The 219,080-nt window shown below is 51.4% G+C and overlaps 1 protein-coding gene across 1 annotated transcript; it reads left to right on the top strand.

Annotated features, from left to right (window-relative positions):
* Window positions 1-14,946: 14,946 nt before the first annotated feature.
* LGR6 (leucine rich repeat containing G protein-coupled receptor 6) lies at window positions 14,947-216,150 on the top strand. The gene is made up of 18 exons (XM_084611351.1): window positions 14,947-15,265; window positions 78,323-78,394; window positions 100,916-100,987; window positions 119,966-120,037; window positions 144,189-144,404; window positions 156,021-156,092; window positions 180,343-180,411; window positions 183,246-183,317; window positions 184,582-184,653; window positions 185,816-185,884; window positions 186,661-186,732; window positions 189,620-189,685; window positions 191,657-191,728; window positions 193,073-193,144; window positions 195,123-195,248; window positions 198,258-198,418; window positions 212,125-212,205; window positions 213,302-216,150. Exons 1-18 carry the CDS (start codon window positions 15,045-15,047, stop codon window positions 214,537-214,539), a joined length of 2,895 nt encoding a protein of 964 aa, XP_084467477.1. The 5' UTR covers window positions 14,947-15,044; the 3' UTR covers window positions 214,540-216,150.
* The last annotated feature ends 2,930 nt before the right edge of the window (window positions 216,151-219,080 follow it).

Below are 219,080 nucleotides of genomic sequence, written 5' to 3'. Positions count from 1 at the left end.
CCCAGTATATCATTGCTGGGGAAGGTGCCCAACTCCCCCTCCACCATGGTTCTGCTTCTGAGATCCTGAAAATAAAGGTCTCTTTGAGAATAATCCCTTATCCGTCAAGGGATCATGGGGGAACTACCCTGTTGGAAACCCAGTTCTTCATCAAAGCTCTGGCCATCAGACTGTGTTTTCAAAAATGCAGCGTTTGGATGAGCCCTGGCGCTAAGAAGGGTCATCAGCTTGGACCACGCTGGCACATCAGTAGTTGTGCCAGTGTGCAGCCCTAAGCGGCAAAGGGGGCCAGCCCTCACTCAACACCCTCCGAACCCCCACATCCCTGCACTGCTCCAACACCCCTCGCTGCTCCCAGCCCCCCATTCCCTAGCTCTGCCCTCCCAAAAGTCAGCAGAAGCTGAAAATGTTCTGAGCAGCTCATGTTAGGGGTTGTGTAGCTTGAACCCCTGGACCAAAGGTACTAGCGACTTGCTTTCCTTTGATCTCAGTCAGTCCCATTGTCCAGGAACCAATCATGGGGCAGGATTGCATTATCCCAGCTGCTTACTGGCATCTTCACCTTCCCTCTGTTTGTTTTATGCTAATTTCCTTGATAATACTCCTAATCAGAGCCTGCGTGTGGAGTTTAGAGCACTGTGAAGAGCTCTTAAATGAGGGCAACACTGCCAGATGGAGAACCATGAATGTGCGTGAGACTCTGTCTCAGAAAGCTCCCATAGGGCAGGGCTCCACAGAACGTGGATCAAAATGGGGTCTACACCCCTTGCTGGTTCTGAGAGGGTTAACAGGGGCCCGAACACTCACCTGCAGGGATGTTCAGTAGGTTAGTTAGCAGGTCCATCTGGTGAGGAGTGAGGTTTCCTCACAAGGACAGAGAAAGCCCTGCTTGGAGGGGAGCAGGGAGGTTGGGAGTTCCTGCTCTTGGAGGACAAGCTCTTGGCTACAGGAGGGGACTTAGCTTCAGTGGTAGGACTCAAAATACCAGCCCTGGGGAGTGGGGGTTGAGCTGAGCTGAGCAGCAGAGAGTGGGGGACGATAAGTGAAGAGCTCAAGCTGAGGTTAAGTTGGTACTGGTGGCTTGCATTTATTGCAGAGCTCCATTCCAGCCATGGCCTGATGGAAGAGGGGAGACTGAGGGGAATCCACGTAGACCCTGGGTCTGGGAAGTGGGGTGGGAAAGGCCTGCAGGTCAGCTGTGGCAGGAAGGAGCCCAGGGAGAAAGCAGGGGTGGGTCTGTATAGCCAGACCTTGCCTGCTGGCTGGATCCTTGGACTAGACCCCAGAAAAGGGGGAGGGTCTGGGTTCCCCTGCCAGCGGCTGGGAAAGGTGGTGCAAAGCAGAGAGCAGGGGTAGGGCCAGAGATGTGGCCTGAGGCTGCAGGACTGTTGTTTGGACTCCTGGTTACCCCGTAAGCCGTGGGAGTAAACGAGACCTAACGGCGTCCCCAGAGGAGGCAGCCCACAGCGGGGCTGGAGCAGCTGTTGGCAGAGGGCACTCACTGAGGAGAGCCTGCAGTGCCAGGCCCACAGCCCAGCCACGATGGGGCATGGCTGACTCTTAGGTTCAACGGCCACTGCGTCTCAACTTGAGCCACCCTGTTACGGGGATGGCAAACCACCTGGCAGCCCTTGTCCAGCGGTACAGATGCTGTTTGCTCTCCTCAGCCAGGCCCAGTCTGGGGCCCTGAGGTCTACCCAGAATACTTCCAGAAATATCGCTTCCACCAAGGGGCTGTGGGGGCCAGATCAGCCTGAGTGGCAGAGATCAGTTTGAGGAGGATCAGGGCTGTTATCTGAGCCCCAGGCTGTGTGTGTGTGAGAAGAACCAGGTGACTTTTGTAAACGGGACTTTAGGGGGGCCGGATCTTGGGAACCCCTTGCTCAAATGACCCCAAATGTGGGTCACTCGCGACTTCACTACTCACTGCCCCCCTTGATGCTCAGCAAATTTCAAGCATGTGGATTTTACAGCTTTCAGAATAGCTGCTTTTTAACTGGTCAGCATTCCCAGCCTTAGCTATCCCTTCCGTTGGCGCGTGACGGAACGCATGCATCAGGCCCCAGGGACCCGCTCAGCCATTCACCCTTAGCCCCAGGCCGGTGCTCTACATGGCAGAGCTGGCCTGGCATTGTCCCTGTGGAGGGCTGTGGTGTGTGAAACCCCGCACAAAGAAAGTGCCATTCAAAGGCCTGGGAACCAAGGCCAGGAGGGACCGTTGTGATCATCCAGTCTGACCCCTGCATAGCGCAGGCCAGACACCTGCCCCAATACGATCCCGGTTAATAACGTGCACCGTATTTCCAGTCTGAATTTGTCTGGCTTCAGCTCCCAGCCATTCATGTCAGACCTTCTTCTGCTAGACTGAGAAGCCCATTATTAAATATTTGTTCCCCATGTAAGTACCTATAGACTGTGATAAAGTCACTTCTTAACCTTCTCTTTGTTAAGGTAAATAGATTGAGCTCCTGGAGTCTATCACAATAAGGCAGGTTTTCTAACCCTCTAGAGAGAGAACACACATAGATAAGATTGGTAACATCATTGATAACAAACAGGCATTTGTTTTCTCAGCACATTTTGCCAGTCACCTCTTTGTAATCGATTTCCTTTAGCCCGTTGTCACTGAAAGTGCAGTTTCTGATCCAAGGTCTTTCTTTTTTGGGGGGTGTACTGGGGCCACTCGTACCATCGTCCTGATCTTCCATTATTTAATATGCCTCGCCCGTCTCCTCATTCTCAGACCCTCTCTCACACACCCACGCGGTACACTTGCACGCTGGTGAGCAGACGGCTGCTGTATGTTCAACAGGTTTGATCTGTTCTCACTGAAACTGTGAAAGTGAGAACACTGCAGTATCTTTAGTGGGGCACAGAAACTTTGAACATTAGCTATCCCAGTGTACTGTGATAATCATGCAAATCTTTAGACCCACGTAAAAAAAAAACCAAAAACCTGCAGATTTTATTTTTTCTGGCAAATCTGTAAAAAACCCAGCCAGGCCGGTCAAATACTAGGCAGGTGGTAACCCTACCTGGGGCAGATGAACCCCCCCCCTGCACAGGGTGAGGAGTGTGGCTGCCCAAGGAAGAACCCAGGTTTCTGGAGCAGGTGTTCTCAGGACCCTGCTCTCGCACTGGCCATTGCTAGCACAACAGCCCCCACCAGGGACTGAAGTGGGGGTCTCCAGGGTGAAAAGCAAGAGCTGCTACAGCTCCCAGGCTGGGGCTACAGCAGGTTCTTCTCGCCAGTGGGTCAGGCCCAAGGGGACCCACCCGGAGCAGTGGGTCACACAAGGCCATCTCCTGCCAGGCCGGGTCTGTGGTGTGGCCCGTTGCCCCCCAGGACATCGAGAGGGTGATGAGGATGGATTGACAAGCTCCCACCCACTGCTCCAGCAAAGGCTGGAGCCGCAGCTGCTTACACAGGGTGTCCTGGGAGCTGCGGTTTGGATGAGTAACTTCAGGCCTCCAGCCACGAGCCCCAGAGGGGGAGAGAGAGAAACGGAAAAACAAACCCACCCCCAGCCTCTGGGTAGCATGTTGGCGGTGTTTGCATTTATCCCTACTCCAGCCCAGCAGCGTCCAGGGCCCCCTTCTTGTCCCACCCCTCTCCCCAGCTGAAGGTCAAACCCTGGGGGAGCCGCCCACTCCCCAGATCAATGGACCAGCCTGGAAATTCTCCGCGAACCATCTGGAAGGGGCCCATCCCTCCGGCATCAGAGCTTGAGCACTCAAAGCCACCAAATCGCTCCCCTGCAAAGAGCTCGGAGGGTTACCCTGTTTGAGAGGGGAAACTGAGGTACTAGTCTGAAAGCCTGCAGGGGGCACTCTCTAGAGGAGTGAGTTTGTGGGGGTGGGCGTTAATTGCAGGTGCCTGGGATCCAAACTGGCCTTCGCAGGGCTCGCAGGGAGGGGCCCTGGATCAAATACCAGGCAGGTAGTACCCCTACCTGGGTGAACCCCCCTGCCCTGGGTCAAGCCACTGCTCCTCTGCTGTGGGGATTTTGGGGCTGTTCGGAGAGGGAGGAATCACACGTGGGGCGTGCAGGCTATCCATCACCCAGAGACTACACCCAGTCACCCAGAGATTACAAGTGATGGCTCTGAATGTCTCGTTCCCTGGGCCACTCATTTCCTCCAGCCAGCAGCCCTACTGCGTCACTTGTCAAATCCTCTTTCTGGAGAAGTCCTTGGGCACCAGTGGCCTCTGTGGCTGTAATCACATAAGCAACTAATGAGAGAGCATGACGCGCACTGACCCTGTTGGGCGAGCCACCCATGCAGAATGGCTGAGGATGGGTCCTTGTTATTCTCCTTAGGGCAGGGATGGGGGAGCGGGGCGGGGGGGTGGGGTGGGGGAGGAGGTTTGTTAAGCCAGCAGGCAGAGGCAGAACGAGATCCCTAGGCCACAAGCTGGAGCGAGGCCAAGTCAGACTAGAAAAAAGGTACACATTTTTAGCAAGGGGGGGAATTGGAGCAGCTGCTCCAAGGTGTGGGGGGGATTCTCCAACTCTTGGGGGGGTCCTTCAATCAAGAGCGGCCGTCCCTGTCTAGCAGGAGAGACGGGCTCCCTGCAGGAATCCCTGGGTGAGGTTCTGGAGGATCACAGTGATCTCTTCTGGCTTTAACAAGGGATCCAGGGGTCCGGGCTTGTCGGCTGTCCTGCTGTAGCTCCCCTGCGCCCTTGGAGGGGGATTGAAGCCGAGGTAAGTGACGTGCTCCCGACAGGACTAGAAGCCGCCGGGGTGGCTCTGAGATGCCTCGGAGGGAGCAGTCCCTGTGCGCCTTTGAGTGACTGTACCAGCCCCTCTTTCCCCTCCGTGTGCACCTGCCCAAGAGCCAGGTGGAATCCACCCTCCTGCCGTGCCTGTTTCTTACCAGTAACATTGGGGGCACAGTGTTTATCTGCCTCTCTGGGGGGTGGCGAGGCCTAGCAGCACCATGGCTGGACCGCGCTGCGTAAGGGCCCTGGGCTGTTCATTGGCAAGGGGTCCAGGAAGGGGCAGGCTGGGGGCCCTGTGCATCCCCACCCCACAGCCGGCTCCGCAGTGCAGGGCTGCCCGCCGGGGCTGCTGGTGTGCTTGTTTTCTGAGTGTTTGTGTTTACGTTCTGGAACGCCTTTCGGGGCTGAGATAACAGACGGCCTGGCCCCTGGCCGGCCCCGGCGGAAGTGCTGGGAGAGGGACACATTCCATCGTCCTTTGGCCTCACAAATGACCCCTCGATGGCTCCCTGGGGCACTGCCGAGGAGCGCAGACGCAACCCCAAACCCCAGGCATTTGGCTTTGTTGGCAGGCAGCCCATTCCCGCCGCTTTCTGCTGCATCCTGCTCTCTGCAGAACCTGGCGGCACAGCCCTGGGATAGCGTTAGGCAGAGAGAGCACTCACCATAGTGCTGGATAGGAGCAGCCCCTCCATGCAGCGGTCCCAGCCTCCCAGCACAGGTGAAGAGAGAAGAGGAGAGAGCAGGAAATGACTGCTGCCCAGGAGCCAGGGTGACCAGGAATCCAGGGCTGCTAAAAGACGCAGCCCTGTCAGCAGCAGAGCATGAGGAGCCCAAGCAGCAACCCACAGCTTGTTTTACTGTTGTAAATTTCATTGCAAAGATTTTCACAAACCAGTGATGTTAAAACAGAAATATCAGCGATTGGAAGGGCAGCAGGAGCCATCTACTCTGCCCTCCTACCCACCACAGGCCAGAGATCCTGGCACTGTGTATATTCTACTTCCATCACCAGGGCTGCCTGGCAACAGAACCCAGGACCTCCAGCCCTACCGCAAGACCACCATTTAAACGTGCTATGGGGCTGTCTCCTGCCTTGGTTTCATATACCACTGAGTCGTTGACTCCCAGCTCTGAGCAGGACTGGAAGGGACCTCAAGAGGTCAGCTACTCCAGTCCCCTGAACTCATAGCAGGACTAAGTCTTATCTAGACCAGCCCTGACAAGTGTTTGTCTAACCTGTTCCTATAAACCTCCAATGACGGAGTCTACAGCCTCCCTAGGTAATTTGTTCCAGTGCTCAACCACTCTGACAGTTAAGAAGTTTTTCCTAAAGTCTAATCTAAATCCCCCTTGCTGCAATTTAAACCCTTTACTTCTTGTCCTGTCCTTGGTGGTTAAGGAGAACATTTGATCACCCTTCTCTTTATAACACCCTTTTACGTATTTTAAGACGGTTGTCATGTCCTCCCGCAGCCTTCTCTTCCCCAGACTAAACAAACTGGATTTTCTCAATCTTTCCTCCTAGGTCGTGTTTTCTAGACCTTTTATCATTTTTTGTTGCTTCTGGACTCTTTCCAATATGTCCACATTTCCCCCGAAGTGTGGTGCACAGAACTGGACACAGTATTCTGAGGCCTTATCAATGCTTAGCAGAGCAGAAGAATTACTTCTTGTCTTGCTCACAACATTCCAGCTAATACATCCCAGAATGATGTTTGCTTTTTTTTTTTTTTTTTTTTTTGCAACAGTGTTACGTTGTTGACTCATATTTCGTTTTTGACCCATTATAACCCCCAGATCCCTTTCTGCAGTACTCCCTCCTAGGCACACATTTCCCATTCTGTATTTGTGCAGCTGATTATTCCTTTCTACTGGTAGTACTTTGCATTTGTCCCTATTGAATTTCATTCTGTCTGTTTCAGAGCATTCCTCCAGTCTGTCAAGATCATTTTGAATTCTTATCCTGTCCTCCAAAGCACTGGCAACCCCTCCCAGCCCGATATTGTCTGCAAACTTTATATGTATTGTGACAGGGCAAGGCCAGAAGGCTATAGAAAAGTGGTGGGAGATAGATATATTAACTCCAGGCTAAACAAATCCCTGGTACCAGGTTAAGTGAAATGGAAGCTGCTCCAGGTCAATTAAGACACCTGGGGCCAATTAAGAACTTTCCAGAAGGCAGGGAGAAGGCTAGGTTGATTGGGGACACCTGAAGCCAGTCAGGGGCTGGCTGAAACTAGTTAAAAGCCTCCCAGTCAGTCAGGTGGATATGCATGTCAGGAGCTGTGGAAGGAAGGTGTGCTGTAGGAGAGGCTGAGTAGTACACACCATATCTGGCACAAGGAAGGAGGCCCTGAGGTAAGGGTGAAGTGGAGCTTGAGGAATTGAGGGCTGCTTTGGGGGAAGTAGCCCAGGGAATTGTACATGTCATGTTTCTAAAAGGTCAGCTACCATAGCTGATACTATTAGTGTCCCTGGGCTGGAGCCTGGAGTAGAGGATGGGCCTGGGCTCCCCCCCACCCACCTTTGCCCCCTGATTAATCACTGAGACTGGGAGACAACAGAGACTGTGCAAGGAAGGATAACTTCTCCTCACCTCCCTTGCTGGCTTATGATGAAAATGGCTCAGTAGACTGTGACCCTTGTCTCTAGAGAGAGAGCAGGGTTATGTGGAGGGGCACAGTGAGCCTCTGAGGCTAGTGAAATCCGCCAGGAAACATGAGACCCACGGAGGTAAGGACAGAGCTTTGTCACAGTATACTAACTATGCCATTATGCAAACCATTTATGAAGATACTGAATAGAACCAGATCCAGAACAGATGCCTGCAGGACTCCACACAATACACCTTCCAGCTTAGAATCATAGAATATCAGGGTTGGAAGGGACCTCAGGAGGTCATCTAGTCCAATCCCCTGCTCAAAGCAGGACCAATCCCCTGCTCAAAGCAGGACCAATCCCCAATTAAATCATCCCAGCCAGGGCTTTGTCAAGCCTGACCTTAAAAACCTCAAAGGAAGGAGATTCCACCACCTCCCTAGGTAACTCATTCCAGTGCTTCACCACCCTCCTGGTGAAAAAGTTTTTCCTAATATCCAACCTAAACCACCCCCACTGCAACTTGAGACCATTACTCCTTGTTCTGTCATCTGCTACCACTGAGAACAGTCTAGATCCATCCTCTTTGGAACCCCCTTTCAGGTAATGGAAAGCAGCTATTAAATCCCCCCTCATTCTTCTCTTCCGCAGACTAAACAATCCCAGGTCCCTCAGCCTCTCCTCGTAAGTCATGTGTTCCAGTCCCCTAATCATTTTTGTTGCCCTCCGCTGTCACTTTCCAATTTTTTCACATCCTTCTTGTAGTGTGGGGCCCAAAACTGGACACAGTACTCCAGATGAGGCCTCACCAATGTTGAATAGAAGGGAATGATCACGTCCCTTGATCTCCTGGCAATGCTCCTACTAATGCAGCCCAATATGCCGTTAGCCTTCTTGGCAACAAGGGCACACTGCTGACTCATATCCAGCTTCTCATCCATCCCTAGGTCCTTTTCTGCAGAACTGCTGCCGAGCCATGTGGTCCCTAGTCTGTCGCGGTGCATGGGATTCTTCCGTCCTAAGTGCAGGACTCTACACTTGTCCTTGTTGAATCTCATCAGATTTCCTTTGGCCCAATCCTCTAATTTGCTTGATTGTGAACCATTGATAACTCCATTCTGAGTACGCTTTTTCAACCAGTGGTTTCATTTCTAGGCTATATTTCTCTAGTTTGTTTGTGAGGAAGTCATGTGAGACAGTACCAAAAGCCTTACTAACGTCAAGATATATCACATCTACTGCTTCCCTGCTATCCAGAAGGCTTGTTACTGTGTCAGTGAAAGATATTAGGTTGGTTTGACAAGCTTTGTTCTTGACAAATCCATGTTGACTGTTACTTTATCGCCTTATTTTCTTCTAGGTGCTTGTTTGACAATTTGCTCCATTATCTTTCCAGGTACCAAAGTTAAGTTCCCCCAACTGTCCTTATTCCCCATTGTATAGCTAGGTAGGATATTTGCTCTTTCAAAGCCTGTGGGAACTCCTCTCTGAGTTCTAAAAGAGAATCGCTAATGGCTCAGATCTCTTCAGACAGTTCTTTAAGTGTTCTAGGATGTATTTCATCAGGCCCTGCAGACATGAAGACCTCTAACTTTTAAGTAATTCTTAACTTGTTGTTTTCCTAGTTTAGCTTCAGATCTTACCCCATTTATACTGATGTTCACGATGTTAGATATACAATCACTGCTAACTTTTTTGGTGAAAAATTAAACAAAAAAAGCATTTAACACTTTGGCCATTGATGCGTTTTCTGTTATTATCTTTCCCTTTCATTGAGCAATGGGCCTAACCTGTCTTTGGTCTTCCTCTTGCTTCTCATTTATTTTTTAAATGTTTTCTTGTTACCCTCGATGTCCCTAGCTAGTTTAATCTCATTTTTTGCTTTGTCCCCACATGCTGCTGCTGTTGTTTTTTGAGTTGCAGTCAGGCCCCTGCTTTGCAGATTCATCAGATCTGCTTTGCAGATTCATGGGACATGGGCATTCACACTCCTGGACTCAGCCCAGGGAGCCAGAAAAGTTTTATCAGTTGAAATAGAATATCAGGGTTGGAAGGGACCTCAGGAGGTCATCTAGTCCAACCCTCTGCTCAAAGTAGGACCAATCCCCAATTTTTGCCCCAGATCCCTAAATGGCCCCCTCAAGGATTGACCTCACAACCGTGGGTTTAGCAGGCCAATGCTCAAACCACTGAGCTATCCCTCCCCTCAAATAGACAGGATGGGACAGGTCATCAAGTTAAGAAAGCAGTGAGGGGTGCTGGCCCAGCTGTCACCAGCTCCTGCAGAGCCCTGCTTTAATCAACACAAGCCTAAAAGAGATGCACAGTCCCTAGACAGCTAAATTAGCCACCCATCGGCAGGACTACCATCACTCTAACTGCTGCTGTGGTGAGAAAAAGAGCACAGGGAATCCTAGAGAGACATTCCACTTTATGCATCCGATGAAGTGAGCTGTAGCTCACGAAAGCTGATGCTCAAATAAATTGGTTAGTCTCTAAAGTGCCACAAGTCCTCCTGTTCTTTCTTCTAGAGAGACAAGGTGAGTGACAGAGTGGGTGGAACCGATTGTTTAGCATAAGTAGTTAACACATATTTCAAGGGACCCGTGAAATGGCCTGTTAACACCTCTCCCATCACAGGGAGGAAGGAAGGGGAAAGGGAGAAAGCAGCCTGTGCTCGCTTTATGAAAAGTATTCCCCACAGGCCACAGGGTTGGGTTTTTTTTTTTTTTTTGTCTCTTATAATTTTCCTGGAAATGATTAAACACATGTGGCTGAACACTTTTCTCAAAGTGATCACTCTGTGTCTGACCTTTCCGTCCTTGTCCTCACAGAAAACCTGCACGATGCTTCAGAAGATGAGCTAGGGGGATTAAATGCATAAACCTTTGCTAGACACTAAAAATTATGCACTGAATGGAGACTCTGGATTTATGGCTTATTATAACAACCTGTAACCCTCTAACAACCCTGCTTTCCTCTTCCTCTCCCCCCCCTCCCATGACAGGAGAGCTATTAACATAAGAATGGCCAGACTGGGTCAGACCAATGGTCCATCTAGCCCAGGTGCTTCAGAGGAAATGTACAGAACAGGGAATCATCAAGTGATCCATCCTCTGTCGCCCATTCCCGGCTTCTGGAAAACAGAGACTGGGGACACTTCGGAGCATGGTTTTGCATCGCTGCCATCCTGACTAATAGCCATTGATGGACCTATTCTCCATGAACTTATCTAATTCTTTTTTGAATTGAAAAAGACTTATCATCCCTGAAGTCAAGACCGGGTATCTCTTTCTAAAACATCTGCTCGAGCTCAGCCACAAGTTGTGAACAGGGTGAGGAACCCCTGGCTGGGTTTGTCTGACCTGTGCTATGCAGGAGGTCGATTGAATGTATCTAATTTCGATGGGAGTTAGGTGCCTAAAGATCTGGGCCATTGGTCCCTTCTGGCCTTAAACTCTAAGGCCCCACTGAAGTCAATGGGAGCTTTGCCACAGACTTCTGTAGGGCCTGCATTTCTGTAGGGCCTGTCATAGTCTTGGCCTTCACAACATCTTCTGGCAAAGAGTTCCACAGGTTAACTGTGCGTTGTGTGAAGAAATACATCCTTAGGTTTAAAACAAACCAGCTGCCTATTAATTCTAGTTCTTGTGTTATGAGGAGTAAACAACACTTCCTTATTTACTTTCTCCACACCACTCATGATTTTATAGACCGTTATCATATCCCCCTCTTAGCTGTCTCTTTTCCAAGTTGAAAAGTCCCAGTCTTATTAATCACTCCTCATACAGAAGCTGTTTCATACCCCTAATCACTTTTGTTGCCTTTTTCTGCACTGTTTCCAATTCCAATATATCTGTTTAGCATAAGTCGTTAATACATATTTCAAGGGACCATTCAAGGTGAAGTGGCCTGTTAAAACAATCTGCCTCACCCTGTTTTTAGCAATGACACTGAGTACTTTCCCCAGACCCAAGGAAGAGCTTTGTGTCAGCTCTAAAACTTGTCTCTCTCATCAACAGAAGTTGGTCCTATAAAAGATATTCCCTCATCCACCTGGTCTCTCTGATATCCTGGGACTGACACGGCTACAACAACACTGCACAGGGAATTGTGGCAGACTCGCAACTGAAACGTCAGGGGTAGAGGTTGTAACTTCCGTGTGAAGGGGCTATTTCTTTCTCTCTAATAATCTATGCACACCAAAGAGTGAGACAGGAGCCCTATCAGCTGAGCTAAGGGACCAGCCTGGATTGCCGCCTGCTATTAGAAACACTCTTCTGCTCTCTAAAAGCCGCAGCCAGCCACTAGAGGGCAACACACAAACATACAGGGGGCCTGATCCTGCTTCCACTAAAGCCAGTGGCAAAAAACATCTGTGCATGTTAATGGGAGTGGATTGGGCCCAGAGCTACCACTACAGTCAGTGTCCCCCCCCCCCCCCCACTATGCACAGCAGAAATCATTAACTAAAGCTGGCCGGAAAACAGAATTTCCATCTCATTTCGAAATTGCCTTTTGTCTTCAAATCCTAAATTTACTGAGGAAACGTTGAAATAAACTCCTCCAAACGTTTTAATACAGTTGAAACCGTACGATATACTATCAAATATTATCTCTCTATAAAGTATCCTAGGGCCGTAGAAATATGTGATATTAACATGAATTGACAGTTTAAAAAAAATTAAAAGCTGACACAATATGAGACAGTCCAAACTAAATCCTCCCCCTTCAAATTGAATCATTTCAGAAGAATGTTTCCAGCACAAATTTTGTCAAAACTGACGCGTTCCTGGAAACGTTTCAGTGAAACTGCATTTCCCATCAGCTCTATTAATCACAAATTCAACACAAATTATTTTCTTCCAGTCTAGCCAGCGGCTGGATCCCAAAGGACATTTCACTGGGCAAGAAGTTTTAGGGGCCAGTAATGAACCATTTTTGAGCTAGAGGGAGACAGAGACACCTTAGGTGAATCCATCCTTTCTGGCCAGGGTTGTTGGGACTGGCCTGGCACTCCCAATGGGTTGCGCGCATTCTCCAGACTGGCCGCCTGAGTAAATGTGGCAATTTTCCAGCCAAACCAATTGTCCAAGTCAAAGCTGTAGGAAAGCATGCCTGACTCACCCTTTAATTATGGAGTTCCCACCTCCCTGTATAGCTCTTTCCCTTTAATCTAAATCCTGTGTGGCTGGGGATGTCAAAGCACTTTGCAAAGGTTTAATTAATGAAACCTCAGAAATGCCCTGTGATGTACGTGGTGTTATTCCCATTAAATCAATTTCTAAATCTCAAGGGTGAAATGCAGGCCCTACAGAAGTCTGTGGCAAAGCTCCCATTGACTTCAGTGGGGCCTTAGAGTTTAAGGCCAGAAGGGACCAATGGCCCAGATCTTTAGGCACCTAACTCCCATGGAAATTAGATACATTCAATCGACCTCCTGCATAGCACAGGTCAGACAAACCCAGCCAGGGGTTCCTCACCCTGTTCACAACTTGTGACTGAGCTCGAGCAGATGTTTTAGAAAGAGATACCCGGTCTTGTCTTCAGGGATGATAAGAATCCTGCATTCCCTTCAGTAAGTTGTTCCAATGGTTGATTGCCATCCCCATTAAACATGTGCAAACGTATTCCCTGTTTGAATGTGTCTAGCTTCAACTTCCAGCCATTGGATCTCCTTCTATCCTGGTCTGCTAGATTGAAGAGCCCACTAATAACAGAAATCTTTTCCCCAGGAGGGTACTTATTCTGGGATCAAGGCATCTCTTGACCTTCTCTTGGGTAAGCTACTCAGGGTAGGTCTATACTGCAATCATGGGGAGTAGCCGAGCCCAAGCTAACTAGCTTTCATCTAGCAGCGAAGCCGTACAGCGTGGGCTATGCCGCTCAGTCTGCATGAGCCTGTCTGGAGCCCTGGGGAATTACTCGGTAGCTAGCCAGTGCCGCTGCGGCTTCACTGCTCCAGGACTCAAGCCAGTGAGATTAAAGCAGGTTCGAGTGTGTCTCCCTGAGCTGCAATCAGCCCTCCAAGTGCAGCGTCGGCTGCTTAAGCCTCTCATGCTTTGCAGACCGCCTCATTCTCCTAGCTCTTTTCCCGGGAAGTAACAAGGACGCAGACAGGTGCATTGATTCACGTAAGGACACAGGGAATTGGTGGAAAAACAGGTAGTGGACCCCAGGCTCCCAGTTCTCACTCTGACCACGGCACCCAGCTGGTGATGTGGGACCTGCAGGTGTGTTCGCAGCGATTCTCTGCAGCAACACATGCCTGGATTCTTCTTTCTCCATTCCTGCGCCTCCAGCCTCAGGCCTGCCCGCTCCGGGGTCATCATCGCGTCGGTCTGGCAGGCGTTGGGTCGCTTTGTGGGCAGTTTGGAGCTGGAACCCATGCGCAGGAGGCATTTGAGTTGCTCTGACTTTCCGGGCAGTGGAGGGAGTGAGCAGGGAAAAGCAGAGAAGCCTCGGCGAGTCTCAAGTTAAACCTGAGACTATAGTCCCCAAAAGAGGGAGTGTGGAACCCCCCTGAAGAAACTGACTCCCAGAGGAGATCCCCAGGGTGATTTCCCTCTGTCTGTCAGGCTCCTTGCAGGAATGGGTTTAGAGAAGGGCTGGTTGTAATTTTTGGAGGTGAAATCTAGTTTTTGTTTGTCTTGCCAAACTGTTCCCCCTTCAGTAACACAGTGGATAGAAGAGTCCAACACTTGCTTCTGTGGTCTCCGGGGTGTGTGTGTGGGGGTCATTGTGGTTCTGTTGTTCACCTCTAGCGTGTAGCATTCGACACTACATTTAGGAATAACCGTATCGCTTCCGCTCTCCAGGTGTTGTCTGTTTATCGCCATAAGGCACAGTCCTTGATCAAAGGAGAGATGTCATCTGACATGAAACGCGGTATTGTGAGCTCAGAGAAGGAGCGGAGGCAGGATGGCCTAGTGATAAGGGCACTAGTCTAGGAGTCAGGAGACCTGGATTCAATTGGCTGCTTTGTCACAGCCTCCCTCAGGCAAGTTAATTAGTCTCCCTGTGCCTCAGTTTCCCATCTGTACACTGCGCTGCCTCCCAGGAGGGTGTGGAGGGTAAAGAGGTGCTCTGTGGTGATGGAGCCATAGAAGTACCTAAGATAGATAGATAGCAGTGCAGTTTTTGGGTGGCAACAGCATGGCTTATTCAGACTAATCCCCCTGAATGTTAACCCCTGAATTCCCAGCTGAAGGCTGGGTTTAGGGAGCCAGCCCCAGCGCGTGTGCCTCCAAAGGCATGGTTCAGGGATACCGGTCAGTGTTTGAAGTGCCGTTGGGGCAGGATCAAACCCGTTTAAATTACTTTCTCCTGGAGGAGTCGGCTTTCCTTGCCCCTGCACTGCTACCCCACAAAAACATTGCAAAACAAAGCATGGGTCCCGGAGCTACAAACAGGTCTTTATTAGTTGGGGTGTTTTTTTTCTTCTTCTTCTTCTCTTTGAATGAAATTCCTGCCAGCTCTCTGGGAGAGAGAGGGAGAGAGCAGAAAGTTCCTTTAGCTCCTCCTCTCCGAGGCTCTCACGCCCCTGCCCTGCCCAGCCCGTGAAACCCAATAACCAAGATCATTCAACAATGCCTCCCCTTCACTGGCTGCATCTTTACTACACTCAGGAGTGCAGGGAATCCAGTGCCTGCTGGGTCTGAGAAGTCAGACTCTGTCCGAGCAGTCAGAGCCAGTGCAAGCCACCCTCACCCAGCTCATGAGGGCTGCAGCTGTGACCAAGATGGACAAGCTCTTCTTCTGGTGCACTTTTCTGTCCTCCTCTGCCACTCTCCAGGCAGCATCCACGGACCCAGGTGCTGCGCCAGCATGCCCGCCTCAGTGCCACTGTGAAGAAGATGGCATAATGCTCTCAGTGGATTGTTCAGAGCTGGGACTCTCCCAAGTCCCTGTCAGCCTGAGCCCCTTAACGGCTTACCTGTAAGTACCAAACTGTCATTTGCTTTGCAGGGCCAGGGCTGTCCTTGGGGCACAAGGATAGACACCCCCACCCCAGAATCAGCTGCAGCTTGCTTGGGCTCGGAATTTGGGGCCACACTTTGCTGATATAAAATTTCTCCCGCAAATTAGAAACAAAACCAAAAGGCAGCTATTATTTCAGGACCTGCTGAGCCAACTCCCCCCTCCTCCCTATGCCCCTCTGCATAATGCTGTTTATACTGTGATGTTATGCATGCTTTGCTTCTTGATTGCAACGGATCAGAGGAGCTGGTTTGCTGGGCAGATTCTGATTGTTTGAGAGCATAATGGAGTATTTATACTGAGCAATTACCGCCAACTGTCCTGGCTCTTTCTGTCAAACATTTCAATGGCTGTGATAACCCATGGCTTTGGGGGCTTTCAGTTTGGGTTGGCCACCAGCAGCGTTGGAATTGTCTGTTTTAGACGGATAATAAAGTTTCACCAGGTGGTTCACTTCAAAGATCTTAATTTTCCAAGCGCTGGCCCAGCCCTGTTGCCACAGGGTACCCAACAGGGCTCAGTTCAAAGAGGATTTTGCAGGGTTGACTTCTAGCGCCACGGATGGTCCCAGTGGTTCCACTCTGCTTACGTCCCAGTTGTGGAGAGGACTGGGACTAACCTGCCCTCTTGAGAACTTCCCCGTGCTCTACAAGGGAGGGCTTGGAAGGGCAGCTGGGTACCTCCACTGGGTGCCCTGCTCTGCATGAGACAGGTCGGCTTTGGCATTCTCTGGGAAAGACACTTTGTAGCTGTATTCACAATTTGTGCTGCAGAAAGGATGGGAAGGAGCTTGGCTTTTGAATTTAGGGACAGAGCTGAAGGGCTGCCAGAGAAATGTAGTCAACATAAAAACCATACTGTGTACCTGGCAAACAGCAGCGGGTTATGCTGAGCACCCCGGTCAGTGCAGAGGGCAGTCTTGCCTATTGCCTAGAACAACAGGCTTAGGAAGGAAGCAGGAGCCCTGACTTGTATTTCAGACTTTGCCACTGATTTCCTCAGGCAGGTTGCTGCCTCGGTTTCCCCCTCTGTGAGGTGGGGATAATGATACTGACCCTCTGTTGTGAAGTGCTTTGGGAGCCCTGGATGGAAGGTGCTAGAGAAGGGTGCCATCTCCTCTCCCCAGTCCATTTTTGCCCGAGGCAGAGTTGGCATTCAGCCCTCCTGTTGCAGTGTCTCTGTCTCTCACTGGCAGTCAGGTGGGAAGGGCTGTGTGGGATCCCATTCAGAATGGATGCTTTTCAGCGGTGAGCAGGAAATACAAGGGAGACGCCTAGTGCAAGGTGCATGTACCTTTAGGTGGGGACCCTGCAGCATGACTGTCACCCTCAGGTGTCTCCTACAGCAGAAGCATCTCACCCTAAGCACCTCGCAGCCAGCTGGGGTTCTGTCTGCAAACAAGCACTGCAGGATGAGGGATGCCAGCTTTGGCCCGTGCGTCCCCAGGGCGGTGGATGGTAAGCACAGCAGACCAGTGCTATTGCGATGGCAAAGTAAAGCCCCATCAGGGACCCGTTCCATCTTTTAATTCATTTCAGGACTTGTGCATTCTCCTGCTAAGAACCTCTGTAGGAACACGGTCCCCTCCTCAGTAGATGCAGGGAGGGTGCTGCCGGACCTCTGCTAGCCCATGCACGCTTTGCACTAGCCGCCGCCCGGGTCACGTAGGTGGCTAACATTATTCTAATAGGATTGTCAGACTCTCCATAACTCCTTAGCCACATTAATCAGAGGAGTGCAGGGTCCCTGGGGCAAGGACCCTGCCAAGCAGGGCAGTCGCTAGCAGAGTGGGCATGCCGATGTGGCGGCTGTTTGCAGTGGGGTGAGGATTGCAGCCTGTGGGGTGTTGTGAAGACATTTTAGGCCTGATTGTCATAGTCACTGGGTCCCCCGCAGGCACGGCAGGTGGCTCAGCACCTCTGAGAACCAGGCTGTTTCTGGATGAGGTCAGTCTTTCCCCTGACTGTTGGCGTCCTGCTGTTTCCCTGCTGTGCCGATCAGTTTCTATCCTGCCCATCCCAAGGTGTCATTGTCTTTTTAACTGCTTCGCCCCTTCGCTGAGGGATTTCCCTGGTACGAACATTAGCCCACTTTGCTCATGGGGTGGCGCCATTGACAGCAGTTTGGAGGAAACGTGCGGGCATGGTAACATCCCGAGCCCAACACCCCATTGGCAAAGCCAGTCTGGGGGAGTTATTGGCACTTACCTTGCAGGCCCCATCATGTGAGGGACTAGAGTGTCTGGCCCCTTGGTGCTGCCTCTCAGAGACTCGGGAGAATGCCAGCAAGCTGGCTGCGTGATTAAAAGGCTTCAGATGGCGGAGCCTAGCCTGTAAATTAATACATGACACCCTGTAATGTAAATATGGGAGATGCCCTGGGCTCGTGGCTACAGTCGGGGACTAGGGGGGGCTGGGTTTTACTCCCATCTCTGCCACTGGGTAACCTGCTTTGCTGCAAGTCACTGAGGGCCGGATTTTCCAGGGCTCAGCACCCACACGTGGAGCCAGATTTTCCAAACTGCTCAGCAACATCGAGCTCTCTTGAAAACCTGGCACGGGCTGTGCGGGGGGGGGGCTGGGCCGGGCCCTTGTGAACGTTTCTGGCTTCAGTCCACACTGAGGCACCTAAATAAGTGGCCAGACTTTGGGGAGAGCCCTGAGGGCTAAAATTCAGGGGGCTCATTTGAGTGGCTAGACATAGATTCAGGTGTTTTCTGTTCAACACCCAACGTTCGGACCTTTTAGCCGGCGCCGCTTTGTGCCTCAGTTTCCCTGCCTGTATAATGAGACTAATTCTGTTCACCTCTGCAGAGCATTTGACTGTCTTAGAGGAATGGGGCTAGGGCAACGCTAAGGGGTTTTTATATTAACCCCAGGTGATTAGGCTCTCCGTCTCAGACAGCAGGGTGAGAAACTGGACCAACGAGTCTGAGGTCCTGCCCCCATCCCTAAAATGTTTCATCTCGAAGGCGATCAAAGCAGGGCCTGGGAGTCAGCACTGGCAGCCCACTGTGTCCTCTTAGCTGTTCCGTCTCAACAGCTCCGTCTCTCGCAGTGTCTTTGCTATGGGGATTGCCAAGTCCCGCTCCTGGATGGTGGCAGCGGGGTGATGGGGAGAAAGGCTAAGGCTGCAGCCTGATTTCCCGATAGCCGAGGCAGCTAGATGGAGGCTGCTCCAGGTAGCAGCAGCTGCAGAGGGGGAAAGCTCGCCTGGTGATCTGGGAGGGGCCAGTCCACCTCGGTCTCTGCCCCGCCAAGTTCCTGGAGAAACGCAGTGCCCTGGTGCTGGCCTTCAGGTGGCAGGCTAGAGCCTGCCCCATCTCCCCCAAAGTCCTCTCTGAACTCAGGCCGCCCGGGACAGCCATTCAGCCCAGTGCCATCACCCTACCACCCACCACCACACATCCACCATCGCAGCACTGCTCCCTGGGTGCAGCATGGAGCCCAGCCCCCCGTGGGCTTTAGTGGCATCTCTGAGGGTCCCCCAAACAGAAGCCTTCTCATTGCCCGAGCTGTCTCCATGGGGAGTGGGGCAGGGAGCTCCCCGCCGCATTCTCAGCTGGCCTAGAGATTCTGAGCAGGCGTCTGGAATTTAGCAGCCCTGCTGGGAATGTGAAGCCCTGCCGCCACCGTCGCTGCCCTCTCCCCGCCATGGGAAAGGCTCTCTGAGGTTCTCCCACCCACGGCTCTGCAGTTGCTGCTTCCAGGGCCGTGGGGAGCCGGGCAGGGAAAGCTGGGGACCCCCTCGTCACATCCCTCAAGCGGAACCTGCTGCCAGGAGCAACCTCGCCTGAGTTTGCATTCCCCCTCCTCCCCGTTTTCATCAGCCGCCCATGCTGGCCAGCAACAGGGCTGGGATCGGGGATGGGCAGTTCTCGCTGCGGCTAAGGTTGGGCAAAGCCCAGAACGTACGGCTGGCCAGTGGGGTGTATTCCCGCATGGAGGCCCTGGTCTGCCTGTCCCCTCCGTCAGTGAGGAGGGGGGCTCGGGGCATGGCTTGTTTCTCTACATTCAATCATTAGAGGAGGATGTCCTGCCCCTGCCCCCAACACGAAGGCTATGCGCCCCATCTGGCCAAGAGCCTCCGGGCAGCTCCCAGCTCTCCTGGGGAAGTCCACGGGGGCGTGCCAGCCCCTGGAGGCACAGTCGTCCCACGCTACGCCCCGGAGTAGAGGCTTGGCACGGAGATATCACCCCGCTCCAGCTCAGCGGTGAAACCTTTCCAAACTCCTCTCCTCTGCCCTGCGCTGCAGCGGGCCACCCTGCTGAGGTGACGCGCCCCTTCAGGGCCTGCTCCCTTTGGGTACTAGCCCCAGCGAAGAAGCCAGACCCCCTCTCAGGAGCAGCTCCGCCCAAGGGGGTGGCCTTTGTATAGGACCTTCCCCTGCCCCACCAAGCCTGGCTTGCACGAGCCGAACCCCCTGTCGCAGGGCTGGCTGGAAAACAGAGGTAGACGAGATTTCCAGCCTCCCTGAATAACTTGCCCCTGCTGATTTCTCATTGGCTGTGGAAAGGAAACGTGGTGAACGTACTGCCTGGCAAGACCTTGCTGAGACAGAAACACAGCCTCAGCCTGTCTGCAAGGAGAGGCTGTTAGGCTCACGCCATGCACCCCGAGATAAACACGTGAACACTCTCGCTGGAGGGTTGCAACATAACCCTGCTTTATTTCTCAGAATCCAGACCGATAACACATGAGAACCTGAAAACAGAGAGAGACAAAACAGGCTGCTCCCTGAGGAGCGAGTCCCAACTCACCCCACTTTGCTTTAAAAAGACTCTTTCCAAGGGCTGTCTGCTGACTGACTTGGTGGACCCAAAGTCCACAGCTTCCCTCACCGCCCCCTTGCCTGTGAGCAGGACCAGGAATCCCTCACATCTCACAGAACAGCTTGTCATTTTTAACCAGTTTCCAGTACACCACAGAACTGTTCCCCTGATGGATGGTAAACATTTCCTCGCTGGTCCTCCCAGGAACGGGCTGTGTATGCAGTGGGAAGCTCCCATGGTACTTAGAGGGGAAACAAATAGGACTCAGGCCAAACCACGGCCTTCTTGCTAACACACAGCCAATCACTCCAGCTCCGAGCTGCCGGGGCCTGACTAGCTGTTAGAGGTGAAATGAAGACCCTAGACTAATTTGACTACCACTGAGGAGTGCCCACCTCGCACGTAGCAGGAATTCCTGAAGTGGGGCCGCTGCGGGGGGGGGGGGGGGGAAGGGGGAGGGAACAGGGATGGGAGGGAGAGCAGTAGCCATTTGGTGCACGGATGCCTCTAGCCACACCAACAGGTTGCATAAGCACTGGCCTGAGCATAGGCTGCCTGTCTGCTCCCTGAAGGGGAAATGCAGCACCGAGTGTTGCGGGGAAGGGAAAGCCCCCCACAGAGGGAAGGGCTTGGGGCTCCGGACCTAATGCAAACCCCACTCCCAAACGCAGGTGGGTGAAGCTGTTGGGGGCAGCTTGTGAAGACGGTGCGGGGCAGGGACTGTCTCATTTTTTGCTACTCGCAGCACCAGGAGAGAGCCGGCCCTGCCCGGCGGGCCAGCCCAAGGCGTATCGGTGTTTCCTATTTGCATTGCTATAGCACCTAGGAGCCTGAGCCGTGGACTGGGACCTCACGGTGCTGGGGGCTTTACAAACACAGAACAAAAAGACGGTCTTTGCTTCCAATCTCGCCGTCACCTAAGCCCAGAAGCGGTTAATAGGCGTGTGGACGTAAGTGGTGCCGAGGCCTTGTTCTGGCCTCTGCCCGGGGCAATTACAGCCCAAGCACATTGCTGGCACTCTGACGTTTGGTAAGGAGCCGATAGCCAAGGGTTTTCCCACAGCAAAATGGAAACGGGCCCCAGCTCGTGCTAATGTGCCCCGGGAGCTCGGGAATGGCCTGACGCGGTCTCCCCGGTCACTGGGAGTCTGTCGGCACTGACGTCGGGGACGTGCCCACAGCGCACGCAAACAGCCATGAGCTTAACTTTCCAGCTACAGCAGCAGGGGCCGCAGCGCGGGTTAGCCGCCCAAGTACGACGCCGTGGCTGCACTGCTCTTGGTCCCCGAGCTAGCGTGAGTCACTGCCCGCCGCAGTGCAGACATGCCGATAACACGCTACGGGGCCGGGGGTCGCTTGGCGACTACAAGGATGGGCCAGTGGGGGCGGCACTTGCCGAGGCTTTTGGGAACTTGGGTTCAATTTCCGGAAGAGCAATAGACTCCTTGGTTAGTGCCTTAGCCTGGCTGGGCTTCAGTTCCCCATCTGTACAATAGGTGTAATAGCAGTGCCCTGCTGCCCAGGAGCGTGTTAGGGTAAACCCGGGCCCTCAGATACTACTGTAATGGGGCCCAGATTAGTACCCTAGATAGCGACACACATGCTGCCGTGAGTCATGACAAGGCAGGATTTCCCGAGCGTCCGGAAATCCACTTTGTCTCTCCTGTCAGTGTGTAGCTCAGTCAGTTTGCACAGAGGTATGATCCCTCTACTGCAGAGCCACGGATCCAAATCAGAGTGGGTCAGGCTGCAGAGGAAACCAGAGGGCATGTGACCCTTTGAAAGGCTGGCTCTGTGCGTGAGCTTTTCTCCTGTCCCCGGGTGGGTTAGGGAATGCCATTTCTGGGCTCATGCTGCCAGAAATCCGTAAGTCTCTCATTCTGCAGCCTTCCCTATGGAAACGAGACCTGCGCTGGGAGCCTGGCTGCAAGGTGAGGTGTGGCTGCTATAAAGGAATTAAAAGGAATGTTTTTGAGTGCTGGGGCCTGGATTCTCCTCCCGCAGGATATGAGTAAGTCCCCTTGACTCCAGTGGGAGTAACTCATACGCAGCCCCAGAATAGGGCCTCTGGGACAAGAAAGGAGTGAAATCTGACGCAGAAGAAAAGCATTTTCCGTGCATCACACCCAAGCATGCACACAAATGCAGGGACCTCGATGGGAGTCATGTAGCTTAAACCCAGGGCCTTGAGCCAACACTAGATCTCTGATGTAATGGGCAGTTTACAAGATAAGCAGTGGGATCTAGTGGGTAGGCCACTAGACAGGGAGCTGGGATCTAGTGCAGATTCTGCCACTGTCGGCTGTGTCCCCTTAGCTTAGTCCCCCAGTGGCTCTGTGCTTTTGGCTCCCCATCTGTGCTGGGGGTGGGTAATAAGAAATCCCCACCTTTGAGTGGGTAGAAATGCTGCATCAGTTATCTGTATTATCCAAAGAGCCTCACCGTCTTGCAGACAGTATTGATTAAAGTGAGTCTGATGTGGGTTGCTTGTGGCGCAGTCCCAGGGGGTCCTATTGCCTGCTGCTAGGAAGGATTCACATTCACATTCAGCTTCCTACTGCATGAGTTTAAAGGGAAGGCCTCTTGTAACAGCAGCCTGGGAGTCAGGACAGCTGGATTCTGTTTCTGATTCAGTCACCAAATTGGTGTTTGATTCTTGGCACCCCACATGAGACCTGCTTCTACACCCGCTTAAATCAGGAGACTTAGATAGCAGACTAGACTGGGCAGATTTGTTGCTTTGTTCTTATGTTCTAGGATAAATGACTAGAGCTGAGCAAATCATTTACCTCTTGTAAGTTTTTGCATGGACAGCACCTCTTCTCGCGTTAACGGACAGATCGCAGCATTCTTCATTGGAAATGGATTCATAAATTTACCCAGCTGGCCTGCAGATCACTGTGGCTCTTCCTAACTTGTGCTGTGCTGGTTAGTTTCGGAGGTCAGGCATCCTTGACGGTGTTCCCTAATTGGACAATGTGCGTTTACTCATTGTCACAGTGCAATATACAAGCATGACAGCAGGATTCAGCATTAGAAATGGATGCATTTGAGCTTCGGTGCAGCTTTTGGGCTCCGACGTTAGGACAGAGGCAAGGGGAAGGAGCGTGCTCGAGCTGGCATTCCCCGGTGTGTTTGAATGAACAGTCGCCAGCAGGTTTGTCTATAATCTGTTCTGCTGTAATCAGCACTCAAATATGCTGCGGCCACTGCCTGCCCTCTGCAGACCAGGCATCAGAGTGGCTGTAATGACCCATCAGTCTCCCCGCCTCGATTGGCTGGACTGGCCATGAAAACAGACACCCTCCAGCCCATGCCCTCTGGACACCTCTGAGCAACAACTGTCATCACCAAGGAGTGACCCTAGGAGATCAGAAGCCTCTGTGCCTTTGGGGGGAGGGATAGCTCAGTGGTTTGAGCATTGGCCTGCTAAACCCAGGGTTGTGAGTTCAATCCTTGAGGGGGCCATTTAGGGATCTGGGGCAAAAATTGGGGATTGGTCCCCCTTTGAGCAGTAGGTTGGACTAGATGATCTCCTGAGGTCCCTTCCAACCCTGATATTCTATGATACTATGACAGGGAAGGGCAGGTTGTCTGGGCGCACAGAGGAACAACGTGGGCCTTGTGTCTGAGTCTTGCATCTTAGGCACCTAAAGAGCTTTGAGGATCCGGGCCCTCTTGCCTTGTGCTGCTCTGTGGAGCGCAGTTCCGTGGGAAGATGCTCTTTGCCCATCTGTGGTGCCCAAGGACCTTGGCAGCATCGGGAAATGCCAGGGGGATCTTGGCAGCTGCGGAAATCTGCGCCCCGGCGGGTCAAAGCAGCTTGAATCAAACCGAACTGGGCCTGCCATTCCCAGCCCTGCAGCGCGGCAGGCTGCGGGGGGAGACCCGCCTTCAAAGGCAATGACTGGTAATAAACAGATAATGAACTTCAGCTGTTTTGGACTCCCTGAAGAGCCTAGACCAAAACCAACCCGAAATACATTGTCGTTTCTCATTCTGTCTCCCCTACCCCAAAGCCAATAGATTTGTTTTTGTTCTTAATGATCTGCCTTTGTCTGGGAAGTGGGCTTGTAAGAGGAACCAAAAAATAACCCCAAAACCACAGCTGCTGGGCATGTGCTTCTAAATGGCCTTATTTATCAACTAGGACTCAAGTGATTCCCTCATCAGCCATACAGTAGCCAGGATTCTTAGCTCCTAAGAATTTAGCTAAGGGTTTGGTCTAGGGCGGCTCTCAAGACTCTGGGAGGTGCTGATTGGCTGCCAAAGAATTGGGGAAGTCCCACCGTCCCATCCCCCGCAATCACAGTCATGAGTTGCTGCAGGTAGGGGATGAGGATAACCGATTCGGCAACTGGGTGGCTGAACTGAAAAATTGGGAGCGGGGGGAGGGAGAGAAAGAAATTGAATTCTTCGGGGAAATGAAAAAGTTTTTAAAAAGTTGATTGAGGTCAAATGAACAATGTAGTTCAATCCAAAAGTTAGCATTTCATTTCTGAGGGGTTTTTCCTTTTTAACTAACTACATAAAATGCATGTGAAATTTGAAACAAAGTCATTTTGAGTCCAAACATTGAAATGTTTTGACTTTTTCACACTGTTTTGTTTCAACTGAAACAATTTGGCGAATTTGACATGAATTCGCACCGTGTTTTAGATTATCTGGATCTGCAAAGCCAGCGAAGAAAAGTGCCGTCAGAAAAATGTTGCCCATCTCTTCTTGTGATATCCCTGAATGGATCAGGCAGGATGCGGGAGAATTAGCAGGGGGCATGATGGGAAGATGCTGAATTTGCCAAGGAGTTGCACAATCAAGAGATCAGTCTCCATGAAACACGGACTATCACCAATTCTTCAAAGAAAATGCTCGAATTGAATTCTGAATTGACTTTTGTAGCAAGACATAAACTTAACAATTCAGCTGTTGGGTGAGCTAATTTCTAGAAGTGGTCGAAAAAAATTGACAGAAGTTTTCCCTCAGAAAATGCAACTCCGTCAAAATTGAAATGTTTTGCAAGAACATGTCAATTTCAATGAATTTTTTTAATGGATTTTTTAAAAAAAAGTTTGACTCCAAAAGGAGTATTTTGTTCTGGTTTTCTTGTTTCATTCTGTTCCATTCTGACATTCTGATTTCATTTCATTTTCACTTTAAAAAAAAACACCCTTTCCTAAACTTTTAATTAATCGTAATATATTATACTGACACATATTTTATATTAGAGATTATTATTTTATGTTTCAACATAATTGAAATAAAACATTTCAATTTTTGTTTTGATATTTCCGAAACAAAATATTTCAGAATTGTTCCGCTGTAAATTGAGAGATTTTGTATTTGGTCCCAATTTGGAATAAAAGAAGATTTTGAAATGTGGGATAAAAGTCCCATTCTCCAACCATCTACACTTATTTCCTTCCCTGTTGTGTGCTTATCCTACCACTCCCGCAGATGTTGTAGCTCTCATTTATCCTGGAGTGGAAGCTGTTTGGGGCAGGGACCTTATCTTCCATAAATACAACACCTAGCATGGTTTGGATGCTACTCTGTATGACCGGAGTCCTAAGGGGAGCCAACTGAGGTCACTCAATTAGAGTGAACTGCAAAGAATGGGGCAGACAATCCCCCAAACTGGTGGATATTCCAATACTTAGATTTACCAAGACAGCATAAAACAGCTTCTATAATACCTTACTGGTTATCCAGAAGTCAACAACACAGTTCCCTTAAAGCAGGGGTTCTCAAACTGAGGGTCGGGACCCCTCAGGGGATTGCGAGGTTATTACATTGGGGGAGGGGGCGCAAGCTGTCAGCTTCCACCCCAAGCCCCGCTTTGCCTCCAGTATTTATAATGGTGTTAAATATATAAAAAAGTGTTTTTAATTTATAAGGGGAGGAGGGTCACACTCAGAGGCTTGCTATGTGAAAGGGGTCACCAGTACAAAAGTTTGAGAACCACTGCCTTAAAATAACCCAGCCTCAGGCCTCCACCGAGACACCCAAATCAAATATGATGAGGATTACTGAAAATATTATTCATTGTATAAAAAATGTTCTACAAATCCCAAAGGATCAGCCACATTGCCTCCCGGGTTAATGAATATTCCAGATCTTACCCAAATACACGCTTACAGCCAATTCTTATTAACTAGACTAAAATTTATTAAAAAAGAAAAGAGAGAGAGAGTATGGTTAAAAGATCAGTGTACATACAGACATAAGTACAATCTTGAGCTTCAGATTCATAGCAGAGATGGTGAGCTTTGTAGATGCCAAGAGTTCTTTCAGAAATAGTCCATTGGTTATAGTCCAATGTTTATATTTCAGGGCAATCCAGTCAGAGCTGGGATCTCAGTCCTTATGGCTTCGGCTTCCCCTGCATGAAGCCTCAGGCAGATCTGAGATCACAGGATCAGGACCCAAGCAATTTTTCGTACAGTTTCAGGCCTTCTTTGACAGCTCGGAGTCCTTTGGCGAGCAATAGGCCTCATGGGGACTTTGAAGTGGACCCATTTCCTAAGCATCGCCGGTAATTATCTCCACTGATGAACATAAGGCAATTATCTGTTCTTCCACCATTTGCAGATCATTTGCTATACATTTCAAAGACAGATGAATACAGTGATATCCTATCTTTACAGTTCATTTAAATGTTAAGATGTCCTTTTGATCTCTGAATTAACAGAATACAGCACAGACAGGGACAGTTTGGTTACATTGTTGACCACTACCAATAAATATGTAAAAGCGGCAAGGAGTCCTGTGGCACCTTATAGACTAACAGACCTATTGGAGCATGCACTTTCGTGGGTGAATACCCACTTTATCAGATGCATGTAGTGAAAATTTCCAGAGGCAGGTATAAATATGCAAGCAAGAATCAGGCTAGGGGTAACGAGGTTAGTGCAATCAGGGAGGATGAGGCCCTCTTCTAGCAGTTGAGGCGTGAACACCAAGGGAGGAGAAATGGCTTTTGTAGTTGGCGAGCCATTCACAGTCTTTGTTTATCCTGAGCTGATGGTGTCAAATTTGCAAATGAACTGCAGTTCAGCAGTTTCTCTTTGAAGTCTGGTCCTGAAGTTTTTTTGCAGCAGGATGGCTGCCTTTAAATCTGCTATTGTGTGTCCAGGGAGGTTGAAGTATTCTCCTACAGGTTTTCGTATATTGCCATTCCTAATATCTGATTTGTGTCCATTTATCCTTTTACGTTGGGACTGTCCAGTCTGGCTGATGTACATAGCAGAGGGGCATTGCTGGCACATGATGGCGTAGATTACATTGGTGGATGTGCAGGTGAATGAACCAGTGATGGTGTGGCTGATCTGGTTAGGTCCTGTGATGGTGTCACTGGTATAGATATGTGGGCAGAGTTGGCATCGAGGTTTGTTGCATGGATTTGTTCCTGAGTTAGAGTTACTATGGTGCGGTGTGTCGTTGCTGGTGAGCGTATGCTTCAGGTTGGCGGGTTGTCTGTGGGCGAGGACTGGCCTCCCTCCCTGACAGCAAGTGGGCCAGTGTAGAGAAAATGCAGTGTAGTCTGGAAGACAGTGTGGTATAGTGATTAGAGCAAAGGTGAAGCAGTTGAGAGATCTGGGTTCTGCAACTGACTCATGGATGTGACTCTGAGCAGAGCAAGCTCTGCACCTCGGTTTCTCTAAAATGAGCATGGTACCAGTGCGGGGAGAAATGTTTCACGTGAAACCTTTTTTCACAGAAAAATGAAGGTTTGGGCTGACTGAAACCATTCGCGAGTTCGGGTGGATTTTGGCCATTTGTTTCGGCTGGAGAAACAAGAATTTTATTTCTGACTTGTGTTTCGGGAAGACAATACGTTCTCGATTTTAGTTAAAAGCAAATTAAGAAACCTCAGAATGAAACATTTTGTTTTGTGTCAATTGAAACATTTTGGTCGACTCAAATGAAGGTTTTTTTGATGTTTCAGTGCACCCAAAACATGGAATTTTTTTGCTTCGCATCGACCCAAAACTTTTTTTTTTTTCATTTTTCAGTTCAGCCACCAAACCAAAAAACTGGTTATTTTGCACAGTTCTGCTTAGTACTAGCCCCTCAGTATGGACATAGGGGCAATTGGATTATTTGTGCTTTTTTCTTTAAAAAAATTATATCCCACATGCATTCGCATCCATCCTGGCATATGGTGACACAGCCTGCAGCAGCGAGAGTCCAAGATGTGAGTTTGTGGGGCTTGCGGCTCAGGCGGGAGCTCGGGCTCTGAGCCTGTGGGGGAAGCAGTCGATCTGGGCTCGGAGGCTTTGAAGCTCGCACTGATGGACCAGGGGTCAGGTCTGAGCGGAGAACGTACAGCTGCAGCTGGGATGCTCCCCAAGGGCCGCTTGCTCTCAACAGCATGGTGCGTGGTGGGTTTGGATTTCCACCTTCCCAGCAGCCCTGGCTCCTCTCTCCTGCCCGCCAGCCTGTCCTGGTCCCTCCTCCCAGGGTAAGCAGTGCATGGCAGCTTCCCTCTCCCTCCCTCCTTCCCTTTCCTCCTTGCAGAAGCAGCTCATAAATCTGCCCAGGGCAATGAAAACCCTGAGCTCAAAGCCCTTAGATCTTCACGGGAGGGGCTCTACCTGGCGATTAAAGGAGTTTAGGGTTTGCTTTGAAAAGCTCTTTGATTTTGGCAGAAGCCAGGGTGCCAGAGGGCGGCCCGTGCATACATCTCCCCTGCTGCACCTGCCTGAGTCAGGGACCAGGAGACGCTCAACAGCTGAGGCTGGAGCAAAACCATCCCCCCACCTGCTACCTCAACCCTTCCTGGGAGGAATAGGATGGCGGGAGCCTCCTTTCTCTCTCTCGGCACCCAGGGCCAATGGGGAGCTTGACTGGGCCCCACCCATTGCCCTTATTAGCAGGATTGCGGCCACAGAGTCAAATGCAGCAAAGAGGCAGTTCCTGCCATTGAGAGCTCACAGTGGAGGCACAAGACAACGGCCAGTGAGCAGTTACAACACACAGACCGGGGACAGTGGGGTCACTCTGAGCAGCGATCTGGGCACAGCAGCTGCCGCCCCATTGTCGAGAGCCTTGTCTGCATCCCAGCAAAGGAGAGTGTGAAGAGGCAGGAGGTGCCTGGTGGAGGTTTATGGGGCGCTCCCCCCCCCCCCCCCCCCGCCGCAGGGCACCAGGGGAAAGAGCACGAAGGTGCTTCTTGGACAGTTTTCCCAGTGGGCGCTGGGGGTTGGCACCATTGTCAGAGTGGCGGCAGGAGTGGGCATCTCTCCAGCAGCTATGAGAGAACCAGTCATGAGGCAATGGGCTGGGATGAGCCTTAAAAGTGAAGACGAACAGGTGGTGTTTGATGTGGCAGGGAAGGGGGACGGGGTGAGGGGCTGGCGGAGGGATACACAAAAAGTGGTGATGTGGTGATGTGGCCAAAGCACCCAACCAGGGCGGGGAGCTCTGGTGTGGCATTTCGAATGGATGCAAGTGCCTTGTGGAGGGATTGTGCTGGAGAAGGGGAGGGCACAGGCGTCGAGGTGTGAGGTGATCGGAGCTGGCTGGGCAGAGAGGAAAGGCGGGAGGATTTCCACGTGGCCTGGGTGCGAGGATCTAGCAAGGGGACCGAGTCAAAGACCATGCCCAGGTGCCGTTGTCCGGGGTGACTTAGAAAGGAGGGAGAGGGGAAAGATGAAGAGCTCTGTTTTGGCCAGGATGAGCTTAGGCTGAGGGCTGGACGCTCATGAGGAGATGTCAGAGAAGCTGGCTGAGGTTTTGGTTTGGACAGGAGATGGGTCAGGAGTGGGGAGCAGGCCAGTGAGTTGTCCCTCTGGTGGCCGGACAACGAAGGGACACAGGACCTGCTCCCACCAACGCGGTCCTCTGTTGGCTCAAGCAGGAGAGACGAAGGAGCAGGGCTCGGGGCCTGTCTCCCCCAGGCAGCGTCTGCATGCGCGTGGTTTGTATGTCCTTAGGACGTGGCTTCAGGACACCGTGGGCTCCCCTCTGCAGGTCCACCTGAGCTGGTGCAGCAGGTACCAGCGCCCATCGCTGGTAAACACCAGGCCGGGAGGCTTGACGCTGAATTCCAGCTAGGCGCCAGAGCCTGGTCTGCAAAGGCCCTGCCAGTCCTGGGGGCCAAACCCACTGAGCAGAGCAGGGACCCGGGTCTGTCAGTCATTTTCCAAGTGCGGGCCGGGCCCTTACAGAGCCAGCTCTCTTTGGGCTCCTTGCCCAGAGAAGCAGGTTTCCTGAGGAGTGTTTCCAAGTCTCCCCCTGTTCTTCCCCCCTTTCTCCTTGTTCAGAATCCTTCCTGTAGCTGCCTAAACTCTCCTCGAAGAGCAGAGGGATTTTGAAATGAAAAGCAGGCCCCCACCCCCACCCCGCCGGGAGAGGAGTGAGTCAGTCACACCTGTAAGGTTAGGAGCCGCTCCTGGAACGAGCCGTCTCTCCATAAGAGCAGCCGCGGGTCCCACTACAAAGAGACCCCAGGGAGACCGAATAGTTTCCAGCAAAGAATGTCCCCCCCACGGCAGCTAACTGACAACATTCCCTTCCTTCAAAGGGAAGGTGAGCCCCGGGCGCAGCACCGCCTGGTCAGGGCTGTGCCCGCTGCAAAGGGAGAGAACAAGAAAGGAAGTATCTCCTGGGGAGGAAGAGGTCGATGTGCGCAGTGGGGAAAGTCTGCTAAGAGCTCACACTATTCAGAGCTAGTGTTTAATAGAGGTTCACTTTGCAACACCGTGCTCAGCTGAGATGAAGTGACAGGCCACGCTGGGCTGCATACACAAGGGGAATGAATCGGGGCTGTCAAAACTGAACCTAATATACAATGTGAAATGAAACATCAGGGAGGGAGGAGAACTGGGCAGGCTAAAGGGCAATGTTTCAAGACTGTTCTTGATAAGTTTATGGAGGGGATGGTGTGATGAGACGGCCTACAGTGGCATCTGGCACATCCACGACAGCTCGTAGCAAGTCTCTCCAACGGCCGGTGATGGGACACCAGATGGGAAAGGCTCTGAGTTACTCCAGAGGATTCTTTCCCAGGTGTCTGGCTGGTGGGTCTTGCCCACATGCTGAGGGTCTAGCTGATCACCAGATTCGGGGTGAGGAGGGATTTTTCCCCTGGGTCAGATTGGCAGAGCCCCAGGTGTTTGGGTTTTTTTGTCTTCCTCTGCAGCGTAGGGCCTGGGTCACTTGCTGCTTTAAACTAGAGTCAGTGGTGGAGTCTCTGTAACTTGAAGTCTTTAAAGGACGTCAGTAACTCAGCGAGGGGTTTGGGGCCTATTAGAGGAGCGGGCGGGGGAGGTTCTGTGGCCTGTGACGTGCAGGAGGTCAAACTAGATGATCACGATGGTCCCTTCTGTTCTGATCTTAAAGTCAATAAGTCTGTTAAGAACAAATGGGGATAAACTGGCCATGAGCAGATTTAGGCTGGAAATTAGAAGGTTTCTAACCATCAGAGGAGGCAGGTTTGGGAACAGACTCCGAGTAGGTGTAGTGGGGGCAAACCAGCGAACTGGTCTTAAGGTGGAGCTTGATAAGCTTATGAATGGGATGATATGATGAGGTTGCCTGTGATAGTGGGGACTGAACTCAGGGACCCAGGAATTCCCTTCCCATCCTCTGTTCTTATGTTTCCATAAGGCCTTAAGAAATATTTTTGGAGCACGCATGAGCTCTATGGATGAAAAGTGCTCTATAACAGTGAACAGCGCCTATGCAGTATTTTTCATCAGCTGATCTCAAACCACAAACAATTCCGAGATCCCGAATGTATGCCCCGATTTGGGATGGAACGGTTCAAAATCTGGGCATTTTCCGCTGGATGCACATTCTGGTTTTCAACCAGCTCTAATTGTGAAGCTGGCGGAGCTATTCCCAATTCCGTACATGTCTTTGCATGCCCAGTCCTGCGGGAGGATGTGTCTCCCAGCTACTGCTGGGCGAGTGCATTGTTCCTTTTTCATGTCTCAAACAATTCAGGGTTTATTAGTGACAAAAACATGAAAGCTGGAGGTCTTGATTTATTGATGGGGGGATGAGAACATGCCACAACACGAGCTATAGAGAATGATATCAGATGGAGTAAAATCCATCCCAGTAATTCTCTGCACACGGGTTAGGCTAACGTGCTATTGCCATTCATAGATGTTTCTCTTTCTATAGCCTCCTTCCCACAGAGCATCCCTCTATGTGCCTCAGCTTCCCCACCTGTAAAATACAGATAATGATACTGCCCTCCTTTGTGAAGCGCTTTGAGATCTGCTGCTACTGAAACGTGCTGTAAGTGAGCTATGAACTCTCATATAGTGCTTTTCATCCCTAGATCTGGGCTCCTTAATTTAAAACGTCTTTTTCGAAACTGTCTTAACAACAATTTGGGGGTAATATATACCTGCTAAGAAGAAGAGAGGTAACAGCCTTATACTGCTTCCCCTTACAGACCCTTACAGGCCAGAGGAAGTCATTACACCCTCCAGGGAAATGCAGCCACTTTGGGGCTGGAAGCCAGAAGCTTTGTGGAAAAGCAATGTCTCTCCGCTTCAGTGAGGAAAGTGAATGGGGACCCTTTATACTGCTGAAAGGACCCATGGACTATAGTTAGACTGGAGCTTGGCCAGGGCAGCAGAGGGGGTGGTCAAACCCTGACTCTTGTGAAACAAGCTAGGAGGTCTCAGATCTTATTTCAATTCTTCAGGCATCAACCTGGCGCTTAGCCAGGCAGGGTCTGAACATCAGTGCGAAGTTTCGCAGCCCCACCTGTGGATCGTGGGTTCTGACGCGGTTGCAACAGGTTCCAGAGGGTCTCCCCGCACTTGCCTGTCTGTTCTTTCAGCAGCGCTCCCTACTCCTCGCTTTTCATTGTCCATAGACAAAGCTGGGAGCATCCCTGCATAGCTTTAACGTGCCAGAAAGAGACTGGAAAGTGGCCAGGTTCGGGAGGGCAAGGATTCACACTGGCTCTTTTTGCCCTGGCTGTGGGGTATGTCTACACAGCAATGGGACACCCGCTGCTGGCTCAGGCCAGCAGGCTTGCGGGGCTCAGGCAGCAAAATTGCCATGTAGTTGTTTGGGCTTGGGCTGAAACCCGGGCCCTGGGACCCTCCCTCCATGCAGGTTCCCAGAGCCTGGGCGCCAGCCCAAGCCCCAGATCTCCGCCACAGTGTTACAGTCCTGCAGCCCAAGCCAGAGCCAGCTAACACGAGCCAGCCGCAGGTGTTTCATGGCTGGGTAGATACTGCCTTGGAGCCGGTTCCTATCCCTCTGGCCGACCTGCCGCCACCAGCTTTGTGGCTCCTGGCTGTGTCTGAAGCACGGCTGGACAGTGCAGTTGGACTGGAGGGGAAGTCCACATTCCCTTTGATGTTGGGACGCTTGAGCAGCCCGGGAATCATGGGGCTGTACTATATTGGAATGTTTGGGGCTGTAATTTTGACTTCGATCCTTGGATGAAAGGTACTAGGTACATGCAGAAATTCTTCTTATCGCTCTATAATATGTGGATTGGGGATGAATGTACATACCAAAAGGTCCTGGAATATGAAACCCACTTGGGGAAATTCAAGCAACCGCTAAGGCCTTGTCTACACAGGGGAAATTGACCAGCATAGCTATTCCGGAATAACTCCCCCGCGTGGACACCATTCCAGAATAAAAGTGACCACTGCTGAATAGCTCTGCTCATCAGTTTCCCTCTGTCTACAAGCCCCTGGGCCCAGATCCTCAAAGAGAAACCCATGGGAGCTAGGTGCCTAAATCCCACTGGGGATCTGGACTGTGCACTGCCATGCAATCTGTAGCCGGAGCAGGATATCACTGTGAGGGGGGAGCCACCCCAATGTGAAGTTCAAGAGACAGTGACTCGGGAAAGGACTTCGGAGACGTGGTGGAACTGAACATCAGCTCCCAGTGCGCGGTGGTGGCGAATGGGATCTGTGGACACCTCCTTTCCATGTGTCAGTGCTTTGCTGGCTGGGTTGGATCCAGAACCCCGAGTCTGTCATGCTGAGTCACGTCTCCAAACACATTCCTTCCCCGGCCCCAGCCGCCCGGTGCCCTGCGCGCCAGGGAAGATGCTAATTAGCTTTGGTTTGCTCGACAGAGGATCAACAGGGCATATGGCACTACAAAGCCTTTGCCACTCAGTCGCTCTTCATTTCCCTGGCCCTGTTCTGCCTTCAGATCTCATTAGCGCTGGGGGACTTAAGTGAAAACAGGCCCCACACACGGTGCCCCAGCAGTTCGCACAGCACCGGGTGGATTTAATCAGACATTGCAGGCAGTGTGAAGCGTCAGGTTTCACCCAGCTCCCAGTTCGGCCCGTCCTTCTTGGGATGGTTGGGATTTAAGCCTCTCTCTCATTTCGCCAAGTTTCGTGCATCCAGCTTGGGGGGCCCAATCCACAGCCCAGTGAAATCTGCATGAGTCTTTTCAATGACTTTTGTGAGCTTTGGGTCAGGCCCCAGAACTGCTCAGTGGGGCTATCACAGGCAAGCAGGGCAGAATGTGGATCTGGGCTTCATAAAGAAGGGCCGAACAAGGGGAGAGTGGGAGGTGGGAGCAGCAAGTGTGTTGTGCCAAATTTGTTCACCTTGGCAAGCAAACCCGTGAAGCTTCCTGTCCTAAACAACCATGTGATGTTGCTGTGAGCTATTAAGCAGCTGCCGTGTTTCACCCCAGAGATGGCCACATTTCAGTGGTGTTAAAATGACCCTGGGGCAGTACTCGAGTCTTGGTAAGTGCTACTGGGACCCTGCACCCCCAACCCCCTCCTGCACCCCAAACCCCTCATTCTCAGCCCCAGAGCCCATGACCCCGGCGGAGCCCACACCCCCTCCCACACTCCGAACCCCTCGGCCCCAGCCCGGAGCCCCCTCCTGTACCCCAAACCCCTCATCCCCAACTCCACCCCAGAGCCCACACCCCCAGCAGGAGCCCTCAGCCCCCTCCTGCACCCCAACCCCCAGCCCAGCCTGGTGAAAGTAGGTGAGGGTGGGGGAGAGCAAGAGATGGAGGGAGAGGGGAATGGAGTGACTGGGGGCGGGGCCTCAGGGCAGGGGCAGGGCAGGGTGTCCAGTTTTGTACCATTAGAAAGTTGGCAACCCTAGCTCCTGTCGATGGCAAAACTCTTCCTGACTCCAGCGGGCTCAGGTTTAGGCCAATGCTGAGTGCTTTGCACACTCCTGTCCTCCGGAGGTTACAATAGCAGCCGGGGGTGGAGGGGGCTGTTCTGCTCTCGATAGGCTCCCACTAGTGTCAATGCGAGGTCAGCATGTGTACTGGGGAGACCCATGGCAGCTCTGGTACCTGGCCCTCCCCCACATCTCCCCACGAGATGCCTGTGTGTCGGCCGCCATGTTGGCCAACACCACGGATTGAACTGGGGAACCTCCAGAACGAAAGGCGTGAGCTGGAGTCGGGCTCTCTAGCTGTGCTGGGGACAGGTTCATAGCTGCTGCCAATCCGGTGCAGAGGGGGACACACACACACTGACCAGTGCTTGCACCCACATGTAGCGTGAGCAATGTACCAGTGGCGGGGCGTCAGTTTTTCCCTTGCTTCTCAGCAGTATTGGCCTTGCACAGAGACGCCCTTGGCTAGAAGTGCTCACCGACAGAGAACCCGGCAGAGCCCCCAGTACTGGCCGAGGGATGCTGGGGCGATAGCAGCACTGAGAGAGGAGAAAGAGATGACCGTGAAGCTGGGCAGGGCACATCTCTCTCCCCTGAGGGCGAGCCAGCGACCAGGCCTTCGAACAACCCCTCCCCAGAGGAGCGTAGGGCTTGGCAAAGCTTCTACATTCTGGAGCTCTGAGAGAGGCCTGGCCCGGGTACTGCTAGCCGAAGGGATGGAGCCGAGAGCGTCCTCCAGATAAACCCCCCTGCAGCAGGTCAGAGCCCAAGGCGGCTGGGAATTGGGTCTTCTGGGAGTGCAGAGCCGACTGGCTGTCAGCTCTGGCAGAGAAGGGAGCTGTTTACCAAGCAAGGCAGCTGTGGCTGAGGTGAGATAAGATATAGGGATGCATCGAATAGCAGAGAGTCCTTCCTGCTGAGCTCAGACAGCTGGGATGGACGACCCAAGAGATCTTCTCGCACCAGGGACTTTATCTCCCCCGGCGTGCTGTCTCTTGGCCAACAGAACACCGGGGGTTTCCAACCCGCGGCCTGAGGCTGGTCTGAGCCGGGCTGCTTCTGGGGAGAGAGTGCAGGGAGTTCTCAGCAGACTCAGCGCACCCCACAATACTTTCTGTGCCTCCCCATGGCCCATCAGCCTCTAGCCAGATTCTTGCAGTGCCTTATTGAGGAGCTCCACCTGTTTAGCTTCACTAAGAGAAGGCTAAAGGGTGACTCGATCACAGTCTGTACTTACCCCAGGGCAAAGATGCGGGAAATACGGGACTCCTTTACACCTTGCTACTGGCATCAGGATCTTTTTAGCTGCTGCTCAATGGAGTGAAGTGCCAGCTGTTTCCGGCTCACTGTCCCGCTCTCTTCCAGGGAGAGCTCTGGACGCAGGCTGGGCCATAGGATCACTCCCCCACTTTGGAAACGGGGTTACTTACAATGGGCTGCTCTAAGACAGTAAATAGGAGCAGCAGTGTTAGTCTGGGGACCTGACTCTTGGGTCCTCATTTCTTTCAGGGGAAGAGACTGAACTTTTGTGTATAGGTTATTTAATAGTTTTGTTTGAATAAAAGTGTTTTTCTTGTCCTTGGCTCCAACCCCTCCCCTCCAACCCCCAAATAGTTAATAATGGACTCTTCAGTCTAACAGAGGAAGGTCTAACACGACCCAATGGCTGGAAGTTGAAGCTAGACAAATAGAGACTAGCAATAAGGTGTACATTATTAATAGTGAAAGTCATTAACCCCTGGAACAACTGAGTGAGGATTGTGGTGGATTCTTCATTGCTGGCAATTTGCAAATCAAAAAGGGTTTTTTTTCTAACAGATCTGGGAGTTACCTTGGGGAGGTTCCAGGGCTCGTGCCATGCAGAAGGTCAGATTGGAGGATCACAATGGTTCCTTCTGGCCCTGAATCGGTGACTCTCCTGCATCCCTAGTATGGTTCTCTGCCATCTGAGCCAGGCACTGGGGTTTCTGGCTAGGCCAGACCCTGACGGTATTGGGGATCTCACCTGGTGGCACCTTGGGACTCTATTTGTTCCTTGTGTTGCTGCAGCTTCTCCGAGTGGGAGAGGCGATGCTCTGGGCACTGTGGGCACAGAGCTAGTCATCAGAAGGGTTGCCTGATTTTCAAACGTGTCCCATCCTCCATGGCCCGTTTTCCTGAGGAAGTGGGAGCTGGGTGGCGTCAGGCAGAGAGCGGGGGAGGGAGGAACGGCAGCAGGCTTGACAGGCCCTGAGGCTGTGGCTTGTGTGGGCAGGACTGGCTATGGGGGGCTCTGCCCCATCTGTGTCCCCACCTGGAGCAGCATCCGCCCCCTCCCCTCCCATGAGGTGTGAGCGGAGAGAGCAGTAGGAGCTGCTAGACTCTGGAGCAGGATCAGCTGTGAGGGTCCCAAGGAGCCTCCCCCATCCCCGAGCACCTGCAGGCCCCATCCACTTAGCGTTTGGGATTTGTGGCGGGCGTCTCTCGTGCCCCTAAATTGATGGTGCGGGGCAGGCAGGGAGGATGTCTAGGGAGCCCTGCAGCCCCAGCTCAGACGGTCAGACCTTCCCCTGTGCCTGTGCGGAGCTGAGCCGGCCGCGGGATGGAGCCATGTGCACCAATATATGGGCAGGGCACATCACTGCTCCCCTGCGGGGCAGAATGGGCTGCCCAAGTCACGGTCCCTTCCTCAGCTGCTCGTGGGGAGGTGCAGCTCTGCGTTGCCCTTCTCGGGACCTGGAGCAAAGCTCTTGGCAGCAGAGATCTGTGTCTGCTCTGTGTTCAGTGGGGCGTGTGGGAGCTGGTACTGAACAGGCCGCAGCCGACGTATCAGTGTGACCCTGCTGCCTGGGCACTGGTGCCTTCGTTTGTCTTTCTCACGGGCTTTCACGTGGGTCTTTGCCTCGTGCTGGGCCCAAGAGACCTTGGCTCTGCCCCCACCTTACTCCACTGAAGCTAAAGGGGCAGCCCTCTTTAACGTGAGCAAGGGGGGCAGACTCCGACGCCCAGCCACTGGGTCATTCTCCCACTGGCTTCTGTCAGGACTGAATAAACAAACCTGTGTTAGGCCCTCAGGATTTGGCCTGTAATTCAGGAGAAAAGGTTTGCATAACTTCCAGATTTGGGAGGGCACTGGAGAACCTCTGCCGCCCCCCTTAAAGTTCACCCACTGCCAGAATAAACCCCCTAGCTTGAAAATACCCTGCAATTAATGAACCTCCCCCATTACCAGGCACAATAGAACAATTCATTGTTACTGATGCATGCAGCCCTCGCATTCCGATGGCTTTTTCAGATCTGAAGCTGCTGGTGTCTCCTCCAGGAATGTGCGGGCTGCTCTGTTTCGGAACAAGGCTGTTTCTCGGGCCCATGTTGTCTTCAGTTTAGCGACCCCAGAGATATTTGCAAGGGAACAGGTTCTTTCAGTCTGTGGGGTTTCACTGCCTTTTTTCCAAGCAGCAAAAGCAGCAGCCTCTGTCCATGATGCCTAATCTGGTTACTGTGGATCACATCCATCTTGACAGAACAAGAAGCAATGGTCTCAAGTTGCAGTGGGGGTGGTCTAGGTTGGATAGTAGGAAAAACTATTTCACGAGGAGGGTGGGGAAGCACTGGAATGGGTTCCCTAGGGAGGTGGTGGAATCTCCTTCCTTAGAGGTTTTTAAGGCCTGGCTTGACAAAGCCCTGCCTGGGATGATTTAGTTGGGGATTGGTCCTGCTTTGAGCAGGGAATTGGACCAGATGACCTCTGAGGTCTCTTTCAACCCTAATATTCATAGCACCAAGATACTTTCCAGGTAGAAACATCTCCGGTGACATCCCAATTCTGCCATAGCAACTATTAGGTAAGACACAGCCAGGTGGCTTGAGGTAACAAAGAACGGACTGATGTATTTTTATTGAGTCACCAAGATTTTGTTTGCATGCAAATGTTACTGATAATATAAAAGCATGAAGGAAGAGAGCGTGGAAAATATTATAGGAGCCAGTGGAAGAATTGGCGCTGAATAGAGTGGGCCTGTTGGTCTTTCGGGTTACACCAGGGTAAATCAGGAGTAGCCCCACTGGTCCTGATTCCCCTTTTGCACACCCTGGTGTAAATCAGGAGTAACTCCACTGAGTAGCACAGGCATGAGCCCAGCGTCAGGGAGCTCTGCGTGAGGCCCAATGATTTTCCAAGCACTTGAGTGTTTTCAGACAGAAGCCAGGACGAGCCCAGGTGAGACTCGATCGGAGCAACAGTCTCAATTGCTCTGTAAAATGATTGATTGGGAGCCAATAAAGACAGCCCGTGAAGAAAGAAGGTAGCAGGGGTTGGGTAGTGACAGGTGGCTGCGGGGCAGAGCCAGGGCCCACGGATTGCTTTCTTCCCCATCTCTGAAGGGCATCGTGCCCAGGACAGAACACGGTCATCTATTAACAATGTGCACTCACTGGAAAGAGGAATTCCATCCCAGTGCCATTAGTCCCCCATCCAGCACAAACCCGAGGTGATCCAGACTGGCATGCTGTCCAGTGATAGCTGGCAGCTGAATGGGGAGCCGAGGAGATTTTCCACCCAATGCAGCAAAGCTGCCAGAAACCGTTAGCGTCATGGGCTAGCCTGGCACAGCATGGGGGCGAGTGGCCTAGCGTCATTCACAGGGACAAAGGCAGACCTCGGAGCTCCCTGGCACACTTGGTCCTTGCTTGGTAGGTAGCCTGGAGGTTGGGAATATCCGCCTTAACCCTTTGAGTGCCATTGCCCACACCCTGGTGGCCCCAGTGATACGGGAGTGGGAGGAGGTCGGTTGTGAGGTGGTGGTTACCAGCAGAGGAAACAGGACAGCTTTGGTAAATAGAGTAAGAGCCAAATTCTCCTCCCCAAGCCCCTCCCCACAGGGCAGCCCTCAGTCCACCCCTGGAACACCGGGCTCTGTTCCATGCATAGGTCCAGTGCAGATTATGCAACAAAGGCAGTCCGTGTGCATCGGAGGGGAGGGAGCGACCATCTGTCTGTAACAATCTGCTCAAGCGTGGAGGGTGCAGGTACCTTCGGGAAACGGGGGGTGCAGGTACCTTCGGGAAACGGGGGAGGTATGGTTTGGTGCATTTTCTCCTCTGGAAATCACAACCGACGTCCATCCCAGTTGTTCTGCATTCCTGTCCATTCCATGCCTCTCTCTCCTCCCCAGTGCACACGAGTTCCTCCCAGTGGGCTCCCGTCAGGCAATCCTCTCCCCATGGTGGGGGGCAGGTCCCCAGGCAGCTTCTGCTGCTTCTTTTAATGCTCTGAGCTAGCAGTGAGCCCTAGGGGAGGCAGTTGAATGCTGACGCCCCCCTCCTTGGTTCTGCCTGGTTTCACAGGCCTCCAGACTCTTCACCAGTAGAAGCAGCTGGAACAAGAGGAGCAGCCAGCTGCTCTAGCCCATGCTAGGATGATAGTTAACATAGTACAGCGCCGGCTTTCCCAAACGGGTTCACAGAAACGACCAGCGCATGTGTCAGTCTGGCCTCCAGGTGAGGCTGTCCTAGCCCGCAGGGCAGCCCCTTCCTCTTCATGGATCCAACTCCCATTCTCCCTTCCCTGCGTCCCACGTTCCCCCCAGCTCAGAGCACAGCCTCCCTGCCAAGCCAGCTGCCTGAGAGACCCAGCCAGGCCAGCACTTCTCACAGCCCAGAGCTCAGCCTTGCCACCCAGGCACGTGGACTCCAGCTGGCATCCTCTGAAACCAGCAGGAGCATCCCTGCCACCCTAGCATGCGAAGGAACCCTGGAACAACAGCCTGGAGATGGCAGCCAGGGTTCTGCAAGGCTCCGATTCAGTGAGGTGTTCAGCCCCTGATTGCAGCTGGAGATGAGGGTGCGCTACATCTCCCAGGAAGCCCTCAGCACCTCCTAGCCTTTGGCCCAAAATCCATCACAGCTCTTCTCAAATTCTGTCCTCACAGAGCTACTTTCACTGCCCTCTGTGCAGCCTCCTGGCTGCATCCCTGCATTAGATCAGCCGCTGCAGCAGCTTGTCTGCGAGCTGCTCCTCTTCGCTAGGATCTGCACAGGGCCCCGCATCTCCTAGGATTTCCCCATCCCTCTCTGACCTGCTGAGAGTCACTTTCTACCCATACTGGGAAGCTTTACCAGCAGCCATGATTGGGTCTTTAAGACCCCTAACTAGGATCACCTGTTTCCATCCAGTGCCCTTAATTGCAGGCAGGTTAATGAATAACTTCCCTGCAATCCCTCTGCAGTTATCACTGAGACGGAAGTTGGGCTGACCTCCTACCCACGGGGTCACTTCTGAGCCTATCCCAAATCTCCCAAGCTGTTTGGTTCCCCGCTCCCCTTACCGAGAAATGCCTCGAGTGACTGTGATCCGGGCTTCCCGGAAAATCTGACCTTCAGCCTGAGACCAAGCAGGAGAGTATTCAGCCCAAAAGGAGCCAGCCTGAGAAAGTTGGGAGTGAAGATGCTCTAAGGGCACCTGAGTCAAAACCTTAATTGTAGCTTTTGCTGCATGCTCTTCCAGCTAGGAGGAAGGTAGTTAAAGCACTGTACGGGGACCCAAAAGATCTGGATTCAGGTCCTTCCTCTGCCAAACGCTTCCTGTGTGACATTAAATAAGTCACATGAGGCCAGAGGCAGTGCTCCCTAGTTGGTAGAGCACTGGACTGTATTTCTGCCACTGGCCAGCGAGGTGATATTGGGCTGGTCACTGCCCCACCCTGGGCCTCAGTTTCCCCATACCTTCTTGGTAAAGTGCTTTGAGATCTGCTGATGGTATGATTAGCATTCAAGGGCTAAGCATCATTCTTTGTGACACTTCAAAGGAGCTCAACATGTACCCAGTGCTCTGAGCTTTTGACTGAAAATCCAGCCACAATAGTAGGTGCTGGGCACATGGAAAGCTGGCCTTGAATCTCTCTGGGTCTCAGTTCCCTAGCTGCAAAATGAGGTAGTAACCTTTTTTTTCTCCTGCCCCCCACGTCTCTTGTCTATGCACCCTCTTAGCTCTCAGTCTGTGTATGTACAGCGCCTTGCACCAGGGGGCCCTGGTCTCGGTTGGGAGCCGCAGGCACTACTGCGATAACACCTGTTGCCAGGGTATAATCACTGGCCGTTAATGAATGCTGAATTCCATGGGCATTGCAGGCGTTAACCAGTCCCTGATTAAACACTGGGATTGTATCTCAACAAGATCCTGATTCACTCAAGCAGTGTGAATGGATACATTTATTCTGCCTTTCCTCCCAGATTCCCCAGTGCCTGCATCTACCCTGTCCTTTCTCTGGAAGGCCCCTGCCCAGTTCCAGGGGGGCAAGAGATTTTCTGTTTCTGGTGCTGAGAATCTTGGTGGGAAATGTGACCTGCAAAGGAAATGCAGGGTGGGGGAGTGAGGGTCAGAGCGGTCCATGTGTGACATTGTATGCAAACTGGGCCTTGTCCCATTAGAGACCTCATTCAGCCAGAAGGGGAGACATGCTTTTGCTGACTGTTTGGAAGTCCTTTGATTTTGGTTTTGGTTAACACTTATTTTACTCAAATGCTTGATGAACAGTTTTGGAGGAAAGATCTCCTGGCTAAAGATCCGGCGGCCCTGCCACGTCAATGAAAGGATGAGAGCCCTCACCACCATGCTCTGGCCCCTCAGTAACGCCTCCAGCAGAATTTAACGTACCCTATATTCTAAAATGTAACCACATACTGCGTCTTTCAACAAAAAGAAAATCCTTTTTTATACGACGAAAAGAGAGAAAATCCGACACCAGCCCCTTTCCCCTTTGCAAGTCACCTTTAAAAAGAGCACATTCCGATGCTCTGCGTTCCTTGAGATCTCCCCTGGCAGAGGCTCACTTCCGGTGTACACCATTGCTTCCTTCTCGCATCAGACTGATTTGCCTCTGGGACCTGGGGAGTTTTCTCCCAGTGTATCTCTTACTTGTTACCTATTCTGCTTTTATCCAACATTCCCTGCTCATGGAATTCCCTTCCTGTGGCGGGAGATGGTCTCTTTTTGGGTCATTTCAAGGCTAGACTTCGAATATATGGTTTTCCAGCTTATCCTGCCCGTCATGTGTTTTAGCTGAGAGTGATTGTGGTGCTTTCTCAGGGCATCCAGAACCCTAAGCCATCCTGTTCTTCTGCCTTAGCAAAAGAGGGGTTTATTGGTGCTGGTCTGTGTGGAAACTCCCAGCCACGACAGGCTGCTAGCCAGCAAAACAAACTCCTTAGGGCTCTGCCAGTCCTAAGTGGCCATCCAGCCCCTGTCACTGGCTACCAACAGAAATACCAAGTCCACGGTGTCCAAAGAGACAGAGCACACCCCCGCCAAGGCTACACACACCTCACTGTGATATAATAGCACAGAGATAAACTTAGTCTGGGTTAATTATAAATTCATTAAAAAAGAAAAGAGTTTGAAGTGAAACCACGCAGAGAGAAGAGACGGAAAAGGGTTGCAAATAAAACACTCTTCGAATCATCTACATCCAACCACAGCAGGCTCTCAGCTTTGTCTAAAGCAGTTTTCTCACCTATAGCTACTTCTCAGTGTCCCCGACCCATCTGGTTAGGGATCCACCATTCATAGATACAGAGAGCGCTGACCACTTTGGTCCCCCAGTGATGGATAACAAGATGCTCTTTTGCTTCTCCGTCTATTCCCCAAAGTGCGTCGTCTTTGTCTCGAGAATCAGGCCGACCCCTCCGGCGTTCAGACTGCTGGGTGTCCTCTGAAGTGCTGGCACCATGCTATTTCCTCATTGCATGTTTATCTCAGATTCCAAAGAAGTGCCCATTGTCTCTGACATCCCCGTGCTCACTTGACATTAGAGACGCTGGCAAACTGGCAAATCAAAGTCCCTTTCTCTAGGGCAAACTCCTTTATCGACTCTGCCTCCGAAACATCTATTAGCGTACATAACTCTTTACACGCTGCGTGTTACATACATCGCACCATGATATTAAAGACCCATGTCACCAGATTTCATTTGATACGTCACACGATGCTTTTTACAGATAAATATCATGACAGCAGTGTGTTAGGTGTAGTGAGTGTGTGAGGCCTGAGAGGAGTTACAGAACAGTAGCCCCTCTGCCAGCTGGCACTGAGGGGCTCTTAGGGTCACAGTGCCTTGCAAGTGAAACGATTCCATTACAAAGCCCCTGGCCCTCCACTGAGGAAATGTTACAGAACAGATTCAGCAGCACCCACTAACGATCCCATGTGCTTTCCCTGTCTTTCCTTTTCCTGCCATTGCTGCTAACCAAAATAATACATAGATCAAAGCTTTCGCCTTTGTAACCAGCCTCTCTGGCCTGACCACCCCCAACCCCACCCCCAATCCAGAGTTTGGGCCAGATTCTGCTCCCGTTGAGGCATCTAAGCCAGGGTCATGTTTCCAAGATTCAGCACATTGGGTGCTGAGCTTTTTTGAAAAAAATCTGGCCAGTGGGGGTCACAACGGGAGCTACTGGGTGTTGCGAACTTTTGAAAATCAGCCCTTATTTACGTGCCTAAATGGGAGCTGAATCCTCTGAAAATCAGACCCCAAAATAAGGGCTAAAAATGCCGCTTTCATCAAAATCAGAAAAACATCTCAATTTTTGATGGTTGTTTTTGGGGTCAGCATCTGGGCGGGGGCAACTTAGGGTGAGCACCTGAGGAGCAGTGTAGAGGCAACTACACTGTGGGGTAGAGGTGATTTAGGTGCATCACCTGAAGATTCTTTAAGGTTAGCATCCAAGGAGTTGTGTAGGGTGAGGACATGGGAGAGTTTTGGGGAGCATGTGGGGAGAGCTCTAGGGCATCAGGGAGAAATTTGGGGTGCTGATGTGGGCAGGAGAGTCTTAGGCTGAACATAAGGATAACAGGACTCACTGAGTCACAGCACAAAAGGCACCAGCTGGTGAGCACATGTTCCCCAGGGATGATGATCCTTGGAGTGTGACTAGGGTGCAAACCAGGCAGCAACGTCCTGCCTGAGTCTGCAGATAGCCTGAAACAATAGCTCAAACGTACTGCCCTAGGGTACCTCTGCTGAGGGCACCCCAGTACGCAAATGTGGGTGAGACTAGGAGGCATGTGGGCCATACCACAGGGAGCTGGCATTTAGGGAGTGATGGACTGCAGCATAGGTTGGAGTTGGTCAGCTGGAGGTTGGGGGGCAGCCCCATAGCCTGGAGAAAAGGAGCTGTGAGTTGGCACTGTGCAGGTGGCATTGCAGGTTTGGCATGGGAGCCATGACTGGGGGACCTTCCTTCAGGCTCGATGTGCACGCACCTGGGCTCATTGGGGGGGAACCAGAAACGGGATGGCAGGGGCTGTGTAGCGGAACCAGGCCATGGTATGGGGCAGGGAGCCAGGCTGTGGGATGGCGGGGGCTGCATTGCCAGCTTGGTAGAGGAGCTGGCGCTGGATGGGGCATGCAGGAGGCAGAGATATCTGGAGGCTCTCTCTTAGCATCTCTAGACAGGCTGTGAAGGATTCTCTCCTTGTGTGACGGATGTGTTCTTGGAGCCCTGCTCTGCCCTTGCTGTCTGGGGATTTACGGCGCATGGAAGGGAAGGTAGTGATATTTTTAAAGGAAAGGAAATTTGCATATGCATATTTTAAAGAAAGGTTGTCCGGCAGGCTAGGAGGAAACACCTTTGTAGCCGAGTCCTTAAATTGTACCTGCAAACCCCATCACAAAGACCTATCTGCACCGACAGGAGGGCTGGTGCTTTGGAAGGAAACCACAGCACTTGCTGTTGTAGATGGGAGTCAGAAGCTCTATAGACAAACAGCTGGTGTGCAAAGCCTGCCAGCCTGAAAGGCATGCTCTCTGGAGGAGCTGGGCAGTGCAGAGGGGAGCGTGTTTCTTTCTCTGTAGGGCTGGTAGCATAGGCACTGACTCTGTGGGTACTCCGGGGCTCAAGCACCTACGGAAGAAAAACAGGGGGTGCTCAGCACCCACTAGCCACAGTGGTTCCGGCCCCAGCGCTGGCCGCAGGGTGGGGGAGAGCCGTGCCGAATGTCACACAGTGAGCGGAGGATAGAATCCAGGGGGCAGATTTTTGGAAGAGCTCAGCCCCCTGGGAGTTTTGAAAAGCAAAGCTCCAGTTGAGGGTGCTGCGCCTTTAAAAACCGAGCTCCAGGTTTCCAGACCTTTGCTCTCAGCACTGCCTTCCTGCCTAGCTGATTAGTCCTTCAAGCACAGGCAATCCCAGACCGCTCGGATTTTCACCCGTGGTGTCAGGTGGATGGCAATGGAAAGGTCCCTTGAGCCCCTTCAGTGTCATGGTGTTGAATCGGAAACAGTGGGTAGGACAGGCTGTCTGGCCACCAACCCAGTGCGCACCACTGATCTCTGGTACATTACTCAGCTGAAAGCATCCCTTGTGGAAATAGCAGGGACACTTCTCCACCCCACTGCACCCGGCGAACAGCATTTGAGTGTACACTGGTTAGATGAGCTGGACGGAAAGGTCACTCCGACTGCAGGTATGGCAGGGCCCTGCTTTCCAGTTTGTGTAGCCACCAGGCCTCTGAGCAGTGTCAGCAGTCCTCTGTGACCCACACTTCGGCGCGGATGTCTTCCAAAAGAATTAAATGCACCAGGGCAGTGACCTAGGAAACAGACAAACGTTCCTCGTGTTAGCAGGAGACAAGTGATGCATCCTGGGGCTGAAAATCATCAGGCAACTCAGCCACGGCAGCGTTGCCAACTCACGTGATCTTTGGTGCTTTTCGGAAAGCCCCGGCTGCTGGAGTCAGCTGGGTACAGGAGGATCTCAGCTTTCCTTTCAAAATAAAGTCAATTTCCAGCCTTCGAGGTCGTGGAGGAAAGCTGGAAAATGTGACCCCTAAAGGCTCAAAACCCAGAAGGTGAATCACAGGAACCCAGTATTTATTATTGCTTCCCCTTTGGCCCGGGTGGATGACCAAACCTCAGGGCCTTGCAGGGCTGTTTCCATCCGGATCAAAAGTTGACCATATGCGGGCTCAGAGTCTCTCTCCCACCTCCTTCAGGCTTTCTGCTCCGTCACACTCAGCCTGCGCACAGGCTTCTAGTGTCTGCATTGGAAACCCCTCAGTCCATACAGCTTAGCTCTGCTGTGCCATGTGGCCTATTGCTTTGGGCAGTTGCTCTCAAAGTCTGCAGCTGTCTTTACTACATTGAGGGGCTTAATAGCTCCTTCCATTGAGCCTAAAAGAAGGTGCTTAGCACCCACTGGCTTTAACGAGATCTGGGATTGTCTTTGGATTTGAGAGCCATTAGCACCTTTCAGCATAACCCTGTTAAAATCTCAAGAGTTTGAAGCCAATCTCGTGATTTTTAGGGGCCCATTTCATGGCTTCTGAATTGTTGGGACTGGCTATACAGACATTGCTGGGTAAGAACTGGAACGTACTGATACAAGCGGTTGTGTTTAAAAATTTCTCTCTTTCCTTGAGATCACTAACAAAGTCTTATCTCTGTGTTTGCTGCATTCTCCGCACTGGGTACAGGAGACCTCAAACGCAGAGGTGAAGATTCTAGTTATTGAGGGCAAAACTGGAAATAGAACCACGGCAGCGAAAGGAATGTAGCTGTTCAAGTCAGCAGCAATCACAGGCACAGAAATGCTGTAGGATCCCGGACGGCATCAAAAGGTTATTAATTATGGGGGAATTATTCTCCCATTGCATAAAGCCATAGTAGGCAGGTCTATACTAGAGAATTTGGCATTGCAAACACCTGCCACACTTGTATCCCTGCGTGCAATCCAAGCCTCAGTGAAATCGATACCTCAACTCCCATTGCCTTCAATGGGCCCAGGATTTCATCCCTTGTGGTCACACACCGAAGGGCCGGCGACAGTGCGTAAGCTTCGCCAACAAGCACTGTTGCAACTTCATTTGTTTTGAGCCAAGCTCCCCACCTGTTGTGTCCTTCGCCTGGGCGGTGGACTAGCGCAGACCGAAAACGCTGGCCTTGCAGTGGGACTGCTGTTACTGGGCATCCCCAGTGCGGTCCCCTGATGCCTGACACCCCACCCCCTCCGCCGTGCCCCCCACCAGGCGTGGTGTGGCAAGACCCAGCCTGCTTTAGAAATGTTGGGAGCATGCAATTCTTTCCCAGGGAATGGTGGGAGAACGTTTCTGTCCTTTCTGAGCACCTGGGGGGCACTGTGGGAAGGCATTGGAGGCATTGCAGTTAAAAGCAGCACGCACTTGAGTTAAGGGGTTTTGTCAGTGTGAACGGGACTCACGTTAGGGGCAATTTTGCAAGCCTTAAACCAGCTCAGAGCCAGACATTAGAATCTTAGCGTTGCAGTCTCACGTCCTGTGTAACACAGGCCACCAACATCACCTGGCACCCGGCACCCACACACTACACCCAACAACCAGAATGAGACCAAAGCATTACAGCCCTCAGGAGACAAAGCAACTGTGCATGACAGGCAGGGAACAGGAGAGACCAACCTGCCACCATTGCCCCAATGGCAGGGAATTGATTCGGTGGGATATGCCCAGATGATCCCAGCAGCAACCTGCGCTCTAAGCTGCAAAGGAAGGTGAAACCCCCTAAGGGCCCTGTCAGTCTGACCCGGGGAAAATTCCTACCTGATAGGGTTGTCAACTGTCTTATCGCACAAACCCAAACGCCCTGCCCCCCCCGCCCCTGCCCTGCAGCCCCGCCCCCACTCATTCCTTCCCCCATCCCTCCGTCGCTTGCTCTCCGCCACCCTCACTCACTTTCACCGGGCTGGGTCAGGGGGTAGGGATGCGGGAGGGGGTGCCGGGTCTGGGCTGTGGGGGTGGGGCGGAGGGGTTCAGAGTGTGGGAGGGGACTCCTGGCTGAGCCTGGGGCAGGAGGTTGGGGTGCAGGAGGGAGTGTGGGGTGCAAGCTCTGCGAAGGAGTTTGGGTGCGGGAGGGGACTCAGGGCTGGGGCAGGAGGGGGTGAGGGATGCATGCTCTGACCGGGTGGTGCTTACCTCAGGTGACTCCTGGAAGTAACTGGCACATTTGGCTCCTAGGCTCAGGGGCAGATCCTGCCTGCAGGCACCTCCCCCACAGCTCCCATTGGCTGCGGTTCCTGGCCAATGGGAGCTGTGGAGTCGGCGCTTAGGGCGTGGGCAACACCGGAATTTTAGCAGCCTAAAATCTCCTGCATTGGTTTCAGTAGCCTCCGGGAGATTGAGGCGATTCCAGGAGACTCCCAACCAATCCGGGAGGGTTGACAACCCTACTTCCTGACCCCAAACCCACTGGCAGGGCCCATTCAGTCTTGCTCCAAAACACGATTACACCCCCATCTGTATCATTCACTCTCTACCCAACCTCTGCACAAAAGGAGAGGAAGAGACGTTCCGCCCTTCCCAGCAGGCCTCCCAAATGAGGCCAAGCGAACCCAACCGACGCCTGCACTAAGTAAACAAGGGCTGAATAGCCGTGGATGCTGACTGCACATCAACAATGGAGCCACCTCCCCTTGCCCCGGTCTAATTGGCCTCTCCCCCGCTTTTCATGATTCTCTCTTCCAAACACATCGGATGTTACTCAACCCCGGGATTGTTCTGCCTTCTGTGCCAGGACAGACAGACGAGTTCCCGAGACAATAGACAATGACTGGGCAAGAGAGAAGGAAGATTTATCGCCCCGAGCCAATCTTTGCCTTCATTGTCCTCCTGTCCCTTTTCAGCAACAGCAATGGAGCTAAAGGCAGGGGCAGGGTGAGTCCCGAGCTGGGGGTATTTGCCTCCAAGCCAGTGTTTTTCTACCTGGTCGGCTTGGCCACCCCTTATTCAAAGTCAAAAATGTTCATAACTCTGACAGAGAATCATAGAATATCAGGGTTGGAAGGGACCTCAGGAGGTCATCTAGTCCAACCCCCTGCTCAAAGCAGGACCAATCCCCAATTTTTGCCCCAGATCCCTAAATGGCCCCCTCAAGGATTGAACTCACAACCCTGGGTTTAGCAGGCCAATGCTCAAACCACTGAGCTATCCCTCCCCCCCATGAGCTATCCCTCCCCCCAGAGGAGGCAAAGTCCTGCAATTCCCCAGACAAACCTTCCTGAAGGAAGTTAAACCTTATTAAGTGTAAGGCTATGTCTACACGGGAGACCTTATAGCGACACAGCTGTCGCTCTGCAGCTGTGCGGTGTAAGGTCTCCCGTGTAACTGCTCTATGCCAGTGGGAGAGAGCTCTCCTGTCGGCATAATTAAACCACCCGCAACGAGCGGCATCTCCCGCTGACATAGCGCTGTGCACACCAGCACTTTTGTGGCTGAAACTTATGTCGGTCAGGGGGTGTTTTTTTTCACACCCCTGACCGACAAAAGTTTTGCCAACAAAAGGCTAGTGTAGACGAAGCCTAAGGTGCATGGTGTTAAAAACGCAAATGATTCTGTACTACTGTGGGATTGTCAGTAATGTCTCTAGGGGAGAGATGTGACTCATGGAAACCCCGGGAAGAGGTAAAAGTCTTCAACGGACTCCTTGAAACAATGTCGCTCCCCCGCCCCAGTTGGGCAAAAACCCAGCCTTTTGAAGCTTCACTCTGAGGAGGGGACTGTCGTCTGGCTGATTACCTGTTCTCAGCCGCTGGAGATCAAAGCCCCACACTGCAGAAAGCAGTGACTCACAGATTTGTGGGGGTTCTCGTCCTGAGCAAAAGGTGTTATGACCCAGTAACCACAGGAAAAAACCCGTGTGGGCTCTGAAGGTCTGTTCACCAGCCAGAGCCTTTACTGGAGGTGGGGTGATCGCTGCATGCGTGGAGTTTCTTTTATTGGGTTGAATATGTATTTTTCTGTGACGCTTTTACCTTAAGAATAAATGTGCTTGTTTAAAAAGAGCTGTGTGGTAGGACTGTGGGCAATTACGCTGTTTCTAGCCTCTGGGAAGGCGACGCTGGCTGGCTGTGGCAGTTTGACTTGCTGCGGAATTCACTGTGTAGGCAGGGAACCGTGCAGCCTGGAAAAACCCCAGTCAGGCGGGAGAGAGAGGCACATCTCTGCTTCAGGGAGGAGATGGTTGAGGAGCTGGAAGCCTGGGGTGTAGGGTTGCCACCTTTCTAATTCTGGTAACCAGACCCCCGAGGTCCCACCCCTGCCCCGCCTCTTCTCCCCATGGCCCCGTCCCTGTTCCACCTCTCCCTGCAAAGGCTCTGCTCCAATCCACCTTTTCCCTTGAGGCCCCACTCCCAACACTCACGTCTCTTTCCCTCCCCCCCACACTCACTGGATCGTCTCCACCTCCCTCCCCTCCAGCAGCTGGATTGCCCCTGCTCTGGGGCTGGGTCGGGAGCTGCTGCAGCCTGACAAGGAACCTGCCTGCAGGTAGGAGGCATCCCCAGCTGATCGGGCTGGCACCGGTGCCTCCCCCCACCCTGTGTTAGCCAGGCTTTTGGTGTCCGGTCAGCACATCTGACTGGACCTTGCCAAGTCCCCTTTTCAATCGGACTTTCCGGTCGAAAACTGGGCACCTGGCAACCCTCAATGGCACCTGGACACAGACGTCAAAAACCAGACTGTCCAGATAAAATCCAGACGGGTGGCAACCCTACTGGGGTGGGTGTCCTTGCTGGACCATGCAAGGGCAATACAAATGCAGTTGCTCTGAACTTTGACAATGACCCTCTTACAATCTCAGAACTGTAAACAGTTACCTCTGAGAACTCCTGGAGGAGGGTGAGATCCCAGAGGACTGAAACACAGTACCCATCTTTACAAAGGGGAACAAAGAGGACCCTGGGAAGTAGGGGTTACAGTGGACGAGAAGCTGGTTATGAGTCAACAGTGTGCCCTTGTTGCCAAGAAGGCTAACGGCATTTTGGGCTGTATAACTAGGGACATTGCCAGCAGATCGAGGGACGTGATTGTTCCCTTCTATTCGACATTGGTGAGGCCTCATCTGGAGTACTGTGTCCAGTTTTGGGCCCCACACTATAAGAAGGATGTGGAAAAATTGGAGTGCATCCAGCAGAGGGCAACAAAAATGATTAGGGGACTGGAACACATGACTTATGAGGAGAGGCTGAGGGAACTGGGATTGTTTAGTCTGCGGAAGAGAAGAAAGAGGGGGGATTTGATAGCTGCTTTCAACTACCTGAAAGGGGGTTCCAAAGAGGATGGCTCTAGACTGTTCTCAGTGGTAGCAGATGACAGAACGAGGAGTAATGGTCTCAAGTTGCAATGGGGGAGGTCTAGGTTGGATATTAGGAAAAACTTTTTCACTAGGAGGGTGGTGAAGCACTGGAATGGGTTACCTAGGGAGGTGGTGGAATTTCCTTCCTTTGAGGTTTTTAAGGTCAGGTTTGACCAAGCCCGGGCTGGGATGATTTAGTTTGGGATTGGTCCTGCTTTGAGCAGGGGGTGGGACTAGATGACCTCCTGAGGTCCCTTCCAATCCTGATATTCTATGATTCTATGATTCTATGAACTATAGAGCAGTTAGTCCAACTTTGGTAGCTGGAAAGATCCCCAGAACAAATGACTAAACAATCAGTTTGTAAGCACTTAGGGGATAATAGAGTTATAAGGAACAGCCAGCGTAGATTGGACAACAACAAATCATGCCAATCCAACCTAATTTCCTTCTTCGACAGGGTTACTGGCTTTGTGGATGAGGGTGGGGAGCAGTAGACATGAGATTGCTTGATTTTAGCAAGGCTTTTGACTCAGTCCCCCATGACAGTCTCATAAGGAAACTAGGGAAATGTGGTCTAAATTAAGTTACTATAAGGTGGGTGCACAAATGGTTAAAGACAGTACTCAAAGAGTAATCAGTAGTTTACTGTCAAACTGGGAGTATGTATCTAGTGAGTCCTGCAGGAGTCTGGTACCATTCAATATTTTCATTAATGACTTGGACAGTGGAGTGGAGAGTGTGTATATGAAATCTGTGGATTACAGATAGCTGAGAGGGGTTGCTAACACTTTGGAGGACAGGATTAGAATTCAAAATGACCTTGGATAAATTGGGGAATTGGTCTGAAATCAACAAAATGAAATTCAATAAAGACAAATGCAAAGTACTACACTTAAGAAGGAAAAATGAAATGAACAACTACATAGTGTGGAATAGCTGCCTCAGTGGTTGTACTAATGAAAGGGATCTGGGATAATAGTAGATTACAAATTGAATATGAGTCAACAGTGCGATGCAATTGCTAATACCACTTTGGGGTGTGTTAACCAGAGAGGTGTGTATAAGACATGGAAGGTGAGCTCCATCTGGGGCACTGTGTTCAGTTCTGGGTCCCACACTTTCAGAAGTATGTAGACAAATTGGAGAGAGTCCAGAGGAGAACAACCAAAATGCTAAAAGGTTTAGAAACCCCGGCCTGTGAGGAACGGTTAAAAAAAATGGAGTCTGTTTAGTCTTAAGAAAAGAAGATGGAGGGGGAACCGGATAACAGCCTTCGAATATGTGAAGAGCTGTTATAAAGAGGACGATGATCAGTTCTTCTCCTTGTCCACTGAAGGTAGGACAAGAAATAATGGGCTTAATCAGCAGCCAGGGAGATTGAGGATAGATAGTAAGGAAACCTGTCTAACTCTAAGGGGAGTTAAGCTCTGGAGCAGGCTCCCAAGGGAGGTTGTGGAATCCCCGTCACTGGAGGTTTTTAAGAGGAGGTTGGACACACACCTGTCAGGGCTGGTCTAGGTTTACTTGATCCTGCCTCCGCCCAGGGGGCTGGACTTGATGACCTCCTGAGGTGCCATCCAGCTCCACATTTCTATGGTACATCTACTATAAAAGTCAGAGTAAAATCGTGTATTTGTGTGGGTGCTTCAAGCGGGTGGCAGAGAACACTTGACTTTGACAGGTGAGGGTGCGTGGGTGGTGGGGGAGTGAGATTTGCTTTGCTTTAAATGATCCCCCCCCACCCCCAGGGGTCATTACTCTCCTGTTAGGAAACAGTGTCTATCTCATTTATAGTAACACTTGCATGTCCCTCAATCCCTGGGACACAAACCCACCCTCTGGGAGTCACAATGTGTCCACACTAGAAAGATGTCCCAGTTTAACTCTAACGGCATAGGTATATAGGTACAAGATGTCCTAGTGAGAGCGGGAAGGGATGCAGATTCTTGTCCCATTACATTACATGTTTCCCAGTTGCATGAAGATTTGATTTGCTTGTGCCTTGGTTACCCCTGGTAACCTGGACTCTGTGTGGCACCTTTTTGCATATGCTGCTGTTTTCCTGATTACCCAGTTCAGTGGCAGGACACCCAGTGCCCTCCCATACAAGGGGCAAGTTTTTCAATTCCTGCCTTTACGTGGATGGGGAGGGGGAATGGCAGCCGGTTTCTTGTTGGACCAGAGCAACAGAAAGGGTTAGTCCGCCCCTGTATCTAAGTCATCATAGGACCTGTCAGACCAGAGCAGACCATCTAGTTCAATATCACAGTGCCTAGGAAAGATGCAAGTGGGCAATTCTGGAATAACCTGCCCCTAGGAGAACTTTCTTCCCAAGCCCAGGCAGCTAGTGGTTGACTCATGCCATGCCGCAGGAGGGTTGAAACTATTTGGGGATGGGTTGAATACTACAGCAACCAAATCCGTGTTCCATCCAGACACCTGGCAAGCCTGTTCTCAATATCCGTCAGTGTGGAGTGCAAGCTCTATCCAAACCCGTTCTCACCTTGGAGCGAAGGGTTGCTTTGCATTCCAGCTTGAGTGCGTTCAACGGATTTCAACCCCACGTTGTTACGGATATGTTCCTGCTCTGGCTCGGAACACAAGGTCTCGGAGACAAGCGTGTTGAAAGGCAAGGTCCTGGCCCTGCCTCAGTTTCTAAGCAGGTGTCAGCTTATGACAGAATTTTCTCCTTTCGGGGCCACTGTTCTGCAGGTGTCTTATGATTGCCGAAGCTGGCTAATGTACACACAGATTGGGTTGGGCCACTCTTCAGATTGTGGGCACCTCTGCATAGAGCTGGCCCTGAGGCCTCCATGTTGATCCTGGAGTTCCACGTGCTAATGCCTAGAACTAGAGTGACCAGATGTCCCATTTTTAAAGGGACAGTCCTGTTTTTTGGGACTTTTTCTTATATAGGCGCCTATTACCCCGCACCCCCTGTCCTGTTTTTTCACAGTTGCTATCTGGTCACCCTACCTAGAACCATCTCTACCTGGTTGGTTTTCATTGGAGGGATTGAGTCTGTGGACGAAACAAAATGCCATGAGCCAGTCATGGAAGTAACGACAAAGTAAGTATTAAAGAGGAGGGAGTTCTGAGGTGCCTTTGGTACAAAGGCCAGCCCTCTGTCCCAGAACTGGCTTGCAGGAAACACCATCTGGCTGTGCCGCTGCTCCACCAGCAGCAAATTCTTCTGCTCTTTGCAGCAGGAGTAAAGTGATGAAGATGAATTAGAGAGCTGATGCTGTTGCAAGCAGCCACCCCGGCATGACAGTGTGTCTGAACAGCTGTGCTCTCCAGGGTGGGTGGAACATATAGGCCCAGCATGTCGATCTGCCTTGCAGCTGATGGCTTTGTCTCTCCCACCTCCTCTTCGGGTTCTGCAGGGGTTGGACCTGGGTTAGCTTGCGGTTTAGAATCTGTCGTTTACTCCTTTACACCTTGACTGAGTGCTTAGGTTCCCAGCCTGGGTCTTGTAACCTCTGGGTTCAAATCTGCCACAGACCTCCTCTGGGACCTGGGGCAAATCACTTAAGGCCGGGTTTTTAAAGGTATTTAGGCACCTGTCAGAGGGTGGCTGACCCTTGAAAGGGAGATGGGGCTCGGCCCCACCTGTGACACAGCCAACTCTCCTCCCCCAGGTGGGGAAAATGAAGGTCATGTGACCGAAGCAGGTCTCTAGCTCATCTCGCCCTGGGAAGAAAGGGGAAGTGGTGGCTGCAGGAAGGATGTGGGGAGCCACAGGGGAGCACAGGGCAGGCAGAGGCCTGTGGAAGATGCCAGGTAGGAAGGCCTGGGAGTGCCTGCTTGGGAAAAAGCAGGGTGCCACCCAAAGGGGGTCAGCAGACAGATGGAAAGGAGTCTGCGAAGGGCTGGAAGCTGAGTCCTGAGGGTGGGCAGCAGAGTTAGAGGGAGACGATAGACCCCCATGGGAAGGAGGGGCTGGGCCCAGTTTGCAACTGGGGCTAAGACTTTGTGTTTTGTTTTGAGCATGGGCTGAGGAGCTCTGTTCCCCCAGAACGGGTGGGTATTTGTTAAGGACTTAGCCACAGGGCCAAGGCACTGCTGCAGCCAGACCAGGCTGTGGAGTTTGCAGGAGCCCTGAGAAGGGGGGAAACTGAGGCAAGGCTGTGGCAGAGCCACCAAAAAGGACAAGGGGGTGCTCTGGAGGTGGCTACCCTGTTTCTTCACGCAACTCCCACTGACTGAAGCTAAATACCCAGAGACACAGAGTTGCAGGTTTTTCAAGGCATGTCTACACTGCGCACAGACCCAGGCCCGAGCATCCACACTGCATTGTAAACCCGGGTTTCCAGTTGCTGGCCCTGGGCCTCACAACCTTCTGACTCAGGTCTGCAGCTTGACCCGCATCCATGCTGCAAACCGACAGGGCTTGACCCGAGTTGCAGTGGGACTCAGGTTCTGGCCCTCAAAGTTGACGTGTGTGATGCCTCGCCCAGGGGGCATCCAGAGCCTACGCCCAGCCAAACAGCACGTGGGTGGCTCTGCTGGAAGGACACATGCACAAACCAGACAATCCTCCCAAGTTGCAGTAGTCAGAGCTCAGGCTGGATTTCCAATCCTGTTCCCCTGTAGGTCAGGGGGACGAAGCGGAGCCCCACTCTGTAACCCAGCTCGCAGACATCAGGCTCGGAGTAGACGTTTCACTCAGAATTCCTTTGGTATCCGCGGAACGAGGGATCCAATTTGGACATTTAAGTAAATAATTAAAAGTTTATTGAAGCTCTCGAGTCATAAAAAGAACGGGCGAGTTCCAACAGCCACACTTACGCGTGCAAAGAGGTAGCATCTGACGTGCAAAACAAGGCCTGAGCTAGCATTAAGGAATAGTTATAATGTCTGCCGTGGCCACTAACACAGATGCCCGCAGGCAAGAGGTAGCAGATATGTCTGGAATCCGTATAACATTGTCTCAATGGTTTGCTTTCGGGGGCGGTGGCGGGGGGGTGGGGGGGTTGGTTTTGCAGCACAGATTCCTATGGAAATGAATGTGGTTCTCCAAGTCCGGTTTGCAAGGGGAGTTCACGTTGCCCTCTATTGCCTAGCTGGAGGAGAATCCGGCTTGTGCAGGGAGAGTTTCTGTTCTTTGAAGTTCTTTGAAGAACACCTGGAGCAGGGGGTAGCCAATAGGCAGACCAAGGGCCAAATCCAGACCGCCAGATGCTTATGAATGGACCCTGAAATCTTTCTCTTTACTTATTATTTTCTCTGGAGTCTGGACCTTGACCAAGAAAATTTGGACCTTGATAAAAAATAATTGACTACCCCTCCCCCAGCGCGTTGGGGAGAATGTTGCATTTAGAGCAGGACTGTGGGGGAGGGAGGACCTTGGGGAGGGGAGAAATGTTTTGGAGAGAAGTCTGGGCTCTCCCATTTTCCCTTTCCTCTCCCCAGACCTGCCCTAGTTCAGGGTTTGTGGAATTGCTCAGGGTGAGACCTCTGCCATCTCAGGACTTTCGGTGGTGTGGCCTCCATGTGTACAGAACGCAGGAGGCTAGAGAGACTGGTGCTCCAATGGCCTGCTGCTAAGTGATCCAGCCTGGCCTATAGGCATGTGGGGAAATCTGGGCAGTAGAAGGGGGACGGGGAAGGAAGGCATTAAAGAAATATGGAGTGGGGAAGGAGGTGGCGACAGAAGACACGGCAAGTGATCAGTTATGATGACACCTCCCCTCCCACATCTCATCTCACCACATTCCCCAGAAACGGCAGCATCTACTCTGGGCCTCCCCTTCCAGTAAGAGGGACGGAATCGTACCAGAGACTCCTCACGCATGTGGGGCCCAATACCACTCCCAGCGAGCCAGGCCAAAGCCCAGAATGACACATCCAGCGCAGACGTGAAGCACTCCATAGGCAGCCCTGCCTGATCCATGCGTGGGACACATATGAGTGTGATACGTGTGCGGGACACACATGTGCAGTAGGCAGAGGAGCAGAGCATGTGTGCAAGGGATGTGTGGGGGGCACATGAGCAGGTACCAGACATGTATGAATGTGGGTGGGATGTGCATGTGTGCGGGACACACATGCCTGTGATGTGGGCCTCTGTCTGGAAATGAAGCAAAGTCCTGGTAATAATTACATCTTTTTGGAAGCAAATGTCTCTATAAACTTCTGCACAATCTCTCGAGAGCAGTGTCAGGCTGAGATCTGGCAGGGAGGGCCAGGGGACGCCGTGTCCTGGCTTGGAAAAACAGCCCCCCAGAAGTGCTCATTTGGGATGCATATTTTGGCCCCTGCTACATTTAGTTTGGAAAGACATCGCACTGCAATAAATGCTGGTTAAACGCTACTTTCTTAAAAAACCCAGCCACTACCAAACAATAAAAACAACAAAAGCCCAGCATCACGAACAAACAACCGCCTCAGGAGAGGGGAACATGCCAAGGCCCTGACCCTGTATGGGCAAACAGCTTGATTCTGATCTCCCTTGCCCGGGTGTAAATCAGGAGTAACCACACTGACCCCAGTGGAGTTCACTGCAGTGAAACCGATGTTTCTCTAAGTCCTTCTGTACTTTCTGGTGGTACAAATTAGATGGCCCGTATTATGCAGCGGGCCAATGCACGTTTGAGCAGGCCAATTGCCACTTTGCTCTTAGCAGGACCGCGATCGTTGCTGCCTTGCGAAGAGTGCATGTTCCGGGATTGTTGCTTTGTAGCAAATGGCTCTCCCGGGGGCAGTTACCGGCCGGCGTGGGCCAGGGGTTCCGAAGATCTCAGCTCGGTGGGTTCTGAGCACTTTGGCAAATCTCGCCCTTCCTGGCTACGCAGGGTTTCAAGCAGACGGCAGGTTATTTGATTTCTTTCTACGCCCCTTGACGGTGAGTCTGCAGCGCTGCGGGTATGTCAGCTCCGGGTGGTCCAGGTGATACCCAAAGTCTGAGTGTGCTTGGATGCAAGGGTTGGGCCCATCTCTAATGTGATGGTCACAGGTCAGGGCATCTCGATTTCCCTGCAGTGGCCCAGCTCAGGCACCTGCTCTCAGACCTCTTGCTCCCCAGCTGCTGCCTTTGTTGGGTAGAGACTCGCATCTCACTCCCTACTGGCCGGGGCACTTCCAGGCTGCGTGGTTCCTTGCCTTCACTGTGTTATTCCCAGAGACACGCTGCGCAAGCACACCTGCTAGCCTTCTCCTTCGAAACGGTTAACAGGTGTAATTGCTGCAGTTCTCAGCTACCCCACAGCACTCTGTAGGCAAGCCTGGTTTATTCTCCCAGTGAAAGCACTACAGAGGAAACATAAAATAAAAGAACCTACCTGCACGTTAATAACCTGACCAGAGATCACCCCAATTGCAACATGGGATCTGTCGGGAGCTGACCCTCAACACCCCACCCACAGGGTTTCCTTGGTGGTCACAGGTTTATCACTGCATCAGCTCAGAACAAGCACAGTCTTATGGGCCCTTGACAGGCCGAGTCCTTCTGAACCTTCCCCAAGGATTTGGGCCTGCTGTGGACCAGGGGTCTGGTCCATTTGCTGGATCAGGAAAAAGGCCCTGAGCCACTTAAAAACCAGGCTATCTATCCAAACCCCCTTTCTTTGTCTGTTGGGTCCTGGAGAATGCAGTTTGAACCAGTACATGGCGCCTCTCTGGGGGTGGCTTCAGAAGGCTGATGACAGAGGAACTTCATCAGCATCCCCCTCCTCCTAGAGGAGTCACATGCTACTGGGGCAGTGTCTTTTTAATGCAATGGACCCCAAAGGGATTAACTCTCGTTCAAGAAAGTTTCTTACTTCCATAGGGTTGATTCAGGTTATTGCGTCTGTCACAGTGCTCTCTTCCCCTCTGAAGCTACTGACCGTCCAGGGCAAGGGGGCACCCGCCATAGGAGAAGGTGGAGAGAGTCCCTTAAAATAGGAGATTTTAGGAAGCTGAAATGGGGCTGGTGGACAGCCCTAGAGCCTGCCGTCCTCTGCACGTGGAGCAGGCACCGGCTGTGCAGTTTGTCCTGCTGATGTGCTAGACGGGCCACCTCCCGGGAAAGGTGCTTTCACCGCATCGCCAGTCCTTGTCTTCTCTGCTGAGGCCGACTGTTCTTTGTACAGCCCAGGTTAGCGTTAGGGTTACCGATCGCTGCCTCTCCGGTAACCCGCTGGCTTGCTGCACTGTCGCTGTGTCTTCTCTCCTGAGGTTAGCGCGTTGGTTTCGTTCCTGTTCTGAAATATGCCAGGGGGGGATCCCCTATTATTCCCCCACCTTTTTACATTCCTCTTCTCACAGGGCCCTGTGAACCCAGAGACCCCTGCACAATATGGGTCACGCAGCACATGCTGTGCAGAGCTCTGCTAAAAATCTGCTCCCAAAAGCGAGCGAGTGTGTTGGAGGCGTGGAGACTGGGCAGGGAGTGAGATTGGAGCTCCGTCCCCTGTCCCCCTCTGCATTCAGGATCTGCTTTGGACTCGGGTGGTCATTGTCTTGGCCTCCCAGGATCCTGTTGCCCAGCACAATGGCAAGAAAGAGAGAGCGCCGATCCGTGCCTGTTCACAACGATAGCATTGCTGGCCAGGAAAGGCAGACTGCCATGTAAATCCTCCACCATGGGACTTGTGCCTCTCTCCAGAGAGATCTTGGATCCCTGCTGATCCCCATCCTGGCAGGGTGAAGGGAGTGGGGGAGTGGGGGGTTGTCACCCCTGGAGTATATGGCCCTGATCTTGTAATATGCTGAGCACCCACCACTGTCCATGACTTCAGTGAGAGCTCAGGGTGCTCAGCTCCTTACGGGATTGGGCTCTGGTATCCATTAGCGTGAAGTGCTTCACACATCACCCTGAGAGCATCTGTTTAACCCATCAAGTAGGTTGGTTCGTAAGGAGCTAGAACCTCATTGTCCATTGACGATCAGTTTCATCTAGCTGGGTGGAACTGACCTTCACCTCCCTGGCTTATTAGATCTCAGAGTGCTTCACAAAGGGGGTCAGGTTCTTTATCCCCACTTTACAGATGGGGAAACTGAGGCCCGGGGCTGTAAAGTGACTTGCCCAGAATCATCCAACAGGCCAGTGGAAGAGCAGAGCGTAGGACTTAGCTCTGCTCAGACCTAGCCCTGGGCTCCATCGATTAGGCCCTGCTGCCTTACTGACCATATTCAGCCTGTTGCTCTTTGTTAAGGGTGAATTGTGTCTCTCGGGGTGGGGTAGAACGCATGGGTCTGCAGCAGCGGGAGTAAGGGTGGAGAGGAGGATCCAAGGAAGGTGCAGCAGAGACCTTGTTCAAACGCCTACCTGCTGGCAGTGGGGAAAAGAACAGTGCACCCAAAGTACAACACATTTAGCTTGTTAATCGTGTTTAGAGGCCACGATCCTGCATATACTCTCCCTGCTGAGTTCTCGGGTAGCTCTGAGTATGCTGCGGCGGGACCAACTCCACAGCATTTGCTAATCCATAATGACCCCCTGGATCACTGGTAAAGGAATCACATGGTCACAGCTGGGGGTGATTTTCCTTCCAAGTGAGAAAAATAGAAAGATTATTTATTAGAGTGGCTCGTAGCCAAGGATCTCCAGGCGCTTTGCATACTTTACTGCCACAGCATCCCCATTTTAAGGATGGGGAAACTGAGGCCCAGGGAAAGGAAGTGGCTCACCCAAGGCCAGAAAGTGAGCCAGTGGAAGCGTTAGGTATAAATCAGAGGTTCCCAGCCTACTGCTCCACCCAGTGGGTGTGCTGCCCATGGAGCCTTTCTCCTCCACATAGCCTTCTCAGTCACTGGTTACCCATCCAAGGGCTTGTCGATGCACGGAGAGCAACTCAGGAGCAGCATCTGTGTCAGTCTAGGCCGCCATTCCCTGTCTTCCCCTCCACCCCGGGCCGGTGCCTGGCTGCAGGCTGGCTGGCTGCACAGTAAATCAGTACGTGGGAAAACTCCGACCCAAAAATGGTCCAGGCAGAGCTGCCAGGGGAATGTGGAATGAGGTGTCCTCAGGGAGGGCTAAGTCTGAACAGCAGCTTGGCGTCCCTGCAGAGTCCGGCTGGAAAAGCAGCGTTAGAGCCAGGTTTGCAAAGAGGCTGCTAAGTGTAGGTAATTAACCTCAGCCTGCAATCCCCGGGGTGACTGACAGAAGGCAAGAAACAGGAGCCCCTGGTCTTCTTCTGACCCTCAATCTTGTCACGTTTTTCGGGGGAGCAGGGTCTGCTCTTGCTGGAGCTGTAACACCATGTGCTACAGAGGGGCTGGCAGCTGATCATATAAACCTTTCTTGGCAACAAATCTCAGTGTTTTTCCGGGAACCTTAGAAAATGCCTCCAGACATGCTATGTCAGGTACGCGGCTCCTTAGCCCACTGGCTGCATTACTATAGCTTTAAAGGACAGCTCCACTACAGCACTGAGGGACTGGTCCTGAGAGCCTCCTCTAAGCCATTGGATCTGATGTGGATCAGACCGGGAGTGACCAAAGGTCATGGCCAGCTGATGGACCTGTGTGACGTGAGTTTGGGGATCTCACTCCAGTTCCCCCTGCTGGGCTGGGATCTGCCATCCCCGGCAGCCCCAGCTGGGCACATGGTCTGGAGGGATGATCCTGTGCGTGGAGATCAGCAGGACCGGTACTCTAGGCTGGGCTCTGGGAGGCCCAGCGCAGGAGTCTGTGCAGCTTATCCAGCTCTGAAATAAATTGATGCTGTTTCCCTACCTATCTGAATGGGCTCCAGGCCGTGGGACTAATGGGGATACACTCCAGCTGCCTCTACCGGAGCTGGGCTGGGCCTGCAGGGCTAACAGGAGAGAAATGCCCTATATGTATTTTAGCCTCTGATACGTATGGGGACCGTTTTCAGCCAGCTGCTAGAGCCAAACCAGGGATCAGCACTGGTGGGACAGCGGGTCCTGTTTTTATTTTTCCTTTCAAGGGATACAAGGTGCTGGACTGCCCACCCTGGAGTGTAGACCTCGATTTACACAGCTCTGGCGCTGCCTGGGTACTCCTGCCTGCTGCCAGGCTAACATGCCTCACCCCTTCCCTGGAGGGGCCCCGCTTTGGGGGGAAGCAGGAAGGTCAATCTCCATGGGCCATTCAGCCCCCGGCCTCTCAGCCTGGAAAGCCACTTAGTGCCCATTAAAAGAAAAGGAGGACTTGTGGCACCTTAGAGACTAACAAATTTATTTGAGCATAAGCTTTCATGAGCTACATGCATGCATCCGATGAAGTGAGCTGTAGCTCATGAAAGCTTATGCTCAGATAAATTTGTTAGTCTCCAAGGTGCCACACGTCCTCCTTTTCTTTTTGTGGATACAGATGAACATGGCTGCTACTCTGAAACCTGTCATTAGTGCCCATTGTGATAGTCTTGGTGATGCGGACGCTGACCTGAGACCCACGAGCTCATTGCACATGTGGGTCATTAAACAGCTGTCAGCTGGAATCAAGCTTCTTGTCACTCCCCATCTGGCCCCAAATCAGAACAGCGATCTACAGGCAAAAGGGTCCCCAAACCCGTTATCACCAGACAAAGCCAGCACAAATACATTGATCTAATGTGTGTGAAAAATACCCTGCAGTTTACCCCAGATCCATTTCAGCAGAGCCCTTTCCAGCCTTCTGATTAGTATGTGCCTCTTGACATGCCCAGCCCAAAGACATGGGGCTGGATTCTGGTGTACCCCTAGTGCCCACCAGGAATGGGATACGGGATACAGGAGCGGAGAGTCTGGGCCAGCGTTCTCTGTGCACACAGGCCCTTCCTGCAGTGCTCTGCCCCCTCCTGTCTGTCTGTCTGGCCCTACCACCCCCAGCCCTGGCACGAGAGAAGCCACCATTGCCTGCTCATGCAGAGAAAGTGTGTTGCAGTTGGGAGTTATAAACCCAGCCCTGGCACCTTTTCTTCATTGTTCCCAGCTCGGCCACACATAGCACGAAAGGTCAGGCTGCCTCTGGTCCCGACTCTGCGTGGCTTTGCCACAGGTAGAAGCATGCAAGCAGCAAATGCCCATGTTCCACAAAACCCGCCGGCACCTCACCTCTGATCTCCTGCCAGCTGATTCCCCGGCGCCTTGGCAGGGCCTGGCTCCGGGGCTACCAGCAACAGCAGCATGCTGCCAGCGCCCGAAGGAGAGGGACGGATCGGCCATGTTACACAAACAGCTGTGGTCGCTCGCATGCCTCTGAGCCTGCGCTCCTGAAAGCAAGCTGGCGGGAACAGGGAATAACGTGGCTACGGGCAGCTCAGGATTCCCAGGAGCAGATGTGGGGGAGGGGGGGGCAAGGAGTCTGAAGGTTGGTGATGGGAGCAGTGAAAGGAGACAGGTGAACAGTGGCAGCTCTAGGCAGATGTGCCATGGGGCCCAGATCCTCAAAAGTACTTAGACTCCCAGCTCCAGTTGAAACGAACAGGTGTTTGGCACCTAAATCCCTTTGAGGATCTAGGCCTAATTAACTAGGGGCACTTAAGAAAGCCGCCATGAGGGCTGTGCCGAAGGAGAAGGGAGCGGCTGGCCAGCTGGCTGTGCAGTAAATCAGTACATGGGACATCAGTACAGAAGCTGCTTGTTACAATGACAAATGCTTTGAGTTTAAATATTGCTTCTTAGTACAGATTTCCCCCTCCGTTCTCACCCTTGTCTTATATGGGCACAAGAAGCAAATTCGTTTTGCAGGGGCACTGTCTAACGGGAAGGCTGATTGTGTGTGTGGCGGGGGGCTGGCACGAGTCTGGCTGTCCAGCTGCACCATATTTGGTCCTTTTATTGGTCCTCCAAAGCCTAGGAAGGAGGCTGTGTATTCTTGAGTGCCATCTACTGGCACGGTGTCTATGAACGCGCTACTTATCGATGTTCCACCATCTCTTTCAGAGAGCGCTCTCATAATGACATTGGCTAATTGCCTCATAGCCATGCAAACAGCTTGCAAAGAGCAGTAGCTAAAGGCGAGTAAAACTGGACCAGCTTGCCGTTAATACTCACAGCTGCGCTCCCTTCACCTCCTCTCTACATGTACAAAGAAACCCAACAACCCATATTTACCCGGCAAAGCATGTACCCTTCCAATAGCATCCTCACAGTGCCCCAGTTCCTCTCCCCTCGTGGCTTGGAAACCATGATCCAGCTTCACCAGTGCGCTCCTGTGAGGGCACGGCATGCTCAGGGGAGGGGATGGAATGGGCGGGAAGAGGCAGGGGTGGGAAGAGGTTGGGCAGGGGGGAGGCCTTGGGGGAAGGAGTGGAGCGGGGACGGGGTCTGGGGCGGACCGGTGGTTAAGCCCCTCTGGGGAAATGAGAAAGTCGGCACCTGTGCTGGGGACTGTCGTGGCCCCCTTAGAATAAGGAAGCCACTTTTGCCCCCCTTCCCCCTGGGTTGTCCCTTTTTGTGCAGTGCTTCATCGGGGGGCAGCAGAGAATCTCAGCTCATGAGCTTTGCACTGCTCCAGTGATTCAGTGACCTCAACTCAGCTCAGCCCGAGTGGCACAAAGCGGCCAGAGCAGAGCTGGTTGGGAATTTCCAGCCGAACATGTTTTCAGCAGAAAATGCCACTTGGCCAAAACAAACTATTCATGGACACCTGTTGATTTTGGCAAAATTCCATTGGGGGGTGCAGGGGACACAATATTTTCACAATGCAATGTTTCGATTTTTCATTTTGGAGCGACTTCATTTTGAAATGTATATTATATTATTCAAATGAAATCTCAGGATTGGAAGGAAGCAGTTTGAGTTTATCTACATGAAATATTTGTATTGACCTGAAACAGACAAACAAAAAGCATTTGGAATTTTGTTTTATGCGAAATTTCAGAATGTTTTGGTTTTGTTCCATTTCAGAACAGAAAACTCGTTTGAATTCCTGGCAGTTCCATTCAATGGAAAATGTGGTTCCTGTCTAGCTCTAAACCACGGCATGTTGGTGAATCAGCCCCTAGATCTATGTGATGAATTCAGTGTGAAAGCAGGCAGACCAAGCTCTTACGGGTTTGGTGAGGGTTCTTTTGGTTAAGCCTGAGCTGTTCTCTGGATGGGTTTCCAGCACTCACCTGGCATGTGGGAGACCCAAATTCAAATCCCTGATCTATCTGATTCAGGATCTCTCGCATCTTAGTCTGATCTTCTGCATAAGACAAGCCACAGAACTTCCCTGAGTAACTCCTGGTTGAGCTAGAGCAGATCTTTTAGAAAAACATCCAATCTTGATTTAAGAATGTCATTAATGGAGAATCCACCAGGACTCTTGGTAAATTGTTCCAGGGGTTAATTACCCGCACTGTTAACAACGTGCACCTTATTTCTAGTCTGAATTTGTCAAGCCTCAATTTACAGCCATTGGATCATCTTAGACCTTTCTCTGCTAGACTGAAAAGTCCACTATCAAATATTTGTTCCACGGCTAGGTACTTATAGACTGCAATCAAGTCACCACTTCACATTCTCTTTGTTAAACTAAATAGATGGAGCTCCTTAAGTCTCTCACTATAAGGCAGATTTTCTAATCCTTTAATCATTCTTGTGGCTCTTCTCTGAGCCCTCTCCAATTTATCTTCATCCTTCTTGAATAATGGACCCCAGATCTGGACCCAGTATTCCAGCTGTGGTTGCACCAGGGCCAAATACAAATGTAATTTAACCTGCTCCAGTTGGCAGCTACTGGTTTCTCTCCTATCTGATGGCCTCCACTGGTGGCTGTCAATGCCACTCCTGCTGGTGGTCTCTGAGAGCAGCTCCTACTTCTCCCTTGCTCCTTCCTTTACTTATCAACATCTCCTGCTGTGCTGGCTTTTCCCTGGTTTCAGTCTGCTTGCACAGATGTCCAGGATCTTCCTTGCAGAGTCTGGTTGGCTGCAGAAGCAGCTGAAAGGAGGAGAGCCAGCTCCGTATGAGATGTGTTCCTCACAGACCACCAGCAAGTGCCGCACAGATCACACTGGCAGAGTTGCCCATTTAGGGTGAGATCCCATGGATTCCGCTATGGGAATAGGACTCAAAAGTTTTTTTTAATATAGCAACATTGTGGGGATCATTGGTAGGGCACAGACATGGTTTAGTGGTTATGGGATGTTCTGAGGGTGAGTCCACGAATTAGAAACATGGAGAACTGAAGTGGAAACACAGGACCACCTCATGGTCTCAGCTACTCCAGGGAAACAGCACTGAAGCCAGGGCCGTGCCTCCAGATTTCTCCTGGAGCACTGGAGATAACTTTGCTCTCTTGCTTGATCTCACCCATCTCCGTTTCTCTGCGGAGGCCACTTGTAATATGGTCCCCCATGTGGGGCTCGTCACTATAACAGGAAACATTTCAGCTAGCTCTCCAAGCCAAATTACCTCTTTGCGAGTGGTGGTGGGTCCAGCCAGAGCCACCCAGGAATTTCATGAAGACCCAGGAATCATTATAGGGAGATCTTGGGAGCTTCTTAAACCCATCATTTATGGCCTGCTTTTCACTGCATATCAATACGAGGTGTCCCAAGGTGCTGAAGGCTCTCATCTCCCACTAACTCAGCCCCTTGCAGGATTGAGCCCAATGTTAGAGGCCTTTGAGACGGGCTGTCGTTTTGTTCTGTGTCTGTACAGCCCCTGACACACTGGGATTCAGGTCCATGACTGGGACTCCTAGGCGCTACTGTAATACACCTAATCAATATTGTACAGCATCTAGCACAGTACAAATAATTAAATAATAACATCCTCCTCCTCCTCCCAGGTGCTATAGCCCATTAGCCTCCCCCCTCAGTCATACTGGAAACTTCTGTTCAGTCCCCTTGGTGCTGGGAAAGCTACCCTGTGTGGGACTGATTTCCAAGTGCTCAGCACCCACAGCCGGGGCTATATGTTCAGAAGGGCTCAGTGCATTAAGAACTTAAGAACGGCCAGACTGGGTCAGACCAAAGGTCCATCTAGCCCAGTGTCCTGTCTTCCGACAATGGCCAGTGCCGGGTGACCCAGAGGGAATGAACAGAACAGGTAATCATCAAGTGATCCATCCCCTGTATCCCATTCCCAGCTTCTGGCAAACAGAGGCTAGGGCACCATCCCTGCCCATCCTGGCAAATAGCCATTGATGGACCTATCCTCCATGAACTTATCTAGTTCTTTTTTGAATTCTGTCATAGTCTTGGCCTTCACAACATCCTCTGGCGAGGAGTTCCACAGATTGACTGTGTGTTGTGTGAAGTAATACTTCCTTTTGTGTGTTTGAAACCTGCTGCCTATTAGTTGCATTTGGCAACCCCTAGTTCTTATCTTATCAGAAGGAGTAAATAACACTTCCTTATTTACTTTCTCTGCACCAGTCATGATTTTATAGACCATTGGAGCAGGTCTGGAACTGAAGCCCTGAAAATCTGGCCTGGATTTCTTTGGAAAAACTGGCACTATTAAAATATCATTGCCCCTTTGGCCCAAGTGATTCACTAATACTGGGGGCCTTGCTGGGTTGTTTCTGTTAGGAGAAATTGATAAGAGGACTGAAGTCTTTGGTGCAATCCTGTGTATTTACAAAGTCTTCACACCAAGTCCTGTTCCCCCGAATGCAGTGAAAACAAACAGCAGCAGGCAGTTTCCTCGCTTATCGTTTCCAAGTCTGCCTCTTCGGCCAGTCCCGTGCCCCCTCTGTCCCTGCTCGCTCTCACAGCTGCTAGCTGTTGGCTTTCAGGGCTAACACACACAGCTCCAGCCAATCAATCTCCTCACCCCTGCATTTGCTACTAAACCTCTGAGCCCTCACAATTTAGCTTCTCATTGGGCCCCTGGCAATACAGCCTGTTGTGTTGGGTGGTGGCTTCTGTTGTCTCCAGCTATCACTACATACAGGGGAGTTTAATTGCTCCCTCCCAATTAGCCTTAAAGAAGGGTGCTTAGCGCACCCAACAGCTTTAACAAGATATGGGATTATCTGCAGGGCAAAGAGCTACTTAATGGCAGGCCTTGAAACCTTCTAGCATCGCAAATAACAACCAGGCGACATGGTCATGTGGCACCCACCCCCTTTGTAGGGACAGGAGCCAGTAGAGATTGCTGGACGTGGGAGACCTCAGCCAGCTCCTTTGGACAATCACTGGCTTGTGGCGTAGACAGAGAACTGACTTGCAAAGCGTTTGATGCAGCCAAAGCTCCTGCTATCACAGCTCCATAATCAATAACAGGAGAGAGGTACCTGCTTCCTGTCGTGGAGTTAGGCTGGGCTAGGACCACAGAGTGGGCATCTCTTCAGCGAAGACGAGACAATTCGTCCCTTTCAAGCACTCCCAAGCAGCTGCAGGGAACCACCCGCCTCTAAAAGCAGTCGGGACCCAGCGGCCTGACTGTCCTCTCAGAGCAGATTTCTAAAGGGGTAACTGCATGGACGCTGGGGGGCTCCTCATTTACCCCGGCATGAGTGAAAGGGCATCTGGCCCCAGGGCCACTGTGTATCCCCTTCTGGGAACCAGTCGGTCCCACACGGCCATTGCTTGGGCAATTTCCCCTTCCTCTAACCACCCTGCTTCATGCAGCTAGCAGCGGTGTAGGGCAGAGGCTGGTGGTCCATGGGAAACCCACACCCCCAGCCTCACGAATCCTCAGTCATTGGCTCTCCTGGTGCAGAGCTGCATTCTGGGGGCCCCAGGAGGGCTGGCTAGAGCCCCTCACAGGAGTTAATGCTGCTTCGAGATGCATTCTCTTGATGCCACGTCTGCTTCCTTCACTATACAGGTTTCCTAGGGGGCACGTGCCACTTTGTGCAGCCCCTGCCCCGACATCCCGTCCTGAGTGACATGCTGGCCACCCAGCTGTCACAGGGCTTTGAATGAAGTGCTCTGCAAAGCTGCCTTTCCTCCAGGACTGCCCAGTTGGGGCTGTTTCGACCTGGGGTTGAGTGCAGTGCCCAGTCAATGCACTGCAAGGCTCAGGGTCGCCTTTAAACATCTCCAGTGTGGATCTCCCTCTCTGTCTGGATGTCTTCGCTCTGGGGACCCCGCATGGCCCATCCCCCGCCGACCTATCCCCTCTCATTCACTATTGAAATGTCAGCGCCCATCTCCGACGACCCCATGATTCCCACCTCCATCGCCCACTGGTTAAGTTTTCAGCCAGGCACCTTCGTGCTTTCTCCCACACTGCCCCTCGCATGCCCCATAAACAGCCGCAAAGCCGCCCCCTTGTTCTACTGCAGCTCCCTCCTCAGAGCTCTCTGCTCTGCCGGGATGCCTGCAAAACACCTGGCAACGGCTGGTGTGCTGAAACCCTGGCCTGACCAGGATTGTCTTCCAGTTTCCTTGTGTTCCCCCATCTGCCTGTACTCATCTCTTGTCTCGTCTTGTACTGGTGATTGTTGGCACTTTGGGTTCTGTATTTGTACAGCGCCTTGCACAATGGGGGGACCAGTCCATGACTTGGGCTCCTTGCCACTACCATAATGCACCTAATGAATAACAGTAATAATGGCACTGCAGCGGGCCAGCTACTCAGCTCGTGTAAATCGGTGTCACTTCAGCGTAGCTCGATGGGCACTCATGGAGGGGAAGGCCTGGTGCTTGCACATCAGGTTTGGTTTTTAGACACATCACAGTCAGTGTCCCAGAAACAGCCCCGATGACAGACTCTTTAGTGGGTTTGTATTCTTAAAAAAGCCTGATTCTGCTCTCGGTGCCGCTGGGTTTAACATCGGTGCAAAGTCACTGACTTCAGTCCGGCGACTTGTCTTCCCGTTCACACCAGCGGCCGCACCCTCAGCGGCTGCAAACTTGAACCAGCGGATGTCAACGTTGCAGCTGCCGGTGGCATTCCCGGCTCGGGTAGACGTACCCCCGCTAGCTTGGCTCGAGGAAGCAGCTGAGAACAGCAGCACGCAGCCCCAGAGGCATGGGCAGCGGGATGCACTAACTGCCCAGAATACAGCCCCGGCCAAGATCCTAGGTACAGGCTTGGGCAGCTAGGCCTAGCACCTGCCCGTGCAGTCCCGGCCGCTTTGCTAGTCTTAGGTACTAGCCTGAGCAGAAATAGTGTGTGTGCATCTACCTCCCAGCAGGGGCACAACAAGGGGAGGAATCAAGGGGGCCAAGCCCTCCCCCCCTTTGACCCTTGACAGGAGCTGGCATGATGGAGAGGCAGCTGGGCCAAATTTGAGCGGTGTTGTGACCCTGTGCATTTGTTTTCCCCCCAACCCCAACTTTTGCAGTCCTTCTGGCCCCTATGGGCACCCCAGCCCACAGGGAGAAACAGAGCAGGGGACACCAGGCACCTCCTAGGAAGGGTGGGAGGGTTGGATTTCGGCTGTTGGTGCTTCCTGGGGAAGTGAAGATGCAGGAGGAGGATGGGCTCTGGGGCTCCCAGGACTGCCTGTCCCTGCTAGGGTTAGAAACATAGAATATCATGGTTGGAAGGGATCTCAAGAGGTCCAACCCCCTGCTGAAAGCAGGACCAATCCCCAATTTTTACCCCAGATCCCTAAGTGGCCCCCTCAAGGATTGAACTCACAACCCTGGGTTTAGCAGGCCAATGCTCAAACCACTGAGCTATCCCTCCCCTGAAGATGGTGCTCTTCTTCTGCCTGACCACTTCCCTAGGGGAGACTGAGGGGCTGGGTGTGGCGGCAGGGAGTCCGCGGGGCTGGGTGTGGGGGCAGATGACTGTGGGGCTGGATGTGGGGGCAGGGAGGCCACGGGGCTCGGTGTGGGGGCAGGGAGACCGCGGGGTGTGGGGCAGGTGACCGCTGGGCGCTGGGGTGAGACTGTGGGGCAGGGTGTGGGGTAATGTAGAGGGAGAGCACAGAGCCGGGTGTGGGGCAATGTGGGGAGGGAGAGCTTGGAGCTGGATGGGTGTGGGGCAGCAGGAGGGGAGTGTGCATGGAGCAGGGGGGAGAGTGCGGGTTTGGGTGCCCAGGCAGCCTGAGGGAGCTCAGGTCTGGGTATGGGGAGCAGCAGGGGGAGATCTGGGGGCTGGGTGTGGGGGCAGCAGAGGGGAATGTGGGGAACTGGGTGCAGGGCAGGAGAGGGGGAGCTTTGGCCCCCCTCTTTCCAAAAATTTTGTTGTATCCTGGCCTCCCAGCTGCAGTGTAGATGTACCCTTTGCTCACTTCGGTTCTCTCAGCTTCGCTCACACCCCTTCATGTAGCACCTCTGAACACCCCAGTGGAGTGGATCTGATTTTCATCGAGTTACCCCCAGGGTGAATCTACCCCATGGGGCTTGGGGTCCGCTGGCCTCAAGCCAAAGGGAAGATTTGTGGGAATTCACATCAAGGGCTCTTCTCCAAGGAAACACTGGAGCGCACAGCCCGGGAGCAGTGGGCTGCGCGGGCCTTTGGGACGAAGTGGCGGGTGAGACTGGCATCTTATTAACCAACATGCAGTGACCTCGGGAGCAGTGCCGCTTATTTTGGGGAATGTAAAATGGTTGCATTGCTGAAATTCTTCACACACACAAAAATGCTTCCAAAGAGCCAGAATGAGCGACTTCGCAGACCCGGAATGCCTGCCAGCCTTGAGAGGGGGCCAGTTGGTGCACGGGAGGTTTCTCCCGACAGATGGTCTTGTTAGAAACAAACCACAAGGCACAATCGCCAGGCTTGGTTAGCTGCCTCATTTTGTTTTCTTTGGTTTACTTTATCCCCCATGATCTGCCAGCTCTGCCACTGTGAAGGGGGCGGGGCAAAGTCAAGGCTCCGCCCCCTCTCCCTTTGCCCCTTCTCTGCCCACTTGCTCGCATGGGGCAGTAGTGGTCCTGCAGAACCAGCTTTCCCCCCATGCACCCAGAGCAGCAATCCAGGCAAGCAGCATGGAAAGGAGCGGTGGGAGGCTCGCTCGGCTGTGGGCTGTATCAGCTGTTTGGAGTTTCCCAGACGGACACTGGACAGGGAGATACTGTGAGTTTTCTCTCACTCCAACCTGCCCAGAGAGCCTTACCCCCGAATGGGATGCTGGATTCTGAGCAATGGCCAGACTCCCTGGGGGCTGCTAACAACCTCCAGCAATGGGCCAGTTCTCCCCCACTAGCCCTCACCAGCCTGGGAGGACATGGGCCTAACAAAGTCCTTCAGCATGCCACGGACTCAAGCCTGGAATTTACCCCCACACAACGATCTCGCCCAGCTGTAGACAGCTCCATCTGAGTCTGCAAAGCAAGGCATCTCCTGGCCATGCTCTGGGAGCGTCTTGAATCGGCTGCGGGGCTTGGATCGGCCAAGCCGTACAGCACCTGCACCGGACCTGTGCTGGCTGGAAGCAGGGAGTCATTTATTTACCTCCCTCCTGGGCACTGTATGAGGCTATAAAATCTGTCCCAGCCCCTCAGCCTCATGCCGAGATGTCTGGGGCCAGCACTCCAGTCATCTAGACGGTCTGTATGGGGCTAGACAGTCCTAACAGGGCCTCAAAAGTGATGGGAAAATCGGGGCTGGATGGGGGAGAAGAAGGCGTGGGGAGGAGCAGGGGGGTCAGGAGTGGGGTGAAGCAGGGTGGAGCCAGAACTATGTGCCCATGATCAGGAGACAGAAGGGGAGTGGGCAGTCAGAGGAGGGCAGTCAGCAGGCACATGGGGGTGGGGGCGTGAGCTAAGGCAGAGGCTGGGGTGGGAAAGGGGCGACGTGGCAAAGGAGAGGGCAGGGGAAGGTGCTGCAGCTCTGTGCAAAGAAAGAGTTTGCGACCTCTGAGCTGTTCCCCACAGGCCGGTGAAAGGGGTATGCTGGGTTTAGGATTTCCCCAATTCCCTTACCACTCCTCATGCTGACCTGTCTGTGAGGGCCGCCTGCTTGCAGCTCAGACAGGAGCATCCAGCCATGTCCCTGTACAACAATAACCCTCCTCAGCCCCAAAGGTTTGACTGAACTCCGAGGCCGAGCCCTGGCTCAACCTCCAGCCCTTCTGAGCTTTGCCAAACTGTGCACTGGAGAGGAAACATCCCAGGGGATGCCCAGGCCCCAGGGTTGGATCGTAGGGGTTGGCTCTGCCCATTTTACAAAGAGGGGCCCGTGTGGATCCACCCAAGCTTCCTCCAAGCAATGTTTGGATCTGGGTCTGTAGTTCAGACCCGGCTCTGGACTCTTCACCGGCCTGTTACATAGAAATGACCCTGGAGGAGAAGATGGTTCCCGTGGCTCAGCAACATGTGCGTGATTTTTCCCAGCACAGTGCGCGCCCCTGTGTTTGCCCATGCGGCTTGCAAGGGGAAGCAAACACACCTGCCAGAGAGTTACGTGATTCAGCTGCACACATGCGGGACCAGGCTGTAGACTCTCCCGTGGCTGGCCTCCTAGGAAGCCCTCAGGACAGACTTGGTGGCTGCGGTGGACACAAACTCCATATTTGCAGGTCCTCACATTGCAGCTTCTTTCAACATTGGGGGCCAAAATCACCTGTGGGGGAAGCATGTGCAACTCCCCTCGGGACTAGTGAGGGCTTACACCAGGCTTGGGTTTGGTCTCCTGTGCCCAGTTTTATAACCGACTCCTTTGGCGTCTCGTTCCGCACTCCTAGAGCGTCTGCCTGGCTCCAGCTCTGCCATTCAGAGTGCTCCGGTTGCTACAAGAATTCACCCTTCGTTAGAGATCCTAGAGAGAAGAGGAAACTCATGCCAATGAGGCAATCTCTTTGCCCTACTGATGGCATCACTGCTTTAAAAAACCTTGGTGTCTTTCTGGTAGGAACAGATCCAGCCCATTGTCCATGGTCTTAGCAGTGTATCTGGGGCAGGGAGGCATGGGGTCAGGGGGTAGGAGGAGAGTAGCACCCTCTAGTTTATTTCTGCTTTTCTGCGCCAGCTAATAGGGCAAGGGCTTGTTTGTGAAAGGAGAGTGACATCAAAGTAAATATATTAAGTTACCCCTGGGGGGCCAGATAAGTTATGAGTCCTGACTCTCTGAATCACGCTTCCATGAACGGTGGCTCCATTTTCCTGTGTATACAAGTTTCGGGAGCGGTTAAGGTGAATATTTAGATTTGTTTTTCTTGAAATCTTGATCAGTGTAACCGCACGAGGCCAGGTAAGTGAAGCTCTTGGGGATTGGCAAGAGTCAGCTGTGAGGGGCGTGTGGAAGATTTCAAAAGCTCTTGGGATCTGCCTTCAAAAGCAGGGTTGGGGGGAAGGAAGGTTCCTGGACGGGAGATTGAGCTGGCAATTCCAGGAATGTGTTTCACTCAACTGTGGCATTTTGGTTTAGAGCCAGACTAGATGGGCTGGGGCCAAAGAGATGATTTCAGGCTTCATTTAAGGTTCTGTGTGAAGAGACTGGCGCTCAATAGTTAGTGGGGGAAAGGGAACAGGAGGACCACAGCATCTGCCACCAGGTGCCTATGTGAGTGGAGCTGGTCTCTAGCACTTCTGCTGAAACAACGGTGAGGTCAGATTCATCTCTGCTGTAACTCCATTGATGTCAGTGGAGGACAGTCTAAGTGATAAGGCACTGGGATGGGACCTGGAGCCTATTCCTCGCTCTGCCACTGACCTACCATGTGACCTTGGGCAAATCTCTTCACCACTCTGTGCCTCTGTTTCCCCACTTACCGTTTGTCTCTCTCATCCATTTAAACTGTAAGGAAGGCAGGGGCTCTCTTTCACTATATGTTTGTACAGTGCCCAGTACAATGTGACCCCAATCTTGACACTATTCTAATCCAAATAATAAATAAAAGCAGGAATGCCCCAGCGATGAGCGGTCTGATGAGTCTCTTCCTCCAAAAATTATACATTAGGTGTTTCAAGATGGACATCAAAAAACAGAGTCAGCTTTTGAAAGTGATGAAGTGAGCTGTAGCTCACGAAAGCTTATGCTCAAATAAATTGGTTAGTCTCTAAGGTGCCACAAGTACGCCTTTTCTTTTTGCGAATACAGACTAACACGGCTGCTACTCTGAAACCTTTTGAAAAATGTAGCCTAAATCAATGGTAGAGCTGGGAAAAGGACCCAGCAGTCTTGATTGCCAGTCTAGTGTCCTATCCATTGGTCCAAGTGTAACCCTTCTGCCAGTTGTTTTTGGCAACAAAAAGGGTTTCCTTTTAAAATTTACAAAACATCACTGGCTCAAGCCTAACCGCTAGGGAAAAGCTACAGACAGACCTCCACTGGCTGCTCTTAACAAGCACGAAATCTGTGTATAAAACAAGGGAAAACTTTATTAAGGAGAAAAATTTGATTATTTTTTTTCCATCCAAAAACTGAAATTTTTCAGGGCCCCAAACCCAAATATTTTTCAGTTCCAGCCATTTTTGTTTCCAGTTTTGGATAGTTTTCAGCTGAAAACCTACCTACATTTTGGCTGAAAAACCACAGAATGCTGAGTTTTCCTATGAGAAAGCCCTTTTTCTTCCACCCAAAAAGGAAAAAAAAGTATTTGGTCAAAAGTCCAATTTCCCATCAAAAAAAAGTTTAGATGGAAATTTGTTGACCGGCCCTAACAGCCAGGGCCTGATGCCTGCTCCCCTTGATATGTGAGAGTGTCCCAGATCCATAGGGGATGTGAGTCTGTCACCACACAGCGAGGGAGCCTTGACGCTTTAGTTCAAGCTGTAGCAGCTTCTGCTTTTAGCTCCGGAAGTCCCCAGTTATAATGCCAGTGTGTTGGTCACGATGGCAGTGATCACAGACCTGGGCATTGGGGGGGGGGGGGGGACTTTCCAGCCAGGCTTCAGTAGCACAGCTGTGCATCTACCTCCTATTCACAGCTGTACCTGCCCAGATCCTTCTAATTCCATCGGCACCCTGGGCATGGGCTGCCCTGCCAAGCCGATTCCATGGAACGGCACTGGGAAGCTGGCCCTCCCTCCCTCCAGGACAGGCGCAGTTTTATGGAGCCACAGCCATACCTGCCTGTTCCTTTCATCAGTTCCTGCTAACTCACTGCCCTTGCTGATTTCCTGAAGGGAGAATGTCTAGGAGCTCCTGGTGTAGAGTTTTAGCCACAAATTTACTCTTGATCTATGGAATAGCACACGGGGTTTTGTTACTGTTAATTGTATGGTCGACACATGATGGACTAGTAGGTTATAAAGGTTGGAGATGGAAGTCAGTCAAAGCCGGCACTTTCCAATGAAGTATCTGGTCTCCTGAGAGTGAATGTGTCAGATATTAAACAGATACTAAATGGGGCCTCAGCCAGAAGCCACAGAACTAGAAAAAAGCCAAATCTGAAGCGGTTTTCTTCAGTATTTCTTCAAATAGGCTTGGCAGAATTCAACTTTTATTTTTATTGGTTTATAATTTCAATAGATAATATTGATATTTTAGCAGCTTTTCAGTATTTACTGATTTTCACAGTTGTAGGAAATTATGAGGGGGGGTTCAGACAATTATTTAATGACAATAAACACTGGGATTCGAAAAGTTAAAGTTTTATAACCATTGAAACATGTGTAGTCAACATCACAGGTCAAAATATGCCAAGTAAATAGCATTAAAACAAGCTCTAATTAGTCCTCACGTTGCATTTTTCTTACTTTACTTCTCTGTAAATTTTGGTTGTTATTGATGGAAATATTTTTTTCATCTGTTTTTGTGCGGGGAAATCGACATTTACTGACGTTGACCGATTACAAGCCAATCCTTCCAAACCTGTGTATAAAGTAGGACATGGACTTTGCAACCAGGTTTGGAGCAAATTCCAGGCCCTGCAGTCTTCATCATGACCCTTTGCCTGGCTGTTAACAGTTCAGAGCAAGCCAAGACCCATTCCCTCTTCAACAACTCGCTATCACCTCTGCAGGGCAGGTGTGTACTGCTGCCCTGGACGAGATCCCCCTGCAGGGAGCAGTGTGGATAATGGCTAGAACAGGACACTACTGGGTCTAAAGAAATAATATTCCAAACCGCTCAGTGCCTGGGTTTCCCGAAGTGGGGTAATAACACTTACGGGGCTGATGGGAAGCTTCATAAACCTGCTGATGCTTGAGATGCTCAGATGAAAGATGCGCTAGAAGAATATAGTATTAATTATTTTGATTACATCTTTCATCCTGCTTTGTGCACTGATATTTTCCCCCAGAGCCTGGGAGTTTTTTTCTGCTTGCCATGTTAGAGCTGAGATGCCGTTGACAAGGGCGTATCCTCCCTCGCCAGAGCCCAGCCAGCAGAGCAGGGAGTGGTTTATGCCAGGCGAGCCCCCAAAAATAACTGATCAGCGACTTCTATCTTTCTTCTCCTTTAGTGATCTGAGCATGAACAACATTAGCGAGCTGCAACCCAGGCCATTCCAGCACCTGCGCTTCCTGGAGGAGCTGTAAGTACGGCACGACTGCACCGAGCATAGCTCGTTCTGGGGCGGCATGTGGTGGAGAGGGCTGTGGCTTGGGAAGGGAGCCAAAGTGACCTCAGTGGAGCTAAAATGCAAGAGGGGAATCAGGTCCCATGTCCCTGGGGGAGGTGAGAGTATTACAACAGATGCAGTGGCTTCGTGCAGTGATGAATTAATTCCATGCTGAGTTGCACTAGTTGTTACATTCTCCTCTCACGCTGATGGAAATCGGGAGTTGGCAGCAGACATTGCAGTAGATGTGAAATCAACATGAGAGGAGCATCAGGGGCTCCCCTGTCCCAGAGCAAAGCAGTAACTGCTCACACTGCTGGACAGGCTGTTTACTGTTTCAGCTTCTGGAGACGTGGGGATATCCTCACTACTTGTACGTGGGCCGGTGGGGTGCAACTTTGAAGAGGCACGTGTAAGTGCTGCAATTGAGGCGGTGTAAGTAGGCCGTGGAATTCAGGAAAAATCTGATTTTGCACCAAAGGCAGGGGGCTCCTGTTATACGGCAGTGTGAATGGCAGCTTGCTCTCTGTGGCTATGCCTACACTTGGCGTGTGATGAGGGCGAGCACGAATAGGTGCACCTGAGCAGGGAAACCACACCCCTAGCTCCTACCCTACACCCACCCGACCTGGCACTCTGATTACGTGTGCACTGGAATATCAGTGATGCCAGCAAAATAACAAAATGAGGCCACGTGCCAGTGACACACCTGGCCTGGCTGGAGATGGTAGCCTGGTCTGAAAGGCTATCGTTTACCCTAGTGCAAAACACCAGCATTAGGAGCAACTTAAATTCCATGTAACCCCTGAAAATAGGGCATAAGGGGACAGCCCTTTGCCTGGGGGTGAATTTCACCCTGAGAAAATAACGCACAATATCGCTTGACCATGGAAGAGGCCTCTATGGTTTTGTCCTGATGCCATGGCTGCTTGGAGCAGGCCAAATATTAGAGCTGATTGAAAAAAGTTGTGTCAGAAGAGTTTACTGTAAAAAAAAAAAAAGACAGCTTCATAGAAATTGAAACACTTGTATGTGATACTAAAATATTAATTTTAATATTGCATCATGCTGATATACGATATAATGTTGTATCTCTAAATATGTGGTATGTGTGGGGTTTGGAATATTTAATTAGACTATACAAGTTGAAATGAAACATTTCAACACTATCATCCTTCGCGTTTCTAGAGCTGCTTTCACCCCAGGATCTCATGTGGGGCAAGCCAGTAGTATGCGCCCCATTTTGCATATGGATAAATTGAGAGCCAGAGAAGAGGATCAATTTGCCCAGTGAGTCGTCAGTGGTGGAGCTGGGGATAGAACCCAGGAGTTCTGAGTTCCAATCTGATGCACTGACTGTTGGGTCACTGCCTGTCACACTCACTGGCCTTGTGTCCTTGTTTCCTTATACTCCCCTGTCAGTCCATGTGTCTCCATCTGTCGTCTTTTGTCTTAGACCTTGTCATAAATATAAAGGGAAGGGTAATCACCTTTAAAATCCCTCCTGGCCAGAGGAAAAATCCTTTCACCTGTAAAGGGTTAAGAAGCTAAAGGTAACCTTGCTGGCACATGACCAAAATGACCAATGAGGAGACAAGATACTTTCTGAAGTTGGGAGGAAGGAGAAAAACAAAGGGTCTGGGTCTGTCTGTGTGATGCTTTTGCCGGGGACAGAACAGGAATGGAGTCTTAGAACTTAGTAAGTAATCTAGCTAGGTATGTGTTAGATTATGATTTCTTTAAATGGCTGAGAAAATAGCTGTGCTGAATAGAATGAATATTCCTGTCTGGGTGTCTTTTTTGTAACTTAAGGTTTTGCCTAGAGGGGTTCTCTATGTTTTGAATCTAATTACCCTGTAAGATATTCACCATCCTGATTTTACAGAGGTGATTCTTTTTTACTTCTATTAAAAGCCTTCTTGTAAGGAAACTGAATGCTTTTTTCATTGTTCTAAGATCCAAGGGTTTGGGTCTGTGGTCACCTATGCAAATTGGTGAGGATTTTTACCAAACCTTCCCCAGGAAGTGGGGTGCAAGGGTTGGGAGGATTTTGGGGAGAAAGATGTTTCCAAACGACGCTTTCCTTATAAAAATAAACCCAGATAAATGTTTGGTGGTGGCAGTGGAAGTCCAAGGGTAAAATAGTTTGTACCTTGGGGAAGTTTTAACCTAAGCTGGTAAAATTAAGTTTAGGAGGTTTTCATGCAGGTCCCCACATCTGTACCATAGAGTTCAGAGTGGGGAAGGAACCTTGACAGACCTAGATGGTGTTTTCTTGGGGCAGGGCCTATCCTTTTGTTCTGTGTCTGTACAACACCTAGAACATTGGGTTCTAGGTCTAGGACTGGGCTCCAAGGTGCTACCATAATACACCTAATAAATAATGTACAGTGCCTAGCACAATGGGGTCCTAGTGCATGACTGGGGCACCTAGGCACTACCGTAATGTATCTAATAAATTATAATATCAAAATAAACATGTCAGAATGTTTTTTAGTTTTGGCTTTTCATTCTGAGTAGAATAATGTCAGAATTTCCTGAGGAGCAGAAATTCCAGTTCCAGACCATCTCTCCTGCACATGCTGCCCCGAACATGGCATCAGTGGCAGATTAGCCACTGGGCCAATGGGGCCCAGACCCAGGGGACCTGGCCAACTGGGGGGCCTTGGAAAAATGGGCACCCTGCGCCCCAACCCACTCCGCCTGCCTGCCCAGAACTCGTGCCAGGAAGTGGGGTTAGGGCACTGGGGCTTGTGCCGCTCTTCCTGCCCACCTGCTGCTCTTACCAGGGAGCGTGGGAAGCCCCCATGCCCTGACCCCACTCCCTGGCAGGAGCATGGGGAAGCTGGGGGCGGATGGGGGTGGGGAGGGGCCCCCACTTGTTCTGGCCTAGGGCTCCACAAAACAGTAATCCGTCTCTGTGAGGCACTCCCTGAGAGCATGCACAGCTGGCTCTTAGCTACACCGCCTTTCATGCTTCCCAGCACGTGTTCACACTTGTGATGGCAGCTTACTGGACCCAATTCAGCGGCGTTGGTGTAAGGCAGTGTCATGGTGATGAGACATATGTAAGCTATGCCCTGATCTTGCCGCTGAGCCGTTGTCTCAGAGGAAGCAGGAGAGAACAACACCTTGGTGCTCTGAGCCTTTGTACTTTTGAATTGTGTGCCGTACTCAGACACCACAGGACCAGGTGTCGTATTGGGGCTGGCAGGCGTGGGGTTCTTGCCGCCAGCTAACCAGGACGGAAGGGTTGGCTGCAGGCTGGTATTCTAAGCTGGGCTGGGAACAATGAGTAGAGGGCAGAGTTTGTGGACGGAGGAGAACGGTAGGGAAGGGACGTGGTTGGGGATTGGTCCTGCTTTGAGCAGGGGGTTGGACTAGGTGACCTCCTGAGGTCTCTTCCAACCCTGATAGTCTATGATTCTATGGAGCCTGAGCGACAATGACAGGTCTCCCATCACAGGAGGGAAGGGAGGGTAAAGGGAGATCCCCTGTGAGCAGCTGGGTGGAAGGCTGTGTGCGTGTTTAGGGAGAATCTCTCTCTCTCTCTCTCTCTCTCTCTCTCTCACACACACACACACACACACACACACACACACACACACACACACACACACACACACACACACACACACACACACACACACTGGTGAGCAGATAGCGTTGCCTAAAGGTTAACCAATCTGAGGACATACCAAAGCCTCAACATCTTTTATTTATTTTTTCAAAGTCTCATAATTTTCAAATCAGTCTCATGGTTATTTTGGAACAGACTCCTCTTGTTAACTGCCAGGGCTGGTGATTACTAGCCAAGGTACCAAATGGGAATAAGGAAAGCGAAGGGGATGGAGAAGGTGGCACATAGATCCGTGCGGTCATAGGTTCCAAGGCAAAAGGGACTGTTAAGATCACCTTGTCTGACCTCCAGCATAACGCAGGCCAGAAACTCTCACCCAGGGATTCCTGCATCAAACACAATTATTTCAGGTTGAGCTGAGCAAGAGGTGCCCAGTCTTGATTTAAAGACTTCAAGTGATGGAAAATCCACCACACCGGTTGGCAGTTTGTCCCAATGGTCAATTCCCCTCTCTGTTAAAAATGTGGGTCTTATTTCGGGTCTGAATTTATCTAGTTTAGCTTCCAGCCACTGGTTCATGTTCTATCCTTGTCTGCTACTTCAAGAGCCCTCTTATATTGGAAACCTTTTCCCCTTGTAGGCACTAATAGGCCAGGATGAAATCACTTCTCAACCTTCTCTTGGGTAAGCTACGAAGTTCAAGCTTCTTAAGTTTCCTGCTATTAGGCAGGTTCTCCAGACCTTGATTCCTTCTTGCAGCTCTTTCCTGAACCCTCTTCAGTTTTTCAACATCATATTTAAAGTGTGGAGACCAGAACTGGACACAGTATTTCAATCTGTGTCCCAAGGTAATACTGTTTTCCCACTTCTACTCAGTATTCCCCTTGCTAGGCAATTAATGGTTGCCTAGCTGACAGTGATTATGACTTGATTCCATGTATCATGTGCAGAAAGAAAAGAGAGGGAGAGAAAGAGAGAGAGAGAGAGTGTACTAATTTAATAATTAGCACAATTAGCTTCCCTCAGCTCCCATTGGCTGGGAATGGCGAACCACGGCCACTGGAAGCTGCGGACAGCTTTGCCTGCGGATGGTCAGTGTAAACAAACTGTCTCATGGCCCACCAGTGGATTAACCTGACTGGTCGCAGGTTGCCCACCACTGCTCTAGAGGCTTCTAACCCTGCTGATGACCCTTGTGGGTGTCAATATGATGCCACATGATGGAATTTCTGTTTGTTCAGTTTGGGTTTATAAAAATCTAGGAAATTAAATAGACAAAAACTATATTAAAAGAATATGAAGGTTGCAAAGTCAAGTACTCTGGAGTTAGGAAATGCCAGAATAGGATGTTGGTGCATCACCAGTGCACCATCAGCACCAGTCAAGTCTTGCCTACCGCCTCCAGAACCCCATCCAATCTTGCAGGTATATCTCATGCCTTTGCTCCCACACCCCATTCTGCTGTCCTGCTGTCCCTTGCAGAATGTTCCGTCCTCTCTTCTTACCAGAGAGTGTCCTGTTTGCAGATTGTCCGTCTTCTTCGGACAGTTAGAGATCTTCTCTTCGGCATATTTGGTGTCTTTGTGAATGGGGCGGAACATCCATCCTTGAGTGTATCTCATGCCCTACCTTGTTCCTTCCCTCCAATGAACTCTTCAGAGATTTTCCCAGAGTACCTGACAGCAACTGTATAGGCAGACATGGGAGAAGAGGGAAGATCCCCTCTTGTGGGGGAGGGATAGCTCAGTGGTTTGAGCATTGCTCTGCTAAACCCAGGGTCGTGAGTTCAATCCTTGAGGGGGCCATTTAGGGATCTGGGGCAAAAATTGGGGATTGGTCCTGCTTTGAGCAGGGGGTTGGACTAGATGACCTCCTGAGGTCCCTTCCAACCCTGATATTCTATGATTCTATGACTCATATCCAGCTTCTCGTCCACTGTAACCCCTAGGTCCTTTTCTGCAGAACTGCTGCCAAACCATTCGGTCCCTAGTCTGTCACGGTGCATGGGATTCTTCCGTCCTAAGTGCAGGAGTCTGCACTTGTCCTTGTTGAACCTCATCAGATTTCTTTTGGCCCAATCCTCTAATTTGTCTAGGGCCCTCTGTATCCCATCCCTATCCTCCAGCGTATCTACCTCTCCTCCCAGTTTAGTGTCATCTCCAAACTTGCTGAGGGTGCAATCCACACCATCCTCCAGATCATTTATGAAGATATTGAGCAAACCCGGCCCGAGGACCGACCCTTGGGGCACTCCACTTGATACCGGCTGCCAACTAGACATGGAGCCATTGATCACTACCTGTTGAGCCCGACAATCTAGCCAGCTTTCTATCCACCTTATAGTCCACCTTATATCTCTTCATGTGGAAGCTGTTCCATATCCCTAATCATTCTGGCAACATTTGGGGGCATTTTTGTTGCCCTTCTCTGCACCTTTTCGAATTCTAATATATATTTTTGAGGTGGGGCGACCAGAACTGCACACAGTATTCAAGGTGTGGATGTTCCATGGATTTATATAGAGGCATTATGGCATTTTCTGCCTTATTATCAATTCCTTTCCTACTGGTTCCCAACATTCTGTCGCCTTTTTGGCTGCCGCTGCACATTGAGGGGATGTTTTCAGAGAACTAGCCACAATGACTCCAAGATCTCTTCCTTGAGCTAATTTAGACCCCATCATTATATATGTATAGCTGGGATTATGTTTTTCAATGTGCATTACTTTGCATTTATCAACATTGAATTTCATCTGCCACTTTGTTGCCCAGTCACCCAGTTTTGTGAGATCCCTTCGTAACACTTCGCAGCCAACTTTGGACTTAACAATCTTGAGCGATTTTGTATCATTGTTCACCCCCTTTTCCAGAAGATGTATGAATCCATTCAACAGCAATAGTCCTCTATATAGTCCCGCTATATACCTCTCTTCACTGTGAAAACTGACCATTTATTCCTACCCTTTGTTCCCTGTCTTTTAACCAGTTACTGACCCATGAGAGAACCTTCCTCTTATCCCATGACTCCTTACTTTGCTTAAGAACCTTTGATGAGAAACCTTGTCAAAGGCTTTCTGAAAGTCCAAGTACACTATATCCACTGGATCCCCCTTGTCCACATGCTTGTTGACACTCTCCAAGAGTTCTAACAGACTGAGGCATGATTTCCCTTTACAAACACCATGCAGACTCTTCCCCAACATATCATGTTCATCTCTGTGTCTGATAATTCTGCCCTTTACTATAGTTTCAACCAGTTTGCCTGGTACTGAAGTTAATCTTACCAGCCTGTAATTTCTAGGATCATCCATGAAGCTTTTTAAAAAAGATCAGCTTCACATTAGCAACCCTCCAGTCATTGTGTGCAGTGGGTGATTTAAGTGATAGGTTACATGCCACAGTGAGTTGTCCTGCAGCTGCATGTGGTTGCCTTGATGTTCATTAGGCTGCAGCACAGAGCTGGTTGCCAGGTTTTCGCTCCCAAGCCACCTCCCCCATTGTCTCTGGCAGCAGTGGAGGGTTCATTTATCACTAGGGATCAAAGATGGCTTTGTGGTTACGGCACAGCACTGGGAGTCAAGCGTTCAGTTCCTGGCTCAGCCATTAACTCTCACTGTGTGGTCTTGGGTGAGTCACTTCCCCCTTCTGTGCCTCAGTTTCCCCACCTGTAAAATGAAATAATGATACTCAGACGTGAGCTGTGACTCATTAATATTTCACCTGGGGCTCTTCAGAAGACAAATGCAATCAATGATATAGCCCCAGAGGGCTCCCAGGAAGAGCAGATGCTCAGCTTCATCTGACTTTGAAGAAGCAACATATCCAGGGTCTCCCTTCCCAGGATGGCTCCCTGACAGCTGTCTGTCAGGCCGTTTGACTGCATTCTCGGCACCCCCTGCTGCCCGCGCTCTCCACCCCTCCCACCTGCCTCGAGCTTTGGAGTGGGGAAAAATCAAACTGCATTTGACGCTGGCAACAGAGCGTGGGGAACACATACAGTCCCCGCACAGGCACTGGCTAGCTCTGCCTGCCAAGAAAGACAGCTCCAGTTCCTTGGGAAAGGGGTCTCCTGAAATAGGGGCCTGGAGGTTAGCATCTTTTCTTTTCTTTTCTTTTCTTTCAGCTGATTAAAGTTGCTAATAAATCCCACTTAATGCAGCCTGAAGCCAGGAGCCAAGTGAGACAAGGGCAATCGGCACAGAAGCAATAGAAAGGGGATTTTGAAAGCTGGCCTGGGAAAACGAACATGTTGAAATGTGTTCCCCAGCAAAGGCTTTTGTTACTGCGTTTCGAACCCTAGCATGTGAGCTCGGTGCCAGCAGGAAGGAGTGGAGCAGTGGACAGGTGTCCCCCATGGCCGTTCGCCTCGCATCCTCTCCCGGTTCGGGGCACGTGTGGCCGGCTGCCCACCGCTGGGTCTCCTCCTGGCAGAGCAGGGCCTGTTGTCATGGGGGTTGTGCTTTGTGTGCGGGGGTTGGAGTATCACCAGGGGGCACCAGTCAGGGGTCAGAGCCCCGCTGCGAAAAGGATGCAGACAGACAAGGTGCAACAAGCGCAGGCAACAAATAACAGGAGGAGGTGGGGAAGGGCGGGTGCCTGCGAAGCCGGTAGGTGACCACACAGCCACCAACTAGCCTACGGCCCTGCTACCCCCGCTGGTGTCTGCAGGGGACAGCAGCACTCTGGGATCTCAGCAGGGGAAGGTGGAGATCCTTCCTCCTCTGAGCCCTCTGTGGTGCATCTCGCCCCATCTCTCTCGCTTGCTAGTGGGGTGGAGGGGCCAGAGCCCTGCTCCCTGTGACAAGGCAATTGTGTGCCATGGGGACACTGAGATGACTGTGGCATATGGATGCTGTGTTATACGGGGCTGTCACAGGGTGGTCCCCTGAGAGTCCTTTCCAGCTCAGTGGCTGACCACAACCACTCCAGGTCTTCTCAACCTTCACGGTGCTTTGTTATGAACTACCTTCACAATCAAGAGCCAGCTTCCCCCCTTGCTTCTGGGCAAGGGTACAGTAGTCGTAGCAGCAGCCAGTCCTGCCAACTTCTGCCTTCCTTCTGGCTCCCTGCCCTCTCCCAGCACTTCCTTCCTGTTTGCCTACACAGGCCTACCAGCTGGGGACACTTCCACCCCGTTAGCCCCTCAGCTGGGTCGTCCCTCAGTTAATTGGTCACCTCTGCCAACAGCTTGTCTTTCAATCAGCACTCGCTTCATAGCAGCGGGTGAGGAGCTGAGTCAGCGCATCCCATTACAGGGGCCCCGATGCATCTCTGACCCAGCCGTCCAAGGTTACGAGGCATTGCCTTTACTGGGACGCAGTGCATTGTGGGGGCCTGACATTTCCGTGGCATGGTGATACTGTCTTACGGGGCGTTGGCATTCCTATGACACAGCTGCACTGCCTTCAGGGGCAATGACCTTTCTGCGACGTAGCTCGACCCACTAACGTTCCTTTGATCTCGCCATGCCGCAGTCTGATGCACCGGTGTTTCTGCGACGTAGTGGTGCCTAGGTCCTCGATACTCCTGTGAACCAGCTGTGCGACGCTCGAGGGAGCAATGTGTGTGATACAGCCGAGCTGCATTGCGGGGTGCCGGGGTTTTCGGGACGTGTCGACGCAGCATTGTTGGACACTGACCGTTTCTGTGAAAAAGCCGCGCTGCAGGATAGACCCATCACATTTCTGTGTGACAGGGTCGATTCTTATTGTGGGCGCGGACATTTCTGCAACCCAGCGGTACCGCGTGCTGGGTCATTGTAGTGGGGCGGTCACCCTGCTCCGGCCCTGAAAGGGTTAAAAGCCAGCCCTTGGAGAGGGCTGGGGCGGAGAGCCAATCAGAAAAGGCTGGGAGGCAGCCAATCAGGGCCAGGCTGGGCCCTATAAAATGGCTGCAGGGCCAGACTGCAGGCAGTCTCTCTCCAGCTTTGGAGTGAGATGGGCTGGAAGGAGACATGGGTACTTTGGACAGTGCTGGTGAAGGGCAGGAGCAGCTGGGGAAGCTCCAGCCTGGCAAACCCCCCGGCAGAGGCCTTGCTGTTAGGGCCGGAGGAGGTATTAGGGCTGTGGGGAAGCAGCCGGGGGAGGAAGAGGCAGCAGGTCTAACCCCCTTGCCGATGACAAGTGGCCACTTCAGACTGCAGTTTGCCCCTGAGGGAAGGGGCTAGATGAAGACTGGCAGTGGGTCATTGAGGCACGATGGGCTTGTGGGATTGGGGTTCCCCAGACAGGGAAGGACCCTGAGTGTGGGGGTACTGCCACGGGGCAGTACCCAGGAGAAAGGGCACCGTGGGCCGGGAGGGACGCGGGGCCTGAAGTAGAGTGGTGGAGATCGATCATGAAAGACAAGTAGTGACAACAGGAGAAACACTGGCCAGCAGGAGGTGCTCCGAGGTTGGGATGAGTTAATTCCTGAACGACCAGCAGGAGATGCCGTGGCGGTAAGTGCTTGACCTGTTACACTCATTGATATTTAATCAAAGCAATGCTGCTTCATGGGGCATGGATACTCCTGAGCGATGGTATTGGTGTGATATTAAGCAGTGCTGTGTTATGGGCCACTGCTATTTGTCGGACAACCCGGTGCTGCATTCTGTCACGCTTCCCGTTGCTGCATTTTGGGGTATGTGGATTTCTGTGTCATAGTGGTGGTTTATGGTAGGGCTTCTCAGCATATAAAAGCCAGGGCCAGCGTTAGGGGCAGCACGCAGGTATGGCCTACAGTCATGGCGTCGTTGGGCATTCAGATTTCTGGGGTGTAGCGGTGCTTCATTAAGGGACACTTCTGAGACATTTTGATTGTATTCCGAGTTTCTAAGGCTAGAAGTGATCACTGTGATCGTCTAGTCAGATCTCCTGAATAAGAAGTTCAATAGCTGTACTCTGTTCCATACAGAGGCACTTATCAGGGCCCCGGAACGGGGGACAATGGCCCCATCACTTTTTACTGGCCATAAGGGCGAGTGACGGAGGACAGGTCTTGGGTGGAAGAGGTGGAGCGGGGATTTGGGGGGGGGGGAAGAGGTGGTGCAGGGGCGGGGCCTTGCAGGAAGGGGTGGGGCCTCAGGGAGAAGGGGAAGTGCAAGGGTGGCGACTTGGGGAGGGGTGTGTGTGTGAGGGTGGAGACTCTAGGGAAGGGTAGGCATGGGGGGCAGGATCACTGTTCAGGCTCCGGGGTGGGGGGGGCCCACTCTTCGGGAGCTTCCACCATTCCTTGAACTTATAGGCTGTGATCAAGTCACCCTTTATTCTTTGTTAAGTGAAACAGACGGAGCTCCATGTATTCTAAGGCATGTGATTTTATTTTTAATGTTAAGGCCAGAAGGTGACATTAGATCATCTTGTCTCAACTCCTGTGTATCGCAGGCCATTACATTTCGCCCAGTTCCCACTGTACTGAGTCCAATACCTGGTGCTTGGCTAAAGCATCTTCCAGAAAGGCATGCAGTCTTGATTTGAAGATCTCCATATTTGGAGAATCCATCACTTTCCTTGATAGCTTGTTCCAATGATTCATCAGCCTCCCTGTTAAAAGATGTGAGCCTAATTTCTAATTTAAATTTGTGTGGCCATCTGCTTTTGTTCTGCCTTCCTCTTCTAGGTCGAAGTCCCCCTTAGTATCCATTATTTTCTCTCCATGAAGATATTTATGCACTGTAATGAAGTCGCATCTCAAACTTCGTTGTGATAAGCGGAGCAGATTGAGCTCTGTCTCTTCCTGTCGGGCATTTTCTCCAGCCACCAAATTTTTATGGCTCTTTTCTGCACCCTCTCCAAATTTTCAATAGCCTTTTAAAAAATGTGGACACCAGAACTGGACATGGTGTTTAGTACCAGTCTCACCAATGCCATTTACAGAGGCAAAATCACCTCCTTCCTCAAAAGTCCCCTGCTTATCCAGCCAAGAATTGCATCCGTGTTTTTTGCCACAGCATCGCACCAGGCGCTCGCATTCAGTTGTACCAAATGATCCGGATCGCTCTGTTTGACGGTCCTGTCCTCATCATTTTCTGTTCGGCCAATTATTCTTTCATTTGCATATTTTATCAGCCCCGATTTTACATTTACTTCCAGATCACTGATGCAAATGCTGAATGGGATCAGACCTAGTACCAATCTCTGCAGAACCCCACTAGAAACTACCCCTACAATGAAGATTCCCCCTTGGACCACTACTTTTTGAGATCTGTCAATTAGCTAGTTCATAACCAATTTAATGTATGCTTCATTGATATTGTGTAATGCTCTTTCTTTTTTAAATCCAAAATGTTGTGTGGTACTAAATCAGATGCCTTATAAAAATCTCAGTATATTATCTCTGCAGTTAACATACACCCATGTTGACTGGCATTGATTCTATTCCTATTCTTTAATATTTTATCACTTGAATCCTGGATCAGCTTTTCCATTCTATTTTCCAGGTCATCCTGCTTGTCCTTACTGAATATTGGCACAACATTAACATTGTTCCAGTCTTCTGAAATTTCCCTCAAAGAATTATTAAAAATTAATACCAGTGGGCATGCAATCTCTTCAGCCAACATTTTTAAGACTCCTGGGGGCAAGTTTTCCAGGCCCACTGTTTTCAAAAATGTTTATCCCTAGCAGATGTTGTTCAGCATCCTCTTCCATTACTAATGTACTGGAAAGTAATCCATCACCTTCACATGATACAAACACATTATCCTATTTCCTTCCAAATACAGAATGGAAATACTAATAATTCAGAAAAGGTAGAAGTGTTCAATAAGTAACAGTTTTACCAACTAACAATGGTATTGGCACATTGTTAGGACTTCTTTTGTTCCTAGTATACTTTTAAAAAAAATCCTTATTGTACTTTAGCTTCCCTTATCAATTTTCTGTACTTCCTAGCTTCTAATTTGTATTTTGATTGCTCTCTGTTTCCACTTTTTTCCATTTGTTATATGTTGCCGCCTTGTTTCTAACCACTGCCTTCATTTTGTCACTGAACCAGGATGGTTTGTAGTGTAGACATCTGGGCTTGGGCTGGAGCCTGGGTTCTGGGACCCTCCCTCCTTGCAGAATCTTGGAGCCTGTGCTGCAGCCCAAGTATCTAAACTACAATTTTATAGCCGGGTGAGCCTGAGTCAGCTGACCCTGGCAATCTGTGGCTGTGCTGTGGGTGTTTTATGGTGGTGTAGTGTGCATCTGTTGTGCTTCTCTCACACATGCACATACAGCTCTCTCAAACAATACCCAGCCCTTTGCATTGGTATTCATCCCCTACTCAAAGCCCTCCACCCACATATGTCAGATTTCTAGCCAGCCTTGCATGTGGCCCGTGCTTTGGGTGGTGGCTCCTGTGTTTCATCTATCTGTTCCATAAAGGAGCTTAATTGCTTTTTACATGCTTCCTGAATGAAGCATGGCTATTATGTCCACTAGCTTCAAGAAGGTTTTACCCAGCCCTGGGCATAATACAGTCACTGACGTTTCTGTGACATAGTGGGGACACTGACACTCCCGCAGCAGCTTCAAATAAATCTGAAACCAGAACATTTTAGGGAGCGCATTTCCCTTGTCTATAGGCTTCGGTTTGCTGCAAGTGGTGGCTAGCTCATTTGCTGCCCCTTCATGCAAAAGGAAATTTCTCATTTTCATTTACTCTGAGAGAACTTTACATTGCACCATACTGCATTTTTTTTACCCACAATGCACTGTTCCATTTGGGAAATTGCAAACTGTGAATCTGGAGGATTTGCTAGAGCATTAGGGATTGGATGAATTTCCCTTTTCTCTTCCCTGGGATAAAATGGATTTGAGATTTGCACAGGATTTGAACTTCTCATCTCCTGCCTTTGTTACCCTTGACAGCCAGTGGCTCCCCACTGCCTCTTAGTCTCTCACTGTGACCCATAATGGTGGAGAATCACCAAAGCCAGATGTTTTTGTTTAGATGCTCGACAGTGATATTGTTAACGTTATTGATCTTTAACTTTTCAACATTAGGTTTCAGTCAACAGCAGATTGAAAAGCATGGATCACTAAAACCCCTCAGAGCTGTGGTCAGGCTTGCCACAGACTCAGGCATGCATCATAGCCAGAATTTTCAAAAGAGCTTAGCACCTACAGTCTAGGATAGACTTTCAAAATACTTCAGCTCCCATTGTTCACCACAGTAAGTTACCAGATTTTCACAAGTGCTCAGCAATATAGGTGCACATTGGACACTGAGATTTTATAAAAATCTGGGCCCCAGTTATGAGTGCTGAGCAACTGAATATTTGGCTTTGAGCAACAATGGTGCAAATATAAACGACACTGGGCCTGATTCTACTTTGCACAAATTGCACGGCTCTGGCAGTGGGAAGGGGCTTTACTGTAGAAGTTACATCTGCTCCAGGTTCCCTTTAGGTTACCAGGGAAGAATTCTGCCTCCCAGCTCTCCCCTTTTACAATATTGCAACAGCTCACAGGGTGATAAAAGCCCCTGAGGTACGTGGAAAATTCCTCCAGTCATCACCCCACAGCACAACAAAGAGGCCTTAATATAAATGGAACCAGGCCCTTTGTGCTAATCCGGAATTTTTCCACTAAATATATTTTTGTTTGGAAATGCTGATGGTTCTGTTTCGAACAATCTCACGGAGAATGGTCGGGCAAACTTTCCGTCTTTCAAAAACATTTGGGGGGGCGGGGAAGGGAAAGAAGTTTGGAAATTTTCAGGCTGTCTTTTTGACACTTTTGAAATGAACGGCATATCTCAAAATTGACCGTATAGTAAAACCAAAATTCTTTCAGATGTTAAAGTGTAAAATTGAAATGATGCAAAAAAAGATTTTTGGTTCAGAGACTTGAGACTTTGTCCCAATTTTGACTTCTGCCCCTCCCCCCACCCTCCAATTCAGGGTGGGAAAATTTTCCCACCATCTCACAATTCTCACAGGACAGGGACACTGTTTCCCATCAGTCCTACAGGCACACTTCCAAAAAGGTCCGTTCAAACAGAGTGCCTCTTGAGAGATCCTTAATAAAACCGTGATTCACCGGCAGCGCTGGGGGGTTTGGACAGAGCTAATCTTGTTAGAGAAACTGGACAGCTTATACAATAAGGGGATGGAGGAAACACATTTAATGTCCTGTATTGGGTTGTTGGGGAAAGCAGCTACATCTCATTAAATCTTAAACCAGGTCTAAACTACAGAGTTAGGTCAACACAAGGGCAGCTTACATTGTCCTAACTATGGAAGTGTCTACACTTCCACATCTCTCCTGCCCAGCGGCACTGCCCAACTACACTGACCTAAACTCCTTCACCTCCAAGTGGTGTAGTTAGGTCCATGCAGTGTCAGTGTGTAGACGCAGAGTTGCTCATGTCAACTGTTACTGGCTTTCAGGAGCCCTCCCACAATGCCCCATCCTCACAGTACAATCGATACAAGTCCTCCTGGTTAGGACACACACCGCCAGCACAAAGAGCAAAGTGTCAACACACACAAGCGAAGTAATTACTGCGATGGCTGTATGCTGTCATAAGTTAGGTCAACTTACTTCTGTAGTGTAGACATGGTCTTACGTGGCAGATGGATCCAAATTGGCTTGGATATGAACATTCCTGGGGCTTGAACTGTCTCAAAGGCCATGAACAAGAGTAACAAACACTGCATAGAGCTGGAAGAGGGTTTGGTGGGGCCCACAGGGAGCAGCAGTGTTAGAAAGGGCCTGTTTAACATACTGTTTAATGAGCAGGGCAGAAGGGAGTAAAGGGCACGTGAGTGAAATTTGTAGGTGATACTAAACTGGGAAGAATTGCAAACACCAGTTAGGGCAGGGAAATAACTGGTTTGACTCTTCTCATTTACAACATGTTTACACCTGTGTAACTCCATTGGCTTGACTCCTGATTTACACCTGTGGAAGTGAGAACAGACTCAAGCTATGTCTACACTTAAACTGCAACAGTGGCATAGCTGCAGTGCTTCAGTGTAGCCACTCACTTCGGCGCGAGGAGGGGTTCTCCCATCATTGTAATGAATCTACCTCCCCAAGAGGCGGTAATTAAGTCCACGGAAGAATTCTTTGGTCCTCCTAGCACTGGCTACACAGGAGGTTAGGTTGGCTTAACTAAATCGCTGAGGGGGGTGGGTGGGTGTGTGGATTCTTCACACCTATGAGCAATATAGCTGGGTTGACGTAGCTTTTTAGTATAGATCTGGCCTCAGGTCTTGCATTCCAGGACCTTAGTAGCCCTGTTGTGGCTTCTGCCCACTCCTGAGAAGCTCTGATCTATGTATGAGAGCATATTCAGCTAGAGCTGGCATGTCAGGACACCAAAACTGTTTGTGAATTTAGGTCAAATGTGGTGAGTTATTTTTAACTGGGGGAGGGGGGGGGAACCACTGACAAAATATTTTTGGAAATGTCAATGTTTTGTTTCAGAAAGGAAAGATTTTGACTTTTTGTTTCCAAATTCAGCTAATTAAAAAAACCCCAAAAAGGTGAAAAATGCTTGGAAAAAAATGAACTGAAACTAAAAAAAGGAATTTATCCAAGGTCGAACGAAAAGTTGTTTGACTTGAAATGAAATGTTTGGAGCTTTCCATTTTGGTGAGAAATACCAAAAACACTTCAAGTTTGGTTCAAACCGAACTATTTGACCTTTTTCGGTTTGGGGGGCCATACTGGTCAGCCATAGGTTCAGCCCGGCCTTGGTACTGACACGAAGGGATAGGTACATTAGAAACACACCCACCAGCCAGATCAGAGAACTAGAGAGAGACCGCTTGTCATCAAGTGGCTTATAGGCATCACAGCCAAGGAGAGTTCTGAAAAGGATTTTGCAGGAGGAGAATGAGGTGGCTTTGTGGCTCTTTATCCCGAGCGTGAGGGGCAGCCTGGGGGAAAGCACAGAGGTTCTTGTTTGAAAACATGATGGAGGTTGGCAGGAGTCGATATCCAGATGCTGAATGAGAGATGATAGGTGGGTGGGGATGGGTGGGCTTCTTATGAAGGTCGGTGCCTATGGAAAGAATCTCTGGGTGGCAAACGTTACTTGGCTTCAGGGAATGAGCCAGCCCTGCAGGATGCTGCTGCCACCCCTCTGCCTGCCTTTACCACGCCTCTCAGCAGTTACCACTGCAGCAGACCCCTCACCACTTCCTGACTCTGATCTGCAATGATGGGAGCTCTGGTGTCTCCAGAGGAGATAGCAGAGTTGAGCTTGTCCCTTAGCGAGAAGGGCCTGAGCCCTAGCCCTGCATACCCCAAACAGATGTGGGGGTGTCTGAGGTCTGGAGCTGGAGTGGAGATAGCCCTAGCTTATCTTCTTGGAGTGGACTGACACCCCTTCCAAGGAGAGCAGTTTCCCATTCGTGCTCCCAGGGGGGTGAATTCCCTAGCTCGGGTTTCATGGGCTGCTTGGAAATATGGTTCCAATCTCCTGTGGGGAAGGGGTGAACTGTAATACTGGGAGGAGAGGGGGCCTCTGGTCCCGAATTAGCTGCCATTGTCAGCATCACTGTGAGAGGAGTCGTCTCCCCTCTAAATGAAAGCAAAGGGGAGAGGCTCCATCTGCTTGAACTTCATGGTATTTTGGCTTCCAAGGATGCATTTAATGGAAGGAATCTGCCCACCAGGGGGGTGACCTTCAAGAGAGCTTGGAAGGGAAGGGGGAGTTCAGCAGGGAGGAGGCTGCTGATTGACAATTAGCATGGAAATGCAGCACCATGGGCACAGGGGGATCATTGTGTCTCGGGTGTGCCACGTTAAATGGCCAAAGAAGCTAATGACAAAGAACAGGACAGCCAGTTCCCCCCTGCTCCTGATTTATTACCCCCCATAACTCTCCCCACCATGGGGTGAATAGGACACTGCCAGCTGGTGTGGGTGGCTTCTTCCCCAGAAACCTCCCCGACTCTTGCGCCCCTCCTTGCTGCTGAGTGTGACATGTGCAAGCCCCTCCCTGGCCCTGTCATGGGCGTGTAGCTCAGTGATAGAGTGTTTGACTGAGGATCACGTGGTCCTTGGTTCAGATCCAAGTGCCCCCTTACAAGCTTAGTCTGGGAGGGAAGGGACTGCAGGGCTCTGCTCTGGGTCACCCTGCTGGGGGGCCCAGCAAGGTGGGGCACAGTCTGGGAGAAGGTAGCACATCCGTATCCACAGCCATGGACACATACACAGCCACAAAAGTATGCACGCACCCCATTGTGATGTGTGCGCACCCAGAGGCTGACCAGCCTGCGCACGGATGCCTGTAAACACACATGCAGACACACTCGACACCTGTGTGTGCAGAACAGCACCTCTGCATATGTAAAAGCCCAGAAGCATACTGTCGAATAAAGGCATGCAGCAGTCTAACCCATTTTGACTCTCCTTTTTAAAACCCCAACTGCAGAGCCAAGGGTGCAGAGGGGACATGTCCCCTTTCGTCCATTGCAGGACATCCTCGCCTCCCCCCCCCCCACCAGCCCATTTCAGAGCAGCCTTCTATCTCTCCCTCTCTCATGTATCTGGTACATTCCAATCTACCTGAGAACTGGCTGCTGTTCGAATGCCCCCCCCCCCCATGCATCCTCTCTTCACCTGCAGGGGAACCCCCAAGATTCCTGGTGCAGGAACCAGCATTGCCTCTGGTTTTGTGTGGTGGCTGTTTAAACTAGCCAGGGGCGGCAGCTCTGGAAGCTTCTCCCCCTGCTCCCCCCTCCCCCCGTAGTCTCCTTCCCCCCGGCATTCTCTCCCCAGGTGGAAATCGGCCGTCAAAGGGAGCAGTTTCACCCAATCGCACTCCCCGGTGACAAACAGCCCGGCTTGCCGGGCAGCTGACGTACTGCGCAGGCCGGAACCTGCCTCTTCGCCCGCACATTAAAGAGACGACCCTGTGCTATTTATGCTGTCGGAGGCCTAATTATGGGAGCAATTTTGGATTCCAGCGGTGGGGCAGGGGGTTGAGTTGGGGCTGGGACCAGCACAACCGCACATGGCCAGCGGTGAGTGGGCATGCCTGGTGCCGATCCCAGAAGCGTCCTACAGCCCACAGTCTTTGGCCTTTTTCAAAACACTCGCTGAAATATACGTGGCAGCTTCTGAAATGAATTTGTCAGTTAGCACCCAGTTCACACCCACGTCTTTAAAAAAGGAACTGGATTTCTTGCCAGTTTTTAATTCCTACATCCCCTATCATACCTATGCCCGATCTCAGGTACTGGTGGCTGAGTTTTACACCTGACGAGGGCATTGGGAGGACCTGTGAAAGCCCTTCACCCCCAGCCATTGGGTGGCACCACTGCCATGGATGTGCTGCCATGTCTCATGAGTCTCATGGGCTTTCATGTTAAAGCCCCAGCTCCTGGAGTCATGTGAATAAATGAGGCTCACCGGTTTCCTTAAAAATAAAAGTAAGTTTCTAGACCTCATGGTTGCAGAACAGAGCTTGAAAATGTGACTGCAGTGATTAGCTTTAAAATCCGGTTTCAGAGTAACAGCCGTGTTAGTCTGTATTCGCAAAAAGAAAAGGAGGACTTGTGGCACCTTAGAGACTAACCAATTTATTAGAGCATAAGCTTTTGTGAGCTACAGCTCACTTCATCAGATGCATATCGTGGAAACTGCAGCAGACTTTATATATACACAGAGAATATGAAACAATACCTCCTCCCCCCCCCACTGTCCTGCTGGTAATAGCTTATCTAAAGTGATCATCAGGTGGGCCAGTTCCAGCACAAATCCAGGTTTTCTCATCCTCCACCCCCTGGATTTGTGCTGGAAATGGCCCACCTGATGATCACTTTAGATAAGCGATTACCAGCAGGACAGTGGGGCGGGAGGAGGTATTGGTTCATATTCTCTGTGTATATATAAAGTCTGCTGCAGTTTCCACGGTATGCATCCGATGAAGTGGGCTGTAGCTCACGAAAGCTGATGCTCTAATAAATTGGTTAGTCTCTAAGGTGCCACAAGGCCTCCTGTTCTTTAAAATCTGGAGATTTTAGAAACTAATCTCATGATTTTTGGGAGACCCAGCTCAGGACTGTTGAACACATGGAGCTGGTGATGCTGCTCCAGTGTGCTGGCATCAGGCACCGGCAAGCAGTACCAAGGAGGCAGATACATACCACCTTGAGGAGGCAACAGGGCGGCCAAGGCATTGGGTTTAGGCTCAGGAGATCTGGCTTCGGTTCTTGGCTCTGACAGAGCCCCCATGTGATCATGGGAAGGTCACGTGTCCTCTCTGTGCCTGAGTCACCATCTGTAAAAGTGACTGTAACAATTAGAACTGCTCAGAGAATGGAGCAGAGGAGTGGGGGAGGGCTCTACGTAAATGCTAGAATTTCCCTCGAAAAACCAAAAGGCCAAAATCCATGTGAACGGAGTCATAGAGTTCAAGGCCAGAAGGGACCACCAGATCTGATCTCCTGTATCGCATAGGCCCCCAGCCCCACCCTGCCACCCCACACCAAGCCCCACCACCAGAATTAGTCTAACGTTTTATAGCCCTCAGACTCAACTATTGTGTGCTACAGGCAAAGAATAGGAGGGACTGAGGTGCCAGCAATGCCCCAGGCCCTAGCAAGGGCAGGGCATTGATTTAAGTGAAATATATCCAGATGGACCCTCTTTGAATTTTACTGAGATTGTGGCCTCAATGACATCTTGTGGCAGTTAGTTCTACAGGCCAATCCACATTGTGTGAAAAAGGGTTTCTTTTATTAGTTTTGACTTTGCCACCTTTTGATGTCATGTCCCCTTGTTCCCATGTTGTGAGATGACAGACGTTCCCGCTCTCCCTTCTGCAGAGCGTTTGCCACTTTGTATTCCTTTACTGTGCCCCCTTTTCATTCACCTCCCCGCTAAGGTAACCATCTCAATCATTACTGTCTCTCCTCATGTGGGAGTTTTTCCCTGCCCCGATCATTCTTGTCACCTGTCTCTGAACCCTGTCTTCCTCTAAGAACATAAGAGTGGCCATCCTGGGTCAAATCAATGGTCCATCTAGCCCAGTATCCTGTCTTCCAACAGTGGCTGGTGCCAGATATTTCAGAGGAAATGAAGAGAACAGGGCAATTATTGAGCGATCCATCCCATGCCGTCCAGTCCCAGCTTCTGGCAGTCAGAGGTTTAGAGACACCTAGAACATGGGGTTGCATCCCTGACCATCTTGGCTTATAGCCATTGCTGGAGCTATCCTCCATGACCTGATCTAACTCCCTTTTTTTGAACCCAGTTATACTTTTGGCCTTTCATAACATCCCCTGGCAATGAGTTCCACAGGTTGACGGTGTATTGTGTGAAGTACTTCCTTATGCTTGTTTTAAACCTGTTGCCTAATAATTTCATTGTGTGACCCTTGATTCTTGTGTGATGTGAAGGGGTAAACAGCACTTTTTTCTCCAGACCAGTCGTGATTTTATAGACCTCTGTCATCTCCCCCCTTCTCTCTTCCAAGCGGCAACGTCCCAGTCTCTTCAATCTCTTCTCAGACGGAAGCTGTTCCGTGCCCCTAATAATTTTTGTTGCCCTTCTCTAATTCTAATACCTTTTTTAAGATGGGCGACCAGAACTGTGGACAGTATTCCAGTGTGGGCACCCCATGGATTTATGTGGTGGCATCATGATATTTTCTGCATTAGTCTCTATCCTGTTGCTTATTCACTCAAAGTCTCCTGTGGCAATGGGTGTGATCCAGGGCACCCAAACCCCCCTGAGCTCTGGAGGAGTTTGGAGCTGGCTATGAACTCGTGGCTCTGCTCAGTGCTTCGACAGTGATGGTGATAAATTGGAAGGAGTTCAAAGAGGCGAGACCCCAATGAGCAGGGATTTGGAGAGACTGACCTATGGGGAAAGCATTAAACCTGCGCAGTCTGGCGAAGCGGTGGGGGCATGCTAACAGGCAGGTGCCAGCCAGGGCAGAGAGAGTGGCAAAAGAGGGCATAGGAACAGAGGGGAGAATAACCCCAGCAGCAGCATGGTCTCTGTGTCCTAGCAAGGGGGGGTCGTTCCCACACTGCTCTGCCATCACTGCCAGCAAAGCCGGGTTTCTCCTTGCAGTCACGGTTAGTGGCTATCTTTATGGAGGAAAGAGTCAAGGCCTCTTACAATGGCAGAGACAAGCCTCATTTCCTCTCTCCTGCCTTAGTGGCTGTAGCGCAGAGTCCTCCCCCAGTGGGGCATGGAATGGCCCCAGCCATGGGTTATCACTGGGGACTGAGTTTGGGTCCTTCACTGCTAGAAGCATGAGCCTCCCTCACCATTAGCCGGCAGCAGTAGTAGGCCATTATCCCCTCACGTGGGTTAGCCACTAGAGGGGAACACTAATGAACAGGGTACTGAGCGCGAGTCTCACGTTCAGCATTCAGACAGGTTTCAGAGTAACAGCCGTGTCAGTCTGTATTTGCAAAAAGAAAAGGAGGACTTGTGGCACCTTAGAGACTAACCAATTTATTGGAGCATGAGCTTTCGTGAGCTACAGCTCACTTCATCGGATGCATATCGTGGAAACTGCAGCAGACATTATAGACACACAGAGAATATGAAACAATACCTCCTCCCACCCCACTGTCCTGCTGGTAATAGCTTATCTAAAGTGATCATCAAGTTGGGCCATTTCCAGCACAAATCCAGGTCCAACTTGATGATCACTTTAGATAAGCTATTACCAGCAGGACAGTGGGGTGGGAGGAGGTATTGTTTCATATTCTCTGTGTGTCTATAAAGTCTGCTGCAGTTTCCACGGTATGCATCCGATGAAGTGAGCTGTAGCTCACGAAAGCTCATGCTCCAATAAATTGGTTAGTCTCTAAGGTGCCACAAGTACTCCTTTTCGTTCAGCATTCAGTCGTATCCACAGTCTTCTCCTAGGCTGTAGCAAGAGGCACAAGATGCAAGTTAAGTGTCCCCTGACAAAGCACCGGCATTACAGAGATGTTGATGTGACACTGGCTCCTCTTTTCTGCAGGCGCCTCTCTGGAAACCAGCTCTCCCAGATCCCAGGAGAAGCCTTTTGTGGCCTCTACAGCCTGAAGATCCTGTAAGTACTGCGTTTCCCCAGGCACTGCCGTTGCACTCTTGCAGGGCCATTGTCCCAGGGGGTCGCACATGACGTGGGACTCTGCTCCGTTCAGAGGCAGCTGCCAAGCCGCAAGGCATCCAGTTACCAGTTTCTGAATCCACACGGGTTAAAGTGCCCAGCCAAATGATCCTGTGGCAGCTCCAGGGCATGCTGGGGGCTCTGTCCTGCTGGGGGTCACAGCTCCTGTCTGCATCGTTTTCTGTGTGTTCTGCAGGATTGTACAAGAATAGAGAGATTCCCCGCCCTGGGGCGAGTCCAGGCGGAAGGCCTTTCTGGGCTCTGTTTCAAACCCTGGCTGTGGGGAACTTTTGGCTTAGCTCGTTGTTTGCTCTGACCCAGCTTGCAGTGTTCAGAGAGGAAGGGTTACTCGGTGGTTCGAGCAGTAGCCTGGGATGGGGGAGAACCTGGCTCAAGTCCTGATCTGTTGCGTGACCTTGTATAGAGTAGATTGCCACGCTGCAGCTCAGCTCCACGACATGTGTGCCCCTAGATCACGATACTGCCTGGGAACCAGAGACTGGCCCAGTCCTGAGATCCTTACGCAGGGGAGTTTTGCCTGAGTACCCACTGCGTCAGATGCTTGTGTGATTTGTCTGTACTTCGTAACTTCTTCACAGGTTGTGTAAACTTTCCTCAGCCCCGCATCACACCCTGCTCCCTCTTACCTGGCCTTGTCTTCCTGAGAAGGAGGCCTAGCAATCCCTAGCCAGCATCTTTCTGGCACAAGACAGCCGCCTTCCCCCTCATCCTCAGTGCAACATCAAGACCCAGAAAACCCCTGCTGGGTCTCCTCGCAGCCAATCACCCAAGCCCTCCCAATGGGAAGGGGTGTGGGGCTAGGGATGGCCCAGTGGGCAGAGACAGATGGACAGAGGTTACCAAATTCACAGGGTAGAATGCATCACTGCAGAGATGGGGTCTTCCCAGACTGGAATATGCCTGACTCTTTGCTGCTCTGAGAGGGTCCGGCACAACCTCTGCTCTGCTATCCAGCTGCCCATCCCTCTCTTCTCTCAACAAACACTTCTGAACATCTCTCCTGCAATAAACATTTCACCCCGGAGGCGATGTTTTGAACTCGACCGCACTGTGAAATCAGTGCAACCGGCATGGTTTATACGAAGCGAGCAGGTACAAACCTGCTCCCAGGATTAGAGAGTGCAGCCCTGTTTACTAGGTCTTCTGAAGATATAAAGTATGAATTCTGCCCTAAATCTCTGGGCTTAGCAATCAGATGCTTCTTTATCCATAGCCTGCATTAGGCAACGTATCAAAGGAACTGAGGAAAAACCGCAGCTCATCCACCCAGTTTCAACAAGGGGAACTTTCTACTCCAGGAACTCCTGGGTTTTGAAAGCCTCTTTTCAGCCATTTATATTTGACTGACTCCCAGCCAGCTGCTGACGCAGAATGTAGGAACATCCTAGGAAGGATGTGTTACTTCCTGAGTTTGCACAGCACCCCCTGCAGGCTAATGGGGAGCCAGCTCTGCCTCTCCAGACACCAGCACAGATTGTGTGACACCCTGTGACAATCCCCGGGAGATGCCAGGCTGGGGCCTCGGGCAGAGAGGCGAGGAAGGGAAATGCACATGGGGACTGGATCCTCCAAACGCTTACTCCAAGGCTGCCATCTGCATCGCTGTATTCCTTTGCCGTTGAGGCAGGGGGCGAAGGCTAATTCTAGCTCTTCATGCCGACACTGGCCATTTCTTTTGCTAGGATCCCTCCCCGCCTTATGGAACAAGACCTCAGGGCTAGCTCTCAGCACAGGCCCAGCATGCAGCCGCGTGGGGCCCTGCTTTGCAGCACCCAGGCCAGGGACCGAGGGGGACTGTGTGAGGAGGCAAATCCAGGCTTGACGCAACCCAGGAGGCCCCACGCATGTTAAAGCCATGGGGCCATGCAGTCTCCCCTGCAGCCCAGAAGGGGGCGCTGACAACCTGAAGGTGCATCCTTCAGACCGACTTTCCGTACCTTGGGCTCCATTTGCCTGGGCATGGTGGCTGCAGTTTGCTCTTCTCACCCCCAGCCCCCCAATCCAGCACTGACAAGGTCACCCCCGCGCCCCCCCCCCGGGACGATATCTGACAAGCACCTCCACCCTCTTGCAGAGAGCCCATGTGGGAGAAGGCAAAGAGGATTAAAATCCCCACCCCACCTCTGCCACCTCCATCATAGGAAAGATGCCAGCTGGTTGCTGTCTATGCAGCTGTAGGGAATGCCCAGCTCCCTGGGGGACAAGACACCCCCTTAAACCCCACGTGGGTCGCCGGGGCTGCAGTCGTGTATGGAGGGAAGCTTCTGAATCTGGCTGGGAGGCAGAGGTTCCTTGGCGGGGGGGAGAGACAGCTAGCTGGCTCCATGAGACCGACCCCCTCTGGGGTGAGTCCAGGCTGAAGGAATCTTTCCAGGCACTTAGTTTCAAACCCTGCTGGATGTGGGGAGCTTTTGGCTCAGCTGGTTATTTTGCTCCAACCCAGTAGTTAGAGCAGTCGCCTGGAATGTGAGACCCTGGTTCAAATCCTTGTTCTGCCTAGTCAAAGTGCCAGAGAATCCCCCTGTGACCTTGGGTTAGTCAATTAGCCTCCCTGTGCCTCCGTTCCCCATCTCAGCAACTTAGGCTTGAACTTGAGTTGCTACCCCATAGGGCAGCCTAGGATTGAACTTGAGCTGCTAACCCGAGTTAAAAGCCAAGTTGTCCTGTCTCTTCTTATCCCTTGAAGACCTGGACTTCGCAGATGATGTCACTCTCCTACCACATACCCAACACCATACACAAGAAAAAAACAACTCGACTCAGTGCATTGGACTGACAATCAACCGCAGTAAGACAGAGATCATGACCTTCAATATTGCCTCACCATCACCAATACAGCTAGAGGATCGTGTTCTCACCAATGTAGAAACATTCACATACTTGGGCAGCACCCTCAGCCAGGATGGTGGAACAAGCCAGGACGTCTGGAACAAAATCAATAAATCCAGGAACACCTTCAGGAGCTTAAATACAATCTGGAAATCATCCAAATACAACACCGAAACCAAACTCAAGATTTATCAGAGCTGCATACTTTCAACACTACTTTATAGTGTAGAATGCTGGGGAATGAGAGTGTATGCCATGTCCAAACTGTCTTCACTCCATAAAACCTGCCTCAGAAAAATCCTCCTTATCTTTTTGGCCTAGAACAATCTCCAGCCAAGATCTGTTCACACAGTGCAGCCAAGAGGATCTGAGCACCATCATTGCCAGGAGGTGTTGGAGATGGATCAGTCAGTGCCTCAGACAGAAATGGATTCCATCACCAGAGTAGCGATAAGATGGACACCTGAAGGCATGCAAAAACGAGGCCACCTGAAAACAACATGGCAAAGAGCTGTGGAGTCACCGCTGAGGAACCATTGAAAGACTTGCTGGAAACAGACAAGAGTGGGAGAGCATTGTCATGGCCCTAAATGCCCGAGGCGTAACAGGAACATGATGATGATTGATGTCCTGTCTTCACTGTCATGTTAGGAACACACTGTTTTCCAGTGTAGACATGTATCCTGCAGTAAGTGGCCCCCAGGTGCTTGTCCCTCTCCCAGCATTGATCACCGTTCCAGTGGTTCCCAGCGTCTTTGATATCTCTGCGTAGACAGGCTCATTTCTTATGTTCCTGCTGAAGGTCTGTGCCTTGCTCACCTCACAGCACAGATTGACCAGGCTGGGTTCCTCTGACCAGCTAGCAGGGCATCAGGTGCTAGGGCTGTCTAAGTGCTGGGTGTAGCTAACACACGATAGGGTTAGCTCTGTTTCCAGTTGAGCAGGCCACAGGGAAAGAGAAGGTTAAAGGCCGAGCAGCTGTATTTGAACCAGGAGGTTTCTTCCGATGCCTGGGAACCAAATGGGAATGGAAGGGCCAGGACACACAGGCATAAGGGATTGTGGGATATCATTGGCGGACTCTCTGAACGTGAGCCTGGTGATCTGGGCTTCTGCTATGTCCCCAATGCAAAATGAGCAGGCTTGAATCTGTGCCACAGTGGGACGTGGGCTCAGACCTGTATCCAGGGCAAATCCCCAGGCCTGTGTCCTGAGAGACTTCTGGTACGTGTCAGAAGGCTTTGTGTGTGGACAGTAGCAGGGTTTGGGCTTACAACCTGGGCTCAGACTCAGGTTTATGAAGTGTAGACATAACCCTTCTCTGGGTCTGTGCAGCACCTACTGCAATGGGGCCCCAATCTTGGCAGGGGCTGCTAGACACTAGTAAGGTATCAGTTTTGCCATTTTATGGATGGGGAAACTGAGGCACGGGGACTGAAGAAAGAGATTTATAGGAAGGGCCGATTATCACACATCTGCTTATGGTGGGGTTCTTAAACCTTCCTTTGAAGCTGATAACTGTCAGAGACGCAAGATGGGAGTAGCTGGGCGTTGGGTTTGATCCAGGGTGGCAGTTCCTCTGAAGTGATTTGCCTGAGGTCACACAGTGAGTCAGTGGCAGAGCTGTGACTAGAACTCTGGCGCCCTAATACCCAACCCTCGTTCTGGCCGTGAGAGCTCTCAGCTCCCCTTGCCACTTGATCTCTGCATCACACTCCCTGCCATGAAGCCTATTCTGAGCCAGCTACTCTGATCCTTGGTGTGATGCCCCAAAGCACTGCGCCACTGAATGAGGACAGCAAGAGAGGCACCCCTGCCCCCCCCCCCCAACCCAAAGGGACGGAGGAATCATTTCACTGGGCTATTGGGCCATATTCAGTGCTTGTGGAGTCACCTGCATGTGTGTGAAGTTGGTGTGAAAAGGCTTCCCTTTGATTGGGTAGCTTTCGCACCCGTCCTATCAGACAATGTCCTGGCCTCGGTTACACATGGCTTTGCCACCATGAGCACAACGCCTCTGTCCTTCCCGGACTACCTGGGCTTCCCATAGATCAGCGAGTCAAGCTCAAGGGCTCAGTCCTTGTCAAGACTCACCCTGGATCTGGGCCATTGAATCTAAAGGATTGTGTAAAGCTCTGGGATCGCAACAGTGCGTAAGAGTTCTGCTGCCCAGGTTCAACAGAACTTTCTATCACAAGGGGAAAAACTCATCCCAGCAGGAGACAGAGCTTTCAAGAGGGCCAGACACAGACTGAGGAACAGTCCCCCACAGGAACACTGGACCTTCTCAAACCGCACTGCCTTCTGCTCCAAGTGCCAGGCACACATCTCCGTCTGGTCTCCTCTGATATAAGGAGGTGATACCCAGAGATTCGATTTATAGATATCAACAGGCATGAGCTATCCAAAGGCACCAGCAATCCAGGCACAACCGGCATCCCAGGGCCTGAGCTGCCTTAGAAATACTTTAATGTGTGTAGTTGTTTGAGGTGAATTTCATTCTGCTGAAGTTTGATGTATTGAAAACTATTGACATGGTAGGCTGTCACTTTAGATGCTCAGTGTCTTTTCCTTGTCCTGCTTGCAAGGTAGGAGGCTCTATAGGGAAGCATGAAACCTGGGCCTAGCAGCAGTCCGTTCTCCAGACAAGCAACCTTGGGAAAGAGGGTTAGTTGTGCCTCAGGGAGCAGCCTGCTTTGTCTCTCTCTGTTCTTGTGTGTTTAGTCTGAATGCTGAGAAATAAAGTAGTATTATGTTGCAATCTTCCAGCAAGAGGATTTCTATCGCACTTCTCTGTAGGCCAGGAACATTAAAGATGTGTCTGTGCCAGATTCCCTCCCCTCCACCTACTCAGAGCTCTCGGCCATCACGCTTCAGCAAAGTCAGAGAAGCGCTAAGCCTCCATTCACCCATTTTTGTGAGTGGCTTTGCAAGGCCCCTGGGAACAGGTCACGGCCTCTAGCCTTTCACACAGCCTGCCCCCTACCCGTGGGGAGCAGCTTTCGCTCTGAGCTGGGTTCTAACAGGTGAACGACCCAGGGGGAAATGAGCTATGCATCCTCTTGCACGGGGGTAGAGCAGGAGCGACTCCACTGAAGTCCATGGGACTGATTCTCCCCGCACTGGTACCATGTGGGGTCACTCAGCCTAGTGCAAAGTGGATGCAAAATCCTCCCCCAGGGCCAGGTTTGCCGAGACTCCCTGGCTGCTGTGTGTCACTTGACTGTACTCCTGGCTGGTGAGAGAGGGTTTGTGGCAGCATTGCTGGTGCATCAGGTGCCTGGCAGAGGGAGACGGATGTTAGCAGAGTTACTCCTGCTTTACACCAACATGGGAGGAGACTCCGGCCCCAGTGGAGAATCCTCAGGCATCAGACCCCCCTCCCGCCCTGTCCCTAATGATTCATTGGCCTGATTCTCATTCACACCAGTCTGGCAGTGTAAAGGGGCCTTCCTGCTTGAAGGAGCCATGGTGCTGGAACATGGGATGCTGCAGCACCCCCTGGCTTGAAGTGGTTCCCAGTATATACCGCATTTACAGTTTGGTTCAATGGCTCTCAGCACCCCCACTATACAAATGGTTCCAGCACTCCTGGGTGTCGGTGAGAATCAGGCCCTCATTTATAGGGCAGAGAAGGAATTTCTGATTCATCCAGGAGCAGCCCTGGCCCATCAGTCTGCAGCACGTGTGCAGTTACAAGCCAAGCGGGCAGGGGGGAGCCCCTCTAGAGGCGGCGGGGAGTGAGGCGCAGACGGCAGGTGTCCTGGGGAGAGCAGCTGTGTACAGAGAAGCACAGGGCATAGGATGGGAGGGGGGAGAGAGAGGGTTAGGAGGCCTCGAGGTGGGATTTGGAGGGTGTCAGTTTGGCGCAGGAGGCCGCAGCGGGGGGGGGGGGCAGCATGGGAGGACATGCCTGTTATGAAATGAACAGCTTTCCCCAGGAGCCACGAATAAATGCTCCCTCTTGAAATAACATTTCCCCTGCCGCCCCCCCCCCCTTGCCTGGGGTGGTGGGTGTGCCGCCCTTGATCTCACCCTTTCCCTTTATTGTTTTTAATGATCAAGCAAGATGAAACGGTGAAGACATTATCAGAGGAAGGCTTGGATCAGCCCCACAGACCAGCCCTACCTTCCCAGGCCCCAGGTTACGCACACCCTGGCCTGCCTGGAATACTCGCTGGCTTGCATGCAGCTCACGCCGTACGGTGCCCTTAAGGGTAGGGTTACCAGATAGCAACTGTGAAAAAACGGGACAGGGGGTGGGGGTAATCGGCCCCTACATAAGAAAAAGTCCCCAAAAAACGGGACTGTGCCTTTAAAAACGGGACATCTGGTCACCCCACTTTAAGGGAAAGGGGCACAGTGCTGTCCGCTGGCCCTTGCAAGAGTTAGGGGGACCCCTGGTGGTGACGCTGGACAAGTCTGGGAGCCCGAGAGCCACAGGGTCTGTCTGTGGCCAGCAGCCTCAGTTGAGAGCCCAAGTGCTGTCCCGTCTCCATGGCACCGCCCCCTGCAGTGCAGACGATGGTGCAGTCGCTAGGGGGCTGCACTCCCTCCATTTACACCAGAGATCCATGTGGCTCTCAGCGTGGATAGTGGCATTGGCGCCAATCCACACCTTCCTTTGTGCAGCCCCACATGAAGTGGGGAGCACCCCACCGCCCCCAGGGGCTGGGAGAGATGGGATAGTCAGGCAGGGAGCAGCCGTCCCAAAAGCCGCAGTGGACTGATGGGTGCTGCTGGACCCAGGTGCTGCTGAGGTCTGAGCTCCGCTCTGCTGCTGCCTTCCTTAGGGCCTTCCCTTCTCTGGGCCACGGTTTCCCCGTGTGTAAAATGGACTGGGGGGGGACCCAACCTGAGCTGCAACTAGCCAGGCTTAGTATGATTAACGGGGGGATGCTCATGTTTAAATCCCAGGCTAAAAATCTGGGTTGTGAGCTCTTGGAATTCATAGAATATCAGGGTAGGAAGGGACCTCAAGAGGTCATCTAGTCCCACCCGCTGCTCAAAGCAGGACTAATCCCCAACTAAATCATTGCCACTAGGAAATACCCCTAGAGAAGGCTGGGCGCCGTCCACCGAGCCGATCGGAGCAGGGGCAGAAAGAGTTTAAACAGCTGCTGGGCAGTGGTGCTCCCTGGGGAGGAAGGATGTCCCAGAGGTTAGGGGCCAGTCTGGGCCCGAGGAGACCGGGATTTAATTCTCACTACCTCACTGCGCATCTCTGTGACTCGGTTTCTGTACCATCTCTGTGCCCCTTTTTCTCTCTGCTACCGCTCACGGTGGATATTGCCCTGCACATGGGTCTATCTCGGATGACACAACTCAAAGCAGTAAAAGTGTCTTTGACTTGCAAGACTCTGGATCCCCTCCCTGCGGGGGAGCAGGGCTAATAAATAAGAAGTGCTCAGTTTTGCACTTTTCAGCGAGGAACTGCAACTTAACAGCCAACTATGCCACGGGCAGGCAAATAGCTCTTTTGCGTCATTGCTCAGAGGCAGAGGGTCAAAGACCTTGCCACGTGCTCGCCCCAGCAAGGGTGGGGGCTACAGAGCCTGGCAAAGAAGATCCTATTGTACAGAAAACACAACAGCAGAACTTCCAGGCGAGCAGATGCTATTGCAGAACATGACAAGTGAGGAACGACAGGCCGAGGGAGCCCATGACCAGCTGTGTGTGGCCTCGCTGTCAGGGTGAGCTTGGCGACCTTGATTTCAATGGGAGTTAGGCACCTAAATGCCTTTGAGGCTCTGGGCCCAAGACTTTTCAGGCAGCAGCGAACACGGGGCTGGAAGTTTCGACTCTACTATGACGGATGCAAAGGAAGCAGGACAGCGAGATTTGTTTCAACACGTACCTCGTGTCACGCCAGTGTTATGGCCGTGGATTGCAAGAGAGAAACTAGATAAAAGCGTAAATCCTTTTGCTGGAAGGTTGCAATGTAACACTGCTTTAGTTCTTAGAATTCAGAATAACACACAAGAACCAGAGAGAGAGAGAAACCTCTCTAAGCCTGACAGGCACAGCTCATCCCACCTTAGGCTGGCTGACTGCTGGCTGACTGCTGCCAGTGGTAGGTGGCAGGCTTCGTTACAAAGTCCCCTAGTCTGCAAATGTCCATGAAGGCAACAAAGAGCTTACCCGAGCGACCACAAAGATGCTGAGCCCACCAGCTGCACAACTCGCATGAGCAAAGAGGCAGCCGGGGCATTGCTTAGTGATGCCCTCACACCAGAATCATTGGGAAAGCCAAAACTTCAGCCCCCTAGGTTGGTTCCAGAGGCAGGTGGGGGACAACTTCGAGGGGCGCCAAATGGCTGTGCCACTCTTGTTCGTGTTCCCTCAGCTGCTCGGCGTGGTGGGGAGAAAACGTTTTCTGCCCTAGGGCCGCTTTTGCATGGCCACAATTGAATGGGCGAGGCTGTTGTGACTCAGGGTACCTGTACATTGCAAAAAAAGGACCCCAAACCATGGCAGCAAGTCTCAGAGCCCCGGTCTACAGACTCGGGCTTGCGCTAGGGGGCTAAAAAGAACAGTGTCGACGTTCCCCCTCAGGCTGGCGCTGGGTTCTGAGATCCACCCCCCTCGCCAGCTCTCAGAGCCTGCACACCAGCCTGAGCCGGAACGTCTACCCTGCTTTTTTAGTCCCATCCTGCAAGACCCACCAGCCTGAGTCTGTAGACCTGGCCTCTGAGGCTTGCTGCCAGTGGTTTTGTTTTTTTGCAGTGTAGACCTACCCACAGAGGTTAGAGTCTAAGGTCGGAGGCTGAATATATACAATAGTAACTGGAGCACTATCTGAGGGGCAAAGGCATCCCAGCTTGTGCGTGTTTCACTTCCCCAGCAACCACGCTCTCCCGTGTGCTAGGGAGCACCTGTCTCCTGTGTGCCACGCTGTTCATTTCAGACTCAACGTTACCTCCATTCTGCACAGATTTGGGGTCGTCCACTTGCCCTTTGCATGCTGAATCTTATTTACTGCAGAAATAAAGTCTCCTGAATGAGTTATGGGTGCAAAGCTCACAACAGGTTACAGTTTTTGCCTACCTTGTGTGTGCGTGTATACGCACACGAGCTTGCACCCTGCACTGAGCGTCTTTATTGCACACTGGGGCCCTGGGCCGATGAGAGGTCCGTTAGAAAGCAGAGTGCCAGGAACCCGGTTTGAAGGTGCAGTTACCAAGTGTTAACCTGTCCTCAGAAACATTGTCATCAGTTAAGCTAGAAAATGCTGCAGTTCCCATAGCAGATCCTGGCATTTTAGCTACCAGCATCTTTAGCTGCTACTTTACAATCAGCATGGCTGAAGGGCATGAAGGAAAGGTGGCTGTAAGCCACCTCCCTGTTCCCTTGATTCTGGACTGGCCCAGGGCTGAGACATAGAGCAGCCTCAGGGCAGCTCTAAGTTTCATGCCCATTGCAACAGGCCTTATGGAACTCCATGTAGCTTGAGGATCTGGCACTCTGCCCGCCACTCCTCCTGGCCTCTCTGTGACCTCCTTCTCTGGCTCTACACCCCCTCTGCTGGGGGCAATCAATAGAGGCCCCTTTAAGGCAGCTTTCCAGCTGGTTTGTGCCACTGAGGCAGGGCTGAGGAGCCACTAGGGTCAAGGATCTGGCGGTTCGCTGTCATGGTCACTGAGGTTCACACTAAAAAGAAGGAAGGCACATGGCTTAGGTTGGCAGAGGAATTCCCACCCTGCGCGCCTCCCCCCCCCCGCCTCCGGCCTCCATCCTGTTTAAGCCCAGCCTGCCAATGCACCACCGAAACAGCCTGTGGGGCCCAGCCAGTGTTTACTTGTGCGAATGCAAATGACTGTCATTAACTGAAGAGGCTGTTTACTTAAAGCAGCGGGGCTGGCAGTCGGGGCTGGCAGTCAGCGTTGGCGCTTATCTGAACCATTGTTCCACAGGAGAGTATGGCCTGGCCCACAGCCGCTGTGCAGGCGTCTCTCCAACTCCTCCACTTTGCTTTCTTCTTTCTCCCTCCGTTTGCCATCCCTCTCCTGATCGTTTTCTCAGCCGGCCGGGCACAAAGGGACCAGATTCTGGTCTCAGCCTGCAGCAGTGTAAATCAGAGTGGCTGCCCCTCTCCATGTCTCAGTTTACCCCTCTGTAAAATGGGGATAATGATACTTCCTGGGGTCTGCTGGGAGGGAGGGAGGATCAGGATTAGGAGCCTGCGGTGTGTGCAGCGGTCGGGCCATCCTGGGGGTGGGGGGATCGGGACTGGGGCAGCAGGAGCTGAGATCTGAATTGTGCGGGGGTGTTGTGTGGTGCCCCGGGGAAGCTTTGGAGAGCGCTTGGGCAGGGCCACCCTTAGGCATATGCAGCATACGCGGCTGTGTAGGGCACCCGAAAATTTGGGGCACCACCAGGACAGGAGGTAGGAGCGGGTCGGCTCCCACACACCTAGTGTGCGCTGCAGTCTCCTTGGGCAGGGGCCCTATTCACAGAGCCGAATGCGCCCGCACATTCTGCATGCGGGACAGGGTATGGGGGTCTCTGAGGGGAACTGCCGGGCGGCTTGGTATCCTTTGCTGCCTCTGCCTTCCCTCCCACGTCCTCCCGGGCTGTTTCAATACCTCTTCATAGTAATTTCCAATAAAGTGTTGACATTAAAAAATATTATATTATTTGCATCATTCTGTCAATAAATCAGAAATGTTTCTATAGTGCTGCTTCTTTCATGCAAGTATAGTCCATCAGCGTTATGGTGTGATTAACTTGTTTAAACTGCTTTTAATAAAGTGCATGTGGCTAGTTTTCCAACACTGTACGCTTATGTTTGTGTTGCTAAGAGCAAGTCGGGCATAGGGGCACCGGTTTAATAATACTGCGGTGGCCGGGCTGGCCCACAATATTTTGGCACCTCAGGCGGGGAGCTCAAATGATGCCCCCATGCCCCCTCGCTTGGGCCAAAACTCTGAAAGCTCTCAATTCTGCCTTCTTTCTGTTCTACTCCTCTCGTGGTACTGCCCTGCTGCCTACCCCAATAAAGGAAAACTAACAACTTAAAATGCCTTGTTCAAAAATTTTAAGTAACACTTAACTTTCAAACACGTGAACAGCAAATGTAACTTTCCTTGTCTGCATGGTAAACACGGGCATTTGTATCTGTTTGAATAATCAAAGTGGTGCTTTCCGTGCCGCCTTGGTTGCAAAGATTTGAACAGCTTCCTGCTGAAGGTCCACAGTCTGGGCCAGCTCATGCTCTATTGAGATGGTTGCAAGGCCGACCAGCCTCTCCTGTGTCGTTGTGGAGTGTAGATGTGTTTTTATTAGCTTCAGCTTGGAGAAGCTGCGTTCTCCACTGGCAACTGTTACAGGAAGTGTTAGAAGTATGTGCAGAGCAACAAAAGCTTTTGGAAAGAGGATGATCATCTTATTTGTGCACATATATTCCAGAACAGCCTTTGGAATTGATCCTGCTGAAATGTATCTTGAAAGAGCTTTCAGTTCATCACCTAAATCACTCGCATCAGTATCACGCATGTCATCATGTGTCAACACTGTCTCTAGTGCCCTGCATTGCTGGTGTAGGTCTTCTTCAGGTATAGTGAGGAGTTTTGGAATATCATACAACATCCCAAATATACTGCTGTGTTCCTTGAGCTGCATGAAACGTTCTTCAGCTGACTGTATTGCACAATCTAGCACCTGGTTAAAGAATTCAACTTTGAATTGTTGTTTGGGGTCTCTTATGGGATTATCCCATGCCTCATAATCAAAATGTCATCTTCTTCGGTGATTCTTGTATTCTTGAATGGGTGGGAAAATAGCTTCAGTGTGAAGCTCCTCTGGCAACTTCTGTGCACTCTTCAGAACGTTTTGACATCCCCCATCTGACTGGCAAGACTGTAGGTATGACTTTGCTTTGTCCAGTTGTTCCATTGCTCCAGATATATCAAGGTCAACACCTTGGAGTCTCTTGCTTACAACATTTATTTCAAACAGTATGTCATGCCACAACACTAAGCCACACAGAAATTTGAAGTTATATATGTTTCTGGTGATTCCATTTCCCTCTCCCACTGTTCTCCCATGAACAGTTCCTGTCATAGCATTATCCTTCATAATGGCAACTATGGCATCATCTATCTTCCCAATTCAGTGTTTGATAGGCTTTATCGCCTCCACTTGACTTTCCCATCGTGTGGCACTCAGTGGTTTCAGTGTCAGAGAGAATGTTCCCAGATGTTGCTTCAAAATTTGCTATCGATGAGTTGATGCAGAAAAAAATACATCAATGCTTTGAATTACATTAAAAAATTGAGCAACCTCACTAGAAGCTGATGCTGCATCACTGACCACCGAGTTCAATGAATGAGAACTGCATGGGACAAAAAAAGCTCGAGGGTTTAACTCTCGGATCCGTGTCTGCACTGCTCTGTTCTGTCCTCTCATGTTGGCACCATTATCGTAGCCCTGACCTCTCATGTCAGCTGTCGCAATTCCCGTCTCTTCCAGCTTTCTAAGAAGCACATTTGTCATACCAGCTCCTGTAGTATCATCAATGTCAATAAATTCTGGAAGATGCTCTCTGACAGTCACCACTGCAGGGACATTGTCACTAGGTTCTGTTGTTGTTACAAAACGCACCATTGAAGTCATTTATTCCGTATGGCTGATGTCAGGTTTGCAGTCCAGAATAACAGAGTAATATCTTGCTGACTGCAGATCTGCCACAATCTTCTGTTTGACTTTTGTTGCCAGTAACTGTATGATCTCATTTTGAATTGTTTGTTTTTCCAAGGTAGTGGTGTGTGTACATTTCTTGGGGACAATGTATTCCTTCAGATCAGCGGCACTGCTATGGGTACCCGCATGGCCCCACAGTATGCCAACATTTTTATGGCTGATTTAGAACAACGCTTCCTCAGCTCTCGTCCCCTAAAGCCCCTGCTCTACTTGCGCTATATTGATGACATCTTCATCATCTGGACCCATGGAAAAGAAGCCCTTGAGGAATTCCGCCATGATTTCAACAATTTCCATCCCACCATCAACCTCAGCCTGGACCAGTCCACACAAGAGATCCACTTCCTGGACACTACGGTGCTAATAAGCGATGGTCACATAAACGCCACCCTATACCGGAAACGTACTGACCGCTATGCCTACCTACATGCCTCCAGCTTTTGTCCAGACCACATCACACAATCCATTGTCTATAGCCAAGCTCTACGATACAACCGCATTTGCTCCAACCCCTCAGACAGAGACAAACACCTACAAGATCTCTATCAAGTGTTCTTACAATTACAATACCCACCTGCTGAAGTGAAGAAACAGATTGACAGATCCAGAAGAGTACCCAGAAGTTAACTACTACAAGACAGGCCCAACAAAGAAAATAACAGAATGCCACTAGCCATCACCTTCAGCCTCCAACTAAAACCTCTCCAGCGCATCATCAAGGATCTACAACCTATCCTGAAGGGCAACCCATCACTCTCACAGATCTTGGGAGACAGGCCAGTCCTTGCTTACAGACAGCCCCCCCAACCTGAAGCAAATACTCACCAGCAACCACACACCACACAACAGAACCACTAACCCAGGAACCTATCCTTGCAACAAGGCCCTTTGCCAACTGTGTCCATATATCTATTCAGGGGACACCATCATAGGGCCTAATCACATCAGCCACACCATCAGAGGCTCATTCACCTGCACATCTTCCAATGTGATATATGCCATCTTGTGCCAGAATAAATGGACACAAATCACACGTCAAGAATTATAACATTCATAAACCAGTCGGAGAACACTTCAATCTCTCTGGTCACTCGATTACAGACCTAAAAGTGGCAATTCTTCTTCAACAAAAAAACTTCAAAAACAGACTCCAACAAGAGACTGCTGAATTGGAATTAATTTGCAAACTGGATACAATTAACATAGGCTTGAATAAAGTCTGGGAGTGGATGGGTCATTACACAAAGTAAAACTATTTTCCCACGTTTATTCCCCTCCCTCTGCTGTTCTTCAGACGTTCTTGTCAACTGCTGGAAATGGCCCACTTTGATTATGACTACAAAAGGTTCCCCTCCTCATCCACCCACTCTCCTGCTCGTAATAGCTCACCTTACGTGATCACTCTCCTTACAGTGTGTGTGGTAACACCCATTGTTTCATGTTCTCTATGTATATAAATCTCTCCACTGTATTTTCCACTGAATGCATCCAATGAAGTGAGCTGTAGCTCACGAAAGCTTATGCTCAAATAAATTTGTTAGTCTCTAAGGTGCCACAAGTACTCCTTTTCTTTTTGCGGACACAGATTAACACGGCTGCTACTCTGAAACATTTCTTGGGTGGTGACTCTTCTTAGATGCTCCTGGAGTACAGCATCAAACTAGCCATCAGGTCCACAATTTTAAGGAAGTTTTCATTGTTTGGCACATACAGCTGATCTGAAGTGCCACACAGGGCTAGGTTTTGGGTAGCAAGCAGTCTCACAATGGCAACGAGCCTTTTCAGAACATTTTGCCAGTAAAGAGACTCTGATGCAATCTTCTCTTGATGCTGATCATCTATGGTGGCCTTTAACCTTAGTCTCATCTCAAGCTCTTTCCACCTGTGGAATGCACTCTGGTGATTTGCTGCCTTCTCATGGCATGCCAGATTTCTAGCCAGATTTTTCCAGTCCTTTGTTCCTGTAGAACCCAATGTGGCTGGAACATTAGACTGGAAGAGTTTGCAACAAAAACAGTATATAGCATTCTGGGGTTTTGAGTACATAAGCCATGGCCTCTCCACTTTGTCAGCATTGGGGATTTCACGCCAGTAATGTGTTGGATGGAAACTTCTGTTTTCATTGTCTTTGGGGAATATGAAGTTTTTCACTTGCTGTGGCCCAGGCAGTACAAGGAAGTCCCTCAGGCTACTGCTCAAGTGAGTCCACAGTCCTGGATCATCTAGACTTAAGGAACTAAACTCAGCAGCAGCTGTTCCTTGCACCTCCACCACACTCTTCTCTGGTCTACACTTTTCTTCAGGACTGTGCATGGTTACATCCAGATATGGATGCTGCAATAGCTGCCAGGTCAACTGCACTCTGACTAACTTGAAGATCAGGCATCTCCTCAGCACTCACATCCTCACTGGGGCCGGAAGGTCCACCGTGAACATTTGTGTCTATGTATCTCAGGAGAGCTCCTTCCTGCTTAGATAGAAAAGCTTCCTTTGCCTTTTCTTTTCCCGAATGCTGCCCCAGGGGGACGTTTTTTTCTTTCACTCCTGACTGCTGTTCTGTGCCAGCTAGAGTGGCTCTCAACACTCAGTTGAAGGGGACAAATAAGCAGGCTGGTAGCAGGGCCTGAGTGAGGGAAGAGATCAGCGTCTTAAGGGCCTCATTGGCTCCTACTACTTCAGTTGACTGCCTGTTCTCCTCAAGTGGGTTCAGGGAAGCGGCAGGAAACAGGAATCATATAGAATCATATAATATCAGGGTTGGAAGGAACCTCAGGAGGTCATCTAGTCCAACCCCCTGCATCAATTCCTGCCCCAGATTCTTAAATGGCCCCCTCAAGGATTGAACTCACAATCCTGGGTTTAGCAGGCCAATGCTCAAACCACTGAGCTATCCCTCCCTCAGAAGCTGGGGTTAATCAGTCCAGGCTCCTGGGGGGGCTGGAGAGGTACATAAGGGGCTTCTCCTCCTCTCTCTCCCTGCAGCGCCTGCTGCTTTCTGTTATTCCCTCTCCCCTGTTCCTGCCTGCCTGTTCTGTCTCTTGTGCCCTCCTTCCTCCAGCCCAGCGCTCCCCCATCTCTGTGCGTCTAGAGCAGGGAGAATACGTGTGCACCAGCAGCAGACACAATTGTCTACACTCTGAGTCCCAGTGGCGCCTCCTCCCCCCCCTCCACAGTCTGGCACCTGAGGCAGCCGCCTCAGTTTGCCTCATGGTAAGGCCAGCCCTGTGCGGCGGGCCCCATAAATCCTAAGGACAGCCCTGCGCTTGGGGGAGGGGACCAGGATGTGAGCGAGGGAAAGGTGCCCCCTCTTTGTTTGGAGGCCTTTGGTGAGTTTCCAGCTGAATTTTCGTCCTGACACCTGTACACATGTGCCCACACACAGAGGTGCGAGCACACACTCAGACACACACACACACACACATTCATTTGCATGCACCTACACATGCACACTTGCATTGCACACACGCTGCATGCACACACCCATTACACGCTGCATGCAGGCAGGCACGTTGTGTGCACACACCCATTGCACACACACTCCCATTGCGCGCGCACTGCATGCATATACATTGTATGCACACGCCCATTGTGCGCGCGCGCGCACACACACACACACACACACACAACCATTGTGCGCACACCCCCAAGGCAGCATGTTTTACGTGAAGAGTTTAAATCAGAAAACAGACCATGCGGTTAAAAGGTGAAGCTGCTGGTTTTTAAGCTAATGTCAGGGGGAGGGGTGGTCTCTTGGACTTTGAAGTCGTGGGGTTAGCAATGCTGGGAATACAGGGACCACACACTCAATGGGTCAGTGATCAAATGTTTGTACTTCAGCGTGTCATGGACCTGACAATGCCAATGCTTTGGCTGAGGAAGGCTGGAGGAATCTTTTGATCCCTGCTGTAATATTTGCTGCCAGAAATGGCACCCTAAATATTGGACATTCCTGGGCCTTCAGGGTCTTGGGGATCCAAACCCCAATCTGCACATGGATTTTGCAAATGGCCCTTCTCTTTACAATGGGCCAGGCCAACTCCCCTGCTCTAACTCCCCCTGGAAAGCCAGATCCAGTTTGACCTTTGTGGCTGGTCCCCATCCCTGGGCATTTGCTTGGAACATGAGAGCATGTCCAGTGGGAAGCTGCACAGGGCAGCAGACTGGGTGGCAGGACTCCTGGGTTCTATTCCTGGCTCTGCTATTGGCTCGCAGTGTGACTGTGTACAAGTCACCAAAGCCAATTCGAAATGTTCCCATGGAACTAGTGGGATGGTTATAGCCCTCATCTGTCTCTCTCCAAAGCAGCCTGAGGGCAAAGCTGCTGTTCCCTTAGTTACTGCATAACCTTTGCGGTCCTTTACCTTCTTCAGAACCCGCTTCTGTACCCTCTGGAGTCCTTCCCTGCCTCCCCTGCGTTCAGTGCTACAGGTGTGACCTCACCTGCCCTCTGCAGAGTGCCTGGGTCCCTCAGCCCCAGCAGGGTGCCTGGGTCCCTCACTTCTGCATGCTGCATTGCTGTTAAAATTCACCCAGCCCCCTTGCTAGCACGTCAGGGTGGGGAACGCTCCCCCAATAGTCCTAATAATAATAATTAATAATGTATTAATAGCAGTAACATCTGTATCCATGTGGAATCCTGTTATTCTTAAAAACACCAGGAATTAGATAACCCAGCCACCCGAGAAAGGCCTGCTCTGTGCTCCCAGAAGGACACACAACGCCAGGGTCCATCCCTATTAGCGTGGGGCCAGTCCCTCTGCATCAAGACTTGGGGATCAGGAGAGGACCCTTTAATGTCTCATGCACCCCAATGCCTACCCCAAACTTTCCCATCAAACACCACTTTTGTTCCCCATGGGCCTCTCTGCTGCAGGATCGTTGATCACCATGGGGAGCACTGCACCATAGCTGCAGGGGTAAATCCCAGCTCTGGTAGACATCTACGTGCTAGCTCTGCCCGAGCTACCTGAAAGTAGCCGTGTGGCCATGGCAGCTCAGGTGGCCGTCTGGGCTAGCCGCTCGGGTACGTACCGAGGATCTCAGGCGGGGCTGTATTTGGGCCCCTGGCCACACCTCCATGGCCGCAAATGCTGCTGAGCAGAGCTAGAGAGGGTATGTCTCGCTGAGCTGGGAATTACACCGCCCAGCCGCAGGGCAGACTCCGTGTTAGTGCTACTCTCTGCAGGGATTGCCAGTCACTTATTTGCAGCCTACAAGGCTGCGTTTCAGGAACCCTGTGCACCCCGAGCCTCCCTCCCATCCCCTCCCACACTGGAGAGAGCTTGAGGCTTTGTGTCTCCAAGCCCAGGGAGTGGGGGAAGCCTCCAGGGTGTTGGTTTTTTAAAGCCTTTTCTTTTCTCATTATAGGATGTTGCAGAACAACCAGCTCAGCCGGATCCCCGCCGAGGCACTGAGTGATCTTCCAAACCTCCAGTCTCTGTAAGTCATTAAAGGATCCCCGCTGGGAGCTGCTGGCTTCTCAGCACCAGAGTCATTAGTTCCTCTGTCACTTCTGCCTTGTCTTTCCCCTCGTGAGCTACTGTCCCTAATCTTGTGGGGAGGGAGGGCACCTGTTGTGGTGGGACCACTGTCTTGTTAGGGTTGCTGGAATTAGACCTCCCCATGTGAGAAGGCCACCGCTGCTGGTGTAGGTTTCCAGGAGCCCTGGGAAAAGGCTCTCTACGAGGCAAGCTATACCCCTAGCCCTGCGGTTACAGTCTAGCCTGGAGCAGCACAGAGCCTAGCAGGTTTGAGTAGGGGACTGTGGGCTTGTCTACACCATGCAGCTTTTAGCAACAGGGCTGTGTTGCGACAGGCTTGTCGCTAGAAGTCGGCGTGTGTAAACGCTCTTTGTCGGCGCTTTGTCGTTGCTTTTGCCGACAAAATACTTCCACCCCTGCGAGCGGCATTCGGTTTGTCGGCAGGAGAGCGCTCCTGCGGACAAAGCCATGTTCACACTGTCGCTTGCCACGGCAAAACTTTTGTCTTTGGGGAGGGGGCTTTTTAAAGCACCCGTGAAAGACAAAAGTTTTGTCGACAACTTGGCAGTGTAGACAAAGCCTCAGGCCTTGTTTGCATGCAACAGTTTTACTGCAGAGGTACAAACCCTGAGGCCTAGTGTGGCTGCACCTAAACTGGTATAAAAGTGCTTAATATCCAAATAGTGATTCCTAGACAGGAAGGGGAATAGGCCATACCAGTATAAGGCACCTTTATACCAGCATATCTGCAGCCACGCTAGGGCTTGTACCGGTCTGATGATATTGATTAAAAATATCACACACACACACCCCCACCGCCCCCCGTAATGGAACTAGTTACATTAGTACAACGTTCAGGGGTTGTCCTGGCCTCAGAGCCGGGACTGCAGGGTTCCATGCCTGGCCCTCCCATTGAGTTTAAGGCGTAACTACTTTGACAGTTGGCCTCCTCTACACTAAAAAGGTAGGTTGACCCAGCGATGTCGCTCAGGGGTGTTTAAGAATCCACAACCCACCCCCAACCGGTGTAGTTAGGCTGACCTAACTCCCCGTGTAGACAGTGCTAGATCGATAGGTTGACGGAAGAATTCTCCCATCTACCGCCTCTTAGGGAGGTGGATTAACGACGGCGACGGGAGAACGCCTCCCATCGGCGTAGGCAGTGTCTACACTGAAGCACGACCGCTGTGCCACGGGAGCCTTTTAAGTGTAGACAAGCCCTTATTAGCGTGACCATGGATGGAGTAATTTCCAGGCATTTTTCACTGTGTGATAACATTCTGTTTTCATTCACACACACACACACCCTGCAAGGTTGGTGAAGAATCGGAGAGCTGAAATGTCAGGGTTCTTTTCCCCACACAAAAGTGCTTTAAATGAGGTCATTTTTAATGCTTCATGTTTTCCAGCGGGTTTGTGGCTGGTCTGTATGCATTCTCTGTATGTTTTAAAGCAGCCTGAGACTGTTAATTCTGCCGGTAGCGCTTTCAAAGTGTTTGTTGCTACCGGTAGTTGGTGCTGTCGCTGACTCTGCCCACGATCACCCCCTTCCTCCCTCTGGCTCTCCTTTCTTCCCCTCCTGCCTCCCCAGATCTGTCAAATGGGGGAAACGCTGCCCACCTGCTGGAGGAGCGGTGAGGCCTAGATGCGAGGTGCGCCATGTGGTCTGTTCTACACCAATCCTACAGAAACAGCAAGATTAGGCTGTGCAGGGAGGAGCAGACCCTGTTGTTCTAGCCAAACCCCATCTCATGCAGCATTTGCCACAGCAGCGCTCTGGGCCTGTCGCGGGCAGACCCCTGCTCAGCACCCCACTGCAGGCAGACATCTACCCGGAGGGGCAGTGCCAGGCAGCCAGCCAGCACAATGCCCCGCACCTGGGCTTGACAGCTCCCCTTTCTCCCAGCTCAGTGCGGAGTGCCCAGGTAGTGACCTGCTCTGCAGTGCATGTGGGAGCCAGCTGGTGTGATGTTATGTCCCCCTCTGGTGGTGGCCAGGCCACACAGATGCCGAAGAGCCTGCCTGAGCTAACAGAAAGTCTGTCTGTGCTTTTAGAGCCAGAGGTGCCAGGTTCAATCCCCGTGGCTGAACACCCACCCCGGTGTGACGCATGCAAAGGATGCCGAGAGCGCCAGGAGGCTGGGCAGCACAGCAACCCAGGGACTTGGTTAAAGTTCGGGGGGGTACGACCCGTCCCGTTTCTCCAGCACGGCAGGCTCAGACTGGGTCAGTACTAGGGCAGGGTGCTCCGGCGCTGCAGCATCCATCTATCTAGATTGCATCAGGAGAGAGTCACCACGAAGTTTGCTTTTCGATTCACCGAGCCCACCCTGCAGATCAAGCAGAGAGCAGAGTCTTGCGAGGCTGTTACCAGGCTGGCATGGGGAGTTTCTGTCTGTATATTCTTCTTCTTCTCAGATTTGCAGTGCTGTGGTCCCTAACATGACACTGAAAGCAGAGGTGCATTCGACCTGCACCTAGGCAGGCAGTGGTGAGCCGGAGCTTCCCACGCGTGGGACCCCAGGCGGCACGGAAGGTATATTCCGGCTGCACACACCTGCAACGCTCTGAGCCCAGCAGATGGTGGCACAGGGCGAAGATGTGTTGCAGTTAGTTTTGTGGTGTGGGACTGACCTGCGCCCACATCAGATTGCAGCCAGGTTCCAGCTCAGCTCTGTAAAGCCACGAAGCTGGTGCTCCATCGCTGCGCCAATGCCTGGAGATCACCTTCAGAGTTCCCGGGGGGCTGGTGTGACTCCAGCAAAGCTGCTGGAGTTGCTCCCCTCTGACACCAGGGTCGTATTTGGTTCCATGGGATTCCCTGGGATTGGATTGGCCTGTGGGAGGCAAACACAATCTTGGAGGGCTATTCTGAAAGGTTTGGGGTCCTTCGGCCACTGACCCCTCTTGGAGCCAGGATCAGAAAGACACTGACTCGCTGACACTGCTGTGTCTTTGCTCTTTACCCAGCAGTGATTGTCTGGAGCAATCGCATGGGCCCAGTGGAGTCCAGATAATTGTGTTTCCTGACGATACACAACATGCCAGGCGTAGCTGCCTACACAGGCGGCCGCTCCCGATGGCTTTTGGTAGCGTCAAAACACAGAACACAGTGAGCTCCACTAGAGGACTCTCAAAGTATTTAAAGGGACACTACCCTCCTCCTCTACACTATACTCATAAAGAAAAGCTCTCATCCTCTGTTTGTTCATGTGCAGCAATTTTCCTCTGAGAGCCAAGATTACTCCAGAAATACCCTTCTGCAGTGACCTCCCCATTCCACCTATTTCCGTCGGACGAGTGGCCATTCGGATAAATTGGGTCTGATTTGAGAGAGATGAAAGGTTGTGGAGTAAACAGCGTTCCCCTGTAGCAAACTTCATTGTGTTTTAAGGCAGATATAAGCTGATTTGCGCCGGTTTCATTGGTGCTGCCAATACATCTTTGAATGCAAGTAACTGGCCCCTGGCCACGAGCCCCTGGGTTCTAGCCGTGTCTCCATAGAGACAGCCATTTCTGAAGAAGAGAAGGCAGCTCTGTATTAGAGATTTTTTTCTCTCTTCGTAATTCAAGTATCTGTGAGTAATTTTCCACAAGTTTATGAGGCTCACATGTATTTATTACCGGCATAGTAACCAGATTGGAACATCCATATATCATTGCAGTGTGGCTTCCAAGCTTTACGAGTTGGGGTATGTGAGACCGGGCTTGTTCACCTTGCCCAGAGCTTCTGGTCTTTCCATTCAGAAATGGGAAAGGATTTTGTGGCTGTTCATCACCCTGAGTTCTGGGGCTTGCCTGGCACTTCGTGGAATATTAACTGACTGTCGTGCCGTCAGGGAACACACCATAAAATATCCTAAGCTGACAGGGCTTGCAGATTGGAGCAAACTTGAGTGTGTGGGGGGAGCATGGACAAAACCCGATTGTGTCCTGTTTGTTTTCTCGCTCTTGCAGCTCTATGTGTTAGAACAAATTTCTCTTGCAGTCCGGGCAGGCGGCTGCGTCCCTGACATCACTGGCTGTTGCCCCAGCAACCGTTATGAAGTCACAATGCAGTGACTCCGATGTGAGTTCAGAGCAGAGTCGGGTGCGGAGGGAGGAAACTCGCATGTAAACGTCCACAGGAGCCTCCTCCAAAATGCTGGAGAGTGTTCGGGTTCGAGACAAGCCTGCCTCACAGTGGGTTTGATTTGCTTGGGTTTTTTGGATGAAATCAGGATTTTGGCTTCTCATAACAGTACAAATATTATTTGTTGGGAAATTACTCCGGAATTGTCAAAGGGCCATCCTGCTGTGCTCCATTGGCTGGATGGTTGGATGCCCAATTGTCTGCCTGTGTTTGCTTTTTAGTTTGATTCATGCTCTGTGACCAGTCATCTAAGTCACGTGGTATAGTTTCTGCCCTCTGTTTGGATAGCCGGAACTGTTTAAACAGGAAAATAACAAGAAACAATTAGAGAAACTCTTGTTCATTCATAAATTCCCTTGTTCTCATTTCCTTGTGGGTTTTCGCTTGGAGGCCAGCTGCTCCCCGAACAAAAACCCATGTTGCAAATACAAAGGGATGAACACAGGTGAACTGACCAGCCATGTGGCATTCAAACGAATGCCCCTGAGTGCCCCTTTGCAACATGTGCCCTTAGGACTCAGCACTGAACTGAACCGAATGGTCCCAACTAAGTTTGGAACCCCATTAAATGTAAGAACAGAAGGCATGGGGAGAAACAGACTGAATTTGGATTCAGGCATGTTTTGGATTGAAAGCAGAGGGGGCCCTGTGCATGGGTAAACCCCGGTCGTCGGTGGGCGGGATTGAACCTGGGACAGCTGGAGCTTAGTGCACGAGCCTTTACCACATGAGCTAAAAGCCAAGCGGCTGTAGAGCAAGCTCTCTCTCTAAGTAGTCTCAGTGCCACAAGCTGGGACACAGAACACCACACCCGGGAGGTGTGTGGGTTACACATACTGTACTGGGGGGACCGCCGTTGTCCTATTTCTTCCCTGGTTTTTTAGATGCACTCTTAGTTTTTGGAGCACGACAGTTCTGATAAGGCAACTTAGCTGCCTCCTGCAAAACGTAGCGTGATCTCAGCCGGGAAAGCAATGCCGGCAGGATTTCCAGCCGGGCAAGGTGAATCTCAGTGCAATGGGCTGAAGCAACAGCGAGCAGTGCACCTCGGGGGTCTGCCGCGTGTCCCCAGCTCGCAGATGGTGTATGCGTCGGTAGCACTCTGCCTCCCGCCGAGAGCAGATCATTTTAGCAGAAGCGTGCCCTAGTCCGAGGCCGTGGGGGGAGCTTGAGAAAATACCACCCCTTAAGTACCCCCAGGAGGATGCAGGAGGAAGGTAGCAGCCAAAGCAGTGAAGACGAAGGGGTAAGAAGTGGCCCCCAATCTACATTAACCTTCTCACACTCTATTCCAGCTCCTCAGCATGGAGGTTACCCCATCTTCGACTGCCTGCACCTGCCTCATGGGTGTTGGTAGGCGTGTGGGGGAGGTGTCTGGCTGGAGGCTGGGACCCCGCTCCAGCAACTGCATGGGGTTTATTCATTGTGCATCACTCAGCTGTGGTTGCATGTGAATTAGGAGTGCACAATCCATGACCGACCCCTGCTGGGCGTTTCCTTGCAGCAGGCGTTAATATGCTTGATCCTGTCTATGCCATGGGGACAAGCTGGCCTTAGGGAGCAGGTGTCATAACCGGTGCCAGAGATGGAGACGCAGCTTTTCCTCCTGACCGCAGCCACCCTGCACTGGTGCTGCTGCGGCTGCTTGCTGCCCGCCCGCCCGCCCGATGCTATGCTCCTGCAGCGTTGTTCACCTGCCGACCCGACTTTCTCTGTCCTTCCCCTGCTGGGTCCCTGGTCCTCCCCTCCCGCTGCCCTGGGCCCCTGCTGAATTTAGACTCACCTGTTTGAAATTTCTGGGTCGGGGGTGGTGATTTTAAAGCTGCCTCCTGCAGGAGGAAATGCACCTTGTTCCCCCCACCTCATCTGCCCCTCCCATCCCACCAGCACCATATCCCCCCTCGTTCTGAGATCTGTGGCACACCCCTGGTTGCAAGTTCAATCACTCTGCAGCCAGAGGTGCTCTGTTTTAGAATCACCTCCATCATCCACTGCTGCGGGGAGCAGGAACCCTACAGAGCTCTGGGGAGCTGTCAGCAAAGAGTAGCCAGACAAATGGAAAGAGGAATTTGGATTTAAAAAGAAATGAAAACCCAGAGCCTTATAAAACGGCCCAATTGCCTGCTCCGGAGGGGCTGCTTCTCACAGGGGCTTGCTCTGCCTTTTGTGTCCATTCTGAAACGCAACAGGAGAGATTAGAGAGAAGAGCACGTACACGTGATGGCAACGTCTGGTCAAAGCAGACCGGGTGCCAGCCTCTTATGTAATGTTCCAGTCCCGTTGAGATCTCCTGGCAGGGTGTCTGGTTACCAGCGGTTTATAGGTGCGGTAGCAGAATGCCATGTGTACTCTGGAACAGTCGTGTGTCAGTCTAATTAACGACTCTGCGGTTTGCGAGCTCTTACCTAAAGCAGATGGGCATTGCGTCTGTTCCTCTGCCAGATGAAAGGAATCCAAGGAGTTTCAAAGCAAGCAGGTGCTATAAATTATAATTACTGGGCTTGCAGAAGGAGAGCGAGGGAAAGAGGGAAAGGAGCCATGGTGGATTAAAAGATCAAGAGAAACTCTTGGTTTTTCTCCTGCAAATGATGGTCAAAAGTGACGGGAATGGCTGGGCCTTTCGGTAGGTTCTCTGCAGAGCAGTACTGGGGAATGGCGCTTAGAAGGCAGCAGGCTGATTCTACAGTGGGAGGTGGCTCAGGTAGTTTTGCGGCAATTAGAGCTGCCAGGGAGGGTCTCAGTGCTCCTCCAGCACCGGCTGCTATTCAGTAATCTCCAGGGAGTCGCAGCCTGTTTCCTTGTCTGGTTTTGAGTCCACACGCTCCTGGAAGTGCCACTGTGGAAGGCTCCCCCAAAGTAGCTGCTGTCGTTCAGCCCTGCCATGGCGGACCACGGCCCTCGCCATGGCAGGACCTAATAGCCATGCGGAGCTCTGTCCAGCCAGAGCAGGTCGTGGCACGCACCTCACTAGGTCGACACCGTCACAGATTGAACAAGGAGGGGAGAAGGGGCTATTTTAATCCCTGGCCCCTCAGAATCCTTTGGGTTGGAAGAGATTTCAAGCGTGCCCTCTCCTGGCACGATTGGTGTCACGATCCCTCTGCTACACAGGCAATGCAGTCTAATGGCGAGGGAGCCGGGGACTCAGAAGCAAGACCCCTGGGAGCTACTTTTCCCCAGGCAGGGTATAAGGAATTCCCATTCAAGTCAGTCAGTGGTCCTCACGCAGCCCCAATCGCCTTAGCATCTCGTAACACCACTGTTACGTCCTGTGACTAGGGAACAGATACAGAGAGACAAAGTGACTTGCCAAGGGAACTGGTGGCAGAGCTGGGATTTGAACCTAGGTCTTCTAGGTGCTAGTGTAACCCACACACCTCCTGGGTGGGGTGTGGTGTTCTGTCCCATCTAGTGGCACCGAGACCACTTAGAGATTAATGAGTCTGCTCCACTGCTTTAGCTAAGAGTCATATCATCCCGGTCAAAATACAAAAACACGCTGAGGTACACTTAGGAGGTGTTACACTAGGCCAGCACCTGAACCACCAGCCATCCTGGGCCTAGCTCTGCTGTTCACTCTGTGTGGGACCGTGGGCAAGGTCCTTCGCCCGTCTGCTCCTCACGTACCCCTCCCTTTAAAACAGGGATAATCTCACACGCGCGCACAGAGAGGGTGGGAATTTCATTACTTGTGTGTGACGTGCGTTGGGCGTCTCGGACAACAAGGCAAAGTCGTGTTGTTATCCGTGCTGCATAGCATCAGGCTTGACCGTGAACCTTTCCATCAAGGGCCCTCGCATACCCTCCCTTGGCTTCTTGTGCCACTGCTGGACTTGACAACATTTATCCTAACACTACACCTGAATGTCTTTCCTCTTGACGTTACCAGATAGATCCCGCAGAGGGAAAGTGCCGCCACGTTAACAAAACTTGCCCACTGTGGCCGCCATCCAGCTTCCAACTGAAGTCACCGGAAAGGCTCCAGTTGTTTCAAGCCTCATAGTCCATCTCCTGCTTTGTCTCTACCGATGCTCAGAGCCTGCCTGGGGTTCTGAAAGCCCGTCCAGCCCTGCCCCGTGCCCACATCTGGGTTATTTAAAGTAACTCAGTTTTCCTTCCTCCCAGGGAAAATCATGTCTGCCGAAGGTGAAGAAGGTTACTATGGAAGGAGGAAGAAAGGGCAATGGACAAATCTTAGTGCAGGAAGGAATCACGCTATCCGTGCTGCCGGTTTTAGGGCTGGATATATGTCCCTGGAGAACAGGAGTGTGATAGGCTGGCTTGCCATTTACAGGGAGATGGGTCGCAGCCCCAGGTGGGGGAAATGAAGATCATGTGACCCAATCAGGTCTCTACCTTATCTAGCCCAGAGGCTGCGGGACAAAGGGGAAGTGGTGGTGATGAATGGCTGCAGAAAGGCTGTGAGGGGATGCTGAAAGCAATAGCTCAGCTAGTACCTGGTCCCCAGAGGGCTGTGAAACCCTGCGGGATGCCAGGTCGTAAAGGACGCAGTCCCAGGAGGAGGGCTGTGAAACTCTGAACTTAAGGGTGGGTGAAAGGGAGCTCACTTTGGGAGCTGGGCTATGTTAAATGAACTGGACCCCGGGAGCAGGGAGGAGGGAGCTTGTTTAAAGAATTTTGCAGCGAGTGGATTATTTTTGGAAACCTCCGAGAAACTGAGGCAGGGTGCTGCAGGGCCACCCCATGTCATGAGGGGGTAGGGTGGAGGCTGTGACCTCTGTAACAAGGTGCCTCCAAGTTCTTAATTGCTGCTGGAGACACCCTTAGTCCTGATATCCTTAGCAGGAACTGTTTGGAACCTGATGGAATCACAATCAAGACTCTTCCAGCCCTGGCCCCTTAGGGGAGATAATTATTTTTATATGTATGCTGGAGATTAACACGCAAGGAATGACTTCTAGGAATTTGCAGGTATGTAGGCTTTGATGTAGACAAAGGGAAAAACGCTCCCCCACCCGATCAAACTCTCACAAGCATATACATTTTTTTATGACAGATGGAAGGGGGAAAAAAATCATTTCGGAATTAGCATGGCCTGAAGAGTTCCTCTGAATTCTCCCCATTTTCATCTCTCACCTTTGACCTGTTTGAGATTTGACAGCTTGCCATTAAGGGCATTATTGTTCCTTATAAATCACATTTGATGGAATACGGGTAAAAAGAAAATTCACTTCCACTGAATGTTTACAGGATAGAAAGCTGCGGAAGTAGAAGAGGCGTCTATAAAACAGGGATAATGTGACATCAATTTACAATCTGCTGGCGCAGAATTTATCTTGTGACAAGGCTAGCTCTGTATTATTAATGTGATTTATGGGCCATAAGGTGGGGTTATGGAGCACAGTATAAGGGGAGTTGAGAAGAAGCTATTAAGTAGCTGAGGAATTTGGAATCTTGAGGGACTCTGATTCAGACAAAGCAACCATGAGGACTTTCCTTCTGAGCTGCGTCCATTAGAGCAAGGGTCCTCAGGTTTTTCAGACGCATCTTAACAGAAATAATGCTTAGGTTGGAAAATGAAAGCACTCTGGCAGGTGGATCTCCTCCCTCCAAAAGGCCCTTCTTCCACCAGTAGCTGCTTTGGGAAAAGACAGAAGAGCTACCTTATATCATCTCTGAAGTCCTCTCCTGTCTCCAGCCCAGCAGCTGACTTTAGGGGAGAAGCATGACAGAGTTTGTGGGCTTAGTCTCCTCTCCTTACTTGCATGAGAATGTGTGTTTTCCATTGGGCATTTTCAGTGCATAATGGCACTTCTGTACCATAAAAGGACACAAAACCCGGGGCAAGCCAGTGGGCCGAGTTTAACCACAAGAGGTCAGCCTAGAGTCTGAAGAATCACTTGGAACAGGCATGGGGAGAGACCCTAGACCGAATGGCACCCCAGGTGAGGAGCATCTTCAGCGCCTCCCCCCTATTTGTTAAACTTTTGAATGCCTTATTTTTTATTGCATGTGTAGCCCATTTCACAACTTTGATACACAATTTGCATGCCTAATTTATCCCTGTCACATAAGACGATACATTTGCATGCTAGGATCTGTAAATCTGTATTTATTCATGCCACATATAAGCAAATAAAAAAAATTCCTCTAAGCTTGTAGAAACTTTTTAATTTTAAGAATAAGTGAAATGTTCTAACATCAAGACATTGAACTGTGCACCAACCTTGGGTGGACCAGTATTAAATAGTGTCACGGTAGGTAACCGCCTTAGAACGTTAACTCGAGTCCTGTAGTTCAAACCGTCGCTTTTCTCACCTTTGGCCCTTGCAAACTAAAGCGCAGCATCAGGGAGATCCAAAGACTGGCCCAATGGCATTTTCAAGCCGTAAAATAGCCAGCGATCACAGTCTCTCGTCGGCCATCGTCGACCGAAGGTGTGTTTTAGTGAGCCTGAGCTTCGAAAAGCTGCACTCACCTACTCGCGACTCTGACCAGCAGGGTGAGCAGAATCTTCAAAGCTGCTCACACATCAGGAAGAGTGGCCTTCAGCTCTGCGTTGTGACTGAACTGGAGAACCTGGAGTGGAGAGTGCTTCCCATATTGCACAATTTGACAGATGTTGTCCCATTCAACCTAGAGGGCTTTATCACTGATGTCCGAACATTCCCCATGTGTCAGCATCCGGTGAAGGTCCGTACAATTGTTCAAGAGTGTTTTCCTGTCCACCAGCAGCTTACTAAGGTCATACAACCCCCCCCCCCCCCGGGGGTCTCTCTTTGTGGTGCTTCGTTTGTCTGAACCTTTCTTCGATGGACGCTCGAGCAGCGTCAACTGCTCCTCCTGCCCTATAGCACATGACGGCCCTGCTGATCACAGGGTCTCTTACTGCTCCGTCACACTGATGCTCTGTAGTTGGAAGAGAACTGGTCACACTTTGTTCCCTGTAGCAGTCTGGGAGTCAGCGTGGGCTGAAGGAATGAACTCGCCAGCCACTGATCCACACAGCACTTTGAGAGCCATGCCATGTGCTGGGCAGACTGCGGAATATAGTTGCAAATCAAGATTCCAGTGAACATTTTGCCTTTCCAAAGGCATCTTGCGGCAAAGCAGCAGCCTTTGCGCTGGCCCAGGGCCAGAGACTTGCAACCACTTTCAGTCCAGCGGTTGGTGCAGGAGCTTTATACTAGCTGAGTTCCCATGGCTGGAGGAATCCCTAAGTAGGCAGCTATGGCTACATTCTGGCCTCGTTGCACTACTCAGGAGGTGCAAAGGTGCTGGAACCAGGACAGGAGATCCTTCCCTAAGGGAAGTGACCCTGGTCACACTGGGGGCCTGAAACAGAACCAAGAAGAAAACCCATATGTCCTGAGTGGGCTACAGGACCACCCTTCCCCTTAGTTAAGCTTCAGCCATGTCCTTATCTCGTCCAGATACTAAGAAAACAAAGGCACTGCACCACCTGGACCTGCTGAAAACAACACTAGAACTGCTTCTCCTCAGAATCCCAAAAGCCCAAGGTGTGTCACTATCTCCCCACGGGGCCTAAGATCACACTGGGCAGTGGGGGGATGACAGAACACAGCCTCCTGGAACCCCACAAGAGAGCAGTTACCCAGAACAGCCCTCTGGAACCCTCCAGAGTGGGTTCTTCTGCTGCAGCTGGGGCCCAAAATTTCTCAAGCGATGGTATGAAAGGCTCCTGACAGGAAGAAGTGAAACAGCATGGACCCTTGGCCTTTGCCCACCATCAGCCAGTGAATCTAGAGCCATCTTTGCACTACACAGAGGTCAAATGTAAAAGTTAAAGGGATCTGGGAATCAGAGGATGTCATGTCACACCAAAGTTATCTTAACAATCCTCCCCAAGAAGAGAAAATCACAGACTGAGCAATGACCAGTGAGATTGTGTAAGATCCTATAGGTCTAGAACCCAGGTCTGCAGAGCATCTAGGTAGCTAACTGTACCACGCTGCCTCCCAGCGGCAGTTGCAATTAGTTAGCACTCCATTGCCCGTCACTCTCTGTGTCCACAGACCATGGGAAGTCCTGCCTCAAGGAGTCTGACAGGCAGCAGCCTCATGGCTCCTGATTGGCTCCCCACCCTCTATAAACCCAAGGGGCATTCCAGGAAATATTTAAACAACAGGAGGGGAGGGATAGCTCAGTGTTTTGAGCATTGGCCTGCTAAACCCAGGGTTGTGAGTTCAATCCTTGAGGGGGCCATTTAGGGATCTGGGGCAAAAATTAGGGATTGGTCCCGCTTTGAGCAGGGGGTTGGACTAGAGGACCTCCTGAGGTCCCTTCCAAACCTGATATTCTATAATTCTATGAACAGTGTGGATTTGCTGTAGCTGTCACAACCATTCCTGCTCCTGGCTTGGACCTTGGCTTGATTTGGACTTTGCCTCTTGACCTGGAGCCTGACTTGAATTCTGACTCTTAGTATCCACCCTGGTCTGGAAGCTGATTATGAACTCCTCTACTATTCCCGGCCTTAGGTTTGACTCTGCTCTGACCCTTGGTCGTGACTGCCCTGACAGACTGCCACCATCAAGAGATGCTTTCTTAATCAGGAAGCGAGCAACCACATGGAAAGTGAGATCCTACCCTCTTGTAGGGAGGGGATGGCCAAGGACTCAAAGACTTAGGCATTCTTAGCTCCAGTTGGTGCTCACTCTGAATGACTGAGTGTCAACGATGTGAAAGTTCATGGGAAGCAAACTTCAAAGTAGCTCATGTAAATTTTTATGGAAACCAAATTTTGTATTTGCATGCACATGCAATTATTTATGCTGTGAAGTTCTCCCATGCTCCTCCAGTCTGAGAAGAGAAACAATACACATGACTTAGCTGCCTAACTCAGCTCAGCTGCTTACAGAGAATAGTACACAGTCAAGACACAGAATTTTTAAAGAGGTGCAAGAAAAGTTGGTAAATTTTTCAAAATAAATAAATTGGTGTAAGTCACAAATGTCCTGCAAGCAGAAATGGAGGCTCTATTCACTGAATGCGTTGGACCACGTGCTCAGCTGGGGTAGATCCACTAAAGTCAACAGAGATATGTTCGTTTACATCGGATGAAGATCTGGCCCAGAATGTGTACAGAATTTTTCACTTATCTTGAACTAAGAATCTCAAATTATGGTATCACCCAGGTGATATGTGCACTGCCCCGTTCATCTTTAACGCTCCCTTTAAGTGCTTGAGTCATTTCCTCTCTTCTAATTTCCCTGTTCTCATGAGCTTGTGATTATCTCGCTGGTGGTGCACTGCATGAAGGAGCCTGCAGAAAAATTAAGTGCGCTGTATTATTCCTAAAACTAAAGAGCAGGGGTGGATGGAAAATATGATGCTGGGGTATGTGCTACCTGTCATCCCCAACTCAACTTCTTTGGGATTCACCATCAGTGCTCCCAAGCCTACTGGATTCTGCAGGATGCCACATGTTTTGGCTTAATTCGGCTGTTTCTGCATTGCCAAGTTAGATGTTCCAGGGACGCGACAGAAAGAGACAAACACCCCCCCACACACACGCACACAAAAGACCTGCTGTAATCTTACAAAGGTGTACCTAAGCTGGAAGCCAGGAAATCTGACCCCACTGGAGTCAATTGGTGTTTTTCTATTGCTTTCGTTCGGGCCATGACTTCAGTCCCTGAGTCCCGGTGTCCCCTCATCCTCCATTGCAGGGCTGCTGTTTCCTTCCAATATAAGCAGCCTGGTGGCACGTTAAAGACTCAGCTTCATGTTGCTTCTCAGCGGGACCCTGGCAGGAGGCAAGCACCGTAGCTCACAGACCCATAGTTCAGATTGTAATCTCTTCCAGAAGAGGCCCATATCTTCTTGCCTGTTTGCATTGGGCCTAGAACACTGTAGGCTCTAAATAAAAAATCACACACACACACTCTCTAGAGTGTTAGCCATGGGATAACTCCCTATATGTTTTCCATTGACCTTTATTAAGGGGACTCGTGACCCTTAACTCTCTCACATATGCACATGAGTATCCAGGACTTGTTACAGTTCCCCTGGTGACTGAGAAGATTAATGATGGGTCCCAGATGTTACATACGGTAGATGTGTCAGCACTCCGACACACCTGATGAGCTACAGTGAGGATCCATCTAAAATGGGCTGAGAATGGCAAGTATAAAACTAATGATCTATAATCACAGAATCATAGAATCTCAGGGTTGGAAGGGACCTCAGCAGGTCATCTAGTCCCACCCCCTGCTCAAAGCAGGACCAAACCCAACTAAATCATCCCAGCCAGGGCTTTGTCAAGCCTGATCTTAAAAACCTCTAAGGAAGGAGATTCCACCATATCCCTAGGGAACCCATTCCAGTGCTTCACCACCCTCCTAGTGAAAAAGTTTTTCCTAATATCCAACCTAAATCTTTTTTGTTGCCCTCCACTGGACTCTCTCCGATTTTTCCACATCCTTCTTTTAGTGTGGGGTCCAAAACTGGACACAGTACTCCAGATGAGGCCTCACCAATGCTGAATACAGGGGAATGATCAGTCCCTCAATCTGCTAGCAATGCCCCTACTTATACAGCCCAAAATGCTGTAAGCCTTCTCGGCAACAAGGGCACACTGTTGACTCGTATCCAGCTTCTTGTCCACTGTAACCCCTAGGTCCTTTTCTGCAGAACTGCTGCCTAGCCATTCAGTCCCTAGTCTGTAGCAGTGCACGGGTTTCTTCCGTCTTAAGTGCAGGGCTCTGCACTTGTCCTTGTTGAAGGACAAGTGTCATATCTAGGCAGCCCTCACTGTGGTAGCTGGGCACCAAGAAAGGAACCTAGATAGACAATAGGGTCTGATTCTGGTCTTCCTTGATACCTGTGTCACTCCACTGACTTCAGAAAGTTCCTCCTGATTAATGCTGGGGTAAGTGAGAGCTGGATAAAACCTGGGGGTAGAGGATGGGTATCAGAGGGATAATGTTGCCTCCCGGTGCAGAATGTAGGGCCTCACTCATTGCTCCCGTAGGAAAACAAGGTTGTTTTTATTTTTTCCTAATGACTCCCATAAGCAAAGTGTTCAGAGAAACAGGACAATACCCAATCAGTCATTTTGAGAGCCTCTGGGAACCAACAAGTCATGCTCTTAGCTATGTCTCTTCCCTCTCTCGATGGTACTGACCTGGCTCCCTCACCTGAGTATCTAAGCACCTCACACTCGTATTGATCCTCCTACACTCTTGGGAAGTAGGATAGTGCTCTTATTCCCATTGTCCACAGCAGGAATGGAAGCACAGAGAGGCTAGGTGACTTGCCAAAGGTCACACAGGGAGCCAGTGGAAGAGCAGGGTCTTGACCCCAAGCCTTAGCCTAGTGTCCTAAGTGCTGGACTATTCTTCCTCATGCATGTCAATGTTACATAGATAGGTTGGCCCAGGTCCTCAGGTCTAGTGCAGCAGCTTTTCATTGCACCACAAATAGATTATGGTGACCAAGGGAGGGTTGCCCCAGATGTAAGGGGTATGACTGGGAAGTCCCTGCATCCCATGGGGCTAGTGGCAGCAAGCACAACTTAGAACAGCCTGCAAGCTGCTTGCAGAAGGACTGTCTTGACCTGGCCCTGCCCGGCCTAGCCTAGAGTAGGCTCAGGCTGGGGGTATAGGCCATCTTTGCATGCCCTGTCCAGAAGTGGGCTGTGCCCTGCTCTGCCATAGCCATATGAGAAATGACCCACTGCACGGTGCCTTGTAAGGGCCCAGGCTGATGGCCCGGGGCTCTTCGCAGTTACTGCTGCACAAATCAGAAGCTCCATCCCTGGAGACAAGGGAGCGAGCGGGCTGTGAGCAGGGAGCGAGGCCACCCGCCATCCCAAAGTGCAGGGGTAAAGGCTGGCTCCTCCACGCCTGAACGGGTGTCACGTCTAGAGCAGCTTTTGCTGCACTGTCCGCGTCGGGGGCAGGGCTGTCTTTATCTCCGGTTTGGGCAGCATCCAGTGCACTGATGCCACAGTGGCGAGCACGGTATCAGAGCCTAAATAGAACAAGGGCCTTGATCCTGGCGGGGACCTCGGGGCGTTCTTTGGTGACTGACTGAGCCGGTCATAAGAGGGGCAGCTGGGCCAGATGCCCGGATTCCCAGAACCTCCATTAGCCGATCAACCACTTCTGTTCCTTTTAGGATCCTGTACGGGGAGCTGGCTAGAGGAGGGCCTGGTTACGATCTCAGGGAAAGGCATCCAGAGGCCCCTGGCTGACAGACAGTGAGGGCTCCAGGCCAGCTGGTGCAGCGGCTCCTCTTGAGCTTGGATCCCTCGGTGGGTGTGACTTGGTCACTGTGTCACCCATCCCTGTCCCTTCTGAAAGGAGGGGGGAGCGGCTGGCTCTGGGGGCTGGTCCTGGACTGGGCCCTCTTGCGTCTGTGGTGTGAGTTCAGCAGTGCTCAGTAGTGGCCAAAGGCTGCTACCATCTCAGGGCAGGTAAGCAGCCAGCCCCCTCTCCCCAAGGTTCCTCCTTGCCGCCCTCCAGCCTTCTGTCACCTGTCCCCCTGTCTCTGTTTCCCATCCCCAAGGCCTCCCCCCATTAGCCTCTGTAAGGTCTCCCCCTTCTAAGGCTCCTCCAAGAGCCTCCTCCTCCTGGTCCCAATCCCCTTTCCCAAGGGCCTTCCTCCTCCCAGGCACTCCCTCTCCAAACCCCACTCTCCCAGGCCTCCCCAGTCCTGGGGCCCCCAACCCCCATTTATCTGCCTCCTGGAGGCGGGGGTAGAAGGAGAAGTTTCTGCAGCTGGGTAGAGAGTGGCCCCTCCTGGCAAGAAGCTGCGCCTGCAGCCATCGTCCGCTTGCCTTGGTCCATCTGGCTGGTCTGCGGGTGGCAGGGAGACCGGGCCGGCGCTAGGCAGAAGCAGACAAAGCAATTGCTTAGGGCCCCGAGCAACTCAAGGGGGGCCCTATTTGCTTTTATTATGAGAACTTGCCTGTTTTAGTATGGGGGGGGGAAGATATTCCTGCTTAGGGCCCCCAATGGTGCTGGCTCTGCGGGAAGAAGGTGAAAGCCACCTCACACCCTGCACTTCTGCACTCTCTAACACCCCTCCCTCAGCCAAAAGCGGGAGCTCAACACACCATTGCCCCCTGGGGCAGACGTGCCACCGTGCTCCCCTGTAATTAGTGAGGGCTTTGCTGATGGCCCCTGTTGCTATGGTTATATATTATTTGTATTACTGCAGCACTTAGGAGCCCCAGCCCTGGACCAGATGGCGCCAGGTGCTGTACATTATATAGCAGGTGTATTATGGTAGCACCTAGCAGCCCCAGCCATGGGCCAGGTCCCCATGGCACCAGGTGCTGTACAGACACAGAACAAAGAGACACCCCCTGTCCCAAAGAGCATCAACCTGAGTCACTTTGTCAGGGTGAAAGCCAGCACTCCCATCCAGCCGACCCCTGGACTTTAGTACTTCCAGGACCTTCATTCCAGCTTCAGCCCTCTCTGACGTAGGTTCCTCCCTGGTCTCCGTTAGCCTATGGAGGCAGAACTGGCCTAAGCTCCTGTATCAGCCCATGGGAAAGGACCAGAGTCGAGAGTCTGCCTGTTTCCCCGGGCTGAAGGCACTCTGCCCTTGAGTCTGTGCTTGCACATTTCTGCCTGATTCTCTGAGTTGCTGAGCACCCCCAGATCCCCTTCCTAAGCCAAGGCTATGTCTACACTAGGAAAAAAAGTATTTATTATGGTAGCACCTAGGAAGCCGGTCATGGCACACGACCCCATTGTGCTAGGCACTGTACAACCACTAAACGGAGATGGACTTGGCCCCAACAAGCTTACAGTCTAACACGTGTGCACTAGTGTGTTAAAATCCTAGGGTAGACAGGGCACGTTGTCATTTTCACACGTCAGCTGGGGAGCCTAGGGTTTACCTCAACCTGCTAATGTGTTAAAACAACAACTTGCCTTGTCTGCTGTGGGATTTTAACACGTGTTATGAACACACCCTTCTCCTCGTGGAGACAAGGCGCTGGAGGGTGTCAGTGTCCAGGGCTTTCAGTTCAGCACATTCCATGTGCACTATAAGCCTCTGCTCCCCCACCACCACCCCAACAACACAACTCAGTTTGACATTTAACGATTGTCAAATATTGCCACGCCCAGTGTGGGCATTTGTCAGTAGCTCACTTTCCTTCCTATCACAGGGAAGTGCTCCTCTCTCCTTGTCCGACTAACTCAGGTGTTTGACAAATGCTGCGGTTCCCTGCAGAAACTCGGGGATCCAGGCACTTCTTTGATCCCCCTCCTGGGAGTCACTCCTCCCGGTGTCTGGCTGTCTCCTGAGGCTTTGACAAGGGAGCATCTCCCTGTGCCAGGCTGCTTGCTGTGCTGAGCAGTAAGTGTGAAGCCAAAGATCCCCCAGGGAAGGACTTGATTGCAGGGTTCCGTGCGAGGAAAGTTCCTTAGCCTGTCAGCAGTCTTTTCACTGTGCTGCAATCCCAACTTGTATCATGGTTGCACAATTCCGACCGGAGGGGTTTTGGAGGTGGCTGTGGCTGGGATAACAAGGCCCTTTTGTTTCCACCAAGGGCACCAAGTGTGGAGTTTAAGCCCAGGGTTGATTTCACTTCCTGAGCATCCTTCCGCGGAGGATTTCCCTGAGCCGTCTGTGCCAAGAGCAGCGTTGATTGCAGTTCAAACAGAGCCCAACAATCTTTTCCACTGGGTCTTGTTCAGCGGCTAATGGATAGAGAATGTGTTTGTGACTGGGGCTCGCAGGCCTTGCCTGGGGGTTTGCAAGAGCTGATTGGAAACTGGAAGCAGGACGAGGGGCCTCTTGCAGGTCTGATTTGTGGGCTGGCAAAGCTGCTGGGGCAGAGATTGAGCTGAGCCCCTGGAGAATTCTGGGACAAGCCTGAAAGACAGGTTTTCCCCTTTCCCCAAAATACGCCCAGTTTTGCTCCACTGCGATTACTGCCCCATGCAGGCATCAGGAGCTCCCAGGAAGTCTGTGGTGGGACAGGGACTCAGACCTGGGTCTCCCAAGTCCCAGGTTAGTGCCCTGACCAGTGGGCCCTCCTCCAACCCATTCTGCTGGAAGCCCTTGAAGAATAATACCTGCCCTTCATACTCAGGTGTGTAAGGTATCCGAAGCCAATCAAGAGGGAGAACATGACTATGTGACCTGGACTGGGCTGGCCCGTTGGAGCTTCAGTGTTTGCAGCTCTCCAGAAAGGACTGGGTGTTTGCATGCGCACCACCATCAGGAGCTGCTTTGCAGACGCATGTGGCCAGGCTGGAGCCCACGCTGGAGCGGAGTACCTCTGAGCTGGGTGTCTTGCTCTGCCCTGAACCTATGGCCCAGGGTCCTCAATTCATTCATTATTTGCTAAGTCGTCCTCATTTCCAAGCTCCACTGAAGCCAACAGGCCAGGTCCTGACTCAAGCAAAGCATCCAGGAGCTTTGCCTGAGCAAAGCGCTGAGGCTTCGGGTCCTAGACATTACTAAGTTATCAGAAAGGTTTCTCTGCAGTGACATCACCTCCTTCTCTCACCACAGGGAACTTTTTTCCTGTTATGAGAGAGTGGGTAACTGAACTGAGCCTGTCAAGATAAACTCAGATAGGACGAGAGACAATTGCCTTTGAGGCAGCAATTAAGACATTTCTGGTGAGATCAGCTCCACTCAAGCTGGAGCAGATATGCACGCGGGTGCAAAGAGACGGCTTCATCACTTTACCTAGCTCCTTGCCAGGAAGTGCGGTCTCAGATGGGAGCAGGGAGGCTCCCATGCCCTGCCTGTGCCATTCCCGGATCCTCAAACATAGTAAGGGCAGCTGTACAGAGTTCTCCCTGGGCATTGCCACCTTCCTTTCAGCCTCTCTGCTGGGCCAATGCCAGCCTTGCAAGAGAAAATGCAGCAGGCCCCCCTGGTTCTGGGTTAGGATCGAGCAGACAGGGCCCCAGCAAGACGCTGCCCATGGTATTGTAGTGGCTTTCTCATTTTCCATAGATCAGAGGCAGTTTAATGTTCTCCCTGCACCTAAACAGTCGGTGACCCTGCATTCTGTCTGTGAGACGCTGCAGGCAGATTTACACGCTGTTGTTAAATCTGCCTGTATCCTGCAGCGAGATATGAACTGGGGCAGACAGACAGCAACCCTGCCAGCGAGCTAACGGAGCGCCCCCCGGGCCTGCTCAGCTGGAGCGCTGAGAGGCTTTCATGTCCTGTGCAAACATCCATTTGTTAGGGCGGGTTTCTGAAGCCATCCGAGTCTCTGTGGGCTTGTCTACGTGAGAAACTCGCAGCAGTTCAGCGGTTGGGGCACTCGCCCGGAGGCTGAGGGAGAGAGAGAGACCCACAGGCAAGCTCCACTGTGTCACAGCCTTTCTGAGTGACCTTGGACAAGTCACTTAGTCTCCCAAGCTTGGACCTGCAGAAGGGGCTTAGGCGTTGCGACGATAACCACAGGGACAATATTATGTTCCACAAAACCAAGTTGGGCACCAAGGCTCTCTATAGAAGGAAGGTGTTGATGCTGACACCTTAGAATGTAGTAAATGAAGCCGGGACACATGGAATGGGAGCTAGCCAAGGGGGCTGCCAATGAGAGTGCTATGTCCCTCCCTGCTCTGGGCTTGGTGCCCAAGTCCGGGCTGCAGGGGGGGCACCTGGCTCTTCTTATGATTCACGCACGGGGGGAAGATAGGCGTTCAGGCCCAGCACACGACTTTGGCGGTCGATCTGCTACGGGTGCTCGGAGGCCCCCACGCAAAACAGCTGTGGGGGTGGGGGAGAAGAGGAGGGCCACCCTGATAACCTTCAGTGCAGGGGTTAGGGCGCTCTCCCCTGGGAGGTGGCTGATCCCTGTTCAAACGCTTCCCCCTCATCTGGCAGAGAGGGACTTGACCTGGGAGTCACCCAGGTCTCGGGTGCATACCATAATCTTCAGTCCAGTGTTATCAGGAAGGGGGTCCTCCTCCCCCTCCCATTTGGTGTGGAGTTAGGGCGGCCTCTGAAGACACCTCCTGGATCGAGCCCCACACATGACCTAGGCAGCCGAGCTCTTGTCTTCCCCGGTTTGTGAACTGCCCTGGGGCTTAGGTGGGAGATAGCGCCCCAGCACCTAAAGTGAGGTGCACTGCACGTGCGCAGAGGCAGAAACATAGGCACCGAGGCTACTTTTACTCCAAAAACAAAAGCGCCAAGCAATTTGAGGTGTGTGTCTACAGGGTTAGGTAGCAGCCAGTGGGAGTTTTGTGGAGCACAATGGTGCCTAAAAAAAATGGTACTGTGCCTCAGTTTCCCCCATACGATGGGGATAATAGCACTACCCTACCTCCCAGCCATGTTGGGAGGACAAATACAGCGAAGATTGTGAGCTTCTCAGATCCTACGGTGTTGGGGGCTACATGGGTGGATACGACAGAGAGGTTTAAAGTCAGACCTGGTCTGTATTAATATGGGTATAACAGGGCCATGCAGGTGGCCTGTCTACACTATGGACAGAGGTCTGATTGCAGCATTGCAGACATACCTGAGCTAGTTGTAATCTAGCTAGTGACTCTGCAGCAGCTTGGGCTTTAGTGTGGGCGGGTGGCCTGAGCGCTCACATGGCAAACCAGTGCTGTCATGGCTCTGCTGCTGTTGTTACCCGAGCTGGCTGGATTCCAGCTAGCTCGGGCATGCTGCGGTCACAGGAGTAAAGGACAGCTAACCCGACCCCAAGCTCTGAGATGTAAGCGTTCTGCTATTATGAACAGCTCGGGGGATAGATGGCTCTGGTTCTGCTGCGTGAGTGATCTGCCTTACTTCTCCTTAATTGAGACAGAAATGTAGGCCCGTTTGCTAGCTCTGTCTGTATCAATTTAGTCCCTGTCTTCTACAGCAGGATAGCGTCTGCAGCTGTCTCACCACCATCCGTAGCTAGCAGCCAATCAGTGTTTCCCCTCAGTACCACCGAAAGGCAAAGGATGGTGAAATCCTCACGCACCATGTTATCGTGCGTAAAACTGAGCTTAACTCTGCCACCCAAGGCTCACGTACACAAGGACCATTCAGATTAAATTAGAAGTAGAGACTCCAATAGAAATCAGAGTCCTATCGTGGCAGCAGCCGTCTACACACTGTAAGAGGCTGTCCCTGGCCTAAGGAGTTGACAAACTACGTAGTCAAATCAGGATTATCCTCCTTCTACAGAGGCACTGCCCCAGGTCACACAGGAAGTCTGTGACTCACTGAGGTGGTATTTGGAGCCAGATCTTCTGCGACTCAGCTCATGTCTTTAACCACAACACCATCCTTCTCTCAGCCGCTTCCCCTTATGCTCTGGGGGATAGTCCACCCTCTGTGTCAGCTTCTTCCTTTCTTATGGCTCAAAGCTAGACGGGGGCAAAAAAATGTAAATTCTTTTTCCCTCGACATTTTGAAAAATGTATAGTCTTTTTAAACTTCCTGTGAAATGTCTTTTTCTATGAAAATGTAATGTGAAAACGATTAGCTTTTGAAAACCGTTTTCAATAAAGTGGTATGGTATGGGGTAAGAGAGATCTGGTTTCCAAAAAACCAAGCAATAATATGTATCTGAATGAAAATGAAAACATTTTATCAAAACAATTACAGTTCTTCGTTTCCATTGTTTAGCCCCGCCTCCTCCACCCCCCAAAAACCAGAAATTTTCAACAAAACCAAAGTTTCCACCAAAGATTTTGTTTTGGTTAAAAAGCTATTAATTGTCCAAAAATGTTTTGACGAAAAATTTTGACCAGGTTTTCTTAAAACACAGCCTTGGGCTTCAGTAAGTTTTGGTGTCCTGATCTCTTGAAGAAAAAACAATGTGCTAAACTTTCCCCTGCATTATATTCCATGTAACTGTGTTAACAGGGTATAAGCCAGGGCAGAAATTTGTCCATAGTCATTTATCATATAGGGTCCTAGGCAGCAAGACACATCAAACTATCCTGTTTATTTCTTATGGGTAAAAGAGTGAATCTCATTGCGGCGCCAGTGAACTTGGAGGATATCACTGATTTTTGGTAGATTTTGCTGTTGGTAGAGTTTGTTTGAAGAATTTTGATGGAACAGTTTTCTGTCAGAAAATGCAATTTTGTCAGAGCCTAAACATGTCACAGGAACATGTCAATTTCAACAAAATTTTTGACAGGAAAAAGTTGAAACAAATCATTTTGATTTTCTCACTTTTCAACCAGGTTTGGTTTGACTTTATCATTTTGAGTCATTTTGTTTTGACTTTAATATCCAATTAAAATCTTAATTTTAATATTACATTATAGTTACAGATAATATTCCGTATAATCCATATGTTCCACATTTTAATTACGATGCTTTGACTTTATCAAAATGAAATGTTTGCACCTTATTGAAATGAAACAGTTTGACATTACTGAAACAAAATCTTTGAATTGTTCTGAATGGAAATCTTTCAGAATTTTTGTTCCAGGGGAAATTTGGAACAAAACCAAATTTCAAAGGCGGAATTTCTCATGGAACAGAATTTCTAGTTTCTGACCAGCTCCAGTCATTGGGCTTTCATGACTGTAAAGAGTAGTTGGACTAAGACCTGAACTCCTGCAACCCAGAGAGCGTGTTCTGAGATACAGTCTGATGGATGCTCACCGTCGATGCTCCCTTCCTCTTTGTCTTTGGTTTCTAGGTCAGGCATTCATATCTAATCTGGGACCCCAGGAACTCAGTCATTCCTGGCTGGCGGCTGTTCAGCACGTCTATATGAAATAAGATGATGGGTCTTAGTCCAGTTACATTGTTAGAAACACCATCAGAACTGGCAGTTGGCAACCTTGGGCTACAGAAATGAACTACCCTCAAGGTCCCATAAGAGGTGCTGCCGGGTCACGGTTGCAGCACCTGTCCTGGGCACGGTTTGGAACACTGCACTATGGCTTCCCCTTGCTTTAATTGCTTTTTACAGACCAGCTCCGTCTCCAGGGCTGTCAATTTCTCGAGTCAGCGGCAAGAAACCCACTTAACTAACAATATAGGCACATCATGAAATGCTGGGTGAACCTGTTACTCTGTTTCTTTCCCCCAGACGCCTGGATGCAAACCTGATTTCCGTGGTGCCCAAGAAGAGCTTTGAGGGGCTGCCCTCCTTGCGTCACTTGTGGCTGGATGATAATGCCCTGACAGAGATCCCTGTCCAAGCTCTCAACAACCTTCCAGCCCTGCAGGCCATGACGCTGGCTCTCAACCTGATCTGGCATATTCCTGACTACGCCTTCCAGAACCTCAGCAGCCTCGTTGTACTGTAAGCTCTCGACATGCACTGTACATTTATAGGCTGTTTATATTTTTGTGTGTGTGAGAATGAGCAATGCCACGCTCTAGTGGTCAGGCCAAGACGATATGGATGTAAGACCTACTGTTGCTGCCACATAAAGGAGATCTCCTTTTGCTCAAATGATAGCAACCAGTGTTTTGAATCGAGCTGATTTTAAAAATGCTAATTATTTGTCCTATGAATTTTTTTAATTGCTTTTCTTTCTAAATTTTCCACAATTTTTTTTCAGTTTTTCCATGGAAAACCATGGATGTTTTCATGTTTTGAAAACTGGTTTGTGTAAAAATGTTCCGGTTTTGCAAACCAAAACCCCACACATTTTAATGAAAATGTGCACCAAAAAGTTTCTGGCTTTTCATTTAAAAAAAAGTGGGAAATGTCTACCAAAGTTTCTGCAGAACTTTTTGGTTTTTTGTCCAAAAGTCCTTTTTTGTTGGAAAGAAACTTTGACCAAAAACTTTCCTAACCACTCTGGGTTTGGGAGGTGAAGTACAACAGTTCTGACCTCAGCACTGTGTGTGTGAGAGAGATAAAGTGACCAGTGGCTATGGGCTACTATTCTTTGTAATAATTCTAAACCTACTGTGACAAAGTTCCTGCTCTACCTTGGTGGGTCTTGCGCTTATTGGCGGATTTGCTCGCCTTGGAGCTTCACGGCAGCCCTCAGCTTGGCCGTTTTTCTGAACCCACAGTCCAGGTCGACTCCTCCTGTGTCTGACCAGGAGTTGGGAGGATTTGGGGGGAACCCGGGCCCGCCCTCTACTCCGGGTTCCAGCCCAGGGCCCTGTGGAATGCAGCTGTCTAGAGTGCCGCCTGGAACAGCTGTGTGACAGCTACAACTCCCTGGGCTACTTCCCCATGGCCTCCTCCCAACACCTTCTGTATCCTCACCATAGGACCTTCCTCCTGGTTTCTGATAATGCTTGTACCCCTCAGTCCTCCGACAGTCCGCGTTCTCACTCTCAGCTCCTAGTGCCTCTTGCTCCCAGCTCCTCACACGCACACCACAAACTGAAGTGAGCTTCTTTTTAAAACACAGGTGCCCTGATTAGCCTGCCTTAATTGATTCTAGCAGCTTCTTGATTGGCTGCAGGTGTTCTAATCAGCCTGTCTTAATTGTCTCCAGAAGGTTCCTGATTGTTCTGGAACCTTCCTTGTTACCTTACCCAGGGAAAAGGGACCTACTTAGCCTGGGGCTAATATATCTGCCTTCTATTACTCTCCTATAAAGCCATCTGGCCCGACGCTATCACACTACTTGGTACTTTCTAGATTCTTTTTACGGTGCCATTGGAATGTAAAGACATAATTTACAGTATATTGAACAGTCTAGGAAAATGACACTGCTTCCAATGACTGCTCCATTCCAGATGGAATACATTTATTTCACAGGCACTGAGAAACAGTAAACACTCTACAATCTCTAATTATATGGCAAACGGATGCCTTTGTAATTTCATACTGGGAAGTGTCCCTTACATTAACTGGGGGCTTACATGTTATTTGTCTTCTAAATGGAAACCTACATCTGCAAATTAGTTGGCAATTTATTGGTTGGTGTTGATTAGTAAGTTAAAGTGTAATTGCCAAGTAGCCCAGAACCCCTGTATGTACATCCAATAGTTACAGGCTTACAGGCTTGCTTATGGGACATAAAATGGAGTGCTATCATATTCATGTGTTTTGTAGCCAGCAATAAAGTATCATCAGCATTTGGTGCTCAGGGAAAGCTTAGCAATTGCTTAGCTCTCAGAAGAAAAAGCGTTTGCTGAAGCCTTATAGAAATATGCACTTTACAAACTTTTATTAAATATTCAACTGCTTAGATGGAAGGTAAAGGCACATTGGGGAGAAATAGCTTGAGAAATGTTGGATAATCAGTTTGTTTTCACACAGGATAGAGTTCAGTCTTTGAGGGGGTCCTTTAGGGATCTGGGACAAAAATTGGGGATCGGTCCTGCTTTGAGCAGGGAGTTGGACTAGATGACCTCCTGAGGTCCCTTCCAACCCTGATAGCCTATGAGGATAGGACCAAATGTCGTCATCTCAAGGCACTTGCAGTCATCAGTTCAACCACTGGTGATGCCCTTTGGCTTCAATTGCCTTTTGAACTGTTATCTCAACCTCAGAAGCATGGTGCTCTCATACTGGGAATCCCAAACCTTGGGTGGGAAAAAACTTCTTCGCTATGGTGGGAAAGCAGAAGAGGCCTTGACCACAAGACGGAAAGGAGCACCCTCCCGCAAATGGCTGGGTATGGGACATGTGTAGGAGCCTAACCCAACATTGTGGGAGATCATTCAGGATTTCTGTGGGACTCACAAGCGTTCCACAGAGCCAGCCACACAAATTGCCGCCATGCTCACAGTTTCCCCGTGTCGGCACTTAGCCCACAGAAGATCTGATGTTCCCCTTGTGCCCTGACCTGTGAGCTGCCTTGCTCCATGCTCAGCCTCCGACGAGGCTAATAAACTTTCCAAAACCTCAGCAAAGAATCTCAGCCCACCAGCCAGTAAAACTTCCCCACCGCCATGCAGAGTGCATGTGTCTGTCCAGGTGTGAGTGTGCAAACTTGCAAATGCAGGGAGAAGAGAGGCTAGCCGCTGCCATAAACTTAAGTACCCTTCTAGTCTGGGAGTTATTTAACATAAGCACCTGTAGGAGAGGGGAGCTAAGAGCAGATGTGGAGGAGTACCGGGAAAAAGCTGTCATTTATAGGCTGATTAATGCTCACAGACGCCCCTCATCAGGAGAACATGACCTTGCCAGATGCAGCAACGTGTTTTCCTGCTCTGCACACTTTGGACCTTTTGGAAAGACACAGCTGAACCATCCGGTGATGATGGGATGAATCCACAGCAAAATATACCTGCTTCAATCTGGAATAAATTAGGGGCTTCAGCCTCTGCTTATAAATTACACCCCTTCGCTGAGGAATTCCCTGACCTGTTCCCATTTCTGGTGCAGGTTTGTAACAAGGGTTGCAGAGTATTTTGAAAGCAGGCCCCTATGTAATCACTCCACCATGCTCCCCTTCGCTGTCTTTGATAACTGCAGCTTCCTTTGCTGTGAGTGTTAGCGCAGTGATGTTGAGGGCTGGTTTGTTTGATATGGGGGGTAGGAGGCCTGAAGGGGTTGGGAATGGGACACTAAGACTTTCCCTCCGGAGTCTGACCCAGCATGACAGGGACAGAATGTCACTTAGCATCTGTGAGTAGGGCTGGTCGAAAAATTTCCATCAAAACTGGTTTTTGACTGAAAATTGGGATTTTGACAAAATAATTTTTCTTTTCATTAAAAATCAGAAGGGCTAAAACCAGAAATATTTCAATTTGGGTATGTTACCACCGTTCATCATGGGAATTGTAGTTTATCATAGAAATGTTCGACTGGAAGAGACCTCGGTAGGTCATCTAGTCCAGGCTCCTGCTCTGAGGCAGGACTAAGTATTATCTAGACCATCCCTGACAGGTGTTTGTCTAACCTGTTCCTAGAAACTTCCAGTGATGGAGTTTCCATAATCTCCCTAGGCAACTTGTTGCAGTGCTTAACTAATGTACCCTCGCAGGAAGCTGTTCCTAAAGTCTAACCTAAATCTCCCCTGCTGCAATTTAAGCCCATTACATCTTGGCCTGTCTTCCATAGTTAAGGAGAACAATATATCACTTTCCTCTTTAAAACATCCTTTTATGTACTTAAAGACTGTTATCATGTCCTCTCTGTCTTCTCTTCTCCAGACTAAACAAACCCAGATTTTTCAGTCTTGCCTTGTCATCTTTTCTATGATCTTTAATCATCTTTGTTGATCTCCTCTGGACTTTTTCCAATGTACTCACATCTTTCCTGAAGCATGGTGCCCAGAACTGGACACAGAACTCCAGCTGAGGCCTCGCCAGTGCTGAGTGGAAGAATTACTTCTCATGTCTAGCTTTAGTTACGCCATGTCCTCATTCTCCTCTATGGGCTGAACTCCCAGGCTGGACTGCGTCTTCCAGGATGCACCACTACCAGGGACTCCCATGCCACACTGCCTCCCCCGCTCCTTGGGGCATCATGAACATACTGCCGTGCTTAGGAGAATGGCTTTTCCTGGTGGGCATCCTCTCTTACTCTCCCCACGAACCAAGCAGGGAGTATCTAACCTGCTGCCTTTCCCTAGGGAGAGAGATGGGAGGACACAAAGACAAGCCCTGGCTACAATTACCCGGGAATGGATGGAGAGGTGGATTGACCAGGCTGAGATGGTGGCACCTAGCCTGTCGCTCCAGGCAGAGCGGTCCTCGCTGTGTTTTGTTCTTTCAAAGGCCTAATAAATGCAGCTGCCTGGGGTAGAGGGTGAGGTTCAGTCAGCCTCCGGCGTTTGTGTGGGGAGATCTGGACTCTGTCACCATGCCATGGGGGGGGGGGTGCAGCTTCATTTCCTCGTGTCAGCATGACCCTGAGCAGAGCGGCTAAAAGGTGACTGGGCCCTGGAGTCTGAGCTGCCCTCTGGCCCTGGAGCCGGTTGAAGGGCGTGCTTCCATTGCAGTGCTGCTGGCTTGGTAACGACCATGGGCCATCCTGCTCTCAGTCACAAGCGGGGGAATTCCTCTGACGTTACTGCAGGCCTACACCAGCACGAGTGATGCCAGGACCCCCGGAGCCCTGTCTTGTCACATGGCCAAGAGTGCTCAACTCCATGACAAACAGCCTGACCCAGGTGCCCGTCCCCTTGGTATCAAAGGGTTGGCCTTCCGGCTTGCTGTGCTTTGCATTGAGCGAGCTCTCACTCAGTCCCTCTGCTCTTCAGCATAGGAGGGATGAAAATGGGGCAGATGCCACTCAAAAGTGGGGGAGAGGAACTGGAATGGCAGTATCGCCTGCCCCTAAATATCCAGACGTCCCTCCAGGAACATGCTGTGTATTCAGGTCCCCACAGGCTTTGGGAAGTCGTGCCAGGGGGGATGGGTCAAGTCAGGGATCAGCTGCTCTCTGTGCCGGTCACATGGGGAAATACACTCTTCTGCTATTACTACCAGTGGGGTTCCGCTCTGTGAAGGAGGCTTGCTTCATACCCAAGAGAGAAGGCTTCTATGTTTGGGAATCCAACTTGAGACACCAGGGGCCTGATTTCCAGGGGGGCAGGGGAAGCTGAGCACCCCTAGCTCAAGTTGACTTCAGTGGAAGCTTTAGGGACTCAGCATCCCTGAATATCAGACCCCCAGTGTCTCAAGCTGGGATTCCCAAACTTCGGGTCTTCTGATAAAATGGCCGTAGCATTGGTATGAATCTCCATGTGCCTCAGTTTTCGCATCTGTAAAGTGGGGTAATGATCCACAGTTTCGTAAGACACCTTGGAACCTTTATTATTAAGAAAAAATATTGCCTAGAGCGTCTGGGCTCCATGTCTTGGCCTTTTAGTCCACAAAAGCTGATTCTCTCTCTGAGGGCTGAGCACGTTGCCTGTAGAAAAGTGAATTTGCATCTCTAGTACCCGTAGAAGAGATTAATAGCGCTCTATGAAATCCCCTGCTGCTGCTGTCAATTCCATCTGATTTTATTCATCTCCAAATGAGTCTAACCACTGCTACCAGCTGCTCGGGGTTGTCCAGGTGAATTTGCACAGTTCCTGTGACCAGATGCCCCTACTGATCTGTGGCAGATTGGGACTTTGAATGGTTTTTGCCCATGACATTCCCCTATGTCATCTGAGATGTTCACAGTGCACTGACAAGATCCCGACTCATTTCAGACGTTGAATTTGATCCAAGGCAATGGAATACAAGTGACTGATGGAAAATGAAGCGAGTCATATTGGTCCTTCAAGAGAGAAAATGGAAACATTTAGAAATGAAAGCGATGGAGAATCCACCACTTTCCTTGGTAGTTTGTGCCAATGGTTAATCACCCTCACTGTTAAAAACTTGTTTTTAATTTGAATTTGTCTGGCCTTAACTTCCAATCATTGATGAGAACATAAGAACGGCCCTACTGGGTCAGACCAAAGGTCCATCTAGCCCAGTATCCTGTCTTGGCCAATGCCAGGTGCCCCAGAGGGAATGAACAGAACAGGTCACCATCAAGTGATCCACCCCCTGTCTCCCATTCCCAGCATCTGGCAAAAAGAGGCTAGGGACACCATCACCATTGATTCTTGTTCTGCCTTTCTCCCCTTGATCTAAGAGCCTGTCGTACCCCATATTTTCTCCCCATGAAGGCATTTACACACTGTGATCAAGTCACCTCTTGATCTTTTTAATAAGCTAATTGGATTGCATTTCTTAAGTTTCCCACTCTAAAGCATTTTTTTCGGCCCACAAGTCATTTTTATGGCTCTTCTCTGCACTGTTTCCAAAATTTCAACGTTGTTTTTAAAATGTGGACACCAGAATTGGACGCAGTATTCTTGTATTGGTCCCACCAGACGTAAAATCACCTCCTTACTCACTACTCCCCTGTTGATACATCCTAGGGTTCTTAACAGACTGGTATCATTGGCACTAATTCTTTCCCCTTGTTTGTAGTTGTTGCACTTAATAGGCAGAAAGACCAAGCTGCTCTCTTCCCCAGAGACTTCCAAGCGGCAGGGGAAGCTTGCACTGCTACTGCCTGTGCCATGCTTGTTGCTAGACACAGGACTTTGTTCTCTGGGGCTCCTTTCACCCACAGGAAAACTTATTTGAAAATAAGAATGAAAAGGAAAACGATTTGCCAGAAGACTTCCGAAAGGAGAATTTGGAATAAATCCTGTTTTAATAGGGTGCAGGGCTACAGCCTGTTTAGAGAGCTTTTAATAGGACGAGAGACACCCCCCCCCCCCCATCGGGAATTGCTATTTGTTCTTTATTGGAGGCAGGTGGCTCCTGTAATTTTTTCCTGATGTGCCTTTCCAGTTTCCCAGACTGCAGTGCAGTCACCGCAGATGCAAGGCTGTATCTCGCCTGCTTGCTTTTCTGATGGAGAGAAACATGTTCAACAACAAAACATGCCTCTTTTCAGCAGGGTGCATGTGCTCGCAGGGGAGGAAGCCCATTTCAAAGTGCAGACAGCAACAGTGATGCATGCTACCCGCATGCCAATGTAAACTCTCAGCGTTCCTTCTGGATGCCACACCAGTGGGGAAACCAACGCTGACTCCTCAATGAGTTGGATCCCTGTTTCAGGCAGATCTGCTGGATTTCTCTTTGCTTGATCTCCAAACGTCTTCAAGCCAAGTTTAAGCAAAACCGGCTCAGTCTTCGTTTCATTCCTCTTCACTGATATGGCCTGAATGAAACTGATGGGATCCTGCAGCTCAAACATTTCTAAACCTAGAAAAATCCAGTCGGGCTTGATTTCTGGTCCTAATGAATGACCAGATTCTTCCACCTTTACTCACATTCAGTTATCATGATGGCACATCCCAAAGGGACGTTGTCTCCTTGGAGATGGAGCGCTGCCCGGATTAAACTCTATCTAGGACATTCAGTGCTACCTTACTCCTCAAGTGGTCCCCTTGAAATGGATGGAAGGACTGGTTGAGAAAGCTGCTACCCAACAGGAGTCAGGGAAGCAGAATCTGGCCCCATAGGAGGAAGATTGCTGTTTTTAAAGCCATGAATGTTCCAAGTCAAGGCGTATGCACATGGGTGGGTGGGAAGATGTTACCTATTTGTTTCTCTTTGTGATGCCCTGTAAAGGTGTAGAACACTGGCCAGGATGCCTCTGTTAAGACTGCCTGAGATGAGAGAGGATCCATAACAAGACCTTCATTTCCCCAACCTGTCTGTCCAAATGAAAGCTCTGCATTCTGTACGGCTCTCTGCCAGCCCCTCCTAGGGAATGCTACTTAATACGTCACATGCCAGGCCTGGAAGGTGAGTAATTTGGGGCTGGATCCCAGGGGAAACGAGGTCCACAGCTGCAGACCCAGCACATCTAGAATCATAGAATTGTAGAATATCAGGGTTGGAAGGGACCTCAGGAGGTCATCTAGTCCAAACCCTTGCTCAAAGCAGGACCAATCCCCAACTAAATCATCCCAGCCAGGTCTTTGTCAAGCCGAGCCTTAAAAACCTCAAAGGAAGGAGATTCCACCACCTCCCTAGGTAACCCGTTCCAGTGCTTCACCACCCTCCTAGTGAAAAAGTTTTTCCTAATATCCAGCCTAAACCTCCCCCACTGCAACTTGAGACCATTACTCCTCATTCTGTCATCAGCTACCACTGAGAACAGTCTAGAAATGTCCCTGCTACCTGAATTGCAAGCCCTGTCTTTCCTGTTTCCTCATGCCCATGCTTGTCATTTCAAATGAACAGATGCACTAGAGGATTGGGGGTTTTGTTTTGCACCTCACTCTTTTGGCTTCCCCCATCCCTGGGAACATGCAGTGAGGCAATAGCTACAGTAGATCCAAACATTTGGCTTGGTGAGAGCATTATCCAGGGTCAGAGGGACTCAAATGACTGGCGTCATCTTAGTGTGAAAGCCCAAAGTGATGTAAGGGCAACTTGATCTGAAAATGCCCCATAAAATGTGGCGGAGGAAACCATCTGGACGGGGAACATATTTTTTTGTGACAAAGAGAAATAGCTCCTCTAATCTCCTGACTTGGAGTTTTATCTAAATCTTTCTCCTCCTCGGAGAATCACAATTGAGCCAAGTTTTCTTGCAGCTGCTTTTTCTTCTCCCCCACTTACCTCTGGGAGCAGACAGTAAATTTTGCTGCACGGCCCCACCCTCGTGTCTCCCCAGAATCTGTGTGTTCTCATCAGAATCACTGGATGGAAATGTGCTTTTCTGGGAGAGTCAAGCTGGTTTCCAAACTGCGCTCCGATCCTCACAGCCCTTCATTTAACTACCACGCAGAGCCTGCTTCCTCCCCGGCTCCTAAACCCTCCTGCTTTTACCGTGGAACATTTGGCTTTGGGAACAGTGTGTGCTCGGTGATACTTCCTGCACTCAAATCCAGGTGCAGGGAGAGAATTTTTTCTCTGAGCCAAGGCAGATTTAGAGCAAGCACAAGAAACACCAATGTCATTGATCCACCTGCTAGCGCGGCCCCAGGCCATTTTAAAGAGGCTGTATTCCAGGACACCATAGGTTGGGGAATAGATCGATGGTAATAGATTAATGCTTTAAATCACAGCGGATGCAGAGTCTGTCTGTGTCTGAATGTGAGGGGCTTGGTATTTATCAGGGGCGAGGCCCCAGGCACATAAAATGGACCGATCTACTGAAGTGGACCACAGCAAATATTCTGTCCCCCTGAGCTGCTACTAGGCTGGTGAGTCCTTACTCATGTGAGGATCCCCACTGGAATCAAGGGCACTACTCAGGTGAGCAAGGACTCACAGTCTGGGTGTCCCCTGGGTGTTGCCTTCTCTGCTTTACAGCATGTCTCCGGGGCACCCGGGATCCATCTGTCTGGACTGAAAAGATCATTGGAGTAGGATTCTGGAGTGCTGTGCCTTGGTTCAGCCAGGGGGGCACTCACTGCCTGGAAAGGGAGTCAGCTGGCTAAAACCCACGCACACTCATGCACACACTCAGACAGCCGCTGACAACTTGGAAGGAAGAATCCAGTAACACAGATCCTGGTTTTGCCAGAAACGAAGAGAGAGGCCTGGCCTGCACTTAAAATGTAGGTTGATATAGCTCCGGCACTTGGGGTTGTGAAAAATCCACCCCTCTGAACACTGTAACTATGATGCCCTAGCCTCAGGGTAGACACAGCTAGGCCAATCGCAGACTGCTTCCATCGACCTAGCTACCATCACTCAGGGAAGTGGTTTTCCTAGAGCCTGGAAGCTAGGTCTACCCGATGGGGTGATACTGGTGTGGCTACAGTGACATAGCTGTGCCTCTGTAGTCCCTGAAGTGTAGACATGGCCACAGAAATAACACACAGGACATCCCAATGGGAACCCATGGGACTGTACCATGCCTGGGCTCTCAAGGACAGATGTAACACCGGAGACTTTACTGCCCTTACAATAGAGATGGCACAAGGATTTCCAGCAGCAGCATTAGCCCAGAAGGGTTTCATAATGCATGGGCCCTCGAGCATCAGAAATAACACACCCACTGCACAATACGTGGCACTGGGACAAAAGACAATGAAGAGAGGAGAAAAACGGGTAAGCTTTGTTGATTCAGTGTGGATAATGCACACCAGAATGTCACGTTAGCCACTCGGCTCCGGGGTTAGACATTTTTAAAGCATTAAACTGAAGATAACCTCGATTGCAGTCAAACTGGAGTAAATCCAGAAGTCTAAATCTGGAAGTATTTCCATCTTTCTGCAAGCAAGAGATAATAAAGCTGTGACTGTAGACATCATGGCATTGAACTAAAAGACCAAGACTCATGGGGCTCAGAGGTTTTATTGTCTTTTTTTTTTTTTTTAAACACTTCTAAGTAAATCCACCCATGCATTGAGATCAGTGGGGCGGGGGATGCGAATGAGGACAGGGCTTTGGACCATCGGTATTGTAACATTCATTGCAGAAGAAGGAGGCCTTTGCTTAGTCTACTTGGATCCACCCATGGGGCCTGAAGCTATGAATGGTTGTTGAAGGTGCTTGATCGCATAGGGCCCAACATGTGTTAGCAGTGTTGGCTTGAGCTTTTCAAAGCCCAGGGCTTCCTAGTCAAATGAAGTGGGAAAACCCATTAAGGAGCTTGGGAAATCTCTGCTGTAGATCCCACGGTGGTGCACGTTGCATGTGATGCATGAGCTGGGCAGGAAGCTCTTTTGTCCGTGTTGCAGTTGTGCAGCTTTGCACTGAGTGGCTGTGCAAACTGAGTGTCATTTGTGCAAACTGAATGTGTGGCAGGAAAGGCAGTTCACAGGACGGTGTCCCAGAAAGGGCCAGATTCAGAGGTGGTGCATGGGAGCGTGCTGAGCTGCTGTAACACACACTAGCTTCTAGTCCCAAGTGTCTCGGTAACACTGGCTTAGACCCCTCCAGCTCGCTCAGACTCACTTCTGTGCCTTTCTCCTGAAGGGAAAAGGGCTCCAAGAACCTCCACCCAGAACGGGGCCTACTGTGGTAGAGAGAACGTTCGTTAGAGAGAACGGAGGGCACACCCACTTACTAAGAAGAAAATAGGCCACTGAACATGGGCTCTATGCTGTATCATCCACCTCAGTGGTTCTCAGCCAGGGATCTGGCATTCCCTGGGGGGCTGCAGGCAGGTTTCGGGGGTTCCTCCAAGCATGGCCAGCCTCAGACTCGCTAGGGCCCAGGGCAGAAAGCCAAAGCCCAGCTGTGTGGGACTTCAGCCAGGGGCCCCACCACCCGGGGCTGAAGTCGAAGCCTGAGCAACTTAGCTTCGTGGTGCCCCCTGCGGTGTGAGGCCCCGGGCAATTGCCCTGCTTGCTACCCCCTAACGCCAGCCCTGGCTTTTATATACCTCGCTCTTGTTTGCAGCACCCTGTGTCCATCCTGAGAGCCTAGTGGTTTAGCGAGTCTCTGCAAGGTGTATTTCCTGCCCCAGTGCCCTTCGCGTGCTCAGCCGCACTCAGCTCTCCGAGCACCCCTGCATAGTCGCCGCTCAGGGACTGCTGGAGAAAGGCCAGTTGAGTTCGGCCCCCTTTAAGCCTCTCCGTTTTCTCTGCAGGCATCTGCACAACAACCGGATCCAGAGCCTGGGGATCAACAGCTTCGAAGGGTTGCACAGCCTGGAAACCCTGTGAGTCGCCCGTTTTCTCTTCAGCGGGGAATAATGCCCTCTGCGAAGGGCTCTGTGCGGAGCCAGCATGGGCGATGTGTGTATCCATGCCAGGCCCAGGGGCTAAGCGCAGCCACAGCCTCCCCTGGCACAGGTGCGTGGGGGATGGGGAGTGTGCCTCGGAGGGGAGTTCCAATTAAACGTGGAGTTACTGGAAGGAGCTGGCGTGTCCTGCAGCCTGTTTGCTGCTTCGTGTTCTATTATTTTGCTTCCTTCTTGTAACTGCAGGCCCTGGAGAAAAGCGCTTTGAGACGGAGCCATTCCACTGGGTCTCATAGCCTGTTAACGGCTCTCCAGCTCCATTATTCCCCCACAGACTGTAGGGCCTGGCATGCATACAGCTGCTAACCAGGTTGGGGAGCCGGACCATGCCCCGAACGCACTGGCTACACCCCCACAGGGGTACGGCATGATGCCCTTTCTCATGATCTGCTGCTCTGTCCTGGTCTCTTATCACGTCACTGCCCCCCGAGTATGCACCTAACTGTTCACCAGTTGTCAGCCTCAGCTACCCAGCTGTCAACACCTCACGCGCTATCCCTGCTCACTCTCCCACCGTCTGGAAATCAGGGCCACTAAGGTGTCTCAGGCTGGACACCCAAAAATTAAGGCCGGTTAAAAAATCAGTGGCCAGGTCTGCAAAATCTTGGCCAAGGTATTTTACCAGCATTTCATGCCACCCGACAGTTCAAGGATTGTCTCTTGCTTCGGCTGTACAATATCTAGCGCAATAGAGCCCTGGTTTTGGTTGGTCCCTAGCCACTATTGTAATAACCATGATTCTTAATAATAATAACGATGACAAAACAGACAAATTCTCCGGTATAGTCTGTCCTGCAGGCAGGCTAGCATTAGCATAGACTCCAAGGTTCTTGTAAGTCAGGCGTGGATCCTGCTGTAGGACAGGAACTCCATCAGAAAACAGGACTGCTCCTAGCTACCGGCACTGGGGTGTTGCTGAACTGCGGGAGAGAGCGAAAAGCCTCGCCCAGGAGTCCATGTGGCTGCCCTGTGAACAGCCCGGGTTTAATGGACCATACACTGGCCTCATGTGAAAAACAAACAAACAAGCAAATAAATCAGGGCTCCAAAATGTCTGAGGAGGCGGCTTCTTGCCCTCAGTTGCACAGAAACCTCTCCCGCTGTGCTGGCCTTGGGCAGAACCCAACGAAAGAAGGGGAAGGGCATGGGAATAAACAGAGAGGACGTGTCCTGTCATAAAAGTGTCACTCAGAGAGACAGGGCGTTTTCCGTGCTTAGCGGGAAGCTGCTTAGATACTGCAGACAAATTGCTGGGCCCAGATCTTCAAAGGTATTTAGGTGCCTAACTCCCACTGGGGCCTAAATACTTTTGAGGAGCTGGGCCATGGTCCCTAGGTGTGCTCCCCAGAGGGCTGGGGGCAAGGCGGTCTCAGGAAACACTCTCCCTTGCATTTGGACCGACAGAGCCCGAGGCACCCAGAACAGGGAGGAGGGTGTTAGACTTTGGTACTGGTGGCTTGGGGCGGGGGGGGTCTCCTCCAGATTTCCACTGGACGTGTCGGTGTGTACTTATAATGGAACCACGAGGTACTCGGTTAACATGGCCGTGGGTGTGGGGCACGTACCGAGAAAAAGAGAGGCTAGGTTAGATTTTCAGACAGGCACATTATAGATCAGTGAAAGGAAGCTGAGTCGCACAAGGGGTGACGGGAGGCTGCCGTCAACATGACGTCTCTGCTGTCTGTCCAAGTGTTCCATGTGGGCCCCTCACCATGGTATCTGATCACCAGCCCTGCCTAGGGCCTGCTTCTGGCAGTTCTTTACGTGCAACTGTTTGCTTGGATGATGTCAGTGTGGACCAGATGGAACCTTCATGGTTTACAGTCTCCCCTAATCCCCCCTCCCCCCGCCCCCAAAAACCATAACACCCAGTGTAAAACAGAGGGGAAAAGCATCGGAGACCAGCTGAGAGAAGAGAAATCTCTGTGCGTAGAGCTCATTTCCCACTGTCCGGGGTTTGTGTGCGTGGCAGGCAAAGCCGGAGCAGTTTGCTGCGACGATTACATGATGGAGGCATCAAGGAATCTCGCATTCATGGCCAAGAGCCGCCCACTGGTCAGCAGGCTCCAGCTATTCCATTGTCCGGATTGGTTTCAAGCCCCAGGTGACACCTTTCCTTGGACTGGCACGTACATTGCTCCAGATTCCCGGTGCCCTTCAGGCAGCACCAAGGGGACAGAGTCTAGCTGTAAAGTAGCTGGTGGAGATGGGAGAGAGGCGCTCCACAAAGCCCCTAGGAACCATGTGACAGCAGCATACGTTACACCAGCCTCCTGCTCAGGCCAACCTGGCATAACCCAGCCCCGCTGGCTCTCTGCCACCTCTCCTGTGCAGAGCTCGACAGCAGGGGAAATTGATAGTGTCAAAGTCCAGGAGACCATTGATCTAGGAAACAGGCATAGCATGGAAATAGGCTGAGGAAGCTCCCCACGCTGTCCTTCCCCTCTCTTTGTCTCCCTCATCTCCTGCCCTCGCAGGGAATTACCAGTTAGGCACCGCCTCTGCGGCTGGAGATTCGTTGCTTTGTCCACTGATCCAAGGAGCCCCCTTGTTGCGTCTCCTCCTTTCTTCCTGGCTCCTACCTGGGGTGCGCAGGTGTGAGGATAAGGAGAGTGCCCGGAGCTTCTGTCCATGCACTCCCCTGGCCTGTTGCAATCACAGTTCCTGACTGCACCACTGGGGGGCACCCCTTGTCCCCGAAAGGGCAGGGCTGGTCGATTGGCGCTGCACTCCACAAAAGAGGTGTAGCAGTGGGAGCTCGCCCCTTGTGCTGTGGGGCACTGAGGGAGCATTCTGTGATCTAGCCACTAGCCCACACTGCCTCCCCTTTGGACACCTCCTTTAAACTTCTTCCTCTTGCCTCCAGTACAGGCTGGGGATATTTTGCTAATCTCACATGTAGTATTTAACCTATTCTTCAGTATTTCGTGGGCCAAATTCTGCTCCCAGTTGTTTTATGGGTGTAACCTTAGTGAACTCAAGGAGATGGCCAGAATGTTGCTCAGAGCAGAACCTGCTCTGGTGTTTCCAAGAGGTGCATTTTGTTCCATTGCAGATATGGAGCCATGTGCCATGTTGTTATGGCTATTACTTCTAAAGCTCAGCAGAGGTAAAGACATTTTGGGTGGGGTTTTCAAAGGCACTGATGGGAGCTAGTTACCCAGCTCCCAAAGCCAGAGATTCCCCACCATGTCTAGACAGCTGGATTGGCCAGGATAGGCAGGGAGAGGGACTGTACTTTGTCAAATACAATCAGATCTTTTAAATCAGCAGTTCTCAAACTGTGGGTTGGGACCCCAAAGTGTGTCATGACCCCATTTTACTGGGGTCTTCAGGGATGGCTTAGACTTGCTGGGGCTTGAGGCCCAAGCCAAAGCCCGAGGGATTCAGCCCTGGGTGGCAGAGCTCAGGTTACAGGCCCCCTGGCTGGGGCTGAAGCCCTTGGGCTTCTGTTTTGACCCCTTCCCTACCTGGGGCGGTGGTTCAGGCTTTGGTCCCACCTCCTGGGGTCGTGTAGTAATTTTTGTTGTCAGAAGCAGGTCGCAGTGCAATGAAGTTTGAGAAGTCCTTTTTTAGATTCAAGAGAGAAATGGCTCCGATTGCTCTGTGCAATCCCTCCGCAGCTGGGAGCTGGGGGCATTCAGGAATTCTCCTCTGCGTGCCCAGTCTGTGCACAGACAGATCACAGTGAGAGCTCCCTTTGACCAGACACTGCTGCACTAATCACCTGGAAAGAGGTAAAGAGAAAGTGGGGTTGTTGAGTTCCCCTCCTCTGCCAGCCTAATGAGTAGTGCCCCACAGAGCCAGGGCAGCCGTGCATTGCCCCCTTCACAAGAGATGTGCAATGACCTGTTGTAGCCCTGCTGGAGCAGCAGACCCCCCTGTCCCAGCTGCTCAGGAAGGCACGGACACCAAACCATGGCAGGAGAAAGCAGCGAGGTGAAAACGTTTCCTCCACAGCCTTGCTACTCTGATGTTGGTCTATCTCCAGTTATTACTCTCGAAGGTTTTCGTGTGAGCTGCTTACTAGAAGAGTATTTCCCCCTCTGGCTATCCCAAATCTTCATTATTTAGACATCTCTCATGCAAGATAACAGGAGGGAAGATAAAACCTCTGTCTCCTATGTGGTTTGGTATGTGTTCCAAGCCTCTTGGAAAAACCCAGTGAGGCGTGTCGCCAGTATTCTCCAGATAGGAGAATACACATGAAGAAGCCACACAGACACAACAGGGCTGGGGCAAGAAGCCCCAGTAGGGGAACAGCCATGGAGCCAAGGTTTAGGCTGGGAAGCTCTTTGAGATGAGCATGTTTTGGGGACTGTCTGCTAAGACTCCCAAGGAGACTGGGGATAAATCGCAGAGCTCAAGAGACCTTAGAATCATAGAATATCAGGGTTGGAAGGGACCTCAGGAGGTCATCTAGTCCAACCCCCTGCTCAAAGCAGGACCAATCCCCAACTAAATCATCCCAGCCAGGGCTTTGTCAAGCCTGACCTTAAAAACCTCAAAGGAAGAAGATTCCACCACCTCCCTAGGTAATGCATTCCAGTGCTTCACCACCCTCCAAGTGAAAAAGTTTTTCCTAATATCCAACCTAAATCTCCCCCACTGCAACTTGAGACCATTACTCCTTGTTCTGTCATCTGCCACCACTGAGAACAGTCTAGAGCCATCCTCTTTGGAACCCCCTTTCAGGTAGTTGAAAGCAGCTATCAAATCCCCCCTCATTCTTCTCTTCTGCAGGCTAAACAATCCCAGCTCCCTCAGCCTCTCCTCATAAGTCATGCGTTCCAGACCCCTATTCATTTTTGTTGCCCTCTGCTGGACGCTTTCCAATTTTTCCACATCCTTCTTATAGTGTGGGGCCCAAAACTGGACACAGTACTCCAGATGAGGCCTCACCAATGTCGAATAGAGGGGAACGATCATGTCCCTCGATCTCCTGGCAGTGCCCCTACTTATACATCCCAAAATGCCATTGGCCTTCTTGGCAACAAGGGCACACTGTTGACTCCTATCCAGCTTCTCGTCCACTGTAACCCCTAGGTCCTTTTCTGCAGAACTGCTGCCGAGCCATTCGGTCCCTAGTCTGTAGCGGTGCATGGGATTCTTCCATCCTAAGTGCAGGACTCTGCACTTGTCCTTGTTGAACCTCATCAGATTTCTTTTGGCCCAATCCTCTAATTTGTCTAGGGCCCTCTGTATCCTATCCCTACCCTCCAGTGTATCTACCTTTCCTCCCAGTTTAGTGTCATCTGCAAACTTGCTGAGGGTGCAATCCACGCCATCCTCCAGATCATTAATGAAGATATTGAACAAAACCGGCCCGAGGACCGACCCTTGGGGCACTCCACTTGATACCAGCTGCCTACTAGACATGGAGCCATTGATCACTACCCATTGAGCCCGACAATCTAGCCAACTTTCTATCCGCCTTATAGTCCATTCATCCAGCCCATACTTCTTTAACTTGCTGGCAAGAATACTGTGGGAGACAGTGTCAAAAGCTTTACTAAAGTCAAGGAATAACACGTCCACTGCTTTCCCCTCATCCACAGAGCCAGTTATCTCATCATAGAAGGCAATTAGATTAGTCAGGCATGACTTGCCCTTGGTGAATCCATGCTGACTGTTCCTGATCACTTTCCTCTCATGCAAGTGCTTCAGGATTGATTCTTTGAGGACCTGCTCCATGATTTTTCCAGAGACTGAGGTGAGGCTGACTGGCCTGTAGTTCCCAGGATCCTCCTTCTTCCCTTTTTTAAAGATGGGCACTACATTAGCCTTTTTCCAGTCATCCGGGACCTCCCCCGATCGCCATGAGTTTTCAAAGATAATGGCCAATGGCTCTGCAATCACATCCACCAACTCCTTTAGCACTCTCGGATGCAGCGCGTCCTGCCCCATGGACTTGTGCTCGTCCAGCTTTTCTAAATAGTCCCAAACCACCTCTTTCTCCACAGAGGGCTGGTCACCTTCTCCCCATGCTGTGCTGCCCAGTGCAGCAGTCTGGGAGCTGACCTTGTTTGTGAAGACAGAGGTGAAAAAAGCATTGAGTACATTATTTTTTTCCACATCCTCTGTCACTAGGTTGCCTCCCTCATTCAGTAAGGGGCCCACAGTTTCCTTGACTTTCTTCTTGTTGCTAACATACCTGAAGAAACCCTTCTTGTTACTCTTAACATCCCTTGCTAGCTGCAACTCCAGGTGTGATTTGGCCTTCCTGATTTCACTCCTGCATGCCTGAACAATATTTTTATACTCCTCCCTGGTCATTTGTCCAATCTTCCACTTCTTGTGAGCTTCTTTTTTGTGTTTCGGATCAGCAAGGATTTCATTGTTAAGTCAAGCTGGTCGCCTGCCATATTTACTATTCTTTCTACACATCGGGATGGTTTGTCCCTGTAACCTCAATAAGGATTCTTTAAAATTCAGCCCGCTCTCCTGGACTCCTTTCCCCCTCATGTTATTCTCCCAGGGGACCCCGCCCATCAGTTCCCTGAGGGAATCAAAGTCTGTTTTTCTGAAGTCCAGAGTCCGTATTCGACTGCTCTCTTTTCTTCCCTGTGTCAGGATCCTGAACGCGACCATCTCATGATCACTGCCTCCCAGGGTCCCATCCAGTTTTGCTTCCCCTACTAATTCTTCCCAGTTTGTGAGCAGCAGGTCAAGAAGAGCTCTGCCCCTAGTTGGTTCCTCCAGCACTTGCACCAGGAAATTGTCCCCTACACTTTCCAAAAACTTCCTGGATTGTCTGTGCACCGCTGTATTGCTTTCCCAGCAGATATCAGGGTGATAGAAGTCTCCCATGAGAACCAGGGCCTGTGATCTAGTAACTTCTATGTGTTGCCAGAAGAAAGCCTCGTCCACCTCATCCCCCTGGTCCGGTGGTCTACAGCAGACTCCCACCACGACATCACCCTTGTTGCTCACACATCTAAACTTAATCCAGAGACTCTCAGGTTTTTCTGCAGTTTCATACCGGAGCTCTGAGCAGTCATACTGCTCTCTTACATACAGTGCAACTCCCCCACCTTTTCTGCCCTGCCTGTCCTTCCGCAACAGTTTATATCCATCCATGACAGTACTCCAGTCATGTGAGTTATCCCACCAAGTCTCTGTTATTCCAATCACATCATAATTCCTTGACTGTGCCAGGACTTCCAGTTCTCCCTGCTTGTTTCTCAGGCTTCTTGCATTTGTGTATAGGCACTTGAGATAACTCGCTGATCATCCCTCTTTCTCAGTATGAGGCAGGAGCCCTCCCCTCTTGTGTTCTCCTGCTCATGCTTCCTCCTGGTATCCCACTTTCCCACTTACCTCAGGGCTTTGGTCTCCTTCCCCCGGTGAACCTAGTTTAAAGCCCTCCTCACTAGGTTAGCCAGCCTGCTTGCGAAGATGCTCTTCCCTCTCTTCGTTAGGTGGAGCCCGTTTCTGCCTAGCACTCCTCCTTCTTGGAACACCATCCCATGGTCGAAGAATCCAAAGCCTTCTCTCCGACACCACCTGTGTAGCCATTGGTTGACTTCCACGATTCAACAGTCTCTACCCAGGCCTTTTCCTTCCACGGGGAGGATGGAGGAGAACACCCTTGCGCCTCAAACTCCTTTATCCTTCTTCCCAGAGCCACGTAGTCTGCGGTGATCCACTCAAGGTCATTTTTGGCAGTATCATTGATGCCCACATGGAGAAGCAGGAAGGGGTAGCGATCCGAGGGCTTGATGAGTCTCGGCAGTCTCTCCGTCACATCGCGAATCTTAGCTCCTGGCAAGCAGCAGACTTCTCGGTTTTCCTGGTCGGGGCGGCAGATAGATGACTCAGTCCCCCTGAGGAGAGAGTCCCCGACCACCACCACCCGCTTCCTTCTCTTGGGAGCAGTGGTCGTGGAACCCCCAACCCTAGGACAGGGCATCTCATGCCTTCCAATCGGCGAAGTCTCCTTCTGCTCCCTTCCCTCAGATGTGTCATCTAGTCCACTCTCCGCCTTAGTACCTGTGGAGAGAACATGAAAATGGTTACTTACCTGTATCTGCGCTGCTGGTACATGGATGCTCCCCTATCTTCTTCTGGAGGTCACATGCTGCCAAATTTCTTCACCATCCTCCTGTCCCTGCTGCGCAGCCGGCTCTGAATCTTCAGAACATTGTGTCCGTAGAAGCATATTCTGATGTCCGTCCAGGAAATCTTCAGTTTCTCTTATGCAACGCAGGGTCGATACCTGTTTCTCCAGACCTTGAACCGTCTCTTCCAATATGGAGACCAGCTTGCACTTTGTACAGACAAAGTCGCTTCTGTCCTGTGGAAGAAAGACAAACGTGGCACATCCAGTGCAGGTCACAACAGCTGAACACTCCCCATCCATATTACCTTCCTTCTACGAGCTTCCTCAGGAGTTGTAGTAACTACTCAGAGAAGCTTGCAAGACGTAAGCCTCAGTGGGCTCTCCCCGGGCGAACTCCCTCTGTTAGCCTCTCTGCTGTTTGCCGCTCAGCTGGTTTGCAGCTGACTGGCTTTTTATAACAGTCAGGCCCACTCAAGGCTCACACGGAACAAAGCACTCCCAATTCACACTTTTCAAACAATCAAACACACGGTCAAACTGTCCCCGCAATAGACACTCAGATACTCACCAACACAACCCCCCTAATGCAGCCCTTAGCGTACCTCCTCTCAGACAGATCCCAGGCAAACTCCCTCTGTTAGCCTCTCTGCTGTTCACCTTATGTGACACATTCTTTATATAGCACCTTTGGTGTGAGTATGAGAAAAGGGTAGTATTCCTTTAAATAGGTTGTGAGCCCTCTAATGGTGCTCACTGTGTTCTAGAAGCTGTAGTGAGGCCTGGCATATCTATTGTGTATCGTTAGTAAACACAGTTATGTGGACTCCACTGAGCTGTGTACTTTCTGCGTGGTATGGCTGCTGTGCGAAGAGCAAAAGATGCCTCCTTCAGTGCCAGAGAGCTGGGCAAGAGTTCCTAAGAAAACAATGAACCACACTAGGAACAACAGAAGGCGAAAGCCAGCAGCTGGTAGCTCCCACTGTAAAGGCAAGGTTGGGTTATGGTGAGAGTAGAGGGCAGAAGCGTAGAGCAGGAGGCTTTGGGTTGAGATTGCAGGAGGTGACAGGAAGGAGCCAAGTGGTGCTAAGGGAAACCTCAAGCTTTGGAAAGAGCAGAAGTGAGGAATGTCAGAAGCTCAGACGCCAGCCACAGCGTTATCCTGGGTAGCGAGTCCCGGTGGCCTTGTAAAACGTACCATGTTCGGGGCTGTAAAACACAAACCGTACAGCGCTGGGGCAATGCACACACGTTAACCCGAGTTTCGATCACCCAGCCCGCTTCTGCAGCTGCCCATCCCCCCTGCCGCCCCAGAGCGGGGTGGGGGGGGGTCTCTTGTTCTTCACGGGAACCCACATTGCAATGTGAGGAGGGCAGCTGAGGGAGGGGAGAGATTTTTGCCTCCATCCTGTTATGATGTTGCCACAGAGGCAGTGCCGGGTTCACAGTGGCTCCATGGAGCCGGGCCCATGCTCAGAAGGGGCCCCGGCCTGCTCTGCTTGCCCTGCGCCCCGACACCCCACTGGCTCCCCCTGCCCATCACTTGCTCCTCTCGGCCTGCCCGCCAGCTGGCCGAGGGCTCCTCTCTGCCCCCAGGCAGGACCCCAGTGCACCTCTGGTTGTGGGGCCCCACCTGGCTCCCCGGAGCTGAGCCGCCCGGGAATGGTGCAGAAGCCTGGCCAGTCTCGGCGTGTGGGGGGCTTGGCTGGGCCCCTCCAGGCAAGTGCGTCTTGAGGGAGCCCGGCTGGGGCAGACCCTGGCCTGGCTGATCGTGCCACTCCCGAGGGGCCGGAGCGATTCCCGGCCCCGGGCTCAGCCCACAGACACAGTCGCCTCCCAGCAGCTCCGGTGAGTGTGGCCGGGAGGCAGGGCGTGGGGGAGGGGGTCTCTGGGAAATCTGGGGGGGTGCTGGGCCATGAGGGGGTGGGGAAAATGTGTATGTGTTGGGGCACTAAGGAGTGGGGGTTCTGTTGGGGGCGCTGGGCAGGGGTGGTGTTGTGCAGGGCACTGTGCATTTCTGGGGGAGGTTGGGGGGGCGTTGGGCATAGTGGGTCTGGGGGGGCTCTGGTCATAGGGAGTCGGAGGGGTGTTGGGCGGGGGGCTGTGTGGCGTGGCATGGGCCTGCCCCCACAGGGGAAGGGGCACGCTGGCATCACAGGGCCCCTGTGCATCTGGCAACTGCTGGGTTGTAAATAGTGCTCTCGCACTGGGCTGGGCAGAGCGGGGGGCCTGGTTGGCCTCTCAGTCTGGGGACTGACCTCCCCGTGCCAGGCTCCATTGCCTCCATGGGCACCCACAAATATTTTTGGCGCCGGGCCTACAAAAGGTTAATCCGGCCCTGCACAGAAGACAAAGCTTCTTATGCCAAAGCTGTGAGAAGGGGCGTTTGTGGCCCGGGGTGCCGACTCTCGTCACATCCATGGCAAGGAGACGGGTTTCGGCAAGCCAGCAGGGCCTCTGTTATGCTAATAGGGGAGGTGGGTGGCATGTCTGTGAACTTGGATGCCTCTCAACTGAAAATTGGCATTGGCTGGAGCCCTCGAACGGCACCGACTGACAGGGAAAGGGCTCGGCTCTGGCTCGCCCACGGGCCTGCGTAGCTCTCCCTCAGCTCCCGGCTCGCTTTCAGACACTGCAAACCGGGCGGTGGCTGTGCACACCTTACTGTGCGTTATGGCTGGTGCTGCAGGCAGGCCTGAGGGCCGGCCAAGATCGGGGCCCTGTTGCGCAGGGCACTGCCCCAAAGAACGCACCCCAATAGACCCGGCAGGCAAAGGGAGGGGAAGGGGTAGGTCACTCCAGCAGAGTGGGGTCAGGTGCCATGGCTCACTGCAGGAGGGATTAGCTTACTGGACGGAAAAGGGAATGGGGGGGACTTAGAAGGGAGGGGAAATGCAGGGCAATAGAGTAGGGGAGCAGAGAACAGGAAGGAAGGATAGTTCTCCGTTCCCCCTCTCTAATATGGGGATGGTACCACTAGTCCCTGATCTACCTGACGGGGGAGGAAGTGAGGGACTAATGGGTGTTTGCAGAGCACTATCGAAGGGCTACAGAACTGACATGAGCAAGAGGAGGGTGAAGAAGGCTGGGGAGCAGGCAGTGTCCTGGGGCATAGAAAGATGGGGCTGCAGGGAACAAAGAGGGCCGGAAGAGCAGAGGTGGGGCATGGATTCGCAGGAACGCGGGGAAAGGAGGGGAGCGAAGAGGGGGAGGGGAGGCCCCTTCCAGACAAAGGAGAGGCAAGAAAACCAGAGGCAGAATGGGAGAAAAGGCAGCGACTGGTGTAGAGTGGGATGGGCTATTCTGGGTAGCTGGGAGCGGCTCTGGAAGGGGTTCAGATACCAGGGTGACGGGCCCAGCTTAGGGACCTCAGGAGACCTGAATAGAGAGGAGGGGGATAAAGTGACAGGGGAGGGAGAAGTGAAGAAGGACCCTCCCTGCAGGGAGGTGAGTGAGTGGTGGATTTATGGCTGCTCCTTTCCTGCCCTTTGGCATAGACATCCAGCATCTCTATGTGGGGGGCTTGCTCAGGGGCAGGATTCGGAGCGTTTCTGCTATGACCTCACTGGCTTCTGCGGATCCTGCAGCTAAATCACTGGAGGGAAAGGTAGAAAATAAGCGACAGTCCTCCCTGACGCCCCCGGAGCGGCCTGGGGAGCGGCCGAGCCGTGGCTGGGGTAGAGGGACTGGTACCAGGATCTGGTATCAGTGTCTCCTGTCCTCCCACCCCCACCAACTGTGGTAAAACCGGGGGAGGCAGCGGCCCCTAGCCTACTGCACCCTGAAGGCCTGTGGCTGGAGATGGCAGCCCCCTGCAGAGCTGGGGAAGGAGGAGCAGTCCCCAGGCCTTGGAAGATAGCTAAAAGGGAACGTGACCAACAGCTACGCCTTTGGCCTGAGCTGCTCTCTGATGCCCCTTACAGACACACATCCACGAACCCCAACACATGCACACCCACCCTATACATCACCCCCCCCCACCCACCCACATCCTGTGCATCCCCATACACACACACCAACACATGCACATTCCCTGCCCTCATGTACACACACAGGCCGGTCCCTTGTTGAAGCACACTTCCCATCACCCATAGCATGGACCGTGCAGGGCTTTGGTGGTGGGGCTCTCCCTTCACCCATCCGTAGAAGGCCACGGAGAGTCATCCGTTAAGTAGCTTCCCCATTCCTGCCCCGTCCCCAGGCCTGACCGTACCACCACTGCCTCCATGCGAGCTCCAGGATGCTGAGGTCTTTCCTGGATCCAGGACTCCTCAGCGGTTTGGAGAAAACAGCACCCCTACAGCCGGGGGCTTGTGTGTGCCTCTCCAGTGCGTTGGAGCAGTCAACGGGGCAGTGTACACAATGCCCTGAGATCAGGCTTCATCCCACCTGCCTGGGGTGACCTGCTTGTTCCCCATCTCTGCAGCTCCCCAGTCTCTGACACTTCCTCCTCTAATCACAGATGGGAGATAAATCACTTGGAGGGAACAAACCTTCCCTTGTTTAAAAGCCCTATTTTAAAAAAAAAACAAAACATTCATCAATTAAAAACGTCTCCCGAAAGGGCTGATCCCAAACCCACTGGCCCCAGGCGTCAGATCTGCCTAACCTTGCCTCACAGGAAGTGCCCTCACCACAGGCTTTCACAACGCACTGCTCCCATTATGTGGGTAATTAAACAGGCTTTGGAAACGCAGAGAGCAGGGCTGGAGCCTACTGATGTCACTGAATGTTTAGATTTTCTGTGGGGTGGGGGGACTGTGCCCTGGGCCACGAAAGCAGGAGGGAGGAAGCTGGGAATCTTCCAGCTGAGACCCCCTCCCTCGCCCCCCGCCCCCGGCCAGGGTTGGCTTAACCCTTTCAGGAACATGGGGCACTTGTCGCTGTCTGGGAGGAGCCTTTTGCCAAAGGATGCCCAGGCACTAGTGCAGAATTTGCCTTCCCCAGTGGTGTATGGGGATCCCTGGGCCCACACGCAGTCAGAATCCCTGGGCTGTGCACCATCGGGACCCCTGGGCCGTGCACAGTCAGCAGATGCAGCTCTAGACAGTCTGCAAAACTTCGGTGTGCCTAACCCTCCATGCCCTGGTACCTGGGCATGGGCGGATTTTCATCATGTAGCAGTGGGGAGCATGCGCTGACCTCTCAGTTGCTATTTTTTCCAGCACTTATTAGCAGCTCTCTCATTCTCCCCTCCGTCCCGCCGGCAGAGCATTCAAAAACAAAATTGCTTCTCCCAGAAACCTGCCACCCCAAGCAGCTGCCTAGTTTGTCGCGCACTAGAGCGTCCGCTGCACAATCAAGATCCCTGCGACAAGCAGTCAAAATCTGTGGGTTGCGCCCAGCTCTCTGCAGTGGAGACCCACGGCTCTCTCCCTTCTGACCAGGGTATCTCTAGGCTAAAGAGTTCCCTGCCTTCACTGGGTTATTCCCTGCAAAAGACAGTCGGCCTAAGCAGGTCTACTTCACTTCTGCCCTGGTACACAATGCAATTGTGCCACTTATAAGTCACCACACAGTGCATCCTTTGCAAGCACATGTCTTCTTAGGGCAAAAGCCCGTAAGGTTTCTCTAGGCTATTGCACGTTAATTACAGATCTGTCACAACTTGAGACACATCCTGCCTCACTTTCAGAGGTGCCGAGCGCCCTCGTCCGGTCCAGGTTGAGCTGTGGGAGCTCAGCACTTCCTGACAATCAGCCCTGGAGGGCCTCTCAATTTGGGCACCCAGAAAAGTGAAGCACTCACCGCCCGTGGCCCCTGACGGAGACTTTGGCTTCGTGATCTGCTCAGCCGTGGGTGCAGCTGGAGAGGGGTTGTTAGCAGCAAGGCAGTATGGGGGCACAGGGTGTCATAGAGAAAGGGGAAATGCAAGCAGAGTCAGGGAGACAGGCCATCTGTGAGGGAGTTCCCTTCCACTGGTACAGGGTGAGTCTTCAGGGCCACTGTCTTCCGGGCACAGCAGACTGGGGGCTGTGTAAATAACCATGAATAACGAGAGTGGGAGCCAGGGAAGCCAACTGGCGAATGCACTGTAGCATCGGGAGCGCTCCTGCCCAGCGTGCCACCCAACCCGTCTCTGATTTCCATGGGCCCTTGGCTTCCGGCCTGGTGTGTGCACGTATCTGGGGGCACAACCTGAGCCTCTGGCTTCGCTGATCAAGGGCCGTTGACACTCCTGCCTCAGGATCTTTGGTGAGGCCCCTTGTCCCCGATGTGTTGGCACCCCAGCAGAGGGAGCTGAGCTACGCCCTGGTGTCACTTTGATCTGGAATTTGCCCCCAAGGCAGATGCAATATTTGGGGACTGGGAGCAAGGAGAACCCCGCATGGCACAAGCAGCGCTGGAAACAGTAAGCTTGCCCCACTGGGTCGCATGTTCCACCCTGAGCTGCTCCTGCTGGTGGAGATGTTCCATGGCAGGGTTCGGGATGATGATCCCCATCCCAAGGGGTAACTGCTCACCCTCATTGCTATGTCTTTCCCCCTTTGGTCTGGAGGAACCCCATCCTGTCCCACTGCCAGGTCCCCAGTGTGACCCTCTGTCCCATCCCCCCAACTCCCCAGCATTGCCCCATCCCTTCATCCCCAACTCCCCAGTGTTACTCCATCCATCCCCCAGCGTTACCCTGTCCCAGCCCTCCAGCTCTCCAGCTGCTGATCTTCTCATAACGACTGGAGTAAGGCCAGCAACCTCCCCAAAGACGCCCTTCGCTCTCAGAGCTGCTCTGACATGGCTCCTTGTCCCCCGTGCTTCATCTTCCTGGAATTCCCCTCCAGCCCTGCGCGGGCTGATGGCCTCGGCGCTGCCTGCCAACGAGCGGCTGAGTCAGGGCAGCTGCTCGCGCTGGAGGAATGAGCCCTCTGTTCCCAGAAGATGTGAGCGTGAATTGGTGCCCATGAAAGGGAGGAAGAGTCAGCTCAGGCTAGAGCGGCACCAGAGAGAGGCAGGCTGTGGGCAGACAGGTTCCACCATGCATCTCCCATTGCACGCGCAGCTCTGCCCACGCACCTTGCTCCTAAGCTTCAATCCCCTTGCTACTCCAGTCTTGCCTCCCTACCCCGCAACTCTGCCCATGTCCCCCAGTCCCACACTGCAGCCCCCTCTGCTCTCCCTGGCCTGCGTTCCCCACACACACAACTCTGCCAGTGCCCCTCAGTCGTGAATCACAGCCCCCTGCTAGCCTAGTCCTGGGCTCTTTATGCACCGATCTGCCAGTGTCTCAGTCCTGCCCCACAGCCCCCTCTAGCTCAGGGTTCTGCATGCACACCTCTACCGGTGCCCCTCAATCCCAACCCGCAGCCCCCCACTGCCGCGCAGCCCTGCTCTTCCTCTCCTGAGCAGAGTGCAGGGTGCAGCTCTTTAGCAATTTGCACAAACAGGGGTTTGTTAGAGCCCCCATGGCCCCTAACTCTTTTCGCAAATGACCAAGTGTCCGTCGGGCTTTGAGCCCACGCCCCTCTGGATGGCAGAGTGCAGCAGTCTGCGAGCTGAATCACTGCGGTCCCCATTGCTTTGTGCTTTGCAATCAATTTCCTTTGTGTCTTGTAAGTGCTATGCGCTTGTGTCTGCGGGACCCCCCATGAGAGCCTGCCTCTCAAAGGCTTATGTCCAGCTTGTTAAATAAAGCAGTTGGAATTGAAAACATATTTAATTCCGTACCTTCATCTGTTACAGAAGAGACAGAAACACTGGTTGGAGCAGACACATTCTGGGCACTGCTACATCTCTAAATAGGGAACAGAGCCCTGATGGAGAGGGACTAGCAGCTGGAGATGTATAAGGCAGGAGCTCCAGACAGATGCCTTCCCCCTCCAGTATAAGTTTCAATCCTGTGTAAACCCCTGGATAGTGACTCAAACACTCTATGCGAGGCAAAGATGGGGCTGTTTCCATGCAAGGCTGGTAAGAATAAATGCCTGGATGGAAGAAATGCTCTGTGCTAGCCAAAAAGCTGGCTCTGGGGCGCTCTGACCAGTTTCCCCCAAGGCCAGACGGTGGGTGCTTTCTCTGCCAGGGGTTTGCTGTGTTCTGCGTAGAGGGAAAGGCATTTGCACAGGTGAGAAACAGCCAGTTCCATTCTCCACCCCCCTGCAGACTTGCTTCTTCCACAAGCAGGGAGCCAGACCAGATGGCACATGCTAAAGCACCTCCCAGTGCTGCCTTCATTCTGTGTCTTGTGCAGCACCGAGCCTTTGTTTGTGCCAATGGGGGATAAATTCACCTCTTCCCCAGTGCCCATGTAAGACTTCAGTAATGGCTCAGCAGGGGAGGGCTGTGATCGCTGTTCCACCCCCCCACCCTCCACCCCTGTTGTGACCTGGCAACGGGCTGTTTTTTATTTTACCCTATTTCCCACCCTGACCCGCTGGGTTTATCTCACGCACCTGTTATATCTTGTCCTTTAGCCAGCAAGTTCCAAAAAAGAACGAGATACGTTCATGGAGGACAGGTCCGTCTGTGGCTATTAGCCAGGATGGGCAGGGATGGTGTCCCTAGCCTCTGTTTGCCAGAAGCTGGGAATGGGAGACGGGGTGGATCACTTGATGATTACCTGCTCTGTTCATTCCCTCTGGGGCACCTGGCACTGGCCACTGTCGGCAGACAGGATCCTGGGCTAGATGGACCTTTGGTCTGGCCGTTCTTATGTTCTTATGCTCACCACCCAGCACCATGGGGCCCAAACTAGCTGCGGCCTCTAGATGCTACCACAACATAAATATGAAATCATCATCATTGCTGGTAATTTAATATGGCTTAATGGGACTGGGTGGTCCAGGAATGAGCTACTTTCAGGTTGCCAGTTCAACTCCAGCTGTGGCCGCTTGCGACCCAAAGTTGCTGTCATGAGACGTCGGTTTGGTGGCCTCTGTGAAATAAGCATAGGCCCTGAACCTGCAGTCAGCGCAGCGTTTGTCCCGTTGTTACAAGGAGCTGTAGTGCCTTGGCACTTTGAAGGGACCCCTTGTGTTTTTCTAAAGCCTATGGAGCAGTGGAACTGACTATCTCTGCACTGTATCAGCATAGCCTTGCTGATGCTTGCCAGAATGGGGTGTGGGCAGACCACCCACGCTGGCATCCTAATCTTCCTTATTATTCACTCTTTAAATCAGGATTGGGTGTCTCTCTCTAAAAGCTCAGCCGGAAGCTATGGACTTGATGCAGGTGAGATTCTCTCACCTGTGCTATGCAGATGATCATAATGGGCCCTTCAGGCTTTAAATCTATGAATTAGTGATGCTTGATTTGCTCACCATAACCAGTGCCGCAAGCACCACCGGTAACCCAATTTTCCCGCAGTCTGGTTAGCTGCCAGTTGGATGCACACACTGCCATAACTCCCTTGAGGCATGCCTGGTGTCGCACGAATCAAGTATCCTGGTCTGCTGAGGAGACTCCTGGGGAGTTCGAGTGACATCCCGGGCTTTGCAGGGGGACTGACATCACCAGCAAACATCTTACCTCCAGGTTCTAAACTTATTCCCCCAGCAGGTGTATAAGCTGCAAATCTCTGGTGTTTTGTGGCTTAGGGAAGAATTTATAGTTCCATATAATTTTTGGTTTGGGTTTTCTTTGTGGAACCACTAATAGCCTGTAACAGGCAGAAAATTGAGTTGCACTTATCTTGTTTCCCCCCTCCTCTTTTTCTGGCCTGTTTTAAGTGATTAATAGTTCCAGGCTGCGCATTGTCAGTTTCAAGTCACCCTGGCAGTTACTGTCTGACATAAGGGCTGCGCTGATGTCAATTTGCTTTTATTTCTAAGTAAACAGGGTTGGTTGAGATCTTGCAAATATGAAGCTAGAGGCACTCTATAAAATGAGTATTAAATAGTGTCCCACCCAGCTCGCTATGGCTCCAGCGGAGGCCGGGGTTGGGGGTTGGGGGGTGACTTTAAGCGGTTTTGTTTGTAACTAAAGGAACAGACATGATCACCTTAAAAGTCCAATTGTGGTGTCTGGAGCTGGTGTCTTGGAGCTCGGTGAAGAGAAATGGTATTTTTATTATAATGTCTCTTGCACACCATTCCCCAAAACACTTGGCCGGCCAATTTGGCTCTGTAAAGCCCTTGATCGTGGGCAAAACACCCTCCTGTCAGGCCTGTATCATTTATTCCTTACGTGGAGCTCAACTCGTATGGTGCTGGGGAAGATGGGAAAGGGATGGTGTGTCGGTATCTTCCCATCAGACAGGGTGGGCATGGTATCCCCTTTCCCAGCTGGGGGCTGGAAGGAGAAAGCCTCCCACCATCCAGCAGAGAGCACCCAGCTCATGCAGTGGACGATGCACAGATGCTGAATGCAGACCTGGCTCACTTCTCCCTCCCCTGAGCAAGGGGGAGGCTTTGGCCAACCCAGGTCACCATGGCAGCACCCAGCTGTAGTACAGTGCCACCTGGTGGCAAGCATGGGCTCTTGCAGCCTTCCCCATGTCTTTGCAAGGACCGAACCCAATGCTGTGAAGATGAGAAAAAACTTTAGAGAACTAATTATTAACCCTTCTGAACAAATTTTAAATACTGAGGGAGGAAAACAAATTCACAAGGTGTTTTATAAAGTTTGTTCATATGACACGGTTGTTATCAGTCACTCTAGGACAAGATCGCTCTCTCACTCTTCCCATACACCACATCTATCTATCTATCTATCTATCTATCTATCTATCTATCTATCTATCTATCTATCTATTCCCATACACCACATTTATCTGTCTATCTATCCCCATACACCCCATACATCTCTCTGTCTGTCTCTTGTCTTTATACTGAACTCATCATCATGGTACCTGCGTACCTGAGCTCAGAGAGGAGGAACTAGATTTCCATCAGTTTTTAGAAAACATGGCTGAGATTCCCTTCTCTGCTCTCTTTACACCACATAACAGGGCCGGAGGAGCATAAAGGGGCCCTAAAATCTCTGAATCCAGCCACGGGAAGATTCCCCCCAGCACAGGCACAACGGAAGGAAACCATAACAATGCTGCCCTCTGAGGCTCCCGTCACAAGCCTGGTGTGGGGCTGGGGGTGAGGTCATGGCACACAGCACTGTGGAGATGCCGGTGACCCTGGGGGTGGCCCCTGTACCTTCAACAGCCCTCCTCTCCCCCACCCCCCAAACACTCCCTTCCCCTCAGGCTGTAAGTTCTGTTCTGTACCTCTTAGAGGCACAGCTCAGCATCCCTGGAAGATTAAAGCTGGGAAGGCCGCAGTGCTGTAGCCAGGCGTGACTTCCTTGAGTGTCTTTTCCCAATCCTGGCTCCACAAAAAGAGCCTCTTCAAGTCTAAAGACTCTGTGGGTGACACCGACTCCCCACTGAAGTCAATGCTGAAATGCCTACTGACTTCCCCTAGAGCCAGGTTTTCCCCCTAGCTGCACCCAGTCCATCTTTTCCAAAAGACAAACCAAGAGAAGAATTCAAGTTCTGTCACCCACAGGAAAACCAAGACAGGTAAGACAGGACGGGCCAAATTTATCCCCAGAACAAAGGCAGTGGTGTTACACCAGGGATGGAATTGACCCCCAGATGCTATTCTTATCTTTATGGAGACAGATCTCCTACCGTGTCTTCGCAGAATTAGCGTCGCTGAATATTCAGCATTGTCTCCCTCCTGCGCGGCTCATCACTGCTGCAGCTCCTGAGCTGAGGAATCTGGGAAGTACCTGTCCTCTTTGGCCAATGCTCTTGCCAATATGATTCATGCCTTCGTTGTAGGTCATCGGCATCCCATCAGTAGGGCTCTGTGTTGGTCACAGGGGTCACGGAAGTCTCGGATTCCATGACGTCCTGCGACCTCTGTGACTTCTGCAGTGGCCAGTGTGGCTGACTCCAGACTGCCCAGAGCTCCCCCAACCAAGATTCAAGGGGCATTTATGGTAAAAGTCATGGACAGGCCATGGGTCATGATTTTCTGTTTCTTGCCCGTGACTTGTCCGTGACTTTTACTAAAAATACCCGTGAGTAAATCGTTGCCTTACCCATCAGCACTCCCAGCAAGGGGGAGTGGGGATGCTGGTTTGCCCTACAAGAGCACAGCCAGGGTTTCCCATGCCAGTGACCTTCTCTCTGAAAGTCAAGTCTAGAGATTTTTCTCAATAGTTACAGGTGGGCTCTTTTTAGGGAAGTAAGGCATGAGCCACGCCTGAGTAAGGACTTGGGGAACGGGTCCCACGTGGCAGGGGAGACTCCTGGAAGTGAAAATAACTCTCTGCTTATTGGTCTCACTGAATTGGATGGGAACTCAGTGTAGATCAGTGTTTTCCAGAGTGGGGTGCATCCCAGAGATGGACCAGCCAGAGGGGCGAGGGTGACATATACATCAAGATGGGCAGGCCGCTAACACCCCATAGCAGAGCTGCATGCTGATGCAATTGGTTTCTTCTTCCAGGGTGGAGGCTCTTGGGAAACACTGGGGCAAAAGATAGCAGGATCCTTTAGAAAAGTCCAGCGTCTCTCCCGGACAGCCCAAGGTTACCACCAGTCAGACAACACAATTGCACCTGGGTCTGAACAACACAATTGCACCTGGGTCTGCTTCAGCTTCCCACACAGCACAATACATGGCAGAGTACAGGGGTGGCTTGTCTACCCAGAGGTATCTGCTGAATACAATACACCCTGTATCTGCCAAGTATTGACAGGGGAGTCCGGAGATGCCTGCAGTGCTGGGAAGAAAGGGTGTATTTATTCGGGAGGAACGATTCCTGTACATACTTGCAGACACATTGATGTGCAAACAAAATGTTTAGTCTGCTGATGAAAGAGAAGGGAGCCTGTGTAATAGTCTGCCTGAGAGGGAAATATATTGGAAAGGAAATGCAATTTCAGAGCAAGAGAGGGAGCAAATATTAGAGCTTGTTGAATTATTCCTTGCAAATTATATTGGCTGTGAATTAAGGTGCTTTTTTCTGCTAGTGACTCATCCGGGAGCCAAGCCTGGTTTCTGCTGGGAAGCGTTTTCCTCCTGTGGACTGCTCATAAATATACCAGCTGCTCATGGGGGTGAAACTCACCCCTGTGTAGGGGCTTAGCCACCACTTAGGACCTGCAAAGGCTGGAGCAGGACTGAAGCGGTGGCTCAGCCTTGTGCTGTCTGTTGCCCAGTGGGGAACCCCTCCCTATTTGTTTTCCATGATACGTGATTGGCCACATAAGCCACATGGTATTGGCTCAGCTCCCTTATTGGTGGACTGAAACTGTTTAAGTGAGAGTGGTAGGCTTGTCCGCTGGCTAGAGCACTAGCATAGAATTTGGTTGACTTGGGTACCAGTACCTGCTGGGCCATAGATGTCCTATGTGACCTTGGGCAAGCCCCTTTGCCGCTCTGGGCCTCAGTTTCGCTGTATGAGCAATGGTGACAGTAGCCTTGCTGCAGGGGGCTGTGTGAGGGCAAATATAGTAATGACTCTGAGGTGCTCAGATACTCTGGTGATAGAGGCCAGCGAAGTACCATGGGTCGGATAACAGGTAATGCTTCCCCCCCACCCCCAATAACAAGTTGTATGAGCAACAGAGTCAGCCCACTTAATCCTGGAGAGATTACCTGGAGCAGACTTGATGGAGAAACTGACCCGTCACACATACTGACCCATGAGCTCAATGTCCGGCTTTAATGGGTCAAACCAACCCATCCTTCATTGACAAGGGAGCTCTCTTAATTGACCCAGTGTGGTTCAGACTTAGGGATAGCGTCGTCATGTGTAGCCTCCCCTTGGTTCATGTAGGTAGCTTTCAGGGAGTCCAGTTGGATCCCTACCCATGCAGCTCAGGATAGACTTGTAAACATGACAAGAAGGTGGAAAGCATTAGCCCAGCCGCGGGCCCTTGATTGTCTCAGGCAGCTAGGGTGACCGGATAGCAACTGCGAAAAAACAGGACAGGGGGTGGGCGGTAATAGGCGCCTATATAAGAAAAAGTCCCCAAGGACTGTCCCTTTAAAAATGGGACTTCTGGTCAGCCTACAGGCAGCAGGGACAGCGGTGTGTCCTGTAGGAAGGGATGAGGATGCCAGGATTAGGGAATTTTTAGGCTATTTTCATTCTTTTCTTTTCCATGTCACTGAGTCAGGCTTGGGTCACTGTCACAAGTACAAGATGGCCGGATATCCTAGATTGGGACAGGGAATTACCAGGTAGGGGCAGGGCCAGTGGGGAGTTACAGAGTAATTACCATGTAGGGGCAGAGCCAGAGGGAGTTGCAGGGTAATTACCATGTAGGGGCAGGGCCAGGGGGGAGTTACAGGGTCATTACCACGTAGGGGCGGGAACAGGGGGGAGTTACAGGGTAATTATCATGTAGGGGTGCGGCTCAGAGGAGAATTATGGGGTAATTACCATGTAGGGGTGGGGACAGGGGAGAATTAGAGGGTAATTACCCGGTGAGGACCCAGGGGGTGGGAGTTAGCAGGTAATTAGGCAGCAAATACCATCTCATTGCTGTAAATTCATGGTTCTTTTTGTCTTGTAACCCACAATCCAGGTTTGATGTAATTACTTTGGGAATGATTACGTGTAATTACACAGTAATCTGTAGGAGCCAGTAATTCCTCTAATGTTCCAAGGGATTCACCTCTTAAAATTCACTGAGTTACCTGCCAGTAGAAAGGAGTGTCGTGATATGCATGCCTTGCAATGCTAAGTGCGACCTTCAGCGCGGTCTCTTGGTGCCCTGGCCCATAAGGGATCAGTAGGACTGGATTGTACCATCTCAAGGTGAAACTGCGTCTCCATGGAGAGTATCAACTGCATTGAAGCCCCATTGCCAGAGTTGAAATGCTAGGACAGACTCCCCTCTCCAGAGGCAGAATTTGCTCCTGTCTTGGGCACCTTTGCTAGCCGCCCCAACCCCCACTCTCTTCCCATTGTGATTGAGGCAACCTCAGCTTCAGCAGGGAGTTGGAACAGGGCATGGACCTGGCATGGGTGGGACAGGATGGACTGGTAGAGGGGTCCCCAGAAGATGTATGAAATGGATCTGAGTCTAAGTGAGCCAAAGCCCATTGAAGTCAATGCAGGACTCTCCATTGATGTCAGCAGAGTTGGATCAGCCACTAAGCTGGTGTGACTATACCTTAGTCCTTCCCCCCCAACATGTGCAACACCAGTTCAGACCCAATTAGAGTCTTAACCGCCGGCCACCATTTAATCTGCATCTCTCCCTCCCACATCACCGCTCAAACTGCCACTCGGATGCCCAGGGAGGGTAAGATGGGGCATCTCATGTGATGAGAGGGTCGGGAGAGCGTAGCAAGATGAGCAGCTAACCAGAAGATGTAGGAAGGTGCGAGCTAAAGGAAACCACCCCCCTGCTGTAAGTTCCTTCTAGCGCCTCTGCCAGCCAGTTACACTGACTTCCCCTCCTGTGCACACCAAGTGTCAGTAGCTCCCCAGGAGTCTAACCCCCCCCGCCCAAACCTTGTGCATCACCTCTGCATTCAGTCCAGGATATCCAATCCCCGTCCCAAAAGCAGGACCATCAGGAGTTAATGCCCAGAGCCTGCTCCATCAGGGCAGCTACAGCTAGCTGGGCTGAGCACCTGGGGGCGAGCGGCAGAGCATTCCCGCTGGGCGGCCCCCTGTTCTGGAATCCCCTCCTCCTTCTTGCACGCCACATTTGGTGGCTGGGAGATGGGGATCAGAGCGGTGGCCCTTCCCCGAGGCCCATGGAACGGCAGCTGCTGTTTGTATCTTGTTTTTGTAAACATGCTCAGATGTGGCCCCCCCCAGGGCATGCGGCAAATGTCTATAACTACAATAGTATGTGAGAGTGAGACTCCAGGGTGGGGGGCGGACAAAGTGAAGATAGTGAATGAGCCCAACTCGGGCCAACGCTGAGGACTGTTGTGGGGTCGGGGGTGAGAGGCTGAGGATTCCAGACAGTCACATCTTCTAGGCAGCCAGAGCCCGGTCTGGCCCATGCCTGACAATGCCCCTAGCTGGGAATATTCCTGTGGCAGGAATGTGTGTTGTTTCCAGACGTTGGTGGCTGGATCAGCACAGCTGGAAACAGCCATCTCTGATGCTTAATAACCAAGTTTCCATCCCTTCAGAGCACGGACATGCTCCGCTGAGCTCCTACAGCGGCCTTAATGAATGCTTTCCCTCTCTTTCTTTCAGGGACCTGAACTATAACAAGCTGCTGGAATTCCCGGTAGCCATCAGGACGCTAGGCCGGCTACAGGAGCTGTGAGATTTCTTATTTACTGCATTCCAACTGAATTGTCGACAAGATAGTAACCCATAAAGGGCCACGCATGGCCTGAGCTGGGGAGAGCAGCCTCCAAACTCCTCCCTACCGTCTCTGCGATCCCCATTAAAATAGCTCATTCCACCCCACCGTGGCAACACATGCTTCACGGGGCCTCATTAGCGTGGAAAGAGCATTTCTAGAAGTCATGACACCAGCCGGCCAACGGTGATGAGTTTAAACAGATGTGGCCTCTGGCAGAATGCAGGGTGGGGGGACCACCAAGGAGAGCCCACATGGAGCCGGGAGACGAGGAGGCGCACTCCCCCCGGCCTCGCAGCTCCCCAGCGCTGACTGGCCTCGGCCTCCTGGTAGGCCTGGCTAAGGACCCGAGCCAAAGCCCATTACAGCCATAGAGTTTAGGGCCAGAAGGAACCACCAGATCATCCCTTACAGGACCTCCTGTAAGTGGGAGATGCGCCGTTGCCATCAGTAGGGTTTGGATAAGACCCTAAGCTGTTGTGACTGACCCCCCCTAGTCCCTCCCCCACTGTGCAACTCAGCCACTGAGACTTGTTTAGAGCCCCAACTCTCACTGACGTCCACCTCCAGGATCGGGCCCAGAGAGGCAGCGTACCCGTGGAGTTAGCCTGGTGCTTATAAGGCAACCCCCTGTGGTAGCTGCTGTTCTCAGCCCCAGCAGCACCTCCAGCCTCCTCTAGCACCCACAGACTCTGGGTGTCTACACCGCACATGGGACCCTTCTCGTGGCTTGCTCCCCTCTGACTGGCGGATCCGGGGAAAGGATCAATATGGCCCATCCCCGATTAACATACAACAAGGGTCCTTCCTGTGCTGTTTGGACACACACCTCGCCTGTGTAGCCTATCACATGTTTGTGTCTGCCCCTCTCAGCACCAGGCCTGGGAGCGACCTTTGGCTGCCGAGAGCCGTGGCAGGGTGGGGCGGCCTGTTCCTACCATTAGCGTGATCTGTGAGATTGTCCCCTTTTTTTCCTTTTCCTCCCTTTCTCCTCCCTCTTACCCCAAGCACCTTCCACCCCCACTCTCCTCCTGCCACGCCTACTCCTGCTCTATGTCGCCCGCTCCGTTCTTTGTCTTCCCCTGTGACAGTCTAGTGCCCCTCTGCTATGCCAGCCCCCTCTCGGCCGCACCAGTCACACCCATGCCCAGACTCACTATCTGCACATATACCTGCCAATGTGCGGGAGGGCCGGCGAGAGGGGCTGCTCGCTGAGTGGCTTCAGGGAGGCCATGGTGGCCACATCACTGGCCGGCAGGACAAGGGGAGTGTATGCGCTCAACCCAGCCTGCTGGCAGGGTCACCAGCTTAGCTGGTCAGTGGCTCCACAAGGGCGCAGAACTATTGTCCATGCAAGTGCCAGGGATGGGCCCTGAGACAGGGACAAGCCCATTTTGCAGGGAGCTGGGGCTCCCTGGTTATTTATCGACCCTGAGGCTGTGCTGCTCATTCGTGGTGATGTAGAGTGCGGGCATGGGGACAAGAGGCAGCCCCGTTAGTATTTTGAGGAGGGGTTGGGTGGGAGACAGAGGGTTTTTTTGCTTGGCCGGAGGAAGAAGAAGTCCCGGTAGGAAGAAGAAGTCCGGGTAGGAAGAAGATTGCTCATAGTAGACCCAAAGGCAGAGCTGAAGCCAACAGCTGGAAGCTGAAATCAGAGTGGAAACAAGAGGCACCTAGGGGGAATTAACCGTTGAAACGGGTTCCCGAGGGATGTGTGGATTGACCATCGCTCAGGGGCTGTTTCCCTCTCGATGATCTGCTCTAGCTCCGCCACACAACGCTGGGCTCAGCGCAGGACTCCTTGGGTGGGCGTCTCTGGCTTGCGTTAAGCCGGAGGGCAGAGCGGAGGATCACAGGGGTCTTTCCTGGGCTTGATGCAATCTGTGACAAGGTGGGAGGCAAACCATTTCCTGGGCATGGCCAGGAAGTGCTATGGCCAGCCCTGCATCAAGCCAGCCGTCCCACGAACAGGCTGCAAACGTAGTTAAAAGTTGGGCAGACGTAATGGTGAGACTTTTTAAAGAACCTAAAATCCTTGGCTAGATAAGGTGGCATAAAATGGGCCCATTCCTTTCATTGTGCTCCCAGAATCGGACACTCTTCCCTATATTTAACAGCCCCCTTGATCCAGGAGTAATCCCACTGTCTTCAGTGGTGCTATTCCTGGCAGGCCATGCTACTCAACCTGAGCGGGGCTAGGCCAACCAGGCCCCAGGTCTGATGGAGCAGGGCAGTCGATGATGCGCCTTCTACATTCATTTCAGTGGCATTACGGGTGAGACAGCGTCTACGGGTGAGTCTGCGCTACAGCTGGGCCCCTGGAGCACCCTGCGTTAACAGAAGGGGTTTTCCCTTGATGGAGCTAATCCCCATCATCCGAGAAGGGGGTAGCTCAGCTGACAGAAGAATTCTTCCATCAGCTAGCCGCAGCTACACAACCAGCACTCGGTGCAAAATTTTGCACAGCCCTGAGCGGCACAGTGAGGTCAATCTAATTTTAAGTATGGACCATGTCTAAGGCTCTGACCCCATCCTAAGGGTCATGGTGGAGTCTCCATCAGCGGCCATTTTTAAATCGAGATGGGGTGTCTTTCTAAAAGCTCTGCTCTAGGGATCATAGTAGGGACGTTCTCTGACCTATGTCAGGTGAGATGATCGCAATGGTCCCTTCTGGCCTCAGAATCTATAACTCTGTGCATCCCCTCTGTGTTTCAAATCCTCTACCTCTTTTAAGGGGTTTTCCTTTCCCATCTTCTGACCCAGTCACAACCTGGCCTTTCTCTTCCAACAGGGGCTTCCATAACAACAACATAAAGGCTATTCCAGAGAAGGCATTTGTTGGGAATCCTTTACTCCAAACCATGTAAGCAATGTGAACCAGCTTTCCTACTTCATTCTATACAGGGGATCTCCATCATTTCCCAGGGTCGTAATCTGACATGCATGTGCTGCGGAGGGTGGGATGTGATGAAAGAAGGACCCTAATGTAAGATGAAGGTTTGTCTCTTAGTTCTTCCCCTCATAGAATATCAGGGTTCGAAGAGACCTCAGGAGGTCATGTAGTCCAACCCCCTGCTCAAAGCAGGACCAGTCCCCAATTTTTGCCCCAGATCCCTAAATGGCCCCCTCAAGGACTGAGCTCACAACCCTGGGTTTAGCAGGCCAGTGCTCAAACCACTGAGCTATGCCTCCCCCTCCCTCCTGTCCTCTGACCCCCTCTTTTTCCCATGTGTCCCACCAACCCCAGCTCTGATGGCTCCAGTCTCACATGAAGCCCTTAGAGCGGCGGAGAGATGAACAGATCATTTATACAGCAGTGGTATTGCTGTGTGTAACACACAGCGGTGGAGGGGTTTCTCCATGCCTGCCCAGATGTTAGCCCACGGTGATGCTTAGAGCCCATGCTTGGAACTTGTTTGTAATAGCTGTAGCTGCGAGCCTGGGACGCGGCTAGGGAGAGCTGAGCCAAGCCAGTTCAGCAGGCCACGATCACCACCCCAGACCCAGCGGGGTGTGAAGGCCCATGGGTAGGATGCAGAGGGCTGCCGGTACCACTCCTGTCCTACCCTGCAGGTTTTCCAGGCACTTCCTCCCTCTGGTTTCCCCACCCCACTTTTGGCGATGAATTGGTGGAAGCTCTGACGGGCTGATGCTGTACGTCACACGGGGGAATCCCACCTTCTGGCGATGGAGGGGACAGCGGGTGACACGGGGCACTGCTCCGCTCTGAGGGATGGGAAAATACAATCAGAGCCAAACAACACGACCCTCAGCCCCGTTCTACGCGGCACGCGCAGCAGTTTGATTTAACAGGGGAGCAGCTCCATTGCGCCATGCACCTTCCAGTCGTGGCTCAGAGCAGTGATGGGACTTCATGGAGGCACCTGCAGCCCAGCAGGCAAAGCCAGGGCTGCAGAGCGCTTACCCCGGGGCCTCCCTTCAATGCCCAGCCTGGGTTGGAGCCTGTAGCATAGGCAGGAATGATCTGGAGCAGGTGGGCTCACCATGAGGATGCCAGAATCTCTTGCATAGCTCATTCCTAGTCGCTTCCGCTGCTTTGGACTAATGCTAGCATCTCCTCCAGTCCGCACAGGGTAACCTAAGCTGGGTATTTGTCTCCTTTGCAGCCATTTTTATGACAATCCCATCCAGTTTGTTGGACAGTCCGCATTCCAGTTCTTGTCAAAGCTGCACACTCTGTAAGTTCATCACTCAGGTCCTTAGAGAGGTAATACAATTGGCAATCCAAGCTTCCGGGGCCAGCAGACTGAGCGTCTTCCATCCCCCTTTGCTGTCCAAGCCCTCGTGTCTGGAAGTACCTTCACCAGGGGATCTTGGCAGAGCTCTGCATGGCCCATGTTAATGACCCAGGTGTCTGCAGTCGCTCAGAGCAACCGTTCTGAGAGGGGCCTCCTTTCTCACTGCAAGCATGGCAGGGCCTGGGTGCTAGCCCCCCAGGACTCTGCGGTGTCCCTGCACCTCTCTGGAGAACCATCCCACTCACCAGACATCGGTGTGCTTCCTGCCACGGCCCCGCTTGAGCCGCAGATGCTCCTTAACTTGCTGCATTCTCCGTGCGCCGAGTCTCACACCACTGTGCAGCACTGCCCGGCCCTGGCAATACCATGCTGCCAGGCAGAGGCTTCACGGGGACAGCGGCTCACAGAACAGACACACAGTAATGCATTGCCATAGCAGTGTGTCACAACTGGAAACGCACTGACAGGCATTAGCCTGCATCTCCTCTGGCGCCACTTGCCATTGTGTGGTGCATCTTCTTGACCAGCCAGGCCTGCACATGGGGTGTTTTGCAGCCAATCCTCCTCTGTTGGTGCACGGCAGATGGGCCCATGGCAGAGGTAACCTCAGACGTGCTCTCTTTACAAGCCTCATAAAGCCACTGGGTGCATAGTTATATGCTCCAGCTAATAAAATAACTTCTAACAAGAACCACGCAGCGTTCTTTAGCTCCCTGAGATAAAGGCACCGGGGAGCTTGGAGGCGATCCCCTACCATCATTTTGTTGTTGTTGGAAGCAATTTGCCAAGAATGTCAGGGTTTGGAGGGGGTGGGTGGGACCCTGCCAAGTTTCCTGGGGGGTAAACGCCCGAGTCCCTGGTTCAATGCATCTGTGCCCTGCTCCACACCCCAGCCAGCAGTGACACGCTCCTGGGAGAGGTGTCGTCCGGCATGGCAGTGCTTCCCACCTTCCTAGCTAGGCTTGGGCCACCGCTTGTCAGCTGCCAAAGCTTTTGGGAGAAGGGGGGATTCGGAAGCTCCAGCACCTGCCCTCGCTCCTTCCAGTTTGCTCTGCCCATCTTCCATACGACCCCCCCTGAGCTTGTCCATCCTTCTCTGCAGGTCACTGAACGGAGCAACAGACATCAGAAAATTCCCAGACCTTAAAGGAACCACCAGCCTCGAAATTCTGTGAGTGGCAAGTCGCCCTCTTCCTCGTTCCTCGTGGTGTTCCTTCCGGGCTTGGGCACGGGCTTGGAGGAGAGAGCGTTTACCAAGCTCTGCAGTGCAGGGTCTTAGACGCCACGGGAAACTCCACTGCCTATCCTGGAGGCTCCTCTCTGCGGCTGCTCCCCATAGCTCCTCCTGGAGTCCCCCACCTTTGCCCTCCACGTGTCTCTTTGCCACTGTGGTCTCTGGCTCGCTACCTCCCCCCGACTTGGTCTGTGAAGCCAGCTACGCACATGGTCCTCCAGAAATCATATCCCGCACCAACCGTTCAGTCCCAGTGCTACCACGTCATTCCCGCGGGGAAGGGGGTATCTGCGGCAGATCGGAGAGCTCCACGGACAGAGACCCTGCTGACACTGCAGAACCTCCCACCGTTTCCGCAGGGCCTCAGATTCCCCCACTACCAACCCCAGTGGCAGAGCACAGCCCTGATCCCCGGATGGAGGGTGCTCTGGGGATGTCTGTGGGACCAGCACATTCCCCTTCCACAGTCTCCAAGGAGAAGCCCATTGGCAGATTAGGTGTAGAACCAAGCAATCCGTGAGCCACGGGGCATGTTGAACTCATCCCTCCCTTCCCCCAGCCCAGTGCAGGGTCCTTCCTCCCTCTTACCAAGTCACCTTTAATTTCTCACCATGTGCTTTGCTCTTTCATTTGCTCTGTCCTCCCTCAGCGAGGGCTGGGCTCTCTGCATGCCAGCTTCTCAGTCGCCCCTTCTGTCTCCTTCACGCCCCCAGGACCTTGACCCGGGCAGGGATCCGTTTGCTTCCCAGAGGAATGTGCCAGCAGCTGCCCAGCCTCCGAGTCCTGTGAGTAACTCACGTGCTTCTCCACCGGATTTCACTGCCCCATTCTTTGGTTTGCTTGTCTGATCCCAGCACAGCGCCCAGTGAGGCAGCTCTGGGCTCCGGGACATTAGCTAATCAGACACCCGCTGGGATTGACTTCTCTCTGCTCTGCGGCTTTGTGTGCTATTCGCCCCAGTGTCAGGGCAGAGTGGAGCGGGTGCGAAGTGCTACCAAGTCAGCATGGCCATGTCTTGCCCCTGCTTTGCCCAGGTGCCAATGGCACACCAACTGCAGGGCTGGGGGGAATCCTACCCGCTTTGCCCAAGGCATTGCACCAAACAAACCCAGGTCTCTGAGCCCCAAAAGCCACAACGCCTGGCGGAGCAAGGCCTCCCCCTGTGTACCTGCAATGCACCACTGATTAAGGGTGTCTGGGCCTGAGTCACCTCTCGCTTACCTGGTGTAAATCAGACGTGACCCCAGCAACGGTGTGACACTGGTGTCCATGAGAGGGGGATCTGTCCGTAAGTCTTTCCTGATGCGATCACCAGAGCTGGTTGGAAAGTGGGGGGTTTTTTCCCCATGGAAAACGTCAACTTTTTGGCAAAAAAAATTGAAAACTGAACATATTCAGTGGAAAAAAGGTTGACAAAAAAAAAATTAAAATTTGATTTGGAAATGCTGCCAAGGTGCCACATGGGACTGTAGTGCTGATGCTGTTCTCCTCTATGGGCCGGTCTCTTCGGCCAGACTACATTTTCCATGATGCACCCTGGTCTCCTTTCTTGTTGAGCCGCTGTGGTGTATCCTGGGAGACCCTGGCTAGGGTGAACTCCGGGAGACCTAGTCTGGCAAGGGAACACAGATCACAGAGGAGAATGGGAGCATCAGGCAATTGACCTCAAACTTCCAGGAGGCACCGGGGTAGCAATTCGGAATCAAAAAAATTAGGGTTTGGCCAAATTGTTTCAGTCTTCGGGTATTTGGGGATTTTTTTTTTTTTTTTAAAAAAGGGTTCCAAACTGTCCATGGAAAGCAGAGACTTTTTGTGAAAATTTTCATTTAGTCAAAACCGCACTTTCAGTTGAAAAACTGTTTGGATGGAATTTTTTTGACCTGCTTTACCAGTCATGCTTTCCTCTCCTCTGTGAACTGGATGGTTTTGCCTCTTTCTCTCATATTTTCCCTTGTGCCTTTTCTCGGCCTGAGAGCGTTAATTCGATTCATTATTGATGGGAGACAGAATGGCTGTTAAAAATATACCTTTTTTATAGTGATCGCAGGTCAGGCAAAAGCAAGGGTCAATGTCTGTGTGGCGTGGTAGCGTGGTCTAGTGGTTAAAGCAGGAGACTAGATCTCTCTCTAAGGTACTTCTCTGGCCCCCATCGCCGTGGTATCTGAGCACCTCACAATCTTTAATGTATTTATCGTCACACATCCCTGTGACGCAGGACAGCGGTATTAGCCCCATTGTACAGATCGGGAACTGAGGCCCCATCTAAGTGACTCTTTAGGAAAACTTTTTCAGTTGGAGGGTGGTGAAGCACTGGAATGGGTTCCTTAGGGAGGTGGTGGAATCTTCTTCCTTAGAGGTTTTTAAGGTCAGGCTTGACAAAACCCTGGCTGGGATGATTTAGTTGGGGTTGGTCCTGCTTTGAGCAGGGGGTGGGACTAGATGACCTCCTGAGGTCCCTTCCAACCTTGATATTCTATGATTCTATGATTCTAGGACTGCCCCAAGGTCACACTGGAAGCCTGTGGCTGAAGTAAGAATTGAACCTGCTAGGAGTCAGGACTCAGGGACTTTGTGCCTGGCTCTGTCACTGACTGTACATCCCTGGGCAAGTCACTTCATCACTCTATGCCTCAGTTTCCCCACCTGTACAGTGGGGACAGTAGCTCACAGGAGGCATAGTTAATGTTTGTAAAGTGCTTTAAGATTCTGGGCTGGATGGTGCCATAGAAATACAAAGTATAAGGACTAACAGTTGTGCGGGGGGGTGGGAGGTTTATAGAATATCAGGGTTGAAAGGGACCTCAGGAGGTATCTAGTCCAACCCCCTGCTCAAAGCAGGACCAATCCCCATTTTTGCTGCAGATCCCTAAATGGCCCCCTCAGGGATTGAACTCACAAGCCTGGGTTTAGCAGGCCCATCCTCAAACCACTGAGCTATCCCTCCCCCCAAAGTTGTGGACAAACGCTTGCTCACTGGTGCAGTGTGGGGCACAGATGGCACAGCAAGGACTTGGGGGGGGGTCATGTTTTAACCCCCCCCCTGGGATGGGGGAGCTGCAGCTGACAGGCAGGAACATCCTGCACTGGCTGTAATGAAACACTGAACATGGCGTCTTCCAAGAGAAGGGCTAAACACCAGGATCAGGCCGATGGTGCAGCTCGTTGCACGTGCAGTGCCAGGGAGGAGAACAGGCACCACCACCATCCCGACTACCCTGTGAGCTAACATGTCTCCTGGCCTCTGAAAGTGCATGTGCAGTGCTCATCCATCCACAGGGGCAGGAGGGGAGCCTTGACATGCACAAGTCCCTGTGGCGGGGGCTGGGTGGGGAGAGCTGCGCAGCCCTTCCCCTCAAGAGAAGCCAGTCCCCAGCGGTAGAAGTGGCTCGCATGTGGCTGGGATTGATGGAGCTGTGCTGGGGCTGGGTTAGCCGGTGAGCCATTGAGCAATCCGTGCATAATGCAAGGAAATGAAGGAGGAAATCAGTGCCAAGTGTCAGGTGTGCGCTGAGCGGATATGCCTCTGTGCTGGGGTTTCCTGCTTTCCCCAGCTGCACGGCCCGAGGTCAGTCCACTCCCCTCCTTCGCAATATCTACTTTCCAAGAATGCTCTCAGGATGGCTTGCTTTGCTCTTAATCTCCTGCCATGTCTGTGGCATTCCTTTCCCACAGCGAACTCTCGCACAATCAAATCGAGGAGCTGCCCAGTTTCCACAGGTGCCAGCAGCTGGAAGAAATGTGAGTCAAGAGATTCCTTCATTCAAAGTTTGGTTCGGGGACAGGGGCCCTCTTGGTGATAGCTCCTAGCTCTGAGGAGGGACTGAGCAAGGCGTGGGAGATCCAGTTCCAAGGAGATAAAAACTCAGCCGGGCTTTTGCCAGGACTCAAATCCATGCTGGGGGTAAAAAGTTCAGTTCACTGGACTCAGATCCCCTGAAATAAGCAAGAGAGAGGCTGTGCTAAGGGCCCAGCACCATCCAGGAAGCACTGAGAATTTGTATTATTATGTGGAATAGTCGCCCCAGCCATGGACCAAGGCCCGTTGTGCTAGGGGCTGTACAAACATAGAACAAGGAGTTGCTCCCTGCCCCAAAGAACTTACCCCACAAGGAGCTTTCTCTGGAGAGATCCCAGCCCCAAGAGGAGAAAGAAGGGCTTGATTGCATTGAGCTCTGCTTTACCTTCATACAAAGTTTAATTCCCCATCTGAGCATCCCCTGATCTATTCCAGCTGATGGCATTAATAGGACGCCTATCACCATGGTAGCTAAGGTTTGGATTTTCAAAAGCGCCTAAGCAAGTTAGGTACCTATATTCCATTGAATGTGCCTTGGGCCCAGGTATCCTGCGATTCTACAGCTGCAGAACTGGCTGTGGAATGCACCCACTTGCCACGGAGCTGTGCTCCGCAATTGGACCTTTTGTCTAAAATGATATGTGTCTAGCCTTTATGGTTGGGGAGAAAACCTTGAAAATAGAAACTGAGTGTAATTGATGTCATGGGGTCTGCCTGAGTCTGCAGACAGCCTGAACCAAGAGATGCTCGGGAACAGCACAGAGACCTGGCAGGGGAGCAGGCAGACATGAGGGCTGAGGGTGAGTCCTACAAAGCATTACAGCAGAAGATGAGATGCTTGAATGTGTTTCACTAGGCAAGAGGAAGGGAAGATAGGACACCCACTCACCGCTCACAGCAGGACAGGTGGTATTGCTTGAGAAGCCCAGATTCCCCTTAGGGGGCATGGTGCAGTCTTCATCAGCTGGAGCCTTTACAGCAAGATGGGGTGTCTCTACCTAGAAACTGCTCTAGCTCGACCACAAGTTATGGGCTGGATGCAGGGATCCCTGGGTGAGGTTCTCTGATATGCATTAGGCAGCAGGTCAGAGCAAATGCTCAGAATGGCTCCTCTGGCCTTTCTGAATGTGTGACTTAGAGACAGCTTGGGCTGCGAATACTAGCTGGTATTGTGGGCAGTGGAGAGAAGCGCTCTGTGAAGGATCGCACCTCATGGAGTGCATGGGAGAGTATGGTTCCATAAGCCGGTGCAGCGTGGCTCCAGCCCTGGCCCTGATTCCTTCCCACCCCCTTGGGTGGCTTGTGCCCTGGGTTGCCAGAGGGGCATGGTCTCTGCATTCAGGAGAGTGCAGGGACAGGGATTGCACGTGGCACTTGGCTGAGACTTAAAGAGGGTGCAAAGCATGGGATTTGGAGACGGTGGGTCAATGCGCGCACCTCTGAATGGCTCTTTGCGAAGGGCTGGATTGCATCTGCTCCTTGCACGTGTGTGTGAACACACACACACACACTCACTCTCTCACGCTAGGGTCAGTCACTGTCCAGCCCTATAGCAAAGAGCCATTCGGGGCGCGCGTCCTGACTCACCACCTCCAAGCTTTGCATGGCTGTGGAGCACCCAAGCTCCATGGTGGGATGGCGCATGGAATGGGAGCAGCAGCTTGGAAAGGCTGAGAACGCGAGAGCCTTTGACAAGTCCAGACAGACGGTTCTTTTGCTGTGCGGTGGAGGGGGGGTGCGTGAAAGGGAGCGCTGTCTGACACCCAGCGAGGCGCTTGGGAGAGGGCTGGGTTTGGGTTGCTTTGTGTCCTGACCAGCTCACCCCTTGAAATAAGAGCAGGGTTGACAAGCTTTCTTCTGCTGCCAGGGGCCCAGAGAGATCCTCTCTCTCATGCCAGCCTCTCTCTTTTCAGAGGCCTCCAGCACAACAGGATCCATGAAATCAGAGCAGACACCTTCGGGCAGCTCGTGGCCCTCCGCTCCATGTGAGTCCGGCTCCGGCTCCGCCGGCACTGGGAACCGCGGGGCTCTTTGTTGGGGGGAGGGGAACCGTGGGCTCACTGCCAGGTTTGTGCAAGGTGCTCACGCAGTCCCAGCCCTGAAAGCTTTGCTTGCACTGCTAGGTTCCTGGGTGCCCAGGGGAAGCGAGGGGCCGCGGGGCAGAGAACTCATGGACTGCGCTGGCTCTGGCAGCGGCTGGCTGCAGCTCATGGCCGTGCGTGGAAGTGGATGCAGCACGGTGCAGAAAACACACACTCTGATATGTGCACGTGTGCACCACGAACACACAGACCCCCCCCCGTACACACGTCACGTACACTAACCGCACATATTAACCCCACAGAAACATATACACACCTCGCATGCTAACCACACACAAACACATGCACGCTATGCCACACCTGTACTAACTACACAAACGCACAGACGCTACACCTCACACCTACTAACCACGCACACTTACGCACTACTGACTACACCTACCAGCTGCACACAGGTGCTGTACACCACACACATTCACTCACTATGTCCCACGTGTACCAACTACACACGCACAAACTCACATGGACACACAACTGCCCCCTAACCACATCCATTCGCACCATGCATGCTAATGCGTACACACCAGCACTTCACACACACTTGCACACCCAATCCCTACAGATTCGGGCCCTGCTTGCCCATTCCTGGGAGCCTCCCCGCAGTGTCACTGTACCGGGAGCAGAGGGTATCTGGGCCAGTAGCCTGCTGCTTTGGCACTATGGGGAAGCCATGAACTGTCAGTACCTCGGAGTTTAGTATTTCAATGCAAAAGTCCCCAAACTTGCAGAAAGAAACCCAAGGGGAATCTTTCCTCAGGGGCCAGCCAACTTGTGCCCTGACAGGGGCTGTGCAGCCTTTGCGCTAACAGAGCTGGATTCCAAAACTCCAGGGGGTACGGATCTAGCCTAGCTTGATTTTGGATGGCTTCCCCACTAAGAGAGAGCCCGGGACAGTCAATGATAACGCCCAGAGTCCCAGCAGCCTGGGGGAGGATGGGGGGAGGGAAGAAGAGACATGGGAGAGGAAAAGGAGAACACACACACCAGTGGAGGGGACTCAGGAGGTTTTATTGGGGATCTGTTCAGGGCTGATGAGAATTTGGCCTTCCTCAGTAAGAGAGAGGTCTCCCCAGAGCGTGGTGAGAACCAGGGGAGCTTGGACATTGAGATTTGGATGGGTAGTGGCTGCGTTTCACATCTTGGCCTACCAATCTCGATAGCTTCCCCATTCACAGGCACCCCACCATTCTCCTCAGCCACCCTCACCGCCAGGTACTTGCTTTGCAGAGACCTGAGTTGGAATTACATCCAGTCGATTCATCCAGAGGCCTTTGCGACCCTGCGCTCGCTCACCAAGCTGTAAGTTGCTTCGAGATTACTCCTGCAGTGGGACAAGGAAAGTGCAGTTGTGAAATTGCATAATTTTGTGCAACATAATTGCAACAATTTCTCAGGTTCCCTCGCAGAAAGTGAGGCCGGGCAAAGATGCTCACACACACCAGTGATGAGTGTGGTATAAATGCCTACACAGACAGACTGGCAGACAGGATGGCTCGGTGGGCCCCGCATGATGGCTGTCGAGCTAATGCAAACACATGCAACTGAGAGTGCCTCTCAAGTGAAATCTTGAAGCTACAGAGTCACAGAGTTTAAGGCTGGAAGGGACACACAGATCATCCAGTCTGACCTGTGAATCACACACCCTTAAACACCACCCAGCCGCCTCCACCCCAAGCTCCACAACCAGAATTAAAACAAGGCATTACTGCCCTCAGGGGACTAAACTGTTACATGCCACGGGCAGAGAACAGGAGGGACCAAGGTTCACCAGTGCCGAAGGCCTACAGTGGAAGGGATTGGATTTGGTGAGACACTCAGATGATCATAGCAAGTGACCCGCACCCCATGCTGCAGAGATAGGTATAAACCCTCAAGGTCCCTGCCCATTTACCTCCCATGGGGTCCATATTTTCCCTAGATGCCTTTTGCTAATGAGCAGAGTGGATGCTATATCAACACGGGTCTTAGGCCCCGCTCCTCAAGGGTTGCTTTCGATGGGAGTTAGGATCCTAAATACCTTTGAGGATCTGGGGCCTTCCTCTTCATAGCCGGCCTTCTTCCCTGCCATGATCCTGCCATGAAGCTAGCCCTGGCTCACCAGTTTAAACGTAGCAGGGGATGGGTATCGATTCAGAGTCATCATCGTCTGGTGACCATTCAGTAGTTTACGTGCCAGGATCCATTGGTCTCTGTTGCTAACGGACAGGTATCCAGTCCCCAGAATTGCTGGGAGCCAAGGGCTGAGTTTGACTGGGACACGCTCTGACCCCTGCACTAGAGAGCTGAGGCAAAGTCTTACCCTAGGTCAGGACTGAGGCACGTTAGCAGGGCAGGATGAGTACACTTGGGCTGCGGCTGTCTATGCTGTAGCTGATAAGGGATGAACAAATCGCCAAAGCTAATGAATGGGCAGGCGTCAGCAAGCTGCGTACGTGATTGCAATCAGGGATAAGACCCTACTTTTGATGCCATGTGGAAAATTGCAGAGACAGTGCTTTGCCCCACTAATTGGCCTTCCAAGACCTAAGCCCAGAAAATCGGCTGATTTTAAAAGACCTCAAGAAAATGGGGCATGACGGATGGTGGGAGTGAGGGAGCAGATCAGGACATTCTAATCCCGTGATTACAAGAGCAAGGCAGAAAACCGAAGTAGAGTTTACAGTGATGGCCAGCAGCGACAGAGTCTTTGTAATAGCGGGAGGCAACAAGGCCCCGCCCCCTCTGTGGCCCCGCCCCCTGGCCAAGCCAGAAGCTGGAGCTGAACCGAGAAGCCTGGGCCTCTCCACTTGCCTGGGATGGGGGGGCCTGGGAGCAGCCCCTGGCCCATATCCCCGCCCCCCCAGCTCTCCCAACCAGGGCAGGTGGAGGGTCCACAGCTCGCCACAGCTGCCCACACAGCTCTTACCCCGACCTGGCTCCAGCTTCTGGCCTGGCGGGGGAGCAGGGCCTCAGGGGGAAGAGGAGGGGCAGGGGCAGGGCCCGTGGCGAAAAGGGGACGGCCCAGGCCTGTCCACTTTCAACAAGTGGGAGAGCCATGGCCCCTCGGCCCCCCCATTCCAGCACCCCTGGAGATGGCACTCCCCTAAAATTGGGACTGGCCCCCAGTCAGCACCCAGCAACACTTCCTGCCCTCTCCATTTCTGTATCATATTTTGGACATCCACCAGGTCAAGATGACCATGGGCCATCTGCCAAGCTGTCTAGCCTCTCTCGGTTAACACACCTCTGATCAGCAAAACCCTAATCCTGCTGCTCTTCCTTCCTTTCACGACAACAGAGATTTGACCAACAACCAGCTGGTCACCCTGCCGCTGGATGGTTTGGGTGGACTGACCCATCTGAAGCTCCAAGGCAACCCAGCGCTGTCTGAGCCCTTCAGCAAAGAAAGCTTCCCTAAGATGAGGTATGGTTTTGCTCTGGGTGCCCGGTTCACCTTTATCCTCCGAGCTCCAAGTGGGTCTCGCCAATGGGCCTTTATTTGTTTATTTCAATCAGACGCCTGCTCTCCTTGTTTACTGGACATTTTCCTGCCATTCCTCCTGGCCGGCAGGTCGAGAAAGCCCGGTTTCTTGCTAACACTCCGCATCCATCCTTCCAAGCCTTCTGTGGGAAACTGATGTTCCGCTTAACGTCCCATTGCTCACATCCGCCAAACACACACACACAAGCGGAGCTCGTGAAGCAAGGAGCATGAGCCTGGGGCATCTCTGAACGGAAAACATTCTCAGAAGCCAGTCCTAGCTAATGACATCCAGCTTTCCTTCAGTAAATGCTGTTTGTGTGGCCGTGTCTTGTCTGCTATGGATTAATGAGCTGCCCGAAGGAAGTCACATTAAGCCGCTAAACAAGACAATGCTGCATAGATGATCATAATGGTCCCTTCTCACCTTAATATCTATGAATCTATGGCACAGAGGCCACCTCTGCACTGGGAATGCCAGCTTTGTGGCGAGCCTCAGCACCTGTGTTAGCAGTGAGTTCTTAGCGCCGTTCCCTTGTCTGGTGCGCAGTGAGCTGTGGCTATTGCAGGTTTCAGAGGAGCAGCCGTGTTAGTCTGTATTCGCAAAAAGAACAGGAGGACTTGTGGCACCTTAGAGACTAACAAATTTATTTGAGCATAAGTTTTCGTGAGCCAATGAAGTGGGCTGTAGCTCACGAAAGCTTATGCTCAAATAAATTTGTTAGTCTCTAAGGTGCCACAAGTCCTCCTGTTCTTTTTGTGGCTAGTGCATGAGCCACGTTCATACCCTGACTCGGAGCATTTTTCAAAAGTGGCCTCTGATTTGGGGAGTCCTCACTGTGGGGTGGTTTTCAGAGGTGGTGTATGCCCCAAGGTTCCCACTGACTCCAGCTGGAACCGTGGGGTCTCGGCACCTGTGCAAATCAGGCCTAGAGTGTCTCAAGTTGGGCTTCCAAAAATGGAGGCTGCCAGCATCAGAGGCCTTTTTTAACAATGTTGGTGTTAACAGCTGAGGGATTGGTGGGGATAAGCCCTGACATGCAGGCGAATACAATGCAGTGACATCAGGCCAAATTCAGCTCTCCCTTGCAGTGGTGTGAATCCAGACTAACCCTAGTGATGTCCATTTAGCTGGTTTGGATTTACATCAGAGTAACTGACATGGGGAGGGTGGGCCTTGGAGTCAGACTCAGCCTGTGCACCCACTGGTCCTTCCAAAACATCAGCTTGCTGGTGCTAGAGAGACAGTTTCAGTCCTAATTGCTGCCCTTTCTGATGGGGGCATCTGGAAACAGTTCTTAGCCACCTCCTAAGGATCTTCACTTTCTTACCACCTTTTGGTAATAGGATTTAATCTGGAGTTTACAACAGGAAGCAGATCTGTATACAGAGTTCCCATCACCTCCCAGGGCTCGGCCAGAAATGTTTGGTAACTTAAAACAAAACCATACTTTTAGACTATAGAGTTTCCCCAGATTTACTAATCCTGTCAAAAGACCTTAACTGCCTGAAAAACTGAAAGCTGCCTCACTTGGATTGCCAGGCTTTACTGGCTTCCAGAAATGAAGCAGGCATTTGCTGTCAGTGGTGAAAATGCTGTTTCAGCCTGATAGCCCTGATATTTAACCCTGATGATATTCAGCTGCGGTTTAATTGACCTTGTAATACAGGATGGAATTACTGGCCCTGCTTCTGATTAGCAGCCAGCTGCATTCAGGTATCTTGGTGAATTCAAGAAACATAGCCAGGCTTCCTTGAGTGGGCTGGCAGAGCGTGGCCCAGAGCCATCGGGCTGGCAGAGCTAGTGGGGGTATCCCCGACTTCTGATTCTAATCTAACCCCTATGCCCGAGTCCCCCCTCGCACTCAGAGTTTTTTGTGAGTCCATCACCATGCTGGAGACCTACCCTCTCGATGCCTCCGCCTAAGTGAGGTGCACACGCAATGTTCTCAAGAGCCTGGGCAGGTGCAGTAGCACTGGGGAATCACCTAGGGGCTGTTATGGGAGCTGAGCATCTAGCTACTTTCCAAAGGGAGGCACGCTGTGGGCTGAGAGCAGTAAAAGGCGGAGGCCTGGCCTGAGGACTGGGATCCTAAGTGGCATTTTCAGAAGAACGAGGTACTCCACCTGCTGGAAGGTCACTCAGGTGAGAGGCACAACTAAGCCACAGTGTGAGGTGCTCTCGTAGCAGACTGCCCGAGGGCTGCTCTGTAGTTTGTGCGCCTTCAAAACAGTGGGCACAAAGGGTAAAAATACACCCCCCCAAGACACATACGCATAGGCGCATGCTCATCCATCTGTCTCACAAGGGGTGTCATGAGCTATTACTTGTAAAGCAAGGTGCAGATGGGAAGTGCGCGCATGACACTTAGCCATGTTGTCACAATGCTCCTCAGCTTGCCGTGAGGTTAAATACTTGCTTTTAACTTCTACTTTGGATCCTGGACATGTGTAATAACCGGGTCAGGAACCGGACACGCACCTACTCCTGCCCTGTGCTGGCTGAGTCACTTACAGCAGGGCAGAGGATGCAGAGAGCCCCCCAACCTGGTTTAGTCGCGTTTTGCACCCAGTGTAGGGCAATGGGAAATCAGGCCCTGGGTTTCACGAGCAGTGAAGTGTTACATTCCCAGCACACACACACAGAGAAACCTCACTGGAAGGTTGCAACGTAACATGACTTTGTTTCTTGGACTTCAGAACGATAACACACAAGAATCCAAAAAGCAGAGAGAACCAAAACAGGCTGCTCCCTAAGACAGCGAGGCACAACTCTCCCAACCTGGCTTTTAAGCTGCCTCTTTCCAGACTGATCCACATTGCAGGCTTTGCTATAGAGCCCCATTGCCTGCAAGCAGAAGCAGGAAACTCTCCTCTCTCTTCAAGCGATAGCTTGCAATTCCAACACAGTCCACATGAAGTAGCTAAGAGACCTGCTTTTCCCCTCCCTAGAATCCTAGAAGTGCCCTATGCCTACCAGTGCTGCGCCTATGGAGTCTGTAGCAACTTCTTCAAGGTATCCAGCCAGTGGGAGACAGAAGACATGAGCCCGGAAGATGAGGATGCCTACAAGAGGAGCATGGGGTTGTTTCCGGGTCATGCTGATAACCACTGTAAGTAAATTAGGCTGAGCTGTGATCAATTCATGGGCCAGGTTTGGCTGTACATTTGGGCCTGATTCTGCATTCTCTTACACTGGGGTACATCAGGAAGAACCCCAGCGAAGGCAGTGAATGGCATTAGATCAGTGTAAAATAGAAGCAGGCCCACAGGTTTCCATGTCCGGCTGGTCGGGGGTGTATCATTTCCTGTGAATGCTGACACCTTGGGCTGCAATCAGTGTTACTAAGGGCCCAGTGGAGCTAGGCTGGAATCTCCAAAATATCCTGGATTGGACAGAATGGCTTGTATCTTGACAGCAGCTGGGGGGCAGGCCCCATGGTGGCCTCACATTTAGGAGAGAACAGTCCCCTCCCATGATTCTTTTAGCTTCAGGACTATTTCTCCCCTCAAACAAGCTGACCTGAGTTAGTGACTGGGCCATCTGGTATTCCTGTGACAGTGTAACTCCCCGGCAGAATGCTGATCCTACAGCGTCTCTGTCTCTAGTGTAACACACCAGATAAGGATGATGCTCAGGGTGAATACTGCTTGAAAGAGAATAAAGAAGGATGAGAAAGCGCAGAGCTGGACCAAGGATTGGAAATCGCCGAGGGTACAATGAAAACCGACTCTTTTGTGCCTGGCAATCAAAACACCAGACAAAAGTGCCCCACAGTCAGGCACGAATAAAAGGAAACACTGCTCCATCCGGCAAACACTGTCAGCCTGTGGACTCTGAGGAGATAAAGGCTGGGGCTAGATTATGCAGAAGTGATAGCGTAGTTAAGGTTGAACGAAGCTTTCTGTTTCAGAGCCAGTTTTTCAGAGTGCTGTAAAATGCACATGTCTTTAAAATTGCTGTGCCCATGAGAGCCAGGAATAGAGTTGCTGATAAAATTTGGGGTCATTTGGTGCAGTGGATCAGCAGATATATCCTTCTCCCCCTCCCCGCACCCCAAAAATGACCAGCCTCTAAAATGTTCTGGTTCTTAATGACCAGAGATGTAATGAGAGGTATATATATGCAGGAGCCACATAAATTGACATCAATAGACTTCCCCTGATCTCATCTTGTGAACGACACCAAAAACCAGCCACTGACTGCAATATTTCCAAAGTTATTAGACTGGTTGCATAAAGTGGTATGCAGGCTGCTGCAATCCAGATCCAGTACCGGAGCATGTCAGTTTCAAGCCCATTGGTTACAGTGCTCTAAAACTAACTGGCACATTCAGATCATCTTAAAATTTGGTGTGCCGTTAGAGGGCCTGGGGTACGGTTTGTGGTGTAAATTTGGGGTCATTTGATCAGGCGGGCTCCCAAGACACATTCTCCTCCCAAGTGACCTGTCTCAAAGAACTCCCGCATGTACATGCATAGGCAGATTACCTTTTAGGGTGCAAAGTTGGGATCATGCAGTCAAGGGTCTCCTGAGATAAAGCCCCTCCACACACACCCAGATGACCTGCCTTTAATTAACAAAGTTCTCTAAAATGTACATGCACAGCCCAATTTGCCTGAAAACTGAGGGACCGTGGGTCAATCCCATGGCTTCTGCTTTTATCACTCTGAAAAGCTGCCATCGTAGGTTTCACCCTGATGACATGCATCAGTATTTGCAGGAATCGATGCTTGTTGCACACCGAGCAAACACTGGCAGCTTTCCCCAGCAGCGTGAGCTGGATCCTTTGGGGTGGTGGTGGGGGCGGAGGGAGCCTTCCGATAAAGGCAAATAAAAAGAGGAGACCCACAGTTCCTGTTTAGCTACTGATATCCAAACCTACGGAGCGAAGAAAGAGCATTTTGCAATGCAGCCGGGAGACTGGTTTTTTTATGTGTTTGTGTAAATACGTGACCCCACGCGCATTGACTAATTCTGGAGTGCCTTGAAAGGAGAAACACATCAGGCTCGATCCTCCTTCTGGGCCAACAAGTGCCCGGTGCATTAGAAGGCGACATTACTCCCCTACCCCTGGGACTGCTGTGAACTGAGCTGGTCTCCTGGCATACAGAGCTGCCAGATGGCTGATACAGTAGCACAGAGGTGGGCAAACTAGAGGCGGGACCGTCCTGCCCAGCCCCTGATCTCCTGGCCCTGGAGGCTCGCCCCCGGCCCCTCGCCCGCTGTTCTCCCTCCCACACAGCCACGCCGCCGTGCGGGCAGCAGGGCTGCAAGCTCCTGCCACTCTGAGCGGCATGGTAAGGGGGCAGCAGCGGCGCACGCCTGGCGGTGGTGGGGTTGGGAAGTCAGGGGACAGGGAGCAGGGGGTGGTTAGATGGGGCGGAGGTTCTCGGTGGTCAGGGGTCTGGGAACAGGGGGGGTTGGCTAGGGCATGGGAGTCCTGGGGGGCCTATCAGGGGGCAGGGGTGTGGATAGGTCGGGGCAGTCAGGGTACAGGGAGGGTTGGATAGGGGGTGGGATCCTGGGTGGGGGTGGTTTGGGTCAGGGGTCCCAGGAGGGGGCAGTCGGGGACGACAAGTGGGAAGGGACAAATAGGGGGCAGGGGTCAGGCTGTTTGGGGGGCACAGCCTTCTCTGCCTGGCCCGCCATACAGTTTCGCGCCCCAATGTGGCCCTCGGGCCAAAAAGTTTGCCCACCGCAGTAGCAGGTGATCAGTCAGACATAAGGGAGCCCTGGCCATGCCTCCTGCACCAGCAGCAGGGAGGGAGGTGGCCCAGGAGTCCACTGGCGCTGTGCCCTTGTACGCTGAGGCCTAAGGCTCACTTTAGGTGCCCGCTGTGCTGGAGGTGCGGCTCCAACAGTTGTACGCAGTGCAGAATCTGGGCTGGGCCTTTTTTTGCAACTCAAAGAAGAATGCACGGTCCACCCTTGCCTTGCCAGGCATGCTATGTTGGCCCAGAGCAGGGTTAGCAGATCCCGTGTGATGATGCCGCATTGAAAGCGTGGTTCTATCCATTTTTATTTCATAGGTTGCTATGGTGCCATCGCCCCTGGGCCAGGAGGTGAGCAGCGTTGCTCAAAAAACCAGAGCTGCTCAATTCCCAACTGCAGGAAAATCTGAGATTTCAAAATTTCATGTAGCCCCAAAGAGGGACCAAACGTCCATATCGCCTCATTTTACACAAAATGAACTATTCCAAACTCTTGCCTTTATCATTTTGACCATATTATATATTAGTAGAACCATTTCAACTTTTATATTATATTAGCAATTATAGTATCATAGATACTAAGGTCAGACGGGACCATTATGATCATCTAGTTTGACCTCCTGCACCATGCAGGCCACAGAATCTCACCCACCCACTCCTATCATAACATTCAGCTCAAAATGAAAGGTTTGGGTCATTTCCCATAAAAATGCTGATAAAATCGACACATTCCCGAAAAAATGTTTCCATTTAACGGGCTCGGCATTTTCCAGTGGAAAACATTTCCTTTGGAAAATTTGCTAGAAGCAAATTTTGAAACAAAATGAATAGATATGGAATGGAATGGGTTCCCTAGGGAGGTGGTGGAATTTCCTTCCATAGGGGTTTTTAAGGCCTGGCTTGACAAAGCCCTGGCTGGGATGATTTAGCTGGGGTTGGTCCTGCTTGAGCAGGGGTTGGACTAGATGACCTCCTGAGGTCCCTTCCAACCCTGTTAGTCTATGACTCTATGATATTGATCTGAATTATGTGTACACAGCTATGAAAATGGTACAATAGACCCCACATTATTTACCAGTGCAGTCTGTATGCCCCCCCGCTCCAATCTGTTGGAGCCTGTGGATAAGCTTCATGAGTGGAAACTAACAAACTTAGCTCTTGTTAGTGTGGCAGGACCAGGAAGCACAGCAAGCTGGGTAGTAACCCTGAGTAGGTGACGTAGAACCATGTGTTAACATCAGTGCGGCAGGAACCTCTTCGCAGCCTGGTCATTTTTCCCAACATTAATGTGTCCCATACTTTAATGACCTTGGCGCACGCAGCGGGGGCATTGGCCCGGCGAATTACAGCCGGTTCAATGAAATGTAAAATGAACTGGCTGCACTGTGAGTCTCAGCGATTTTGTCCACCTTTTGGGGACTAGCTCGCTCACTGCCACTTGAGCCATTGGATCGCTTAGTGGCTACTCTGTCAGGCTCCGATCCTGCCAGGGGCTGAGCGCCCTGAACTCCCGTTGAAGTCAATAAGAGTTAAGGGTGTTCAGCACCTTCCAGGAAGCCCTGAGCTGGATTGATTCCGACCCCTCTTAGTGTGTCCCTAGGGTATTAGGACCAGGGAGTGACGCAGAACAATTCTGAGGGATGAGAGTCTTGGCAGCCCAGAGGGAGGAAGAGCCACCTAGGCCTATGCTAAATGCCTGTTAGAATAATTCCCATGGTCTGAAGGTGCATGGACTGTGCAAGCATGTCCTTAGCTAGGCATGGCCCTGGCATGTCTCGGTCATTAAACATTCAATAATGGACCCTTGCATCTCCTGTGCATGACTCACTTTTGCTCGTGTGGGTTTTTTAAACACATGTATAAATTGCTATTTTAATGTATTAATTACTGTTTTATTCCCAAGGCCTCCTTTGTGGCCTTCAGCAATTGTAGCCAGGCCTTGGTACATGAATTTAGAAGGACAGTACATTAAGTGTCTCAGTAAGAAGGAACAAAGCTCTCCGCCCTTTCCCCCCAGAGATTAAGCTTCTTGCTTAAGAGCAAATAATTTAGGATTTTTGCCCTGCAGCCTGTAGCAATGGTGTGAAAGGCAGGAGACTGGTGCCGTACAACCTGATTGCTCCAGGCAGATGGGGCTCACTAGCCCTGGCACCTAACCATAGCCACCTAGGAGAAGGGACTCCAGTTTCAAAACAAGAGCATCTGACTTGACCAGCTGGTGTGTAAAAGTTGTGTCGTTCACACGTGCTCTGTGGGTGTTTGTCTTATTTCAGTACAATGCTAGGGCGTCTCCTGGACATGACGGGCAACCGCTTCACCGGGCAGCTGTGCAAAATGGCAAAAGGCCACCACATTCTGGGCATGTGGCTAAAGAACTACGTCTGGCTTCCCTGAATGTGGGAACAATGATTGTGAAATCAAGCGAAGTGGCCAAGACGTTGAAAAGGACAGTGCACATTGCCTGTATACAAAAAGACAAAATGGAAGGGATTGAAATCCATGAACATCTGGGAGGGTTACAAGACAATGTATCAGGGCTCAGAAGCAAGGCAGAATGGATCAGGAATAGTCAGAGCAGAAATATTACAGGAAAAGGTAGTGAAAATGCAAGGGAAGAGTGACCTTCTGATGAAAGTTGGAATAGCACTGGGCAGAGAACAAAGATACATGCTGGGGTTTGGTTGTACGACTGAGAAGAAGAAATTCTGAGAAGATAGCGCTGGACCGAGTGCTAAGTGAAGAACCACAAGGTGAGTACCTGATTATTGGAGCTGACCCCAACGGACATGTTGAGAACACAGTGACGGCTACAACAATTGTCATGGAGGGTGAGACTTTGGAACCAGAAGTGAAGCTGAAGGATACTTTAGGGTTAGCCAGAGCCCATGGCCTGAGAACTTAATTAAATACAGATCCCAGACTGACTACTTCCTGAAAAGAGGAAGAGATCTAAAAAACATGAGAAACTGTAACGTGATCCCAGGAGAGCAGATAGCAGAGCAACACAGATTGCTTGTCATGGACCCTTCCAGATGAAAAGGCTACAGGGCAAAAGACAAGTTGTGGAACAAAGGATAAAGTGGTGGAGGCTCACTGATAAGTCTGAAATTTAAGGATAAGGCTCTAAGGAGGTTGGACAATGACCAAACCAATCACAATAATACCAGTGAAGACTGGGGGGGAAATATCCAAACATATTACAGAAAGTGAACAAGTTTCTTCTGTGGGCAACCAACAGGAGGGAAATATCATGGCCAGGAGATGGCAGTGGTCCAGCAATATGCAGGAAGCAGTAAAGAAGAAGGCGGCAAGGTTTCAGCGATGGCAGAAAGTAAGAACGGTGGAAAGTTATGAGGAATACACTCTGGTAAAGAAAACGCCGAGAACCGTGAATGTGGAAGCTAAGGATCAGGCGTTTAAAGCCTCATACACAAGTCTATTAACGGAGGAAGGGGAAAAAGGAATCTATAGATTAGCCAAGATTAGGCAGATAAGCACAGAGGACTTGGGAGTTGTGAAGTGTCAACTGTGAGAACGGAAGAGTGCTGATGGAAGATGGGGAAATCAGTACGTGGTGACAATCGGTTCTTTGAGAAACAGTTCAATGGGGAGAATATGAAGAAACCATTGAGGGAAGTACGCACAAGCAACAACCTTACAAGACCTATCCCCATGGCGGAAAATTTAGCTAAATCTAACCCTGTAGCTGGGAGCACGCTTCCCAGCACGGTTACACAGCCACGTGCAAGCTCTGCTTGAACTAGCATGCTAAAAATAACAGCCTAGCCAGGGCAGCACTGGCGGCAGCTCGGGCTAGTCACCCACGTACGTACCCACCGGGACCCCCTGGGTCTGTACTCGGGTGGCTAGCCCGAGCCACTGCCCATGCTACTGCAGCCTAGTGCTCCTTTAGCATGCTAGCTTGAGCAGAGTTAACACGTGACTGTCTACCCATGCTGGGAAGCCCGATTCCAGCTTCAGACAATGCTAGAGGTGATGAAACGTGGGAAGGGAGTGGGACCCGATGGTGGACCAGTCCAGGCATGTAAAGCATTAGGCCATGGGGGAGTGGGGATGACCACAAACTTTTTTTTCAATTTAATTTTCCATATTGAAAACATGCCTGATGTGTGAAGGAAGAGCACATTGGACCCTGCCAGCAAGTATATGATAAGGAGATGTGCAAGAATGTAGTAATTACCGACCCATCAACTAGAGTTGCCAACTTTCTAATTGCACAAAACCAAACACCCTTGCCCCACCCACTGGCCTGCCCCTGCCTCGAGGACCCACCCCTGCTCACTCCATCCCCCTCCCTCAGTCGCTCACTCTCCACCACCCTCACTCACTCGCTCATTTTCACCGGCCTGAGGCAGGGGGTAGTGGTGGGGCAGGGGGTGAGGGCTTTGGCTGGAGGTGCAGCCTCTAGGGTGGAGCTGGGGATGGGGGGATTGGGGTGCAGGAGGGGGCTCCGGGCTGGGGCTGATGGGTTCAGCATGTGGGAGGGGCTCTCAAGCTGAGGCATGGGGTTGGGATGCAGGAGGAGGTGAGGGCTTTGGCTGGCGGTGCAGGCTCTGGGTGGGGCCAGGGATGAGGAGTTTGGGGTGTAGGAGGGGGCTCCAGGCTGGGGCAGGGAGTTGGGAGGTTTCTAAGCTGGGACAGGGGGTTGGGGCGCAGGATGGGGTGAGGCCTCCAGGAGGGATTTGGGGTGAGGGAGTGGACTCAGGGCAGGGGTTGGAGTGCAGGAGGGGGTGAGAGGTGTGGGCTCCAGGTGGCACTCATCTCGGGCTGCTCCCATAAGCATCGGCATGTCCCTCGGCTCCTAGGTGGGGGCGTGGCCAGGCGGCTCTGCTTGGTGCGTGTTGCGTCCACCTGCAGGCGCCGCTGCTCCTCTCCCTAGGAGCTGAGGGACATGTTGCCGCTTCCGGGGAGCCGCATGGAGCTGGGTAGGGAGCCTGCCAGCCCTGCGCCAACCACACTTTTAATGGCCTGGTCAGCAGTACTGACCAGAGCTGCCAGGGTCCCTTTTCGACCTGGCGTTCCGGTCAAAAACCAGACACCTGGCAACTCTACCATCAACTTAATGAATCACATGATGAAATGACTGGAAAGAATTATGGAGAAAAACTTCAGGAGGAGTTGGAGTATCAAGCAGGTGACCACCAATTCAGGTTTATGCCAGGAAGGTCAACGATGAATGCAATGTTTGCAGCCTGAACATTGCAGGAGATACACAGGGAGAGATGCAAGAAACTTCACTTATTGTCTGTGGATTTAGAGAAGGCCTATGACAGAATTCCTAGAGAATTGTTATGGTGGTGCCTGCGGCCACGCAATCTTCTGGAGACATATGTTCAGACTGTCATGGACATGTAGGAGGGTAGCACAACAGTAGAGAGAACAGAAGAAACTGCACCGACAGTGAGTCATTCCCTGGGAGGGTGGGTCTACATCAAGGATCAGCCTTAAGCCCATTCCTGTTTGTGACTATGGTGGACACCTTGACTCAGTAGATTTGGGGAGATGCTCCATGGAGCATGCTTTTCACCAATGACATTAGATGGTGCCATGAAGATAAATCTGAACCGAAAAGGGACTGAGAACTACGGAGGGCTGCATTAGATGAAAATAGCTTATGGGTCGGCCAACAAAAGACTAAATATATGAACGCTCCATTGAGAGGGACAACGAGAAGCCAGTAAAACAGGGTGGTATTCAGTTCATGTCTGTGCAACAACTTCCATAGCTCGTTCAGTGTTGAGTGATGAATGTGGATGTTAGGAGTCGTGTGACGAGTCCTTGTTGAAATGGAGGGGCTTCACGGGAATTCTATGCTTTAAGGATATGCCAAGTAAACTAAAGAGCAAAGTGATAAATTCATGATTAGGCCAGCCATGATGTATGGATCAGAAGGCTGGCCTGTGAGAAAGAGAGAACAATCACTGCACACTGCTGAAATGAGAACCCTGGGTAAGATGAGAGCTGATAGGCTATGCAATGAAATGGTATGAGCCATGATGCAGGTAGCCCCCATCATGAAAAAGCTGAGGGAGTATCACCTGATATGGTTGGTCATGTGAGATGACAAGATATGGGATAGGATGGCCAGAGAGTACCAGAGCTAATAATCGTGGGACAAAGACCACAAGGAAGACTTAGAAAATGGTGGTTTGAGATGCTGAAGGAGGACATGAAAAAGGTTGGTGTCAACTTGGAATACCCACTGGACAAGAATGCTTGGAGACCAAGAATGAGAGCCACCGACCCTGATGGTTGGGACATGATGAAGGCAAGGAAGCAGCAGCATATAACAATTTGCATTCAGCCACTTCATTGCTGTCAGACAGCCTGCAAGAAAGGCTGAGGGGCAAGTTTTGAAATGATAACTAGCTCCTTTCATCAGTAGATCTTAAAGCACATGACAAAGGAGGCCAGTATGGGGAAACTGAGGCACAGAGAGGCAAAGTGACTTGTCCAACGTCAACCACCAGTTCAGAGCCAGAAATAGAAACCAGATCTCTTGAGTTCCTAGTCTGGTGCACTATCCACTAAACCCCACTGCCTCCCAATGAGCTCTATTTCTATTTAGCCTCCTAAATGTAGCAAACAGGTTTTGCTTAGCAGCTATCAGCTTCGAGAGCAGGATGAAATCAGTGGCATTGCTTTGCCCCATTGTGATTGGTCTCTCTGAGTTCACAGCTTTGGCAGGAGAAAGGACAACAAAGATGGCAGCAAAAATTAGCAAGGCCATAAAATATAAGCCTGATGCTCTAAAACCAACAGACTATCAGAACTTGGCAGGAGAAAAAGCATTCCGTCTTTCTGTCTGATGCACAGTTACCATCCGTGAAAGGTCACCATTCACCAGCAGCCGCCGTGCTGTGGTATTTCAGATTGAACCTGTCAACTATTTAGACATATGCCCTTCAGGGCAGGGACCATCAAGAATAGAGCTGAGCAAATACTGATTTTCCAGTTTGATGGACAAACTGAAAAATAAAATAAAAATCACTTCCTTTCAAACCAAAAATGAAATTTTCTTGGGTTTTCTTACCAGCACAAAACAAAAATGAACAAAATTCATTTCAGGTTGAATGAAATGTTTCATTTGACCCAAAACAAATTTTTGTTGTTGTTTTTTTATTCTGTTTCGTTACTTTTTGGGTGCTTTTTACCCTTTTTTAAAAAAAATTAAACAAATGGAGTGAAATTTAGAAATGAATCATGTTGAAATGAAAAGTCAAAACATTTTGTTTCAAAAATGTCTAAATGAACCATTTTAATTCTGTCGAGGGGGGAGGAGGTTTCCCCTATTTTTTTATTCGTCTGAAACTATTCGTCAAATTCAACTAGAATTCCCAAATAGTTTCATTTGGGGGCAACTTTATTATTTGACCAAAAATAATTGCCCCATTCTAGTCACACCTGTAGGTCAGTAAAACATGTAACACAGTGGGTTCCCGATCTCAGCTGAGGCTCCCAAATGCTAGCGTAATACAAGTGCTAATAAAGACATGGGATACCGCTGTTCCCCCATACGAAGAGTAGGAAATAACTGAGGGACCTTAGGTCCCATTGTGTGGTTACTGTTGACCAAGCTGATTTTGTCAATTCAGAATTAGACTGGCTGCTGTCTCCGGGACCCCAACCAGACCCCCTTTCTCTTGGCTGTAGAAATTCCTGTTCCCAGTGAATGATTGGACCGGGTAGCTCACTTCTGCCTGAGTGGCACTTTGCATCTGCGACAGTCACACATAAAACACAGACTGGCTTTTTATTCCCACTTGTAATGGATTCTGCATGCGTCCTGCATCATCTCCGACCCTGCTCCCATGGAGGTCAATCGGAGTTTTGCCACCAGTTTCAAAGAGAACACATGGTGCTTCTTTGTGTACTTGCGTTGTTTTGACTAAAGGATGTTTATGGGAATATGCGCCTTTTCCAGACATATTGCCTAGCTTACGCTTTTAGCACCTCAAGATAAACAAACAGCAGAAGATCATCTGTCTAGACAGCTGGGCAACACAGCCTCTTCTATCCCAGTTGCTGACATGCTCGGAGCTGTAATGTGGCTACCGTAGGAAAGCAATGCAGCTCCTTGCCAGGGTGCCTTTCCTTCATAACATTATTCATAAATTATGAGGTGTGAGAACCCTGGTTATGGCAGAAAACAAGATCTATACGGAGTGAGAAATATCGAAGAGAGCGTCACTCTTCGTTAGCTCTGCCCTCTGCTCTACGGATTAGCGCCCCAACGCTGTGCTTTCAGGCTCCTGGGATCAGCCCATCCAGCCATGAGGCCGGTGGGTGACCTTCTCAGCGCCCATGCCCAGAGGCCTGTAGGCCCCTTAGCAGAGTCCAAATAAACACATATGGGGATGTTACAAAACTAAGGCAACCTGCCCTGCTAGAACACAGCTGGGCACTGTTAGAATATTCCCACTCACTGAGGAATAGCTCATTTATTCCAGCGCTTCCCCAGCTGACGTGTGCCCATGTTCCCAATGAGGAGAGGAACTCCCAGTTTACATTTCCTGCCTTGGTTGGGGTTGCCCTGGCCCAGGACCATCTTGCAGTATGGAGCATCTGTTAAATGCAAAGCCGTCGAGGCCTTTCGTACAGCAACGTTCCCAAACAGGAAAGAGCTGGGCCAGAGAAACTGAAGGCTTCCAGTGTCAGGGGATCAAGACACAGTGTGCCAGGGCCTGAGAGCAGAAGAAGACTCGATGGGTTTATGAGACTGTAAAGTGCAAGGGAGGAAATATTTTCCACCCCACTCTGGGTGTTTTCTTGCCAGACTCCAGAGCAGCAGTGATATTTTAATGCTTGGGCAAACAGATGAAAAGTTTTTTCCAAGACTTCCTGAAACCAAGAAGGCCACAGAATCTGTCGGGAGGTGCTGAAGGCAGCACGTTATTTATCATTATTATTATTATTAAATAATACTCTTGGCTAAATGTTACAAAGGGTTTAGGGACTTGAAGATGCAGGCAGGTACCCTAGTGGGATGGTCAAAAGTTCCTAAGCAGGTTAGGTGCCTATTGGGTTGGGTCCCTAAGGTGTTTAGGCCCTTTACTAAATCCCATTAGGTGAGTATCTGCATCTCTAGGCAATTAAATACCTTTGTAAGTCTGGCCCTATGTTCCCTTGGCCATGGCCTCTGCAACCAGCAATGGTTGCTTCTTGCATTGTGCAGCCACCCCCATCCACAACCTCCCCCACCCCACTGCCCTCAGGTGGAGGAGCCCATCTCTGCAGATCTAGCCCTAGGGGCTTGGCTGAAGAGTCTCCCCGAGACCTACAAGGCAGGAAACGTGGGCTGTGGTGAGATGCTCCCAAGCAGGGGTGCTGAGAACCCCCACAAGGGATCCAAGCCAGGGTGTGCAGCCACGGCAGCCCCTCAGCTGGTGCTGTGCATTGTGGTGGTGCAATGGGAGAACTCACCCTGGTTTTGGTGTTTCCATAGCTAAGGATTAGCAGCAATCAACTGGGTTATTTGGGGCCAGATGCCATTGATATGTGAGGGACAATGGAGAAAAGCAGGTCTTGGATTAGACCACAGGCACCTGATTCTTACACCAGGAATAGACCTGGCCCTCAGGGTGCGAACATAGAGACTACAGCTGCATTCTATCACACACACACACACACACACACACCCGCCCCCCATACACACAAACACACTCCCTCTCAGGTGCTGCTCCATCCAGCACGGGAGTCTCTTTCTGCTCCTCCAAGACAGCCCATGAGTTGTGGTCAGGGTGCAGTTGCAGAGGAGCACACAGCAAGCCAGACTCGGAGGTTATTTACACCTGTGTGCAACCAAGACCGATCCAACCAGCTTCATATTTACAGTGGCCCAGCTGAGATCAGAATCCACTGGCTCACGGAGTTGCCCAACTTCAAAACCCGCAAAGGTTTCCATTGGCAAAATTCAACAGGACCAACTCCAAATGATCAAAAATGGGGAGCCGGGCCCCAAAACATTGTGAGATTTTAAATAAATAAACAAACTTTGGGCTCTTTGTCTTTACCTTCCAGTTTGAGTCTTTAGGTTACTATCGTTATTAATGCGTATTACCGTAGCACATAGGCATGGGTCAAGACCCCACCATATTTAGATGGTCAGCTCTTTGGGCAGGGACCACCTTTTGTATCATCCTGCCCCAGGACTAGGGCACCTAGATGCTCCAGGCGTACAACAATAACACTTGTGCTAGGTGCTGTACAAAGGCAGAACAAAAAGATGGACCCTGCCCCATGGAGCTGACACTCCTGGGTCACATTTTCAGGCTTTTCTCTGCTACCAAGAGGGCTAGGAACATCCACTTTCTTTTTAAGGCAAGCTGAGATGCCCATGTAATCGCATGATTCTGGGACCTGGGGCTTTAATTAAAACATCAAATATTGTGAGACTCGTTTTTAAAATGGTGAGGGGCTGGCTTCCCTGCCAACCCAACAGCGTTCTCCAGGGGCATGCACCCTCTACCCGCAACACAAAGGGCAAGCAAGACCGCAACATCCCTTTTAATTGTGCAGGTTGATCTCACAAACACAGGCAGTGGGAGAGGGTTCGAAGAGCCACGAGAATGATTAAAGAGTTGGAGAACCTGCCTTATGATGAGAGACTCAAGGAGTTCAATCTATTTCGCTTAACAAAGAGAAGGTTCAGGGGTGATTTGATCAGTCTGTGAGTACCTACATGGTGAGAAAATATTTAATAACAGGCTCTTCAGTCTAACAGACAAAGGTCTAAAACATCCAATGGCTGGAAGTTGAAGCTAGATAAATTCAGACTCGAAATAAGATGTAAATTTTTAAGAGTAATGATAACTTACCAAGGATCATGGTGTGGTTCTCCAACATGGGCGACTGCTAAATCAAGACAGGATGTTTTTCTAGAAGATCTGCTCTAGTTCAAACAGGAATTAACTCAGGGCAGGTCTGTGGCCTGTTCTAAGCAGGAGGTCGGACTGGATGATCACAGTGCTCCCTTCTGGCCTTGTAACCTTTGAAAAGCTCCCGGCACCGGCCTGGCACTGAACTTGTGTCCCTGCAGTGTTCTGTTCTGAGCTCATTTTCCCTTTTTCCTTTTCCTGCCTAGATGACCTGGACATGGACGACTTCCAGCTGGAGTTTGAGGAGTCAAAGTTGCACCCCACCATCCAGTGCACACCCAGCCCTGGTGAGCAGCACGCTGAGGGGAGACCCCCTCCTCTAAAGCACAGAAATAAGACTCGAGGCTCTTCTAATGCAGCTGACTCCCACGTCCTTCCCCCTACATCCCACCATTTGCTACATACACACGTAGACCAGAATCCAGGCTGGGTCCTGGGGGCAGCAGTGGGATTCCTCTTTCCCAGGCTGAAGCCATGGAGCTAGTGCCCTCCCAGGTGGAGAGGGAGGACTCATGGCAGCCCCATCCTTCTACAGAGCTCCTCCCACTTCCAGCCTTTCCCTGCACTAGGACCCATGCCTAGGAAGGCTGTATGTTCTAGCAGAAGAGGGGACTGGATTGGCCCCATCACACACTAGCATAGGAAACTGCAGGCCAAACCACCTACCCTGGTACCACACAGAGCAGCCAGTGCTTCACATGTTCACCCAAGGCTCCCGCACATGTGGGTTGCTTTGCAGAAGCTAGTCTTGAACTTCCAGGGGGAAATTCCTTCCCAGCCCCAAATATGGTGATCAGTTAGCATGTGGGCATGTGGGCAAGACCCACCAGGCAGACACCTGGGAAAGAATCCTCTGTAGTAACTCAGTGTCCCGTCTCTGGCTGGTGGAGATATTTGCTGCTAGCCATCGCAGACCGGCTCCATGCCATTGTAGACAGTCTCATCACACCATCCCTTCCATAAACTTATGAATTCAGAGTAAAGGGCTGACATTCAAGCCACACATCCCAGCCCATGCACACAGATGCCAGCACAGCCCTCCCTGCTTCTGCACTCCCTGACCTGCTCAGCAATGTTCACCTCCTCCTTATACACAGTGTGCTCTTATCCACTGGGCAGCACCAGAGCCCCTTAGACAGCTGGGGGGAGAGGACATTGGGGCAGACCTCAGGGGTAACACTGGAAGCACAGGGCCCTTGGAACGTTTCCTGGGTCAGAGGTGCCCTCGAGCGGGTCTAGGGCATTTGTTCTGACCCACTTCTGCTTGGTAGCGCTGAACAGGAGTGGGACCAGCTGGGTCAAGCCCTGGCTGGGATCAGGCCGACGTGCCGTATCAGCGACGCAACAGTAGGGTCGATGATGTTGGGCCTCGTTTCCTTGCAGGTCCCTTCAAGCCTTGCAATCAGTTGTTTGAGAGCTGGATCATCCGCCTGGGGGTCTGGGCCATCGCGCTGGTCTCAGTGCTCTGCAATGGGCTGGTCAGCCTGGCCGTCTTCGCCTCGCCCAGCTACCTCTCGCCAGTCAAGTTCGTCATCGGCTCCATAGCCGGGGCCAATATGCTGACGGGCGTCTACTGCAGCATGCTGGCTGTCGTCGACGCCCTGACCTACGGACAGTTTGCCAAGTACGGGGCCAGGTGGGAGACGGGGGCGGGCTGCAGGGCCACGGGCTTCCTGTCCGTCTTCGCCTCAGAGGCCGCCATCCTCCTGCTGACGCTGGCCACCGTGCAGTGCAGCGTTTCAGTCTCCTGCTTCCGGCTGTGTGGGAAGTCACCTTCCTTCATTAGCGTCAAAGCCGCCACGCTGGGCTGCCTGATGCTGTCCTGTGCAGCGGCAGCCTTGCCGCTCTTCTCCGTGGGGGAGTATGGTGCGTCCCCGCTCTGCCTCCCGTCCCCCGTCCCCGACGGGGAATCCTCCACCCTGGGCTTCATGGTGGCCCTGGTGATGGGGAACACCCTCTGCTTCCTGATCATCACGGGCACCTACATCCGGCTCTACTGCAGCCTGCTGAAAGGGGAGTTCGACACCCTCTGGGACTGTGCCATGATCAAGCATGTGGCCTGGCTGATCTTCACCAACTGTCTCCTCTACTGCCCAGTAGCCTTCCTCACCTTCTCCTCCATGCTCAACCTCTTCCTCATCACCCCAGAGGTCATCAAGTCGGTCCTGCTGGTGGTGCTGCCCTTACCTGCCTGCTTGAACCCCCTGCTTTATCTGCTCTTCAACCCCCACTTCCGAGACGACCTGCGCCTGCTTCGGCACAGGGGCCAGACCAAGGGCAGCTGCCCCCAGTCGTACGCCTCAGATGACATGGAGAAGAGCTCATACGACTCCACCCAGGCTCTAGTGACCTTCTCGGACGCCGATCACATATTTGAGGTGCCTGACGCCTTGGGTGTGCACCCGGTCCTGGATGCCTACAGCTTCCCCTCGGTGACGCTCATCCCCTGCCAGCAGAGGATGGGTGCCAAGGGGCAAGAGAGTGGCTACTCTGCCCGCCACCCCTGCCTGACCGACGACGAGCTGCTGATTTCCTCGGAAAGCAGGGATCCAGCCAGCAGCGGCCTCCAGGTCAGCTTCTTCCCCTCTCTGCCCGCACCGTCCTTCACGTCTCACTTATAAACACCCCGCAACCGGCCACGCAGGCAGCCCCTCATCAAATGAGCCAAACAAGAGCTCCCCCAGCCTTGGGGGGACGAGACGCAGGCTGATCTATGTCAGGCATCGACATGCCCCCATCACATCATAACCCTGGGCAACAGGCAGAGCAATGCCTGGCAGCGCAGATTAGTCGCCATCCCAAGGGCTCAGGACTTTCATGGCAGGATACAAGTGCACGAACGCACAAAGAAACACTGTGTCCCCTCTGCCCCTGCATAACAGGGGACCCCCTGAGCCCAGAAAGAGAGCGAGAGAGACTCCCCATCCTGGGATTTCCCTAGACAGACTCCTAGCATACCAAGTCACAGAGCAGGAAGGACCTGCAGGTAAGGAACCAAAATGCTTCTAGTCCAGGGAGATTCCTCCCCCCCACAAGGGAGTGACCCCCTAGCCTCTGTGGTGGAGCCGGAGCTCTTGCCAGGCTTGCTGCCCTCTGACCCTACAAGCTGTGATGCTGGCCCACACTTAGTCCTGCTGGTCGCGTGTCCTGGAAGAGGATGGGCGAGGGAGTGGAGCAGGTGGGAGTGAAGTGGCACCAGGCAGCACCCACAGCAGTGGCAGCAAAAACCCATTGCAACCCCACGGCAGGTGGGAGAATCCTCAGGCTTCACAGGACACTTTACAGACACCCTCCGGTGAGCACCGCCGTGCTCTGGGAGGGGAGTCAGAACTCTGCCTTCCCCGTTACGCAGCTGGGGAAACCAAGGGAGGGAATGAAGGGCAACGTTTTCAAAAGCGGCCGTTAATTTGGGGCCTCGCATTTGCCTTTCTCCAGGGCCTACTAGAGGAGACAACCACCCTTCCACAGTGCCAGCCTTCCAGCGGCACTCTCACAGCCCTTCGACCCCTTCCCACTGGAACTAATAACGAATAGGGCCGTCTGCTCCCCTGCCAGGCGGGATCTGCAGGCAAGTAGCTGACCCGTCACAGGCATGGCTGAGCCCGACTCCCTTTAAAGGGCTGGGACAGCTTTGTGATTGCTTACTCTAGCGTCCAGATCCTCAAAGGCACGTAGGCAGCTAACTCTCATTGGTCTCAATGGGCAGTAGGCCCCCTAAATACATTTGAGGCTCTGGGCCTCCGTGCTTCTATGGATAAACCCTTCCAGATCTTTTTTCCCCAGTTCTTTATTAGCCGAAATATGCATCGTCTCCCACTCTCTGGGCTGCCTGCCATTTGTTCTCCTGAATCAGTGTTAACATGATCAGCCACCATGCTCTGGGATATTGTCTTACTGGAGGTGTTAGTCTGCGTCAAGCACAGTCTGCTTTTAAAGGACACCAGATTAATATCATTCTGATCATTTATTTTTAACATTAATTCTACCCTCTATCAAATACAAACCATGGACACATCCATCTGTCACATGCCTGTACTAAGAGAAACTCTGAATTGGATGTAATGCCTTTAATACACCATGTATATGTTATTGTATGTATATATGATGCCATATATAATATCCAGCATGCGTGCGTGTGTATATTATGTGTATATTTATATATAACCAGTTTCCCTGCCCTGCTGACCATTCCTTCACCCTGTTTGTGTATATGAACTGTAAAGCATCCTGTACGAAAGACGCTATAGAAAAATAAATTGTAATTTTAAAATAAGTTTAAAGTGCTACAGTTTTCCCACAGAACAGGGTTAAAAAGCCATGACTGGTTGGTTAGGTATCATTAACATTAGCATCTCAGCAAATAAGCTTTTGGGGGTACAGAAGAGAAGGCAAAACCAACACCGTCTGAGACAGAACCCTTTGGACTTGGCCAACTCCATTTTGCGTCTGTGATATGGATGTAATATAGACAAGGCCCGAGAGCCAAACTGGGCTTACTCTGTGCATCTAATAAAGCTTCTGCATTCTGTAACACAGGCAAGCCCTGAAGTGAGTGAGGCTGGCAGTAGGAAAAAAACATCCTGCTAGCCTCACTCACTGAACCCATTTGCTCTGGATTCATTGACGCAGAGATCCCCAAGGCAGTTCGGAGTAGAACCACCTTTTAATTGTTCAGTAGGACTTCGTGCATGAGCAAGCACTCAAGTGAGGGGAGGTAACTGACTTCCACACATTCGTGTCACTCACTACCTCAGAATTGGTGCAGGCTGGGCTGTGCCCTGTCGCCCACCTTCAGTCCCTACTGGAGAAGCAAACTCCTGTTGAGCTGTGTAGGAAATATTTGGATGCAACTATTACTAGTACTCTGTTTGGGGGTGAGGGGAAGGGGGTCACTGAAGCAAAGGCTTTAGGCCCCCTGCTGCCTATACTCCGAGCCTGAATGGAGGGGCTGGAGGGGCTCCCTGCAGCTTCTGGGAGAGCAAAGGCCTAAGAATTTAACATGTTCAAGTCCCAACTTCACTGCTGAGTTTCAGGTAGGCAAAGACATGAAGGTTAGGCCTAGAAGTTAACAGACTAGTTCCAGGCAACTGTTCTCTTTTAAAAATCCAATCTCATTCAACTCTCTCCTCAGAGGATAAGTTGACTTTGAAGGCCCTGCCCAACCTCTCCTCCGCCACTCACTCCATTCCTCCATGTGCCTGTCACTGCCTCATCTCTTTGCACTCAGCCCCGGCTGCTGCAAGCACCCCTCCTTTCTCCATCGAGCTCCCATTCATTTCAACAGGAGGCGTTGCAGAATTAGGCCCATGGATTCACGTTTCCCTTCATGCTGCCCCTGTGCATGAAACAGCCTTCCACCTCTTCTGTCCTTCCGTGCATACTCTCCTCCCCCAGATTCTCTCTGTCCTGTGTTGCCAGAGAAGGGAACCTGTTTTCTCTGGGGTGGGTGAAGCGCTAGGTCGAGTTACAGAATTAGCATACAGAAACAACATTCCGCACTTACTAGCCTTTTTGTTCTGTGTTTGTACAGTGCCTAGCACAGTGAGTTTTGCTCCATGACTAGGGCTCCTGGAAATTATGGTAATACAGAAGCAATAGCACAAAGACACAAGAATTGCACATTCATCCACTTCAGAGAAACCCCCTTGTGGGCAATGACATTATAATGAAGCATCTAGTACAGTGGTCCCTAAACTTTTTGGGAGCTGGGGATACAGCTCCCGTGGAGGGGGAAGAGGGCACAGACGGGTAAGGGGGCCACAGCTGGGGGCAAGGCTAAGGCTGGGGGCAGGGCCAGGAGCGGAGTTGCAGCCAAGTGTGCAGGAGCTGGGGCCAGAGCAGAGCTGGGGCAGTTCCCTCCCCTCTCTGTGTGGGGGCTGGCCTGGGCCTCGCCATATCCCCCCAAACATGCCTTCACGGCCCACTAGGGGGGCACACCTACAGTATCATCAAAAACAGGATAATGAACTAGATGAGTCTGATCCAGTGTGGCAGATTCCATGTTCCTATTCATAAAGGCTATTAGCCAAGTCAATTTAACATGTATGTCCTGCCTAAATATGTAATTTTCTAAGAGCTGTGGCTCTTGTCTCTGAGGCCTGGCCTACACCAGGAAGTTAGGTCGGTATAATTTACATTGATCAGGGCTGTGAAAAATCCACACCCAAGAGACATAGTTAAACCGACCTAACCCCTGATGTAGACAGCGCTAGGCTGACGGGAGAATTCTCTTGCTGCCCGAGTTACTGACTCTCGGCAAAGTGGTTTACCTGCCCCAACGGCCGAACACATGCCATTGGCAAAGGAAGCATCTTCTCTGAAGCACTGCAATTGGCGGGGGGCATAGCTCAGTGGTTTGAGCACTGGCCTGCTAAACCCAGGGTTGAGAGTTCAATCCTTGAGGGGGCCATTTAGGGATCTGGGGCAAAAATTGGGGATTGGTCCTGCTTTGACCAGGGGGTGGGACTAGATGACTTCCTGAGGTCCATTCCAACCCTGATATTCTATGAATTGAGCCACTACAATATTTTAAGTGCAGACAAGCCCGAATATAAGCTAGTGACAAAGCGCTTCCATTCACTAAACTACCGCTTAGTTCAGATTTAGTTTAACGGCCCACTTCAGGGGTGGTGTAAGATGGACATTTTCAGGACTTTGCCAGAAGTGCTCAGCACCCATAACTCCAACTGAAATCAACAGGATCGCAGTACCTCTGAAAGTCAGACTTCTTCCACGAACAGACTCCTTTGCACCCACACACTAGTGCATAAGGGAACTGAAGCTGGTGAAACTTACACATGTTGGGAAGTCAGAAGGAAGTGAGGAATAGCAGTTGCTGCTTTAAATTACAATTTCTCACGTAGCCCAGGTAGTTGTGTTTCTTGCTATGCTCTCACGCTTTTTCAGCCCCTCGGGTTTCAAGATTACCAAAATTTAGATTCCTTTACATTCAATGGCCAAATGCAGACTTGAGGTGTAAGGTACAAGTTGGTAAGTGGATGCAAATCTGCACTAAGGGACTGGAAGGTATAAATTACACCAGTTGAAGTCTCCCCCTAGACTCCGCTCCAGTTTGGGCTGCAAAACGTTAAGCCATCTGCTCAGTTTGTGGAACTCTGATTTATGAGCTGGTTACTGATTGCACAGGTGGGAAGATGGCTGG

The sequence above is a fragment of the Lepidochelys olivacea genome (assembly GCF_965140295.1).
Source record: "Lepidochelys olivacea isolate rLepOli2 genome assembly, chromosome: 21".
Taxonomy (NCBI): domain Eukaryota; kingdom Metazoa; phylum Chordata; order Testudines; family Cheloniidae; genus Lepidochelys; species Lepidochelys olivacea.
Note: the sequence above shows the minus strand (reverse complement) of the source record. Positions and strands in the feature narration are given on the sequence as shown.

Bases quoted from the DNA above. Each gene is read 5' to 3' on its own strand.
- LGR6 (XM_084611351.1), top strand. From the start codon at position 15,045: ATGAGGGCTGCAGCTGTGACCAAGATGGACAAGCTCTTCTTCTGGTGC. The intron at 186,733-189,619 runs GTGAGTAACTCA...CCTTTCCCACAG, and splicing joins CTGCCCAGCCTCCGAGTCCT to CGAACTCTCGCACAATCAAA. The intron at 212,206-213,301 runs GTGAGCAGCACG...GTTTCCTTGCAG, and splicing joins CCAGTGCACACCCAGCCCTG to GTCCCTTCAAGCCTTGCAAT.